The sequence below is a fragment of the Oryctolagus cuniculus genome, chromosome 5 (assembly GCF_964237555.1).
Source record: "Oryctolagus cuniculus chromosome 5, mOryCun1.1, whole genome shotgun sequence".
NCBI classification, from domain to species: Eukaryota; Metazoa; Chordata; class Mammalia; order Lagomorpha; family Leporidae; genus Oryctolagus; species Oryctolagus cuniculus.
In genome coordinates this window covers 77055090-77343447 of record NC_091436.1, presented here as the reverse complement: position 1 = coordinate 77343447, position 288358 = coordinate 77055090, and the positions used below count along the sequence as shown (strand labels likewise).

The 288358-nt window shown below is 36.0% G+C and overlaps 1 pseudogene; it reads left to right on the top strand.

Annotated features, from left to right (window-relative positions):
• The first annotated feature begins 67434 nt into the window (after positions 1-67434).
• On the top strand, positions 67435-218031 carry LOC138849864 (ubiquilin-1 pseudogene; annotated as a pseudogene).
• The last annotated feature ends 70327 nt before the right edge of the window (positions 218032-288358 follow it).

Below are 288358 nucleotides of genomic sequence, written 5' to 3'. Positions count from 1 at the left end.
TTTATGCTGGTAATACTATGCATTTATTTTTAATTATCATAGGTAATTTGCTTTCCTCAACTGCAGGAAACTAGTTTTTTAGTAATTAATATTGTTTAAAGTTTATCTGGAATGCCTTCTTTAGAAATTCTTCCTGAGGCCAGCATTGTGATGTATCAGGTAAAGCCACTGCCTTAGACACTGGCATCCCATATGGACGCTGGCTCAGCACCTGGCTACTTCACTTCAATCCGGCCTCGGAAACAGCATTGGACAGCCCAAGTACTTGGACCTCTGCACTACTGTCGGAAACCAAGAAGCTCCTGGCTTCTGGCTTCTGCGTGACCCAGCCCTGGTCATTTAAAGCCATTTGGTAAGTTGACCTGCAGATGAAAGATATTCCCTCTCTCTCTCTTTCTCTCTTCTTTTCAAATAAATAAATAAATAAATATTTTTTAAAAAGTTATTCCTAAATGACACAGGATTTAAAATTAATGACCTATCTAGGGAAAAATGCAAAAAGAAAAATATCTTGTTTTTTCTGATTTGTGGTAGCTAATATATAGAGCAAAAATATGTAATGTATGCTAGTGAAACAGATTTTCAGATCTGATTATTGTTTACAGTTCTTGTCTATACTCTTAAGAAACAGTGGTTCTTCTACTTATTACATGTTGAATTCTTTATTTAGTGGAGGATTAAGCTTGTGACTATAGAAAAAAAAATGAGAACGACACTACAAAATCTAAAGCAAAAACAAAAATTAGGGGCCGGTGCCGTAGCAAAGCTGGTTAATGCCCTGACCTGAAGCACCAGAATCCCACATGGGCTCTGGTCCCAGCTGCTCCACTTCCAATCCAGCTCTCTGCTACGGTCTCAGAAAGCAGTGGAGGATGGCCCAAGTCCTTGGCTCCTGCACCCACGTGGGAGACCTAGAGGAGGCTCCTAGTTTCAGAATGGTGCAGCTCCAGCAGTTGTGGCTGACTGGGGAGTGAACCAGTGGATGAAAGACTTCTCTCTCTCTGCCTCGCCTCTCTCTGTGTAACTCTGACTTTGAAATAATAAATGTCTTAAAAAAATAAAACAAGAAAGGAAGGAGGAGGGAAGGTGGAAGTGAGTGATGGAGTTTGTATATATGGAACACATGACATATGTTGCCTTTATATTAATGTTAAAAATGTAAATAAAGTACAAAATCCTGTCTTTCACAACATGGATACAGTTTGAAACCATTATACTTAAGGAAATAAGCCAGTCCCCAAAAGACAAATATGTTGTCCCTGACTTGTGGTAACTAATATACAGAGTACAATACAAAGTAATGTGTATGACCAATGATGTTTTGAGATTTAATTATTGTTTATAAACCTTGTCTATATACTCCTGTGGAATAGTGATTTTTCTACTTAGCACTTGTTGAGTTCTTTATTTAGTGGAGGGTTACATTTATGCTTATAATGTAAAAGTGTGTCATTTTAAAAAGTAAAAGTAAAGCAACAAGAAAATAAGGGGGAGGATGGGAGTGAGGGAGGATAGGGTGGGAAGTATCATTTTACCCTTAAAATTGTATAAATTTTATATAAATATAAATATATAAATATAAATTATATAAATTAAAAATTTAAAAATCTTTGGATGGTTGTTGGAATTAATTCAGAGGAAATATTCAGAGCAAATAAGGAAACAAATTATTAAAAATAAAATAATTTATTTACATCTGAGTCTGAGAACTAACAATATGTGATCTATTTCTCTTATTTTATTGGAGAACTCAACTGAGTGTAAAGGAAGTACTGTTTGAGAAAAAAATTTTGATAAGTCATGGAACAGAAACTATGCGTTATAACGTATAAAGCTTTAGTGCTGATTTTGTTATTCTTAATCCTTGATCATTTAAGATGAGTACTTAGGGGTAATCTAGTCCATGTTTAGCCCAAGTATGATTCTTAGGTTATCAGCACCATATAACCTAAAAATGAATAATGCCAGGGACTGTTGCAAAACCACTGAATCAAAATCTGCATCCTACTAATCTTAGGTGATTTGTATGACGACTTGCTTTTTCAACCAATTAAATTGAAACCATAATCCCAAATGTAGAGAGTAAAAGCTTTATGGTTGAAAAGTAGAAATGGGTCATGGAAGGTCTTGTCTGCTGAGTGTACAGATACAGATTTACTTTCCACTCTATTAAACATGAAGTCAGGCTATTTCAATAGCCTTGAAGGAAATAATGGTCTTCGAATTTTATGATTCTTGATTTACAAACTTTGTATATTTTTAAAGATAAGCATTTCTCTGTGAGAACAATATATTAAACAAATAACTATTTCTGAATCATATCATAGATGATCTAACACTATATTTTCTTACAATTTTTCAAATTCTGAGAATGTTTTTAGGAATTTTATTATGGCATATGTCTTCTTTTTAAGTTCCTACTCATCCTTGAAGTTTTTGAATAACTTTCTTCTAAATTCAATTATTAAATTTTTACTGAACATTCATTATGCAATACCAAAATTTACAAGGTATTGTTGGTAAGCACACAATGAGATCCAACGTTTGTGTCTAAAACCTTACCAGGTGTTATGGATAAAAATATTTGTTCATGAAAAAAAAATATTTGTTCATGGACAAAATGTTAAACATGTTTGGAATTTATTAAACCCCAATGACTGCTAACTCAAACTTTTGATGGGGATCTCAATGAGGTCAAAGAAACTGAAAACACAGTGTCTCAAAATTAAGACCCAATTCTGGGGCTGGTGTGTGGTGTAACGGGTAAAGCTACTAGCTGTAGTGCCAGCATTCCATAGTCTGCTCCATTTCTGATCTACCCCTCTGTTGTGGTCTGGGAAAGCAGTAGAAGTTGGCCTAACTCATTGAGCCCCTACACCTGCGTGAGAGACCTGGAAGAAAGAAGCTTTTGGGGAGTGAACCAGCGGTTGGATGACTTCTCTCCCTATCTCTGTCTGCTCTATGTAACTCAGCCTTTCAAATAAATAAAAAAAAAAATCTTAAAGAGAGAGAGAGAATCAGAGAGAGACAGAGACTCAATTTTAACATAGTATGGAAAGTGTATGGTCAATCTTGGAAAAGGTAATTACATAAGGAAATGCAAATTAGTGACAGGAGCACTGCCGGGACTGGGCAGCGGTATAAACATTACAGGTGTGAAGTTTAAGTTACCGAATTTCATGAAAGGTCTCTTCTCTATGAATAAACCTGATGGGGATTAACAATAGGTGAGACTGAAAGCAAAGCACATTCTAACTCACATAAAGCGTTTGATACCAGAACAATTAACTTGAAACTTATCAGGTACATAATCAGAAGACTTTCTTCAATTTTGCAGTCCTAGTCTAAACTCAAATACATAGCAATCCTAATACACTTTCTGCTGCTTCCCTTCTTTGTCCCTTACTAAACATATCCATATGGTGTCCCATTCATTTCACTGTATTTATGCATGCCTATAAATAAAAGACTTTCAACAAACGTTGAGTGTATTGCTAAGTGTACTTCTGTAGAAGTATGTTTCATTGTTCTTAATATCTGTTTGCCAAATTACCAGATTGTTAGTCACTTGAAGACAAGTCTTTGATTTCTTTATTTTTGTATTAATTTACAATGCCTTATTTGGTGATTTAATATCCATATATTTACATATGCATCATATGCATATAATTATATGGTATTTATACACCTTATAGGAATATATAATATGTTACACAAACAAAATATATGGATGTATGTATAAAATACACATAATAAATTATTTGTTACATTATAACATTTATATTACATATAAATATATAATGTATGTGCATATAATATGGATATATAATATATAATGGATACATAATACATTTTATATATGTACTCAGAAACTTCAGTAAACATATAGTTTAAAGACAAATGGAGATCAATCCTCTTTTGTGTAATTTCATTATTTCAGGAAAATGTTTTCTATTCAATATTTCTTTTACATAGAATATAACTCTTATCTCACTTGGGGAAAATAGAGATGAATTGATAAAATAGCTACTAGATTTCAAACTTCTCTATTTACATTTTATATATTTATTCAAAAGATAGAGCTACAGAGGTACAGAGGGGTATGTGTGTGTGTGTGTGTGTGAGAGAGAGAGAACTGGACTGATTTGAAGCCAGAAGTAAGGAGCTCCTTCTGGGTCTCCCAAGTGGGTGCAGGTGCCCAAGGACTTGGGTCATCTTCCACTGCCTTCCCAGGCTATAGCAGAGAGCTGGATCAGAAGTGGAGCAGCCAGTACTTGAACCAGAACCCATATGGAATGGTGGCCCTGCAGGTGGAAGCTTTACCCACCATGCCACAGCACCAGCCCCTCACTATTTACATTTTATATACTTTTTCAAAATCTTCCCCATGCTCTAATGGAATTAAAATAAAAATAAATTACCACTATCACTTGCTTGAGTAGTTTTGATATCATTTAATAGCAAATCTGCATAGATTTCTGTCATAGAATCTATTGATCTAATACAGACATTATTTTAACCTTCAGGTAGACTTGATGGAAAGTGTCATTAAGCATGCATGGGTAGTTAAAACATCACCAACCAGCAGGAATAAGAAACACCCTGACTTTTTAAACAGACCATCCTGCTAGCAAACACTTAATAAATTATACTCAGCATTTTAGAATACTGCATTTAATGTTTCTGCAGTACATTACACAGGCAATAGCCCTGCCAGATTATCTGAAATTTCCAGAAAGTGTTAATTGACAGGGATCTATGAGGTTGGGTCATTTTTGAATATTGCATGGACTAGTTACTGACCTGGCACTACATAAACTAAAGCAGAGAAAAATGTCAAATTATTTTAAGAAACATATTAATTCTGAGAGGGGTTTTACAATATCAAATACACCATTATCTGTTGTCTTATGTAGTCTATGAAGCTCTTCTATTTTTCATATGTTCATGTTGTCCAAATGAAAGCCTGTTAATAAACTGTGTTCAGAGATGATAAAATCTAGATTGACAAATTTAAGTTTAAACCTAAATCTTCATTTTAAAATCACAGGGGATTGCCATTTGTGACCCCTAAGTCAGACACATAATATCAAACTGATAATTATCTTCTACATATTAGCTCACTGAAAAATAACCCTAATTGTCAACTTACATTTTTCAAACTGAGGAGCCTGCAATTTGGAAGTTGCACCTACAGAAAAGAGTAATTTGCAATAGAACTTTTTAAAAATTATTTTTGGTACACAACATATTGAAAGTTTATTTTGAAACACATTTGCTTGGGACATGCCTAATAGCCAAGAAGTCTGTATTATTTCTACAGGAGACTTAAGGTGTTGATCAGAGATGCTTAAAAGGAAAAAAATACAGCATTGTCCATTTTGTGATACCATAACAAAATATCTCGGTCTGGGTAATTTATTGTACAGAGATTTATAGACACATGGTTCAGGAGGCTGAGAATTCCAGGAACAAGGGGACATATCTGGTGGAAGTCTCATTGTTGCTTCATAACATGGTTGAAGGCATCATTTGACAAGAAACAGTAAGAAAAGGTTGAACTCATAGATACATATATTGTGTGAGTATGAGTATATATACACACACATATACATGTATATATCCAATATACACACATATGTGTATATATATATATTATATATATTCATTTTCGAGATAATAAAATTGGGCTGCAATAATGGTAATCCATTTCTCCTGAGACCATAGCCCTTAACCTAAATACCAGCTAAGGGTGTCTTTCCCCATCATTTTTTTAACATTTATTTTTTTGCATCTACAAGGTATGATGGGATCAATTCTCATTTTCTGGTTCATACCCTAAACGCCTTCAACAACATCCAGTTCTTCCATGTGGATGGCAGGGACCAAAGTACTTGAGCCATCATGTGCCATCTCCCAGGATACATGAGCAGGAAACTTGATCAGAAATGGAAGAGCTGAGACTAGAAACAAAACTCTGGTATGGGGGCTGCTGCCATGGCTCACTTGGTTAATCTTCCGCCTGCGGCGCTGGCATCCCATATGGGCACCGGGTTCTAGTCCTGGTTGCTCCTCTTCTAGCCAGCTCTCTGCTGTGGCCCAGAAAGGCAGTGGAGGATGGCCCAAGTGCTTGGGCCCCTACACCTGCATGGGAGACCAGGAAGTAGCACCTGGCTCCTGGCTTTGGCTCAGCGCAACGCTGGCCATAGCGGCCATTTGGGAGTGAACCAACAGAAGCAAGACCTTTCTGTCTCTCTCTCTCATTGTCTATAACTCTACCTGTCAAATAAAAATAAAAAAAAAAAACTATGCTATGTATGTGGGTGTCATAAGTAACACACTAACCCACCATGCCATGTTATCTGCCCTAGGATCTCTGCATTGCATGATTTTGCAAGGGTGGTTAAGCTTCCAACATATGAGTTTGGGGGAACATACACAAACCACAGCATTCTCCGATTAAGAAGCAAGTCCTAGTGTTCTATATTTATTAGAATCTAACATGGAGAATTAGGAAGACTGGTCACTGAGTAGGAGGGAATGATAAGTCAAACGATAGTCAACTGATCATTAGGCATTAAATATGTCAACACTGATGCTGCATTGCACATGGTAAGACTTGCTTTGCAAAGCATGCTGAAGATGACATTGGAATGCTTTCAGAGAACCTTGGACAAATAATGGGCAAAAGTGCACTAGTATAATTATGTTTCTCAAGAAAGTTTGTCTAAATGAGAGAAAAAATATGGTTTCTAGCTGAAACTGAAGTTGGAATCAACAGAATACAGTCTAAGAAAAGAGGTATATTAGCATTATCACTTTGCTAGATGAGTCAGAGATGATTAGTGACACAAGAGGACGGAAATTGCTGAGCTAAGAACCTGGTGAGTCAGAATGTTAGGCTCACAGTTATTTACCTAAGAATCTCAATAGATTATTTGGAGAGAAGAAAACAAATAAAATAAAGTGCCATTTTTTGAAAAAATTGTATATATTTACAAAAATTTTTCAGATACTAAACAAAATATAATACATCCAAACCACCAACCTGAATTTTTTTAAATAAAGGAAGCTAGATTTTTACCCATTTAAATTATTGCGACTATTTTAAAATTTACCTTATCTGAATGAAGTTGAACATCTTTTCATTTGAGTATTATTTATGACCTTACCTAGTTATACAGGATATGCTCTTTTTACTTATTACTTATTGAATTCTTTATTTAGTAGAGCCATCAAGCCTTTGACTATAAGGTCAATTAAAAACATTCTATTTAGGACATCTGCCATTCTATGAGTCTGCTGAGTATCTCACTTCCCATGTTGGATCACTCTCCCCTTTATTTATTCTATCGGTTAGTGTTAGCAGGTACTAGACTTGCTTATGTGCTCCCTTTGACTCTTAGTCCTTTCATTATGATCAATTGCGAACTGAAATTGATCACTTGGACTAGTGAGATGGCATTGGTACATGCCACCTTGATGGGATTAAATTGGAGTCCCCTGGTATGTTTCTAACTCTACCATTTGGGGCAAGTCAGCTTGAGCATGTCCCAAATTATATATCTCTTCCCTCTCTTATTCCTACTCTTATGTTTAACAGGGATCACATTTCAGTTAAATTTCAACACTTAAGAATAACTGTGGATTAATTACAGAATTAAACCAGTCATATTAAGTAGAACAGACAAAAAAACTACTAAGAGGGATAATGTATTAAGTTGTTCATTAACAGTCAGGACTATGCTGATCAAGTCACCGTTTCCCATAGTGTCCATTCCACTTCAACAGGTTTCCTGTTGCACTCTGGCCTCAGAATCAGCCCTAATGGCATTCAGATCTGGCTGAAAAGCCCATGAGAGTATTTCAGGCATGGAAAGCCAAGACACTCTGGCAAAAGATCTCTGTGAGTGAGATCTCAGTGGAAAGAACAGGTCTTCAAAGAAGGAGGTACCTTTCTCTGAAGGGAGGAGAGAACCTCCACTTTGACTATGACCTTGTCTAAACAAGATAAGAGTCGGAGAACTCAGAGGGCTTCCATAGCCTTGGAAACTCATGACTGGAGCATAGGGAGATTACTGATGCCATAGACAGGAGTGTCAATTGGTAAAGTCAACAACAGGAGTCACTGTGCACTTACTCCTCATGTAGGATCTCTGTCCTTAATGTGCTGTGCATTGAGATTTAATGCTATAACGAGTACTCAAATAATATATTTCACTTTGTGTTTCTATGGGGGTGCAAACTGTTGAAATCTTTACTTAATGCATACTAAACTGATCCTCTGTAAAAAAAAAAAAAAAGAAAAAAGAAAAGAAAAGAAAAGAAAAGAAACTATCAACTCCCAACTTGACTCTCACTGGGATTAAACATGACAATAGGTCTGATCTGATTTCATCATCATTAAAAAAAAATCATCTATTATTTTTCACTTTATGTTTCTGTGTGGGAGCAAACTGTTGAAATCCTTACTTAATGTATACTAAGCTGATCTTCTGTATATTAAGATAATCCTAAATGAATCTTGATGTGAATTGAAGGGGAGAGGGAGTGGGAAAGGGGAGGGTTGTGGGTGGGAGGGACGGTATGGGGGGGAAGCCATAGTAATCCATTATTCGTACTTTGGAAACGTATATTCATTAAATAAAAGTTAAAAAAAAAAAGTAACAAAAAAAAAAAGAAAAAAAATTTTCAAATCTGATCCATTATAGTTGCAATTAAAATATTAAAAATGTTTTTAAGATTTATGCTATAACTAATACGCAAACAGTACTTTACACTTTGTGTTTCTGTGTGGGTACAAACGGTTGAAATCTTTAGTTAATATATACTAAACTGATCTTTTGTATATAAAGATAATTGAAAATGAATCTTGATGTGAATGGAATGGGAGAGGGAGTGGGAGATGGGAGGGTTGCGAGTGGGAGGGAAGTTATGGGGGGGGGCACTGTAATCCAAAAGCTGTACTTTGGAAATTTATGTTTATTAAATAAAAGTTAAAAAATGTTTTTTAAAAAAAAAAAACATTCTAACTCAGAAAAAATATTAAGAAAAAAGAAAATTAGTATGTACATTCTTACTGGGGTGAAATTATCCAAAAAGTAGTGAAAATTGGTCATTTGAAGGATAAAACAGGTATTATAATGATGTATGGGTCTTTATATGACCACAGTAAATAATATGTAAATAAAGTGTATATCTGTGGAATCAAAATTTAATGAGTGACAGCATTAAGAAAAAATTTAGAAAATATCATTGTGAAAAAAATGATGAAATAAATTTTAAAAAGACATATTAAGGGACAATATTAAAAAAGGAAAATATTTGACAACAGTAACAAGCTGTATTTTTTCAGTTGAAACTTGAGTCATACATACTATGTCACATATATATTGGTGAATGCACTGACTGTTGATGTACAATTTAATACTTTATCCTTTTTAGTATTTTTTGTTCTAGTTAATACTATTGGTTTACTCTGTAATTAACACACAATTATTCTTAGGTATTTAAATTTAACTGAAAAGTGATCCCTGTTAAATATAGGAGTGGGAATAAGAGAGGGAAGAGATGTACAATTTGGGACATGCTCAATCGGACTTGCCCCAAATGGTGGAGTTAGAAATGTGCCAGGGAATTCCAATACAATCTCATCAAGGTGGCATGTAGCAATGCCATCTCACTAGTCCAAATGATCAATTTCAGTTCACAATTGATCACAATGATAGGTTTAAGAGTCAAAGGGATCACATAAACAAGACTAGTGCCTACTAATACTAACTGATAGAATAAAAAAGGGAGAGAATGATCCAACACTGGAAGCGGGATACACAGCAGACTCATAGAATGACAGATGTCCTAAATAGCACTCTGGCCTCAGGATTAGCCCTTAAGGCATTCGGATCTGGCTGAAGAGCTCATGAGAGTATTTTAGGCATGGAAGCCAAGACACTCTGCGGAAAAAAAAAAAAAAAAAAAAAAAACTAAATGAAAGATCTGTGTGAGTGAGATCCCAGTAGAAAGAACAGGCCATCAAAGGAGGAGGTACCTTTCTCTGAAGGGAGGAGAGAACCTCCACTTTGACTATGACTTTGTTTAAATAAGATCGAAGTCAGTGAACTCATGAGGCTTCCATAGCCTTGGAAGAACTAGAGCCTAGGAGATTTCTGACGCCATAAACAAGTGTGTCAAATTGTTAAGTCAACAACAGGAGTCACTGCGTATTTACTCCTCATGTGGAACCTCTGTCCTTAATGTGTTGTCCAATGTGAATTAATGCTATGACTAATACTCAAACAGTATTTTACACTTTATGTTCTGTGTGGGTGCAAACTGATGAAATCTTTACTTAATACATACTAAATCGATCTTTTGTATATGAAGATAATTGAAAATGAAACGATGTGAATGGAATGGGAGAGGTAGTGGGAGATGGGAAGGGTGTGCGTGGGAGGGAAGTTATGGGGGGGGGGAGGCCATTATTATCCATAAACTGTACTTTGGAAATTATATTAACTAACTAAAAATTTTAAAAAAAAATATAGAATAACTGGAAAGAAATGAAAAATAGTATAGATAAGAGGATTGCCACAGAGTTATATTTCGCTAAAAGTAAAACTATTTTATGTAATTCATTTAGTGTTTAATTTCTAATACTACCAATGTATAGCAAGTATTTATTTGAGATATAGAGTAACATATTTCAACCTTTAATAGCCTGTCATTCAGGTTAAATTTGTTTCCAATCTCAATTTATATAGCAGCCCAGAAAATATGGTTTCTCTCAAATTCCAGACAGGGAAGAGGAATCCATGTTTTTGACATTCAGATTTGCAATAGTATTAAAAAATGCAAAATATCAAAAAGTGAGAAATATGCAAGAATGTACATTCTTTCCACAGTGAAATGAAGGCCTTGTCAGCAGTAGAACATGTTCTACTCGCAGTGATGAATAGCTGGAGTGAAGAGCAGCTACAGAGGCAGAGCCATTAGAGAGATGGATGACGGTATCAGTAAGAAGAGGCACACATATCTGCTAATGGTAAGGTCACAAAGCAAACATTAACAGTCAAGAGCATTAATACATTTTCCCACACCAATGCTTTCTTAGTAGTGACTTTTGACAGGTACAATCTGGCTCCCATATGGGAGCTAAACCTCAGGGACAGTTTTAGTTCAGTACACAAACAAATCCACAGATCTGCCTTCAAGATGATAGAAGCAACTGAGCCAAAATGCTTAGTTTTTCATTGTTTTGTGAACATTGGAACAAGTCCCTTCTCCAAGTAGATAAATTAGAAGACTGGTTTATGAAGCATTATGTCACATAGCACGTGTAAAGGAACGACATTTTGTGTTTTTCTTTTTGGCAACTATATTGGTTAGTCCCTATTATCATGAAAGTGCATGCATAAGATGATCTCATAATTTTTTTGAAGTGGCCAAATTATTATCAAATAATGACAGCTATTGTACATTTCTGGTGGAAAGGAAAAAATGGGTGGCCAAAGAGGATAAAGAAATTATGAGGACAAATTTGTTTCTCAGATGTTACATTGCTCATTTTATTGTTGTGTTTGGGAGCTCTGATTAGCCTTCAGACCAGGAATTAATTCAAAGGTGAGAAAAATGACACATAAGCACTCTTGGACATGGAAATGGGATTTTTGCAAAATAAACAGCAACAAGGTCTTGCAAAGAGAAGGGCTCAGGTTCTGCTTAGAGAGAGAGGGAGGTGGGTGACTGAATTTTATTTTGGCTAAGAGACAGTGCTGGATTTCTTGCTGACCTGCTCTAAAGTGAGGTAAAGAAGAAGAGCAAAAGTGTAGGACTGGTAAGTTGTCAATAGCCACATCAAAAATATAGTTTTTCTTATAATTATAGTTGTTTTGATATAAATAAATATAATGTTCATGTCATAAGTGCTGAGATAAAAGGGCTATTGTGGAATATTCTTCTACTGAGTGACTTTAGCTCATTAATTAGAATAATCAAATTTTATGTTTTTGGGGCTGGTGCTGTGGCGTAGTGGGTAAGGCTGCTGCCTTCAGTGCTGGCATCCGTTATGGGCACCAGTTTGAGACCTGGCTGCACCACTTCTGATCCAGCTCTCTGCTATGGCCTGGGAAAGTAGTAGAAGATGGTCTGAGTCCTTGGGCCCCTGCACCAGTGTGGGGAATCCAGAGGAAATTCCTGGCTCCTGTCTTTGGATCTGCACAGCTCCAGCAGTTGTGGCCATCTGAGGAGTGAATCAGCAAATTGAAGACCTCTCTCTCTCTCTCTTTCCCGCTCTCTGTCTGCCTCTCCTTCTCTCTCTGTGTAACTCTTACTTTCAAATAAATAAGTAAATCTTAAAAAAATTCTTTTTGCAGAATTTAAAAAGTTTTGATGGAGTTATTTCATGCACTCTTAAATTATCACTAAATTGGAGGGATACTTGCATACAAAATGATTTTGATTAATAATTAATCAATTTACTTATCAGTTGTGATATCACTGTGTAATTTTCAGTTGGATGTTAGCAATTATCTGTTTTAACAATAACTGATTTTACAGAATCTGTGCTGCCCTTAAAGAATAGTCAGTTGAATTTATTTGCATTTGTAGGTATGCGGATTAGGAAAGAGCAATAGGAAATTTTCACAGGTAGAGATATATTCCAGAAATATGGGCAAAATTTGTGAAATGTAACTGTGAAGATTAAAGACTTTCTTTTTTAATATGGGTGTGAAAAAGCAGAGAGAGACGAGGTATGATATTTACTACACGACATATATGTCAGGCACAACCTCAGGTGCTGCACACAATTTCCTCACCTTTTCTGCAGAAGAGTATGGTATTTTTCACAGTTTACCTTTGAGGATGCTGAAATGTAGAAAGATTAAAAGATGTTCTCAGCGGTATTCACCTATAAAGTTAAAGCAGGGATCCATGTTCATCCCTGTGTTCTTTGTCTTCATGCTTTTTTTTGCCAATCAGTACTGAAACACAATCTATGAAATGATATTCAACACTTTAAGAAGAATTGGGATGAATCTTCCTTTAAAAATTTGATAGAATTCAAAATGAAATTTTCTGGTTCTGGGCTTTTCTTATTTGGAAGGATCTATATTACTGATTCAATATCTGTCTGTTATTGGTCTATTAAAGATTTCTATGTCCTTGTGCCCCAGTTTCGATAAATTGCATGTGTTCAGAAATCTATCCATTTCTTCTAGATTTTTCAGTTTGTAGGCATACAACTACTTGTAGTTATTTATAACAAGTCATTTCTTTTTTTTAACTTTTATTTAATGAATATAAATTTCCAAAGTACAGAATATGGATTACAATGGCTTCCCCCCCATAACGTCCCTCCCACCCGCAACCCTCCCTTTTCCCACTTCCTCTCCCCTTCCATTCACATCAAGATTCATTTTCAATTCTCTTTATATACAGAAGATCAGTTTAGCATATATTAAGTAAAGATTTCAACAGTTTGCTCCCATACAGAAACATAAAGTGAAAAATACTGTTTGAGTACTAGTTATAGCATTAAATCTCAATGTACAGCACACTAAGGACAGAGATCCTACATGAGGAGTAAGTGCACAGTGACTCCTGTTGTTGACTTAACAAATTGACACTCTTGTTTATGGCATCAGTAATCACCCTACGCTCTTGTCATGAGCCTATGTAAGCCCCCTGAGTTCACCGACTCTGATCATATTTAGACAAGGCCATGGTCAAAGTGGAAGTTCTTTCCTCCCTTCAGAGAAAGGTACCTCCTTCTTTGATGACATGTTCTTTTCACTGGGATAACACTCGCGGAGATCTTTCATTTTGGTGTTTGGTTTTTGTTTGTTTGTTTGTTTGTTTGTTTTTGCCAGAGTGTCTTGGCTTTCCATGCCTGAAATACTCTCATGGGCTTTTCAGCCAGATCCACCTGCCTTAAGGGCTGATTCTGAGGCCAGAGTGCTGTTTAGGACATCTGCCATTCTATAGGTCTGCTGTGTATCTCACTTCCCATGTTGGATCGTTCTCTCCCTTTTTTATTCTATCAGCTAGTATTTGCAGACTCTATTCTTGTTTATGTGATCCCTTTGGTTCTTAGTCCTATCATTATGATCAATTGTGAACAGAAATTGATCACTGGGACTAGTGAGATGGCATTGCTACATGCCACCTTGATGGGATTGAATTGGAATCCCCTGGTATGTTTCTAACTCTACCGTTTGAGGTAAGTCAGCTTGAGCATGTCCCAAATTGCACATCTCTTCCCTCTCTTATTCTCACTCTTATATTTAACAGCGATCACTTTTCAGTTAAGTTTCAGCACTTAAGAATAATTGTGTATTGATTACAGTATTCAACCAAAAGTATTAAGTAGAACAAACAAAAAAAATACTAAGAGCGATAACATATTAAGTTGTTCATCAACAGTCAGGGTGCTGTGCTGTGGCTCACTAGGCTAATCCTCCGCCTGTGGCGCCGTCACACAGGGTTCTAGTCCCGGTTGGGTCACCAGATTCTGTCCCGGTTTCCCCTCTTCCCAGCCAGTTTTTTGCTGTGGCCCGGGAGTGCAGTGGAGGATGGCCCAAGTGCTTGGGCCCTGCACCCCATGGGAGACGAGGATAAGTACCTGGCTCCTGCCATCGGATCAGCGCTATGCACCAGCCATTGGAGGGTGAACCAAGGGCAAAGGAAGACCTTTCTCTCTGTCTCTCTCTCTCACTGTCCACTCTGCCTGTCAAAAAAACAAACAAACAAACAAACAAAAAGCAAAAATAAACACAAGTCATTTCATCTCTGTGATATCCAGTGTAATATACTGTTCTTATCTGATTTTATTAATTCAGTCTGCATTTATTTTTTTTTTTTTTTGACAGGCAGAGTGGACTGTGTAAGAGAGACAGAGAAAAAGGTCTTCCTTTTTCCATTGGTTCACAGGCCACAGCAGAGAGCTGGACTGGAAGAGGAGTGACCATCCAGCACCCAGACCAGGACTAGAACACTGGGTGCTGGTGCCACAGGCAGAGGATTAGCCAATTGAGCCACGGCGCCAGCCTTCTCCCCTCCCCTCCCCTCCCCTCCCCTCCCCTCCCCTCCCCTCCCCTCCCCTCTCCTCTCCTCCCCTCCCCTTGTTCTTGATTTTCTAGGTCCTTAGATACAATGTTAGATCTTTTATTTTATGCCTTCTTAATTTCTTGATGCAAACACTAACTGATTTAAATTTTCTGATTAACATTGCTTTTACAGTATTCTGTAAGTTTTTTTATGTTCTGTTGCAATCATCATCTGTTTATAAAAAATTTTCATTTCTTTTTTGATTTCTTCTATAGCCCACTATTCATTAAGAAGCATGTTTTTCAGTCTCCATCTGCTTGCATCTTTTTTAATTTCTTATGTTGTTAATTTCCAATTTCATTCCATTTTAGGCAGAAAAGTTACATGAGAGAATTTCAATATTTTTGAATTTGTTGAGGCCTATTTTATGGCCTGCTATATTGTCTATCCTAGAAAGTGTTGAATGCATTGATGAAAAGAATGTGTATTCTGCAGATGTGGGATGAAATATTCTTCAGATATCAATAGTCAATATTATAAATGTTTCTTAAAATCTATTTTGTCTGATATTAGGATGGTTGCTTAAGGAGATTCCTATTTGCATGGGCTATCTTTTGCCATCCTTTCACTTTCAGTCTCTATGTATCTTTGTTGATGAGGTGTGTTTCTTGTAGGCAGTATATAGATCTTGTTGTTTTAATCCATTTATCCAGTCTCTATCTTTTAATTGAGAATTTAGGCTATTTACATTCAAGTTTATCATGGGTAAGTAATGACTGTCTTGCCATTTTTCTGTGTATATTCCTAGTGTTTAATCTGGATTTCCTTTGTACTTTCATTAGGTTTTCTGACTTTACATACTCCAAGATGATGATTATCTCTCTTTAATTCTGTGTATAGCAAATTCTTAAGTATAATTTGTAAGGTTAGTTGGGTTGTATAAAATTACTTTAATTTCTGTTTATTTTGGAAAGTCTTTATTTAATCTTCATTTACAAATAAGAGCTTTACTAGGTACAGCATTCTGAGTTGACATGCTTTTTTTCTTAGTGGACTTGAACTAAGTCTCTCCACTCTCTCAGCCTGCAAGATTTCTATTGAGAAATCTGCTGTCAAACTAGTTGGAGTTCCTTTAAATGTAATCTCATTTCTCTCTTGTACATTTTAGGATCTTTTCCTAATGTTTTATTTTTGAAAGTTTGTTATAATATGTTGTGTTGAAGATCTATTCTGATCATGTTTATTAGGAGTTCTATGCACTTCCCATATTTGTATGTGTTGTATGTAATTCAACATTAGTTACATATATAATTACCAACTGCTATATTTTTACATTTCATTGGCTTGTCAGTATGAAGTTTCCCTTGCAATAATTCTTGACTTTGACCTTATTTTGCTTGGTATTTTTAGAACCACTACAGCTTTCTTATGTATATTGTTTACAAAATATCTTTTTCCTAGTAACATTATTATTCTACCTCTGTCCTTGTATTTAAATGTATTCCAGGTAGATTGTAGTTGGATCTTGATTTTTATCCAATTTGACAACCTTTGCCTAGCATTGAGTCAATTTATGTTTGATAGAATTATTATTTTTAAATTTAAAAGGTATTTAAGTTTATCTCACCTATTTTCTGCTCCAACTTTCTTTCTTTTTGCCCTAAAGTGTAGTAATTAATTTTAAGTTCTTCATGTTAATTTGTTTGTCGGGTTTCTAAGGAAAAAATAGGATAAAGGAAAATATAACAGAATCATGATTCCAGAAGTATAGGCAGGGCAAGATGATGAAGTATTATATAATTCATGCTAGAATCATGTTAGATAATTGAATACAGTGGAAGATATAAAACATGAGAAAAGTTAAAATTTAAAGTTAGCTGATATTTGTCATTATTTTGAAGTTGTTTAAGATAAGTTTATGATAACACTTATATTTTGTATGAACATGATATATTTATTTAATATGGCATGGGATAAAGCAAGAGTTTCTGATGGAAGGGAGAATAGTAGTATGAATGAAAATATTAATTGTTTGGTTATGTTGTTTTTGAGGTACCTAATTTTCAGGTGGAAATAGTAAACTGTTGAAATGAAGAATAAGTTACGTGAACTAAAGATATCACCTGTGAACTAAGGAAACCACATTTAAAGGTAGTTAAATGTATATCTAATTAGTTATGGAAGTTTGCAGTGTGCACAGAAAAATGAAGATTGGAAGGCAAAGCAATGGAAGTGTTTATGACAAGAGCTAAGAACAGAGGACTTTACAAAGCAGATGGACAGTACTAAGGTGAGAAACAGGAATAAACATTTTTAAATGAAGCAAGTAAAACAAAGTCAAGTGCTGTATAAAACATTAGAAAAGAAAGGAACTGAATTATTTCACATACACTTTTATCTTATTATTACTTATCTTACAAATGTATTGAAATGTCAAAATGCTACAATGTACTACATAAATATAAACAGGTATTGAAAAGATAAGTAGGTAGTAACAATGCTTCAGTGTGAGTAGAAGTCAGGGTTACATTATTTTCATTTTAACAGTTGAGAGGACACATATGGACTAATCTTTAAAATCTTTGAAAATGATGAAAACAATAACTTTAACAATGGTTACAAGACCACACAAGATAGCAGCTTTTAGAAGAAATTGTTTTTTATAAAAATACATCAGAGAGAGCTAAAATTGGTAGGTGTTCAATATTCTACTCTGCTTAGACTTCTGTCTCTACTCCAGAACTCCTCAAATAAATAAATTGCTTTGCATTTCCTCAGGCCTCATTACTTTTAGCTTAGGATGCCACCTAATCTTGTTCTCCTATAATTTCCACAACTCATATTCCCCAGCTTTGAGGCTTGCATGTCTTTGCATCTTCTTCATTCAATTCATTTCTGTCTGATAAACTAACTTTGTTTTTCCAATTCTGTGCAATGTTGTCACTATACCAGAGGTATTTCCTATATCATACTAATAGGTAATGCATAATAATAACTACTTTGACAACCTTTGGGAATATATTAAGCATCATTATTCATTATACACTTATTATACACACTGTGTTTTAGCTCCAATGAAATATAGAAACTTCTTTTGTGCATCCACATCTCTAGTGAGAAGTAAATCATCCATCTTAGACTATAATTTTCATTTGGTCTCAGGGCAGTATATCTTATTTTACCATCTACATGGACCTTTTGGAAGCCAGTGGTTAGAAAGATAGAGGCAACATTAAAGAATGTTGAGCTAAGAGTTTCAAGCATGAGAAAGGAAAGAGGCTGATGGAACATGGTGCAATGTAAAAAGATCAGTTTGACATTTAGTAAAAACTTGTTGACTGAAAGGCATTCAAAGAAGTTCTCCACACAAGCAAAAGATCAAGAATGTCCTTGCTAAGAGTGTAAAAAATAAAATAAAAATGAAGTGTGACCAATGGGATAAGAAGCTCAAGGAGTTAAAAAAAAAAAAAAGAAAGAATATAAAAGTCAGAGATGTAGAATAGAGATCAAACTAAGAGCTACTTAAGAGACTCTGGAAAGCAGCTCAGCAGGAAGGAACTTTTTAAGCTTGGAATATTCCTGGGAGGTTGGCATATCAGTCATTGGGAAAGTCATACAGCCAAGAAGTCAAGGATATTGGACGTTATCCACGATTTTTATTTGTAAAATTAAAATTTTCAACATTTCTCATTTAAGAATAAATTTTGCTGACCACTGAAGTAAAACAAAAGAAGCTAATTTATCCAATAAATTACCATATTTTCTCTATCATTAGTGTACCTTTCTGAAGACTGTTCAAGGCATTTTTCTGATGATTTTTCTCTGTGTAAAGTGCTAATGACTGTCCTGAATCATGACAGTATATTCTAATGAATTCTTTTTTTTCCCTAAATGAAAAAAAAAATCCACTTGGAGCTGCTTTTAGATTCTCTTATATGTAGTATATTCATTAAATATTGGACATGAATATTGGCCCATACATGGATTATTTTTAATAGAGTATATTGAGTTTGTAACCTCTAAACAATATTATTCAGGAGAAAGAGATGAAGAGTTCATTTTACCACGTGAGTAGAACCAATATAAATTCTGTGAAGACCCTAGTTTGTAACTCCTTATTCAGGAGAAAAAGATTGCATTAAAAAAGCCGAAATCTGAATATACTAAAATAATGGAGAATAAAAGTTAGAGGGTAGATATGATAACTATCAAAATTCACAAACAGTAACAGTTTATTGTTTGCTTTTATATTCTTTTGAAGGAAGGAATGGATTTCTAAGTCTTAAATGAAGTAATTGGATTCTGCCTGGAGATAATTCTAATAATCCTGCTCTATCATTTGTTTGATTGATGCTTTAGTATCCTTCCATAGGCCCTATTCCAACCATTACCCTTACTTATCATCCTGGGTCCAGCTGTGTCATCACTCTTCACAATTACATGCAATTCTTTTATAGCTACACACCTTCACATACCTCTATATCCCAGTAAAACACTCGGACTTTTCCCCATGTCTGCACATAACCACAAGGACAGCTCACAGCTCCTCTTTTTATTTGCCTGCCCACCTTGCCTGCTTTGAAATTTCTTTATTTGTCTCTGAGACAAATGGCATACTATGACATACTATGCCCCCAGTTTTGATAGTACGGGATACTCAAGAATAATAGCTATTATTGGTAGATAAAATATACTGTATTCTTCAGAAAACAACCAAGAATGTTACCTTAAATTTGCTACCTACCTCATTCAGTCAAAATATTAAATTCTCTAGTTTTTAGAGTGCTTGATTTGTAGCTCTCATATGGATTTTTTTAGAATCTCCCTGTATTTTTCTTTACAATAAAGTAAAATGAAGCTTCATATACTCTTATATGCAGATATGTTAAAAATTTTTCAACTTTCAGTATTTTACAGCAATTCATATAAAATAATTTTCATTGTGGTTGTTTTGAATTTCAATGACTGCTAAGGAATCTAACCTTATTTATTTGTGCTCACTACTTATTCCTATTTCATTTTCTGTGAAATGCTTTTTCATGATTTTTACTCATTATTTTTGTTTCTTAGCAAGTCTTTCTTTCCTTGCTCCTAAGTTTATAGTTATTCATTGTATACTTTGGGTGTTTGATCTTTTTCAGTTAAAATATATGGCAGAAATCTTGTCTTGCTTTGTAATATTTTCCACAGTGCTGATCAGGAGTTCCCAATTTTCATAGAACCCACAAATCTTTTTAAAAATAGTGTGGGGTTTTTTTTTTTTTTTTTTTTTTTTTACATTTTATGAAGTTTTGCATAGTCCAAATTAGGAAAAAAATATTTACTTTGAGTTAATATAAGCATTCCCATACTTTTCATGTCTCAGTCTTAAATCTACATCTGTTTGATTTTTATGTAATTTTTTGAAAAGAATTGATTAACATGTTTCTTTCTCTTAAAACACTCTATTGGAGTTGGCACTGTGGCTTACTGGGTAAAGAAACCACCTGTGATGCTGACATGCCATGCGGGCGCCGGTTTGAGTACCATTTGCTGTACTTCCAATCCAGTTAACTGTTAATGGTCTGGGAAAGCAGCAGAGGATGACCCTAGTTTAGGCCCCTGTACACTTGTGCGAGACCTGGAAGAAGCCCCTGGCTCCTGGCTTCAGAGTGGCCTAGCTCTCATCTTTGTGGCCATTTGGGTAGTGAACCAGAAGATGGAAGCTCTCTCTCTCTCTGACTGTCTCTCTCTCTGTAAATCTGCCTTTTAAACCAAACAAACCAATGTATATTTAAAAAACAACAACAACAACAACAACAAAAAACACTCTTTTGTGTTAGCACCATTTAGGGATTAATTCATTTTAATGAAACTAATTTACATTAGAACCTTTGTCATATATATAAGTTTCCACACATTTGTGAGACTGAGCCTGAGGTTTGCTCTGCTCCATTGATTTATTTGCCAGTCCCCTCACCTATATGTCATTCCTTTAGTAATCACAGAGTTATCAATGCTGGTGGTGTTGAAGGTATATCTCTTCTTCCTTGTTTAATTTATTCAGGAGTTTCATTGATATTTTCATCCCCTTGTTCATTACATATTCTTTCAGCTTCTCAGGATTTTTTTAAATCTGTTAAAAAGTTCTTCGCAGTGATTTCTTAGAATGTCACTGTATTTACTAAGGACATTGGTATGTTGTAGTAAGAGTTCCCATAAAGAGCTAAATGCATTTGTCAAAATTAGTTCAATATGTTTAAAGTTTTGTTGCTTTCATAGCACGGGTTTTTAACTTAAAAATGTTAAACATTTGTGACTCATGTTTTATCCTTGACTGGTGTGACAACCTTGATAAATTCTGTTATTAATTCTAATCTTTTTCTAAATGTGCTGTTGTGATTTCTTAGGAGATAATTTCATCATCTTTGAAAACAGAATCTTATTTTAATTATCTTATTCCTACTTGATGAATAGGATCTCCAGTAAAATACAGGAAATGAAAGCATCCTTGCTTCATTCCTTACTTTGAACTTACTGCTTTTAACTTAGAAATACATTGCATGTTTACCATGTTTTTAAGATTTATCTTTTAATTAAGATTAAGTAAGTCCTCTTCCAATATTGATCAGCTAAGAACTTTAAATACGAGGAATGAAGTTTTAACTTTTCAAACTTTTCTCTATGTATGTGTTGCTACCTTTAATTGTTTTATTTTGTCAAGTAATATGAAGTTATAGTAATTAATTTTCTAAAGTTTCTGTAACATGCATTTTTGGAATAAGCCAAATGGTAAAGAATACCACATGGACTGATGGAAGAGAATTGAAGCTGGCCGTGAACATGGTGCCCTTCCCCAGCCTGCACTTCATGCCTCTCACCAGCCAAGGAAGCCAGCAATACCGGGCCCTCACCCCCTCACCGTGCCGGAGCTCACCCAGCAGGTCTTCGATGCCAAGAATATGATGGCTGCCTGTGACCCCCTGAGCTCGCTCTCCCTGTCTCACATGCTCCATTCCTGCCTTTCCCATGATGAAAGGAGGGAGACTCAAGGAGAAAGGCCAGCCTTGGTCCCTGAGCCTCCAGAAACGCTCTCCTGCCTTCCCACCCCCCCCACCCCCGCCCACCCCAGTCCATCCATGCTGCGCATGGAAGGTTCGCTCTGCCCCCTGCAGGAGTGAGTCGCTCCCCAGAGCAGAGGCGACAGGACAGCCTCATGTCTGTGATATCTCAGCTCTTCCCTCTTCCTTGGCTATTCTTTCCCCTGTTTCTTTAGTTTTGACGCACACTTCAGATTTCTACTTTTTGTTGAACTTGCTTTTTTTTTCATATTGAAAAGATGTCATTGCCCCAAGAACCAAAAATAAACAGGAATTGAAAAAAAAAGAAAAGAAAATCTATAAATAAACCAATATGTCCACAATCGCCTGGTTTTCAACAAGCCAAGATCATTCAGTGGAGAAAGAATATTTTCATGTAATGATGTTGAGACAATTCTATATCCACATACAAAGCTGTGAGGTTGGAATACAGGTCACACCATACACAAAACAATTAACTGAAAATGCATCAATAATCTCAATAGAAGAACTAAAACCATAAAGTCTTAGAAGAAAATATGGTCATACAATGGATTTGGCAATGATTGCTTAGGCATAATATCAAAAACATGAGCAGAAGCAAAACATGTATTTATAGTAAACATGATGATAAAATAAATTTATTATCTATAATATTTGATATATTTGATAAAGGATGTGCAGAATATAACTAGAACTAACATATAACTCACCCACAAAGAAACAATAACAATAAAAAACTCACACAGCTGGAAATTGGACAAAACACTTATATAGTTATCTTTCAAAACATATATAAGAATGGTCACCAATCTCATGAAAATATGTTTATCATCATTAGTCATCGGGAAACTCAAATCAAAAGTACAATAAGATACTGCTTCCCACCCATCTGAATGATAATAATTAAGAAAGAGGAAAATATCATGTAAATGAGAATTTGGAGACACTAGATGCCTCATACATTGCTGAAAGGAATGCAATTTCCTGCTGTCTAGGTAGAAGACATTTCAGTGCTTCCTCATAAAGCTAAACATATGGATTAGGTGTTTGGCTTCATGATTAAGACACTGTTTTGTACACTTGCATTCCATAGGAGTGCCTGAGATTGAGCCTTGGCTCTAGCCCCAATTCCAGCTTCCTGTTAATGCACAGCCTTGGAGATAGCTGTTGGTGGTTCAAATAGTTGGATCTCTGCCACCCACATGGGAGACCTAGACTGAGTTCTTGGATCCTGGCTTTGACCTGCCCTTGCCCCAGTAGTTGCAGGCATTTGGGAAGTGAACCAACAAATAGGAGCTCTTTGGTTTCTCTGTCTCTCTCTCTCATACACATGCATGTGTGTCCCACACTCTTGCTGTTTCTCAAATAAATAACATAGATTATTTTTTAAAAAAATGAAGATATAATTATTGTATGGGCCAATAATTTGACATGTAGTAATATACCCAAAATAGTTGAATGCAAATACTGAAACAAATATGGTACACAAATGTTCATAGAACTATTCACAATAAACATAAAAATAGAAAAAAAAAACAAATGCCTCACGAAAGATTAATGAGAAACAAAATGTAGCATTACACACTCAGACAGACATGTTGAAATACTATTTAGCCTTAAAAGGAAATATTTATACAAGCTTCACTGGGAGTTAACATCAAAAACATGATGTTAAGTGAAAGAAGCCTTATACAACATGAATTGTATGATTACATTTAAGTGAAATATCCAGAACAGGTAATCCATAGTTACATAAAATGGATTTTGTGCAACATCTTATGTATATTGTAACAACTCCCACCCCCTCACTCCAGATTCTTTACACTAAAATAGTGTTAGAGATTGAGAACTATATACTATGCCATTCATTTTTTTTCTTAAACTACTATGAAAATGTTCTTTCCTGGTTCATATTGTTTTTTATATTGTAAAATATTATTTTATACTGAAAAATCAAGGGACAATGTTCTAGCATGCTCTTATTTGACATTTCTCTTATATTTGCAGATTTATCTAGTCTTGCTCATTAAGAGTTCCATAATTTCCTAAATTCCCACTCACATGCCTGAACAATGACTCTTTCCTTACACCTGTGTTCACTCTATACAAACCAATGATTCTCAACTCCATCAATGATCACATTCACTTTGAAGTTTTAGAAAAAATAATTGTGGCTACATATTAGGTCTGTTAGAACAGAATATAGCTATGCATCTTTTTTTTAACTTTTATTTAATGAATATAAATTTCCAAAGTACGGCTTATGGATTACAATGGCTTCCCCCCCATAACGTCCCTCCCACCTGCAACACTCCCCTTTCTCACTCCCTCTCCCCTTCCATTCACATGAGGATTCATTTTCGATTCTCTTTATATACAGAAGATCAGTTTAGCATACGTTAAGTAAAGATTTCAACAGTTTGCTCCCACACAGAAACATAAAGTGAAAAATAATAGATGATTTTTTAAATGATGATGAAATCAGATCAGACCTATTGTCATGTTTAATCCCAGTGAGAGTCAAGTTGGGAATTGATAATTTCTTCTTTTTTTTTTTTTTTACAGAAGATCAGTTTAGTATACATTAAGTAAAGATTTCAACAGTTTGCACTCCCATAGAAACATAAAGTGAAAAATACTGTTTGAGTACTAGTTATAGCATTAAGTCTCAATGTACAGCACATTAAGGACAGAGATCCTACATGAGGAGTAAGTGCACAGTGACTCCTGTTGTTGACTTTACAAATTGACACTCCTGTTTATGGCATCAGTAATCTCCCTATGCACCAGTCATAAGTTTCCAAGGCTATGGAAGCCCCTTGAGTTCTCCAACTCTTATCTTGTTTAGACAAGGTCATAGTCAAAGTGGAGGTTCTCTCCTCCCTTCAGAGAAAGGTACCTCCTTCTTTGAAGACCTGTTCTTTGCACTGGGATCTCACTCACAGAGATCTTTCATTTAGGTTTTGTGGTGGTGTGGTTTTGTGTTTTTTTTTTTTTTTTTTTTGCCAGAGTGTCTTGGCTTTCCATGCCTGAAATACTCTCATGGGCTTTTCAGCCAGATTGGAATGCCTGTGCATAGGGAGGAAGGTTGGAAATTAAAAGAGGTTTTTTTATTGTGTAATTTGTTTATATTTTTTATATTTTTTAACTTTTATTTAATAAATATACATTTCCAAAGTATAGTTTATGGATTACAATGGCTTTTTCCCCACCATAACTTCCCTCCAACCCGCAACCCTCCCATCTCCTGCTCCCTCATTGATTCCATTTGCATCAAGATTCATTTTCAATTATCTTTATATACAGAAAATCAATTTAGCATATATTAAGTAAAGCTTTCAACAGTTTGCACCCACACCAAAACACAAAGTGCAAAATAATGTTTGAGTACTAGTTATAATAAAATTCACATTGTACAACACATTAAGGACAGAGATCCTACATGAAGAGAAAGTGCACAGTGACTCCTGTTGTTGAATTAACAAATTGACACTCTTGTTTATGGCATCAGTAATCATCCTAGGCTCTTATCGTGAGTTACCAAGGCTATGGAAGCATTTTGAGTTCACCAACTCTGATCTGATTCAGACAAGGCCATAGTCAAAGTTGAAGTTCTCTCCTCCCTTTCGAAAAAGGTACCTCCTTCTTTGATGGCCCATTCTTTCCACTGGGATGTCACTCGCAGAGATCTTTCATTTAGGTCTTTTTTTCCCCAGAGTGTCTTGGCTTTCCATGCCTGAAATACTCTCATGTGCTCTTCAGCCAAATCCATATGCCTTAAGGAATGATTCTGAGGCCAGAGTGCTGTTTAGGACATCTGCCATACTATGAGTCTGCTGAGTATCTCACTTCCAATGTTGGATCACTCTCCCCTTTATGTATTCTATCTGTTAGTATTAGCAGGTATTAGACTTGTTTATGTGCTCCCTTTGACTCTTAGTCCTTTCATTATGATCAATTGTGAACTGAAATTAATCACTTGGAATAGTGAGATGGCATTGGTACATGCCACCTTGATGGGATTAAATTGGAGTCCTCTGGTATGTTTCTAACTCTACCATTTGGGGCAAGTCAGCTTGAGCATGTCCCAAATTATACATCTCTTCCCTCTCTTATTCCCACTCTTATGTTTAACAGGGATCACATTTCAGTTAATTTTCAACACTTAAGAATAACTGTGTGATAATTACAGAATTAAACCAGTCATATTAAGTAGAACAGACAAAAAAAAAAATACTAAGAGGGATAATGTATTAAGTTGTTCATTAACAGTCAGGGCTATGCTGATCAAGTCACCATTTCTCATAGTGTCCATTTCACTTCAACAGGTTTCCTTTTTGGTGTTCAGTCAGTTGTCACCGATCAGGGAGAACATATGGTATTTGTCCCTTTGGGACTGGCTTATTTCACTCAGCATGATGTGTTCCAGATTCCTCCATTTTGTTGCAAATGACTGGATTTCGTTGTTTCTTACTGCGGTATAGTATTCTAAAGAGTACATATCCCATAATTTCTTTATCCAGTCTACCGTTGATGGGCATTTAGGTTGGTTCCAGGTCTTGGCTATTGTGAATTGTGCTTCAATAAACACTAGGGTGCAGACCGCTTTTTTGTTTGCCAATTTCATTTCCTTTGGGTAAATTCCAAGGAGTGGGAGGGCTGGGTCGAACGGTAGGGTTATATTCAGGTTTCTGAGGAATCTCCAGACTGACTTCCATAGTGGCTTGACCAGTTTGCATTCCCACCAACAGTGGGTTAGTGTCCCTTTTTCCCCACATCCTCGCCAGCATCTGTTGTTGGTAGATTTCTGTATGTGAGCCATTCTAACCGGGGTGAGGTGAAACCCCATTGTGGTTTTGATTTGCATTTCCCTGATTGCTAGTGACCTTGAACATTTTTTCATGTGCCTGTTGGCCATTTGGATTTCCTCTTTTGAAAAATGTCTATTGAGGTCCTTGGTCCACCTCTTAAGTGGGTTGTTGGTTTTATTTTTGTGGAGTTTCTTGATCTCTTTGTAGATTCTGGATATTAACCCCTTATCTGTCGCATAGTTTGCAAATATTTTTTCCCATTTGTCGGTTGTCTCTTCACTCTCCTGACTGTTTCTTTTGCAGTACAGAAACTTCTCAATTTGATGCAATCCCAATAGTTGATGTTGGCTTTGACTACCTGAGCCTCCCGGGTCTTTTCCAGAAATTCTTGGCCTGTGCCAATATCTTGCAGGGTTTTTCCAATGTTCTCTAATAACTTGATGGTGTCAGGTCATAGATTTAGGTCTTTAATCCATGTTGAGTGTATTTTTGTGTAAGGTGTAAGGTAGGGGTCTCGCTTCATGCTTCTGCACATGGAAATCCAGTTTTCCCAGCACCATTTATTGAATAGACTGTTCTTGCTCCAGGAATTAGTTTTAGATCCTTGATCAAATATAAGTTGGCTGTAGATGTTTGGGTTGATTTCTGGTGTTTCAATACTGTTCCATTGGTCTGTCCATCTGTTTCTGTACCAGTACCATGCTGTTTTGATTACAACTGCCCTGTAGTATGTCCTGAAATCTGGTATTGTGATGCCTCCGGCTTTGTTTTTGTTGTACAAGATTGCTTTAGCTATTCGAGGTCTCTTGTGCCTCCATATAAATTTCAGCACCATTTTTTCCAGATCTGAGAAGAAGGTCTTCGTTATCTTGATTGGTATTCATTGAATCTATAAATTACTTTTGGGAGAATGGACATTTTGATGATATTGATTCTTCCAATCCATGAGCATGGAAGATTTTTCCATTTCTTGGTATCCTCTTCTATTTCTTTCTTTAAGGTTTTGTGATTTTCACTGTAGTTATCTTTAACATCCTTGGTTAAGTTTATTCCAAGGTATTTGATTGTTTTTGTAGCTATTGTGAATGGGATTGATCTTAGAAGTTCTTCCTCAGCCGTGGCTTTCCCTGTGTATACAAAGGCTGTTGATTTTTGTGCATTGATTTTATACCCTGCTACTTTGCCAAACTCTTCTATGAGTTCCAATAGTCTCTTAGTAGAGTTCTTTGGGTCCCCTAAATAAAGAATCATGTCATCTGCAAAGAAGGGTAGTTTGAGTTCTTCCTTCCCAATTTGTATCCCTTTAATTTCTTGCCTAATAGCTCTGGCTAGAACTTCCAGAACTATATTGAATAGCAGTGGTGAGAGTGGGCATCCCTGTCTGGTACCAGATCTCAGTGGAAATGCTTCCAGCTTTTCCCCATTCAATAGGCTTTTGGCTGTGGGTTTTTCATAGATTGCTTTGATTGTATTGAGGAATGTTCCTTCCAAACCTAGTTTGCTTAGAGTTTTCATCATGAATGGGTGTTGTATTTTATCAAATGCTTTCTCGGCATCTATTGAGATAATCATATGGTTTTTCTTCTGCAGTCTGTTAATGTGGTGTATCACAATGATTGTTTTTCACACATTAAACCATCCCTGCATACCAGGGATAAATCCCACTTGGTCTTGGTGGATGATCTTTCTGATGTGTTGTTGCATTCTACTGGCCAGAATTTTATTGAGGATTTTTGCATCTATGTTCAACAGGGATATTGGTCTAATTCTCTTTCAATGCTGCATCTTTTCCTGGCTTAGGAATTAAGGTGATGCCGGCTTCATAGAAAGAATTTGGGAGGACTCCCTCTTCTTCGATTGTTCTGAATAGTTTGAGAAGAATTGGAGTTAGTTCTTCTTTAAATGTCTGGTAGAATTCAGCAGTGAATCCATCTGGTCCTGGGCTTTTCTTTGTTGGGAGGGCCTTTATTACTGTTTCAATTTCTGTCTCAGTTATGGGTCTGTTTAGGTTTTTGATGTCTTCCTGGTTCAATTTAGGTAGGTTGCATGTGTCCAGGAATCTATCCATTTCTGATAGGTTTCCCTGTTTGCTGGCATACAAGTCCTTGTAGTAATTTCTGATGATTCTTTTTATTTCTGTGGTGTCTGTTGTTATGTTTCCTTTTTCATCTCTCATTTTATTTATTTGGGTCTTTTCTCTTCTTTTTTTAGTTAGTTGGGCCAATGGGGTGTCAATTTTGTTTATTTTTTCAAAAAACCAGCTCCTCGTTTGGCCGATTCTTTGTAATGTTTTTTGGATTCAATCCTGTTGATTTCTCCTCTGATTTTAATTATTTCTCTTCTCCTACTAGATTTGCGTCTGGTTTGCTGTAGGTTTTCTAGATCCTTGAGGTGAATTGAAAGCTCATCTATTTGGTGTCTTCCAATTTCTTGATGTAGGCACCTATTGATATAAACTTTCCCAACACTGCTTTTGCTGCATCCCATAAGTTTTGGTATGTTGTGCTGTTATCCTCATTTACTTCCAGAAAATTTTTGATTCCTCTTTTAATTTCTTCTATGACCCATTGTTCATTCAGGAGCATGTTTAATCTCAATGTGTTTGTGTATGCTCTAGGGATTCCTGAGTCCGGGGAGAGACAGTTTAATAAAAGTGGAGATGCTGCAGGTTCAAGGAAGAGTAGGAGAGGAAACAGCAGAAGAAACTCTTCCGGAACGCGTGATTCACAGTGGACCTGTGTGGAGAGCGTGGGAGCTCACAGTTCGGGAAACCAGCAACAGACTCAACACACCAGCACTGGAACGCAAGGTGAGCCGAACCTCAATAGCCCGAGACACCGGCAGGCAAGCGGAGAGAGGAGACTAGAGGGAGCGACCTCCGGGGTGGCGGGGAAGTTCACCAGGCTAACTGGAAGAGAGAGAGAGAGAAAAAAAAAAAAGTGACTGGTACGGATACAGGTTTCTCTCTCTCCGCTCACCTCTCAAGGGCGAGCAAGACAAAGAGCAGGCGCCATCTTGGACAAACGTCATAAGCAGAGCGACCTCAGGTCTGCACCGGCCCTGAGCCTAGCAGAAAAACCTGACTCTGGGCGGGGCGAATTAACAGGAGATTAGGACCTAGTAAATTTGTGGTGCTGCTGAACTGAGACTGTGAGGGGAGAGACGGTGGGGGAGAGAACTCGCGGAGTTCACGTGGGTACTCTCCAGAGACGCTGCAGTTCCTTAGCTTTGGCAACACAGTGGGAGACTGAAGGAGAATTTGAGCCCACACTGAGGGCAGAACATATTCCCTGTGTGGTCCTTGGGAAGGAGCTTCTGATCTCTGGCTCCTGTGGGTATGTCATTTGCCTGCTAACTACCTCCAACTTCGTTCAACTGTGTGGAATTACTTCCCTTTTGAGTCAAAAAAAGAAAGAGAGAGAGAGAGATCTACCACGCCTAACCTGGGAGTATCACCTTTGGCATACCAAATAGAGCTCTCAGGCCACACCCATCTCAAGCCTCTATGGCTCCATCAAAAACAGACAGTCCACTTAATCCAGAGTCATAGTATAACAAGAAAAAGCACCACAGTGAAGAAACCAAATATCTCCAATATGCTAAATAACAAACGCAAAAACCGAGGTAATAAAAACAAGGAAGTCACCATGACACCCCCAAATGAAAAAGACACCCCAATTCAATATTATGAAGATGATGAGATAGAAGAAATGCAAGAAGCAGATCTCAAAAATGTGATAAGAACATTAAGAAGTTCTCAAAAACAAATTCTTGAACTACAGAAATCCTTAATGGACAAGATAGAACATCTCTCTCGTGAAAATGAAATATTAAGGAGGAATCAAAATGAAACAACTAGTACAACAGGAAACTGTGATAGTGACGAGAAATCATAATGAAGTGAAGAATTCAATAGATCAAATGAAAAACACAATAGAGAGCCTTACAAACAGAATGGGTGAAGCAGAAGAGAGAATATCGGACTTAGAAGACAGAGAACAGGAAAGGATACAGTCAGACCAAAGAAAAGAAGAGGAAATTAGAAATCTAAAACATATTGTCAGGAATCTTCAGGATACTATTAAAAAACCCAGCATCTGGGTTCTAGGAGTTCCTGAAGGCATGGAGAGGGAGAAAGGATTAGAAGGCCTTTTTAGTGAGATACTAGCAGAAAATTTCCCAGGTTTGGAGAAGGACAGAGACATCCTAGTACAGGAAGCTCACAGAACCCCTAATAAACATGACCAAAAGAGATCCTCACCACGACACGTTGTAATTAAATTCTCCACAGTGAAACATAAAGAAAAGATCCTAAAATGTGCAAGAGAGAAACGTCAGATTACTCTCAGAGGATCTCCAATCAGACTCACAGCTGACTTCTCATCAGAAACCCTACAAGCTAGGAGGGAATGGTGAGATATAGCCCAGGTACTAAGAGAGAAAAACTGCCAGCCCAGAATATTATATGCTGCAAAGCTATCATTTGTGAATGAAGGTGAAATAAAGACTTTTCATAGCAAACAGAAATTGAAAGAATTTGTCGCTACTCGTCCAGCCCTGCAAAAGATGCTTAAAGATGTGTTACACACAAAAACACAGAAACACAGTCATCAATATGAAAGAAGGTAAAGGAAGGAAACCTCACAGAAAAAGATCACAGGGAATTCAAAGCATATATTAGAACTTATCTTTGGCAAATGGCAGGGCAAAGTTACCACTTATCATTAGTCACATTGAACGTGAATGGCCTGAACTGTCCAGTTAAAAGACACCGATTGGCTGATTGGGTTAAGGAACAAAACCCATCTATTTGCTGCTTACAAGAAACACATCTTTCCAACAAAGATCCATAGAGACTGAAAGTGAAAGGCTGGAAAAAGATATACCATGCCAACAGAAATATACAGATATATACAGAACTTTTAATCCTACAGCTAAAGATTTTACATTCTTCTCAGCAGTACATGGAACCTTCTCTAGGATTGACCACATACTAGGCCATAAAGCAAGTCTCAGCAAATTCAAAAGAATTAGAATCATACCATGTAGCTTCTCAGACCATAAAGGAATGAAGTTGGAAATTAGCAACTCGGGAATCCCTAGAGCTATGCATCTTTATATTTCAAAAATCTCTGGCTTCTATAAAGTAGAAAGATGAATTGTACATGTTTTCTTGATTTTTTTAAAGATTTTTTAAAAATTTATTTGAAAGACAGAGTTACAGAGAAAGAGAGAAAGAGATAGAGAGAAAGAGAAGTCTTCCTTCCACTGGTTCACTCCCCAAGTGGCCACAATGGCCAGAGCCATGCCAATCCGAATCTAGGAGTCAAAAGCTTCTTCCAGGTCTGCTATGCAGGTGCAAGGACCCAAGGACTTGAGACATCTTCTACTGCTTCCCAGGCTATAGCAGAGAGTTGGATCAGAAGAGGAAAAGCTGGGACTTGAACCAGTGGCCATGTGGGATACCGGCACTGCAGGCAGAGACTTTACTAGCTATGCCACAGTGCTGGCCCCTGTGTATGTTTTCCATATGATGATGTTTACATGAAAGTTATATTTTCCACAAATTCAATAAATGAAATGAAAAATTAATGAACCTCATTCAACTATTGTTCCTCCTATATTTATTTCAGTAGATAGTAATAATACTCTATTTTGAAACATAAAGCACATATTTGGTAGTTTTATATAGTTTTCATTCTCATTATCAATTATTCTTTATAACCATTGGACAGTAGAAATATTTACTGAACTTAGAGTGGGGTAATTATGTTATGGATCAAAATTTTCACCAATGTATAAATTATGTTTTTCCTTATTCCAAATGTGAACTGAACATTGAAGAGCATAGTCAAGGAGAGACCAACTCCTCCTATCCAAAATCCAATCAACCAAGTTGACCTAGAGTGTTTTAGAATTTGCCTAGGATAAGGCAAATTACTTATTTATTTCAAGCTGATTTTCATGATTATTATGCTACCTAATACAAATACTGTGGTACCAGATATTTGAGCAGGAGATAGTACATCAACAGGTGAGGACATTGATTATTTCAGCATAAATGCCTTATAACCACATGGAAAACTTTGTAGATTGTAAGTTGTATAGTAGAAAATTATTTTTTTTTGAGTCAGATTTAATAGAAAGTAAAAAAAAATATGTCAGTAGATTCTCACAGTAAGGGTAAGGATAATAAGAACAGATTAAAAGGGCATGGGATTCATGTTTTCTGTAATTTCAGGGCTCTCCTTCACTCACTAGATTCTGTCACAGTGGGGTGCTTCTCACCTGAATATCAGTGGTTAACGTCTGAGTGTAAATACTTGGAATCCCAAGGTGTCCTGGTGGGATGAATACTAGAATACACAGTTACTAGTATTCCAGCTTCTTAAAGGTGACAACTCTGGGAGATCAGAAATGCTTGGGGGAGAAATTGTAAAGAAAATATATTATCCTGAATGAAAAGGCAGAGCATGAATTCTACTTATCATTGTATGTCAAATGTTTTCCGTAGAGTTCACCAGGATAACATTTCTGGTACAAGCCAAGCTAACAATAAAAAAGAATCTTTTTTCCATTTTCCATTAGTCATTGATTATTTTGATTCGGGAACATAAAAGAGCAGAAGAGTGGTGAATCATCTAAAACAATAGGATATTCCAATGCCCTTACATAATTATAGCAAAATCCCATGCAGTAGCATCCCAGTATTTCCTAAATTCTAATGTAATCAACTGTACCCAGTGACCAATAAAGACATGGCAGGAAGAGTGAGAGGTGGTCTAGAAAGATCTCAGCACACGCAGGTGAAAAGAATGGTTAATAACAACCCTATCCACAAATAAGTTTACAAAGGAATACATGACCTTGTGAGACTCAGAAGAAAAATTTTTGTGGTATAAGTTTCATTTCTCTATACAAAACTATAAATATACATTTACCTTTATTAACAATGCATGTTCAACACTAGTTTCAATGTTACTATAAAAAATATTATTCTGCTTCTAGACAAAAACAAAATTTTTCTCTTTATTTTACAATTTAATGTGGAGGATGTTTCAAGTGCATTATATATGACTTCTGTCACAACTGAGTATCAATTTAGTTCATCATCACAGCCAGAGTATTAGAGTTTATGTACAGTAGACAAGTAGTAGATGAAACTGATCCTCTGAGAATGATAACTGGAAGACAGACAGAAATTGGATACACTAAAAGGTGAAAGTTAGGACAAATTTTATTGTGTTTTAAAGAGATTATAACTCAAAAAACTGGTGCTCTAAGTTATTGTATGCTTTTTTCACAAATTATTAATAGATAACTGTGTGATCAGCATTTATCATAAATAGATTTACATATATTCTAAACATAATGCAATTTTTAAACAAGTGCTTTACTCTGAAAAAAATAGTCAATACAAATTTTAATGAAACTGATTATGCATACTAATTCTAGTATAAACTGTAGAATAAACTCATTTTAAATTTTGTATTTCTTTTATTTGGTTTCCCTCAGATATTTTAAGGGCTGCAAGTGCTAACCCTGTTAGATCATTACTAACATTTCAATTAACGATTTTCAAAGCACAGTGACTGCTAAAAACTAATTAATATTAAATTAAAAAAAATTTTTTTGGACAGGCAGAGTCAACAGTGAGAGAGAGAGACAGAGAGAAAGGTCTTCCTTTGCCGTTGGTTCACCCTCCAATGGCCGCTGTGGCCAGTGTGCTGCGGCCGGCGCACCACTCTGATCCAAAGGCAGGAGCCAGGTGCTACTCCTGGTCTCCTATGGGGTTCAGGGCCCAAGCACTTGGGCCATCCTCCATAGCACTCCCTGGCCACAGCAGAGAGCTGGCCTGGAAGAGGGGCAACCGGGACAGAATCCTGCGCCCCAACCAGGACTAGAACCTGGTGTGCTGGCGCCGCAAGGCGGAGGATTAGCCTAGTGAGCCACAGCGCTGGCCAAATTTAATTTTTTTAAAAAGATATGATTCCTTCCTTTTCTTGTTTTTAATGAGCTTGATAATTTTGAAGAGAACTAATCAGGAATTTTATAAAATATTCCTTAATTTGGAATTATCTGATGCTTTTCTCATGAATATATCTATTATTTGGTTTACAGGTAAAGTCTCATTTTCATTATACACATACATAAGTAATCTTAAGATTATTTAGCAAGGACAGTTAATCATGAGGTTTTCCTTATACTCTATTTTCTCTTTTTCATTTTTGAGATATTTTTGATTTATATTACAAACATAAGCTTAACACTTCACTAAATAAGGAGCTCAACAAATCCAAAATACAAAGATCCTAGTTCAAGCCAGCGCCGCGGCTCACTAGGCTAATCCTCCGTCTAGCGGCGCCGGCACACCGGGTTCTAGTCCTGGTTGGGGCGCCGGATTCTGTCCCGGTTGCCCCTCTTCCAGGCCAGCTCTCTGCTGTGGCCAGGGAGTGCAGTGAAGGATGGCCCAGGTGCTTGGGCCCTGCACCCCATGGGAGATCAGGATAAGTACCTGGCTCCTGCCATCGGATCAGCGCCATGCGCCGGCAGCAGCGCGCCAGCCGCGGCGGCCATTGGAGGGTGAACCAACGGCAAAGGAAGACCTTTCTCTCTGTCTCTCTCTCTCACTGTCCACTCTGCCTGTCAAAAAAAAAAAAAAAAAAAAAAAAAAAAAGATCCTAGTTCAGCCAGAATATTTTTACTACTAGAATGAACAATATTAATTCAGTGTTATTTTGCTTTTGAAACTTAATATTATCCTGTGGCCCGTTGATGTCCAAAGTAGATCCAGTACAATAGCTGGAGGCAAAGGAGAGCTAATGAAACATAGCAAAACACAGTGTTAACTGTAAAGAGTAACCTAGTGAGGGTGAAGATAGCACTGTCCTCCATCTCCTCCTTTTTCTGTTCCCTTGTTTCTGGAGCCAACTAGAGATATGCGTGGTGTTGCAAGAAAGACTTCTCACCATTTTGAACAAGTTTGTATTTGACAAGCACTGTTGAAAAAGCAAAGCAAGCATTGATACTTATTACAATAGAATATACATACACTTAAAAATGCATTCCTATTTCACATCTGGAAGTACTGATTCTGTGAGTTATATGCATCTTCAAGTTATATCTGACTGTGGGTGATTACTCACTTTATTGGCATTTGCAATAGGTTTCATGTACATAGAAAGAAGTGGCCATATGGTCATGATCTATTTAATTTGATTAGTCTAGAAAATTTTATTGTTTTTATCAAATTATTTGGCCTTCTAGATACATTTATTTATCAGGTTGTATATTTTTTGTCACTTTTTGATAGATTCAGATTGAGTTAAAGAAATGCTTTTGTCCTATTTACTTCTAAGACATCTGCTTTGAAATGTAGAAAGAGAGGATTTCAAAGGAGAGTCACAGTAAGGCAAGCAATAAGCAAAGATGATGTGTGGACATTTTCACATTGACTTTAGAATATAGTAGCACAGATCAGCGCGGTGCACAGGCGGCAGCGCGCCGGCCGTGGCGGCCATTGGAGGGTGAACCAATGGCAAAAAGGAAGACCTTTCTCTCTGTCTCTCTCTCTCACTGTCCACTCTGCCTGTCAAAAAAAAAATTGAAAATAATAATACCATCCAAAGATAGAGCGCATATGCCACTTAGTGAGGATCCATGATCACCATAAGCACAGAGGTTATACACAAGGAGAACTTTGGAGCAAAACTCTTTTATGAGAACATTGCCTAATCTACACAACTCAGGATAAGAGATAAAACAAGAGATCACTTCTTTGCTAATATGTACTCTGCTGCCTTCACCTTTGTTCCTGTGATACCTTGTTTAAAATTTTGATAAGGAAATAGGAAATGGGTGGAGATAATAATAGGAAATTAAATCCATAATCTTATCTTCAGCATTCATATTGAATTCAATATATCCCATTTCATATTTAAACATGCCCTATATTTGCAATTCATACAGCTTGTTCCCAAGGGTGACTTTATATGATCTCAATAACAGAAATAGAATAATTCTCAAAACTGGTATTTCCTACTGGGTGAGAATTCTGTAACGCATGTGAAGAAAATCTCTAAGTTCTTGTTCTCTTCCAGGGTAAAGAGATATGCAACTGTATATTTATTTAATATTCTCTGATAATCAAGCCTGCAAAATCTTCCATTATCTGCCCAGTTTAATTTGTCCCTAGGGAGCAACAGTATATGTTAATCCCTTCTTGCAGTTCAATATGTCTGAAATCATTAATTTTATCTCCTTTCTAACTGTCCTTATATAATCCCTGAGATATCATGAGGAAGGATTCTATTCTAAATTTGGGCCTGGATTTTTTCATGATTTTGCTATAGGTTTATAAGTATATTCTCTACTTCATAAATCTCATTGTTATAAAGCAACAGACCTACATTTCAAGATTCTTGTGCATTGGTTATTTAAAAATTCTGTCATATGGATAGATGGAAGAATGAATGCAAAACAAACTGATCAATTGTAATCTTCCCTGCTGAAATTGATTTCTTTTCCTGAACAGAGAAATAGTCATATACAAGAAGGTACAGGAAAAAAAAGATTAATATTTCAAGGTATTGTCATATTACAATAAGTTTTAGAGATGAGTAAAGTAAACTTCATTATAAATTAGTCTTGCATGTCCTCATAGAAATAGAAAACGGAAATAATAACTTCAGTTGCTCTTAGTGGAATTTCATACAATATTTGGATGCCATCTTGTAATTTAGCTCTCTGAGAAATGTACTCCACTACGGAAATATGCAATTCATGCTGTTCTTTGAATAATTAATTTTATTAGATTGAGGATTGATGATCTTTGTGGGTGGTGACTAATAAGGACTCCATTCTGTGGGAACATGCAGAAGGGTGTATCCCATAGCCTACATAGTTAGAGAAGTTATGAAGAACAAGTATCACTTTCAGAAACAGAAAAAAAAAAGCAATTAAGTGGATTTTCATATGAAATGGAACTCATGCTAGAAATTGTAACTAATTTAATATGATAGTTTTGGGATAGGAATTGAAAAGGAAAAGAAATGGTGAAATTTGTGGAAAGTGAGGCTTTTATGTAGGTTGGAGTAATATTACATAGCATTCATTCTAAAGGGAAAAGATTTATAATTCCAGAAGACAGATAAGAACATGATTAAACCTGTTATTGGGAAAGAAAATTGAGGGTGGTAGCATGTTGAAATAAAACTTCTTGGCAGGAAAGGCAGTTAGCAAGTAATAGGAATATCGCTTGAAAGAGAAGATGGTCTATTTCTGAAATCATTCAAGGACAAAAAGTATTGTGAAGAAAAAAAGGCAGATCAAGACATATTTAAAAGGACAAACCAACAGGGTGCAATGACTGATGGTATGAGATATTGTGTGTGAAAACATCTGATACCTGTGCATACCACTACTCAGTAAGTGTCCAGTTTCGCCGTTCTTGCAATCTGAGTTGGATTGCCATTAACATGAATCTAATTCAACACCTGTCTTCCATGGAAGTCAGGTGAATATAGCTCCTAAAGCAACTGGAGCATGTTATGAAGTCCTCTCACTGTGTATATTTAAAAAAAGTGAAGGAAATCATGCTACATATGTATTTCCCTATATGAGATCATATTAAAACAATTTTCTAAATTTACACAAATAAATGTATTATATTAGACTATCTAAGCATTAATGATTTATTTGTAAATTTTGCACATCCAAAATAATTATGGTCTAAAACTACTATGAGATTAATATCTGCAACACAAAAGAATAGTACCTCTTTCTACTTTTTGTAGTTCTGGTTTTGCAAGTTTAAAGCAGAGTGGAATTTGTTGTAGTAAATTGTAATAATATCCAACAACATCAATGACAATCATTTGCTACATCCTACCACAACTTCTGTCTTTTGTGCATTTGTTTTTTATATTCTGAATTTGTAATAGTTTAATGAACTTAATTAGTAAATAGTTTCAAAAAGCCAAAAGCAATTTACAAAGTAAAGGAAATAGAATGTAATTAAGAAAACAGAATATCATATATGAGCCAGACATCCTATTACCCAAGTATAGTGACTATTATCACTGTTCTTTTTTAAATAGCCTGTGCCTCTAAGTAGGTACTCTTGCCATTCCCTTCTCAATTGAATTCTTGCTCTTCAATTTCAATATTATAACAATTGGCAAATCATATTCAAGGCATCTTAAAAATATACCTCCATGGGAGAACAGTTTTGTATAGCTATTAACACAGTTTTGGGAACCTGTATTCCATGCTGGTGTGCCTGATATGATTACAGGTTCCGTTTCCGATGGTTCCAACATCCTTCTGAAGTACTTGAGTCTCTGACACCATTGTGGGGGGTCGGACTGAAATGTGAAGTCCTGGCTTCAGTCTCTCAGCCCCAGTTGCATGAAGGCATTTGGGGGCTGAACCAGCAGATGGAGGAGCTGGTTCTCTGTCTGGATGCCCTTCTCTATTTCTGTCTCCCTGTTTTTCAAATAAAATGAAAATCAATAAAAATTTGAAAAGCAAAAATGTACCTCCAAATGAAAGAAATAAATGCGCAAAAAGATTTATACTGCTTTCTTTTTTTTTTTAGTTTTCTTTTTTTTAACTTTTATTTAATGAATATAAATTTCCAAAGTACAGCTTATGGATTACAGTGGCTCCCCCCCAATAAATTCCCTCCCACCCGCAACCCTCCCCTTTCCTGCTCCCTCTCCCTTTCCATTCACATCAAGATTCATTTTCAATTCTCTTTATATAAAGAAGATCAGTTTAGTATATATTAAATAAAGATTTCAACAGTTTGCACCCACATAGCAACACGAAGTGAAAAATACTGTTTGAGTACTAGTATACTGCTTTCTTGTGTGAAGACTGTAAACAAATTTTATTTGGACTACTACATTACTCTTAAATTATTTGTATACTACCACATCCAATGCACATGAAGTACAGGGCATCTAATTACCCCAATATTTTATAGAGAGTAGTTTCACTGACAAATTAACTTGGAGAGTTACATAGAGATGTTTAAGATGAGAACTCAAGTTCCCATAGAGATAAAATCAAAATGTAAACATAATTGTAAACTTAAAATACTGATACCCTATAATAAAATGCAATAAGTATTTCTGAATATGTCTAAGTATAAAAATCATAAACAAATGCTGTGTAATGATTAAGTAAAAGTTTTTATTTCAAAATGATTATTTTTATCCCTGACTCTTCGTCAGAATCACCTACAAATGCATAAAAGCTGTAATCAGCTCTCCATATCCACAAATTCAACTAATGGCAAGTTGAAAATGTTCTGAAAATAAATTGTATCTGTACTGGTTATATAGAGACTTTTGTCATTAATCACAAAACAATACAGTCTAACAACTGTTTGCATAGCACTTATGTAGCATGTCTTAAATACTATAGTAATTTAAGTTTTAGGGATGAAGAGTAAACTTAGATCTAATCCATTGCAGACTCCAATCCTTGCCCCGATTACTGTGATTATTTTCAGAGATTACATGTAAATATAAGCAATAGTCCTATCAGAATTTATTTTATCCTGTATTAGGAATTATTTTATTTATTTGAAAGACAGAGAAAGAGAGAAAAAGAGAGAGAGAAAGAGAGAAAGAGAGAGAGAGAGAGAGAGAGAGAGGATCTTCCATCTTTTGATTCATTCCCGAAATGCCCACCAACAGCCTGGTGGAGACAAGCCAAAGCCAGGAGACTAGAATACCATTTGTGTCTTCCATGTGGATGGCAGTGTCCCAGGCAATTGGTCCATCTTCCACTGCCTTCTAGAGGATACCAGCAGGGAGCTGGATATGAAGTGGAGCTGCTGGGATTCTAACTATTGCTCATATGGAATGCTGGCATTCCAGGTGGCGACTTAACCCATATAGGGACAATGTCAGCCTCATGTAATTCGTCATTTCTAAGATCACACATAACCATCTTCAGGTTTGAACACTATATTTTAAAATATTTATTTATTTATTTATTTATTTTGAAAATCAGAGTTACAGAAAGAGAAGAAGAGACAGAGAGGGAGAAATCTTCCATATGTTGGTTCACTTTCCAGATGGCCTCTACAGCCAGCACTGGGCCAGCCCAAAGCCAGGAATCAGAACTTCATCAAGGTTGGCAGGGACAGGGTCGGCACTATGGCACAGTAGGTTAATTCTCTGCCTGAGGTGCCAGCATTCCGTATGCCCGCCTGTTCTAATCCCGGCTACTTCTCTTTCAATCCAGCTCTCTGCTATGGGCTGGGAAAGCAGTAGAAGATGGCCCAAATGCTTGGGCCCCTGCACCCACATGGGAGACCAGAAAAAAGCACTTGGCTCCTGGCTTTCTGAGCTTCAGATCCATGCACCTGCTGTTGTGGCCATTTGGGGAGTGAACCAGTGGACAGAAGATCTTCCTCTCTGTTTTTTCCTCTCACTGTAACTCTACCTCTCAAATAAATAAAAAAAATCTAAAAAAAAATATTGGCAAGGGCCCTAGCACTTGTGCCATCTTCCTCTGTTTTTCCCAGGTGCATTGGCAGGGTGGTAGATAGGTAGTGAAGCAGCCAGGACTGGAACTGGTGTCCATATGGAATGTCAATATTGTAGTCAGTGGCTTTATCTAGTATACTACAACATCTGCCCCTAGAATAACTGTTTTTAAAAATTATCTTTTTTTTAAATTTCAGTTTTTTAAAAAATTCTACCCCTCTGCTGGGTAGACTAGAGTATAAGGATAGTACAGGAACTCTGAAGTTACTAATATCCAGCACCATTCCAAATCAGTTAGAATTGATAATAATTTCCAGTTCATTCTGATCCCAGGAAAAGTTGCTAGAAGTGGAAATCTTTCATTGATGTTTGCAGGTTCCTAGTGTGCAAAATCAATCAGTTAAATTACTGTAAGAAAAAATAACTCACAATGTAGATATTTAAAAACTTTTAATTGAATTCCTAAATTAAAAATACTTTGTTAGTGAAATTGACACTTTGAGAACCAATGATTTGAGCAACCCTTGTCTTGACTATAGAGGAACAGTTTTCTTCTCTTTTATTTCATTTTTTTAATGGAGAATGGGACTGGGAACGGGGGAGAGAGGAGAAGGTAGGGTGTGAGAATGGTTATAATGGGAAGAATCACTATATTCCTAAAGTTGTAATTAATTAAATTTGTACTCATTAAATAAATTGTTTCTTTGCAGAAAAACAAACATTTTGTTATCTTTGAACTAACATTAATGATCACTAATGTGGTGTGTAATGCATTGACTTAAAATATTAGAAGTGTATTTACACTATGTGTAATACTTGTTGTCCTGGAAATTTACTTGATATTCAATTATCCTGTCCTTTATAATCAAATTTTTCCCATAACATTGATTGCTTTTAAGACAAAACTTCCCATCTACTTAGGTTAACTTTCTTTTTTTTTTTTTTTTTTTTTTTTTTTTTTTGACAGGCAGAGTGGACAGTGAGAGAGAGAGACAGAGAGAAAGGTCTTCCTTTGCCGTTGGTTCACCCTCCAATGGCCGCCGCGGCCGGCGCGCTGCGGCCGGTGCACCGCGCTGATCCGATGGCAGGAGCCAGGAGCCAGGTGCTTTTCCTGGTCTCCCATGGGGTGCAGGGCCCAAGCACCTGGGCCATCCTCCACTGCACTCCCTGGCCACAGCAGAGGGCTGGCCTGGAAGAGGGGCAACCGGGACAGAATCCGGCGCCCCGACCGGGACTAGAACCCGGTGTGCCGGCTCCACAAGGCGGAGGATTAGCCTAGTGAGCCGCGGCGCCGGCCTAGGTTAACTTTCATTAATAAAAACCTATATGGATTTTAGAATGACAAATTTAAAAGGTAGTCAGTATCTCAAATTCATTTCAACTAACTTTAACTAGAATTCCATCTTTACTATGATGGAAAATGTGAATTTAAGCAACACTTTGAAGTTAAAGTATTCCCTGGCATATTATGTATTTTTTTGAGAAAAAGATGATGAAAATCCTATTTTTTAGTGGTATTATATTTCATTCAGCTGACTGGGGGGCAACTTTACACTTATCTCTAGGGACACCCACCATTCTGGTATTGATGTTTGGCCAAGATAAAAATGGGTGAGATAATTAATGATTTTTGAATGTGCTGCTTAAAGTTAGAAACTCCAATGATGTCACCCAGTGTCAGTGTCCTTACTGATGGCTTCTACCTGGTGTAATTGCCTATACAACCTATGTTGTTTATATGATCAGTGTGTTATAAGTGACCTTGGTAATGTTAATGCCTTCACTGTTCTGAAACCAAGGCCCTTTTGAAAATATATCGGTTTTTTCAGAACACAAGGAAGGTGTCCTAAGAAAAGACTCTAGGGGAAGACTTCTGGAAGTCTCTTGAACCCTGGATGTACACATGTTCTTTGACTAATATTGCATGGACTCCTATTTCCATAAGCAACAGAATGCATAAGTGTGTACAAAATAAGATACTAGTAAGGATATTCATACTGGAATTATTCATAAGAGCTGTACATTAGAAGAATATCATAGGACCAGCACTTTGCTGCAGAGGTTAAGTTAGGCCTTAAATGTTGACATCCCATATTGTAGTACCAGTTTGAATCTTGCCTGTTCCACTTCTGATCCAGCTCCATGCTAATGCACCTGGAAAGGAAATAGAAAAAGTCTACTTGTTTGTTTCCATGACATCCAAAAAGGATAACTTGATCGAGTTACTGACTCTTTGCTTTAGCCTGGAACAGCCTTGGCCATTGGAGACATTTTGGGGATAAGCCGGTGGATGAAAGATATTTACCTCTCGCTCGCTCGCTCTCTCTGCCTTTCAAAATGGAAAATATGACTTTCTTCTGAGGATTGTACCTATGGAATACATGAAATCTGTTCTCTTTATATTAATAATTTTTAAAAAGAAACCAAGTGGCTGTAACTGGTATTATTGACAGATAAGTTATTGCATATTTATATGATAGGATAGTGTCCAGTAATAAAAACAAAAGCAAAAGAAGAACTATAGCTATCCATACACTTGCCTAAAATAAAATGTGTGACAAAATTTGTCTAAAATTTTAGATGTCAAGTTTGTGGTTATTTTTAGGGATAAAAAGAGAAAGTACCATTTTATGCAGGAAAGAATGGAGACTCAAATTGGCGATAATTTCCTTTTTCTTGATCTAAGTAGTGTTTATAGAGGAGAGCATATGATAATTCACTGTTATACAGTTTTAATTTGTGCTGTTATAATTGATTGATTTACTTCAACAAAAAAGGTTAAAATACAATTTATCACAACCATAATGATGCTTTTCACAGTAGATGAATCCAAAGAATTATTGCCAATATTATTGGATATGAAAATAGCATTTGATTACACAAAAATAAATTACTTTAGCTATTTCCACCCAGAATAAATGGTATTTATACCTGGGATGCAGGGAGGGTTCAACATTTGCAAATCAAAAAACATGATAGATCACATTAACAAACTGAAGATTAAAAACCACAAAAACTATCTCAATAGATGCAAACAAAGCATTCGATAAAATGTAACATCTTCCATGATAAAATCCTTAATAAAATTAGGTATAGAAAGAACACACTGGAGCCAGCACTGAGACACAGTGAGTTAACCCATCACCATCAGCCCTGGCCAAATGCACATGAAAAGTCAGTGAAAGATGAACCAATTCCTTGGTCTCCTGATACCTATATGGAAGACCCAGGTGAAGCTCCTGGCTCCTGGTTTCAATCTGGCCCACCCATGGCCCTAATAGCCATTTGGGGTATGAACAAACAGATGAAAGATCTCTTTCTGTCTCTGTCTGCCCTTCTCTCTCTCTGGAAATCTACCCTTCAAAGAAATAAATAAATCTTCAAAAAAGAAGGAATATGACTCAACACAATCAAAGAAACATCTAATAAACCCATAGCCATCAACTTACTGAATGAGAAAAAGCTGGATTCATTTCTACTTCCATCTGGAACTAGACAAGGATGTCCCCTCTCAGCATTACCGTTCAGTATAGTTCTGAAAGTTTTGTCTGGAACCATTAGACAAGAAAAAGAAATCAAGGGGTAAAAATTGGAAAGGAGGATGTAAAATTACATCTGTGTGCATATGACAGATTATTGGAATTCATAAGTGAGTTTGCAAAAGTTGCAAGATATAAAATCAACACACAAAATCAACAGTATTTGTATACACAAGCAATGCCATCTCTGAGAAAAAACTTACAAGATCAGTCCCATTCACAAAAAACTACAAAATATTTAAATAGTGTGGGATAAATTTGACCAAGGATGTGAAATATCTGTATAATGAAAATTATAAAACATTAAATAAAGAAATAAAAGAAGACAAAAAAATGGAAAACATGTTTAAGATTAATGGATTGGAAGAATTAATATTGCTAAAATGTCATACTACACAAAGACATTTATAGATTCAATTCAGTCTCAATCAGAATATCAAGGACATTCTGAGATCTAGAACAAAGATCCTAAAATTCATATGGAAACGCAAAAATTTCTGAATAGCCAAAGCAATCTTAAAAAATAAAACCAAAGCTGGGGGCACCACAATACCAGATTTCAACACATTACAGGGAAGTTCTAACCAAAACAGACTGGTCCTGGCAGAAGAACAGACATGTTGAACAATTGAACAGATTAGAGATTCCAGAAACCAATCCATGTATCTACAATAAATTAATTTTGACAAGCAAGTCAAAACTATTCCCTGGGGAGAGAACAGTGTCTTCAAAAATTTGTGTTGGAAAGATTGCATCTCTTCACACACAAGTATGAAATGACACTACTACATTAAATCCTACACAAAAATCAGTGGATCAAGGATTTAAACCTGATAATTGAAATCATCAAATTATAAGAGAAAAAACATAAGGGAAATTGTGCAAGATATTGTCATTGGCATGGACTTCTTAAATTACTTCACAGAAGCACAAGCAGCAAAATCCAAAACAGACAAATGAGATTACATCAAGCTAAGAAGTTTCTGCCCTGCAAAGGAAACTCTCAACACAGTGAAGATGCAACCTATAGAAAGAGAGGAAATATTTGTAAACTATACATCTAGTAAAGAATTAATATCCAGATTATACGGGTAGCTTAAGAAACTCAACAGAAACAAAGCAAACAATCAGTTAAAATGGGCTAAAAATATGAACAAACATTTATCAAAAGATTAAATACAAATGGCAAAAAGACACATGAAAAAATGCTCAGCCTCCGGAAGCATCAGGGAAATGCTAACACTGTATTGAGGTCTCATTTCGCCCAAGTCAAAATGGCTATTATCCAAAAATCAAAACATAACAAAGTGTTAGCAAGGAAGTGGAGACAAACATAGGAATGTAAAACAATACAATCAGTATTTATGACAATATGGAAGTCTCTCAGAAATCTGAAAATAGACGTGTCATTTGACCTAGAAATGCTACTCCTGGGAATTTACTCAAATGAAATAAAATCAATAGTTGAGGCCGGCGCCGTAGCTCACTAGGCTAATTCTCCACCTTGAGGCGCCGGCACACTGGGTTCTAGTCCCGGTCGGGGCGCCGGATTCTGTCCCGGTTGCCCCTCTTCCAGGCCAGCTCTCTGCTGTGGCCAGGGAGTGCAGTGGAGGATGGCCCAAGTCCTTGGGCCCTGCACCCCATTGGAGACCAGGAAAAGCACCTGCTCCTGTCATCAGATCAGCACGGTGCGCCGGCCTCAGTGCGCCGGCCGCGGCGGCCATTGGAGGGTGAACCAATGGCAAAGGAAGACCTTTCTCTCTGTCTCTCTCTCTCACTGTCCACTCTGCCTGTCAAAAAAAAAAAAAAAAAAAAAGCAAAAAAAAATCAATAGCTGAGTCATCTGTACTCATGTTCATTGCAGCTCAATTCACAACAGCTATGATATGAAATCAACTCAGATGCCTATCAACTAATGACTACATAAAAAAATGTGGTATATATACACTATGGAATACTACTCAGTCATAAAAGGATGAAATCCTGTCGTTTGAACAGAATGGATGCAATTGAATACCATTGTGCTTGTAAAATAAGCCAGTAACCAAAGAGATAATTGTTGTCTCTGATTTGTGGTAACTAATATATATGATAGTTTGTGTAGGTTTGTGGTGGTCGGGATGTGCCCTTGGAGGATGGTTCAAACAAGAGGGTTACTATTTGAGTTGAAGTTTTGGCTATCTGTTCTCTCCTTCCTGGCTCACCATGTGATCATTCCGCTGCACCAGCCATGAAAAGCAGCCTTCAAAAACTATTTTGGAGCCACCCAATCCTGAAAAGTAACCTGCAAACTGTAAGGAGAAATAAACTTTTTCCTAACCAAGAAAAATAGTTTGTTTTGATGAAAAATTTTAAAATTCAACAAAAAATTTTTTAATAATATGCATGTTCCATGAGGCTTCTTAAGATCCTTTCAAAGAACTCTTTGCATGAACCTATTAATTAAATAAAATGTTTAATTCAATTACCCATGAATGTTTTAATGTACACTCATATTGATGGAAAAATTCTGTGTATTGAGATATGATATATATGTATACCTCCATATATATACATATTTTGGGTTTTTTATGGCATACGTCAACCAGTAGTCACAAATGGAAACAAACCGTTATTTTTAGGAGAGCTAAATAAACAGATAAAGTAGTGCTTCAATGATGAATTTAATGCCATGTTTCATGATTTGCATGGACAAATAACTCAGTGGGTAGTTCAGAATTATACTTATTACTGAAGATTTCAATTAAATATACAGGGTTATGCATAACTAATACCATATAAGTATTTTTAAAAAGAAATAATGGCCTTCATTTTTATTCATTTATACTTTAGATTACTATTTTCCTAAATAAATTTTAGAAATTTTCAAAAATGAATAAATTCAATAAGTTACTTTACTTAGAGATGCAATCATGGTAATTTTTATTTCTAAGTCATTCTCATAGGTTTAATAAATATATCTCCATGTAATATGATATGAGAGGGCTTCAAAAAGTTTATCGGAAGAAGGAATTAAAAGATAAGTTTATTTTGGTGCCAAAGATATTTAAATGAATGCATAGTATTATCATAATTTGAATTATCCGTGAACTTTTTGAAGAATTCTCTTACATATTTTGTCAGTTTTATTGTATATGAACACTTTTCATCTCTCTGCCCAAATCAATTTCTTCATTTCTTATAAATGTCATAATTTTTCCCTTAAATATTAAGAAACAAAGGCTGGAAATTCACAGATTGGAATTTTAGTTTTCATCAGCAGTGGAAGAAAATGTGCCCATAAATGTGTATCCTTTTAAATCCTTTTTATTCTTCACTTTAGATAACACTGTTTAGGAAAAAAATTCTTGATGATTACATCTAGTTTATTGAAATATGTTTAAATATCAACTGTTAGATATATTTTGCCTCTTCTGTTCCATTTGTTTCTGATAATTGTAAAGCTCTCAGTTGGCAAAAATATCCAATATTTATAGACCAGGTCAACAGAATAATAGTCAAACTTTCACATTTGTATTTGAGTTTTTAAGACTACATAAATGTATAATATTAATAAATAAATTTTATATGAGTGGTATTTAATGCAATGCATGGAGTTTATTAGTAAAGTGTAATTTTAAAACAATTAGGGGTTTTTATAACCCAGATATGGCTAAAGTACAATATTATCAATATTAGATGACATAAAGGTTGAAGACATGGGCCTTTCATTATAATGACATTTATAACAGAAAATTTAAAACAAACTGTGTCAGCAGCCAAGATGATTCAAAGCAAAACCATTTTGATGTACCATGAAAAAAACATATTTTAAAAATTTGGCTGCATAGTATCATTTCAGATTGCCCACCACCTGTCATTGCTTTTTCTAAGCTAAAAGCAACCATTACTTCTCATACAAAACTTCTGCTTTTGCAAATCAAGCATTATAGCCAAATGCTATGAGGCCCATTAATCCCATGGCACAGTGGTTCATATGTTGAGAGCCAAAGAAGTGCATGAAGAGGATGATATTGGATAGTGCTGTGTGTTAAAATTTGACTAAACTAGGAGAAACATGTGGATTGTAAACAGATGGTCTGTTATGAGCCAGTACAGCAGTCTCATTGCTGTCTAGCTTTGTTGCAAGCTAGTCCTAAATCAAGATAAAAAGAAGGAAAGTACGATAGAAAATATAAAGATATTTAATCACTGTGTTAACTTCAGAGAAGTATTGATCTCTTTCATGAACACCGAGATGAATGGAGATCAAAAAGTTAAATTTGTGTGTGTGTGTGTGTGTGTGTGTGTGAGAGAGAGAGAGAGAGAGAGAGAGAGAAAGAGAGAATCATCTTAGAGCAACACATTGGATGCTTTATTATCAACCAGTATTACCTCTTAACTGACATATGCAAGTAAATAACACTTTGTTTTTTGACTTCCTTTCTGACAGTAGAATTATGGACTAACCTTTTGTTTTCATATCAGATTTATGCTGCTAAATGACATAGCTACATTCAATTTTGACTTTCTCTAGATATAATTTTTATTTTTATGTAATTTGTAATCTTTTTCTTTATATGTACTCTTTAATGTAGCTCCTTTGAACTTTAAAAAATTGGCTTTTATTTATAAAACTCATGCTTAAATTTTTAACAAACAATTTAATATCAACACAAGAGGTCCATTCTTCTTTGATTATTTCTTTTCACAGTTAGGACTATTAGCAATTTAGAATGCATCTTGCTACATTAAATTTACTTTCCTGTGATGATATACAGACTTAGTTTGTACTACGTCTCTAAGTTTTATTGGTTGAGTGGCTAGGAAAAAATGTTAAACGTATTCATGTAATCATTTTTCAGCTAAAGGAACTTCATAAAGACTAACTTTTATTAGAGACTTTAGAAGTGCTTCTAGAGAAAAAATGGATATCACACAGGGCAGTATCCAGAGTTTCAGTCTGCAGATAAGGTTTCTAAGCTTATAGCCTCCAGAAAGAGTCATTCAGTAGATGAAGACATAAGCAAAATAAATTACTTAAGTCTAATTATGAAGTAGAAAAATATAATGCTCACTTTTTAAAAATAGACAGTTTCAAATTCCACTTAACTACGTGGATTAACTTCCTATCTAAACTTTTGTGATTTTTTTTTCCTCATGAATAAAAGAGATCTTTTCCAGAGAAAATTCTGAGTGAATCCACAAATCTCAATTGCATATCTATCCATCCACATGCATGCTAATAAACTTCTGTTCACATATATGGATTCTCCATGTTGTAGGAAATACCAGCATCTAAACAAAATGCTTCTTGAAAAAATTTTCAACAGGTGATACAGAGCCCTCATTGTCTCCTGTGCTATTTTGTTAGGTTCTGTGATCATGCTGTCATTTCTGGCTTTTTCAAAATAAACACAAAACACAACAGAAATCATAACCAACAGTACTATTGCTATTATCCATTTTCAGGCCACTAGTTACTTCATATTATTGCTACAGGTAAGATAAGTAAGGAGTTCAACTCCATCAGAAATAATACAGTAATGCCTGGGTATTAGGTTAGTACTCAGATAGTTGTTAATTTCCATGAATATTCATTACAGCATATTGCATATTGTCCAGCAGAAATAAGAATCCTGGGCTGAGGATTATTGCAGTGGTTATACTACTGCTTGTGACACCAGCATCACATATCGGAGCACCAGTTATAGTCCTGGCTGACCCATTTCCAATGTGGCTCCCTTGCAATGCACCTGGGAAAGCAATTGATGATGGCCCAAATTCTTGGGCCTCTGCCACCCACATAGGAGACCCAAATGGCTTCATTCTAGCACAGTCCCCACCTTTGCAGACATAGGAAATGAATCAGTGAATTAAAGATCTCCTGCTCTCTCTGTCTCTTCTTCTCTCCATCATTCTCCTTTAGCTGATAGAATAAAAAGGGAGAGAACGATCCAACATGGGAAGTGAGATACACAGCAGACCCATAGAATGACAGATGTCCTAAACAGCACTCTGGCCTCAGAATCAGCCCTTAAGGCATGCGGATCCGGCTGAAAAGCCCCTGAGAGTATTTCAGGCATGGAAAGCCAAGACAATCTGGGGAAAAAAAAAAAAAAAAACTAAATGAAAGATCTCCGTGAGTGAGATCCCAGTGGAAAGAATGGGTCTTCAAAGAAGGAGGTACCTTTCTCTGAAGGGAGGAGAGAACTTACACTTTGACCATGGCCTTGTCTAAATATGATCAGAGTCGGTGAACTCAGGGGGCTTCCATAGCCTTGGCAGCTCATGACAAGAGCCTAGGGTGAATACTGAGGCCATAAACAAGAGTGTCAAGTTGTAAAGTCAACAACAGGAGTCACTGTGCACTTAACTCCTCATGTAGCATCTTTGTCCTTAGTGTGCTATACATTGAGATTTAATGCTATAACTAGTACTCAAACAGTATTTTTCACTTTATGTTTCTGTGTGGGAGCAAACTTTTGAAATCTTTACCTAATGTATGCTAAACTGATCTTCTGTATATAAAGAGAATAGAAAATGAATCTTGATGTGAATGGAAGGGGAGAGGGAGTGGGAAAGGGGAGGCTTGCGGGTGGGAGGGACGATATGGGGGGGAAGCCATTGTTATCGATAAGCTGTACTTTAAAAAATTATATTCATTGAATAAAAGTTTAAAAAAATTATTTTTTTATTTAGTAAATATAAATTTCCAAAGTACAGTTCATGGATTACATTGGCTTTCTCTCCCATAATTTCCCTCCCACTCTCACCCCTCCCATCTCCTGCTCCCTCTCCCATTCCATTCACATCAAGATTCACTTTCAATTATCTTTATATACAGAAGATCAATTCAGTATATATTAAGTAAAGATTTCATCAGTTTGCAACCACACAGAAACACAAAGTGTAAAAATACTGTTTCAGTACTAGTTATAGCATTACTTCACATTGGACAACACATTAAGGACAGATCCCACATGAGAAGTAAGTACACAGTGACTCCTGTTGTTGACTTAACAATTTGACACTCTTGTTTATGGCATCAGTAATCTCCCTAGGCTCTAGTTATGAGTTGCCAAGGCTATGGAAGCCTTTTGGGTTCGTCGACTTCAATCTTATTGCGACAGGGTCATAGTCAAAGTGGAAGTTCTCTCCTCCCTTCAGAGAAAGGTACCTCCTTCTTTGATGGCCCTGTTCTTTCCACTGGGATTTCACTCACAGAGATCTTTCATTTAGGTCTTCCTTTTTTTTCCGAGAATATCTTGGCTTTCCATGCCTAAAATACTCTCATGGGCTCTTCATCCAGATCTGAATGCCTTAAGGGCTGATCCTGAGGCCAGAGTGCTATTTAGGACATCTGCAATTTTATGAGTCTGCTGTGTATCCCGCTGCCAGTGTTGGATCGTTCTCTCCCTTTTTTATTCTATCACTTAGTATTAGTAGACACTAGTCTTGTGTGTGTGATCCCTTTGACTCTTAGACCTATCATTGTGATGAATTGTGAACTGAAGTTGATCACTTGGACTAGTGAGATGGCATTGGTACATGCCACCTTGATGAGATCATATTGGAATCCCCTGGCACATTTCTAACTCCACCATTTGGGGTAAGTCTGATTGAGCATGTCCCAAATTGTACATCTCTTCCCTCTCTTATTCCCACTCTTATATTTAACAGGGATCACTTTTCAGTTAAAATTTAAACACCTAAGAATAATTGTGTGCTAATTACAGAGTTCACCAATAGTACTAGAACAAAAAAAATACTAAAATGGATAAAGTATTACATTGTACATCAACCGTCAGGACAAGAGCTGATCAAGTCACTGTTTCTCATAGTGACCATTTTACTTCAACAAGTTTCCCTTTTGGTGCTCAGTTATTTGTCCCTTTGGGACTGGCTTAATTCACTCAGCATAATGTGTTCCAGATTCCTCCATCTTGTTGCAAATGACTGGATTTCATTGTTTTTGACTTCTGTATAGTATTCTATAGAGTACATGTCCCATAATTTCTTTATCCAGTCTACTGTTGATGGGCATTTGGGTTGGTTCCAGGTCTTAGCTATTGTGAATTGAGCTGCAATAAAGATAAGGTGTGGACAGCTTTTTTGTTTGCCAATTCAGTTTCCTTTGGGTAAATTCCAAGGAGTGGGATGGCTGGGTTGAATGGTAGGGTTATATTCAGGTTTCTGAGGATATCCAGACTGACTTCCATAGTGGCTTAAGCAGTTTGCATTCCCACCAACAGTGGGTTAGTGTCCCTTTTTCCCCACATCCTCTGCAGCATCTATTGTTGGTAGATTTCTGAATGTGAGCCATTCTAACTGGGGTGAGGTGAAACCTCATTGTGGTTTTGATTTGCATTTCCCTGATTGCTAGTGATCTTGAACATTTTTTCATGTGTCTGTTGGCCCTTTGGATTTCCTCTTTTGAAAAATGTCTATTGAGGTCCTTGGCCCATCTCTTAAGTGGGTTGTTTGTTATGATGTTGTGGAGTTTCTTGATCTCTTTGTAGATTCTGGTGATTAACCCTTTATCTGTTGCATAGTTTGCAAATATTTTTTCCCATTCTGTCAGTTGCCTCTTCACTCTACTGACTGTATCTTTTGAAGTACAGAAACTTCTCAATTTGATGCAATCCCAAATGTTAATTTTGGCTTTGACTGCCTGTGCTTCCCGGGTCTTTTACAAGAAATCTTTGCAAGTACCTATATCTTGCAGGGTTTATCCAATGTTCTCTAATAATTTGATGGTGTTGGTTCGTAGATTTAAGTCTTTAATCCATGTTGAGTGAATTTTTGTGTAAGGTGAAAGGTAGGGTTCTTGCTTCATGATTCTGCACGTGGAAATCCAATTTTCCGAGCATCATTTATTGAATAGACTGTCCTTACTCCAGGGATTGGTTTTGGATCCTTGATCAAATATAAGTTGGCTGTAGATGTTTGGGTTGATTTCTGGTGTTTCAATTCTGTTCCATTGGTCTATCCATCTGTTTCTGTACCAGTACCATGCTGTTTTGATAACAACTGCCCTGTAATCTGTCCTGATATCTGGTATTGTGATGCCTGCATCTTTGTTTTTGTTGAACATTCCTCAATACAATCAAAGCAATCTATGAAAAACCCACAGCCAACATCCTATTGAATGGGGAAAAGTTGGAAGCATTTCCACTGAGATCTGGTACCAGACAGTGATGCCCACTCTCACCACTGCTATTCAATATAGTTCTGGAAGTTTTAGCCAGAGCTATTAGGCAAGAAAAAGAAATTAAAGGAATACAAATTGGGAAGGAAGAACTCAAACTATCCCTCTTTGCAGATGATATGAGTCTTTATTTAGGGGACCCAAAGAACTCTACTAAGAGACTATTGGAACTCATAGAAGAGTTTGGCAAAGTAGCAGGGTATAAAATCAATGCACAAAAATCAACAGCCTTTGTATACACAGGGAAAGCCACGGCTGAGGAAGAACTGCTAAGATCAATCCCATTCACAATAGCTACAAAAACAATCAAATACCTTGGAAGAATAAACTTAACCAAGGACGTTAAGGGTCTCTACGATGAGAATTAGAAAACCTTAACGAAAGAAATAGAAGAGGATACCAAAAAATGGAAAAATATTCCATGCTCATGGATTGGAAGAATCAATATCATCAAAATGTGCATTCTCCCAAAGCAATTTATACATTCAATGCAATACCAATCAAGATACCGAAGACCTTCTTCTCAGATCTGTAAAACATGATTCTGAAATTCATATGGAGACACAGGAGACCTCGAATAGCTTAAGCAATCTGGTACAACAACAAAAAAATTCTTTAAAAAAGTAATTAGACATCTACGATTATAAATTAATCTTGTGGAAGCAGATAGGTCTGTCTTTAACTTGAGATAAATTAGATATACTAAATAACTTTCTTATCACAGAATGTTAATAATCCTGGTTATATTTTTAAAATAAGTCAGCACAATACGGACCAGGTTTGTGGTATATCTGGTTAAACTACTGCTTGTGATGACGACATCCCATATAGTAGTGCAGATTCAAGTCCTAGCTACTCTATTTATGATCAGCTCCCACTTAATGTACCTGGGAAGGCAGCAGAGGACAGCCCAAAGATTTGAGCCAGTGTCACCCACATAGGAGAGTAGGAGGGAGTTCCTGGCTCCTGACTTCAGACACTTTCAGCTCTTACTGTTGTTCCCATTGGGAGAATGAGCCAGTGGAGGGGAAGATTTTCTCTCTCTCTCTCTCTCTCTCTCTCTCTCTTTTTCCCCCCACACCCCCCACAAGGAACTCTGGACTTAGCACATCTCCCATTTCTTAGAAACTCTCCACTGTAATTCTTTATATTGTGACTATTCAAAACTGTTTAGTTCTGACTCAGTTTCCCACCTCTCATCAGCCACTGAAACATTTTTGTACTTTCAAGAATACATATTCTGTCTTGGTCTAGATAACCCATATGTCCAAAATTTGCTCTGATAATTAATTAATTTGTAGTAAGAAAGAAAGAGAAAAAAACTGCTGAGGAAACTGCCTCACTATAGTCTTCTTTCTTAGCAGTAATAAGGTTGGATGGATGGATGGATGGATAGATAGATAGAAAGATAGATAGATAGATAGATATCTTTTTTACTTTCTCATCTCTCATTTTGCTAGCATGGAAACTGCGTAGCCACCTCCTTGCTTCTAATTGCCAGCCTTCCATACCAGCAATGCCCCCGCTGCCCAAAAACTCATGCCACTAGGTGATATCTGAGGACTGTCTATCATCACCATTACTAGATATTCTGCCATGGCCTATCATTATATATACTCTTTCGTTTAAGTTGTCTTTTATCTAGTGCTTTTTTCACTCTTTAAATACCCTTGACAATATTCCTACCGAAACTGAATCCAAACCTCTGTCTATTCTCCACCTAAAACCAATCATCAATCTGTGTGAGAGAAAAAAAAAGACATGATTCTAGGTCTCACTTGCATTTCATAACTGCCAAACACAAGGACACCATATAGCTACCTGTTAATTATACCATAATTCTATGTCCCAGGCATCATTCCCACACCTGGTACAATTATTGTACACTTTTTCCCAGACATGAAAACCTTCTCCACCATTTTCTCTCTTAGTTTGATTTCTCTTTACATGTCAATTTAACAATTCAAACTACATGTGTTTCCCAGAAACTTATCTACAATTAACTTTAAGATCATTAAACAATAATCAAATTTACTTAGATATGGAAACACAAATAAAAATGTGGATGATATAACATTGACATTAATAAACAAGTCATAAAGAACACACGTAGAAGACATTTAGGGTATATATACAAAATATATAGTTATTTCATTATTTAAAAAATGGGGGACTGGCATTGTGGTGTAGCAGGTAAAGCCACTGTCTGCAGAGTCAGCATACTATATGGGCACAAGTTCGTGTCCCAGTTGTTCCACTTCTGATCTAGCTCCCCACAAAAGTGCTGAAGAAAGCAGCAGAAAATGGCTTAAGTGCTTGGTCTGTGCACCCAAGTGAGAGGCCCGGATGAGGTTCCTGGGTCCCGGCTTCGGTCTGGTCCAGTCCTGGCCTTTGCAGCCATTTGGGGTAGTGAAACTATAGATAGAAGATCTCTCTCCCTCTCTCTCTGTAATTTTGCCTTTCAAATAAATAAATAAGATCTTTAAAAATAAGAAAATGTTTAACAAGTAATTCAAGAGATTACTTCTCCTGATTATGCTAAGAAAATGTGAACAAGTGTTTCTTAATGATTCTGCACTATTTTGTTTATTAACTTGAGTTGTAGTTAAACTACTTTACATGTTACTTTTATATTTCAAATAATATGCAATTATTTTATGGCTTAAAAGTATAGGAAACATGGCGCACTAGGTTAATCCTCCGCCTGTGGCACCAGCATCCCATACGGGTGCTGGTTCTGGTCCCGGTTGTTCCTCTTCCAGTCCAGCTCTCTGCTGTGGCCCGGGAGGGCAGTGGAGGATGGCCTAAGTTCTTGAGCCCCTGCATCTGCATGAGAGACCAGGAGGAAGCACCTGGTTCCTGGCTTTGGATCGGTGCAGCTCCAGCTGTTGCGGCCATTTGGAAAGTGAACCAACAGAAGGAAGACCTTTCTCTCTGTCGCTCTCACTGTCTGTAACTCTACATGAAATAAATAAATAAATAAATTGAGATTTAATGCTATAACAACACTCAAACAGTATTTTTCACTTTATGTTTCTGTGTGGGAGCAAACTGTTGAAATCTTTACTTAACGTATGTTAAACTGATCTTCTGTATATACAGAGAATTGAAAATGAATCTGATGTGAATGGAAGGGGAGAGGGAGTGGGAAAGGGGAGGGTTGCGGGTTGGAGGGGCTTTATGGGGGGGAAGCCATTGTAATCCATAAGCTGTGCTTTGGAAATTTATATTCATTAAATAAAAGTTAAAAAAATAAAATAAAATAAAATAAAATAAAAGTACAGGGATCAACACAGAGCTATGACCTAGCAATTTCTAGGGAAAATATGACCCATCAAAAATCAGAACCCACTGCACCCTTAATCTTATAAATATAAAACGATTTTGGAGAACAATGGAACTAAACAAAATCAAGAAATAGGAGGTCATAAAATAGAAACTTGAAGTATTACTTTAGATTGCTGTGGGCAGAAGAAACCACTCTATAAGTGATGCAGAGGCAAAGTATTATCCTCAGTGAAAAGTAAAATAAGATGTAATAATAGAAAAAAGTACAAATTTAATACATCAAAATAAAATATAGAAAGCACTATAAAACAAGTAAAACTCTAATGTACATGTTAAGATATTTTCACATAAAATACTGTTGAAGGAATAGTATTCATAATACATTTAAAAAACTACAGTATTAATAGCATTCACTATGGTTAAATGAGAGCTCATGAGGAAAAAAATTCACAATCACTTGAGATAACAGTTTCTTATTTTACCGTAAATTTTAAAATTTGAAAACCGTGGGCTTGAATTTCCTATTCTAACAATAAAACCTATAGAGATTTTTTTTAAGATTCACTTATTTGTTCGAAAGCAAAAGTTAGAGGGGGGGAGAAAGAGAGAGAGAGAGAGAGAGAGAGATAGAGAGAGAGAGATAGAAGTTTTCCATCCATTGGTTCACTCCTCAAATGGCCACAATAGCTGGAGCTGTGCCCGTCCAAAGCCAGAAGCCAGAGGATCTTCTGGGTCTCCTATATGAGTACAGTGACTCAAGGACTTGGTTCATCCTCTGCTGTTTCCCAGGCACCTTATCAGGGAATTGGATCAGAAGTAGAACAGCCAGGTCTAAAATTTGGTGTCCATATGGGATGCTGGCACCACAGGCAATGGCTTTACCTAATTTGCCACAGCAACAGTCCCTATAAGAATTCTTGAAAATCAGCTTCAGGTATCAAAATCAAGCTGGTCTTAAACACTTAACACACATGCTTTTCAAATCAAATACAAAAATAAAAATAATATTTAACATCACATATGTGTGTTATAAGAAAGTTAAATAATAATTGTAGCATAGTTGTACAATGGAATTGTTTAAATCCATGGCTATATCTTAGAAACAGAAGGCCACACTTAAAAGCACATATATATACATATATATATATATATATATTTGACAGGCAGAGTGGACAGTGAGAGAGAGAGAGACAGAGAGAAAGGTCTTCCTTTGCCATTGGTTCACCCTCCAATGGCCACCGCGGCCTGCGCGCTGCGGCCGGCGCACCGCGCTGATCCGATGGCAGGAGCCAGGTGCTTCTCCTGGTCTCCCATGGGGTGCAGGGCCCAAGGACCTGGGCCATCCTCCACTGCACTCCCTGGCCACAGCAGAGAGCTGGCCTGGAAGAGGGGCAACCGGGACAGAATCCGGCACCCCGACCAGGACTAGAACCCCATGTGCCGGCGCGCAAGGCGGAGGATTAGCCTAGTGAGCTGCGGCACCGGGAGGTGATCAGCCCTCACTCTGATTGTTGATGAGCAACTTGATATGTTATCCCTCTTAGTATTTTTTTGTTTGTTTATTCTACTTAATACCGTTGGATGAATACTGTAATCAATACACAATTCTTCTTAAGTGCTGAAACTTAACTGAAAAGTGATCGTTGTTAAATGTAAGAGTGGGAATAAGAGAGGGAAGAGATGTGCAATTCGGGACATGCTCAAGCTGACTTACCTCAAACGGTAGAGTTAGAAACATACCAGGGGATTTCAATTCAATCCCATCAAGGTGGCATGTACCAATGCCATCTCACTAGTCCCAGTGATCAATTTCTGTTCACAATTAATCATAATGATAGGACTAAGAACCAAAGGGTTCACATAAACAAAAATAGTGTCTGCAAATACTAGCTGATAGAATAAAAAAGGGAGAGAATGATCAAACATGGGAAGTGAGATACACAGCAGACCCATAGAATGACAGATGTCTTAAACAGCACTCTGGCCTCAGAATCAGCCCTTAAGGCAGGTGGATCTGGCTGAAAAGCCCATGAGAGTATTTCAGGCATGGAAAGCCAAGACAATCTGGGGAAAAAAAAAAAAAAAAAAAAAAAACCTAAATGAAAGATCTCTGTGAGTGAGATCCCAGTGGAAAGAATGGGCATCAAAGAAGGAGGTACCTTTCTCTGAAGGGAGGAGAGAACTTCCACTTTGACCATGGCCTTGTCTAAATATGATCAGAGTCGGTGAACTCAGGGGGCTTCCATAGCCTTGCAGCTCATGACAAGAGCCTAGGGTGAATACTGAGGCCATAAACAAGAGTGTCAAGTTGTAAAGTCAACAACAGGAGTCACTGTGCACTTACTCCTCATGTAGGATCTTTGTCCTTAGTGTGCTGTACATTGAGATTTAATGCTATAACTAGTACTCAAACAGTATTTTTCACTTTATGTTTCTGTGTGGGAGCAAACTGTTGAAATCTTTACTTAATGTATGCTAAACTTATCTTCTGTATATAAATAGAATTGAAAATGAATCTGATGTGAATGGAAGGGGAGAGGGAGTGGGAAATGGGAGGGTTGTGGGTGGGAGGGACATTATGGGGGGGAAACCATTGTAATCCATAAGCTGTACTTTGGAAATTTATATTCATTAAATAAAAGTTTGAAAGCAAAAAACAAAAAAACACATTTTTTAACAAAACATTTGTCAGTTTCCTATGCCTTCTGTAACAAATTATCACAATTTTCATATCCTAAAACTATAATTAACAAATTATCTTACATTTCTTGAGATTAGAAATCTGAAATGGGCCTTGAATTGGATAAAACTAAAATGTAATCACAGCTAAATTGCTTATGGGAAATCCAATTGCTTGTCTTTCTCATGATGCCACATTTCTTGACCAATCATTCTCTTCCATTTTCTGAGGCAACACCTGCATCACCCCAATCTCTGCCTCCACCAATACATCTCCCTGGATTTTCTACCTTTCTCTTTCACTTACAAAGATGTGGCTTTCTGGCTAATCCAGAATGATTTCCCATCCAAACAGTCTTAGTTTTGTTCTATCTGCAAAGTTATCTTGCCAATAAGGTAACAAATGTCCATGTTCTGTTGATTAGGTTTTGGATGTCTTCTAGTTACAACAAACTAAACTATGTATTATAATACTTTTATTATTTTTAAGATTTTATTTATTTATTTGAGAGGTAGAGTTACAGAGAGAGAGAGGGAGGGACAGAGAGAAAGGTCTTCCTTCCATTGGCTTACTGCCCAAATGGCTGCAAAGGCCAGAGATGGGCCTATCCAAAGCCAGGAGGCAGGAGTTTCTTTTAGGTCTCCCACACAGATGCAGGGGTCCAAGTACTTGGGCCATCTTCCACTGATTTCCCATGCCACAAGCAGAGAGCTGGATAGGAATTGGAGCAACTGGGTCTCTAACCTGCATCCATATGGGTTGCCAGAGCTGCAGGTGGAGACTTAGCCTACTACCCCACAGCACCGGCCCCAGTGTAATACTCTTACAAAGCTCAAAGCATACAGTATAAAATTTGGGTGGAAATAGGATTTAGGTTAATGTTATATTTTTGAAAACAAGGAAATGAGGAATCAATGTTTAAGATAGTTTTCTCTTGCAGGTGTATGGGTGAAGGCCAGGGAATAAGTCAGCATTCCTATGGCTAGAGGCAAGCTATTGGCAATTTAGAAATTCTTAAATCAGCAGAAGATTTGTGTTTTGAATGCTGCTTTTTAAGTTAATGTATGTGTTACATATGTTATTTTGCGTCTAACATATTTCACATTAAAGTCATTGAGATAAAATACTTTAATAAAAATGAAGATGTTAATCATGAAAATTTAGAAAAATATACAATATTTTTAAAGATAATATATTTGGTTCAAACAATGCATGTATTATAAGTTATATAGTAGAGTATTATAATTTCAAAGAAATCAATTCATATTTCATGTGAACAATTGAGTAATATGAGACTATCATTACGAACCTATCTACTGCTGAAAGTTACCTGAATTTAAAAAGGTACATATAATAGCTTAATATTTTGACTTATATTTTATTTATACAGCTCATTTCAAATAACTAATATAAAAATACATAGAATGGAGTAAAGCAGTTTACTAGCAGAAAGAGTTTTATTACTTGTACTAGATGTATATTAATCAGTTTAGGCTAGCATAATGAAATATCAGTGACTCAAACAACAGCAATTTGTTTTCCCAACAGTTCTGGGTGCTGGTAGTCCAAGTTCAGGATGCTTAGCCAGTTTCTGGTGAGCATTCTATTCTATGCCTGTAAATGGTTGCCTTCTTGCTGTATGCATCTTCACATAGCGGGAAAAGGTGGAGAACAAGCTCTCTGAAGCCTCTTCCAATATGAGTAATAAGCCCATCATGAAAGTTCTATCCTTGTAACTTTATCTAAACCTAATTATTTTCCAAGTTTCCACACACAACTATACTCACATTTGAAACATAAGTTTTACCTTTTGGATATTGGGAGGCACAATTCAGTCCAAAGTACAGTTTTACTTTTTAAACCACCCTGCAAAACTCAAATATTCTCTACAGTACTGCATGCACTAAAGCGACCCAATGGTTACCAGTTATAACTGAATAAAAACTGAAGTTGCTTTTGTTTACAACTTGTTTCATTTGTCCTAACAATATAATTCCTATTAGAGAAATAAGCCCAATTATAGTGCAGACAGATACCTCATTCTCTTCGAATATAATGTTGTTTGGAGGAAGATGAAGAATGAAAACAAATAAAATAGGAGAGATAATATGTAATAGTGAAGAACAATTACAAACACAACTGATAACACACTGATCGATATTATTCAATACAATCATATAATCACTGCTAGAGATAACAGAAGTCATTTACGTAAATTTAAAATCTGAAGATGCATTTTCCCAAATTGAATCCCATATCAATTTTATATTCTAAGAAATATGCACGAATTGACATCAGACTATAAATATTTCAAATTCTAATTCTTGAAATTAATAACGGAAAACATGTCTCAACATGAACTATCCTGCTGCAGCACTAAATTATTTAAGAAGCAATAGCAAGATCAAATTACTGTTTGACCCACATAGATAGACAGAGACAAATCCAGATTTACTCACAGTGGATCAATTTAACAATCTCATTCCATGACCCATGCCCTGTTTTATGCACATCTGCACCCAGACAGATTCATCTCCGTATGGTTCCCAAATTTGATTTGTTTTAATCATGCCAGAAGGAAAGAGGGTTAAAAGCCTCTACTTAAATACCTGGGAATTTTCATTTAAAATAACAGCAACTAGCAAACCTCCCTCCACGATAAATTCAAGTAGCTATCAGTGTCTGTATTACTATCGTGTGTCATTTCTTATCAATCTCTTAAATCCTTTTGGTTTAGAATATTTAAACACTCCACACAGAAACAAAACATGAAAAGACTGATCATCATAAAAAATAGGCATCCTAGAAAAATGTGCATATATATAAAATTATTAGGAATTTGAAGCACACTGATCAAATGCAGTAAGAATTCTACTAAGTGTTAAAACAGTTGGAAAAGTTCTCCCCCGCCCCCAAGTCCTACTTTTAAGTTCCTTTGATACAAGGTGGCACAAAGTCAAGAGAGAACTTAAAACAAGTTTCACATTAATATTTGAAAAAGGGCACCCACTGTGTTTGATGTGGCGCCCTTCATGCAAATCATGTAGTCCAAGAGAAATCCCAGGAGGAAAGATGCTGCTTTCTTCTTAGCATGCTCCCTTTTTTTCTGCTGGATAATAATGAACTTCTCATACTCCCTTTGCAACCCTCCCCCTCCCCAAAGCTATACAGAAATTAAGTTATTACTTGCTAGATCAAGACTCTTCTGGCAGTTATTGGGTTGTCTTTTTATTATTGATTTTTGATTAAGAGAAAAAGATGCAAATTATAATTTTCATTTTGGAGAAGAAGGACTTATTTTTCTAATAATGAGCACAATAAGCTATGAGCAAATGCAGCCATAGTAAGATATATTCAATAAAATTGTTTTTGAAAGCATGATTGGTATTTATGGAAAGCGTTCTTTTTGCACTGCTGGCATGCAGGAGCATTGATTTAGCTGGAGAAGGGGTAATTATTAACAGAGAGAACCAGTGCATAGGAAGCATGTCACACAGCTGTCGGTGAACTCTTCACAAAGCTCTGTCACAGTCAAGGGAAACAAAAAAGTACCCAAACTAAGAATCATAGTTGGGACGAATGCTATGTTGACAATACATTTGCTATGCACATGGTGGCTTTGATTTTTGGTTGACTATATACAGCTCAAGAATATTTCTAAAACAGGACATAAGCTATCCCTAATGCTTTGTTTCTTAAGGGATTATTTTATGACCCCTGTCCCACAACTATAACCCACATTCCAAATTGGTCCAGGAAAAGTCCTGAATAAATTTTCTTTGTTCTTTTCCAAATGATGGTCATTTTTGCAGTAAAGTTTTTTTTTAACTTTTATTTAGTAAATATAAATTTCCAAAGTAGAGTTTATGGATTGCAATGTAAAGTTAAGCCTCCTTTCAAGCTCATGCTATTAAATGTCACAAAACAAATATCGACTCACTTCATTTAACAGTTTATCACCATCTTTCCCACACTTAGTATTCATTTTATTCTTGTCGTCCCTCTCCCAACCACTGGGTACAGAAACCTCTCTTATTGTTCCCATTCAGCATTTTAAAAATTAATTCTTGAAGAGATTTTCTAACATGTTCCCAGATTATGAAAAGGTGATACCACCCCTCTTACCATGGGCAATTTGGATTTCCTAGGACAACCTAATTTCTATATTTCGAAGAATAAATCAAGGAAACAAAATTTTATCCTGAAATTTCCATAGGACAGCAAGTACATGAGTTTCTCAATATTTCCTGCTTACCTAAGCTCTAAGGTGTAACCTGAGTGCTGATGGCTACTTAAAGAGACTTTGGAAGTTTTTCAGAGTCTTCATACTCTTTCAAGTATGAAAAAAATAAATGCATACCCAAGTCCAGGTTAAGTTCACTTCAAGTTAAGCCATAGAAAACTGCATCAAGGAGCTGGTTCAATAACCCCTTTTCCTAGTCCATGATACCTGTCCTCTATATCTTATTTTTATTCTTGTGAACATAAACTATTGGATGAGAATAAGGAATCAATCACTTCTGATTTTGTATCATTTTTATCTCCTGTACATTTTGCTTCATGTTTAAAGACATATGATTTTGGCAATATTTGGGTTTTGTACTCTAGTTTATTTCAGTAACCATCAGATACAATGGGAAAGTTCTCACTGCAGGGTTATATTCCCTATTGCTTTTATAAATGATCATTTTGGTTGTGATTAACTTCATAAACTATTGGAAAATTATATGGCCAAAATAATTGATATTCCATACCAATATCTAAACATTCCCAAGGTTTCTTAATTCTTATAGAAATTATTTTCTTAATTGAATTTCATGGTAAAATTACAATGAAAATATTTGTTTCTTGTGCAATAGGCCCACATAATTTCTTGGGGTTCAGTAATTTAGATTATACTAAATAAATTTAGATTATGCACTTTCATGTCTTATTTTACTTTTTATATGATCTTTTAAAAAATATTTGCCTCTTAAGGCATTGCCTATGTAGAATATGAAGGCAATATCAACTTCTCAAAAATAGGACATCTGATGCTGAGGTAAAATTAAGAACTGCAGATATTAAAGGTCTACTTTCATATTCTGCTCACATTCTGCAAAAATATCTCTGTACAACTACAAAGGCACATCAACAGTATTGAATTAGAATTTTGGAAGAATCTTGGACAAAGGCTTTAGTTTCTTGAATAAAATTAACATGTCTACTGACAAAGAAAAATAAACCCAAGGAAGTAAATAGATATTAATAATGATGAAAAGGATGTGCCTGTCAAAACATGGACTCTAATGATTATTTTACACAATTACCATCACTTTGATATCCTTTAAATAATGATTTCTCATCATCTCTTCAAATAGGCCCATGAATTTCAATATGATGGATCAGACAATTAATGCATCCAAACTAAAACCTGTATGGGGTAGGTGCCAGTGGGCTATTTGAGGAAAGGCTAAACAAATTGCACCTATGCACTGATATGCTCAGCACGTGAAACTGTTCCTGATTTAAACAGATGACATTCTTATGCTGTGCTGCTTCTAATTACTATTTTAATGATCTTATTTATAACTAACACACAGTAGTCATTTAAAGATTGACCAGATAGATCTGTTTCAAAATCTGATTGATTTATAGTTTTCTCAGGGTGCATAAGATCGCTTTCTTATACATACAGTAAATTAAAAATGCATGCCATAAATATTTTAAAAATTATTGTGCATCTATCATTGACTTGGTTTGGATCTTGAGAACAATGTTTTATCTTAAAAAAATGCATTAATTGCATCTAATAAAGATGTCAGAATTTCACCAAACCAATTTTTTCTTTTTTTGTTTTATTTACCTATTTGAATATTAGAAATGTACTAATTTCTAAGAAATAAAGAATGTGCCATTTAGATTTTCAAAGAAAGGTTAGTAAATTCTGCTTAAGTTTGGGATTAGCAACTAAAAGATTCTATCCTTTATCTTCAAAAATTCTTCCTGTTAAGTATCTTAAGATTAATGTGTGTTACTTCAGCATATATTCTACAATTTATATATGTTGAATGTACTACATAGTAGGGAATATGCATATTAGTAATATGTATATATATTTTGAGTCAGAATTATTTCAGTTTTTAATTTGAAGCATAGTATAAAATTATCCTATTTTAAATCTGTTCCTGCACTTTGTGATTCAATAATGACATTTTTTATTTAATTAGTGCCTAAATGCAGACAATGAAAAAAGGCTTGCATGCATTATTTATTAATCTTCAAAATGCCCATGAAATCAAATATATTATCCTTGCTTTTTAAATTTAGATGCTTGGCAAAATTTTAAAGCTGATTCAAAGTTAAATAATGAGTCAATTATGGACTTTTGTAACTTGACTCAATAAAGTGTATAATTCAGTGTTTCTGAACTTCTTTTATATGAAATTTACTTGATTCTTATGCTAGGTAAACATAAAAGTTTATAATCAATATACAATTTATTAATACATCTATAATTCTGCAGCATAAATCTCTGACACATATTACTAATATAACAAAACTAATAAAATGTATTATTAATATGTATATATATGATTATTTACATTACAATAAAATATTGTAACAGACATTAAAAGAAGAATTATTGTGCATGTACTCTGTGTGGTTTTAATGAAAAAGTAACATCTGACTTTATGTAAAGTTTATTGCTTTTAAGTTATTGGCTGAAAATATTCCTATGTTAATCAATATGAAGATGCTAAAGTGACTTATTTGTGGATTTGCTCTTGAATTAAAGTTTATAGCCTCAGTTATGATTTTAAGAAGCCAATCTGTTCAGCTTCATGGTTCCTAATCATAATAACAATTGTATAAAAATCAAATAGTTTGAATGCCTTGAATGTATTCTTGTGTGTATTTAAGGTGACTACAGAAAATTGAGATTAATTTTGATGTAACAATATTTTGGGAACTCAGCCAAGTAACTCCTGATAAAATCTTGAGATGGAGTGGGGGAAAGGTGCTACTTAAGTAACTTCAGAAATGGGAGGAGTCTTTTAGACTAAAGCAAAAGGAACCATATATAAGCACTGAATCAGATATGTTAAAGTTGATTCTCAGAAATACAGGTTAACAGTTCTTAAACCACTATATACTCACGTATTTGCTGAAAACAATTAAGTGCATGAATGGCAAGTGGTTTGTACAAGCTCTCTTACTGTAAGAGTGGGAGATCGAGACATAAGCAGGGAAGGCAACTAGAATGATCCAAGTAGTAACTGATTAACGTTGGAGACATCAGTATGAACTCATGTTCATCTGATTAAGATACATATATGCTCTCTGTGAAGATCCCAAAGCAGAAGGAGGAATTGGCTGTGTCAGAGAACGGCTCCCTGCAGCAGTTCAAAGAAAGAACCAAACGTTTCAAATATCTTGCTGACCAACTTACATTGGTATTTGCTGGAAAAATGTTAAAAGATCAAGGCTTTGAGGCAATGTGGAATTCATGATGGATTTACTCTTCACCTTGCCATCAGAATTCAAAACACAACTCAAGATCAACTCAGCAAGCAGACACCACTGGAAGCAGTGCTACCACATAATTGGCTTCTAATACTAACTGCACCTCTAGTTCTGTTGTTAGCGACACTTTTGGTTAAGGTGGCATCTGAAGAATTGCAAGTTTGAGTAGTTTAGGTCTGAATATTACCAGCTTCTCTGAACTACAGCATCAGATACAAGGACAACTTTTGTGTAACCCAGAAATGACCATCTAGATCATGGAAAAATCCCTTCTTTCTGAGCATGCTTTCAGATCCTGACCTGAGGAGGCAATTAATTATGGCCAATCCACAAATGCAACAATTGGTACAGAGAAATCTAGAAATTACTCATTTGCTGAGTAATCCAGATGCAGAGACAAAACTGCCAGGAATCCAGCAACAATGCAGAAAATGATGAGAAACCAGGATCATGGCTGAATAACTTAGGAAGTACCCCATAGGTGTATAGCTTTATATCACATGTAGACAGATATTCAAGAACTGATGCTGAGTACTGTATACGAGCAGTTTGGTGGTAAATCCATTTGCTTCCTTAGTGAGAAAAACAGTCTCAGGTGAAGGCAGTAGCCTTCTTACAAAATTACCCAATTCAGAGGCTCCACAAGCTTCCCAGATTTCATCACCTTCAAGTGGCGCCACCAACACCATGGGCGACACTCTGAGTACTGCTGCAAGGGGCCCTGATGGGCAGAGTGCTATTGTGTCAAAACTGGCACAAGGAGTAGGAGGTATGTTTGTAACAACTCACTATTTTCTTTGTTATATGAATACAGAAATCATTGCTAATACTATTTGTTTGAGTCTAGTGAAGACTTTCTATGGAATTACCTTTTCATACTATAAGCTATTTTTCATTTTTGATTGCCTTGTCTCCATGAAATGATTTTTCAAAATTCTATATACAAATGGGGTACAATGTTATAGTTGGAACATGTGCATATCTGGAATGATTAAATCAAGCTCATTTACATATATGTCACCTCACATACTTAATCATTTTTTGTGTGTGATAAGAAAATTGAAATCTTCCCTTTTAGCGGTTTTCAAATATATAGCACATAGTTATCCAGAGCTTCTTCATGGAGAGTATTCTTCTGTTTAATTTGTGAGGTACAGGAACCAAGAGCTGTCGTGTGGTGGTTCAATCCCCACATGCCTACATTGGCTTGGGCTGGACTGGACGGAAGCCAGAATCTGGGGAATAAATCCAGGTCTCCCATGTGAGTGGCAGGGACCTAGCCACTGGAAAATTCTTATGCTGCCTCCCAGAGTTCTGAGTTGGCAGCAAGCTGGAACAGGGAACCAGAGCTGGAAACCGAACCCAGGCACTCCAGTATGGGATGAGAACATCTTAACTGACAACTCAATGCCTAGGTCAAAGGCCTGCTTCCATGAAAGAATTTTAAGCAGTCGAATGATGCAAAAATTTTAAAGTAATAATGGGATTATTGTGTTTACTATTTGAAGGACATATTGGTGAAAGCACAAATGAATAAATGGAACATGATTATGAGGTCATTCAAATAACCTAAGACATATAAAATGATAGCTGAGGATGTTGCCAAAAAACAAGAAGTAGAAAAGACGCCAATTATCCATTCATGGACAAAGAAGTAAAGCAGAAAAAGGATAATTGTCCTCACTGGATCCACTATATATTTATTTTTATATTACATAAAATTTATGTGAAAATGAAGCATTAAATGTAAAAAATACACATATTCAGTAAATAGACATGCAGGTATATACACATTAATATTATACTTATCTCTTCACATAGAGCAGTGTTTATCAAACTTTAGTGAGCATCAGAGGACTAGTAAACACACAAATTATCCCAGCACAAGACCCAGAGTTTCTGATTCAGTAAATCTGGAATGAGGCCTAAGTATTTGCATTTATCAGAACTTCCCCAGAGACGCTGCTACTGTTACTACTTGGAATGCCACACTTTGAGAACCACTGACCCAGAGAATAAAAGTTACAGTGGTTTCAACTCATTGCAAACTACAATGCAAACAAACCCTTAAGTTCACTGGATTTAGAAAATTATGAAATGCAAGGATCTCAACTAAATTTGAATCTTAGATAAACAACACAGAATTTCTTAATGTATTTATATTGCATTCAATATATGAATGTAATTATGCTAAAATGCATTTCTGTTTTTGTTTATTCAACATTTGAATTTAACTGTGAGTACTGACTTTTATCAAGCAGCCCTACAATCCTAATGGACCTATAATGGAATCTTCCGGAAAGTGTACTCAGAAGTGCATTTCACTAACAACTTCCAGACTGCTTTCCAGAATGGCTGAATGGGCTTATTCCCTTCAGATCAATATGCAAGAATTCTCTCTGAGTCACCTCACTGATTCCTGATATCGCCAAGCTAGTATTCCAACTGTTCTGAACTTTTGCCAATCTACTTCTACCTTTTACTATATCCTACATTTCCAACATTTAAATCTAAAACTTATAAGCAGACATCACCTCAATACTTTTTGGTAAAGCAAAGGCTCTTTAATTATTAATTTTTAGTGTGTTAAAAGTGTCATGTTTTAGGGGTCGGCACTGTGGCACAGTGGGTTAACACCCTGGCCTGAAGTGCCAGCATCTCATATGGGTGCTCCTCCACTTACGATCCAGCTCTCTGTTATGGCCTGGGAAATCACTAGAAGATGGTCCAAGTCTTTGGGCCCGTGCACCTACGTGGGAGTCCTGGAAGAAGCTCTTGGCTCCTGGCTTTGGATCGGCATAGCTCCGGCCATTGCAGCCATCTGTTTTATTAGCTGATTTGCCCTTACACCAAGAGATAACCTCTGTTTTAAAGTCACAATAGTTTTCAATTTATGGGTATTTTTCCTTGTGTGACTAAGTCTGAAATGTAGTGCTCTATGTATCTATTCTTCCTCATCTTTTATTAACTCAACATTTTGAGACAGATTTCCATTAATGTATGTAGCTATCCATCATTCATTTTTAAAGCTATATTATATTCCCTTATATGTATTATTGGTTGTTTAGTCAATTCAGAGGCACTTAGATATTACATATTGTTTATTGTGGTAAACAACATTATGAGAAAAGTTTCTGTAAAAGTCGCTGTGTGAGCATAGTAAATTTTTTTCTAGAAGAATTGATATTGCTTGTTAATAGGGCATGTCATTTTAGTGCATCCAAATTGCACTCAGGTTGACACAGGATTGAAACAGGGCTCACTAAACCAAGCCCCTTCAAACCTAACACTTATTCATCAATCAGAAGCAAGGAGTATCCAGATTCTATAGTAAAAGACTGTCTACTGTCCTGCTAGGGACCTCCCCAACCTACAGACATGCCCAGAATAGCCCAATGTAATGTATATGTTATCTTCCAAAGGTGAGGGTTCCAAAGGTGCCACCATTTTGAGTGTGTTGTGTGCTAAAAAATATAGAAAGAAAATAATAATAGTAGCTGCACAAGTGGGGCACCAGCCCAAGTGTCATATGCTGATGGTAAGGAGTGGGTGCAGACTGAAGTGTTGTGTGCCAAGGAGGAACCACTACACCCCCATTCGCACCCTGTAAATGTGTATCTTCTGCTGTCTTTGAGAAGCCAGTCAGCAGACCCTCTTCCTGCATGCTGTCTCCCCCTTTTCTAGCATAAGCCATTAAACTATGTAAGTTATACATTGGACTCCACTCAATATTTGCATGTAAACCAAAGAATGTAAGTTTGGTACACAATGAAAAGTAAATATTCATTCTATTATTGATTTCTATTACATTCTATTATTACAGTAGCACTTGGGCCCTTGTAACCCACATTTGAGACCTGGAAGGAATTCCAGGCTCGTGGCTTTGGCCTGGTCCAGCTCTGGCAGGTGCAGTCATTTGGGAATGAATAGTGGATGAAGGAACACTTTTCCTGTCTCTCCCTCTTTCTCTGTTACTGTGACTTTCAAATAAACAAAATACATTCTTTAACAATGAACAAGAAAATAAATGTTTAACAAATAAAAAGATACTGCCTAGTTTCTCAAATTTGTTGGCATGTATAACTGCATTTTATTTAAACAGAATTCATATCAGAAGTATAACATGATAAATAATTTAATTCTCATTTATTGTGTCCCTGGTATATGAAACAGTCTAGGTTGTGGAGATGTAAAATTCCAATAAAATAAAGCTAGTCCATCCTTTCAAAAAACTTCCATTCAATTTAAGTGTGACAGATTATGATAAAAGTAGACCAACAAATATTACAATATGTTGAGTGGTTTTGAAAGCAATAAATGCAATGTAATTGATTTAAGAGAATACAACATAGAAGGGCACCTGATGTTATTGTTATTTAATAAAGGATGTTTAAAAAGTTACTTTTTTAAAAGATTTATTTTTATTTATTTGAAAGTCAGAGTTACACACAGAGAGAAGGAGAGACAGAGATAAAGAGAGAGAGGTCTTTCATCCACTTGTTCACTCCCCAAGTGGACGCAACAACCAGAGCTGCGCTGATCTGAAGCCAGGAGCCAGGAGCAAGGAGCTTCTTCCGGGTCTCCCATGCGGATGCAGGGGCCCAAGGACTTGGGCCACCTTCTAGTGCTTATCTGGGCCATAACAGAGAGCTGGACCGGAAGTGGAGCATCCAGGACTCAAACTGGCGCCCATACGGGATGCTGGCACTGCAGGCGGCAGCTTTATCTGCTACACCACAGTGCCGGCCCCTAAAAAGTTCCTTTTAACAAGATCTCACTCTGCAGAAGGCTTCTAGAAGGGATAGAATGAGCCAATCAATTATCTGGACAGGTCCATTTGGCCAAGGAGCCCTAAGTGGCTAGGAGTGAGGATGAGAAAAGTTTGGTGAATTCAAGGAGAAGCAGAGGACTATGCAGCTGAAGTAGTCGTGGAGCAAAGACATCTTCAGGGACACAAGCTGGGATGAGGTTCTGAGAGCTGCTTAAGGTATCAGGTGGCCTTTACTCCAAAAAAAAAGTTCTGATTCAGATGCCAAAATATACTCTCGCTGTATTAGTTTCTTGGGATTGCTGTTTTCGCACAATTCAGGAGGTCAGAAGTCTGAATCAAAGTGTCAGCAGGTTGGTTCCTCTGGAGGCTCTGAAGGAGAGACCATCGCCTGGCTGCTAGAAATCCTTAATGTCCCTTGCCTCTTCCAATCTCTGGAAGCCCCAGGCATTCCTCACTTTGTAGCACACAGCTATGATCTCTGCTTCCATGTTCATAGGGCCTTCTGTATTTTAATGTCCTTTCTTATGAGAAGTTAACCATTGGATTTGCAATGAACTATAATCCAGTATAATTTCAGTATGAACTCTAACCTAGTATGATTTCATTGTAACCTAAATAATTACTATAGCAAAGACAGTATTCCTTGTTTGAAAGTAATTTCACATTTTGATATAAATTGGGGAAGGGGGTGGATATATTAAATCCATTATAATAGCCAAATATACATGCCAATTTCTTTTCCAGTGTCCACCTGGTCCACTCTGGTCCTCAGGTAACATCCGTCCATGTGCATTGTCATGGGTGCCTCAAACTATAACAGGTGCAATACTCTCTGCCTACCTGCCTTCAGGATATTCAGTCATGCTCTTTCCTGGAATGTCAAACACAAATTTGGTCCCCACAAACTGCAGCAGACACTGGTCAGACTTGTCATGTATTACTGTTTGATTGGGAGTCATTGGCACTTAGAATTTTGTGCATCTCAGCCAGTCTTCCGCCAGGCCAGCGAAAAATAACTTTCTGTGGTAGAGGAAGGGGGCAGAAGAAAATAGACCACATTCAGGTAAGTTTCTGCAAGAAATTCTCCCTGGGGCCTGCGCTGTGGCATGGAAGATGGAGACTTTGCCTACAATGCCAGTGTCCCATATGGATGCCAATTCGAGTCCTGGCTGCTCTACTTCTGATCCTGCTCTCTGCTATGGCTTGGGGAAACAGTAGGAGATGGCCCAAGTCCTTGGGCCTCTGCGCCCATGTGGGAGAGCCGAAGGAAGCTCCAGGTTCCTGGCTTTGGATCAGTGCAGCTCTGGCCATTGCAGCCATCTGGGAAGTGAACCAGCAGATGGAAGACCTCTCTCTCTCTCTCATTCTCTCTGTCCCTCTGTAACTCTGCTTCAAATAAATGAATAAATCTTAAAAAAAAGAAATTCTCCTTCCTGATCGTCCTCTATCAATCACCTCATCATATAATTTTAAGTGATGGAAAAGGAACAGTTTTCTCTCACCACTCAATAAAATCTGCACAAGTGATTTGGTATTTCTTCCTAGAATGCATGATTACTGGGGAACATTTGTTTCTAGTCCATGGACTTCAATCAACTCTAAGACAACTGGAATGCATTCATTTAATACATTGGTACAGATGAACTAAGGAAAACCATGATAACAAAATCTTGTACATTTTTATTGCACATGCACCAAACTCAGAGACTTTTAAGTTTATGAGAGAACTGTAATCCAAATCAAAGCATAAAAATGCTGTAATACATCACTTTCAAATTTCAGGTTTGCTAGATATCAAAGATTGTCTTTGTCATCAGATTAATTAACAAAGCCAGGAATGAGCATATGCAGCATAGTAAGAAATAAAACTGTCATAAGCTGGCAAACATTCTGTTTCCTGTAAATATATAAACCTGTGAATGTTGCCTCACCTGATTTGAGAATGGCAGTAATTGTATTGTAAGCCACTTTAAAGCACTGACCAAGTAATTGTATACTTTGCCAAAGATTTACTTAAATAAAAAATAGGCAATTAATTAATATGATTCTAAAGAATTTTATTTATTTTTTGACTTACAGAATGTATTCAAATTAGTAAAAGTTCTTAAATACATAAAAGTGATTATATAAAAACTGTGTTATTAATATTTTGTTACATGTAGATCCGCTTACATATGCATATAAAGTGTGATGCTTTATAAAACAAATCTTCACATATGTCTACTTACATTATGTGTGCTATTTGAAATCTAATTTCTTAGGTTATATGATTAGTTCCAATAGTTTCCTGTGACTGTAGATGCTTTTGATTTACAATAATTCAGAAACAAATATACTAATAAACAAAATATATTGGGAAGACAATAAATGAAATAAGTATATAAAGATGGTATATTTTTATGTTGGATATTGGGTTTATGTGGGCTTATTATGCCAATCTCCCTATTTTTGTGTATTTTTGAAAAGTTCTATAATGAGGTTAAAAAAACAGTGGTTTGAATACAGATAATTTAATTTATTTAGTGCAATCCTAACTCAGACAATAGCTTACTAGATTTGTGTGCTTCTAAGACTAACTCATACAACCTTCCTGCTCTGTTTATTTTATATTTCTCAAGGTGCTTTTATTATTAAAGTCAGCTTCTATCTCCCCCAGTAAGGCGAAAAAGTTGATCTCAGCTTTCCCTTAAGAGGGTCACTGTGACAAAAATGTAAAATTTCATCAAATAAATAAATAAAATGAAAGAAGGAAGACAAAACCACTTAGGCATAAATCTGGTCAAAATATTTCCAGGGTCTGTAGTCAAATATGCAAAACACAGGAGATGGTGTTATGGCACAGTTAAGCCTCCACCAGCATGCCAGCATTCCATATGAGCACTGGTTTGAGTCCTGGCTGCTCTGCTTCCAATCTAGTGCCCTGCTAATGGCCTGGAAAAGCAGCAGCAGATTACTCAAGTCCTATGCCCCTGCACCCATGTGGGATACCTGGATGAAGCTCCTGGTTTCTGCCTGGCTCAGCTCCAGCAGTTGCAACCATTTGGGGAGTGAACCAGTAGATGGAAGATCTTTATCTCTCTCTCTCTCTCTTTCTCTCTCTCTCTCTCTCTCTAACTCTGCCTTTCAAATAAATAAAATAAGTATTAAGTATTAAAAAATACAAAACATAGATGAGAGAGCTCAAAGGTAAAATACATGATCTTCACAGTCAAAATCCAAGCAATAATTTTTCTCCATGAACTATTTTAAAAAATTATTTGAAAAGGCAAAGAAGCTAGAATAATTGAGAATTTTTATAAAGAACAAAATCGAATAATTCACAGTACCTGGTACCAACAATTAATATAAAATTATAGTAATTGAGGTAGTATGCTTTTAAAGAATTATTTATTTATTTCAAACATCAGGTTTACAGAAAGAGACCATCCATCCACTGGTTCACTCCTCAGATGGCTGCAATGGCCAGGATTGGGCCATAGCAGAACCAGAAACCTGGAGCTTCATATTAGTCTCCCATATTGGTGGCAGGGCTCCAAACACTTGGGCCATCTTCTACTTTTCACAGGTCATTAGTTGAGAGCTGGATCAGAAATGGAGCAGCTGGTACACTAACAGGTGCCCATATGGGGTGCTGGCATTGTATGTGCTGGCTTTACCAGCTGAGCCACAACAGTGGCCTGGACAGTGTGGAAGACTGACACCTTAGATTAAGGGAATATAATGGAGCACAAAAGGATCCACAGAAATACACCTATTTAGTTTTTGATGAAGACAATTTAATAAAAAAAGGGTACACTACCCAACAATTAGTGCTAGAAAACTTGGACACTATATACCAAAAAAAAAAAACCGATGTTGCCGGCGCCGCGGCTCACTAGGCTAATCCTCCTCCTAGCGGCGCTGGCACACCGGGTTCTAGTCCCGGTCGGGGCGCCGGATTCTGTCCCGGTTGCCCCTCTTCCAGGCCAGCTCTCTGCTGTGGCCAGGGAGTGCAGTGGAGGATGGCCCAGGTGCTTGGGCCCTGCACCCCATGGGAGACCAGGAAAAGCACCTGGCTCCTGGCTCCTGCCATCGGATCAGCGCGGTGCGCCGGCCGCGGCGGCCATTGGAGGGTGAACCAACGGCAAAGGAAGACCTTTCTCTCTGTCTCTCTCTCTCACTGTCCACTCTGCCTGTCAAAAAAAAAAAAAAACAAAAAAAAACAAAACAAAAAAAAAAAAACAAAAAAACCGATGTCAACTCTCACATATTATGCATAAAATAATCAAAATGGATTATGAATGTAAATAAAATGTAAAATGACAAAAATAAAGACATAGAGAAAACATAGGAGAAGTCTTTATAAACTAGGGTTACACAGAGTTCTCTTAGAGGCAATACCAAAAGCACAATCTATAAATGAAAGGCTGGGTCTCATTAAAATTAAATACTTCTGCACTTTGAAAGTTCCTACAAAGAGAATGGAAAGATAAACTGCACAAATACTCCAGAAAGCACTTGCATGCAGGCCATGTAAAGAACAAAGTGCAACAATAGGGACAGGCACTATACTGGAGTGACTTGTTTCGGCTACACTGCTTCCAGTACAGAATCCAGCTCCCTGTGAATACACGCCCTGGAAGGCAGACAGTGATGGCTGAAATATTTGGGGTCCAGTCACCCACTGGGACTTCCAGGTTCCTGATTTCAGGCTGCCTCAGCCCTGACTGCTGCTGGTATTTGAGGAGTGAACCTGTAGGTGAACGATCTCGGTCCCTGTGTCTCCTACTGCCTTTCAAATAAAATCAAAGTAAGACAATGAAATTAAGAGGAAATTTAATGATAAGACAGTAATTCAATTTTTAGAATTAGCTGAATATTCAAATAGACTTAAGACATAAGAATGACATTAAAAACTGAAAAGATGCTCAAGCTCAATTTCAATAATCACTAGGAAAATATAAATTAATGCCACAATGTGATATCAGTGTTTACCCATAAAATAAATGGCTTATAGAAACAAAATGACAGTAGTAAGTACCAGTGAGAATGTGCCAAAATTAGGTATCAGATATCTACTTGTTAATTATGTAATCTGAAATAATCAAGTTTTCTGAGTAAAGGTTTCTTCATCTCTAATATGTGTCTTGTAGGCACATGTCTGGCTTAAGTTACTGCGCTGTTTAAGAAAGAAATACAAACTATTTTAAAAATATTTTGTATAACAAAAAAAGTCCTAATGTAATCAAATATTATTGTAGTACAATTACAGGAGACTCATTAGGAAAGATTCAAAGTGTAAATGGATAAAGCAGATTATCTTTCATTTATTATATATAGTTATATCTGCTACAACACAGCTGTTTAGACAGACCCATGGACACATCACTACCAATTAAGCATTACAATCAGATGAATGCTAGCAATTACTTTTTGATCAGTAAGTTATTATTCTAGAATATCAAGGAATACTACTAACAATATTAATTATGTAAATATTAAGAAAATGTACATATAATCTGTACTGCAATATTTCATGCAAACTGTTATATTAATTAATTATTTTAATGTTTGCCTTCAAAATGGTTTCAATTTAATAAAAATATTCAATATACAAATATTTTCCCTTTTCTTTGCTTCTGCATCTCACTATAGTGCAAACTGATAATGATTTGAGCTATACTGTTCTGCAATGAAAAGATTGAAAAAGTGAAATGACTCCCAATCTAAGGAAAAAATTAAAATGTCAACAGTCCCTTGGTGACAGTTTTAAATGAATCTTTAAAAGAAGCTTATTTTGGAAAGCCTTCTGGTCACCCCCAATTACTATGGTTGCCTTGGTTGTGACAGCTGGTATATAATCTTTGATTACACTGTCATTAAAATGTCTTTTATACCTTTTTTAATGCCATCAACACACCATTTGCTTTTCAAATCACACCCTAAAGTGGGTGGATCACGGGCATTGAGGTATCTATGAAGTTTCTAAGCCTTTTTCACACTTTTAGGAGCTGGTAAATGCAGACACAATATGGGAATCTGATGCTGCTCCAGCTCTGATATACTAAATTTATCCTAGATATTTTTTAACATTGAGTCACATTTTTGATCTTTTTTTTTTTTTTTTTTGCACATTAGAGTTCATCAGTGTACTTCCTTGACAATCATGATAATGAAGCAAAGACAGAGGTGCAGCCTCCAAGCACATCAACATAGCTTCACAAGGGGAAAAGAATGATAATTGTTTTATAACTTTAGACCATTTTTATCCCAGTCTGCCAGTTTGAAATTTGCACCACAAGGTAGAGCAGTATGCAGATTCATTTCTGTGGACAAGAAGCATAATGAGGAATCATAAGTCTTTTTTTAATTTTTTTTTCTTTTACTGACCCTGTGATTTTGAAAAATAAATTCAGGGAATTTCACTGAGCCCCAGGTTTTCAAATATTAAATAAAAACAATCACCACTCTTTTGAAGCTGCTCAATGATTTTAAAATGTGGTGTTTGATAGCCATTGTCTCAACATAGAACTATCATATAATATCTCTGGTGGTAGTAGTATCTCTACAGGTAAATCAGAAAAAATACACAAACTGCTAGGGAACAGTGATGTAAGTGCCACAAGAGAAGTGGCCAGATCAGTTGGAACCCATTCCTTGCTGTCTTTTCCTATGCCTTAATCACACAGCGAAGCAAGAAATAAAGTCTAAATATTTCATTAAAAATTAAAAAAGAAAAACAAAAGCTCTTAAAACACATTTTGGAAAGCAAAATCTGAATGAACGATGTTTGCTAGTGTTAATCATTTCTTTACTAGATATATTTGGAAATATTTTGTTAGATTATAATAAAATTTAAAAACTTAAGTGGCTAGCACATAGTTCTCAGTAAGAGATCCCTCTGATGTATTAAAGGATCCTTACATGTTAATAACAGTGGAAAAGTGGTAATTCCTTCAAAAGTCAAGAAGCATGAAAGAAATATATTTAACACAACACAGGGTAAAGTGTATCACAGTTTAATGTTTTAAATGATTTATGCTTTGTCTGATGCTGTGTAAACACTGGTTTTCTAACGCTGATTAAAATCTTTGGTTGGCCATGTCGTAGAATAATGCAAATCAAACAATTGTAAAAGTAATTTAAAACATCCAATTAGGAGATATATGGATTTAAGTCATGTGGGTCACAGGAGAAACACTATATGAATTTCTAAATCATGGGAAATCAACAAAAAATTCACTTTTAAGCCTTAAAACAATTATTCATTTCTATGAATTTTCTGTTTATTATATTATTTACTCCACTTTTCAAACCACTTCACTGAGATTTTTAGACTCCTTTTTGAGTGCGGGAAACTTTCCAGTATCAAGTGCTTATTGCTTTTAAAGTATATTCTTGTCAATATCTCCACTATTTCACACCGTATTTCCTCCACGTCTCTTTATAGAGCACTCATCCAGTTCCAGTGATTTATTGCTGGTGAATTTCAAAGTTGTGGTATGAATTCCCTCACAGGGACTTCGCTCTCAGTTAAATCCACACTGATTTTCCATGAAAAGTTCATTTTGAATTGGAATTTTCCCACTATTATATGGAATAAAGTCTCATATAAATCGCTGAAATTATGTACTAATTTTCTTTTTACACATTGGGTATTTAGAGGACCTGTGATTATAAATACAGTTTTGCTTAGGAATAAAGTGGTTCTGAGACAAGTTCTCTTTTTCAACCATATTCTGAATAATGAAACAGACACAAATCATTCATAATAAAAACACATGGATATTACTGTGTTTAAAAATTCTAGAAAAATCGAGCTCTGGAAGTCTTGGCATCTATAATTTGTGAGAGACTACAAAGAGATACCAGAAAGGAAGAGTGACAGACAGAGAGGAAAGCAGGGAGGAAGGGAGGGCAGGAGGGAGGGAGAGAGCGAGCGAGCGAGCGAGCATTTTCTATCTATGGACACTGTCACCAAATGCCTATAATACCTGACTTGGATCAGTCTGAAGCCAGGACCTAGGACGTCCATCCAGGTCTCCCATGTGGGTAGCAGGAATGCAAATATTTTGGGGCATCATTTGTTGCCTCCAGGCTCATTAGTCAGAAGCTGGATCTAAAGCAAACCAGAGACTACATCCCCAGCGGGTATCTTACTGCATCCCCATGCCCATTGTGACACCATAGTAATTTTCAGAAATGAAAAATGCAGGAGGGAGGCTAGGTGGGAAGTAGTACTATGTTCTTAAATCTGTATAAATGAAATGTCAGAAAATTTGTATTTTTTTTTAAGAGGCAGAGATAGAGAGAAAGAGAAAGACAGAAAGGTCTTCCTTCTGTTGGTTCATGCCCCAAATGGCCGCGATGGCCAGCACGCTAAGCTGATCCACAGCCAGGAGCCAGGTGCTTCTCCTGGGCTCCCATGCAGGCGCAGGGCCCAAGCACTTGGGCCATCTTCCACTGCACTCCCTATCCACAGCAGAGAGCTGGCCTGGAAGAGGGGCAACCGGGACAGAATCCGGTGCCCCGACCGGGACTAGAACCCGGGGTTCCAGTGCTGCAGGCAGAAGATTAGCCTAGTGATCTGCAGCGCCTGCCTTTCTTTTTTTTTTTTTTTTTTAATTTGTATTCCTGAATCAAAATTTTTAAAATTCCAAACCATAAACAAAATGAGAACTTACTTTCAAAGAGCTTTTTCTTTTTTTCTTTCTTTTTTTTTTTTTTTTAAGATTTATTTATTTGTTTTGAAAGTCAGAGTTACACAGCAGGCGGGGGGAGAAAGAGGTCTTCCATCTCATGGTTCACTCCCCAGTTGGCCATAATGCCAGTGCTGTGCCAATCTGAAGCCAGGAGCCAGGAGTTTCTTCCAGTTCTCCTAGCAGAGTGCAGGGGCCCAAAGATGTGGGTCATCTTCTGCTGCTTTCCCAGGCCATAGCAGAGAGCTGGATCAGAAGTGGAGCATCCGGGTCTTGAACTGGAGCCCATATGGATGCCACCGTTTCAGGACAGGGCATTAACCCACTGTGCCGCAGCTCCAGTCCTGGAGCTTGTTCTTGAGAGTGAATATATAATACTTAATTGAAGTCAGAGAAAAGTCTCTGTAAGATTAAACGGAACACAGTGAGCATCCCAGTATGTATTTGGAACTTCAGCACACCACTGACACTTTCTAGGAGAACAATTTCCTTAATGTTTTGGTATTTATGCTAAGAAATATGTGTTGTTGACAGGACCAATTCTTAGCTCATTTTCTTACTGCTTTGAACGGGACTCTATTATATGACTATGTAATTGACTGGGGCTGAGATTATTCTCACAAGCAATGTATTAGTATAGCATTACAAAGATTTTTAAAAAAAAAATCACAAATTTTATTTTGTGAGAGTGTGATTAACTTTGAACTGATCAAATCATTGTTTAGAAAATCCCAGGAGATTCCGAGGACCCATTTGCCATGTGTTTGTCTAAAGAGCTGATGAAAATGAACATTCACGTAAGCCAAGTCACAATGACTCTTTTCCTTGAATTGGTGAAGCCTTGACCATTGCAGCAATAAAAACATTTGCAGATTATCTGTATGGTGGCATGGATTGAATCAACACATGCTCGGAGTATTGTGAGAAATAAGGAGATAATTATATAAATCATATTAAACTGTATGAGGAAGAATGAGGGGACATATGTGAAGCTGAAGCTCTAGGAACAGCACAGTCTCCATCTCTTTCAAGTAATTATCCATCCAAGACCACAGGTGACGGATTGCCATAACTGAGTTATGAATGATCGTCTCCAATAGTTGAATGTGTGGGTGAATTTTTTCTTGGAATCAACAGATATAAAATATTATGATTCTGCCATTCATTATTTCTTTTATTTCATTGTATATATCTTAAAATTTTGATCACAATCATTAATCTAGAAGCTATATTTTTAAGTGCCTTTCTTATGTGTTACTAATACATATTCAAATACAACGCTTAGCATTTCTATTGATTAATACTGATAGGCTTAATATTTCAGTGGTGAATGTGAACAAACATGTTTAGCATAGCTGGCAGTTACATTTTTGCAAGCTCACTGGTTGCTTCCAAATGCCCTTTCCTGGGCCAGCACTGTGGCATAGTGGCAAAGCTACCACCTGAGACACCAGCATCCCATATGGGTGGCAGTTCATGTCCTGGCGACTCTGTTTCTGATCCAGTTCCCTAATAATTATCTGGAAAAAGCAGCAGAATATGACCCAGATGTTTGGGTTCCTGTCACCACGTGGGAGACTCTGAAGAATCTCCTGGCTCCTCACTTCAGCCATCTGCTTGATCACACCTCAAAGAAGTCTCAATAACCTGGTCTGGCCCAGGCAGAATTCAGGAACCAGAAGCTCCATCCTGGTCTCCCACATACATAACAGGGACCCAAGAGCTTTAGTCACCATCTGCTACCTTTCCAGGCACATTAGTTGCAATGCTGTGTCAAAAGCAGAGTAGCCTGTTCTTGAAGAAGCATGCTGATATGAGATGCTAGTCTCACAAGTGTTAGCTTAACCTATTGTGGAACAACATTGGCCACAGGATCTCCAAAATTTAAACTCCACCCTGTGGGGAGCAACTCGGACTAGACTAAGTTACTGGAATTAAGACTTGTTCTATGCATCTGCTCTCCCACAATATGGCGCTGGGAGAGAAGAAAACAGCTTCTACACAGCTGCCTCCAGTTCAGCCAATAAACTGTAGGACTTGCTCCTGATTGGAGGAGAGCAGCGTACTCGGCGTGTGGGCAGCTGAGTTGGGATTGGTGGAGGAGGACTATAAAGGAGGAGAGAGACGGCATGCACCAGGAACAACTAAGGGGAACATCTAAGGGGAACATCTGAGGGAACACCTGAGGGAACACCTGTGCAGCCCCCGAGAGAACCGGCCGGCGGTGTGCCGCTCCCCTGCGGAAGTGGGGAATGTGGCCAGGGGGAACTGCCCTTCCACGGAGGTGGAAGGGATAGTAGCCAACCCGGGAAGAACCAGCAGCAAACCCGGGGAGGGCCGAGCAGACGAAAGAACAACGCAGGGTCCTGTGTCGTTCCTCCACGAAGACGGGGAGCGACACCACCCCAGTTACAGGTGGAAATGTGAAAGAGCTGATGGATACATTGCAGGTTTTGATGCATCTCAGATAAAACTAAGTCAATAAAAATATCCCTCATTTCCCCCACACATAATCTCTGCCATCCATAACTGGAATAGTTTGGTTTTGAAAACACATTTTTCCCAGAACCATTTCAGCACTTCTCTCAACCATCACCTGTATTCCTGAAAGTATATCAAGTGACATGTAACCACAAAGATATCTATTTACAGTAACAATGACATATTTTGCTCAATAATTCCATTCATATTACCCAAAGCTGCTGAACCACTTTCTTGGTGTAAACCATCTAATGTATAGATAAGAAATCAAGGAATTGAGCTGAGCATATGATAAATAATGAGGTTTAGGACTAACAATGGAGTTACTATTTTAGCATTTAAGTATATTTTATAAAGCCTTTGATTGATTATTATATAATTATTTAAAAAGCTCCCAAGTCTTCAAATATCATAACAGCATTTCTTTGCTTTGGTCTCTGCATGTTTCACTTCCCTCTTATTTTTAACACATTCATATGTAGCATGTTTCAACGTTACTTATTGAAATTATATTTATTCTATTTCACCAAGTTAAAAATCACTCTCTAGTTTTGTTTCAACGTAATCTATACCTTTGTGCTTTTTCTGGAGATATTTATGCTACCTTCTCCACTCTAAGTACTAGAAAACTCTTCTCTCTGTTTCTGTGATAACTGATAGTGTCACAGTTACAGACACTCACATTTATGATTTTCTGCAAGCTCCGTTTCTCTATAATTCCTTTAAATGTCAGTGTGCCTCCATTTTATTTCTCTGCCCTTTTATCACTTCAGGGACACTCTTTTAGTTATTTGGTTCCTGTGTGAGCCTGCCCTGTTTGTCTGTGACATCTACTGCAATACTTCCTGTGAAGTCAGACCCTTAGAGTTGACTGTACAAGTCACCACCCAGGTACACATGGACACCCCAAACCTAAAAGGGCAAAATTAGAACTCATCAATTTTGCACTACTGCATTAGTCTCCCAGCCAACTAATTATCTTTTAAGTCATGCACATTTTGGTGATTTAATGTTATATCTTATATTAAGAACCATGTACAGAAAAAATACATTTCATGAAAGATACAATGGGGCAGCACTGTGGCAGGGTGTGTTAAGTTTCCAAATTTTCCAAGTGCAGGCATCCCATTTGGATGCTGGTGCATGTTGCAGCTGCCACTCTTCCCACCCAGCTCTCTACTTGTGGCCTGGGAAAGCAGTGGAGGATGACCCAAGTGCTTGGGCCCCTGCATCCATATGGGAGACCAGCAAGAAGCTCCTGACTCTTGGCTTCAGATCTGCCCAGCTCCAGCTATTGTCATCATTTGAGGAATGAACCAGCTGATGGAAGACTGTTTTCTCTGTCTCTCCCTCTCTCTGTTTGTAGCTCTGCCTCTCAAATAAGTAAATTAAAAAAAAAAGTGGGATATATCATCCATCAATATTTTCGTATTAATTTCTATGTTTTCTGCCCCTTTCTTCAGGCCAAAGGTGACCTCTTGTGACATACATTTCATAATAAAGTACAAATGTGTGTGTGTGTGTGTATTGACATATACATCAATTATTGAATAATTTTGGGATTAGTTGCTAAATTTTTAACTTTGTGTTCTAAGCTTAAAGAAGCCAAACCTTTACATTCTTGACATTACCTTCAGGAGATCTTCAGATAGAGAAAGTGACAGTCGAGAGAGCATCACTTGGGCATATAAATATAAAGTTTGTTTTCTCTTGAGAATGTTTTATGTCAACACTGGTCCATGTTGTACAAGAACCTATTCCTGATACTAGTCTGGAGATATTTAAAACTAGGATTGCATAGGAATAGTCCATACTTTTAAGGTTTAAATGGACCGAAGTTTAATGTGTTTAGGAATTGGAAGACAGCGTTTTCTGCTTTAAAGTTAACTTTTAGACATTGAAAATAGTCTCCAACAGTTTTGATGCCTCTGTGTTGCATAACATGAAAATTAGTGGAGTGATTGGTGACATATTTGAGCTGAAAGAGCATATCAATCAAGCAATCCCATGGACAATCTACATGAGAGCTCACGTGGCTAAAGGGATGTGACATAGCCTTGAGAGGTCTTTCATCAGGAAGGACTTGTCTGAAGCATCACGGGAACATGCGAATTACCTACATTCCATTTTAGTTCCACCTCAAAATCTACTCAATGTATTCATATTCTATGCTTTCATGAGCTAATTAGCTAATAAATAATTCAAGAGAAGATACTACAATATGATTTCCATCAATGAACATCCCTGTTATCTATGTACAATTTGAAACTAAATTAAAAGTATTTTTTTGTTTTTTCTTTACTGAGTTTAGCATTGATAACATGACACACAATTTGCTCCATACAAGTAATACATTATTTACTCTTACCAGCATCTTATGAATTTATTACCATTATAATTTATTAAGTGAGTGAAGTGGATTTCAAATAGGTGAACTATTGACTACAATCTCATAAAGAGATACTTAGAGAATAGAAATGAACTCAGATCTGACCTCCTTAGGGGTTGAAATGCTTTTGTTATGGAATGTTTCCACAAGGAGAATGTTCTCATCTGTGGATTTTTGTATGTAAGAAATTCCACATGTTCACAATCCATATATGAAATGACACTTCATTTTAATATCTATTGTCATGACATCTGAGTATCCTGAATTAGAAATGCATATTCAAATGCTCCCTGAAATTCAGATTGTATATTACTTTAACAAGTTTTTGTTATATGTATCCCAAAATATGTGATTCATTTATTTATAAATTATGTTACAATGTTTTAGTAATAAACTTGCCATATGCTGTTCAACATATACATATTAACTCATTTATTTTTAACATCATCCATGAGATAGCTACTATACTCATAACTACTTTAAAAATGAGTCACACAGAAATAATTTTGCCAAGGTACCTTTTTTAGTATAGAATTAAAGGAGAGTTTGGGCCATGAGGTCATGATCCAGAGATACAACCTCTACTACCTATTTTTTTATCGCTCACCTATGTTCTTCTATGATAATTTTGTATTAATGTCCAAAAATGTACACAAAATAGAAATTTAAACATGAAATATAAATATGAAACTATCTTCTATACATTTTTCTAAACAAATAATTTGGGAAAATACTTATTTTCTAAAAATTTGATCTGACATTGTCTTTAGTAACATTAGTGTTATCTTCTGATGTATTTTGAGAAAAGGGTTTTATTCCTTTAGGAAACAAGCAAGAGAGGAATAGGATATAGGTGTTTAATTCCCTAAAAAGGTTTTGTTGAATAGACCTCAAAGAACAACTTCAGAATAAAAAAGAAAAGAACATATGGAAATTCACTGCAAACTATTAAATGAAATATTTGTAGAAGCAGTAAGCAGAATTAAAAAACCATCTGTGTATTTATCAGACATCTCTATACAATAAACATGTTTTGCACGAGATCGGTTGGCTTTGCAAGAATGGTTTTATCTCCATTGCCTGACTGATTAGAAATAATATTCTCAACTCCTGAAGAAGTGTTTTACTGTAAGAGAGAGCTCTATTCAAAAAGCATAAATTGTAATAAAATTAGACATGCAATAAATGTATGAGACAACTTTGCAGTTACAGAAAAATAAGCATAATTTAATCAAACTTTAGGTAAGAATTCTATTATTTATTGTAGACTGTCATGATAAGAAATCATTTTGTTGGTAGAATTTAGCTAGTAGGTAAATGTCAACATAGAACTGCCAGTTTAATTCATCAATCTTAGTTTCAATATCCTTCATCCTGAAGATAGTTTCAGCTAAAGTAACTAGTAAACAGAAGAAATTATTCAATTCCAAGTAATGTGACTCAGTGTTTTAAAAATATCTAAAATTGTTCTCTCCCTTTTTGATTCTATCAGCTAGTATTAGCAGACACTAGACTTGTTTGTGTGATCCCTTTGACTCTTAGACCTATCAGTGTGATCAATTTGTGAACTGAAATTGATCACTTGAACTAGTGAGATGACATTGGTACATGCCACCTTGATGGGAATGATCCATCATGGGAAGCGGGATATACAGTAGACTCATAGAATGGCAGATGTCCTAAATAGCACTCTGGCCTCAGAATCAGCCCTTAAGGCATTTGGATCTGGCTGAAGAGCCCATGAGAGTATTTTAGGCATGGAAAGCCAAGACACCCTGGCAAAAAAAAAAAAAAAAAAAAAAAAAAAAACAAACCCTAAATGGAAGATCTCTGAGAGTGAAATCCCAGTGGAAAGAACGGGGCCATCAAAGAAGGAGGTACCTTTCTCTGAAGGGAGGAGAGAACTTCCACATTGACTATGACCTTGTCTGAATAAGATTGAAGTCGGCAAACTCAAAAGGCAACTCATGACAAGAGCCTAGGGTGATTACTGACACCATAAACAAGAGTGTCAAATTGTTAAGTCAACAACAGGAGTCACTGTGTATTTACTCCTCATGTGGGATCTGTCCTTAGTGTGTTGTCCAAGGTGAAGTAATGCTATAACTAGTACTGAAACAGTATTTTTACACTTTGTGTCTCTGTGTGGGTGCAAACTGATGAAATCTTTACTTAATATATACTGAAATGATCTTCTGTATATAAAGATAATTGAAAATGAAACTTGATGTGAATGGAATGGGAGAGGTAGCGGGAGATGGGAAGGGTGTGAGTGGGAGGGAAATTATGGGGGGGAGCCATTGTAATCCATTAACTGTACTTTGCAAATTTATATTTACTAAATAAAAAATAAATTAAAAATAAATAAATAAATAAATAAAAATATCTAAAATCTGCAGCCAGCGCCGCGTCTTACTAGGCTAATCCTCCGCCTACGGTGTTGAAACCCTGGGTTCTAGTCCCATTTGGGGCACCAGTTCTGTCCTGGTTGCTCCTCTTCCAGTCCAGCTCTCTGCTGTGGCCCAGGAAGGCAGTGGAGGATGCCCCAAGGGCTTGGGCCCTGCACCTGCATGGGAGACCAGGAGGAAGTACCTGGCTCCTGGCTTCGGATCAGCTTAGTGTGCCAGCCATGGTGGCCATTTTGGGGGGGGTGAACCTACGGAAGGAAGAACTTTCTCTCTGTCTCTCTCTCTCACTATCTAACTCTACATGTCAAAAAAAAAATCTAAAATCCCAGCTCTAATATGTGAGAACACATATTATTTGTCTATGCTTAGCAAAATAACTTTAATGTTGCAAGGTTTATTTATAACATAATCTCAAGTTCTTAAGGGAGGAGTGATTCTGAGGAAAGACTGTCCTGAATAATTTGTGTATTTTTCAGTTTTTATTTTTGAATGAACTTGGGATTTAAGTCAGTCCCTCAGAATACCACAGGTCTTAAAACAAAGGTTATATTTTTTTCTTAACAAGATTCAGAGGTTGTTATCTTCAATAAAAGAGATTAAAGTAAGGTAATAGTAATTATTAACAAGTGAATATTTTCAAAGATAGATAGAGTTAAAGATAGAGTTTCTAAGAGAAGTCAGACTATACCCTACATAACTCAACATATTACCATGCTATTTCTGTAGAAAAACTAAAAGACATAATCACATTTGAGGAAATGTTTTTAATACCAAGAGTCATTTGGATATTTATATCTTAATTCATAGGTCATTAAAATTATTGCCTTAAAAATTAGCCCACTATGCATTTACTAAATTCACATCCCTCCTGAAGGTCCCTCCCATGACCAGACCAAATGATTGTGCAGGCTTTATATGTTCTGTCGCCCAAAAATTCTCCATTCCTGTAATACCACATTTTGTCAGCAGAAAAATTAATGCTAAAAATATAGCAAGGTTTATTTTCATGTCAAGATTCCAAATCTTGCTCTTTTTCTGTATTTTGATTATGAGCTGTAATAACTCTGTTCAATGCAGAATGGTAAGATGTAGAAATGCATAAACACACAAAACATATACTTTACCCAGGCATAGAGAGCATGTAAACAAGGAAACATGGATTAGAAACTAATCTGATTTTCAGCCCTTATGACAGCTTGAAATAGTAGGATTTTTTCTAAAAATTTTTTTCACTGCATTCTTAGAGAATAATTATAATTTTCCAAAACTAAAAGCCACTCCAAATGGAGGAAATACATACTATATATATAACTTAAATTCTGTTTAGGATCTACTATATACAGAGTTTTAAGAAGAAAAGCCATTGTAACCCATAAGCCGTACTTTGGAAATTTATATTCATTAAATAAAAGTTAAAAAAAAAAAAGAAGAAAATGTTTTTGTAGTTTGGATCTTCCCCTAAAAATAGCCATTTTATATTTGGTTCCATCTTTCTCAAATAATTTTCAAAAAAACTGTTTGTATATTGAGGTATTAAAAATCTTAATCGCCTAACTTGAAGGAGTACAGTTCAATCCCCAATGTTATATCCAATGTTACTCTCTGTTCCTTAGATAATGCAAATATCTTCCTTTTTGCAAGCCATATTGTGTCTTAAAACTTACACCTGTATCTTTTAATTTCTCACAGAAATTTAATTCATTAATAATGAAAAAGTGTCACAAAAGACACAGTTGCAAGCATGGATTCCATTGCTTAATGAGTGCGAGACAGTATTTACAAGCACTAGGATCATTTGAGCATGCTATGAAGGAATATTAGAAAGCCATTACATATCCCTAGTTTTGTAAAGATTAGATAAATACTTATATTGGTTTATTTTTAGAACATAGCCATTCTTGCACAGCAAGTGTTATATACTTCGCTTATGTAGAGTAATTAGGTTTTGTGTCCTCATTATAAAAAAATTTGTTTACTTGCTTCCAAATGTTCTCTAGTTTTGGCCTTCAAATGCCTTATTTTTGTTTTAATTTAGTTATTTGCATTTTAAGTACACCAGTTTATCCATAAATGTTTATTTTAGTGTAATTCCATTTGTAGTCTGTTAAGGAGTTTATATTTCATTATTGATGAATTTTCTTTCATATATTGTCACTTTACATTATTCTTATTTTAACCTTTTATTTTTCTTTTCTCTGAATTTTTCAGTTTTAAAAATGCTTTTATCTTTTGTACTCTAATAAAATATTTCCTGAATAAAGTTCAAAAATTTATTCCTCTGTGTTTGTATAGAGGTTACATTATTTTAGCTTATAATAATTAGAGTCTGGATCCATTTCAAATGATGTGAGATAATAATAAATTTGGATATCACTTAATTGTTTCTACACAGTGCTTAAAAGACTCTTATCCTCTTTTAAATGATGATTTTTTAAGAGTAGCTTTACTTTACAGAAAAAATTGAGCAGAAAGTATAAGGAGTCCCTAGATACCCTCTGTCCACACATACACACAATCTTTCACACTTCAACATCCCAAACCAAACTGGTACATTTGTTACAATTCATGATCCCACATTGACATATCATTACAACACAGAGCCCATAGCTTAAGTTAGGGTGTACCCTTGACTTATACTTTCCATAGGTTTTGGCAAATGTAAAATAATACATAGGCACTACTACAGCATCACAAAGAACAGTTTCATTGCCCTTCAGATACCTCTGTGGTACAGCTCTTCCTATCTCCCTCCCCACCAACACTTAGCAACCACCTATTGTTTTACTGTCTCTATAGCTGTCCCTTTGCCAGAATGCCACGCAGTTACAATACTACAGTAAGCAACCTTTTCTGGTTGACTTATTTCACTAGCAAGTAATGGAACTCTTAACTTTCAGATAAGGTATTCTCATATATGTTGAATGACCTCTTGGTTACTTCCAAGCTAGAATTGCAAACAAAGTTATTTTAAAAATCCTGTGCAGGTTTTCATTTGAACTTAAGCCTCTAGCAATTTAGATAAAAACCAAAGAATATGGTTTAAAAATCATATAATTAAAGAATGTTTATTTTATTTATTTTAATTTTTTGACAGGCAGAGTGGACAGTGAGAGAGAGAGACAGAGAGAAAGGTCTTCCTTTTCCATTGGTTCACCCTCCAATGGCTGCTGCGGCCGGTGCGCTGTGGCCTGCGCACTGCACTGATCCGATGGCAGGAGCCAGGTACTTATCCTGGTTTCCCATGGGGAGCAGGGCCCAGCACTTGGGCCATCCTCCACTGCACTCCCTGGCCACAGCAGAGAGCTGGCCTGGAAGAGGGGCAACCGGGACAGAATCCAGTGCCCCGACCAGGACTAGAACCCAGTGTGCCGGCACCGCTCGGCAGAGGATTAGCCTACTGAGCTGCGGCGCCAGCCAAGAATGTTTATTTTTAATGAGAAAAAAACTGCAAATTGTTTTACAACTTGACTATATTATTTTGCATTTGCATTACCCATAACCACTATATTCCAAAAGCTGTACCTATGAAATTTAGACTTATTAAATAAAAACTTACCAAAACAGGGAGTTCCTTTAGCTCCACATGCTGGCAAAGACACATTCCAATTCTTAAGCAAACCATAGACTAATATATCTGAAAAATATAGATGCAGAAATCCTCAACAAACTACTAGCTAAACAAATCCAACAACACATTAGAAAAATTATTCACCAAGATCAAGTAGGATTTAGCCCTGTTATGCATAGAAGCTTCAACATTTGCAAATCAATAATTGTGATACATCACATTAACAAGCTAAAGATTTAAAATGATATGATTATCATCATAGACACAGAGAAGGAATCTACATCTTTCATGATGAAAACCTTAAGCAAACTTGGTATAGAAGGAACATTCCTCAATACAATGAAGGCAAACAATGACAAATACACAGCAGCATCTTATTGAATCAGCAAATGGAAGCACTTCTGCTAGGATCTAGAACCAGATAACGATGCCTACTCTCATCTTTGCTGTTTAATATACTCACAGAAGTTTGAACAAGAGCAATTAGGCAAGAAAAAGAAATCAAAGGAATACAAATTGAAAATGAAGAAATCAAAGTACCCTTATTTACTGATAATATAATTCTATATATAGGGGCACCAAAAAGACTCCACTAAGAGATTATTGGAACTCATAAAAGAGTTTCATAAAGTGGCAGGATATAAAATTAACATACAAAATTCAATAGCCTTTATAGATATATAATAGACAATGCCACAGCTGAGAAAGAACTTCTAAGATTAAGTCCATTAAGAAGAGCTATAAAAAATTAAATATCTTGAAATACACTTAAACAAGGAGATGAAAGACTTCTAGGATGAAAATTACAAAGCATTAAAGAAATAGGAGAAGACACAAATAAGTGGCAATCTCTTCCATGTTCATGGATTGGAAGAATTAGCATTGTCAAAATTTCCATACCATTAAAGAAATTTACAGATTTAGGTGATCACAATCAAAATATTAATGAAATTCTTCTCAAATCTAGAAAAAGAAAAATACTAAAATTCATATGGAAATACAAGTGACCCCAAATAACTTAAACAAACTTATACAACAAAAATAAAGCCAGAGGCATCACTATACTTGATTTTAATACACGATACCAAGTTTTAACACAGGAAAGCTATAATCAAAGTAGTCTGGCAAAGGCAAAAGAAAAATGCATGTGTAGGCCAATGGAGCAGAGTAGAAACTACAAAAATCAATCTACACATTTACAACTAACTTCTCTTTGACAAAGGAACTAAAATTAAACCCTGGAGCAAGACAGTCTTTAATAAATGCTGTTATAAAAAAAAGGATTTTCCTATGTGTAGAAGTACAAAATAATACCCCTATCTTTTACCTTATTCAAAAATCCACTCAAAATGTGTCAGGGGCCTAAATCCATGATATAATAACATCGTATTACTAGAGAACATTGGTTGACAAAGAATTCTTGGAAAAGATCACAGTCAATCAAATCCAAAATTGACAAATGGGATTACATCAAGTTGAGAAGCTTCTGTTCTGCAAAAAGAAGGCTCAACAAAGTGAAGAAGCAACCAACATAATAGAAAAAAAATATTTGCTAATAATGAAACTAACAAAATATTAATATCTGGAATCTATAAAGAGCTCAAGAAAATCAACATCAACAAATCAAATGATCCAATTAAGAAATGGACAAAGGTCTAATATAGGCATTTTTCTAAAGAGAAAATAAATAGCCAACAGATGCATGAAAAAAAATGCTGAGGACCACTAGCCATCAGGGAAATGTAAATCAAAAACACAAAGAGCTTTCATCCCACCACTGTTAGAATGGTTCTCATACAGAAATCAACAAACAATAAATGCTATCAAAGATGTATGGAAAAAGGAATTTGGCTTCATTATTCATGAGTATATTTTTCTATAGTTTTGTTATAATGCCTTTGTTTCCTTTTGGCATTAGTGTACTTATGACCTCCTAGACTGAATTAGAAAGCACAATCTCTGCTCTTAATTCATAAAACTACAGAAGAAACACCATATGATTATATCAATAGATGCAGAGAAAGTATTCGATAAAATACAGCACCCTTTCATGATGAAAACTCTAAGTCAATTGGATATAGAAGGAACATTCCTCACTGCAATCAAAGCAATTTATGAAAAACCCACAACCAGCATCCTATTAAATAGGGAAAAGTTGGAAGCATTTCCACTGAGATCTGGTACCCGACAGGGATGCCCACTCTTACCACTGCTATTCAATATAGTTCTGGAAGTTTTAGCCAGAGCTATTAGGCAAGAAAAAACTGGATTTCCACATGCAGAAGCATGAAGCAAGACCCCTACCTTACAAATTACAAAAAAATCCACTCAACATGGATTAAAGATCCAAATTTATGACCCAACACCATCAAATTATTAGAGAACATTGGAGAAACCCTACAAGATATTAGCACTGGCAAAGACTTCTTGGAAAAGAACCTGGAGGCACAGGTAGTCAAAGCCAAAATTAAAAATTTGGATTGCAACAAATTCAGAAGTTTCTGTACTGCAAAAGAAACAGTCAGGAAAGTGAAGAGGCAACCGAAAGAATGGGAAAAAATATTTTCAAACTATGCACAGATAAAGGGTTAATAACCAGAATCTACAAAGAGATCAAGAAACTCCACAAAAAGAAAACAAACAACCCACTTACGAGATGGGCCAAGGACCTTAACAGATATTTTTCAAAAGAGGAAATCCAAATGGCCAACAGGCACATGAAAAAATGTTCAAGATCTCTAGCCATCAGAAAAATGCAAATCAAAACCACAATGAGGTTTCACCTCACCCCAGTTAGAATGGCTCACATTCAGGAATCTACCAACAACAGATGCTGGCGAGGATGTGGGGAAAAAGGGACACTAAGCCACTGTTGGTGGGAATGCAAACTGGTTAAGCCACTATTTAAGTCAGTCTGGAGATTCCTCAGAAACCTGAATATAACCCTACCATTTGACCCAGCCATCCCACTCCTTGGAATTTACCGAAAGAATAATTAAATAGGCAAATAAAAGAGCTGTCTGAACCTCAATGTTTATTGCAGCTCAAATCACAATAATTAAGACTTGGAATCAACTTAAATGTCCTTCAACAGTAGACTGGATAAAGAAATTACGGGAAATGCACTCTATGGAATACTATACAGCAGTAAAAATAATGAAATCCGGTCATTTGCCACAAAATGGAGGAATCTGGAACACATCATGCTGAGTGAAATAAGCCAGTCCCAAAGGGACAAATATAATATGTTCTCCCTGATCAGTGACAACTAACCGAGCACCAAAAATGAAACCTGTTAAAGTGAAATGGACACTATGAGAAACGGTGAATTGATCAGCCCTTGCCCTGACTGTCGAGGAACAACTTAATACTTTATCCCTTTTCGTATTTTTTTTTTGGTTCTACTTAATACCATTGGTTGAACTCTTTAATTAACACACCCTTATTTCTTGGGTGTTTAAATATAACTGATAGTGATCCCTGTTAAATATAAGAGTGGGAGTAAGAGAGGGAGGAGATGTACTGTTTGTCACATGCTCAATCGGACTTGCCCCAAACGGTAGAGTTAGAAATGTGCCAGGGGATTCCAATTCATTCCCATCAAGGTGGAATGTACCCATGCCATCTCACTAGTCAAAGTGGTAAGCTTCAGTTCATAATTGATCATAATGATAGGATTAAGAGCCAAGGGAATCACATAAACAAGACTAGTGTCTGCTAACAATATCTGATAGAATTAAGAAGGAGAGAATGATCCAACTTGGGCAGTGGGATACACAGCTGACTCAAAGATTGGCAGGTGTCCTAAACAGCACTCTGGCCTCAGAATCAGCCCTTAAGGCATTCAGATCTGGCTGTAGAGCCCATGAGAGTATTTCAGGCATGGAAAGCCAAGACACTCTGGCAAAAAAAAAAAAAAAAAAAAAAAATCCTAAATGAAAGATCTCTGTGAGTGAGATCTCAGTGGAAAAAATGGGCCATCAAAGAAGGAGGTACCTTTCTCTGAAGGGAGGAGAGAACTTTCACTTTGACTATGACCCTGTCGGAATAAGATCGAAGTCGATGAACCCAAAAGGCTTCCATAGCCTTGGCAACTCATGACTAGAGCCTAGGGAGATTACTGACACCAAAAACAAGAGTGTCAAATTGTTAAGTCAACAACAGGAGTCACTGTGTACTTACTCCTCATGTAGGATCTCTGTCCTTAATGTGTTGTCCAATGTGAATTAATGCTATAACTAGTACTCAAACAGTACTTTACACTTTGTGTCTCTGTGTGGGTGCAAACTGATTAAATCTTTACTTAGTATATACTAAATTGATCTTTTCTATATAAAGATAATTGAAAATGAGTCTTGATTTGAATGGGATGAGAGAGGGAGCAGGAGAGGGTAGTGTTGAGGGTGGGGGGGAATTTATGGGGGGGTGGGAGCCACTGTAATCCAAAAGCTGTACTTTGGAAATTTAGATTTATTTAATAAAAGTTTAAAAAAGTAGTTTTAGGAAATGGTAATCATATTTTTCTTATATATTTGTAGAAATCTCTAGTGAAATTCTGTTTTGAAAAATTATTGATTATTGATTCAATATTTTTTCCTCGGAATGGAAATATTCAGATTTTCTATTTGTTGTGTTAGTTTTGGCCTATTTTTCAAGGAATTGATGCATATAATTTATGCTTTAATTTTAGGACAGTTTTGGTCTTCATAGCAATTTATGTTTTTAATCTTTATAGGTGCTGTGGTGATAGTATTTTTTCTTTTTTCATATAAATTAGTTGAATTCTGTATCTAATTTAGTTATTTCAGGTTTATTACTTATATTTATATAATAGATTTCTATACAAAACATAAAATTAGTCTGACTTTTTTGTTCAATTTGACAATCTATTTTAAATGCTGAGTTTGGTGACAAATTATTTCAATTCGTGTTGTTTTTGGAACATGTTATTGCATGTTCATTTACAAATGAGAACTTTGCTGGGTACAGTGTTATGGGTTGACAATTTTTGTTTTTTAGAACTTGAATTATCTCTCTCCATTCTCTCCTAAACTGTAAGACACTGTAGGCTTTCTGATGAGAAATCAGCTCTCAGTCTAATTGGAAATCATCTGCTGATAATTTGATATAACTTTATGTGTATTTTAAAATATTTTTTGTGTTTAACTGTTGAACATTTGATTATATTGCGTCAGGTGAATATCTTTTAGAGATGATGTTTATGGATGTGTAAAAATAGAAACAGAGAAAGATAATCATAATCATGAAATAATGTGAAGCAGAAGATCTACTAGTAAAGTACAAAGGAAATTCAAAATAAACAATAGGAAGATTTATGGGAAAATGGCAGGGCCAAACAGTTACTTATCAATAAAAACATTGGATGTAAGTTGCCTAATTCTCTAATTAAAATATACAGACTGGCTGATTGGATTTAAAACCTATCTATTTGTTGGCTACATGAAACACACTTTCCAACAAAGATACATAAAGACTGAAAGTAAGAGAATGGATAAGGATATTCTGTGCTAACAAAAAGCAAATGTGAGAAGGAGCAGCTATCCTAATATCAGAGAGAATAAACTTTAACACGAAAAATATTAAAAGAGAAAAAGAGGGGCATTGTGCAATGATTAAGGAAACAATTCAACTGGAAGATTTGACTATAGTAAATGTATGTGCACCCAATGCCAGAGTATCCTGCTAGCTAAAACAGTTGTTAAATAATCTAAAGGGAGACATAAGTCCCAATAAATTAATAGTGAGAGACTTCAATTTCTCACTTTCATCAATGGATATAACAACTAGAAAAACAACAACAACAACAACAACAAAACAGAGCTAATCTATACCATGGATCAAATGGACCTCAGTGATTATCTATAGAATGCTTCATCCCACAGTTGAAGAATACGCATTCTTGAGTGCATGGACCTTTGTCTATGATAGTCCTTATGGTAGGCCATAAATCAAATGTTAAAAATTAAAAAAAATTAAAATTATACCATGTATCTTTTCTGACCATAATGGAATGAAGCTGGAATTTACGTATTAAGAAACTGTGGAAATATGATGCAAACATGGGAAGACTGAACAACATGCTCAAGAAAGAACAGTGAGGCATAGACAACATCAGAAGTGAAAAAATTACTAAACAAATGAAGATGACAACATACCATATAAGCACTTATGGGATACAGCAAAATCAGCATTCCCAGTGAAGTTTATAGCAATTAGTGCCTATATAAAGAAATTGGAAAAGCATCAGATAAGTGGCCTAACAATACAACTCAAGGACATGAAAAAACAAGAACAAAAAAAAAACACAAAAATTAGGAGGAAAGAAGTAAAAAGCAAAATTGAAAAAAATACAAAAAAAATAGTGAAATGAACAGCTGGTTTTTGAAAAGATAAACAAAATTGACGTGCCATTCACAACTAAACAAAAAAAGGGAGAATACACTCAATAAAATCAGAAATGAAAATGAAAAATAACAACACATACCACAAAAATAAAAAAAGAATCATCAGGAATTACTACAAAGAGGTATATATCAACAAATTAGAAGAAATGGATAGATTCCTAGACACATAATCTACAAAAATTTAATCAGGAAGACAGAGAAAAAATAAACAAATAACCAAGACAGAAATTGTATCAGCAATAAAGACCCTTCTAATAAAGAAAAACGAAGATCCTGATGGCTTCACTGCAGAATTCTACCAAGTATTTAAATAACTAATTCCAATTCTTCTCAAGCTATTCAAAACAATTGAATGGGTGAGAATCCTCTCACCCTTCTCCTGTGAAACCTCCATCACTTAATTCCCAAGCCAGAAAAAAATACAACAGGGAAAGAGAACTATAGGCCACCATCCCTGATGTATTCTCAACAAAATACTAACTAATTTAATCCAACCACACTTGAGAACCATTTCTCACAGGACCAAGTAGGATTTATCCCTGGTATGAAAGGTTACTTCAAAATATGCAAATCAATAAATGTGATACATCACACTAACAAATTGCAGAATACAAACATATGAATATTTTAATACACGTAGAAAAAACATTTGATGAAATGTAGCATCTTTTATGATAGAAATCTTAAAGTAATTCTATGTAGAAGGAGCACACCTCAATACAATCAAGGCAATATACCTCAAAGCCACAGCAAGCATCTTACTGAATGGGAAAAAGTTGGAAGCATTTCCACTAAGACCTGGAATCAGACAAGGATGCCCACTCTCATCATTGCTCTTCAATGTAGTTTTGGATAATTATTGTTTAAAGTGATATACCTGGATTAATATCTAACATATATTTTACCATTTTCTATTAATTACAATTGTATTGTTTCTTCTTTTGTACTCCATTCTTTTCCTGTCATTTTAATTCATAATTTATTTATTTATTAGAAACACATTTTTCTTTTTTAAATTTATTTTTTCTTATTTTATTTAAGGTGTGCAAGTTTAATGTATATCATATATACAAAATTTGGAAGATAGTGATACTTCCCATCCACCCTACTCCACCTCAAACCCATGCTCCCTCCCTTTCTTCACCTTGCTATCTTATTCCCGCTTTTCATTTTTACAGTGATCTACTTTTAGTTTATTTTATACTCATAAAAATAGCCTTGCACTAAGTAAAGTGTTCAAAAAACAGTACGAAGAAGAAGAAGAAAAAAACCCACTGGTCCTTAACAGTAGAAATAAAGCCTGTAAACAGCCATTTAATCTAAAAATGTCAGTTTCACCCCTGTAAAGTACATTTTTGGTACTCTATGAGTTACCACAGGTCATGGAAAATATATGGTATTTGTCTTTTGGTGACTGGCTTATTTTGCAAAATATAATGGTTACCAGGTGCATCCACTTTGTTGCTAAAGGCAATATTTCATTTTTTTATAGATGAGTAGTATTCCATAATGCATATATACCATAATTTCTTTATCTAGTCATCAGTTGATGGACATCTGGATTGATTCCATATCTTGGTTATTGTGAATTGAGCTGCAATGAAAAGTGGAGGGGGAGAGAGAAAGAGAGAGAGAGTGAGAGAGGGAGAGTGAGAGAGAGAGAGAAAGAGATGCAATGTTTCACTCCCCAAATGAAATCAGGAGCTAGAAGCTTCATACAGGTCTCCTGTATGGATCCAGGGGCCCAAAGACTTGAGGCTCTTCTGCTGCTTTCCTAAGAACACTAGCAGAGAGCTGAATTGGAAGTGAAGCACCCAGTACTTGAACTGGCGCCCATAAGGGATTCTGGCGATATAGGTGACATCTTAACTCATTACACCACAATCCTGGCCCATATAACTGAGACTTTATTTGACTACCTTTTCTGTTCTGTTTTATCAGATGAACTATATTTTTACAGCATTTCTTAATTTTTACTCAACACTTTACTGTATATATTTACAAATAATTCTGGTCCACTTTCAAATAGTGCTCTGCAGCTTCACATGTAGTATGAGTACCTTAAAATAACAAAATATCCCTAATGCCTCCCTCCCTATTTCTATCATTTCTTTCATTCATCTCACATATATATATATATAAATATAAATATAAGTATATATAAGTATATGAAAGCAACACATGGAATGGAATAGAATAATTTTATTGTGGTGCAAAAATTTTGAAATGCATGAATATGGGGAATCATGAGAGTTCATGAGCAATGCATATTACGAAAAAAACTGTCCAAGCATTTGAAAAATATTTGCACAAAATATATTTTTAATTCTTTAATATTTTTTACATTTTGTCAAATTCTCTTCAATGTTCACTATATATATACATGTACAAATACGCTATTTTCTTGATCTCACAGGAGTTAATATCATGGAATGATGGATTCACAATAATGATCTTAAATAGCGAAAAGAGATTATATTTTCACTTACATGGTAGGATTTAGTAAAAACATGTTTATAGCTAAATACCAAATATGACATCCCCCACACAATTTTTACAATCTCTCCATATGTTAACTCCCACAAATAAGAGACAACATGATATTTACATTTTTGGGTTTGGCTTATTTCAGTTAGCATAATGATCTCCAGTTGCAATCTTTTTGTTCCAAATGTCAGTATTTCATTTTGTTTTATGGCTGAGTAATATTTCATCATGTATATTTATATTTTTTATCCTATCATCATTTTGTGGACACCTAAGTGTATTCTATATCTTTGTTATTGTGAACTGAGCTGCTATATAAACACTATAGTATAGGTATCTCTTTCATATGCTTATTTAATTACCTTTCCATATATTTTTGGAAATGGATAGCTGGGTCATACAGTAGATATATTATTAGTTTTTCATTAAATCCTCATAGTTGTCACCAACGGGTTGTACCAATTTGCTTACAACCAAGAGTGTATTGCAGTATCTTTTTCAGCTCCACTATGCCAGCTCTTGTTATTTTTTGATTTTTGGATAACAACCATATAACTGGAATATGCTGATAATCTCACTGTAGTTTTTATTGCATTTCCTGATATTTAGTTATCCTGATCACTTTGTCATGTGTCTTCTAGCCATTTGTACTTCATCCTTTAAAAAATGTCTGCTCATATCATTTTCCCATTACTTAACAGCTTATTTGTTTTTTAGTTGTTGAGTTTCTTGAGCTCTTCATGTATTAATCTTTTATAGGATGCATACTTTGTAAATATTTTCTCACATTCTGTAGGTTGTCTCTTAATTTTATTGTTTCCTTTACTGTGCAGAAGCATCTTTGTTTCATGTAATCATATTTGTTTATTTTGGTTTTTGTAGCATGTCTTTCTGAGGTTTTACATAAGAAATCTTTCCTTATGCCAATGTCTTGACATGGTGCCCCTATGTTTTCTTTTAGTCATTGGATGGTTTCAGTTCTTAGAATTAGAGCTATTCTTTTATAGCATGTAAGTTAGGGGTTTTGATTCATACTTCTGTCTGTGGAGATATATTTTACCAACATCATTTATTGAAAACACTGTCCATTCTCCATGGAGTTATTATTCCAGCTCATTTGTCAAAGATTAGTTGATGATAGATGTGTAGAGTTTTATTTTGTTCCATTGGTCTACATGACCATTTCTGTGCCAGTTCCCGTTTGCTTTGTTCGTGATAGCACTGCGATGTATCTTGAAATCTGGTGGCGTGATACCTCTGGCTTTGTTTCTACTGTTTAAGATTGCTTTGGAAATTTGGAATCCTTCATGTTTTCATGTAATTTTAGAATTGCATTTTCTAGTTTTGTGAAGAATGTCCTTGGAATTTTAATTGGTATTACATTGATCATGCAAATTGTTTAAATTAAATTAATATTTGATGATATTAATTCTTCCAACCCATGAACATGCAATATTTTCCATTTTTATAACTCATATTTCTTTCATTAATGTTGCAAATTTTATTATAGAGATGTTTCACTTCTTGGTTAAATCTATCCTAATGTATTTACATTTTTGTAGCTGTCGTGAATTGACTGATCTTACTAGATCTTACTCACCAGAACATTGTTGGTGTATAGAAATACTAATGATTTTTAGTGTTGATTTTATAGTCTGCAAATTTTCCAAATTCATTTCTGAGTAGACTTTTACTGGAATCATTTGGTTATCCTATTTAAAGGATCATGTCATCAACAATTTGACTTTCTTTTTCTGAGATCAAATCAGAGTCCTTTTTGGTCTCTTGTTCTTGCCTGACATATTTTTTTAAACTCGGAAACCTTTCATTTAAGGAATGCAAGCATCATGAGTTTCATAAATACAAATTTATGGACATAGTGATTCTTCTACTCTACCTGCCCTCCTGCTCACACTCCACTCTTCTTCCTCCTTTATCTTCTATTCCCATTCTTATTTTTTACTGAGATCCATTTTCAATGAATTTATAGATGTAAGATTAACCCTCTACTAAGTATTCAACAAATAGTATAAAAAAATTTCCTCACCAATCAAGACAATTGCTGTTCAAAGTCATCACAACTCAAAGTGTCAATTTCATTTCTACAGATTACCTTTTAGGTTCTCTATTAGTTACCACAGATAAGGGAGAATATATGGTACTTTTCCTTTTGGGACTGGTTTATTTTACTAAGTATAATGTTTTTCCAGTTGAATCCATTTTGTAGTAAATGATAGAATTCCATTTTTTTTTAAAAAAATGCTGTCTAATGTTCCATGTTTTGCATACCCCATGATTTTTTTTTTACTCAATCTTCAGTTGATTGACACTTGAGTTAATTCCGTACCTTAGCTATTGTAAACTGAGCTGCAATAAACATGGAGGTACAAATACCTTTTACATTTCCCTTGGGAAAATTCCCAGGAATGGTATGACTGGGTCATATGGTAAGATTATATCCAGGTTTCTGAGATATCTCCATACTATTTTCCAGAGTGGCTGTACAAGTTTACATTCCCACCAACAGTGGGTTAGGGTACCTTTTTCACCATGTCATTGACAGGCATTTGTTTGTTGATTTCTGTATGAAAGCCATTCAAATGGAGGACAGGTAAAACTTAGTTATAGTTTTGATTTGCAGTTTCCTGGAGGCTAGAGATTCTGACCATCTTTTCATGTGTCTGTTCACCACTTACTTGGATTTCATCATTTGAAAAATGCCTGTCGTTGCCCATTTCTTAACTAGGTTGTTTGTTTTGTTTTTGTTGGGTTTCTTGGTCTCTTTTTAGATTCTGGATATTAATCCTTTAGAATTGCACATTCTGTCTGTTGCCTCTTCACTTTGCTGAGTGCTTCTTTTGCAGTTCAGAAGCTTTTCAGCTTGATATAATCCAATTTGGTAAATTTGTCAATGATTGTGCATGCCTCTGGGGTCTTTTCCAAGAACTCTTTGACTATGCCAATGTCTTATAGGGTTTATCCAATGTACTCTAGTAATTTGATGGTATCAGGTCATCCATGTTGAGTGGATTTCAGTGTAAGATATAAGTTTGGGGTCTTGTTTCATACTTCTGCATAAAGAGATCAAATTTTTCCATCATTATTTGTTGAAGAGACTGTCCTTGATCCAAGGATTGATTTTGGATCCTTTGCCAAAAATAACTTGGTTCTAGATGCTTGGATTGATTTTTGGCATTTCTATTCTGATCCATTGTTCGATCCATAAGTTATTGTGCCAGTATCAGGTTGTTTTGATTATAACTGCCCTGTAGTATGTTTTGAAATATGGTATTGTAATGCCTCTGATTTTGTTTTGGTTATATAAGATTACTTTAGCTATTTGGAATCTTCTGATTGGGATTGTATTGAATCTGTAAATTGCTTTCGGTAATATAAACACTTTGATGATATTGACTCTACCAATCCATGAACATGCCAAGAATTTTTTTTTTCATTTTTGTATCTCTTTTATTTCTTTCTTTAATGATTTATAATTCTAACCATAGAGATCTTTGATGCCCTTGGTTAAATTTATTCCATGTATTTAATTTTCTCTAAAATTTGTGAATGGGATTGATCTTAGAAGTTCTTTCTCAGTATGGTATTGTCTTTGTATACTAAGGCTACTGATTTTTGTGTGTTGATTTTATATCCTGCCACTTTACCAAACTCTTGTATGAGTTCTAATAGTCTATTAGTGGAGTCTTTTTGGTCCTCTATATACAAGATCATGTCATCTGCAAATAGGATTAGTTTGACTTCCATATTCCTAATTTGGTATCTGTTGTTATATTTCTTTTTTCTCTTCTAATTTTATTTTACTAGGTCCAAGAATTCTTTGACTAAGCCAATGTCTCATAGGGCTTCTTCAATGTACACTAATAATTTGATGGTGCCTTTAAATGTCTTGATGCAGGCACCAATTGCTATAAACTTTCCTCTTAACACTGCTTTTGCTATATCACACAACTTTTGATGTTGTATTGTCATCTACATGTGTTTCCATATTTTTTGGTTTCACTTTTGACTTCTTCTATGACGCAGTCTTCATTCAGCAGTATGTTGTTCAGTCTCGATCTGTTTGCATATAGCCTAGAGATTATTTTTTAAAGATTTATTTATTTATCTGAAAGTCAGAGTTACACATAGAGAGAAAGAGAGGCAGAGAGAGAGAGAGAGAGAGAGAGAGAGAGAGACAAGTCTTCCATCCACTGGTTCACTCCCAAACTGGCCACAATGGCCTGAGATCTGCCGATCTGAAACCAGGAGCCAGGAGATTTTTCTAGGTCTCCCATGAGGGTTCAGATGCCCAGGGAATTTGACCATTCCCCACTGCTTTCCCAGGCCATAGCAGAGAGCTAGATCAGAAGTGGAGCAGCTGGGACTTGAGCAGGCATCCATATGGGATGCTGGCTCTACAGGCCACAGCTTTGCCTGCTACACCACAGCGCTGGTCCCATGAGAATCCTGAATTGTTAATTCCCAGCTTAATTTCATTGTGGTCAGATAAGATGCATAGTATGATTTCAGTTTTTGAATTTTCTGAGCCTTGCATTATGGTCTAGTATCTGGTCTATACTAGAGAAAGTTCCATGCACTGGTGAGTATATGTGAATTCTGCAACTGTAGGATGAAAAGTTCTGTAGATATCTGTTAGATTCATTTAGTCTATACTAACCCTGTTTCCTTACTGATTTTCTGTTTGGTTGATCTGTTCATTGCTGAAAGTGGGGTATGAAGTCCCCCATCACTCTTGTATTGGAGTGTCTGCCTCCAGTTAGCTCCATCAACATTTCTTTTAAATAGACAGGAACTCTGGCATTGAGTGCATATACATTTATTGTAGTTATGTATTCCTGTTGAATTGATCCCTTAATCATTACTTAGTGCCCTATTAGTCTCTTTTAACAGTTCTTGTGTTGAAATCTAATTTTTCTGATATTAGGGTGGCTACACCAGCTCTTTTTTGGTTTCTGTTCACATGAAATATTTTTCCATTATTTCATTTTCAGTTTGCCGGTATCTTTGGTGGTGAGGTGTGTTTTTTGTAGGCTGCAAATAGATGGATCTTATTTCTATTCCATCATGCCAGTCTTTATCTTTTAACTGGAGAGTTGAGGTCATTTACATTCAAAGTTACTATTGGTGGATATTGACTTGGGCATGCCATTTTCCATGAGTATTCCTATTGTTTTCTTTGGACATCCTTTGTAGTCTTATTGGGAGATTTCTGCCTTCAACTTCATTCATAATGGTGACCATGTTTCTGTGTTTCTGCATGTAGCATATTCTTAAACATCTTTTATAAGGCTGGACAAGTGGTGACAAATTCTTCCAATTTTTGTTTGTTATAAAAGTCTTTATTTCACCTTCTTTCATAGATGAGAGCTTTGCAGGTTTAGTATTCTGAATTGACAGTTTTTCTCTTAAATCTTTAAATATATCTCACCATTCTCTCCTATCCTATAGAGTTTCTGAGAATATGTCAGCTGTGAGTCTAATTAGAGATCCTCGGAAAGTAATATGACATTTCTCTTGTGCATATTTAAGAATCTTTTATTTATGATTCACAGTGGAAAGTTTAATTAAAATGTGTCATGGTGAATAATTTTTCTGGTCATGTCTAGTAGTTCTATGTGATTACTGTTCTTGGACATTTCTTTCCTCAAATTGGGGAAGTTTCCTGTAATTATCTCACTAAATAGCCTTCTAACCCATTCTCTCTTTCCACACATTCAGGAACTCCTAAGACCCATATGTTGGATCATTTCATATTATACCATAAATCTCCAACATGGTTTATTAAGTTTTCTTATTTTTTCTTCTTTTTTTGGGTCTAACTGTAAAATTTCGAGATTTATCTTCCAACTTGGATATTCTTTCTTCAGCCTCATTGAGTCTGTCTTTAAAGCTAACCACTTTTTATTTGACCTATTTAGTTATTCATTTCTAATATTTGATTTTGAATTCTCTATAAGATCTCAATTGCATAGGAAAAATTCACTCATGTCATGTATGAATTTCTTTAATTTGTAGATTTCCTTCTGATTACTTCTAAGTAATACTAAAATAATTCTTTTGAATTCTGTTTCCAATATTTCTTCAATCTCTTCATCTTCATATTCTAGTTTTAAAGTGTTGTGTTCCTTTGGGGCCATTAGTTTTTGTTTGTTTCTTGAATTTCTGTATTTATTTTTCGGTATTTGATGTGATAATTGTCAGTTTTTTTTTTCTTCTGATGGCTTTTAACCTTGGATTATGCCTCTTTGTCTTAGTGGAGGGTCTACTCTTTCAGGAATACCCAGAGGCATGTGCTGGATGTGGCCAAGGAGCTCTGTTCAGTGCTCCAAGGTAAGGGGAGTGTCAAGGCTACATCCAGTTTGGGCATGGATTTTGATTTGATTTGCTTGTATTTTGTTACGAATTTTTGCATGCATGTTCACAAAGGATATTGGTCTAAAACTGTGTTTTGTTGCTATTGTATTTTTGCTGGTTTTGGAAATAAAATAATGAAGGCCTCAAAGATAGAATATGGAAGAGTCCACTCTCAATCATTTGTTCTGAATAGCTCAAGAATTGATAATAGCTTTCTCTCAACAATTTGGTATGGGAGCTAGCACTGTGGTGTAGCAGGTAAGCCATTACCAGAAGTGTCAGCATCCCATATGTATGCTGGTTCAAGTCCTGGCTGCTCCACTTCCACTCCATTTCTCTAGTATGGCTTGAGAAAACAGTGGAAGATGGTCGAAGTCCTTGGGCCCCTGCACCTGCGAGGGAAACCCAGAAGAAGCTCCTGGCTCCTGACTTTGGATTGGCCCAGCTTTGGCCATTGTGACCATTTGGGGAGTGAATCAGTGGATGGAATACCTCTCTCTCTACTTCTGCATCTCTGTTTCTCTGCATTTCAAACTGATAAATAAATCTTTAAAAAAATTTGATATGATTCAGCTGTGAAGTCATTTTGTTTCTGTGCTTTTTTTGTGAGTGGGCAGTTTACTCATTCAGTCCTAGCCTTAGTTATTGATATATTCAGGTTTTGTATGTCTTTGTGCTTCAGTTTTTGGTAAATACATATGTCTATAAATCTATCCATTTCTTCTAGAATTTCCAATTTTCTGCAGTCTAGTTATTTGTGGTAATTCCTAATGATTCTTTATATATCTGTGGAATTAGTACAAACATTTCCTTTTTCAGCTATGGTTTTATTAGATTGAGTCTTTTCTACTTTTTCTTGTTTAGTTAGACCAATGAATTACCAATTTTGTTTATTTTTTTTCTAAAACTTCCTCCTTATTTCACTTACTTTTTAAAGATTTTCATTTCTATTTGCTTTCTTCCTTCTTTAGTTCATTTTATTTTCCTTCTACTAACTTTGGTTTGGTTTGTTCTTATTTTTCTAGGCCATTGAGATGGATTGTTCTATCATTCATTTTATTATATTCAAATTTTTGACATAAAATTTATGTCTATGAATTTTCCTCTTAACATGACTTTTGCTTCATCCCATAAGATTTTTTAAAATACTTATTTATTTTTATTTGAAAGTCACAGAGTTACAGAGAGGCAGAAGCAGTTGGCTGCAACAGACGGATATGTACTGAGCCAAAGCCAGGGGCTTCTTCCATGTCTCCCATGTGGGTGCAGGAACCCTAGGACATGGGCCATCTTCTACTGCTTTCCCAGGCCATAGCTGAGAGCAGGATTAGAAGTGGAGCAGCCAAGACTTGAACTGGCACCCATATCTGTTGCGCCACAGCACCAGAGCTTCTATCTCATAAGTTTTTATGTTGTATTTCATTTTTATTCATTTCAAGAAATTTTATTGTTTTTCTTTTGATTTATTCAATGATTTATTGTTCATTCATTAGCATGTTGTTCAATCCCCATGTGTTTGCATATTTTCTAGTGTTTTTTGGTGGTGTTACTTGCCAGATCATTCCATTGTGATCAGAAAAGATATATGATATGACTACAATTTTTTTAATTGGTTGAAACTTGTTTTATGCTCCAGCATATGATCTATCCTAGAGAAAGTTTCATTCAATGATGAAATTTTTTTTAACTTTTATTTAATGAATATAAATTTCCAAAGTACGACTTATGGATTACAATGGCTTCTCTCCCACATCGTCCCTCACACCCGCAACCCTCCCCTTTCCCACTCCCTCTCCCCTTCCATTCACATCAATTTCGATTATCTTAATATACAGAAGATCAGCTTAGTATACATAAAGATTTCAACAGTTTGCTTCCACACAGAAACATAAGTGAAGAATGATAGATGATTTTTTAAATGATGATGAAATCAGATCAGACCTATTGTCATGTTTAATCCCAGGGAGAGTCAAGTTAGGAATTGATAATTTCTTTTCTTTTTTTTTTTTAAAAAAAGATCAGTTTAGTATACATTAAGTAAAGATTTCAACAGTTTGCACCCCATAGAAACACAAAGTGAAATATACTGTTTGAGTACTCATTATAGCATTAAATCTCAATGCACAGCACATTAAGGACAGAGATCCTACATGAGGATTAAGAGCACAGTGACTCCTGTTGTTGACTTTACAAATCGACACTCCTGTCTATGGCATCAGTAATCTCCCTATGCTCCAGTCATGAGTTTCCAAGGCTATGGAAGCCCTCTGAGTTCTCTGACTCTTATCTTGTTTAGACAAGGTCCTAGTCAAAGTGGAGGTTCTCTCCTCCCTTCAGAGAAAGGTACCTCCTTCTTTGAAGACCTGTTCTTTCCACTGGGATCTCACTCACAGAGATATTTTTGCCAGAGTGTCTTGGCTTTCCATGCCTGAAATACTCTCATGGGCTTTTCAGCCAGCTCCGAATGCCTTTAGGGCTGATTCTGAGGCCAGAGTGCTATTTAGGACATCTGCCATTCTATGAGTCTGATGAGTATCTCGCTTCCCGTGTTGGATCACTCTCCCCTTTATTTATTCTATCGGTTAGTGTTAGCAGGTACTAGACTTGTTTATGTGCTCCCTTTGACTCTTAGTCCTTTCATTATGATCAATTGTGAACTGAAATTGATCACTTGGACTAGTGAGATGGCATTGGTACATGCCACCTTGATGGGATTGAATTGGAATCCCCTGGTATGTTTCTAACTCTACCATTTGGGGCAAGTCAGCTTGAGCATGTCCCAAATTATACATCACTTCCCTCTCTTATTCCCACTCTTATGTTTAACAGGGATCACATTTCAGTTAATTTTCAACACTTAAGAATAACTGTGTGATAATTACAGAATTAAACCAGTCATATTAAGTAGAACAGACAAAAAAAATACTAAGAGGGATAATGTATTAAGTTGTTCATTAACAGTCAGGGCTATGCTGATCGAGTCACCATTTCTCATAGTGTCCATTTCACTTCAGGAGTTTTCCTTTATGATGTTCAGTCAGTTGTCACCGATCAGGGAGAACATATGGTATTTGTCCCTGTGGGACTGGCTTACTTCACTCAGCATGATGTGTTCCAGATTCCTCCATTTTGTTGCAAATGACTGGATTTCATTGTTTCTTACTGCGGTATAGTATTCTAAAGAGTACATATCCCATAATTTCTTTATCTAGTCTACCGTTGATGGGCATTTAGGTTGGTTCCAGGTCTTGGCTATTGTGAATTGTGCTGCAATAAGCATTAATGTACAGACCGCTTTTTTGTTTGCCAATTTAAATTCCTTTGGGTAAATTCCAAGGAGTGGGATGGCTGGGTTGAATGGTAGGGTTATCTTCAGGTTTCTGAGGAATCTCCAGACTGACTTCCATAGTGGCTTGACCAGTTTGCATTCCCACCAACAGTGGGTTAGTGTCCCTTTTTCCCCACATCCTTGCCAGCATCTGTTGTTGGTAGATTTCTGAATGTGAGCCATTCTAACCGGGGTGAGGTGAAACCCCATTGTGGTTTTGATTTGCATTTCCCTGATTGCTAATGACCTTGAACATTTTTTCATGTGCCTGTTGGCCATTTGGATTTCCTCTTTTGAAAAATGTCTATTGAGGTCCTTGGCCCATCTCTTAATTGGGTTGTTGGTTTTGTTTTTGTGGAGTTTCTTGATCTCTTTGTAGATTCTGGTTATTAACCCTTTATCTGTTGCATAGTTTGCAAATATTTTTTCCCATTCTGTCAATTGTCTCTTCACTCTCCTGACTGTTTCTTTTGCAGTACAGAAACTTCTCAACTTGATGCAATCCCAATAGTTGATTTTGGCTTTGACTGTCTGTGCCTCCCGGGCCTTTTCCAGAAATTCTTTGTCTGTGCCAATATCTTGAAGGGTTTCTCCAATGTTCTCTAATAACTTGATGGTGTCAGGTCATAGATTTAGGTCTTTAATCCATGCTGAGTGGATTTTTGTGTAAGGTGAAAGGTCGGGGTCTTGCTTCATGCTTCTGCACATGGAAATTCAGTTTTCCCAGCACCATTTATTGAATAGACTGTCCTTGCTCCAGGAATTGGTTTTAGATCCTTGATCAAATATAAGTTGGCTGTAGACGTTTGGATTGATTTCTGGTGTTTCAATTCTGTTGCATTGGTCTATCCATCTGTTTCTGTACCAGTACCATGCTGTTTTGATTACAACTGCCCTGTAGTATGTCCTGAAATCTGGTATTGAGATGCCTCCGGTTTTGTTTTTGTTGTACAAGATTGCTTTAGCTATTCGAGGTCTCTTTTGCCTCCATATGAATTTCAGCATCATTTTTTCTAGATCTGAGAAGAATGTCTTTGGTATCCTCATTGGAATTGCATTGAATCTATAAATTGCTTTTGGGAGAATGGACATTTTGATGATGTTGATTCTTCCAATCCATGAGCATGGAAGATTTTTCCATTTTTTGGTATCCTCTTCTATTTCTTTCTTTAAGATTTTGTAATTCTCATCGTAGAGATCTTTAACGTCCTTGGTTAAGTTTATTCCAAGGTATTTGATTGTTTTTGTAGCTATTGTGAATGGGATTGATCTTAGCAGTTCTTTCTCAGCCGTGGCATTGCTTGTATATACAAAGGCTGTTGATTTTTGTGCATTGATTTTATATCCTGCCACTTTGCCAAACTCCTCTATGAGTTCCAATAGTCTCTTAGTAGAGTTCTTTGTATCCTCTAAGTAAAGAATCATATCATCTGCAAAGAAGGATAGTTTGACTTCTTCCTTCTCAATTTGTATTCCTTTGATTTCTTTTTCTTGTCTGATGGCTCTGGCTAAAACTTCCAGAACTATGTTAAATAGCATTGGTGAGAGTGGGCATCCCTGCCTGGTGCCAGATCTCAGTGGAAATGCTTCCAACTTTTCCCCATTCAATAGGATGCTGGCTGTGGGTTTTTTATAAATTGCTTTGATTATATTGAGGAATGTTCCTTCTATACCCAATTTGCTTAGAGTTTTCATCATGAAAGGGTGTTGAATTTTATCAAATGCTTTCTCTGCATCAATTGAGATAATCATATGGTTTTTCCTTTGCAGTCTGTTAATGTGGTGAATCACATTGATTGATTTGAGAATGTTGAACCATCCCTGCATACCAGGGATGAATCCCACTTGGTCTGGGTGGATGATTTTCCTGATGTGCTGTTGTATTCTATTGGCCAGAATTTTATTGAGGATTTTTGCGTCTATGTTCATCAGGGATATTGGTCTATAATTTTCTTTCAGTGCTGCATCTTTCTCTGGCTTAGGGATTAAGGTGATGCTGGCTTCTAGAAAGAATTTGGGAGGGCTCCCTCTTTTTCGATTGTTCTGAATAGTTTGAGAAGAAATGGGATTAGTTCTTCTTTAAATGTCTGGTAGAGTTCAGCAGTGGTCCTGGGCTTTTCTTTGTTGGGAGGGCCTTTACTACTGTTTCAATTTCTGTCTCAGTTATGGGTCTATTTAGGTTTTCTATGTCTTCATGGTTCAATTTTGGTAGATTGCATGTGTCCAGGAATCTATCCATTTCTGATAGGTTTTCCTGTTTGCTGGCATACAAGTCCTTGTAGTAATTTCTGATGATTCTTTTTATTTCTGTGGTGTCTGTTGTTACGTTTCCTTTTTCATCTCTGATATTGATTTGGGTCTTTTCTCTTCTTTTTTTAGTTAGTTGGGCCAATGGGCTGTCAATTTTGTTTATTTTTTCAAAAAACCAGCTTCTCGCTTGGCTGATTTTTTGTAGTGTTTTTTTTGGATTCAATCCTGTTAATTTCTTCTCTGGTTTTAATTATTTCTCTTCTCCTACTAGATTTGGGTTTGGTTTGCTGCAGTTTTTCTAGGTCCTTGAGATGCGCTGAAAGCTCATTTATTTGGTACCTTTCCAATTTCTTGATATAGGCACCTATTGCTATAAACTTGCCTCTCAATACTGCTTTTGCTGTATCCCATAAGTTTTGATATGTTGTGTTGTTATCTTCATTTACTTCCAGAAAGTTTTTGGTTTCTTTTTTGATTTCTTGAATGACCCAGTGTTCATTCAGGAGCGTGTTGTTCAATCTCCATGTGTTTGCATACTTTCTGGGGTTTCCTGAGTTGCTAATTTCCAGCTTCATTCCGCTGTGATCTGAGAAGCTGCATGGTATGATTCTAATTCTTTTAAATTTGCTGAGACTTGCTTTATGGCCTAGTATGTGATCAATCCTAGAGAAGGTTCCATGCACTGCTGAGAAGAATGTGAAGTCTTAGATGTAGGATTGAAAGTTCTGTAGATATCTGTTAGATCCATTTGGGCAATAGTGTCAATTAAATCTGCTGTTTCCTTGTTGATCTTCTGTCCGGATGATCTGTCTATTTATGAGAGTGGAGTATTGAAGTCCCCCAATACTACTGTATTGGAATCTAAATCTCCCTTTAAGTCCCTTAACATATCTTTTAAATAGACCGGTGCCCTGTAATTAGGTGCATATACATTTATAATAGTTACATCTTCCTGTTGAATTGAACCCTTAATCATTATATAGTGTCCCTCTTTGTCTCTCTTAACAGTTTTTGTATTAAAGTTTATTTTGTCTGATATTAATATGGCTACACCTGCTTTTTTTTTGGTTTCTGTTGCCATGGAATATCTTTTTCCAACCTTTCACTTTCAGTCTGCATGCATCTTTGTTAGAGAGATGTGTTTCTTGTAGGCATCAAATAGTTGGGTTGTGTTCTTTGAGCCAATCAGCCAATCGGTGTCTTTTAACTGAAGAATTCAGACCATTAATGTTTAATGTGACTATTGATACGTAGTGACTTTGCCCTGCCATTTTCCCGGAGATATTTTCTAGTATATACTTTGAACTTCCCATGCTCTTTTACTGGTAGGTGTTCTTCCTTTACCTTCTTTCATATTGATGGCCATGTTTCTGTGTTTCTGAGTGTAGCACATCTTTAAGTATCTTTTGCAGAGCCGGACAAGTGGCCACAAAGTCTTTCAATTTCTGTTTGCTATGAAAGGTCTTTATCTCACCTTCATTCACAAATGAGAGCTTTGCAGGATATAATATTCTGGGCTGGCAGTTTTTCTCTCTTAGCATCTGTGCTATGTCTTGCCATTCCCTCCTAGCCTGTAGTGTTTCTGATGAGAAGTCTGCTGTGAGTCTGATTGGAGATCCTCTGAGAGTAATCTGACGTTTCTCTCTTGCACATTTTAGGATCTTTTCTTTATGTTTCACTGTGGTAAGTTTAATTACCACGTGTCGTGGTGAGGATCTCTTTTGGTCATGTTTATTGGGGGTTCTATGAGCTTCCTGTACTAGGATGTCTCTGTCCTTCTCCAAACCTGGAAAGTTCTCTGCTAGTATCTCACTAAAAAGGCCTTCTAATCCTTTCTCTCTCCATGCCTTCAGGAACTCCTAGAACTCGAATGTTGGTTTTTATAATAGTATCCTGTAGATTCCCAACAATATTTTTTAGATTTCTAATTTCCTCTTCTTTTCTTTGGTTTGACTGTATGTTTTCCTGTGCTCTATCTTCTAAGTCCGATATTCTCTCTTCTGCTTCACCCATTCTGTTTTTAAGGCTTTCTAATGTGTTTGTCATTTGATCTATTGAGCTCTTCATTTCATTTTGATTTCTCTTCACTATCACACTTTCCTGTTCTACTAGTTTCTGCGTTTCATTTTGATTCTTCCTTAAAATTTCATTTTCACAAGAGAGATTTTCAATCCTGTCCAATAAGGATTTCTGTAATTCAAGGATTTGCTTTTGAAAACTTCTAAATGATCTTATCATAAATTTTTTGAAATCCGTATCTTGCATTTCTTCTATCTCATCATCTTCATAATCTTGGCTTGGGGTGTTTTGTTTATTTGGAGGCATCATAGTGTCATTGTTGATCTTGTTCTTTCGATTTCTGTGTTTGTTGCTTGGCATAGTTAATTCTTTCATCACTGTGCGTTTTTTTTTTTTTTAATTTTTTTTTTTTTTATTTTATACTATGTCCGTGTTAAGTGTACTGCCTGCTGTTGGAGGAGCCTTTGAGGCTTGAGATGGGTGTGGCCTGAGACCTCTGCTTGGTTCTTCCTGGTTATGGGTGTGCAAAGGTGACACCCTCAGGTTATGCGTGGTAAATCTCATTTATTTATTTATTTATTTATTTTATTCAGGGGGTAAGTAATACCGCACGGCACAGCTGTGCAGAATTGATGGTATTTAGCTTCCAGTCTCTGGCTTCTCCCCAAAGAATCTGTGTAGGCTCCATTTCTCCTCTGGACTCCCACTGGGTTGCCTAGGCTACTGAATTGTAGTGACTCAGTTCCTTAGCTCTCCCCTGTTGTTATGTAAATCCAGAGAGGGGGCCTGCTCTTTGTCTCTTGCAAACTCTTCAAGCCTTGCAGCCTTGCAACCTTTGCAAGGTTGGCAGAGAGAGAAACCCCCAACCTTTTTTTTCCTTCTTTCCGGTAGTGAGTCTGCTGCACTTTCTGGCTCCCCTCTAGATTCTGACCCCCGTTTCCCCGCCAATGTCTCGGGTTATTGAGCTCACCTCCCCTTCCAGCGCCGATGTGTGGACTCGGAGCCCTGGACCTCCCAACTCTCCCCGCTGGTGTCTGTGTGACATGCACTCCCCTTCCTGCACTGGCGCGCAGACCCTGTGGCTCCCGCGGCTCGGCTTCCGTGCGGTGGGCGACCTTGTTCTCCCAGTAGGTCCTCCGATTCACAGCCATTCGATCCAGAAGAGTTTCCTCTGCAATATTTTCCTGGTTCTTTTTCTGAGGCTACCGTAACTCCCCTTTTATTAAACTAAATTTTCCCGGACTATCGGTGCGTGCCCTCACTATTCCGCCATCTTGGCTCCGCCCCCCCTCACTAGCTCATGCAATGATGAAAAATTTGTGTATTCCAAAACTATGGATTGGTGATTGTAGCTAACTATTAGGCCCATTTGTTTCATAGTGCAGATAAGCTACAGAGCTTATCTATATTTCTTTATTGATTTCTTGTCTAGGTGATTTCCTCATTGATTAAGGTGTCATGTTGAAATGTCCATTATTATTTTATTGGGGCTTATATCTCGCCTTTGATACATTAACAATTGTTTTCTAAAATTAGATGCCCTAGAATTGCTGCAGATATATTCACTATGTGATATCCTCTTATTTAATTGATCTCATAATCATTACTTAATGACCTCCTTTGTCTTTTTTTAAAGTTCTTGTACTAAAATCCATGTTACCCAACAAGAATGTAGTAACTCCTACTCACATTTGATATCCATTTGCATGGGATATCTTTTTCCATACATTCATTTTCAGTCTGTATCTTTATTGGTGATGTGTGGTTTTCGTAGGCAGCATAAAGATAGTTCTAGTTTTTTTTTTTATTTTATTTTAACATATTCATCCACTCTCTATCTTTTAATTGAGGAATTTAGTCCATTTAACAGTGATGGTTATTATTCATAAGTAATGAGTTGGTCTTACCATTTTTCCACAAATATTCTTGTTTGTTTTGAATCTCCTTTGTCCTTTTACTAGAAAGATTTCTACCTTCACATTGTTTCAGTATACTGATTGTCTTTCCCTGCTTCTGTTTTTTTGTTTGTTTGTTTGTTTTGATAGGCAGAGTGGACAATGAGAGACAGAGATAGAGAGAAAGGTCTTCCTTTGCCGTTGGTTCACCCTCCAATGGCCGCCGCGGCCAGCATGCTGCAGCTGGTGCACTGCACTGATCCAAAGGCAGGAGCCAGGTGCTTCCTTCTGGTCTCCTATGCGGGTGCAGGGCCCAAGCACTTGGGCCATCCTCCACTGCACTCCCTGGCCACAGCAGAGAGCTGGCCTGGAAGAGGGGCAACCGGGACAGAATCTGGCGCCCTGACCGGGACTAGAACCCTGTGTGCTGGCACCGCAGAAGGAGGATTAGCCTATTGAGCTGAGGCGCCGGCCCTTTCCCTGCTTCTGTATGTAGCACATCCTTAAGTATCATTTGTAAGGCTGGTGTTGTGGCAACAAACTCTTTCAATTTTGATTGCCTTGGACAGTTTTTATTTCAAATTTATTTATGAATGAGAACCTCACTTAGTAAAGTATTCTGATTGAGAAGTTTGTTATTGGTATTGCTTGGAACTTGGAGAATATCTTTCCATTCTGTCCTGGCTTGTAGGCTTACTGTTGAGAAATCTATTGTCATTCTGATGGGACTTCTCATAAAAGTGACCTGCTACTTCTCTCTTGTAATTTTAAGATATTGTTTTTTCTGCTTCACCTTTGAATTTTTGACTCTAATGATTGCTGCTTAACATACCAATTTAGACTCTATGCACTTCCTGAATTTGGATGTCCATATCTTTTTTTTTTTTTTTAAATTGCTTAAATCTTCTGCTAATATTACATTAAATAGATTAGCTAGGTCATTCCTTTTTTAAATTCCCTTTGGAAATCCAGAGATTCACATATTTGACTGATGGCATCCCATAAATCCCAAACACTGTTTTCATTCTGTCTAGTTTTTATTACTTTTTGGTGTGACTAAGAATTTCAAAACCAATCTTCTTGATTGAATATTACTTCTCTTTTTCATCAAGTCTGTTTTAAGACTTCCCACTGTTGGGGCCAGCACTGTGGTGTAGTGGGTAAAGCTGCAGCCTTCTGTATAGGCACCCCATATGGACACCTGTTCAAGAACCAGTTGGTCAACTTCCGATCCAGTTCTCTGCTATGGCCTGGGAAAGCAGTGTAAAATGGCCCAAGTCTTTGGGCCCCTGCACCCACATGGGAAGACCCATAGGAGACTCCTGGCTCCTGGCTTTGGATTGGCACAGCTCCAGCCTTTGCAACCAACTGAGGAGTGAACCAGTGGATGAAAGACCTCTCTCTGTGCCTCTCTTTCTCTCTCTGTGTAATACTGACTTCAAATAAATAAATAAATCTTAAAAAAAAAAAGACTCCCCATTGTATTTTTATTGAACTTATTGAATGCTTCATTTTTAATATTTCTGCTTGATACATTTTCAATATCACAATCTCTTTGCTGCTTTTCTCATCCTTGTCCTGTACTTACGCCCTAAATTCATTTCACTGTTTCTCGATATTTTTGAGTAACCTTAGAACCATTCTTTTTGATGTAGACAGGCAGCTCGGAGAAATTGATTAGATTAATGAGCTGGAAGACAGGGCTTCACCTCATCCCTGTGTGATCCTATCTCCCTACATGACCTCACCTATGTGTCCACCTACAAATCGGGCTAAGTGACCACTCACTTTTTGGGTTGGATAAAAGGCCTGGAACATGGTGAGTCCAGCCCTTCTTTTGCCATTATTGCCTTGTTACTCCACGGTTTTTGGGTGTATGGCCTTCAGGCCACCCATGCTTTCCACCTTTGCTTTGTTGGTTGTGCTAAGCGGCTTGTGGTTACTCATCACAAAACACTCAATGCACGTGGCTCTTGGCCGGCTCTCTGTAATCTGTATAGGCCCCAACTTAATCTCTAGACTTTTCTTTCTCACTTAGATTAAAACACTCACTCCCCATGCATTTCTCTCACTAAATAAATAGCTTAAAAAAACTTACCATGCTGCTTGGTCTATTTGAGCTAGTATTCAGAATTCTTTGATTTCCTTCCAAGAACCCACACAGCTTATTGATTTTGGAAATATTGATATGCACAACAATTTCATTTTGAGTTGTTTTTTCAGCAATTTTTTCAATCTCCTATTCTTCATAGTCCAATACTAATGCATTCTTGTATACCTTTTGGGGAGTCCTACAGCCTTCCTTGCTTAGATTTCTTTTGTTTCTATGTCGATTTATGTGCATCCTGTGATCCTATGTCTTTAACTTCTGGAGAATATTTGTCATATTTTTTATCAATGGCTTTATTCCTGGACCTTCACTTCTGATGCTCAGTGGGGTACCTAAGTCTTAAGCATGAGCTCCAGGCATGTGTATTGGGTGGGATGTGGATCTTGGCCACTGTTTCTGAATGAGGCAAGGGAACATGGCCACTGTTTCTGGGCTGGGCAACGGTCCAGACTGACACCTAAGATATTGTTGGTGGAGTGCCCCTGGCTATAGTCAGTGACAAGTGACAGGGAGGGGTTGTTGGAGTGAACTGCTTTTTTTTTTTTTTTTTTTTTTTTTTTTTGACAGGCAGAGTGGACAGTGAGAAAGAGACACAGAGAGAAAGGTCTTCTTTTACCATTGGTTCACCCTCCAATGGCCGCTGCGGCTGGCGCACTGCGGCCGGCACGCTGAGGCCGGCACACCATGCTGATCTGAAGGCAGGAGCCAGGTGCTTCTCCTGGTCTCCCATGGGGTGCAGGGCCCAAGCACTTGGGCCATCCTCCACTGCACTCCCGGGCCACAGCAGAGAGCTGGCCTGGAAGAGAGGCAACCGGGACAGAATCCGGTGCCCCGACCGGGACTAGAACCCAGGGTGCCGGCGCCACAAGGTGGAGGATTAGCCTAGTGAGCCGTGGCGTCGGCCTTGAACTGCTGTTTTTAAATTTTCAGTTTTCTGTGTCATGATAAGCAAGTTGATGCACAACATAAGAGTTCATGGTATCAGTGCACTTCACCTACCTAAGTATGTATATAATCCAAGGTCCCAATTCATTCTCTATTGTGCATTGCAAAATCTTTGTGAGCCCAATTCCAGTGTGGGGTGAGCACTGAGCCTCCGAAGTCAGGCTGGGCAGGTACACTAAAACCCAACAACAACCTGTGATTTGTTTCAGGTGGTCAGCAGAAGGGAGACCATGGGAAAGATGATGGCTCTCATTTCTGATAGAACATGCCTTCTTTTTTTCGGCAGTACTATGGGCTACTCGATCTGCCCTGCCCCAGTTGCCTCCACAGTTGCACCATGTGGGCTTGGGCTTCAGGGTTACTGCTGTCATGCTGGGCCCAGCTGGACCCAGGATACTGTGTCTGCCATGATAATGTGCAGAAATATTTCGGGGGAACCTAGACAGAAGATAGGCAAGAGCTTCCTGAGAGCAGGTACCCTCTCATGAGCATCCCTCACTGCTGCAGTCCCTATGCTAAACAAATGGATTCCTCTTTTGTAGCCTGGAAGCCTTCAGTCTCCAAGTGAACAATTGTCACTGAGCTGTTGCTAAGTGCAACAGGATTCCTCTCCTAGGAGGATGACCAGGTGAGAGATCTCTGCAGATGCATACCAGTTACACTCTACTCTTCCCCCTAACCCCTGAAACAGGGAATCCCCTGGCCCCCACGCCTCAGACATTGCCTTGTTCCTCCTGCTGTCCTCTCTAAGCCATGACACCTATTATGGATGTTGCACTGTGTTCCCAATTTTAACTCCTGCCTCTGGTACACTTAGAGATACACTGACCTGTAGACATTGCTATCTTGGAGTACCTAAGTGGAGGGGGAGTCAGACACTAGATTTCTATACAGCCACCATGAGTCCTCCAAAATGAATTCATTTTTAGTATAATTTTTCATAATCTTTTAAACATAATTTATTTTATTTTGAGAGGCAGTGAGACAAAGAAACAAATGGATACAGAGAGAAAGACACAGAGGGAGATGGACAGAGAAAGAACTCTCATCATGGATCCACTCCACCAATTCCCACAATGGTCTAAGCTGAGCTGTTGTTATTTGTACATTTATTTTTTGCCACTACGTATTTCAAATATTTCATAATTTAACCACTATAGATTTTCCATCCTTTGTGGAAACAAACTATGTACTAATATCTTATTAATAAGTAAAAAGGAAGAACAAAATGGAAGTATATTGTTATAACAACACAAATAGGATTTGGCCATAGACTGTGTAAAAGTGTGTGATAAGCTTCAATACTTGATACAAAGCACGTTATAAGTGTGAAATCAACACCCTAGAATTAGTACTAGAAAAATTTTAAAGAGCTAGAGAGAGAGACTTAATAAGCTAATATTGGTAATACAATATAACACTGAATATTCTCATTCAAAAAGAAAATCGAGTCTGGCATCACAGTATAGCAGGGCAAGTTGTTGCCTGCAATTCCACTATCCCATTTCAGAGTGCTTGTCAGAAGTGAGTGAATAGAGGTGCTATGATCTGAATATTATTTGTCTCCTAGCATTCTGCAGATATTTAAAATTTAGTGCCATAAGCTAATGGAATTAAAAAAGTGGAGACTTAATCCAATACAGTGTTTAAGAGGTGGACTTAGTGGGAAGTCCTTAGGTCACTCTTGGAAGACAGTTTTCACAAGAGGGTTTGGCCTTGCCACGCTGTGATGCTTCCTGGCTCACCATGTGCTCCTTCATCCACCTGTGCTCTAGCAACATTGATAGTGACAAGCACAGACACTCACACTTCTTGTCTCTTGCCATATGCTGCCATGGGACTTTGCCAGCAAGAATTCCATCACCTGGTGCAAAACCAACTGGCTGACCAATCTTGGACTATGAACCTTCAGAACTGTGAACCAAAATAAATCTCTTCCTCTCATGAGTAGTTTGTCTCAGGCATTTTGTTATAGTCATGAAAAGTTGACTATTACATCAGGAAATGATGATATCACCAAAAATTTGGTCTGTGAAAATCTTTTCAATTGTGTCTCTCTGTATGCATGAGTTTTTATTGATTGTTACTGTGTTAGAATAAAGGGAAATTCCTAGTGATTTTGGGGCTATTTCATTATCATGGAAGGTCTACCTTTTGAGATTTACTCTGGAAATGTCCACACAGGAAAATCTGAGCAAATGCATGGCATGACTTTTTGTTTCTTTTCTGTCAAAGTCACAGCAGTCTGTTTCTTTTTCAATAGCTAAAAATTATCATTTAATTTTTTTCCATAACTATGTAGAAGTTTATGGTAGGAGTGTGATAGTGTTCCTTTATGATAGAAGTTAGAAGTTCCTTCTCTTTGTTCGTTTTTATGATGATGATGGTGATGGTGATGGTGATGATGATATTAACTATTTTATGACTATAATATTTCCCATTTGCAAGGTGGAATATTCATTTTTTGCCAAGGGAATATATTCCTGCATTAATAAAAAAAGCTAGAGTCAGGAACCTGATTTTGAACAATATTTTATAGTAGTTTTTATTAAAAATAGTATATTCCATTGTCAATAGATTAAAAGTTGTCTTCACATATTCACAAAAAAATTATACTTCCTTCAAAAGTATTTTGCTAAAATTGAGTTTCAAGACTGTCACCATAGTGGGTGATAATATTTCAGATATTTCCTTAGGAGTCAGAATGTGGTCACTTGCAAACAATCTGCAATGACCCATAAGAGGGTTTGGAACTTATCATTGATATTGCAAATTTACAGCTTTGCAGTTCTGTGTAGAAAAACGCTTTCATCTATCCACTGCTACTTTAATATAATGTACTTCTCTACCCCAGAAAGCACCAGAGGTAATGACCTGAATTATACTTCTTCAGCACTATATCATAAAGAATAAAAAAAATGCTCTAGGGCCTGTATACATAGGACGCACTTCACCCATTGCTAAAATGATAATTCCTTTGAATTGAAGTACCACAGACCTTTTAAAACATGTAGCCATCCTGCAACACAAGGCCCAAGAAGCTGATTTGAAAAGTAAATACAGACTCATTTCTTGATGAAGTTCACCCAAGCACAATTCAACTGAAAAAAAATGTTAATGGCAGAAACATAATAAACTATATATCTTTGATATATGAGATATACCCTGTTTGAAGGAGAGGTTTATAAAAAGTGGGACTTCAGACAATTTGGGAATCATGAAACTTTTAGCTCTATGCTAGCTACAAATAAAATGCTCCAAAGGGTCATGTAACCAATTTTAGGGCTGTTACTAACTCATGATGGCAATTTTTTTCCTGAAATTGTTTTTTTCTTAACATTTCATTTTCTTTTTTTTTTTTTTAACTTTTATTTAATGAATATAAATTTCCAAAGTACAGAATATGGATTACAATGGCTTCCCCCCCATAACGTCCCTCCCACCCACAACCCTCCCCTTTCCCTCTCCCTCCCCCCTTCCATTCACATCAAGATTCATTTTCGATTCTCTTTATATACAGAAGATCAGTTTGGCATATATTAAGTAGAGATTTCAACAGTTTGCTACCACACAGAAACATAAAGTGAAAAATACTGTTTGAGTACTAGTTATAGCATTAAATCTCAATGTACAGCACACTAAGGACAAAGATCCTACATGAGGAGTAAGTGCACAGTGACTCCTGTTGTTGACTTAACAAATTGACACTCTTGTTTATGGCATCAGTAATCACCCTAGGCTCTTGTCATGAGCTGCCAAGGCTATGGAAGCCCCCTGAGTTCGCCGACTCTGATCATATTTAGACAAGGCCATGGTCAAAGTGGAAGTTCTTTCCTCCCTTCAGAGAAAGGTACCTCCTTCTTTGAAGACCTGTTCTTTCCACTGGGATATTACTCGCGGAGATATTCCATTTAGATGTTTTTTTTGTTTGTTTGTTTGTTTTTGTCTTTTGTTTTTTGTTTTTTTTTTTTTGTTTTGCCAGAGTGTTTTGTCTTTCCATGCCTATAATACTCTCATGGGCTTTTCAGCCAGATCCGCATGCCATAAGGGCTGATTCTGAGGCCAGAGTGCTATTTAGGACATCTGTCATTCTATGGGTCTGCTGTGTATCTCGCTTCCCATGTTGGATCATTCTCTCCCTTTTTGATTCTATCAGCTAGTATTTGCAGACACAAGTCTTGTTTATGTGCTCCCTTTGGCTCTTAGTCCTATCATTATGATCAATAGTGAACAGAAATTGATTACCAGGACTAGTGAGATGGCATTGGTACATGCCACCTTGATGGGATTGAATTGGAATCCACTGGCATGTTTCTAACTCTACTGTTTGATGTGAGTCAGCTTGAGCATGTCCTTAATTGCCCATCTCTTCCCTCTCTTATTCCCACTCTTATATTTAACAGTGATCACTTTTCAGTTAAGTTTCAGAATCAGAAATTGTTTTGAAATTAATAGAATAATCCCTACCATTTTCAGAGGAAGATCAAAGTTTAACTATGGTCCCTAAGCAGCCACGGTTTTGAATTTTTCAAGTTAGATAAAGCTGTTTCATTTTCTATAATTAATCATTCCTAATCTCTTAATTTTAATAGCGCTAGACATACCGCATTCTGGAAACATTATACTTTGTTTTTTACTCATTAAATTACGTAAATTTTGGCATAAGTGAGTAGAAAATATGCAGAATAGTCTTACTTTTTTTTTTGCTTACATATTATTGGGGTCAATAATAGTAGATTACATTGGGAGAAAAGTGAGCGGAGGCACTACCAGAATACAAAGTGTTTCCCTCACTTGACAAACACCAAAATTTCATCTCTTTATTATTTGCCTTCTGGGTCTACAACTTTAGTGCAACAGGTTAAATCACTCCCTGACAATGGCATCCTATATGAATGCTTGTTCACGTCCTATCTGCTTCACTTCTGATCCAGCTCCCCAAACAGGTGCCTTGGAAAGCAGAAGATGTCCCAAGTACTTGGGCCCCTGCACCCATGTGTGAAATCCAGATAGAGTTCCAGGATCCTGGCTTTGTCCTGGATTAGCACTGACGTTTTCATCTCTATGAGTGGTGAACCAGTGTATAGAAGATTCTCTCTGTAACTCTTTCAAGTAAATAAATCTTTAAAAAAATTTTGCCAGTCTATCTGTGCCTAGATTTTCACAAATTTGAGTTGAGACATGGATTTTAACTTCAACTGGAAATACGAATAAAGCAACAAAATAGTTTTTAATACAGAAAGGGTGAAGAAAATTTAAGCTGAAAATGATTTCCACATTTTTTAAATTTCTTAAATTGGTTCAAAGCTACACTGAATGCCATCTTCTTTTTTTTATTTTTGGACAGGCAGAATGGATAGTGAGAGAGAAACAGAGAGAAAGGTCTTTCTTCGCCATTGGTTCACCCCACAATGGCCCCGTGGCTGGCGCACTGCGCTGATCCAAAGGCAGGAGCCAGGTGCTTATCCTGGTCTCCCATGGGGTGCAGGGCCCAAGGGCTTGGGCCATCCTCCACTGCACTCCTGGGCCACAGCAGAGAGCTGGCCTGGAAGAGGGGTAACCAAGACAGAATCCAGGGCCCCATCCGGGATTAGAATCCAGTGTGCCGGTGCCGCAGGCGGAGGATTAGCCTATTGAGCCAAGGTGCCAGCTGCCATCTTCTTTTATTATAACAGATATTCAAGCTTTTTATGTGATTTGACAGTTTGCATATAAAAAGAAACCACTGTTGACTTTCATTTTCTTTGACTTTTCACATTACAGTGGAGTACATTAATTCTGCATTTCATAAACTAAAGTAGACCCCATTGCTACCCACAATTGATCTTCTATCTTGCTGAAAGACTATTGCATGAGTTTTGTAGATTAACTGATTTCAACATTATGGAAAAGGCAATTTAGACTTACAGCCAATGTAACCAGAAGTGTATAGAAACACTAGACAAAGGAGCCTTTTATACCCTTACTATATGCCCTGATAACATTCAGATGTTTACATCCATTTGCAGTTCTATTGCTGGAAAACCTAAGCTGAATGGTCTGCAACATTCTTAGCTCAATAAGGCATTTGCTGTAATGTAATACATTGAATCAAGTGGTCCTTCTTTTCTGATTCTTTCCACTTCATTTCAATCTTAAAAATAATGGTACTCCTGGAAATAATACAATGCTCACTAAAATTGAGTACTGTATAGAGGATAGGAATAGTAAGCCAAAGACAAGCCTTTATTTGTACCTACCCTTGCCATATGAACCCTCATATTTTCCCTTTGTATGTTGAAAGGTGTTTGATACATGAAATTGGGATTATCATAAGAAAAATCATACACCAATTAGAAAATAAATTTCTCTGTATCAGACTCACTATTTTCCTTCTGCTTCTACATAAAATGATTAATCATCCTTCCTCCTTTTTCTCATTTTTTTTAAAAAATAAACCTGAAAATCATCATTTAAAGATAATTTATATGACATTCTTTTTCAACATGTTACTTTGGGAAAAGATGGAATCCTCCTTATTGGTTATAATCAGTGAAAAGTTGATTGGGTACAAAGATTTGTATGTCACCTGAATTGTAGCAATTTACTTTAAACTTGAATTGGAGAATAAACTATTTTACTACCCAAAAGTATTCTACTTTGATTGCTTTTAAAAAATATTCAGAACTTGTAGAGAACAATATTTATATCCATTTTTACCTTAGTTCCTAATGATCATATTGATTCTGTCAAGTACCTCTTTAATTATCATCTGTTTTTAAATGAATCTTTCAGTGATGTATATTTAAAAGTGTCCAAACCACATCTTTCATATGTCAGCTTGATTTTGGGAAGAGTATTTGAAGGGTGAATGGTGTTTCCAAAAAAAAGGCATATATATATATGTGTGTGTGTGTGTGTGTGTGTGTGTAAAACTGCTTGAATTTTGCATATCTTGTATTTTCCACATACTTTTGGTTACTCACTGAAGGAACCCAAAGTAATTTCAAAGAAATAATATCCATACCCATATGTGAGTAAATAAAGGTAGGCCCAAAATAGTCCAGAAACACTACCCTACCTATTATTCTGTGCCTGGGTTTGCAATGAGATTAATAAGGATCATCCTCCTTCCAAATATATATATATTGATCTCATTCTGATTTCCATGCTTACTTTTACTGCCAAAACAAGTTTATCGAAACCAATTTCTATTGTTATTCCTACAGTATCATTTTCTACTTCTACATAGTAGGGAATAAATTGTTTTTAGTTAAAGAGAAAAATAGTGAATCAATTCCCTATTCTGCCATCCAGAGTTCTAGGTAGCCTCTGTGGCATTCTGGGATCACTGGATTCTAATATATGGCAGGAATAGATATAAGGGAGGAATCTATGTTCTTGTCATCCCTCAAATCAGAGTTTCTCTCACCTGGAGACACACAAAGAGGATCTAGTGCTCTCCAGATCATGAAAAACTAAAGTTCCTATTAAAGCACCTAATTTGTGTGTTATATTAAGAATCCTCAGTAAAATAATCAATTTGACCTGATTTGAAGCTGAATTCCAGGTCTTCTATTCACTTAAAACCATCAAGGTGATTATCACCTGATATGATGAATGAAATAGAAGTCAAAGTCTCAAAATAGCTCAGTAGCTGTATACTGTGCTAGAATTTTTAAAGACATGTTTCAGAAAAAATGATCCCATATTCAATTAAGATTGGAAATACACATTTCCTACACTGACTCTCTACTGTTGTTGAGGGTTGGAAGTCATAAAACGCAAGGAAATCTTTATCTCTGAATGATTAATTATTTCATTTTAATAGTATTATAGAACACTACAAAAATGATAGTAAGTGTTGAATACAATTAGACCAAAAAGAAGATTATGAATAGAATTACCATGAGCATGGGTACACCCATAGAGAAGCAAATGGCAGCATGACAGCTTGAGATAATATTGAAGAAAGCACTAGATGAAATGTGTTGTTGAAAAAAGCTGAGTAGCTGTTTCTCAGGAACTCTGACACTGACTAACCCCTTTTTTTCCACCTATGATTCCATTCATTCTCTTGCCTGCTCCTTTTACTGTGTAAATTCTCAACATCTGTACTCAGAATTATCTCATCCACCTCATTATACATTCCTATGTACAGTGACCATGGCTTAGTCCCTTTGTGACTTCTGTGTGCTTGCAGGATATAGACTACATAGTAGTTGCACTATAAGTGCTAATTATGTAATTTTAAAAGATGGTACCTCTTATAATGTTTAGACTTATTTAAGTAATTCCAAGAACAGGAAGACAAAACATGTCTATCCCCCTAAGACCTTTATATCTGTGAAGAATTAGGGTTTTATGTGTCTTTACTTCTGCTTCTCATGATTACTGGCAATTTCTTGACTAATGATCACATCGTGTTCACACTGTTCTTCACTATATTTTTTGAACGTTGATGATTCAGTCTTGAGAAACATTTTCGTGGCATGTATGTACTATAAATTTGGCTACTTCCCCAATTTAAACAATGAAGCAGATGAAAGCATCTTGGATATAGTACTGGAAATATTGTACCATTGGAATGCAAATGCAGACACAGCCTAAGTCTGTTTGATTCTCACCAACATAATTATATTTAAACAATGGAAGGAAATCAATCCCTTTAGGGAAGATCTATTCCTGTTCAGAAATAAGTTGTGTCCTCCTGTGTAAAGCATGCTAATATGGCATCACTCTGAGAAGCCTGCACGGTTTCCAGGAAGGTTATTTGGCTAAAATACAAAGAGCCTTAAGTTTATTTTCCACCTTAAAAGTAAGTTTTCAGATTCACTGTTCCTTCACAGCAATAATCAACTTTTGTTAGGTTTACTTGGGGCTGGATTTCATTCTCTGGTAAGACTTCAAAGTAAAAGAAACTGTAGTCTAAAAGATAGTAGCCGTAAAAAGTCACTTATTTTCATCACTTAATGAACTGAACCAAATCAATTGTTCAATGTTATCAACAATAACATTAAAAACAAAAAAATCCAATTCTGCAATTTTAATGAGGAATCTTGTTTGACAATAAAGACAATATGAATCAGCTTTTCCGTCACTTTGGTTTTATCAGGGTATTAAAGCAAAGGTTTTTACAAGTCCAGGAATATCTGAGCCTGCCTGGCCATGAAGCCTATAATGTTCAAGAAAATAAGTAGGTCTTACAATAGAGAAATCATCTGATGACTAATACAGAGAGGTTGCATAAATTAAAAAATGCAGAGTAATCATACATATCAATATGCTCAGACTTATAAATATATTTATATGTAACTACATGGATATGTGTTTTCTACCTATCCAAATCTCACCAATTTCTCAGAGATCCAACAGAAATCATACTAAATTCAACCCAAGACAAATTAATAATCATGAATAATTTTGTATACATTTGTGCATAAAAACACCACATTAAAAATTAATATTTGAAAATTAGAATGAAGCTGAATTTTTTGTCATTTTTAAGAAATCACATATTTACTAAGTTATCATAACTTGAAATTATTTCCAGAATTTAAACAATAATTTAAAGTAATATGAAGTGTGATAATGTTCTTAAGCATACACTGAGCTTATTAAGGTCTTCTTTATTATGAATTATTATTATTCCTTTCTGTTTCAAAATTACCATGAACAAAAACATAGCCTATTTGTATGTTCTTATATAGAGAGAGGAAAAAATTACCTTTCTATATTGTGACATATCTTTTCATCAACAATGTTGACTTATTTGTCATTTGTTCCTGCTTGTAGAAATGAGATAAAAGGGTCTCTTATGTCCTTTAATTTTATAGATGTGAACATTTCAAATTTAAAATTTAAGTATAGTTTATTACAAATGCATTGCTAACGTATGGAGTAAATCTGATGTCCTGATAGTTGTTCTCATATGCATCACTGTATGATAGTCTACTTCTGTAGATGCACCTGTTTTAGATAAACATGTTAATTAAAGCCATCTTTTAGACTCATTTTAAAAAATACTGTTAATTGTGCTTGGAGAATAAAATTCTTGAATAAGACAGCTATTTAAAAATTGTATGCATATGACCATATGAATAAAGCCTCAACCATTAGTGAAGATCCAATTTAAAGAGTCAACAGACTTTCTTGGGAACATATTATGGATAAAGCAACTTACTAAATCTTCATGGGGTTTCAAAGCTGCAGGAGCTGCTTAACCCCATATACCCAGATCTGTGCACATCCAGGTGTAGAAACATGATACAGTAATCATCATTTGGAAGTTTACGGCCAAGGTATGAAAAGCAACGTGCACCAACAATTTGAGACTTATGAAAGAAAACACATATATACAGGAGAATAGTGAACATGGGGAGTGTTCTAATGAAGTCGATTTTTTTTCTTTTTCTGTTTTATGCTGAAACAACAACATTGCCAATGCAAACGAAAGAAAGGAAAGCTGGCAACATAAGCACCCATTTACATGAGAAATTGCCCAAGTGCCCCCACACATACTGCTTTTTGTGCACAATACAAAGTGGTTCCGTTTTCAGTGGAACATATGCTAAATGTTTAAGCTCAAAGATGATTTAGACAAAATGGAAAAGATTTTTTAAACATTTATTTTACACTTTGCAGGATTCATTTAGATTGGCAGATGTTCCAAAATTCAAAGCAAAGTAAGTTAACTAGCTAGTGGAAATGATAGTGTTTGAAAAGGCAAGTGGGAGAAAAAAAAAACTCATCACCTTGTGACATTCAATATCAGAAAACATACAAATAAATTAATGAATAATAAATAAATAAAATTCTGCAGAAATCTCCTAGTTAAAATACTGAAGGACTTCCAAATTCTTTCAGGTACCTGCAGCAAATGATGTATCGATTTTGCTGTTAAACTGTACAGCTGTAACCAACACATTAGACATGGAAGATAAAAGCAAAGACTAAAAGCACCTTATTTCATCTGTCACACCTGAGGCACTGCCTTCTTCAGACCTGCAGCATATTAGCTCAGAAAATCAATTAGGTAAAGAGCTAAACAAATGAAGGGAGAATGAAAAGGGCCTCATTCACAAAGTGCCAGGGAAGTCGACAAGCCCAGGAGATTTCAGTAAACTATATGATAGCAGCAAATAAACCATAGCAAGTTTGTCTGAACTTTTAAAAGTCAGCAATTAGGTGTCACAAATTCCACTAAGCCTATTTTTGAAGGTCCTCAGCTATTAAACAACACATGATGACATTAGATTACTCATGGCCTACAATCAGCCGTCAATAAAATTCACATTAAAGAATTATGTTATCGCTTAAATTTAGCACACATCCCTTAAGTCATAAATATTGTGTATCAAAAACAAACAGTAAAACCCAATATAGCTATTGTTCTAGTAGATTCTTAAAGTGATTGCTCACATGAGTCATCAGATAAAAGCCATTGCTACTTAAAATATGTAGTCCTGTCCAGTACATCTTCCAAATAATCATTGCAATTTAGCTGATTAATCTCTCCAGTCATTAGAATAGTCAATATTAATCACAACAGTTAAGTGGCTCCTTTCTAATTAGACAATGCACTGAGCATAAGCCAAAACTCTGGGACTTTGTTAGAGTTCCATGATATTAATCTTTCTTTAATAAGAATATTTTTCTACTGAGAAAACCAAACTGCTTGTTGAAGGAAGTCTCATCAGTATCAGCAGAACATATGAAAGTTGCATTTGAAGACTGAGGTTAATGTTTATGGCCAATGCTTACTCTGTTTTCTTCAACTTTATCAAATTATAAAACAGTTTCTTTGGAATATCTCTGTTTCCTATACCAGTAACACACCACCTCACCAATTGTCAAGTCACTGCCTCTTCATTTAATTTTCTCAAACTGATAATCTAAAATCTTCTTATTCTCCTAACTTCTTTACTCATATCCACTTTCTCTCATAAAACACTTTAAATTTCATATACAAAGCTGCACAAATTCCTACTCTAATCAAATCCTCATAAATCCTTGCTTTGACTTCATCCTTTGTCTTCTCCTATTAAGCATTGATATACAGATTTCTTTTTTTTTTTAAGATTTATTCATTTATTTGAAAGTCAGAGTTACACAGAGAGAAGGAGAGCCAGGAGAGAGAGAGAGAGAGAGAGAGAAAGGTCTTCCATCCACTGGATCTGCTGATTCACTCCCCAGATGGCTGCAATGGCCGGAGCTGTGCCAATCCAAAGCCAGGAGCCAGGAGCTTCTTCGGGGTATCCCATGTATGTGCAGCGGTCCAAGGACTTGGGCAATACATGCTATGCCACAGTGCCAGCCCCAATATCCAGATTTCAAGACCTCTCCCATAAGGACCTGATTTACTTACCTTTTTTTCTATTGGTGTGTTTCTTGATTCCTGGGGTCAATACCATCTACTAACTCTACACATCTTGCTTCCTCATCCGAAATTCAAATCAACAGAAACCCACTGACTGTCTACTTTATTTCAGACACAGTGCTCCCACTTTTGTGTGTATAACAGCACACATAATTTGGTCACTGGCATCTCCTAACCACTTTGTCACTCACTGGTTTAATTTCATGGATGAGAAGAAAAACATAGGGAAAATAAGGCACTTATCAAATTTAGTAACTCCACCTAGTCCTACTAATACCAACACGTCCTGCTCTTTATTAACTCCTTCTAGTAAACAACTCTAGCTTACCTCTTTGTACATGATAGTCTATCAGATCAACTCTTTACTAAAATTTAATTTAACAAGCATTTGAAAATATTTAATTATTACATAAAATTGTATACACTTATGTGATATGGTGTGAATTTTGATGCATGTGTATAAAGTAGTATGATAAAAGCAGAGTAATAATCATTTCCACCTCCTTAATATCTTGGAGTTTTATAAAGCCCCAAGAGGAAATAGAATCTTCTTTCCAAAATCTACATTGCCATCAACAAGAGTTCATACATGGAGGGAATGTCAAAGGATATTTACTAACTTTTGGAGAACACGTGTGTGTGTTTGTGTGTCTGTGTGTGTGTATGTGTGTGTGTAGTGGGGATGGAGAGAGAGAGAATGGAAATAAAAGAAAAAAGCAGGAAAGGCCTAAAGTATGTGGCATATTTTACCAGTCACCATAGGTTGGTGTTCAGGAAACCAGTACAAAAGGCTAGGATAGTAACAGAACATATGGGTAAACAAATAAGTCTCATTTCCTTGACAATTTCTTCTGCACACAATGTATTTTATACAAATTTTATACATGGAAATGCTGCTTTCAATTCAGAAAACCACTGTACTAGAGGTCAATCCTTTGTCAATAATTATGAAATGAATTTAAGTATATTGTATAAATTCAAGCTTTCTAAAATCAAAATAAACATTGGGAAATACCTGCTTTTAGTAATATTGATTAGGAAATTCTGAGGGCTATTTCAATAAAAATTTAATATAATTTTAATATTTAATAAAAATTGCTTCTTAAAATGTAGCAAATGAATATTTTATTTGGTAGGTGCCCAATAAATATTTGTATAATATTTGTATAATATTTGTATAAATCATAAAATATTTCACAGACATACCTACAAGCTTCTATGACTCTTAGCGTCTGTATTATACTACTATCAATTGTCTGATTCAAAAATATGTCATGTACTCAATGGTTTATTATATACAGTCAGAGGTTTTAAAAATTGTACAACTTGGAACCAGTCCAGCCACCCTACTTCCAACCTAGTTCCATTCTAATGCATCTAGGAAGGTAGTGGATGATAACCCAACTGCTTGGTCCCTGATACCTACATGGGAGACCTGGATGGAGTTCTGAGCTCTTCGATCATCCCAGTCCAGCCAAGGTTGCTGTGGTCATTTAGAGAATGAACCAGCAAATAAAGAATCTCTCTCTTTCTCTCTCGCTAGCTCTATCTCTCTCTGGGAATCCCCTTCTCAAGTAAATAAATCTTTAAAAATTGTAAAATAAACTGTGTATTACATATTATCATAATAGGATATGAGGGCATTTTCTTTGTAAATGGTAGTATGTGCATAGCTCTGAGCCTTAGCAACTCAAAACCTTCTAAGACTTCTGAATATTTTGTAGCAAACAAAGCATTCTATACTTCTTTTGCAATTTCTCATTCCAATGTTACTTAAGGTTGTATAGCTGAGAAAATTCAAAAAAATGTAATGTGGTGTCACTTCTGCATTTGCTCATAGAAGAAAGATCCGCATCAGTTTCAGATTTACCAGGTTTCCACTGATAAATACAGGTAAACATCTTGGTTTATCCTCTAAAGGTGAATAATTCTGTTGAAACTGACATGCTCAGATCCCTATGAGCAGCTTGTAATTTGACAAGGCAATTTAGAACAGCGCTAGGGGGCCCAGATGTTTAAAATCCAGGTTTTATAGGGAGGACTTGAATGCCGTGGCTAAGTCTTTCATGGGCAGAATACAACAGAATGACTTTGTGAGAGTGACTTCGGATATTAAGAAAGAGGACTGCTTGATGCTTGAGAGTCTCAATAAACTTAAGTTATTTTCCATGGGTTAACATCACAAATCACTGTCTCCAAAATGACTCTTTTGAAATGCAGCTCTATGCTGAGATGTAGCACATTGTTCCATTATCCTATGAGAGGAATTACTTAGCAAGGACTTCAGGGAAGGAACACTAATAAATACATTTTGATAAAGGAGGAAAATGAATGTAAAAACGTCTGAGCATGGATCTCTGCCCAGTTGAACAAGACTAGGTAGGTCAATGCAAAAAGCTAAAATAAATAAATAAGGAAGTTTTTGAGGATGCAGAGGTAAAGAAGTCATGACAAAGAGTTTTACTCCAGCCTGTAATTCGAAGAAACACTGTAAGGACATTCTTTATGAATCCTCAATTCTCCTTTACCTAAACTTCTCCCATTTTAATATTGGGATGGTATGGGAAGCTACATCACAAGTATAATAATTCATTGAGATCATGGATGTGAAGCATTTAGAATGTTTTAAATTTCATTTTTAAAGTGGAGATCCATTAATATTACAATATAATGTCTTAGCACTTTCCCTATCATTTATTCAAACATACACACACACACACACATACACACACACACACACATATATATATATATATATATATAATTCCTCATTGATGGCTTCATATTCAAAAATCCAACACTCTACAAAAGAGCAAGAATATTTATTTGGCACAGCTTGATTTTCTGCAGCATGATCAACGGGACTTAACTGTATTTTCCTTGACCTACTGAAGTGTCTTGAAGCATTTCTTTCTTGTGCTAGAAATGAATCCCAAGCCAATTACTAGCAACTGCCCTCAATTTTTGTTCCTAGCAAATGAACATACCTTTAAGTGATATGACAAGACATTTTCAAACTTCTCCTGAATGATAGATAAATTCTTAAGGCACTTCTCATTGCCAGAAATTGGGAGCTCTTGTTACAATTCCAATAAAATGAACATGCATAAGGGTCTCTAGGAAACTGATAATCTCACACACAATTTCATTTGTCAGCTCCCTGTGGTCCAAGGGCTTGTCTTTGAGGAGATTTCACATGCATAAGGATTTCTGGTTTGGGTTTTTCATTGTAATTTCATTTTATAATAATGGGATTCTGTGGATTTTTTACACTTACTTGTGATTTCTCAGAGTCAGCCTACAGAGGTAAATGTAGAGATACACATACTTAATTCCCTGTGTATCAAGATGAAAATACCCATTTTTATTCTTACTTCCTATTTGTAGTATTTTTGTATAGCTGGAGTTTTCTCCAATTTGAAGATAAATATAATAGTTTAATTCTTTTTATATCTTTCTGTTATTCTCTCTCTCTCCTATCCTGCCTCTTTCACTCCTTTCATTCTTTTCTTCTCTGCATTCCTTCTTTGTAGTATTCAGGAAACAATCAAAATTACATATACTTTCATTTTCCTTTTTTTTTTGAAACACTCCTAGCTGTTTATGTATTAAAGCTCCCTCAGTTTATATGGGTACACAGAAAATCACAGAGTAACATATCCCTTTCTGAAATGAAGTAACTATTTAATTAAGTCTGATAAAATTAGCTCATTAAGCATCTTAGTATAAGTTTTAATGATCATTTTAATATCATGCCGCATTTATTTGCTCTCCAGTGCTTTGAATACTATCATCCCAATTCAACTTTCACTACACTCATCATCAAATTGGATACTTACATATTTGAAACTAATCATTCTGTAATCTATCACATGGTCTCCTAACAACTTAATAAATTCTAACTTGTCATTAAAATTTCTATTATATATTTTTCTTTCCATTGCCTCACTCTCAAAGAAATGTGAAAACTTCTTATAATAAAATGGGCCTGCCATTTAGAGCTCTTCTAACTTTAAGTTGTATTATCGTGTATAATTATGTAAGTATTATAATGTGCAAGACACACCAATTCCAGTTATGTCATAAATATTAAAATATTATCTACAAAATATATAGCACAGTTCTTAGGATCTAATAAATCATTTTCAAGAAAATAGAAAATCAACAATATTATTGTTGATTACATTAAGTTCATTGTTAATATTGCTGTACATATGTAACCAATTAAATATGCATAGTATGTGAGATAGGCATTTACCACAGAGCTTCAGACACTGCTTGGAACACCAATACACCCAGTTGGAGTCCAAGATTTTAGCCTTGACTCCTCTTCTGATTCCAGCTTCTTGCAGTGCATATTCTGGTAGGTAACAGATAAGGATTTAAGTAATTGTATTGCTGCCACCTATTTGAGACACCTGAATTGATTCTGCATTTCTGGCATTATTCTGGTCTGGCATTGGGTATTCTAAAGTATTTCAGGCCTTTAGAAAGTGAACCAGTGGTTGCATTACATCTTTTTTTTTTTAAGATTTAGTTTATTTATTTGAAAGACCGAGTGACAGAGAGAGGTAGAGTCAGAGACAGAGAAAGAGGTCTTCCATCTGCTAGTTGTCTCCCCAAATGGTCGCAATGGCCGGAAATGAACTGATATGAAACCAGGAACCAGTATCTTCTTCTGGGTCTCCACATGGATGCCAGGGCCTAGCATTTGGACCATCTTCCACTGCTTTCTCAGGCCATAGCAGAGAGCTGGATCAGAAGTGGAGCAGTCGAGACTTGAACCAGTGCCCATATGGGATGCTGGTGCTGCAGGTTGGGGTGTACCATAGTGCTGGCCCTGCAAAATCTTTTTACCTTTCTCTCTCTCTCTCTCTCTCTCTCTCTCTCTCACACACACACACACACATACACACAAAAATAAATAAATAAATAAATAAATAAATATTTGTTCTAGAAAGCAACACACACATACGCATATATATATAATATATACATGTATACATTAAGGTCATATATGAGTATTTCTGCAGTCTCACCTATCTGTATTTACTCTGTCAACAATTCCCCTTTGTAGTGATTACATTAGTTTATAATATAAACAATTGAAATCAGGATGAGTCCATTGAATCCGTTCTATTCAAGAAAAAATTGCTCTGGGCTGGCACCGCGGCTCAATAGGCTAATCCTCCACCTAGCGGCGCCGGCACACGGGTTCTAGTCCCGGTCGGGGTGCCGGATTCTGTCCGGGTTGCCCCCCTTCCAGGCCAGCTCTCTGCTGTGGCCCAGGAGTGCAGTGGAGGATGGCCCAAGTGCTTGGGCCCTGCACCCCATGGGAGACCAGGAGAAGCACCTGGCTCCTGGCTTCAGATCAGCGTGGTGCACTGGCCGCAGTGCACTGGCCATGGCGGCCATTGGAGGGTGAACCAACGGCAAAAGGAAGACCTTTCTCTCTGTCTCTCTCTCTCACTGTCCACTCTTCCTGTCAAAAAAAAAAAAAAAATTGCTCTGGTTATTTTAGTTAATTTACTCGCTATGTAAAAGTTCTTATTTTTTTCAATATATTTTGGAGTCGAGAGAGAGAGACAGAGAGACAGACAGAGAGAGAAACAGTCCATTTTACTGGTTTATTCCCCAAATGGATGGGGCTTCCAAAGCCAGGATAACAGAACTCAATCAAAGTCTCCCATGTGAGTGACAGAAACCCAGTATGAACCATCGCTGCTGCCTCCCAGGGTCTGCATTAGTTGGAGACTGGAGTCAGGGACCAGAGTTTGGTATTGAAACCATATTCTCTAGGGTAAGATTCAGTTTTATCTTCTTTCATTGCTAGACTTACTGTCCACCTTATTGATATAAATATTAGAAAGAGTTTGTTATATGCACAAAATTCATGCTGAGATTTGTTGGAGGAATATATTGACTAAGTAGAACAATTTGAAAATTTAACATATTAGAAATATATTGTCTTCTATATCTCCATTAAAGAGATTTTCTGTTATTTCTTCCATGGATGTTTTGTAATTTTTAGGACAAAAATCTTGCATGCAAATTGTTTGATTTAAATTAAAGTTCTTCATATTTTTTACTGCTGTTATGTAAAACTTTTTATGAAATTTTAATTTCCAAGTATACATTGTTATTAATCTAAAATAGAAATCATTTTAATATTCTTTTCCAAATGTTTTACCTTTAATTATTTTCTTACTTGGATGCACTAGAATTTAATAAAATATTACATACATAACAGTGACAAATGCAAGCATATCTGTAAGTGGTTTATTTTTTGATAGATAGCCTTAACAAGGAGACTCATCCATTTCTAGTGAGTCCCTCTCACACTCACATGCACATACACACACATCCATACAACCTTTTGATATGATGACTCAGGTTGTTTTGATTTTCTAAATGCTGATCCAATCTTGCATTACCAGGATGTGGTGATGATGTATTACCATTGTCAGTGATGGATTTCATTTTCTGATATATTGTTGAGGATTTTTGTTATGTGTAATTCTGGTAAATATTAAACTTCACTTTTTCTTTCAGTTTAACAAAATCTTGTAGGATTTTTTGAGAAATAAAGAACCATCTTCAAATTTCTGGAAGAAATATTTGAGAATTGGTATAATTCCTACCTTATTTGTTTGACAGAATTCACCATGAAGGTCTCTGCCTAAAGCTCTGTGTGGTAGAAAGGTTGTAAGTATGAATTCAATTTATTCAAAGATAATATTATTTAGGCTATCCATTTCATGATTAAACTTTGGTGGTTTAATAGTTAGACACTTGTCTGTTTGATCTACATAGTGAAACTATTAATATAACATTCATAATATTCCTTTAATTACTTTTAACCTTTCTCTCTTTCTCTCTCACTCTCACACTGTCCACTCTGCTTGTCAAAAAAAAAAAAAAAAAGAAAGAAAAGTTTAAGTCTCCAATTATAACTGACTCATCTCTTTTTGAAACAACTATACTTAGAGACACTATATTTTCTGATCTGGATTGTTTTATGTCTCCTAGCTGTTCTCTCCTATTTGACTTTCTTACTATAGTCTGATTTCAATACATCAGTCAAAATGTTTTTATTTTTTTAATGCGCAGGTTAAGTCAAGTCATTTCTCTGCTGCGGATTTGCCATCATACACAAACTTAAACTCATATCCTTGTCATTCAAGATAGGGTCAACCCTTGGTGTGACGTTTAGGATTTCATGCACTTACCCATGGTTTCACACGATGTCACATTGTTAGATAACCTCGAGGTTTCCCCTACTTTTTTATTCAATATAATACATGGTCCCTCCTTAGATTTTATTTACTTTGTAGGAAAATGGAGTTTCTGCACTTATCACATTGGTTCTACATGGAATTTTCCCCTAGAAACTTTACTGAGTAAATAACATCTCAAACACAGAATTACAATTTTCTCAATTTTAATTTCTTTCTTCTACATATATTTTAAATATTTTCCACATTTGATGTAAGGTTAAAAAAATCAACAGTGGGGAAAAATAATTAGAATGCTTAGTATATTATGGAAAATAAGCCAAATACAGCTTAAAATGCTCAGAAATAGATCTTTTCTTTCAGACAAATTAGTCCAGTTCTTTACTATAATCTAACTATCAATTACCTCTTTAAGATACAACATGTTTTGAATCTTGGTTTAGAGGAATCATCCCAAGTGGTTAACCATCCTCAACTTAAGGATGCAATTGAGCATTTTATGACTGTCTGCCTCTTGTGCATTCTGAAAAGTAAACAAAAGTTAGACAAAATAAATGGTAGAATCAGAGGTTAAAGCAATGTGGTTTGATCTGTTTTCAAATGTTCTCAGATAATTTATGACTTGTTTTGTTTTATTTAAATAAATACCTGTATGGCTTATCCTGAGAAACATTTTGTGCCAAAATACAGTTTACGTTCAAGTAGCAAACAATATGGTAAAAGAGTAAGGATTAATGAAGTCTTACTGAGCAGCATATCTAATTATGAATTTGGTATTTAAAAGCTGTACTTGAATTTACATGCTGCATAATGCATGTTGGCTTCCTTTTAGGAATAAAATATATCATCCAGTAAATAGACGATTTTCAGATTTAAGTATCCACCAAAATAAAAAAGCAGTATGATATTACAACTAAGTATATATTATGACATTTCAATGCAATACTAGTCCTAGTTTATTATCATCCCTACCATAAAGTTGTCTCTACAACTATGAACACCTATCTATATATGAAAAATAATAATATGCATTTAGCTGTTCCACATACTAGCGTTTAAAAATAGTCTACATTATTCTATAATTAATATAAATACCAAAACAAAGTCTATTGAACAAGTCTCAAATGTGTAACATTATGATCAGAAAAAAATAAAACAACTTCTTTTTCTTCAATTGTATGCCTAAAATTCAAAGCAAATTCCAATCCAGAGGACTGTATGTAGGGAGACCCATGACTATCATTAATATTCCAAAATTTTGGCTAATATGGTTAATACATTTCCTTGAATAACTAAGAATTAATTCCCCGATCATTTGGGTCAACTGTCATTATCTTTAAATCTTTCTAAAATGCATTAGTTTTTTTTTTTTTTTTTGCTCACTTCAGTAAGCTCATAAATCTAAAGATAATTGAATCTGTGGTAACTCAGTATCTGCAATGCCTCAGGCTCGTCTTTCCAAGCATCAGTTCTCACTGTACATCTATGGAACTGAAATTATAGAGGGGGTACAAATTATTGGCCTTAGTTCCTACTGACTTAAAGATAAGATGTGGAATGTTTTGTGTTGAATAGATCTACAGACACAATTATTATATTTACATCCAAATTCCAAGTGTGTAAATGGAGTCACACCGAATTGGAATATTTGAAATTTCTGGTTAACCATGTTTAAAGCTTCCTTTACTATATTTCCTATTTTCTTCGAAGATTTGGCACAACATCTATCAAAAACAATGTTTCTTATATATTAATACATACAATCTTATACATAAAACCAAACAATCATTTGTCTTCCAAATGTATAGTCAAAACATGAAACTATTATCAGGTGTTTCCCAAAGATAAATTTACTAATAAGTTATACATTAGTCAATGATAACAATATCGACTTGATAAGTGTTTTTATGGAGCTTTTAGTTAACTGCTTCAAAAATTGATTCCAATACATTGTAAAAACGTATTCAAATAACAAGTACAACATCATTATCCAAGAAAAATCACAAAGAAGGAAACTATTTTGATACCAATTGCATGTTAACCAGGAATTCTGTTCAAAAACTCTTCTCTCTCCCACTTAATGCAGCTATAAATACTGGGCAGAATGAATAAAACAGCCTTCTGATAATTTTGAAACATAAATGGTAGCAGGTTGATTGAAGGAGAGACTGAATTCGAAGAATCTATCAAATGGGTGCACAACTCATCACTTTTCCTCCACCATTGCTTGCCAAGACTGAGAAGCAGGTTCCAGGCATGGACAAAAATAGAGCTAAAATAAGTCCTCTATATTTATCAAGGAGAATGAAAGCCAAATTCTATGAGTCAAATAAGTGATGGGAATATCTTACTTTGTATTTTTCTTCTACCCTTCATTTTGACACAAACTCCCAGGCAGTACTACAGCAATAGTGGCAAATGAGGGAGACAGAAGCAACTGCTGGCACATCTAAAACTCATGTATGTAACCAGCAGATACATGCTCTCCAGACAGTAAGGCAAATATCCAACCCCTGACTTCTCTGTCATTTCACATCTTGGGAAGTTACTACTAAAGGAACTGTGGGACAGAGTGTAGAAAGCAACACCCTAAAATTCTAACTGGATGTCAAGATATAGAGGGAATTAGAGAAATAGGATGAGTTAGGGAAAATATGAATAGAAAATTTGAGGCCCACATACTGAACTTTTAAGTTCACATACAAAGTGTACATCCATAAATCATACTCTGAAGGACTTATTTAGAGGCTTTAGTATGGGGTAGGTCACAGCCTAAGTGCTAGACTTGTGGCTAAGAACATGTGTGTACTTAAGATATATATGTAAATAACACTGTGAAAGTTTTGGGAATCAAACTGACATTGGAATCACAACCCAGAAAAGCGGATTGAAATTCGTGAAAATAGAAAACCTGTTTTAATAAGTTTATCTTAGTGAATTCCCTTTTTGAACAAAATGAGATGAAAATCATCATTCTCATTAATATGGATTCAGAACACAAAATAAAAATGTCTAGGATGCCATTAGAATTACAACAAGAATCTGGAAATTCTCAACATCCAAAGGAAGATAAAAAAATAAACACAAACTTGAACCCTGAACTGATAAAGGTATTGGGATTATACAAATAATCTTGAATGTATTTCTTATAATAATTCATGTGATAGAAAATCTCATCCAGTAAAAAAATGATAAAAATCAAATGGAAATTTCTTAATTTAAAAAGCAAAGTATTCAAAATGAGCTGAATACAAAATGATTATGATGGAAGGAAGTATCTGAAGTTAAATGTTGATCAATAAAAATGTCAAATAATAAAAAAGGAAAAAATAAACAAAGGCTTAAAGACTTTAGAGCTGCTTTAAAACATCCAAATTCAGATTTTCGTGCAGATACAAGATTTCAACTCACTTGAGTAAGCACCAAGGAATATGATAGTCGGATTACATAGTAAGAACATGTTTAGTTGTGTAATTAAATTTTTTTAAAGATTTATATATTTATCTGAAAGTCAGAAGTTACACACAGAGAGAAGGAGAGGCAGAGAGAGAGAGGTCCTCCATCTGCTGTTTCACGTCTCAATTGGCTCCAACAGCAGGAGCTGTGCAGATTCGAAGCAAGGAGCCAGGAGCTCTATCCAGGCACCCTTAACATGCAGGTGCAGGGGCCCAAGGACTTCCCCAGGCCAGAGCAGAGAGCTGGCTCAGAAGTGTAGCAGACAGGACTAGAACCGGCACCCACATAGGATGGCGGGACTGCAGGTGGCGTCCTATCCCACAATACCACAGCACTGGCCCCATGAATTGTTAAACTCTTGTAGCATTTGCTATTTTATTTTACATTCCTATTAGCATAAGTAGCTGAGAGCTCCTGTTACTATACAACTTCATGACCATTGTGCACAGCCCATATCTGGATTTTGGGTGTTGTGATCATTGTAAAACAATATCTCAGTATTTTAATTTACATGTCCCTGATGATATTAGGTGTGGAATATCCTCTTGTTTGGCTGTTCACCATCTGAAAACCTTTTTTTGGCGAAGTCCCTGTTCAGAATTTTTGCTCATTTTGTACTTTCTTGGTGAATAAATAAATTGCGGTATATCCACAAAGTGGTATAATACTTGACACAATGAAGAAATGAGCTTTCAAGTCACGAAAATACATGAAAAAATTAATGCCTATTACTGAGTGAAAACAAGCCAACACGAAAAGTATACATACATCAGCATTCCAACTACATGACATTTTGAAAAAGTGAGATGATGGAGCATGTAAAAAAGATCAGTGGTTACTAGGGATTATAGAGGTTTAAGGAATAGTCAGAGCAGATGTTTAGGGCAGTGAAACTACTCTGCAGGTTGATACATATCATATGTTTTCCATACCCCATAGAATGGATGAGAGTATTTGCCCCTGTGGTTAAGAGGCTGGTTAGGACCCCATGTCTTGGATTAGAGTGCCTGGGTTTGAGACCGACCTCCAGCTCCTGACTCTAGATTCCTGCTGATACAGAGCATAGCAGACAGCAGTGATGGCTCAAGTGATTGTGTTCAGACCACCCATGTGAGAGGCCTGGATTGACTTCATAGCTACCAGTATGGGCCTTGTGCCCAGGCCCAGCCATTGCAGGCTTTGGGGAAGTACGTCAGTGGCTAGGAATATGCTCGCTCTCTTTTGCTCACTCTCTCTCGCTCTCTCTCTCTTTTTCTATCTCTCTTTCTTTTTCTTTCCCCCTCAACAATAAATAAAGAAATAATTTGATTTTAAAAATCCACAGAATATAAAGATACAATGGCCAAGGTGAAATTTAATATAAGCAAGGTGCTTCAGTGAGGAATTAACCAATTAACTGCAACTAGGTATCATTATGTTGCTGGACATTGAGAGCGGAGGAGGCTGTGCATTTGTTTGGACTCAGTGTTGAGGGAATTCTACATCCTGCTCCACATTGGTCTGAACCTAAATCTACTTTAAAATTATAAAGTCTGTTTAATAGTGAAACATAATATATGGGTATTAAGAACTCTTGGAACAGCACAAAATAAAAATTTCTGTGTTAAATATTCGTAGAGACAACAGTAATTAAATAAATGTAAGAGATAGACTGCCTCAACTATTTTCATTATATAAAAGAAATTGCTTAATTTAACTTTAATATTTTTAATATTTCTATTTATCAGTTTATATTTATCCGTATGTATTTAAGAGAGAGAGAGAGAGTGTTTCTGTGCACTGGTTCACTCCCCAAATCCCTTGTACATCCAAGGACTGGACAAGGTGGAAACCAGGAGCCAGTACCTTCATCAGAGATTCCCAAGGGGGTGGCAGGGACTCGAGAACTTGAGCCATCATCTGCTGCTTTCCAGTATGGGCATTACAGGTAGTTGGATCAGAAGTTGAGTAGCAAGGACTCTGGTATGGACTGGGGGTATTCCAAGTGGGAATGCAACACACATCCTCAACTTTAATCAGTAACATAAAGGCATTAAATAACTAGAAAACAGACTATTCAGTTAATTGCAGATACATAAATACAAATATCAATCCCATATATATGTAAATTATATTAATAATAATTACACATATTTATGGGCCACGATTATCATTCAAATCATATAAACCATGTGTACTAATGAAATCAGGGTAATCACCATTTCTCGTTCCTTGACATTATTTGTCGCTGCCGTGATGCGCTCTTTCTCTTTTTCCTCACAAAATACAGAATAGGTTATTGTGATCCAGTCAGTCAACTTAGTCCTTAGTGCTTCTGTCTAATTGTTTTGATATTCATTATCCAAGCCCTCCCTTACTCTTCCACCTCTCCTAACCTATAGTAATTAGGAATTGAATTTTTTAGCTTCCATGTATGAAGAACATGCAGTGTTTGCCTTTCATTGTCCATTTTTTTCATTTTTAAACATTTTAAATAATATTTTGATATTGTATTAGCAAAAAGCTAGTGTATATGTATACATATATAATTTCAAAACATTTCTGCTTTTTGGTTAAAATATTAATACTTCCTTAACTATTGGGTGAGTTAATAACAGATTTTTATGTCTAGGACACATTCAATACATATTAATAACATGTTGTGATATATTTATGGAAATATAATGTTAATAAGATTAAAGCTAGAAAAACTAGTCAATTTTAGTTTTAGGAAAGTCTTATGATTACGGACTTTATATTCCCAGAAATTTCACCAAGGAAATGAAAAGCTCAATAAGCTCAATACCTGTGCTGAGTGAAAATGTGGAATAGCTAACTTAGATACTCAGTAAACAAAAAAGTAAAATTTACTGTACTAAAACAATTTCACTATAAGATATCTCTCATGAAACAAAGAGTAATTAAAGAAGGTATAATTATCACCTTGTTTCAAAATAATTTCATAAACAGAATCAATGTCTAAATGCGCTTGATCACAGGTACGTTTTTGTTTTTTTTTTTTTTTATCTTTTATTTAATGAATATAAATTTCCAAAGTACGACTCATGGGTTACAATGGCTTTCCCCCCCATACCGTCCCTCCCACCCACAACCCTCCCCTTTCCCACTCCCTCTCCCCTTCCATTCACATCAAGATTCATTTTCGATTATTTTAATATACAGAAGATCAGCTTAGTATACCTTAAGTAAGGATTTCAACAGTTTGTTCCCACACAGAAACATAAAGTGAAAAATAATAGATGATTTTTTTTTTTAAATCATGATGAAATCAGATCAGACCTATTGTCATGTTTAATCCCAGTGAGAGTCAAGTTGGGAATTGATAATTTCTTTTTTTTTTTTTTTTTTTTTACAGAAGATCAGTTTAGTGTACATTAAGTAAAGATTTCAATCGTTTGCACCCCCATAGAAGCACAAAGTGAAATATACTGTTTGAGTACTCGTTATAGCATTAAGCCTCAGTGTACAGCACATTAAGGACAGAGATCCTACATGAGGAGTAAGTGCACAGTGACTCCTGTTGTTGACTTTACAAATTGACACTCCTGTTTATGGCATCAATAATCTCCCTATGCACCAGTCATGAGTTTCCAAGGCTATGGAAGCCCCTTGAGTTCTCCGACTCTTATCTTGTTTAGACAAGGTCATAGTCAAAGTGGAGGTTCTCTCCTCCCTTCAGAGAAGGGCACCTCCCTCTTTGAAGACCTGTTCTTTCCACTGGGATCTCACTCACAGAGATCTTTTTGCCAGAGTGCCTTGGCTTTCCATGCCTGAAATACTCTCATGGGCTTTTCAGTCAGATCCGAGTGCCTTTAGGGCTGATTCTGAGGCCAGAGTGCTATTTAGGACATCCGCCATTCTATGAGTCTGCTGAGTGTCTCACTTCCCATGTTGGATCACTCTCCCCTTTATTTATTCTATCGGTTGGTGTTAGCAGATACTAGACTTGTTTATGTGCTCCCTTTGACTCTTAGTCCTTTCATTATGATCAATTGTGAACTGAAATTGATCACTTGGACTAGTGAGATGGCATTGGCACATGCCACCTTGATGGGATTGAATTGGAATCCCCTGGTATGTTTCCAACTCTACCAATTGGGGCAAGTCAGCCCGAGCATGCCCCAAATTATACATCTCTTCCCTCTCTTATTCCCACTTTTATGTTTAACAGGGATCACATTTCAGTTAATTTTCAACACTTAAGAATAACTGTGTGATAATTACAGAATTAAACCAGTCATATTAAGTAGAACAGACAAAAAAAAATACTATGAGGGATAATATATTAAGTTGTCCATTAGCAGTCAGGGCTATGCTGATCAAGTCACCATTTCCCATAGTGTCCATTTCACTTCAGGAGGTTTCCTTTTTGGTGTTCAGTCAGTTGTCACCGATCAGGGAGAACATATGGTATTTGTCCCTTTGGGACTGGCTTATTTCACTCAGCATGATGTGTTCCAGATTCCTCCATTTTGTTGCAAATGACTGGATTTCGTTGTTTCTTACTGCGGTATAGTACTCTAAAGAATACGTATCCCATAATTTCTTTATCCAGTCAACCATTGATGGGCATTTAGGTTGGTTCCAGGTCTTGGCTATTGTGCATTGTGCTGCAATAAACATTAGGGTGCAGACCGCTTTTTTCTTTATCAATTTAAACTCCTTTGGGTAAATTCCAAGGAGTGGGATGGCTGGGTCGAACGGTAGGGTTATATTCAGGTTTCTGAGGAATCTCCAGACTGATTTCCATAGTGGCTTGACCAGTTTGCATTCCCACCAACAGTGGGTTAGTGTCCCTTTTTCCCCACATCCTCGCCAGCATCTGTTGTTGGTAGATTTCTGTATGTGAGCCATTCTAACCGGGGTGAGGTGAAACCTCATTGTGGTTTTGATTTGCATTTCCCTGATTGCTAGTGACCTTGAACATTTTTTCATGTGCCTGTTGGCCATTTGGATTTCCTCTTTTGAAAAATGTCTATTGAAGTCCTTGGCCCATCTCTTAAGTGGGTTGTTGGTTTTGTTTTTGTGGAGTTTCTTGATCTCTTTGTAGATTCTGGTTATTAACCCTTTATCTGTTGCATAGTTTGCAAATATTTTTTCCCATTCTGTTGGTTGTCTCTTCACTCTCCTGACTGTTTCTTTTGCAGTACAGAAACTTCTCAATTTGATGCAATCCCAATAGTTGATTTTGGCTTTGACTGTCTGTGCCTCCTGGGTCTTTTCCAGAAATTCTTTGCCTGTGCCAATATCTTGAAGGGTTTCTCCTATGTTCTCTAATAACTTGATGGTGTCAGGTCGTAGATTTAGGTCTTTAATCCACGTTGAGTGGATTTTTGTGTAAGGTGTAAGGTAGGGGTCTTGCTTCATGCTTCTGCATGTGGAAATCCAGTTTTCCCAGCACCATTTATTGAATAGACTGTCCTTGCTCCAGGAATTGGTTTTAGATCCTTGATCAAATATAAGTTGGCTGTAGATGTTTGGATTGATTTCTGGTGTTTCAATTCTGTTGCATTGGTCTATCCATCTGTTTCTGTACCAGTACCATGCTGTTTTGATTACAACTGCCCTGTAGTATGTCCTGAAGTCTGGTATTGTGATGCCTCCGGCTTTGTTTTTGTTGTACAAGATTGCTTTAGCTATTCGAGGTCTCTTGTGCCTCCATATGAATTTCAGCATCATTTTTTCTAGATCTGCGAAGAATGTCTTTGGTATCTTGATTGGGATTGCATTGAATCTATAAATTGCTTTTGGGAGAATGGACATTTTGATGATGTTGATTCTTCCAATCCATGAGCATGGAAGATTTTTCCATTTTTTGGTATCCTCTTCTATTTCTTTCTTTAAGGTTTTGTAATTTTCATCGTAGAGATCTTTAACGTCCTTGGTTAAGTTTACTCCAAGGTATTTGATTGTTTTTGTAGCTATTGTGAATGGGATTGATCTTAGCAGTTCTTTCTCAGTCATGGCATTGCTTGTGTATACAAAGGCTGTTGATTTTTGTGCATTGATTTTATATCCTGCCACTTTGCCAAACTCCTCTATGAGTTCCAATAGTCTCTTAGTAGAGTTCTTTGGATCCTCTAAGTACAGAATCATATCGTCTGCAAAGAGGGATAGTTTGACTTCTTCCTTCTTGATTTGTATTCCTTTGATTTCTTTTTCTTGTCTGATGGCTCTGGCTAAAACTTCCAGAACTATGTTAAATAGCAGTGGTGAGAGTGGACATCCCTGCCTGGTGCCAGATTTCAGTGGAAATGATTCCAACTTTTCCCCATTCAATAGGATGCTGGCTGTGGGTTTTTTATAAATTGCTTTGATTATATTCAGGAATGTTCCTTCTATACCCAATTTGCTTAGAGTTTTCATCATGAAAGGGTGTTGAATTTTATCAAATGCTTTCTCTGCATCAATTGAGATAACCATATGGTTTTTCTTCTGCAGTCTGTTAATGTGGTGAATCACATTGATTGATTTGCGAATGTTGAACCTTCCCTGCATACCAGGGATGAATCCCACTTGGTCTGGGTGGATGATTTTCCTGATGTGTTGTTGTATTCTATTGGCCAGAATTTTATTGAGGATTTTTGCATCTATGTTCATCAGGGATATTGGTCTGTAATTTTCTTTCAGTGCTGCATCTTTCTCTGGCTTAGGGATTAAGGTGATGCTGGCTTCATAGAAAGAATTTGGGAGGATTCCCTCTTCTTCGATTGTTCTGAATAGTTTGAGAAGAAATGGGATTAGTTCTTCTTTAAATGTCTGGTAGAATTCAGCAGTGAATCCATCTGGTCCTGGGCTTTTCTTTGTTGGGAGGGCCTTTATTACTGTTTCAATTTCTGTTTCAGTTATGGGTCTATTTAGGTTTTCGATGTCTTCCTGGTTCAATTTAGGTAGGTTGCATGTGTCCAGGAATCTATCCATTTCTGATAGGTTTTCCTGTTTGCTGGCATACAGGTCCTTGTAGTAATTTCTGATGATTCTTTTTATTTCTGTGGTGTCTGTTGTTACGTTTCCTTTTTCATCTCTGATATTGATTTGGGTCTTTTCTCTTCTTTTTTTAGTTAGTTGGGCCAATGGGGTGTCAATTTTGTTTATTTTTTCAAAAAACCAGCTTCTCGCTTGGCTGATTTTTTGTAATGTTTTTTTGGATTCAATCCTGTTAATTTCTTCTCTGGTTTTAATTATTTCTCTTCTCCTACTAGATTTGGGTTTGGTTTGCTGCAGTTTTTCTAGGTCCTTGAGATGCGCTGAAAGCTCATTTATTTGGTACCTTTCCAATTTCTTGATATAGGCACCTATTGCTATAAATTTGCCTCTCAATACTGCTTTTGCTGTATCCCATAAGTTTTGATATGTTGTGTTGTTGTCTTCATTTACTTCCAGAAAGTTTTTGATTTCTCTTTTGATTTCTTGAATGACCCAGTGTTCATTCAGGAGCATGTTGTTCAGTCTCCATGTGTTTGCATACTTTCTGGGGTTTCCTGAGTTGCTAATTTCCAGCTTCATCCCGCTGTGGTCTGAGAAGCTGCATGGTATGATTCTAATTCTTTTAAATTTGCTGAGACTTGCTTTATGGCCTAGTATGTGATCAATCCTAGAGAAGGTTCCATGCGCTGCTGAGAAGAATGTGAAGTCTGTAGATGTAGGGTTGAAAGTTCTGTAGATATCTGTTAGATCCATTTGGGCAATAGTGTCAATTAAATCTGCTGTTTCCTTGTTGATCTTCTGTCCGGATGATCTGTCTATTTCTGAGAGTGGAGTATTGAAGTCCCCCAGTACTATTGTATTGGAATCTAAATCTCCCTTTAAGTCCCTTAACATATCTTTTAAATAGACCGGTGCCCTGTAATTAGGTGCATATACATTTATAATAGTTACATCTTCCTGTTGAATTGAACCCTTAATCATTATATAGTGTCCCTCTTTGTCTCTCTTAACAGTTTTTGTATTAAAGTTTATTTTGTCTGATATTAATATGGCTACACCTGCTTTTTTTTGGTTTCTGTTGGCATGGAATATCTTTTTCCAACCTTTCACTTTCAGTCTGCATGCCTCTTTGTTAGAGAGATGTGTTTCTTGTAGGCAACAAATAGTTGGGTTGTGTTCTGTGAGCCAGTCAGCCAAACGGTGTCTTTTAACTGAAGAATTCAGACCATTAATGTTCAATGTGACAATTGATATGTAGTGACTTTGCCCTGCCATTTTCCCGGAAATATTTTCTAGTATATGCTTTGAGCTTCCCATGCTCTTTTACTGGTAGGTGTTCTTCCTTTCCCTTCTTTCATATTGATGGCCGTGTTTCTGTGTTTCTGAGTGTAGCACATCTTTAAGTATCTTTTGCAGAGCCGGACGAGTGGCCACAAAGTCTTTCAATTTCTGTTTGCTATGAAAGGTCTTTATTTCACCTTCATTCACAAATGAGAGCTTGGCAGGATATAATATTCTGGGCTGGCAATTTTTCTCTCTTAGCACCTGTGCTATGTCTCGCCATTCCCTCCTGGCTTGTAGGGTTTCTGATGAGAAGTCAGCTGTGAGTCTGATTGGAGATCCTCTGAGAGTAATCTGACGTTTCTCTCTTGCACATTTTAGGATCTTTTCTTTATGTTTCACTGTGGTAAGTTTAATTACCACGTGTCGTGGTGAGGATCTCTTTTGGTCATGTTTATTGGGGGTTCTATGAGCTTCCTGTACTAGGATATCTCTGTCCTTCTCCAAACCTGGAAAGTTCTCTGCTAGTATCTCACTAAAAAGGCCTTCCAATCCTTTCTCTCTCTCCATGCCTTCAGGAACTCCTAGAACTCGAATGTTGGTTTTTTTAATAGTATCCTGTAGATTCCCAACAATATTTTTTAGGTTTCTAATTTCCTCTTCTTTTCTTTGGTTTGACTGTATGTTTTCCTGTGCTCTATCTTCTAAGTCCGATATTCTCTCTTCTGCTTCACCCATTCTGTTTTTAAGGCTTTCTAATGTGTTTGTCATTTGATCTATTGAGCTCTTCATTTCATTTTGATTTCTCTTGACTATTACACTTTCCTGTTCTACTAGTTTCTGAGTTTCATTTTGACTCTTCCTTAAAATTTCATTTTCACGAGAGAGATTTTCAATCTTGTCCGTTAAGGATTTCTGTAGTTCAAGGATTTGCTTTTGAAAACTTCTAAATGTTCTTATCATAAATTTTTTGAAATCCGTATCTTGCATTTCTTCTCTCTCATCATCTTCATACTCTTGGCTTGGGGTGTTTTGCTTATTTGGAGGCATCATAGTGTCATCGTTGATCTTGCTCCCTCTATTTCTGTGTTTGTTACTCGGCATAGTTAATTCTTCTTGAGTCACTGTGCGTTTTTTTTTTTTTTTTTTTTTTTTTTTTATACTGTGTCCGTGTTAAGTGGACTGCCTGTTGTTGGAGGAGCCTTGGAGGCTTGAGATGGGTGCGGCCTGAGAGCTCTGCCTGGTTCTTCCTGGTTAAGGGTGTGCAAAGGTGACACCCTCAGGTTATGCGTGGTAAATCTCTCTCTTTTTATTTATTTATTTATTTTATTTATTCAGGGGGTAAGTAACACCGCAGGGCAGGGCTGTGCAGCATTGATGGTATTTAGCTTCCAGTCTTTGGCTCCTCTGGACTCCCACTGGGTTGCCTAGGCTACTGAATTGTAGTGACTCAGTTCCTTAACTCTCCCCCATTGATATGTAAATCCAAAGAGGAGGCCTGCTCTTTGTCTCTTGGGAATTCTTCAAGTGTTGCAGCCTTGTAACCTTTGCAAGGTTAGGGGGAAGAGAAACCCCGAAGCTTTTTTTTTTCCTTCTTTCCGGTAGTGAGTTTGCTGCACTTTCCGGCCCCCCTCTAGATTCTGACCCCCGTTTCCCCACCAAGGTCTCGGGTTATTGAGCTCACCTCCCCTTCCAGCGCCGATGTGTGGACTCGGAGCCCTGAGCGTCCCAAGTCTCCCCGCTGTTGTCTGTGTGGCATGCACTCCCCTTGGAGCACTGTCGCGTAGACCCTGGGGCTTCTGCGGCTGGGTCCCGCAACTTGGCTTCCGCGCGGTGGGCGACCTTGTTCTCCCAGTAGGTCCTCCAATTCACGCCTGCTCCATCCAGAAGGGTTTCCCCTGCAATTTTTTGGTTCTATTTTCTGCGGCTACCGTAACTCCCCTTTTATTAAACTAAATTTTCCTGGACTATCGGTGCGCGCCCTCACTATTCCGCCATCTTCACAGGTACGTTTTGACCTTTGCGTAAGGTCAGTTTGAAAAGTTCATCCAAGAGAAAAAAAAAGTCTAAGGAGACATGTCAGGTATTTATCCACTCATTCACTCAGCACAGGTTCTTTTGGTGTCTCATGTTTCAGATGCTATTTAGGGAACTTCGGAAAAAGAGATGGATACAGAATTGAGAAATATCTGTTTTCTTGAAGTGTATATTCTATGACCAGGACAGATGAAGAGGAGTTAAAGGAAATGAAAAGTAACTGATTGCTTTATGTGTAGGGAAAAATTTACAGAGAAAATGGATGGAAAGACCAAATGCAATGAGATGAGGGGTTGCTTGGCATTCTAAGCAGTGGTGAGACTAGGAAGACATGAACTCACAGATGGAACAGAAGTGGGAATTAGGGCATAGCATAAAGAGTTTTAGGACAGGCTGGCTCACAGGAGTAAAGCATTGGTATAATTACATTTTTGATTGGAATTGTGCCTAAAACATAAAATAGGTTTCCCATGAAATATTTGATATCTCCATACTCAAAGATCATTTGAAAACAATACTATCCTTTCTTTCCCAGATGTTTGCATATTGAAAGATCTTCTGGATGGCAGGAGCTACCAGCTCTGGAATTCTTTATCTCACTATTTTCCTTCTGGAAAATATAGTGAAATATAAAATTAAAAAAAATATTCTTGGGGCATGTGCTGTGGCACAGGAGGTTAATCCTCTACCTGCAGCACCGGTATCCCATATGGGTGCCAGTTCTAGCCCTGGCTGCCCCCCTTCCAATCCAGCTCTCTGCTGTGGCCTGGGACAGCAGTGGAAGATGGCCTGACTCCTTGGACCCCTGCACCCATGTGGGAGACCTGAATGAAGCTCCTGGCTCCTGGCCTTGGATCAGCACCGCTCCAACCATTGAGTGAATCAGCAGATGGAAGACATTTATCTCTGTCTCCCTCTCACTGTCTGATACCTATCAAATAAATAAAATAAAATCTTTAAAAAAATAAAATAATCAATGAGACCCTTAACCCTTAAATGGAAGAAGAGAAGTTGATAACCTCCATGATTTGTTATAGCATATATTTTATTTATATGAAATTGTTTATATATTTATTTTATTTACAAATAAAATTCATTTTATCATATATTTTAAATAAATGCATTAATATTTATTTAATACAGGTATATAAATTTCAGATACATAATGTAAATATTGATAATATTAATATTAATAAAGATGTATACATACAAATATGGATAGATAATGTAAAAATAGCTACATGTATAAATGTGTAAATAGAAAATGTGAAATAAGTAACATATAACATGGTACAGTGTATGCTATACATGTGTAATTTCAATATAAGTAATTAAAGTTGGAAATTGAGCATTACTTGTGTTTGCTTTCCCTTTTAATCATCTTACTTCTGCAATGAGATCATCTCTTCCTCGCCTAGTTTCTGTTCTGATGATTTTCTGATTTCTTTATTTACTTGAATAGCGGTTATAAAGAGAAACGGGGAGAGATCTTATATCTTTTGGTTCACTCCCAAAATGGCTGCAATGGCCAGGAATGGGCCAGGCCAAAGCCAGGAGCCAGGAGTTTTATCTGGGTCTCCCATGTGGGTGCAGGGGCCCAAGTATTTGGGCCATCTTCTGAAGCATTTCCATAGGCATCAGTAGTTGGATTGGGAGTGGAGCCGTCAGGACATGAATCAGTACACATATGGGATGCCAGCATTGCAGGCTGTGGTTCGACATGCTATGCCACAACACTGGGCCCTTGTACTGCTTTTTAAGACTTTTACATGGGATCTTTGTTCCCACTTCATTTTCTTACTCCCTCTACTCTTCTTCTTGCCCATGTAACTTGCCTTTCATCTAATTAACTATTTTCTATAAAACTAACAAAAGGATTTATTTTTTTTTTCCACAGGCAGAGTGGACAGTGAGAGAGAGAGAGAGACAGAGAGAAAGGTCTTCCTTTGCTATTGGTTCACCCTCCAATGGCCGCCACAACTGGCACGCTGCAGCCGGCACATCGCGCTGATCCAAAGCCAGGAGCCAGGTGCTTCTCCTGGTCTCCCATGGGGTGCAGGGCCCAAGCACTTGGGTCATCCTCCACTGCACTCCCTGGCCACAGCAGAGAGCTTGCCTGGAAAAGGGGCAATCAGGACAGAATCCGGCGCCCCGACTGGGACTAGAACCCGGTGTGCCGGCGCCGCAGGCTGAGGATTAGCCTATTGAGCCGCAGCACCAGCCAGGACTTATTCTTTAATCTTCTACTTCTACCTTCTTGCTTGCAAATCTGAATCTCTAGTCTTGATGGGTTATCCCAACTGATTTTTCAATATAAATGTTAGAAACCCCCACAAATCTGTCCCTTATGCTTTTATTTTTTGTACCAGATTTCCCTGGCTTTCTTGTAATCTGATTTTGAGGTAATTTTGATGATATCAGATAATTTTGACCAATGGAGGGATCTGGTAGGAGATTATGGCCTTGGGTTGGGAAGTATTTATAATGTAGTTCACTTAACATAAATCATGTTAAAAGTGTCTAAATGACCTGTTATATATTTATAAAAATTTCATTCTGCTTAAACTAAATAAGTTTGAAGAGACTAAATAATCATACCAAGTGCAAGCAGTGAGTAAGTGAAAAAGCAGGAATTTAAAATCTTCTATCTCATATTGTCTTTTACAACATATATATTTTTGATATATGAGATACACCCTGTTTGAAGGAAAGGTTTATATCTGCCCAAAGAGAATTAATAAAAATAATGTAAATTACAGATGATACATAAATTCATTGTTGTCTATTTAATAAAATATGTTATATATGTTTTTTTTAAATATGTCTTGAGGGAGTTTCTACTTTCATTTAATATCATTAGCTTTTCTTGACCAAAAGTACCCAGACATTAAACTAGACAAAATTTCCAAAATTGAACTGTTGCATGAAATTTAAGATACTGATTAATATATATATATATATATATATATATGGAAGTTCAGGAAATCAAGAAAGACGATATTTACTTTTTAACAATGAATTTCATTAATATCTCTGAAAGAGATTTTTATAAATATGTCCATGCATACATGTATATCAACATGAAGAAGTATAGAACATTCAATTTAGAGTTAGGAAAGATGTTAATCTGCTCTACATGAAATAAAATCATATCCTTCCCTTTATCATTTAATGAAATTTCCTTGGCCATATACTTAATTTTTAACAAAGTCATATTTATAACCCAAGTGTAAGCACATATAGTTTATCATTGGGCAAGTCAGCTATCAGTAGGATAACAATGATACTTTTTACTTATGCAAGCCAAGTGTATGATTTTCCATCACAACTTACGCAGTAAATGACCAAAGTTTTCTCATCTCTAACATGAAGATGATAATAATAATACATGGCCTAATTACTTTACAGTGTCACTGGTGTTGTTAAGAAGGTCAAATTCTTAAGCGCCTTTAAAAGCATTTTGGAATAACTAAGTACAATTATTTTAATTAGTTTGGAAAGAACCATAGTAAAAATCTGAGCATTAAGTTCACAAAAGTTTATATTTAGTAGATTCCCCCTTCTAAATACAATAGAAAGTGCCAGAAGATAACTGAGTGTTAAGAAAAATATTATTTAAGGTTTTTGCTTACTTGTTTTTAAGCATCATTTATATTTGTATTAACAGAGTATTTGTGTAAGATCTTTGCATTTCGGAGACAAGTTAAAAATAAAAAAATAGATTAAAATTCTTGGAGAACTTAAAGATTTAATCCTTTACAAAGTAGAAAAATACATTGCCTTATGATAATATATATTTGAAAATTCTCAGTTGGTATTTTTCCAGAATATTTTTAGTTACTTTAGTGACCAATTTAATTTGAGTACATAATATGTCCTGTCAATGGTGTTAAATTCAGTCCTCAAAAGATCCAGAAAGGGCATTTTCTTTGTAAAGTAGTCGTTTCTGGAGTTTCATATAGATGTGGCCTTGGAATATTAACTCTGTTCTCAAGTGGAACCATTTTAGATATACCAATGGGATAACGTCATTTCATGATTCATTCAACTCTCAGTTACCCTTGGAAATAGAAAATAGAAAAGTCTGGATGAATGAAATTCTCAAATACCCCTGATCTTACTGCTATCATTAATGTTCACATCCTTAACTAACTTCTGGACAAAAGTTCCATGAGGTAAGCAAATGACAGATTTTAAACGCATCTCAGACATGTTTTCTTTTTTGCTAGCCATGAGATGGAGGTGATAATAAACAGAAATAAATGATGAAAAATTTAAGAAGCCAAATGAAAAACAGGATAAGGAATAGTAGGTGACCCTATTGTGTAAAATTTTGGGATGTTTCATTTTCCACATCAATTTTTACTTTTATTTCATGAAATATGATTTCACATTGTTTTTCATGAACACAATATGTCTTAACCTTTCAAAGAATATTTTAGAAAATGCTGAGGTCAACAGCATAGAAGGCAAATCCAAATGCCCAAGTCACGTCATTTAATGACAGAGATAAACTTTCAGACCTGTTGAAGATTGACCTATATGACTTCTGATTTCACTATGACAAAAATTCTATTATTTTAAGCTATATACTAGGTATTTTACTGAACATTGTGGGGAAGTCAGGGTATTTGAGATACAATTTCCAGCCCCAGGAAATTTGCAAACTAATTGAAATAGATGTATTGACAAGCAAGATAGTAAGAAAAGTCCTCTGAACAAATACACACGAACAAAAAAGATAATATTACTCATAAATGTCTACCACACAATAGACAGGAAAAGCTTGATAGATGTCAACATTTTATCTGCATTTAGAAGTATAATTTTCATAACAAAACATGCATGGTGAAGGGCAGTAAAAATAACAGCGGGCAAAATAGACAGTTATTAAGGGACAAGTCTATGTAAGTGATAAATAGCATCAAATGTCACTATCCAATTTTTCATCATAAAACACGGAGACTAAGCTTAACATGTGATTTTTATATATATTTCATGTTCTACTATGTAAATTTTCAATGTCCTACTGATACGTCTCTTAACTGTTTAAAAAATGAGGATTCATTAATACCAATTTATCCACTTACCAAAGTGATTCCCCACATACGCTACCTTCTTGCCTTATACTATCCATGAACTATCTGGTTTCTCTCCACAAGCAATTTTCTACCTTTTGACTACTTTTATTGTCTATATTAGCTTCTAGCACTATTGTATCAAAGTACCACAAAGTGGTAGGTTCATGACAGCAGAATTCATTCTATCAAAATTCTGAAGAATAGAAATTTGCAATCAAGTTATTGGAAAAATGTTCTTAAAAAGATTTATTTATTTGAAAAAGTTAGGGGGAGAGAGTATGGGTGGAGAGATAGGAGTGAGAGAGTATCTTCCAACTTTTGATTCACTCCCCAAACAGATGCAAAAACTAGGGCTGACCAGGCAGTAGCCAGGAGCCTGGAAATCCATCCAGATATGGTAACATTGCAGGCAGCAGCCTGACCTGTTGCACAATACTGGAAGTTAGCAAAGCATTCTTACACAAAGGCTCACTTTTTGTCTTTGCCATATCCCTGTGATTTCCAGAAATTCTCACACTTCTTGGCTTCTAGGTGCATCACTCAATTTTTTTTTTTTTTTTTTTTTTTTTTTTTTTTTTTTGACAGGCAGAGTGGACAGTGAGAGAGAGAGACAGAGAGAAAGGTATTCCTTTTCCGTTGGTTCACCCCCCAGTGGCCGCTGCAGCCGGCGCACCGCGCTGATTCAAAGCCAGGAGCCAGGTGCTTCTCCTGGCCTCCCATGAGGGTGCAGGGCCCAAGGACTTGGGAAAATCATCCACTGCACTACCAGGCCATAGCAGAGAGCTGGACTGCCCTGTTTGTGCCTGTGTCTAAATTTTGTTCTTCCTATTAAGAGAAAGATCATTGGATTAGGGCACATGTTATCTGAATTTGATAAATGTCAAAGAATTCAAATCCAAATAATGTCCTTTCACGATTTCTAGATGGTCAGGTATCTCTGTAAACTGCAATACTTGCTACTAGTTTTCCATATATACATATAATGATATGATATATATAGTATATTATATACACATAGGCATACATATCCATCTATGTATATGGGTAGTGTTTATAACTATCCAAAATGTTATGTGTTTTATTATGTTTATTGTCTGACATACTTGTTTTCCCAATAGAGTATTAGCAAATCAGATATTCTGTTTATTTATTGATGAATCACAAATAGCTTTAAGACTGACAAGTGCATATTTATATTGTGAGTAAATAAAATGGTTTTAATGAGAAAATGTAATATAACATCTCTGACTTTGCGTTCTTATTTTATTATTCATTATATGTTCTAGATTGTGTTCTTGCAGAGTGGTTCACACAACTAATAATTGTGTTTAATGCTTTATTGTACATAAATATGGATTCAATGCTTTCTTAGTACATTTTTCACTGACACAAAAATACTGAGGCTAGTTATTATATAGAGAAAGAGGATTTATTTAGCTCATAATTTAGAGGCTGAAAATCCAACATTGTGTGGTTAATTTGCATGGCCTCAGGTGTGGGCCTTGTGGTAGATAGCATCCCAGCAGATGTGTATGCCAAGGAGGAAGTGCACAGGGTCAGACAGGAAACCAGAGTGGACAGGATCAGTGTTGGTATTTATAATGACTTAATCTCTTTAGAATTAACTCATTCCATGAAAATTACAATACTTCTTTCTATGATTGATGCCACCATTCATCAATCACCTCCACCTCTGTTCCATCACTTAAAGGTTTCACTAGCTCCCAACATCCTCATGCTAAATACCAAGCCTGCAGTACTTGAACCTTGGGAGACAAAACTCAAACCAAACACACATTGTAGTATATGTGTATGTCTCTCTCTGCGTGTGTGTATGTATGTATGTATATATATATATATGCAAATCTGCATGAGTAGACATATGTATGCACACAATATACATGTACATTATATGTGCAATACAATGACATCAAAGACATTTTCCGTTTAGAAACATTTGTTTAAATTAGCTCAAGTTTGTAGTAGAAGAAAGTCATCAAGAGATAAGTATGGCACCCAATAGCACAAGCCCAGCAAGGAAAGTAGCTATGAGCTATTAAAGATCCAACCTGAATGTAGATTTCTATTATATATGGCCAAATTAAATATATACACACAATTACCTGTTTCTAATGAAAATATATGTAATTTAGATTAGTAAAAATTGAACTTTCATTCTGTCTATCTTCTTTTTACATATCTTTTGTTCATTTCTTGTTATATGTAACTGGAGGATTTATTAAGAGATATGTATAAAATATCCCTACAGCCAATAATCATATAACAAACTTGAAAGAAAGCATCCAGTTTCTAATAAAACCATAATATGGCTAAATATAGTCATATACTTCATGACTATTGAAGCCTCTTTATATTAAATATAAGAAAAATAAATCTATAAATCTTGTATATGACAAATTTATTGTAATATATACTCTAAGCAAATTTTCAAGTTTTTAATGTAATAGCAATGGTAATGCATAGATAGCCAATACTTTTGCAATATGAAATTGATTAAACAATTACAGAATAAGTGTTCTATTACTGACACAGATATTATAGTCCGAGTCTTTCAGTAAGAATACACTTTCAAACTTATTTCCTTTGAATGTGGAAAATATCATTTTTATAGATTCCAATTATTTGGAAGTTCAATGAAACTGGGCACTTGTGTCTTTCCTGGCTCTGCAAGCACATAGATAGTCCACCCTTCCGCCATCTACTCCCTAGATATATTTTTATAAATTGAAAAATAAGAAGGCAATTTATTTATTTATTTCAAAGGCATAGTGACATGGAGATAAAAAAATCTTTTCTGTTCTGGTTAACTCCCCAAATGTTTGCTATAGCCAGTGTTGAGCTAGACTGAAGTCTGAAGCCAGTAACTCCATGCAAGGCAAATTCTGGTTCTGCTCCCTCGTCCAACTTCTTGCTAATGCAGACTTTAAGAGTCAGTGTATTATGTGTCAAGTATTTGGATCACTTCTATTCACATGGTAGACTTGGTATGGATTCTCAGCATCTAGCTTGAGCCAATCTCAGGGCAATATAGATATTTCAGGGATGAATCAGTGGATGGGAGTCGTGACTGTGTCTGTCTCTTTCTTTGCCTCAAATAAATAAAATAAACCATTTCAAAAGAATTTCATGGGAATATGTGTTATGAAAAATATCAAGGATTGTAAACATTTTGTACCCAAATGAAAACTTTTATTTCCATTCTCCATAAAATTTTTGCACCTTCACTGAGTGACTTAAAGCATAAAGCTATGCCCAAGTATACACTTTGTGTTAAATTCACTTCAGCTTTAAGAACACACATACTGGAAGTAAAAGGTGGAAAAAGAAATTCCATGTAAATGTAAAATAGAACAGAGTGTGTTGATTTACAGTTATATCAGAAGAGACTTGAATTCAAACTGTAAAAGAAATAAAAAGTCATCACATGATGACAAAGGGGTCAATTCATCATGAGGTTATGAGTATTATAAATACTCACCAACCTCAGTGTATGTAAATATATAAATAAATATTAACAGTTCTGAAGGCAGAGGTACATAGCAAGAGAATAATAGTTGGAAAATACAATACTTCACTTTCAGCAATGGATTGTTTATTAAGACAGATATAGAGAAGTTTATAAGAATAAATGCACACATTTTAAAAATGTAATATCTCTAATAAGCCATCTAACATTACACTTCAAACAACTAGAAAAAAAAACTAAGCCAAAAGTGAATAAATGAAAATATGAAGGAAGTAATAAATATCAGAGTGGAAATAAATAAACAGTTGAAAACAATAGAAAAGATCAACAAAATGAAGAGTTGTGTTTGTGGAAAAATCTATTTAAATTTACAAATCTTTAAGTGGACTACAAAAAAAGATGTAGGTAATGTCAGAAATAAAACAGCCGACACTACAATTGACACCACAGTAATACAAAGGATCATAAGAGACTGCTATGAATAATTACATGACAAACTGAATAAATTAACATAAACTTATACATTCCCCAAAACTTACAACCACTAAGACTAAATTATGAGGAGTGAGAAAATAAGAACAGATTATAGTGAGCAAATCAGTTATAAAACAACTTACATCAAAGAAAGGCCAGGATCTGAAGACCTCACTGATGATTTCTATAAGGAAGAACTAATACTAGTCCTTAAACTCTTCCAAAAATTAAAAAAAAATGCTTCCAAACTCAATTTATGAGACCAACACAAGCCTGTTAACAAAATCAGACAATGTTGCTACATTAAAAGAAAATTATAGGTGTGTATCTCTAATGGACATAAAAGCAAAAATACACAAAAATAGTAGAAAACTAAATTCTGTAGCATATTAAAATTATCATTCACCATAGTAATTAAGATTTATCCATGAGATATATGTGTATTTAAACATATAAAATAATAAATAAATTACACAAAATAATAATTAAAAAATCTTATGATCTTCCAAATAAATACAAAGAACAGAATTAAACATTTTTCTATGATGAGAATTTTCAATACTTTGGATATACAAGGAATATACCTCAACACATTAAAGCCACATATCATAAACTTCAGTTAATATCATACTCAATATAAGTTGGAAGATTTTCATCTAACATCAGGAACAAGGCAAAGATGCCCACTCTCATCACTTATGTTCAAAAGTGTAGTAGAAATCATAGTTGAGCAATAAGATAAAAGGAAGAAATAAAGGGAAACTAACGTGGAAGGAAGAATTTGTGTTGTCTTTGCCCATAGATGACATGCTCTTATATGTAGGCTGTCCTTGGGATATTAATCAAAGTGCTGTCAAAATAATAATTAAAAACAGTAAAGTTTCATAATACAAAATCAACATTCAAAATTAATAGTATTTATATAAACTGACAAATTATGTAGAAAAGACATCAAGACAACATTCTCATTTACAATAACATGCAAAAGTGTATTTAGGAATAAATTTAATTAAGGATGAGAAAAATCTGTCCACTGACAACAAAAGCATTAATGAAAAATGGAAGAAGACACAAATAAATGGACCAATAGCTGTTGTTCACAAGTTGGAAAAATTGATATTGCTCTGTAGTACCCATACTACCCAAAGAGAGCTGCAGACCCAATGCAATTACTATCAATCTTCCAATAACATAAAATGTATTAATAATAACTGTGCGTAATTATGGGCTACAATGTGACGTTTCAATATGTGCATATAATGTGTACTGTCCAAATCAGGATAACTTTCTTTGACATTAGCTCATAATTGGAGATTTGTAATCTTCTCTTCTATTTATTCAAAAATAATATAATAGATTGTTGTGAACTATAGTCACCTTTCTATGATATGTACCACTATCCACACTCCTTCCATCATACCCAACCCTCCATGCCTCTTATAATTAATATCCTGTTTAGATTGAGTTTAATTTTTTTACAGACATAGGAAAAGATCTTTTTTGAGACATGACTAAAAATTCATATAGCTAAAGCAATGCTGAGCAACAACAAATAAAACGAGACTGAAAAAAAACAAAGCTGAAGGCATCGCATCACCTGATCTCTGAATAGAACAAAGCTGAAAGATATAATGCAATATCATACAAAAAACAGACATCTAGACCAGTAGATCAGAACAGAGCCTGGAAATAAGTCCACACATCGCCAATGACCAGTCTTCTACAAATGTGCCAAGCATACGCAATTGAGAAAGGCCAGGCTCTTCAGTCACTGATACTGAGAAATTTCATATGGCAATTTGCAAGAATGAATCTGACCCTTCTTTAGTACTATATACAAAGTCAATTAAAATGCATTAAACTTGAATAAATCCTGAAATTTTAAAATTAGTTGAAGAAAACCTTGAGAAAATGCTCTGTGGTATTGGTCTGGGAAATGATTTTTATTATGAACTCAAAGGCATACACATTATTGTATAATTAAATATCATTGAAATGCTATTCAATCTTATAAAAGATGGAAATTTTGTCATTTGTAACTATGTGGATGAACATGGAAGAGGCTATGCTAAGTGAAAGAAACCAAGACAGAAGGACAAATACAACATGTTTTCATTTATGTGTGGCATATAAAATAGTCTAACTCGTGAAACACTGAGAAAAATGGCAATCCCCAGGGGACTATAGGGGTAGAGTGAATGTGGATATTTTGGTCGTATGGTACAACATCTCAGACAGGCTGCATAGATTTTGGATATTTATTTTACAGCATACTGACAGAAGTAAATAACAAATTGTTTACTTAGAACTTGGAAAACATTTAGATAATAAATCTTCTTACTCTAAAAAGGTGATGGTGATGAATAGGTTAATTAGTGTGGTTTATTACTTCCACAATGTGCATGTATACATAACATCATGCTTTTATAAATATGTATAGTTTTGCCAATTATGATTAATAAAAGTGAAAAATGTCCCTAAGTATTACTTAAGAATGTGAATTTCATATAGTTAAATAAGTCCAATATCTTAAGAGAAATCAATTAATACAATACCAAAATGAATCTGAAATAAAAATAAAGCAGAAAATTTCTCCAGATGGGAAGCAATTCCCTTTCTTTTTTGTTTTTAGCATTTCTTTTTAAATTCAGAGACAGGTGTGGAAAACAGCAGTGCTAATTTCTTGTCAAATGATTTCTAAAACTGTTCTAAATTTTCTCAAGGAAAATTCAGTAACTGGAGCCAGGATGACTACAATGCTAGTAATTATTTCATATTTAAGCATGTCATCAAATGTAATTTCCAGTTTTCTTAGTATATTCATTATTCCCAGTGATGGGAGTAAATGTAGAGAACTAGGATGATAATTCCCATTACTAAAATGAAGAAACACACAGGTGGAAAGATTTCTTCGCAAGGGTATTATAGGAACTAAGTTACATTGTAAATAGAAAATGTTTAGCAAACTCAACATAGAAAGTATCAACATCATATCTGGGGTGCAGAAAAATAACAGAATATTGCTTCCTAGGACCCGAAATTTCTTCTAAGGAGAATATATAGAGGAAGATGTCACACAGAAAAGTAATTTTCCAGTGCTCATTAAAATGTGCTGAGTGCCTTAAACATTTTCTATAGTTTTGATAAACTTCTGCTTAAAATTCTAGTCATAAATATTGCTACTATAAAGAATTAAAGATGACAGTTGTTACACAATTATATTAAAGGCTTTGTCTTAAAATCTAGTAATATGATTAATGTACATGGGTGTTTTGGTGAATGAAAATGCATTCAAAATATTATACAGAGATAAATGTTGTGGTGCAACAGGTCAAGCATTCTGTATCAGAGTACTAGTTTGAGAGTCAGCACCTCCACATCTTTTTTAAAGATTTATTTATTTATTTACTTTGAAAGAAAAACTTACAGAGAATGGGGAGTGGGCAAAGGTCTTTCATTTTCTGGTTCAATTCCAAAATGGCCATAATGGTTGGGGCTGGGCCTAGCTGATGCCAGGATCCAGGAACTTCTTCCAGATCTCCCAAGTGGGTGCAAAAGCTCAAGCACTTGGGCCAATTTCTTCTGCTTTCCCAGGCACATTAGCAAGGAGTTGGATTGACAGTGTAGAATGGGATCCGAATCAGAACCCATATGGGATGCCAGCATCATAGGCAATGGCTCAACCCACTGTGGCACAATGCCAACCTCAGCACCTCCACTTCTGAACCAGCTTCCTACTAGTGAATTGGGGGAAGCAGTGATTACTCAATTACTTGAGCCCCTGCAACCCACATGGGAGACTCAGATGGGGTTCCTGGATTCTGACTTTGACTTGGCCATTCGTGAGTTTTGCAGGTATTTTTGGAGTGAACCAACAGATAGAAGTCTCTCTCCCTCTCTTTCACTCTCACTCTCTTTCAAGTAGTTCAAAATCTAGACATTTAAAATAAAAAGAACACAACACTGCACAATAAAACATATCTGAGTTTGATTTTCAGAAGCAATTAAGTTGTCTAGTAACATAATGGTAAGTAAAATATATATTGCCTATATATTCATCAAATTAATTCACACTAAGGTCATAATATTTCACTATGTTAAAGTGCTATACATTTCTTCATTTAATCCCCAAACACTCATGTGATTATTATAATTGCTGTTACTACATACTGAACACTCAATATGTATAGTCATAAGCAGTATAATGTAGTGCTGAGTATTGATATATACCATTTAATTAAAATTATTCCAAAACTTATTAATGTATTATGATTACTACTCAGCTGATTTTTAATAAAATGTGGAATGTAATTATTATAGTTTAAGAAGAGCTTTTCACTTTTGATAATGGTGTAGTAACTCATTTGTTTAGCCCTTTGGCACATTGCAACCATAAATTACAAATAAATCATAACTTTTAGCTATCCAAAGACACTAACATGTGCTCTAAAAACATAAGTACCCAGAAAATAATCAACATTTGGAAGAATTGGATGATGGTTAGGGGATTTCCTATTATTTTTTAAAAATTTTTGATAGAAGAAATAAATCTTCAGCTAATATCCACCTCAGGGAGCTGGAACTTTGACAGAATTGGCAATGTTAATGGCTTTAGGATAAGAGGGCAGCTATCAGTGGTGCCACAACAGCTCTAATGTGAGGAGTTAAATTTTAGAAGGGAAAATCTCACAGAGAGGTGCCCCCAAATCTTCCCAGTTCTCTGGATAATCTTTGACTTTTGAATTTGTGAGGCAGACATTGAGCAAGTCACCTTTCTGGAATATTGAGCAGAACATTCGTTTCAATGGCAACAATTGTATGCAGGATAAGGTTTATAGCTTCATGAGTTTAGTCATGAAAACTGCTAAAATAAATGAATAAAAAAGAACACATCTCTAGAGAAATGTAACAGGACCCCGAGTTTATACCCTCAACTACTCAAAACATAATTCAAAATTTTTATCAAAATAATTATCAAAATATATTCCAAAAATTTTAATGAATGATTATAACAGTTAACCTGAGTTGAATAAAATTTGCTGCACATACATACTGATATGATATATCCCATATGTATCCAAATTTTAACTTGTAAATTATAAACTATTGTTTTAAGATGAAGTGATCCATATATAGTGAAAGAAAATCAATGGCCAACAAATCTGAAACAACCCAAGATACTGGAACAGACAATCAAGTGCCTTTCTCAAGTACAAACTATGAAGAAATATCCAAAAAGCAAAACCTGAAACTCTGAAAAGTAAAACATAAAATCTGAAATTTTTTTCCTGGGTGTTCCAGATTCACATAATTAATTGTAATAAGGTAAGATACAAATTTTATCTAATTCTAGGATTTATTCTTTTCTTTCAACTCCATGATATTCTCTAATAAAGTATACATTGTTATGTGCAACTATTGAATGTAGAAACTAATTCTAAAAAAATTAAACAATATGCTATGTGTTAAGGATAGACTAGTTAATAAGATAGAAAAGCCCATTGAAGCTCATAGTTCAGTGAGAGTTAAAAAAAATGCTGAATAAATACCTTGCGTGATTACTTAATTACAAAAGTAGTCACTGCAGTTACAAAACATATCATAGGAACAAGAGATCATAAAACATGGTAACCTAATTTAGAAAGATCATGAAACATTGCACATGTCAGTTGATACTATATATAGTTCAACATCATTTCTCTAAAACATGACTTATCTTTAAATATTCAGGTATAATTTTGCATTGTCTAGTAAGTCAATATTAAATCTCTGAGTTTTTAAGTAAAGTTTTATTTATTGCTCTAGTATACTCAGTGGACCCAGATCAGATTAACTGGGTAGGAAATAAAGTAATTTAAAAATAAACAATCATAGAAAATTGTAAGAGAGATTGTAATAACTTGAAGTACCACAATTATCTTTTCTCACTTCTTTGTTTTATTTTATTTCATTTATTTTAATTTTATTTAAGGTATATATATGTCATGTATTTCATATATACAGACACCTTCCTTCTCTACCATACTCCCACACTTCTTCTTTTTTCCTCTCTTATTCCCACTCTTAATTTTTTACAATGATCTACTTTCAGTCTACGTTGTACTCAAAAAATTAAACCTGCACAAAGAATAGAGTTCAATAAATAGTAAGAAGGAAAAAAATGGCTATTCAAGTCCTTTGCCCATTTTCAACTGGATTGTTTGTTTTATTGTTGTTGAGTTTCTTGAGTTTTTTTACAGATTCTGGATATTAATCCTTTATCAGTTTCACAGTTTGCAAATATTTCCTATAATTCTGTTGGTTGCTTCTTCACATTGCTGAGTGTTTCCTTTGTAGTGCAGATGCTTCTCAGCTTGATGTAATCCCACTTGTCTATTTTGGTTTTGCAAAGTTAATAATGTGAATCAAAGTATTACTAAAGTAGAATTTTCAGAGATACAGACATCTACTGTATTGACGGTATATCTCTTCTTCAGTATACATCTCAACATAAAAAAGCAAGCATATACCAGTGCATCACATGCTGTAAACCAATGAATAATGAACATTGTATTGAAGGAAAGAATATGTGTTTCATAGCTCTTTAATATGATCATATTACATAACATTTACTTTGCCTTCAAGAAGTGGTAATGATTGATAATAATTAAATGCACTGATCTTTTTCATTTCTACCTATGCTGTATTTTGTGAGTTACTAAACTTTATTATAATTAGCTTCAAATATAGAAAAAGGATGTTTTGTACCTATTTTTCCCACAAAACTACAGCGAGGGGCCAGCATTTTTGTGTAGCAGTTCAAACCACTACCTAAGATGGATGTTGGCATCCCAATTAGGCACAGATTAGAATACTGTCTACACCACTTCCAACCTAGCTCCCTGCTAATGTGCCTGGGAAAGCAGCAGAAAGATGGTTCATGTTACTGAGCCCCTGCCAGCCATTTGGTAAACCTGGATAAAGTTCCTGGCTCCTGGAATGAACCAGCAAATGAAAGATTCTCTCTCTCTCTCTCTCTCTCTCTCTCTCCCTCCCTCCCCCCCCCCCCTCTTTCTGTTTCTCTCTTACCTCCCTCTGTCTGTGTATGTTTGTGCCCTTTTCCATGTGACTCTGCCTTTCAAATAAAATAAATGCATCTTTAAAACACAAACCAAAAATCTCTAGCACTACACTTAAATAAAAATCCACTGTCTTTGAATCAGAATTTGTTATATGGTTGCATAACAAGAATAAGGATTTTTAAGGAACCTCATTCCACAACTACTTCCATGTTAGCTAATTCATGTTTCATCTTTTCCACATTTTAGTTTGCTAACCTACCCCTCCCCTAAACTTGTCCAAGTTTCTACTGAGTGTTAGAAATGGCCAAGAATTTATATTTCAGGCAAATAAACGTCTCTATCAATAAATATTCTTTCATCAGTTATTAATGCTCTGTTTTATTTTTTTCTTCCAGGAAATTGAAACTTTCTTTCCAGCCTGCTCCCCACCAAACACTCCAAATCATATAAAACATAAAAAGCAAAAGAAAAAACTGAAACATTTCCCTTGTTATTGACATCTTTTCTGCTCACATCTCCTTTCTGCCTTTCTTCTGGGAGGTGTTACTTGCTTTCTTCTATGTGGCATAACTGTATTAAATTTATGCAATTTTGTTCAGCTAAGATCTTTTCCAAAGTTTTAGCTATTCATCACAAAAACATAAATTTATGAAAAATCCCCTTGAATTTCAGCTAACAGAACCACGTAATTCCTTATACCATAAGACATATAGTACTGAATAAAAAGCATTTCATAAAATGTGCATCAAACACTCATGTCTAATATGTTCCAGGTTACAGTTCTCTAAAGATTTGTAACTATGAAGGCAGTGAATCACACTATTGATAGTAAATGAAATCAATTCTGAGTCATCACCTGTGACTCTATGGCATCTATAATAACATATTATTATTATTATTACTATTATGCAATGCAATTAAAGGGAACATAATACTTTTAACATTGCTTCCTTCCTTTTGGCTCCTTAGGCTTTTCTTTAACAATTATCTAGAAATATGAAAGTAAGAAGGACAAGTGCACTTTGTTCACAGTTTTCTTACAGAACCATCAATTACTTCAAAGGCTCCATTCTTGGCTTATTCTACTGATGACAATAATGCAAGACCTCCGGGTGATGCCAAAACAGATCAAAAGTGCCAACTCTGGTTTCACATTTTCTATTTCTAAAACTAGTGTGGTGAAAGTCTTGGACACCAGAAAAAAAATCTGTCAACTCCCTCACCAGCAGCTGTCACCTATAGTTAATCTTTTTATTTCTATTTGTGTGTTCTCCCTCACACCACCCTATCTCCCACACACCATGTCACCATCTGCCACCACATTTTTATGCATCCAATTGACCTCTCCAAACATGGTCCTGCCATCATTTTCAGTAAGTCAGGCATCACTAAGTAAGTGATGGCAATGTCCTTTGAAAATGGAACAAAGTATTTTGTAAGTGAAGAAATTTAACATTTGCACACTTTTTCTACACAATTAAATGCTTTTAAGTGAAGGAAAAACAGCTATGATGCTCATCTAATGCTTTAGCAACCAAAAATATATCTAAATTTTAGTAAGGTATATGTAGAGAAATGGGGGAAACAGTACTTAATGTTTTTCTTCAGAGATGCCCATGCCTAATGGGAAAAAATGCAGTAATGAAAGATACAGCCAACTTATATGTAAATAATACAGTCAGTACAGTGAACACTGTTCACGTCTATGCACAACTGGTTTGCCTCTTCCATGAAATTACACTTTTTCTTTACATCTTGGTATTATATTATATAATAAGATCAGTTCTCATTAATTCATTGGAAGAGGACATGGATGATTCTAGTCTTAGCATTTGCCTTTTTTGAGGACGTAGGGTATCAGAGTTAATTTGGCTACTATTGCACAACTGGCCTGTCCTGGTAATATCATAAGTCAAAAGTAACTGAACATTAATTGGTCTTCATTTTCTCTCTTGCCTGCCCACCACCCCCCAACATGGTGAGGTTTTTAATAATGAATCATTTAGTTTTTTAAGCCATTCTAGATATCCAGTCTTGACAGATTATTCAATAAGTAATTGATTATTTTACAATGTCAGTTATGCCAAGGATCTGGCTGCCTTGATAGTTCGTTTAGCTCAAGGGACATATTGAAAGGAATTTTACGTAGATTTCCTCTGGTCCTTTCCTTTCCGCCAAAGGCCCACAACCACAACTGTAGAAGTTTCCCTGGAGGAAACACTACAGACAGCAGCCACATGCCACCAGTTTCTAGTATAATAAAACAGGTTGAAGAAACAGAAGGCAAACCAGAAGCCTCAAGATTCACGTCACCCACATTGGGATTAGAGAATAAAATGTAACTACAGATTGAAGAGAACACTAGCAAAAACAGAATTGTTTTCTGAAGAAAATATTGAATACTCATTCTTTTTTTCTTAAAAGTGAAATAAATAGAATTTGGATGTATTTCCAGGTTCACATCTGCATGTCTAAATTATAACTGAGAAGGAGCAACCAAAGAGACAAGGATTAGGGAATAGCTTTCTTTTGATTTTATGTGTCTATAATCACAATGGCCTGGACTTGTTACAACAAAGGATCTTCAGGCTGGAAGAGAGTCTTGTAAATAAAGACTGCAAAAGTTTTGCCTCCTCTAAACCATTGCGATGTGGAACCCATAGTATTGTGTACACTCTCAATGTTAAATATGCTGGTCTTGGATAGATTGGGGAGGGATGCTATTTGTGTTATCTCAGCCTATTGTTTCTCCACAGGCTGATTTCTTTCTTCCTTTTTATTAGATCAAATTGAATCGATGGAAACAAAGGAGGTATACTTGCAGGTAAAAGGTATGTCCTGTCTTTATTTTTAGAATTTCTATTCCATTTAATAGATCTGATGAGTAAAATCCATCAGTTTTTCAATAGCCACAATATTGTGTAACATTTGCAAATAAAACTGATATAATTACCATAGTAATTCTTCTAAACAGAATGACTAAAATTATAAAAACAAAAATCTTTTGAAACTTTGCAACAAAATGGATTCAGTGGAGAGCATTGTGCTTAGTGAAATAAGCCAATCCCCAAAATACAAATGTATGTTTTCTCTGATTTGTGATAACTAATGTAGAGAGCACAAAAAAGTAATGTATGTAAGTGAATTGACGTCTTGAGATTTGATTACTCTTTATAGCCCTAGTCTATACTCCCGCAAAACAGTAGTCTTCAACTTACTACTTGTTCAATTCTTTATTTAATGGAAGATTAGCTTGTGATTATAAATTAAAGTATGTCTGCCCAAAGTTAAAAGAATAAAGGAAGGAGGAGGGAGGGTGGATGGAGGAAAGGAGGGTGGTAGGTATTATTATGTTCATAAACCACATGCATAGACTACATAAAATCTGCCCCTTTATATAAAGAAATTTAAAAGGAAATGTACTAAATATGGGATACATGAGACTGCTGCTGGTGTAACACAGCATACTGTGTTGAAATAATCTATTTTTGGGAATATACTATAATAATTATATACCATTTAGTATAGTCAGTACACAAAACAGTGTCTTTTATTACCATAATCAACTAATATGTTCCGTACATAATTGCATGTGCTATTATTTAACACAACTGGTATCACAGTAGATTTGTTTACAACAGTATCACCACAAACAGGTGGGTAATGCACTAACTATGACATTAGGATGCCTGCAACCACACTAGGCAATAGGAATATTCCAGCGCCATGATGATCTTTTGAGACCACTGTTATATATATGATATATCATTGATGAAACATTGTTCTTTGTGCCACATGACTACTCTGACCATTTTTTATTAATGAGACAAGATAATGAAATATCTCAATGACAAAATAATTGATATTGAAGCAAAAGAGAAAACGCAGAAAAAATACACCAAGGCAAATGGTTTGTTGTTTGTTTGACTGTGGTTTTTTGTTGTTGTTGTTGTTGGTTCGTTGTTTTTTTACCTCAGAAATTCATTGTAGTCAGTTTTTCTTAATGCTGGCCTAGCCCATCCCTGGACTTTGAGGCCATCTGGGGAGTGAATGAGCAGATAGAAGTCTCACTCTCTCTCTCTCTCTCTCTAAGTAAATAAATAAACCTATATAAAAAGAAGGGGATTATATAAAAACAGGAGAAATTTAATATGTGTTTGTGAAACTTTTACAAACTAAGAAATGTTTCATCACAGCAAAAAATCAGCTGAGCAAGATTAGCAGGAGGTGAGGTTGACAGTGATTTAACATCAATGTGAAATCATCTGCTAGCTTTGAGTTGGGTTCCTGAGTATTGTTCCACTTAATCAAATACTATGGTGTTGGTTAGCATTAATGGATCTCAAGCACTCAAGTTGTAAATTGAGATTCCTTTCCTTCCAAATACAGAGGGTCAACAAGAGTTTTCACAAAGTATACTGGAAATGTAAAACACAATGGTATCTGACATGAGCAAACAAATAGTATTTTGATTAATTGTGACCATGAAATCTACCTTATAAACAGAGAAGTGTGTTTCATGATTCTGTACAAATTATGAAATAGTGTACAATGATCACTTTAAATTAGATCTCACACATCACTTAATCACTTAAGATTTTGCTTCACTCTGACAAAACTTAAAATGTAAAACAAGTGTTTTATAATATGATATACTGTGGCCATTGTACTAACAGAAAATAAAATTCAATTCTAGCAAACGATTAGATTTAGTTCAAAAATAGGAGGCTTTGATCAGCATGGTTACAGATAAATGATTTGACTTAATTTCTGACACGGCCAAGCTTGTTTCACTGTCATTTAGAGAAAATCTTTTTGAATCAGACAGGTCAAAGAAGCTTTTATTGCAATTTACCATAGCTCATTTAAATGTCAAGACTATGAGGAGAGGGCATGAAAGTACCAATATTATCACATTCACTCTTCACATCTTTGCTAAATTTGATTGGATTAAATAAGATAAAGGCACAACAAATCATACTGACAAATTTCTTACAAATTCTAGTGCAAAGAGAAATACAGACAACATAAAACTTCACAGAATTTGCTGCAAATAGCTGAGTCACATGCACACACACACAAATGTACCATTCATAAAACACATATAGGCATTAAGACAAGCTGAAATGACCAACTCTCCTTGTTATTGAGTGCCCTAGCTTTGCACTAAAATATCTGCATCACAGGAAAACCTTTATTCTATAAAAATTAAGATGATTACTTAACAAAAAATACACGCATACAAACATAAAAGACGTGTTGATTGATATATCCATGAATATGTAACCATAAACTTTAAGAGGTCCCTATATTGGGGTCTGCATCCTGACAGAGTGGGTTAAGCAGCCGCCTGTAACACTGTCATCCAACATTAGCAATGGTCATGTCCTGGCTGCTCCTCTTCCAATCCAGCTCACCCCTGAAAAAGCAGCAGATGTCCTTAAGCATGTGTCCCTGGACCCACATGGGAGACCCTGACGGAGTTCTAGGCTCTTGGTTTGTCCTAGCCCAGAGTCAGAGTCTCTATCTATGCCCCCCCCATCTATACCTTTTATATGATTATATTAGTCTTTAAAAGGGGAGGGCACTCTACCACTTTTATCAATGCAGAAAAAAACAACTCAAGTAGACAAAGGGAGACATAATACAATAATTCAAAGTTTACATGCTATTGACTTTCTGTCAGTGAAGGACATTGATTTCTTTTTTTTTCTTTTTTTATTTATTTGACATATAGAGTTAGACAGTGAGAGAGTGAGAGAAAGAGACAGAGAGAAAGGTCTTCCCTCCATTGGTTCACCCCCCAGATGGCCGCTACAGCCAGAGCTACGCCGATCCAAAGCCAGGAGCCAGGTGCTTCCTCCTGGTATCCCATGAGGGTACAGGGGCCCAAGCACTTGGGCCATCCTCGACTGCTTTTCCGGGCCACAACAGAGAGCTGGACTGGAAGAGAAGCAACCGGGACTAGAACCTGGCGCCCATATGGGATGCCGGCACTGCAGGTGGAGGATTAACCAAGTGAGCCACGGCGCCAGCCCCCAGGATATTGATTTCTGAGACAGAAAATATTCATTTGATCCCATAATTACCTAAGCTTATTGCCTTGATAAGAGTTTCCACAGAGAAAAAAGAAGAAACAGAAACAGAATTTCCTATAATAAATTAGGGTTCCTAGCTTGGGTTTTCTCGATCCTGACACAAAAACATGTGTCCCGTGTCAAACTCATCTCACTTCCACAATACGGATTTGGCTTTGGATGACATGGAAATGCAGTTTTAGCCGCTTGCTCTCCCCTTAGAAGCCAAGGCCTATGCCTCGGAAGGAAGAGTCTCTTAGCTCTTACTGCATGTGTGAGACTATGGCAGGCTGAATAGTTCACAAGCAAGGTAATATCTGAACGTTTACATTTCTTGATGTAAAACACAGAAAATAGAATTTTAAAAATTACAAAGCATCAAATTGTTGTGTTCAGTAAAATATTGCAACTACAGTTGATAATAGGCCAGACTTCTATATTGAAGTTCATCAAAATGAAGAAGTGTTGCTCATCAAAGCACATTCTTAGGAGGCAGACATTTGTACCAAGGGTTAAGATACCAACTGGAACATTTGCATCCATGACAGAATGCTTAGGCTTGAGTCCTGGTCCCACTCCTTGTTCCAGCTTTCTGCTCATGCACATTCTGGAAAACAGAATTTAACAGATTTATTTCAAATAATTGTGTCGTGGTACCCACATGAAAAATCTGCAATGAGTTCCTGGCTTTCTGGTTTGGCCTGACCTATCCTTAAATTTTGGGATTTGAGGTAGTGAATGGGAACTTACTTTCCATTTGTCTCTTCATTTCTCTGTCTCAGGCTCTGCTATTCTGACTCTCAAATAAATGAACCATTAATATAAAATTTTAAAACACTTTTAAGAGAAGGGAAAGACTAGGAGATGAATATTTGCACACTATACATATGACAAAATATTTGAGATCAGAATACATGAAAAATTTTAGAAACCCTAAAAGAAAAATAAACAATTCAATTTTAAAGTGTGTAGATATTTGAATAGAAATCTCACCAACAGAGACATACAGTGGTAAGTATTCACATGAAAAGGCAATGAACATTATTATGCATGATAGAAATACAAATTATTCCACAGTAAGATATAGCTACAAAGCTATCTACTTGTGAAGTTTTAAAAATGATTGATTCTACAAAGTGTTGGCAAGGATGTAAAGAAATGGGAACTCTCATATATTGGTCCTGAAAATGTAAAAATGTACAAGTTCAAAAAAGAAATATTTACCATACGATCTACCCATTCCACTCCTAGGTATTTACTAGAAAAGAAAAATGACAGATGACCACACACAGTCTTATGCAAGACATCCCTTACAGGTTTCTGGTAGAATAATACAAAAATAATCCAAACAGGTGAAGGGATAAATAAATTGCAATGCATCAATAAAATGGAAAAATAAAATACAATAAAATATTAAAACGACAATAAAAAGTAATTAACCATTCACAATGCTATTGCATGAATGAATCTTAATATAATTATGTTGAGTGAAAGATACCAGATTTAAAAAATTAAAAGCATTTATTACATGATTCCATTTTAAAAATATCTGGAATTAGTGACAGAATGCAGATCAGCAGATGATCTGGAGATATGTATAAAAAGGAGTCAGAGGTGAATCCTGCTCAAAAAAGGAAATTTTCAACCAAATGTATCTGACCTATCATCAACAAATAGAATAAATGAACCTAGTAAAAGTCATTGCATTTTGGTAATTTAAAAACATGAGGAAAAAAGCTACCCAGTTATAATAAATACATCGAGTCTACAATCTTCAAGATAAATTAGAGGCATAGATTCTACTGTTTTTCTTTAATTTTTTAATTATTTTACCCAAAAACCTTTTATTTAAGACATAAAAAGTTAATGGATTTCATAAATACAACTGTGCAAACATAGTGATTCTGTGGTTCCTGTGTTGTACCTCTTAGAAAAGATCTCTAAACTTATGGAATTATTTTAAATTGCTTTTCACATCAATAATGTAGATGAAGTTGAGAAATTTATTTTCCTGCATAAATGTACAAGTGACATTAATATACATTTTTATTTTTCAATGGCTTTATAACTTTTTATTAATATAAACTGAACATATTTCACATCTTCCATAGGTACAGTTCTAAGAAGATAACCATATTTTATTTTTTCGCCTAATTGTTCTCCTCCCTTTATTTAAAAACAAAATTTCAATTCCCTCTATAATCACAGGTTTAATGCACAACTAACCATAGTTTTCAATGTGTAAAAAGTAGAACAACCACAATTCCAAGCAGTATAAACAAGAATAAAGAACAACAATCAAATGAAAGCTGTCTGTTTAATTCTTATATATTATTCTCTTCTATATTAACTACCATATATCAGAAATAATACATTTGTCTTTTTGGGACTGGTTTATTTTACTAAGCATAATCATTTCCAGTGGCACCCATTTTGTTTCAAAGGACAGGATTTCATTCTTCTTTAAGGCTGGATAGTATTCCATAGTCTATATTTACCACATTTTTTTTAATCTATTCATCTGTTGTTAGGACATCTGGGTTGATCCCATATCTTAGCTATTTTGAATTGAGATGCGATAAACCTGGGAGTACAAATAACTCTTTCATCTGCTGATTTCATTTTTTGAAAGATTTATTTATTTATTTATTTGAAAGTCAGGATTATATACAAAGAGGAAGGAAAGGCAGAGAGAGAGAAAGTCTTCCATCTTCTGGTTCACTCTCCATTTAGTGGCAATGGTTGGAGCTGCGCCAGTCTGAAGCCAGGAGCCTGGAGCTTCCTCTAGGTCTCCCACATGGGTACAGGGGCCTAAGGGCTTGAGCCAACTCTACTGGTTTCCCAGGCCACAGCAGAGGGCTAGATGGGAAGAATAGCAGCCAAAACATGAACCAGAGCCCATATGGGATGCCAGCACTGCAGACAGCGACTTTACCCACTATGCCACAGTGCTGGCCCCTGATGATTTCAATTTGTTTGCATTTCTGGATCATATGGTAGATCTACTTTTAGATTTCTGAGAAATCCCCATATTGTCTTCCAAAATGGTTGTAACTAGTTAACCCCATGAATAGTGCATCAGGATATCTTTCCCCTTATCTCTAAACCAGAATTTATAATTTTACGACTTTATAATGATAATCATTCTAATTGTGGTGAGATGAAACTTCATTTTGATTTTTATTTGAATTTCCCTAATAACCCTTTATCCTGAGCATTTTATCATGTGTGTGTTGGTCATCTGAATTCTATCCTTTTTAAAAATGTCTTTTCCTGTCTTTTTCCTGTTTATAAAGTGGATGACCTGTTTTATTGTTGTTGAGTTTCTTGAGTTATTTATAGATCTTGATATTAATAATTGATCAGTTGCAGAGTTTTCAAATATTTTCTCCTATTCTGTCCAGTGCCTCTGCATTTGTTTAGTGTTTTGTTTATGGTACAGAAGCTTCTTAGCTTGAAGGAATTTCGTTCATATATTTTTGACTTTGACTGCCTGTGATTCTGGTTTCTTTTCCATGAATTTTTGCATATGTCAATGTCTTACAGTATTTCCCCAAAATTCTTCTCTAGAAATTTCATGGAATAAGGTCATAGATTTATATTCTTGATTTGTTTTGAATTGATTTTTATAAAGTGTAAAGTAGGGATCTTGTTTCATACTTCTGCATAAGGAGATCAAATTTTCCCAGCACCATTTGTTGAAGAGACTGTCCTTTCTCCAGGAATTATTTTAGCTCATTTATAGAAGATTAGTTTGTTGTAGATGCATGATTTGATTTCTCATATTTCTATTCTGTTCCATGGGTCTACATGTCTATTTTTGTGCCAGTATCAGGCTGTTTTGATTATAGCTGTAGTATACCTTGAAATCTGTTATTGTGATGCTTCATGATTCTGGCTTCATTTATGCTATATAAGATTGCTTGTCTGTTAGGGATCTCTTGTTTCCATGTGAATTTCAATATTTTTTTGCTGGATCTGTGAAAATTGTCATTGATATTTTTATTGGGATGGCATTGAATCTATATATTGCTTTGGTTCCTATGACATTTTGATTATATGAATTCTCCAAACCCATGAACATGTAAGATGTGTCCATTTTTTGTGTGTCTTCTATTGTATTATAATTTTAAGAAAGCTGTGGTATCCTTGGATAAAATTACTCCAAGGTACTTAAAAATCTTGTAGTTATTGTAAATGCTACTGATATTACAAGTTCTTTCTAAACATCGTGTTGTTTGTATATACAAAAGATATTGCTTTTTGAATGTTAATTTTATATCCTACAAATTTGACAAACTTTGTTATGTGTTCAAATAGTCTCTTAGTAGAGACTTTTGGTTCTCCTGTATATAGGATCATGTCATTTGAAAATTAGAATAATTTGACTTCCAGTTAATACTATTTGGTATCTGTTTCTTGACTAATGGGTTTGACTAAGCTTCCAGAACTAGATTGAGTATCAGTGGATTTTGTTAACTCATGTATTTATTTGCTCTTCTGTATTTTTGAGTAATCTTATGGTAATTCTTTTGAATTCCTTTTCAGGAATTTTATCAATTTCTTTGTCTTCACATTGTAATATTAATGTGTTGTGTTCCTTGTAGGGCATCATGGTGTCTTCCTTGCTCATATTTCTTGTATTATATTTCTTGTATTTCTATGTTTATTTATAGGCTATTGTGGAAAAACTTGTTGGTTTTCTTCTCTGACATTTTTATCTTTGAAATATGATTCTGAAGCTTAGTGGAACATCTATTCCTTCAGTGGATAACCAGAGTAGTATCCTGGGTGGGGCCAGAGAATTCTGATCTGGCTGTTTAAAATAAATATTAATAAATATAAGGAAAAACATAGGCTCTAATACAATTATAAGGGGGGACTTCAACACCCCACACTCATCAATGGACAGATCAACTAGTCAAAAAAAAAAAAATCAGTGATGAGACAATGGATATAATCTCACTATGGACTAAGTGGACCTTTTTGATATCTACAGAATATCTCATCCCATAGCTGCAGAATTCACATTCTTTTAGGTTGTAGAATTTTGTCATTTCCCTGAGATAAATGCTCAGGAGCACAGTTACTGGTGTTTAGTTTTGTAAGACAATGCCACACTATTTTCCAAACTGGCTTGCAATGTTGTTTACACCAAGTATGTATGAGTGATCCCATTTCTACATCCTTATCAGAATTTGCTGTCATTACTTGCATTATCAATATTATTATTTTATTTTTAACTTATCTATTTGTAAAGTTATGTAATGATATTTCACCTTAGTTTAAGGTTACATTTCTCTAATGGCTAATATTGTGGAATATCCTTTTGTGTGTGTGCTTATTTTCCATTTTTATATCCTTTGATGAAGTGTTTGCTTCTTCCTTTAGTATTTTATTTTATAGTCTTTAAAAAAGTATGACTATAATCACATGGGAACCTACACATTCAAGACTTTGAAAAACTGTACATCTATTCAAATATAGTTTAATTGTGCATGATGTTTGTTATACCTTGGTGGGAAATGATTTCAAAGACAGTTTATAATCTATACAATAAATTAGCCTGGATATTACATATTCACACCTTGTTATCACAATGTAGATAGGGTGATTTTCAAATGTTTGTTTTGTATATAAAATACATCTTTGTTCTCAATGGAATGAATAATTTACTATTTCCTCATAAATCTACTCTCATGGAGGAAGATTTACAATTGAGGATTTTGCAAACTGACAAATGACGGATTATTAAGAGAATATACCAATTTTTTTAATTTTAAAAATAAAATTTGAAAACAACAAGAGCAACAACAAAACTTGCCAGGGCTATTGTTACAGTGCAGTGGATCAGTGCATCATGTGCATTGTCAGCATCCCATATCAGAATGCTTGTTCAAGTCCTGGCTCCTCCTCCTCCAATCCAGCTTCTAGCAAATGTACCTTGGGAAGGCAGCAGAAGATGGCCCATGAACTTGGAACCCACTACCCATATCAAAGATCAGAATAGAGTTCCTTCACCTGGTTTCATACTGCCCCAAATCTGGCTGTGGCAGCCATTTGGAAAATAAACGTGCAAGTGAAATACTCTCTCTCTCTCTCATTCTCTCTCTCTCTCTCTCCTCTCTAGTCACTTCATCCTGTAAAAAAAAGTCATGCCATTAAAAAACCAAAAACATGACACCTTTTGAATTGTAAATATCTCTGCATTACACCATTTATAATATAATATGTTAAATATTGTCTTCTAAAATTATTACTTAGCTATTATTTTTGAAAGACAGAGAAATGTATTCCAACCACTGAGTTCAGTCCCCAAATACATGCAACAAAGGGGCTGTACCAAGTTAAAGGCAGGGGCCTGGACTTAAGTCCCAAGTTCTTATATGTTTGACAGGTACCCAAGTTTTTGACCTATTGCCTACTGCATCCCAGGGTGCACAACAGTAGAAGGCTGTAACTGAAATTGTAGCTGAATTCAATTATAACGCTTCAATGTGTGATGATAGTGTTCCCAATGGGCACCAGAACTGCTGCATGAAATGCCCAGTATATAGTTAAATATTTTAATTACATACATTTAAGACCCCATCAGACAGTATTATAATGTTTACTTCAGCATCAAATATAATTTTTAAGTTTCATTTGTTATACAAGTTTCATATATTTCATATATACAGATATAGGAACATAGTGGCACTTCCCCGGCCCCCTCCCTCCTGCCCATGACCCAGGCCTTCCCCCTCTACCTCTTGGGTTCCCACTCTTAATATTTACAAGGGTCTATTTTTGGGGTACTTAAGGATCACATAGTTAATCTTACTCTAAGTAAAAGATTTCAACAAATAATACGAAGAGAAAAAAAAAAAAACTGTTCCTCAACAGAAGAGACAAGAGCTATAAATGATCAAAATGTCTACTTCACTCCAAAACATTGCATTTCAGGTACTCTATCAGGGAAAACATATGATATCTGTCTTTTTGGGGTTGACTTATTTCACAAAATATAATGGTTTCTAGTTGCAAGCATCTTGTTCCAAAAGACAGGATTTCTTTTTTTTTTTTTTAATTATCTTCCTTCCTCTTTCATTATAGTCTTTTACTTTGTTTTTAGAGAATTGCTTCAGATGTACATTTGTTTAGAATTTTTAAAAGGATTCCATTCTTTATTTTATTTATCTGAGAGTATATTATATTCCTTCATTTAAACATCATTTTTTTTGAGAGAGAGAGGGAGGGACAGAGAACTCCCCCTCAATGGTTCACTCACCAGATGACTGCAAAGGTCACCAACAGTTGCACACTGTGGTCTGCTTTGACAGGAAGCTGAAGTCAAGTGCTAGAGTTAAATATTAAATTCTGGTATGGGAGGTGGGCTTCTGAACAGGTATCATAACTATTAAGCTAAATGTTTAACCTTCTTTCATTCTGAAGAAATATTTTCTGGATATAAGATTCTGTGTTGCTGACATTTTTTTCTTGCAGTAACTGAAAAGCTCTATTTTTCTTCCTCTGGATTCCTTGATTTCCACTGGGAAATTTGTCATTCCAATTTTTTCCCCCTGTGAAAAGGTATAATTACTGTCTCACTGTGCTCAAGATTTTTTCTTTTGTCATTAGTTTTGAGAAGGTTAAGCATAATATATTTCATGTAGCTTTCTTTCGCAATTCTCCCAGTCTCTTGTATTTGCAGTTAAAGTATGCAAAATGTTCATTATCTATTTCCTCGTGTGTTTTTTTGCTTGTTATTGTGTTTTTATTTTTTGGTTCTACCCTATTTCCTCTACTCCTGGGATTCTAATGGCATGAATACTAGTTTTTTTTTTTTTTTAATAATCTAACAGATTTGTGAAGCTCTTTTATGGTTTTTTATATCTTCTTTCAGATTGGGTAATGTCTAGTATTCTGTTTTCCCATGCACTGATTCCTATGTCTTCTCCATTTTGCTTTTGATCCCATCCACTGGGCTCTATGTTTGTTGTACTTTTCAGTGAAAAAAGCGTCTTCCTTGATTTTCTACTTATTTGCTTAAACACTCTATTTTCTTGAAAACTATTTTATTCCCTTTTTTCAAACATATTCTTTTTTTTAAGTTTTATTTTATTTATTTCAGATAGAGTTACACAGAGATGTAGAGACAGAGCGGTCTTACCATCCACTGGTTTACTTCCCAAGTGGCTGCAAGGGCCAAAGCTGAGCCAATCCAAAGCCAGAAGCTAGGAGCTTCATCTGCGTCTCTCACATGGGTGCAGGGGTCCAAGGACTTGGACCATCCTCCTGTGCTTTCCAAGGCACATTAGCAGGGAGCTGGATTAGAATGGACTTCCTGGGACTCTAACTGGCATCCATATGGGATGCTGGCACTACAGGCTGGGGCTTTAACTTGTTGTGCCACAGCACCTGCCCCTCAAGTATATACTTGATGACTAATTGAGGGACTTTTATTGTGGCTGTTTGAAAATTTTCATTTTATTATTCTAGTGCATCTATTGATTTTTGAAAATTCAGTATGAGAGTTTGTTATTGGAATAATGTTTGACTTTCTTTTGAAAGCTAGACATTTTGAATGTTATGTTATGAGAAATGTGGATCATATTTAACTCATAATTCATGGATCTTTTTTTGTTGACAGGCAGAGTTAGACAGTGAGAGAGAGAGAGGTCTTCCTTTTTCCATTGGTTCACCCTCCAAGTGGCCACCACGGCTGGCGCATTGCGAGCGCTGCACTGCGCCAATCTGAAGCCGGGAGCCAGGTGCTTCCTCCTGGTCTCCCATGCGGGTGCAAGGCCCAAGGACCTGGGCCATCCTCCACTGCCTTCCCAGGCCACAGCAGAGAGCTGGCCTGGAAGAGGAGCAACCAGGACAGAATTTGGTACCCCAACCGGGACTAGAACCCGGGGTGCCGGCACCACAGGCAGAGGATTATCCAAGTGAGCCATGGCGCCGGCCTTATGGCTCTTCTTGACACAATAATGGCAGAGATGAATGAGTACCACCTCATTACTCCCAGGTGGTGGTGGAAGTTCAGGACCCTCCTCTAAGAAGAAAAACTCTGGTTATTACTGGGTAGGAATAGCAGGTGTGATTTTTCATTAAACCTACACTAATGGCTTCCTGACTAGGAGGGGTTGGTGTGCCAAGTTATTGAATCCCATGTGACCTGAACTAATTTCGTGATAAGATGTAGCCTCATTACTGCTACACACAGTAACAACCCTACCTCTAGTACTAGTGCTCTGAGACTACCTCAGCAGAGATGCGAAGAAGCGCCTAATTACTGCTGGGAGTGATTAGGCCCAGGCCAAGGATTACTTCTCCAAGACTAAGCCTAGAAGATTCTAGAAGAAAACTATATATCCATTCTGAGAATATGTCAATCATTTTTCTTAAGAGAATAAAATAACTTTCTACATTTAATAATAAAATAGTTATTAATATGCAAATAATTATTTCATGTGTATGACTGAAAGCAATTAAGTAAAATATAATCACTTTGCTTATTTTCTTAGCCTAATAGATGCAATTATCAGGAATTTTAACTTTTTTTAAATATTTGTAATAATTTATTTGAAAGGCAAGGCAACAGAGATAAAGAGACAGGCACAGGCACAGAGAAATTCCCATCCCATAGTTCACTCCCCGAAGGGCTGTAAGAGCCAGGGCCACACTGAAGTCAGGAGACAGGAACTTTGTTACAGTCTCCCAGATAGTTAACAGGGGCCCAGCATCTGTGCCATCTTCTGCTGGCTTCCCTGGCACATGAGCAAGAAGTTGGATCAAAAGCAGAGCAAATGAGAGTTAAATAAGTATGCTAATATGGGATTCTGCTGTTGTCAGCCATGGTTCAATACACTAAGCCACTATTCTGGCCCCAGGAATTTTAACTTTAGTAATTTTTTTCAATATTTCTGATTTTTAAATAAAGTAATGAGTGTATGTTCAATTTATGTTAAGAAAAAAGTTAATATCAACTTTTTAAATATATATTTATTTATTTGAAAGTCAGAGTTACACAGAGTGAGGAGAGGCAGAGAGAGAAAGAGAGGTCTTCCATCCTCTGGTTCACTCCCCAATTGGCTGCAATGGCCAGAGCTGCGCCCATCCAAAGCCAGGAGCCAGGAGTCCCTTCCAGGTCTCCCACGTGGGTGCAGGGTCCCAAGGACTTGGGCCATCCTCTACTGCTTTCCCAGGCCACAGCAGATAGTGAGATTGGAAGTGGAGCAGCCGAGACTAGAACTGGCATCCATATGGGATGCCGGCCCTGCAGGCCGGGGCTTTAACCCGCCACAGCGCCAGCCCCAATACCAATTTTTAAAAGTACTTATATATGGTACTTCAAAAAGTCATGGAAATGGATGGAATTAAAAGTATATTTGTTTAAATGCAAAAAAAAATACTCCCCTCTGTTTTTATGCCTGCCTTTACTCAGGTAAAAATATAGAAGTACCCAAAGTTAGAAATCTCTGATTTGGTGCCAAGGCACTGTTAACAAATACTAAATAAAAGATTATCATTTCTTGTTATGTTTTCTGTTTTTATCTATTTTAATTTTGGATTTTCCTTCTTAGCATTTGCAAATCTGGGATTCTAATAGCATTTTCAAGTATGAATGAAATACTTTGAGTGAACAAGATGCAATAAATAATATCAGATTCTAGGCAGGATACTTGAATGTTATGCATATGTGGTAATATGAAACAATAAGAAATTCGATATGTTGCATGCTCTTTGATATTTTTCTATCAGATATTTCAATTTGCTATGGTTCCCAAAGAACAGTATGTAATAATTAGGCTTGTGTAGCACGTATTCTTTTATGACTATCCTGATTTTGTTGTAGGTTAAAGAGCAAATCTAGAAACTCTCTTCTAATAAAAAATAATATGAAATATGATATTAATGGCACAAAGTTGTATACTTCCCTTGAGAACTCCACTTTTAATAACCTCTATGATCATAGATAAAACTGAGGCAGTAATCATTACTGAAATGGATTTTCTGGCAGAATTAGACATCACCTCCAAGAATCAATAATCATTTGAAGCTAACAGGGTGATTAAATGACCTCCTTTTTATTTTACTTCATGTTGAGTTGCTTTTTAATCTTGATTTAGAGTCACACTGCTAGAAACAAAGATAAACCGAAGTCTTGGAACATTAGAACAGCATCTCAAGACCTATTCATTATCAAGGTTAAAGGCTGCCTTCCTTCAATCAAGGCATTTCTAATTAATCAATGTATTCTGAAGAAAAAAAGCAGAACATGCTTGGTGCAGACTGTATAAATGCAGCCACATAGGCTGCTGATTCTTTGCAAAGATCTGCACCATTAGGTTTGCTATGGCAGGTGCAATATATTTCTTTATTTAATAATTTACCATGCCACTGATGCTTGAGGGTATCTTTGTATTGACTGATAATGTTGTCATTAATTCTTTTCATCCATTTAGTGTATTCCTCCCATCCCTTTACTATCCAGAAAAGAAATGATTCAAGTAGACAGCAAGTTAATTCCACTAGCCAACTGTTTTTCCAAATGTAGAAAATGCAGTCAGTTACCCAATTCCCAGGTAGTGGGTTCCACAATCTGAATAGTTATTAACTAGGTAAAGAACTGTATTGATCAGAGGATTAGGGTATGTGCCCATGTTTATGTGTGTACATATGTATGTGCATATGACAATATGGAAATGAAATTAGCTAATGTGTTCACATGCCAAAAATGAGCAAAATGTTTAAAATATCAATTATAGAAGTCAATAAAATTCAAAATCAAAACTAGTTTATGTTTTCACCAAAGACAATTAGATCAGGTGCAAGAAAGAATGAACACATTCTCACACAAAAGAGAATGAAAGACAGACAAATGGGTAGACTTTTGGTCTAGTGGTTAGATGCTGATTGGAATGTCCTCATCCTGTATCAGAGAGATTGGATTCAAGTCCCAGCTCGGCTCACAATTCCAGCTTTTTGCTAACACACACACTGAGAGGCCCCAGGTGATTGCTCCAATAGTTGTGTCCCTGCAACCCACATGAAGATCTCAGTTGATTTCTGGGCTCCTGTCTCTGCCCGGACCCATTGTAACTATTGCAGACATTTGAGTGTGAACCAGAGGATGGTGCCCTCTGTCTCTAAGACATAAAAGTAATTGACCGATTAAATAAATTCTTAGGGCATAAGGTGGTATTCTAGACAGATACAAGAAAATATATTGAGGGTGGCATTATGGCATAGTGTGTTAAATCACTGCCTGTGATGCCAGCATCCTATATAGGCACTGGTTCAAGTCCCAGCTCTTCTACTTCTGTTCCAACTTCCTGCTAATGACCTAGGAAAGCAGCACAAAATTGGCTAAGGGTTTGGGCCCCTGCCACCCATATGGGAGACTCCGAAAAAGTTCCTGTCTCCTGACTTCCACTTGGCACAAGTGGATGGAAGATCTCTGTCTCTCTCTGTGTGTCTCTGTCTCTTTCTCTCCTCTCTGTGTAACTCTGACTTTTAAATAATTAAATACATTTTTAAATGAGATATGTAGAGCTTAATAATTGGTTCCTAAGCAAGTAAAAAATATGACATGTTTTTTATTGTTATTATACTTATAAAATCAAGAATATTAGCATATTTGAAATATTTCAATCTATTGAAGTTTTTACTTTTTTAAGATTTACTTACTGAGATTGTTGTTGTGGCACAGTGGGTGAAGCAACTACCTACCATGTCTGCATGCCATTTGGTGTGGTTCATGTCCCCAGTGCTCCACCTCTGATCCAGCTCTCTGCCTGGGAAAGCAGCAGAAGATGGCCCAGGTACTTGGGCCCCTGCACCCATCTGGGAGACTAGATGGAGTTCCAAGATCTTGACTTCAGCCTGCCCCACCCCAGCTGTTGTGGCCATCTGGGGGTAAACCAACAGATGGAAGATTCTCTCTCTCTCTCTCTCTCTCTCTCTCTCTCTCTCTTTCTCTCTTCTTCAGGTTCTCTCTCCCCCTCACTTTCTTCATCTTTCTCTTTTTCTTTCTCCCTGTCTCTCTGTGAAAGTCTACCTTTCAAATAAAAAAAAAAGATTTATTTACTTATTTCAGTGGCAGAGGGACAGATTGGAGAAGGGTGAATGTTGAGAGATCTTCCATCCACTAGATCATTTCCCACATGGCTACAACAGCTGGATTTGGATGAAGCAGAAGCCAGCGGCCAGCAACTGCATTCTGGTCTCTTATGTGAGTGGTAGGGCCCCAAGTACTTGAGTCATGTTCCATTGCCTTCTCAAACACGTTAGCAGGAAACTGGTTCATGGAGTGGAATAACTGTAAAGTATTCTCTCTTTGAGCGGCTTTAGAACCTGTCATCACCAACTGTAGAGTTTAGAAAAGGTGCACTATTGTACAATTGTATATAATAGTCTCATCACACAGGTACAATAGTTATAAATAACCCCATAACTGTTGGACTAGTGTAGTAAATTAATGAGCCATGATTTTTTTAGAGTATTTACTACTTTCATTCATTTGTAAGGTTACATATATTTAAATAATGCAAATATGGTTTTGTGAAGCTTTATTTAATAACTTTGTCAAACCAATGGTTAGGAATGTTGTACTACTATAATTTTAATGATCTGTGATTAAAGTTTACTGTTTATGGGTTAAATGGTCATTTTTCTATTCAATTACTGTTTACAGAAGTTGTCTATATTCCAACTAAATTAGGGTCTTTTTATTTTTTACTTGTTAAACTTCTTGTTTAGTGAAGTATTAAGCCTTTTTACTGTAATGTAATTTTAAAATATGTTATCTCAAAAAATGAAAAAAAAGGAAAGAAAGAGGAAAGAAGGGAGAGATGGTATGGCAGGGAGGGAGAAAGAAAGAGAATATCATTATATTCTTAGAGTTATAGCTATAAATCACATTGAATCGGTTAAAAATAAAATCAAAATAAATTATAAAATTATAATTTAAAAATATTAAAAAGCAAAAACAAACAACAAAAAATAATGCCTGCGTTTAATATTGGGCTCACAAAATTAGTCAAAATTCAGTAATAAGCCATCACAGGGTAGATTAAGTAGACCAAGTCTACCCCCTTATGTGTTCATGCAATGTATGTATATATATATATATGTATATATATATATATTGCATACTTTTCAGCAACACCAATATAATTTCTAAAGATCAGCCTAAAAGATCTGTATAGATCTCTCACTGCGTAAGGATGTATCTCCCTATGTAAGCACAATCAAATCACTCTTTTGAAATCATTTGAAAAAATTCTTTGTGTAGTTAAGTGACAAACTCATTACAAAATTCAGCTTAATTATTTTCACTTTGAATTTTAGAGATTTATCTTACATTCTGGTATAATTTTGTTTAAAATTATCTGAAACATTTTTATATATTTCAAAAAAGAACTCAAGATGCCATCAGAAAAGCTAAATTTATTTTTCCCTTTCCTTGTGTTTTCTCCCTCGACTATGGTATCACGTTTTCATTTAACAACATTTAAAGGAAAACATAAAATCTACCTTAATGCTAACAATGAATTTATAGGATGTATACAGTTTAGACAGTAATGTTAAGTGGCATCAAAAAATGATCAAATAAATTCAAAAAGTAGAAATTCCTATGGGACAAATAACTCAACTTTTTATTCAACCATGTGAGAAAAACGTAATGCGGATATTATAGTCATGGAGAGACTTAAGATATATGTCAGCTAAATGGCCTATGTGGATTTATTGGTATCTTCCTTCAAATAAAGCATAAAAAATCATGAAACACTTGAGGACATTTGACCACTAATGTGATAATTCCTGGTATGTAAAATTATTTTAATTCCTAAATTTATATATTAGCAGTGAAAATGATTTCCAGTGGTGATGATTTAAAAAGGTTTTGTCTTGTAGAGATACATGCTGAAGTTTTATGCATGTTTATGTGTATCACTGATTATTAAACCTGATTTATGTGTATACCTTGTTAACATTATCTTTGTCACTAATTCTATTTACCAAAAATGCTTCCATAAAATGTGAAGACATAATGTATTATTGATTTTCAAAACCCCAGAGATATAAATAAACACAAAATGAGGTCACTATCCCCAAGCGTCTTATTATACTGGTATATGTTTCAGGCTTATAAACTATTATTGCCCTTTTGAGATATAGAAAATTTTAAATGGGCTATGATTATGAAGAATGAGGAAAAAAATTAAGTCCATCTGCAGAACTGAGAATAACTTAAATGGCAAGAGAAATTTTAATTTATATAAAATAATTGGACAAAGATTTTTGAAGATGAAAATATTTCACACCAACACACAAAATTTAAAAAATGAAACCTTATTTCAGAACCTGGAATTTGAAAATTCACAACATTATGGAAAGTAGTAACAGCACAGAATGAATGTGTTATTTCTTCTGAGTTATACTTTTATTGCAAACTAAAAGCACTTTATAATCTGGTGCAATTTTTCCGTTTAACTTTTATTAGTATTAGTCAAGTAAGAATTTTAGTCTACAACTATTTTTACTTAAAACATTACTATTTTTAAAGTGTATAGATAAAGCAGCCATATTATAGGTCCAAAAGAAAATAACTACTGAAATAGCTTAATTTAAACTAAATTATTCAAGCCCCAGTTGATATGTAAGTGGTAGATTGCAATGATAGGCAAGAACCTAGATTTCATTTTTGGGTCACTGAGTGAGGAACATGTTCATCCTTGTCTTCCAAAGGATTCTGAATTGTGTTGCTGAGAGAGTTTGATAATTTTGATGTAATTTTTCTAAGAATGAACCCTAAAAATATGTTGAAACATCTAAAACTTTATTAGTATCTTACATAGTTCTTTTCAAACATAAAGTTCTAGATAATTTTTCTCTACATATGAGTTGAAAATGTCCCCAAAAAATCTAAATGATCTTTTCTCCATGAAGCCATAGAGGACAACTGACTCAACCTAGATGAAAAAACACATACACAGGATGAAAACAAGGGATGACCCAAGGACTTGGACCCACGTCATCCACATAACAGACCCGGAGGGAGTTCCAGACTCCTGGCTTGGCCTGGTTCAGCCCTAGCCATTGCCCCCATTTGAGAAGCAAAATAGGAGATGGAAGAGCTCTTCTCTCTATCTCAACAGCGCTGCCTTTCAAATAAACAATTGCGTCTTTTAAAAAACTTTAATTTTCTTCCTATCTAAATGATAAACTATGTAGACACAGATTTTTAGTTAGAACATTATTTTTCTTCAGAATTTTCAAGATATTTCTCAACTGTCTTCTACCTGCCCATATGTAATATTGCTAAAAATCCAATGCCATGGGCATTCTTAACCTTTTTAGATTAACACTTTGTATTCTTTCTGATGGTTAATGGGGAGTTAATATGTGCCAGGTATTGTTCTTAGTGCTTTTTTTCTGAGTAATTTGTATATATTAACTTATTTAAACTCCACAAAACTAACCAGGTACTATCATCCACAGTTGACAGTTTAAGAAACTGAAGCACAAGACATTTGTGTGTTTAAGAAATTTTCCTTGCTCAAGATGAAATTTCCAGTAGTCAAATATCAAATGAATAATAAAAACAATATATTAAAATATCATGTTGGGTTTCACATTATTGCACAGAAAGTTAAGCAATCACTTGTGACCAATATCAAAGTGTGTTTGAGTGCCATCCACTCTGCTTCTGATCCAGGTTCCTTCCTATATGCCTGGGAAGGCAGTGGTAGATTGCTCAAGTATTTGGGCCCTGGCCATCCTTGCAGTCTTTTGGGAAATGAACTAGTAACTAGAAGAACTCCCCTCCCCTCCCCCTCCCCTCTCCCTCCTCTCTTCGCCTCTCCTCCTCTCCCCTCCCCTCCCCTCCCCTCCTTTCTCTATCTCTCTCTCTCTCTCTCTCTCTTGAATCAATGAATCAATTTAAAATACAAAGTATAATGCTTCAGCCAATAGGATTTAATAACCCAGTTCATAACAATGTTATTTTTCTCTTTCTAGACAGGCTAAGAGTGAAAATATGTATTTGTTGAATTTTATGCCACTTTCATATACTACTTTTGTTTATAGATTCTTGGAAATTTTTTTCATTTTAGAGTAATATTAAAAGTTCCTGTTCCAAGCAACCAGTAAGAATATTCAGTCCAAAATTCCAAAATTTCCTATTCTAATATCATTTCTTGACCAATTTCCTTCATAGGGAAAGACATTTGGTTGTTTATGCAGTCCTATTACTCAGAAGACTGGCTGCTTGATCATCAATTTTTTTTAATTTTTATGATCATTTTCTCTTTATCATTTTCCTCCTTATAATGTTTCTTAGACCTTATCTTCAGATTTTTAGACTTAATTTCTTTTTTTTTTTTTTTTTTGACAGGCAGAGTGGACAGTGAGAGAGAGAGACAGAGAGAAAGGTCTTCCTTTGCCGTTGGATCACCCTCCAATGGCCGCCGCTGCAGCCGGCACACCGCGCTGATCCGATGGCAGGAGCCAGGAGCCAGGTGCTTTTCCTGGTCTCCCATGGGGTGCAGGGCCCAAGCACCTGGGCCATCCTCCACTGCACTCCCTGGCCATAGCAGAGAGCTGGCCTGGAAGAGGGGCAACCGGGACAGAATCCGGCGCCCCAACCGGGACTAGAACCCGGTGTGCCGGCGCCGCAAGGTGGAGGATTAGCCTATTGAGCCACGGCGCCGGCTTAGACTTAATTTCTAATGTCTATAGATCCAGAAATATCTGTATATTTACATCTCCCTAACCTCTATTTGTATCTATGAAGTGCAGGTAGCAATCTTAGGCTATAGCATACCATACTAGGATTTCTCTCTTCTTTATGCCAACCCTTTTGTGTTTTGTACTATGCCTAATGTCATTTTAATTGAATTTCAAGGAAGAGTGAATGCAACAAAACACATTCAATCTACAAACTTGAAAAAGTAACCACTCCCATATTTAATATATACGAATTCACTTGCTATTATATACTAATATATACACTAATATAATGCACTAATATAATAATATACACTTGCTAATACTAATTCACTACTATATCTGTAGTTTTTTTCTTCCTGCCTTAATGTCTTTTTAGCACCTTTTAACCAATTAATTCACTTATTAAACTTTCTTTCATTATGAAACCAAATATAAAATATTTTGTGACATTCTGAAAAGAATTTTGCATACTCCTCCTCCTACATTTTTATCAGATTTTTTCCAGTCTTATGTGTTACTTTACTAACTTTTCCTTTTCATTGTGACATTTATTAGCTATACAAATGTTAAAAGTGAATATGTATAATTTAAAGAAATATAGTCAAATATGTACAAATACTACCCACAAGAATAAATTTAAAAATTTGGAAGCCCCTTAACAGCCCACTTTGCTGCTCCTTAAATAGCCTTTTCTCTCAGTAAGAAGCTACCAATTCCTAATTTATTGACTTCTCACTCATTTACAAAATATAAGATGTTTGATTGTATCTGCTTTCTTATATAAATGAAATCACAATAGATTAATCCTTTGAGACTTGATCAATCTACTCAATAAAATAACTTGCTGATTTAATCCTGCTATTTCATTTAGTTAAATTTTATTGATTATTTATGTTGGAAACATTCCATTGCATGTACATTTTTCATTTATCAGGTCATTCTTTTATTGATAAATATTTATACTTCAAACTTTTTATTTATGCAAAATACAGCTTGGAACATTTTATTTTTGTGTCTTGTTGAATAAATTCAAGAATTTGATACAGCATAAACAAAATAGTTGAATAGAAAGACTATGTGGCCAGCGCCGCGGCTCACTTGGCTAATCCTCCGCCTGCGGCGCCAGCACACCAGGTTCTAGTACTGGTCAGGGCGCCGGATTCTGTCCCGGTTGCCCCTCTTCCAGTCCAGCTCTCTGCTGTGGCCCGGGAGGGCAGTGGAGGATGGCCCAGGTCCTTGGGCCCTGCACCTGCATGGGAGACCAGAAAGAAGCACCTGGCTCCTGGCTTTGGATGGGTGCAGCACGCTGGCCATGGTTGCCATTTGGGGGGTGAACCAATGGAAGGAAGACCTTTTTCTCTGTCTCTGTCTCTCTCTCTCTCTCTCTCTTAATGTCTAAATCTGCCTGTCAAAAAGAAAGAAAGAGAGAGAGAGAGAGAGAGAGAGAGAGAGAGAAAGAAAGAAAGAAAGAAAGAAAGAAAGAAAGAAAGAAAGAAAGAAAGAAAGAAAGAAAAGAAAAGAAAACCATGAAAGGAGCCTGTGCTGCGGTGTAGTGGGCAAAGCCACCAACTGCAGTGCCGGCATCCCATTTGGGCACCAGTAGTCCCAGCTGCTCCACTTTCAATCCAGCTATGTCTGGGAAAGCAGTAAAAGACGGACCAAGTCCCTGGGCCCCTGCACTGTGTGGGAGAACTGGAGGAAGGTCCTGGCTCCTGTCTGCGGATCAGTGCCGCTCTAGCCATTGTGGCCATCTGGCAGGTGAAGCAGCAGAGGGAAGACTCTCTCTCTCTTTCTCCTTCTCTCTCTCTCTGTCTCTCTCTCTCTCTCTGTCTCTCTCTACCTCTGTCTCTGCCTCTCTGTAGCTCTGACTTTCAAATGAAATAAATTCTTAAAAAAAAGAGTATGTGAATTTTCTTACATTCAAAAATATGTGGATTTTCAACCTGGTAGATAATTACAATATTTCCCTGAGGTGGTTGTAACAACTTGCCTTCACATCAGCTGTGTGAGGCATCACATTGAACAACCTTCCGTAGAAATTTGATTTCAACAAAATTATGTTGATAGCATTGACCATTGAGAGGCAATCTGTTGTTAAACTCATTAGTTTGGGGAGGAAAGGAGGAGTATCTAAACATTACTCGCAATCCCTGGGCTTGTTGTTAGGTTTAGCAGAACCAGCCTAGGAAAAGCCAGTCCTTCATATGTTCACTTGCCAGGCTTTCTGATTTTACATCTATTTTTAAATGGTGCAGACATTTAACAAACTTTCTTAGTTATTATTTAAGTATGCAATCGTCTACTCTAGAGACCTTCAGGGTATTCAGTGTGCTATATTACTTGAAACATCAAGTTTCCTACTTTGTGTTTTTTAATTTTTTTAAAAATTTATCATATAAATATTTTATTTATTAAATAGGCAAAGAGACAAAATAAGTAATTCTGATAGAAGAAACTACAGGAATGAAATAATTCTAAACTTATTTTACGTTTTATATTGTTTTTTGCAAAACAAAAACCAGAGATTTAACAAATTTTAAATATTCACACTCTTAATCTCTGTGCCCCTTCTTTCCTTTATATATATGTATATATATGAAAATAACAATAACATAAAATTTAAGAATTTCTAGAAATGTGCCTGTTGCTTGTTTTTAGCAATAATTGATTCTATGCAAATTGAAATATAGAATGCCATAAATTTTTAAAAGCAGTTACTGAAAAATCTCTCAATCTCACTCTTCTCATTCTGTCAGTCTCACACTCTGTTATAATAATGCATGCACATGCACACATACACATACGCATATCCAATAGAAATGCTTTGGAATTTATGGAAAACGACATTGAATTTCATAAATAAAACTTAAAAATAATTTAAAACAAGGAAAATATTTGCTAGTGCTAGAATATATTTTAAAAATTGAGCAAAAATGTTTCAGAGTCTGAAGGGACATATCCCTCAGAATCACAAAATAAGGGACTGCATTTGAAGCATAAAAGCTGAGGTATAGGTAAGCATTGGACTAGGAGGAAAATGTTAAAATAGTTAGAAGATCTTCACAACAAAAATCTTTAATGCTAAAGCTTAAAATTCATTCTTAATTCTAAGCTTTCTCTTTGAAATGCTTAACCTTATACAGCCAGGCCAATCCATCATTCAAAAGACTATTGAGTCCCTACTATGTGCTCAGCATGAGAACAGCATAATCAGACAACTGTGACACTTTGATTGGTTGATCTGATTTTCTGTCACTTGTCTTTTCGGATCCCCCAGAGAGAGACAACCTGGAAGCAGCAGATTCTTTCACTTCAGGGAAATCTTAACGAGAACTAACAGTTCAGACTGACAACCTACAATCAGACCTGATTTTATTGTTTTTATTTTAGAAATTTTATATCATTTCTTTTAGGAAGAGCACTAGTATATTTTTATGTTTCTTTATTAGTCTTTTCTCTTCAACCATTTCATTTTCACATATTTTACATGAAAAAATTAATGAAAGCTTTGATTTTCTCAGATGAATTATTATAGTATGCTTGAACCTCAATTAATAGCACAAACTTGTTCCTTTCAAATTGAAATGTAACCTTAAAATATTCATTTTTCAAATACTAGTAAGTAAAGTCTAAAATAATTTGCAAAATTTGAATTACAATATTCATTTAATGTTTGTTTTTTGATTTTTTAAAACTTAATTTTAAAATTTTAAACCATTTTTGTAATGTTTTGTCCTAATTTATCTTCTGGTATATTAAATCTTCCATTTTTGTGTTACTGCAATGCTAGACTATTGTCTTTATTTGATATTATTAATGCTTATTTAACATGATATTCCCCTGAATTTATAGTTTTGAGAATGAAGCTAGGATTCAGATCAAGGATTGACACTAGAAAACCCAACGTAGAAGTCTGCTCTCTTGTAGTTTAGTTCAAACATATCTCCAGATATAAGGCCTGAACTTTTAAGACTTATGTTCAAGAATGTGTGGACAGATTATTAGATTGGACTATATTAGAAAGTAGGAATGGGAAACTACATTATTTGAAACACTACAGAGATACAGTCCTCAATTATCCTTTGATAGTGGGAACAGATATAAGTTGTATGGTAATTGAATCCTATGCAATTTGAGGACCTCTATTTTTTTTTTAAAGAAAAATGTATTACCAGTGAAATTTATTTTTGTTTTAACTACAAAAGAGTTTGGAAAGGCATTATGCTAATTCGAGATCACAAGGTTTAAGTTTTATTTCATTCACTCATTTGCCTTCATCCTGGAGAAATCTGAAGAAAATTTTAGATAAATACAATTTCCATGTAGTTAGCATTGCCTAATACATCTAATTGATAAGGAAGCTATCTCAATATTAAAAAATACATGATTTGCTGAAACTTCTTAACAGTGCTCTAGCAATTCTTGTGAGCACAGACATTGTATTAAATTCACAGGTGAAGATATTGCCAAATTTTATTGTGAGGGACCTGGGAAAACTGAGGGAAAAGAAATGAAACAAGAAATGGAAAACAAGATTACAATGGGAAGACGAGAAAATACGATATGGCGCATAAAGTGACAAGACAATTTACACAAATTATATTTTTGTATAACTTTGCCAATAATTTCAGCCTGTATTTAACTAACCATCAAGCATAGCATTTAAGTAAGGTGGGCAAGAATTCCAAAGAACAAAACTAGTTGCCAAGATACTATCATTTCCACATAAAGTAAAAATAACATGTGAAATGGTTTAGATTAAATGAGAAATCATTCAACTTGTTATCAGATGAATGTCTTAAGAAAAAGATGAAGAATATTTTTCTTTGGGGCTTTTCCTTGGCCTGTATTTGACCTACTGCCTTCTTATTTTTAAATTCAAATGTCACACTTTTTTCACTCTTAGAAATGACAGATTCATCTTTTAATGACTTAATCCGTGGGTTAGTAATTCTTCATAGGAGCATAAGTCCATGACGATAGAATAAATCAAAAAAAGCGACTTGTAATAAAATGATTGGTATTAGAAAATTTATTCAGGAAAGAGTGAGTATATCTACAGGAAAAATAATTCTGCACCATGTCATGCAGTGAAGTGAAGTAACAGCATTATAAATGTGATTAAGCTCCTTCAGATAACAGTTACTTGATTGTAAACTGACTTGAATATTAAATTATCATTAGAAAGGCACTTTAGATTAAAATATATAAGGACAGGTTTGGGATAGAATGGTTGTGAATTTTTAAGTATCAAGCTTAAGTACAAAATTATTATGTATTGTATGAACATTTTCAATAATCATAACAAAATAACAGATGATTTGGGCAACAGACAGACAATTTATTTCACAGCCATGGACCATGGGCATCCACATAGGAAATCAGAGGACACCGATTGGGTGAAAAACCTAAATTACTTGTTTCAATTATGGATATATGTACCTTTTATATATGTCCAAAATTGATAAAAAATATTGTAGTGAAGCAATTAAAATTGATTCATAAAACCAAATTTTTGGACACAGGTTACTAGATATTTAGCAATTTCTACTAAGAAAGAGGTATTAATTTTATTTACACACCATAAAGTCCTTTGCATACAGAATATATTATATGACCAGTTTGTTTATGTAGCATAACTATCATGAAAGTATACATTAGATATGAATCATATTTTACATAAAATATAATTATACAAGTATTAAAGTAGTGGTTTATAACGAGCCTGATTATTTCCTAAAATAGTGTATATATATATATACACACATATATTTATATACACACATAAAAAGTAATATGGATGCTATGGGAGTTTTTTGCCTGTATTAACTTGTTCTGTTGTTGTCTCAGTAAATAGAAGATTTATTCAGCTTATAATTTTTGAAAATCACATTAAATCAACAAATTGAAATGGAATACAATTGTCTTATTAAATATTTTAAATTATTATACTAAATAAAACACAAGTATCATATCAGAATTTTTCAAAAAATGTTCTTTTAGATGTCCAATTGGTTCCAATAATCAAATATTTCTTTAAAGAATATCATCACCTCTCAAAAAATTTTGAAAACAATTTTTTCTTATGAATTTGTATGTGACTCATCTTTTGAGCAATACTTGATTAGCAGATACTTAGGCTGGAAGAAGAAGCATTGAATAGTGGCCTAACATCGGACTGGATCAAAATTCCAATCTCAATTCCATTACAAGTGATTTCAGATATTTTTCCAGTACTAAAATTTTGTAATTTTACAAAATGAGAATATAATAGTAATGAAGCAAAATGACAAATAAGACACTCAGAAAAATATAGAAGTAATAGAATATCATAGGAGAAAATGCTCTCAAATATAGATAATATTTCATATCTGCTATAGGAAATCAGAAATACTTGTGAAATAGCTGTTGTAACCTCTAACTTTTTTTTTTTTTTGACAGGCAGAGTGGACAGTGAGAGAGAGAGACAGAGAGAAAGGTCTTCCTTTGCCATTGGTTCACCCTCCAATGGCTGCCGCGGCCAGCGCGCTGCAGCCGGCGCACCGCGCTGATCCGATGGCAGGAGCCAGGAGCCAGGTGCTTTTCCTGGTCTCCCATGGGGTGCAGGGCCCAAGGAGTTGGGCCATCCTCCACTGCACTCCCTGGCCACAGCAGAGAGCTGGACTGGAAGAGGGGCAACCGGGACAGAATCCGGCGCCCCGACCGGGACTAGAACCCGGTGTGCCAGCGCCGCTAGACGGAGGATTAGCCTAGTGAGCCGCGGCGCTGGCCCACCTCTAACTTTACTCTCTGACCAAAAACTCCGTCAAAGAATCAACAGTAATATTTTAATATTTCCAATGATGCATAAAACAGAAGATCAGTAAAAATGTGTATAAAAATAATTTGGGTAAGGATTTATTTTTAAATGCCATTTCCCCTGAATATGTGTTAGAATGCCATCATTCAGCTAGGCCCCTTCCTTCTCCCTCCCATACTCACCCACACATTCAAGCACACGCTCACACACGCACACACACAGCCATTGCTAAAATTACCTGCATTCCTCCTAGTGACAGCTTATTCTCAATTGAATTTATTTCCATTATGACATGTGCCAATCAGCTCTCATATTCAAACGAAAAAGTGACAGCTTATTCCCCTTGTGAAAATTCAGGTATAGATATGATTTGATTCTTAATATAAGCTATGATGATAATCTACAATAATGGAAATCCATGCAGTTCATAAAGATTATGTAAGTAACAACAGCAAGCAACTTCACAAAGTAAACCATATAAATAGATACATACACACATACATAGAGTTTATTTTTAATTTAAATATATATATATATATACACACAAAAGTTACTTCAAAAAGTTCATGGAAATTGAAATAAAATATAAGTCCATTTTAATGCAAAATATTTTCAAATCCTTGCACAGATTTTTCATTATACATTTTCCATGAACTTTTAGAAAACTTCTCAATGGCATGAATTTCACGATTTTAGTATCTGCTATTGAAAAGCTTATTACAAAATCCTTTCTGTGGTTAAAATACTGGAAGAGAGATCTAAATTGATAGTTTCTAAAATATATTTTTATCCTAATCTGTGTAAAATAAAAATTAAGATAATTCACTGAAAAAAGTTACTGAAAAAATGTTTCTGACAAGAATGGTTATATATAGCAACAAATGGAAAACCTCAGAGCTACTGAACTATAGGGAGGGCAGAAATACAGGAAATGAAGTCATTCATGTTTCTGTCTTTATGGAACATGATTTCATATTGAAGACCTAATCAAGATGTTATAAATTGTGCTAATCTGGAGCAGAATTATATGGTCTCCATTGCCATAGTGGAGGTGCAAAGGGTCAAGAAAGTTAAAAGGAAGTATATACCAATATTTTTAATTAATTGATTTATGTCAGAAGTAGAGCCACAGACTGAGAGAACCAGAGGAGAGAGAAGGGTCTTCTATCCGCTGGTTCACTCCCCAGATGATTACAACAGCCAGAGCTGGGCCAATCCAAAGCCAGGAACCAGGAGCTTTTTCCAAGTCTCCCACATGGGAGCAGGGACCCTGACACTTCAGCCACCTTCTACTGCTTTCCCAGGCCTTTCGCAAGGAGCTGGATCTGCAGTGGGGCAGCTGGGACTTGAACCAGCACCCATATGTGATGCTGCCTCCACAGGTGGAGGCTGAATCCATTGCACCATGGTGCAGGCCCCAGAACAATTTTCATTTGAAAAGAATTCTGATGCATTTAAAGTGGAGACACACAGACCCATGCTTAGGGAAAGTAAAAAAGAAATTATTGTTCAGGTAGTTTTTAAATCTAATAGGAGACTGAAAATCTGTAGAGATATGAGTGATACACACTGTTACTAATATTGAATTTTGAACAACTGAGAAATTTTCGCAAATGATAAAATCATTTTAGGATAAAGAAATATCTATATGCATAAACAGAAAACATATCAGATGGGATAACAGAGGGGAGAAAACTTAGAATGAATCCAAACATACACCACTGTTTTGTCACCCTTTTAATAGACTTTTTTACTATTTAGCATGTAGGAAAATTGGAAACCTAGTGCTAAGGTGTCTTTGGGTGGAGGGCATTGACACTATTACTTTACACATCACTTTCAATGAGTTTTAGAGTAAAATATATAGTGTTTCTTTTCTAAGTGATTTGACCGTTCTTATCAACTTTTTCTATTGTCTCAGGAAAAACAATATGAGGCTGCCATAGCTGGAATCTGGTTTAGAGCTATCAGCTCCAGAGCTTCATTTTGTTGACTGTCCTGGCACTTAGCTAAAATGTAGCATGCTCCTGTTGAACATAAAATGTTTCACAAGATGTCAACATCGTTTAAGGCCACTCACTATTCTAGCTACTTCTTGAACATTGTTGAGTTCCAATCTTTCTTCTCCTCCTCCTCCTTCTTCTTCTTCTTCTTCTTCTTCTTCTTCTTCTTCTTCTTCTTCTTCTTCTTCTTCTTCTTCTTCTTCTTCTTCTTTGACAGGCAGAGTTAGAGAGAGAGACAGAGAGAAAGGTCTTCCTTTTTTCCGTTGATTGACCCCCCAATGTCTCCCACGGCCAGCGTGCTACGCCGATCCAAAGCCAGGAGCCAGGTGCTTCCTCCTGGTCTCCCATGTGGGTGCAGGGCCCAAGCACTTGGGCCATCCTCCACTGCCTTCCCAGGCCACAACAGAGAGCTGGACTGAAAGAGGAGCAACCGGGACAGAATCCGGCTTCTTTCTGAATAAAAATTATGTAGATTCCTATTATGTGCTTACTACTACTTCGTGAACAAATCCAAACAATGTTTGGAAGAGTTACACAGAGAGGAAGAGAAACACAGATAGAGTCATTTGCTGATTCACTCTCCAGTTGATTGCAAGACCAGGACTGGACCAAACCAAAACTACAAGCCACGAATTCCATCGTGTCTCCAACATGTAGGGATCCAGACACTTGAAACATCTTCTACTACTATGTCTGGCCATTAGCAGGGAGCTGGATCAGAATTAGAGCATCTTGGACATAAACTCATGTAGACAAGGAATTCTGTCTTCACAGGCAGTGGCTTTACATACTACATCACAACACCAGCCCAATACAAGTATTATTATTTTTTTAAACAGAGAAACATGTATGACAGGTTTGAGACTTCTCTGCTTATTTAAAAATTTTAATGCTATAAATTTCCCTAAAAGCACTGCTTTGTCTGATCCTAACATTTTAATCTATTCTTTTTATTTTATTTCAAATAATTTTCCCTTAGGAGCCGGCGCCGTGGCTCACTAGGCTAATCCTCCGCCTTGCGGCGCCGGCACACCAGGTTCTAGTCCTGGTCGGGGCGCCGGATTCTGTCCCGGTTGCCCCTCTTCCAGGCCAGCTCTCTGCTGTGGCCAGGGAGTGCAGTGGAGGATGGCCCAAGTGCTTGGGCCCTGCACCCCATGGGAGACCAGGATAAACACCTGGCTCCTGCCATCGGATCAGCGTGGTGCACCGGCCGCAGCAGCCAGCCATGGCAGCCAGTGGGGGGTGAACCAACGGCAAAGGAAGACCTTTCTCTCTGTCTCTCTCTCTCACTATCCACTCTGCCTGTCAATAAAAATAAATAAATAAATAAAATAAAATAAAAATTTCTCTTACAACTTCATATTTCCCTCATGAATTCCTGACCTGTACTTGAAAAATTTCAACTATCTAGATTATCTGATTTGAATGTTTCATGTTAACAGCTGTTATGTATTTAACCCTTATATTCCTTTTCCCAGCTTTTTCTGTTTTTTTGGGGAAAATGTGTATTTTTTCAGGTAGCATTAAAACATATGCGCTTTGTTGGGCATTCAACATAGTGGTTAGGATGCCAGGCTAAGGCATTCATATCCCGCATCAAAGTACCTGAATTCAAGTCCTAGCTCCACCTGGTGATTCCAGCTTCCCATCAATACAGACCCTTGGGAGGAGCAGGAGATGACTCATATGACTGTCCCTGTGCCAACCTCCTGGGAGTCCTGGCTTGAGATCCTTGCTTCCAGGTGTGGCCTGGTTCAGCCGTTCTTCTAGTAGGTTATATATTAACTTTAATGATGATGCTTATTTTAGTTATGGTGGAAAACTTGTTAAGCATTTTCTTCAGTGTCTTTTTTTTCTTTGCTTTGCTTAAGAATGCTTTTCCAGGGCTGGTGCTGTGGCATAGAATGCTGAGCTGCCACCTGCAGTGTTGGTATCCAGATGGGTGCTGGTTCCTGTCCATGCAGCTCCACTTCTGATCCAGCTCCCACCCCTTATCCCCCACTCCTGTGCACCTGTGAAGGCAGTGGAAGATGGCTCAAGTGCTTGGGCCACTGCACCTACCTCAGAGACCCTGTTGAGGCTCCTGGCTCCTGGCTACTCTCTGGCCAAACTTGAATGTTGAGGTAATTTTAGGGGGTGAAACAGGGGATGGAAAAAAATCTCTCTCCTCTCTTCCTCTGCCTTTCCCTCTCTGTAACTCTGCTTTTCAAATAAATAAATAAGTCTTTAAAAAGTGGTGTGCCGTCTTAAAGTTTTAAATATATTCTCCTTTATTTGTTTCAGAGACTAAAAAGCTCACCAGATATTTAAAAATTTTGTAACTGTTTTCATCCTTCAGAATATTTTCCATAATGCATATGAATTGTTTGTGGATTCTTTCCAATTGATCTACTAATTTGTTATTGATTGCTGACTGTCATCTTTCTATTTTATTTCTAGTTATGATGTATTTGGATTTTTGATATGATAATATATTTCTGGTTTTGCTTTTTCAACTGTATCTTGGTTATTCTTGCACATTGAATTTGTTGGGTGAAGTTGAGATTTAACTTCACAAATTTTACAATTATAATACTGGGATTTTTATAAAATTAAATTACATCAGTTGATGTGTTTGGAAAGTCTGACATCATTATACTCTTAACTCTTCCTATCTGCATCAATTTAGATCTCCATTTATTCTTATTTCCTTCCATATCTTTATGTTATTTTTCAGAATTTTTTTCTGAAATGTTTGATGATATGTTCTTTTGGCTATTTCTAAATACTTTATAGCATAAATTAGCAATTATTACTGACTTTTTTATTAGTATACTTTTAAATGTGAATGACTAAACTAGACTAAGCAGTGAAGTTTGATAATTTAAATCATAAATCATAAATATACAGTTATACTGAACCTAAACTTTGCCACTTACTGGTGTGTGACCACAGATAAATTAATTATAAATGTGTGCATCTTAAATTTTGTCATCTTAGAGTGTATATAATGAAAGCATTTTTTAAAGATTTATTTATTTATTTGAAAATCATGGTTACACGAAGAGAGAATGAGAGGTAGAGAGAGAGAGAGAGGTCTTTCATCCGCTTGTTTACTCCTCAGCTGGCCTCAGAGACGTACCAATCCAAAGCCAGGAGCCAGAAGCTACTTCCGGGTCACCCACGTGTGTGCAGGGGCCCAAGGACTAGGGCCATCTTCCACTGCTTTCCCTGCCCACAACACAAAGCTGGATCCGAAGTGGAGAGCTGGGACTCGAACGGGTGTCCATATGGGAAGCTGGCACTGCAGGCCGTGGCTTTACCTGCTATGCCACAGTGCTAGCCCCCATGAAGCATTTATTTTTAAAAGTGGCATAGCGAGTAAAGCCGCCACCTGCCATGCCGGCAGCCCATGTGGTCACTGGTTCTAGTACTGGCTTCCAATCCAGCTCTCTGCTATGGCCTGGGAAAGCAGTAGAAGATGGATCCCTGCACCTGCGTCGGAGACCCAGAAGAAGCTTCTGGCTCCTGGCTTCAGATGGGCTCAAATCCTGCTACTATGGCCATTTGGACAGTGAACCAGCGGATGGGAGACCTCTCTCTCTCTCTCTCTCTCTGTTCCTTTCAAATAAATAAAATAAATAAAGCTTTAAAAAAGTTGTCATAAAACTAAATAAGAAAATACATGTAAAGAACTCTAATAGAAAGTTGATATTGAGTTGAGCTCTGGGATCCTGTTTCTTAATAAACTATTCTTAATAGCCATTACCTGTGACCCTTGATAATTACATTTGTTAAATTCTTCTCCATTTCAGAAGGTTTGGACTTTCTTAGTTTATCATATATTTCAAATCAAACTGTATATTCCTTTTAAAAGCATGATGGGCTTAATTTTCTGAAATTTGTTTTGTGGGATTATCCAGGTTTTTTGTTTGTTTGTTTGTTTTTTCATTTTTTTTTTTTTTTGACAGAGTGGACAGTGAGAGAGAGAGAGAGAAAGAGAGAGAGAGAGAGAAAGGTCTTCCTTTTGCCGTTGGTTCACCCTTCAATGGCCGCCGCAGCCGGCACACTGCGGCCAGCGCACCATGCTGATCTGAAGCCAGGAGCCAGGTGCTTCTCCTGGTCTCCCATGCGGGTGCAGGGCCCAAGGACTTGGGTCATCCTCCACTGCACTCCCAGGCCACAGCAGAGAGCTGGACTGGAAGAGGGGCAACCGGGACAGAATCCAGCGCCCCGACCGGGACTAGAACCCAGTGTGCCGGCGCCACAGGTGGAGGATTAGCCTATTGAGCTGCAGCGCCAGCCCAGTTAATTTTGTTATGTCTTTCTACTTTTGTCTAAAGGCAGATTATTTGTCATTGTACATAACATGTTTTTAAATGTTAAACTCTATCTGTATTTCTGAATAAATTCAGTGTGTCAAGTTTATGTTTTTATTTAATGTACTTTTTTTAACTTTTATTTAATAAATGTAAATTTCCAAAGTACAGCTTATGGATAACAATGGCTTTTTCCTCCCATAACCTCCTATCTACCCGCAATCATCCCATCTCCTGCTCCCTCTCCCACCCCATTCACATCAAGATTCATTTTCAATTACCTTTATATATAGAAAATCAATTTAGTATATACTAAGTACAGATTTCAACAGTTTGCACCCACACAGAAACACAAAATATAAAGTACTGTTGGAGTACTAGTTATACCGTTAATTCAAAATGTACTATTTTTATATTCCTCTGCCTCATTGTTTACATACACAATTGATTTAATGCTTGCTATTCTTTGTCTTTGTTATGAGAGCTTAGCTTTATAGAATGAATTCAATGCAAAAGATCAGTCAATTTAAAGTAGTCTTGATTTTCATTGAACATAATTTAAAATCACTCCATAATAACAGCATTTAGAGCTACATCATTTTAATAGTTGTATAGTGTTTTCATGTGAATGTAAAATTATTGACTCAGTCTGCTATTTGATGATTTATTTAAAAAGGTGTTTACTGCATAACTACCACATATTTAACAGTATTCGTCTTTCCTACTGTGCAACAGTCTGCCCAACAAATACCTGACCTTATTGAGTTGATATATTTTGGACTGAGCAAATAATAGCAAAATAAATGAATAAATATTGAACTGCAGCTATTTCTAGTATGAAACTTAATTTTAAAGAGCAAGGTGATGCAATACAATGTGACAAAATGTGGTGTATTATAAAGAATGATAACAGAGAAGTGAAATTTACAGGGAAAATTGAGTAAAAATTAAGTGATGGTCAACAATGCATACTCCAAAATTCCCCTGATATCCATTCCCTAATACATTTTGGTTGATTTCATGGCATACCATTAGCATTTTCTTTAATAAATATTTAATTAAGATTTATTTACATTTCACAAAGTATCTTAACTTTTCTTTTGCTATACAGGTGAGCTTCTTATAATTTTTCTTTAGAATTACTTGCTCATATTAGTAGGTAAATTCTGTAAAAATTCTGTCAGAAATCTGAGATGAAATGGCTAGTTCTTTCTACTGTGTTTAAAATATATTTATTTTGTCAGTATTTTCTAAGACAGTACTGAGTATGGAATCACATATAACATTGACGCCCAAAGTAATTTTAAAATATTTTTATATTTTATATTTTTATATTGATTGTTGCCATTGTTAATAGTAGCTGTTGTAGTAGAATTAATGGTACTAGTAGTAGTAGTTTATTTTGCTAGATCAAAGTCTTGGATTAATCTGTTCCTTATTGTTTAGTACATTATTTTTATTCCTCTTCCTTTATTTAACATATATAGTGATTTTGGATGTTATTATTATACTTTTTATTACAATTAATTTATCTTACTCAATGGATGAATCCTCACTGAGTTCTTTGAATTTGACTGTTTTTTAATCTGTTTTAAAAAAACCTCATATGAATTTTTGAATATTATTTTTTGAATATTATTTCTTGTTTTCATATCTCATTTTAAAATTTCTTATTTCACAATATTATTTTCAGCAATGTCTATTATTTTCGTTAATAGTTCACATTTGCATTGACAAAATCTCGATATCCATGATATCTTTTGGAATTTCTTTATTTATAAATTCTATGCCTAAATGCCTCTTTGTATGAATTTTAATGTATCAACTATATATTTCTGCTCTCTTTGCTGTTATCTGTGTAACTTTTATTGTAAGTTATTTCTGTTAATTAGCAAATCATTGTTGTCTTGTAGATTTCCCTCAATACCTGGTGATAGAGTCACAGAACTAGAAGTAGAGATACATACCTTATACATAACTAAGCACATGCAAAGTGTGTGTATTTATGTGTGTTTTGTGTCACACACTTCAGTAAGTATGCTTGGATAACTTTCATATAAATATTGGATTGGACAGGACTTGCTTCATAAGCTAGCACTGTTGTTTCTATGAACAGACTTAGACAACTGAAGGCATCATTTTTTCCAGGCAGAGTGTTTCTCTAACAGGTAGTATTAACACAAATGCCACAGTTTCTCCTCTTCCACTGGAATTAACTTGTTGTCCCTAACGTGAAGAGAAGACATCATGCTTGCTGCTGCTGGCTAAGCAAATTTGCAGATGAAGGCTCTGGCTCAAGCTCCTAGGGCCATAGCAACTCTTGACACACTCTTTCCTTTATGAGCACTTTCACCATGGATGGGCCACTCTTAGGATTCCCCCGCTTCCCAAGCAGCCCTTTCTGCACACGTGGTGTCGTCCATGATTCCTCATCTCTCTAACATGCCTGCTGCCAGTTTGCCAAAGTCCCTTCATAGTTTCTGTTAAATGATAGACTACTTTTATTTTCCAAATTTTGTAACATATTTCTTTAGTTGATTTAGTCACTTCAATCATGTTTCATATTTTTCCTAGAAAAAGAAACTACAACATATATTTGGATCTCAGTTTTCTTCTGAAATAATCTCATATGGTTTTTAAAAAAAGATTCATTTTTTTGTCTGAAAGTCAGCATGACACAGAGTGGGAAGAGAGAGAGATCTCATTTAAGCTAGTTCACTTCCTAGATTACTTCAATGACCAAGGCTGGGCCAGGCTAAAGCTGGGAGGCAGGAGCTTCATCTGGGTGTTCCACAGAGGTGACAATGACCAAGCACTGGGGCCATCTTCTGCTCCATTGAAAGTGGAGCAGCTGGGACACAAATCAATGTCCATACTAGATGCGGGAGTCACAGAGAATGTCTACCAGTTATCTCACAATGCAGTCCCCTCAAATGGACTTTATGATACCTCAGGGTTCATTGGATACATTGTTTTATGGAAATATTTAAATTTATTAATGTTAAATCATAAAATTCTAGAATTTTTCCTTAAATTTCTTTAAAGTAAAAAGCTAAATATAATATATCTTCCGTTATGGACCTAATATGATGGGGCTTTAGAATGCATCAGATTATTAGTTACATCAATTAGTTAATTTCATGTGACATTGATACTAAATTCTTTGTTGTTATTTTGCAGCTCATCATTTTGTTTTTGATTATATTCAATTCAACAAATACTCATGGAGTGTCTATTACATGCTGTCTTAGTCTGGTTTTATGAGTTCTTGCATTTTCTAGAGAGGTTTCTGTATTAGTAAATTTCATCTAACTATACAAGGATTATAAACACACAATTGGACTTCTATACCATTAGTGCTACACCAGAATGTGTTAATATCATTGGAAGATACCATTATACACCAGAGGTAGACAAACATTTTTTGTATCAACTATTAATATTTTAGGTCTTATGTGCTGCAAGATCTTCCTTGCAACAAGTTAACTCTGTTGTTTTACTGTGAACAATGCAAGGGCTAATATATAAATGAGTAAATTATTTAATTAAATAGCGTTTGTGAAAATAAATAGTGAGTGGGTAGAACTTTGCCTATAGTTCAGTTCGCTGAATGCTAATACATAATAAAAGCTTAAGAGTTTTCAAGCTACTGTTTTTAAAATTTAACTTATAAAAACAAAAGCATTTTTTGTCTCTTTTCAATTTAGAATATTGTTACAAATTTTTCAAGAGAATCTAAAAGTGACAGGATATCTTTGATCATCATCAGTTTAACAAAAAGATTTTCATACTAAAAAAGCACTGTTTGTTGACAAATACAACACCAGGGTAGAAACTAATTCAGGATATTTTAAGAGCATATGTGTTACTTGTTTCCTCTTATTGCTTCAAAATTTCCTTAGATGGATAAAGAAGCTTCAATCTCAAAATCCTGAACAAGTTGAAAAGTGATTCATAACTAAATACTGAGCTATAAATATGAAAATAAAATCTGTGGTATGTAAAGTAACTGGTTATGTAAAATATCTCAATATAACCTGTTTAAATTAGAGGAACGAAAATGAATACTTATTATTCATATGCAAACTACACTTAGAATTCTTCCTAAATGCTTGAGAGAAGGCTCATGATAAAACAATTAAATTATATTAATGCATGAGACACCAGATAAGATTGAAAAATCAATAAATATTATTTTTTAGAAAGCACAGGGAGTACATTAACAAAAACATTAGTGGAGCCAACTACAGAAGTTCTTAAAATTTAGGTAGATTTAATTTTATAGCTTTTAGGATAATTATGCTCAAGAGATACAGCATAATTATCCTAAAAGCTATAAAATTACTTCTACCTAATAATAATCCCAGAATGATACACATGCTGTTTTTAATAGAGTCAATACTTGCACTTTCTTTGCTTTACACATTATTTCTGCATGCTGAGCATTGTCAATTGATTTCTGTGCAGGTAAGCTCACTGGTCTTTCATCACTGGACTTGTGCTCATATAGCCATTATTATCTCTGTTCTCTGGTCATCAGTCTTGCAAAGGAAGGTGCAAGCTTCATTTCCCCCTCCAGAAGCATTTTTCATCCTCCTGTGCCATGCTTGTGCAGGGGACTCTGATCTCCATGCGCTACACCATCGCATTCTTGTGGGGAGCTTTCAGTTAGGTTTAGCTAATGGAAAGGACCTGCAGGAGGATGGAGACTTCGATTTAAGACAGGTCAGAAGTATTTGCACACCCCTTTGGTCTTTCAGCAGTGTTTTTATTTTAGTACTTGTCAGTCTTCAGGACGATATCTCACTGGGCAGGTCTTGTCTGCATGCATCCACCTGTGTCTGCGTTCCACTGCTTTCTCTCTGCATTTCCAGTGTTAGCAGTCACAAAACTTGCTGATCTTGCTAACCTCCAGTTCCCTCACCTTTCTGCTGGCCCCACGCCTTTAAGTCTTTTCTTTAAAACAACTTCATATAAGATAGCAGTGAATTTTCTTACTTTCTTGAATATGTTTTTAAAATAATGCATTAATATCCAAATGGATTTTATTAATAATTTGAATTGTTTCTGCTATTTTTAAGCCTTCTAGCTCTTATGCTGAATCTCCGGGAAAACTGCATAAGTTTTTTGATATAATGGTTTTTTAAACTCACTGCTAGGAGCTAGTAATAAAGATGTAAACATAAATACTGTAAGTCCTTTAGAAAATGAGAAGTCTAAAGGTCTACATGGTTTAGATAATGACATGATGATGATGATAATTTCCATATACAATCTCTTCAAAATATTTTTGACTGGTTACTCACTAGTGTTTTAACATTCAGCCTACTGCACTCCACAAAATTTATGATTTGGTCTGTTATTCAACACTGGAATCTTCTGCAGTTGTATGTGAAGAAAAATGTCAGCTTCTGATGAAATTGGGTCCCGAAGGGGGGAAAATAAGTAAGAAAAATATTAGTTTGTAAAAAAATCGCTTAAGAACTAATCTATGAAACAATTTACACAAGAAAAATATTTTAAGATATTTCCTAATAGATTGTAGGCTTCCCCACAATTCCTCAACTGGAGATCCACTTTTTGTATGTAATCAGCAACTATGACATTATCACCAAGCAATAAATACTATCTCCAGAATTCACAGCATTCAACATGTTAACATTGATCAACATATCAATAAAATTATAAAACTAGGAAAATCTCTCTTTCCTTAGTATGCAATGTTTTTGAGTTCACTTTTATAAGCATCGTTTAATTTTTTTAAAGACTTTTTTATTTGAAAGACAGAGTTATAGAGAGAGGTAGAGACAGAGAGAGAGGTCTTTCATCCCTTGGTTCACTCCCCAGATGGCCACAACGGCCAGAACTGTGCCGATTCAAAGACAGGAGCCAGGAGCTTCTTCCAGGTCTCCCACATGGTGCAGAGGCCCAAGGACTTGGGCCATCTTCTACTGGAAACCCAGGCCATAGCAAAGAGCTGGTCAGAAGAGGAGCAACTGGGACTAGAACTGGCACTCATATGGAATGCCGGTGCTTTGGGCCAGGGCTTTAACCTGCTGCACCACTGTGCGGACCCCCAACATCATTTAAATTTAAATTCTAGTCAGTTTTGGCTGGTAGCTCAGGAGGTAATAAAAGCTCTCTTTAGCTTTTTAAAAATTATTTTTTTATTCTATTTGAAAGAGAAAGCAGTGGACAGAGAGACACACAGTGCTCCATTCCTTGGTTCATTATCCAAATCTTGCAATGGCTGAGTCTAGGACAAAGCAAGACTCAGGAATTCAATTCAAGCCTTCAGGGTGGGAGAGATCCAACCAGATGGACCATAACCTGCTGTCTACCATGGAGTACATTAGCAGGAACCTAGAATCGGAAAGTGGAGCCAGATCTTAACCCAGGCAGTTTCCTGTGGGATGTGGGCACCCCAATGGGTGACTTAACCACTAGGCCAAATGCCTACCCCAGGATTTTTCATTAAGAAACACCATTGCTTTTATTATAAATCACAGCTGTCATAGTAAAATTTCATGAAACTATTTCTTCTAGGATTGAAAATTGCAATAGGCAACTCTGTGAGTTAGGTGAATTTAGAAAATCATTTCTTCATTGAATAACTTGCTTTTGACAACTTGGAGACAAACTAACATTAATATATATTTTCATAATTCTTTTGTCACTTTCTATTTTTATTAAGGTCTACTTCAAGTGCAGCATGCATTCCTACTCCACTGGTAAACATATTTTAGAAGTAGCTTTAATATCTTTGCAGTATTTTCCTTATCTACGTGTGTTCCTGCCATTCACCATGAGGACAGCCTGCCCTGTGTAACACTTTCTCTGAGAATAAAAACCGCAAAACAAAACACGGCACTTTTCTGAAGCACATCTGCTTCCTTATGCACAGCCACACTCCATATTAACTCTTGGATTTGTGTACTAGAAAAAAATAAGCGCTAGCTGTTGTTCGCCATTGTAATACTGAGATTATTACACAGAATAGGCACAGCCATATCTGAATAATATAAACCTATTAGCAGAGAAAAAAATCAAGAAATTTTATGAATATAGAATGGCAAATATTTGAATTAATTTATACCAAAAAAACGTTAATTTCTAACATCTCCCCTACCACTTCATTGAGAGGAAAAAAGGAAGGGGGAGAGGATGGGGAAGAGGAGGGCAGGGGAGAAGAGAGGACAGCAGAGACAAATCAGGTCGCTGCTGTCTTGGATGAAATGTCCCTTGTGGTGGTAAAGAAATCTCTGTTGCTTACATTACAGTTCGTTGAAAGGGTTTCAAACACTGCTGCTGTGTCCAAGATTGGTTTAGTGGAGTAGCACTTTCAAAATGTGTTTCATTTGGCTTGGTGTTTTTCTGCAACACTCTCTGTCATTCTTGAGTAAAGATTTGGATCTGTGTTGGAATTTCAGCAGTAGCTACTATGCTACACGAAGATCATCCTTAATTAGGCCTTCCCAGTTTGCTTCCTTTCCAAAAATAATAAGGAACAGAGAAGCAAGACAGTATCTGCAAAGGGAACTGGTGATAGTATTTGGTTTTGGGGTATCAGAACCAATTGGAGTGAGGAAGGTACCCAGGAAGGGTGTGAGGTGGCAGCAGGTTGTGAAAAGTGCTGGGGCCTAGCCAGATAAAAATTATCACGAATAAAAGCTATCTATACATCTGAATAGATTTTTTGTTGTTGTTGTTTACAGGCAGAGTGGACAGTGAGAGAGAGAGACAGAGAGAAAGGTCTTCCTTTTGCCGTTGGTTCACCCCGCAATGGCCACTGCAGCCAGCGCACCGCGCTGATCCGAAGCCAGGAGCCAGGTGCTTCTCCTAGTCTCCCATGCAGGTGCAGGGCCCAAGGACTTGGGCCATCCTCCACTGCACTCCCTGGCCACAGCAAAGAGCTGGACTGGAAGAGGAACAACCGGGACACAATCTGGCGCCCCAACCAGGACTAGATCCCGGTGTGCTGGGACCGCAGGTGGAGGATTAGCCTATTGAGCCCTGGCACCAGCTGAATAGATCTTTTAAACCCTCTGTAGAGGAACAGGATAATGTGATTAGACCAATATGAAACTTTATTTTTTGGTATGCCATAAGCAAGTTGTTGTAATTGTTGTTTTTTCTTAAATAAAATCTGCCATAGTTTATGGGTTTTGGGTATTTGGCAAGAGCAATCTTATTTTTAAAGAGATCACCAACTGAAATGTGATATGCAATTGATTCATGTAATCACAGTATGACTACAAAAATTTCCAAAACTTGGCATGCATAAAGACTCCATAATGATAAAACAAAATAATTTGCTCTATTTTTATATTAAAAATAATATAAAAATAAGCTTGATAAGAGAGGTAGGATAATTATACCAAGCAGTTAATAAGCAGTACAGAAAAATTGAGATTTAAAATAAAAACAAAAGGAGGTACTTATTTTATAATCAAATTCTAGAAAATAGTTTATAAGCTTTCATTTTAATTCTGCAGTAACGAATCCAATACTTCCTTGAAGATGATTATACTCTGAGACAGTCATCAGCATATGCAGCTCAAAATATCACTTCATTATATCACAACCTGTTGACCCTGGAAACAGTAATGCTTGTTGGGAAAGAGCAGTCGGGTCAGAAGCAGTGCTTCATCTCCCCTTCCCCCAGGGTTTCATTGCCAGCAAGCAGTGCCGATCAGGGGGAATATGCTCATCCACAGGTCCCTCTCTCGCACTGTCTCGAGCAAATACAGTTGTGATCTCTGTCGTAGGAAAGATCAGACAGTCCCCACGTAGACCTTGGAGCACTAGAATTCCAGGACTCTATTTGCCCTTGCTTTTTCCTGATGGCTGCCGGAAAAGGGCAACAAACTATGTCTGAAGAGTGATTAACCCCCATTAGAGACAAAATCAAAGATTTAGATTATTTTGTTGGCAAGCTTGCTACTTCCTTCAATCTCACCTACTAATAATACAAGATAAGCTGAAAGCAAAGGTGTCTTTCACACTGTAACTAAATACTTGTTATTATTGCCTTTAGAATTATTTACAGACTGTTTTTAAATTCACTTTTGCTTCTTCAGTTTCTAATTTGACCTGACAGCCCAGTTAGGTTTTGATTATTTTCCACATTTGAAATTTTTTATTTATTTAAAAAGATAGCTGTTTTCTTACCTGTGATTGTATCTTCCCTCTATCAATTTGAAATAGAGTAATTTTACTCAAATGACTGACATTTATTTCCCCCTTACAAGTATCAGTAACATTTTTGTAACCAAATTCTTACCCTTTTATTTCTCTTTCTGCCTATAACTGGCATAACTCCTTTTGAAACTGAGGAATAATAATTACCACTAAATTTATTGAGTGTTCTTTATATTCAAGACATTGTGCTAACATTCTACATCCAGGACCTCATTAAATCTTCACAACACTCCATGTGGTAGGAATCATTAATAATGTCATTATTCAGTCCGAAAACTGGGAGTCTTCGAAGTTGCTGTCTTGCCCAAGAGCCCGTATAATTGGCAGGACCAGAACAGGGACACAGGCTGTCGGATTTTAGAGCGTGAGCTTGGCACCATGTCACAAGAATTTGTTAATAATTTTCTTCTGCTTTCTCACTTTTATCAGAAACTTGAATTTACTTGCCCTGTGATTACAATCTTATTGTAAACTGCTCGGGCATATCCAAGCACTTTTTTTTTTTTCAGGATTACTACTGAAAAAAGCAAGGTTCCAAAAAATAACTACCTGTAACAATTAAGGTTCTCCAGAAAACAAGACAAATAGATACACATGTAAAAGTTATTTGTAGCTGTATCTATATGTGCAGATATCCGAATTTGTTTTAAATAATTGGATTCCATGGACATCGGGGCTTCCAAGTTCAGAACCTGTAGAGAAAACTGACAGGCTGGAAACTCAGACAGGTGTTTCTGCTGTTAGACTTGAGCCAGAAGTTCTTCTCTAGGAAACTCTGTTTTTGCTGCTAAGATCTTCAATTGATTAAATGAGTCCCAGTCATATCATTGGAGGTAATTTGCTTAAATAACCTAACTATAAACAGATCCCAATTACCTTTACATAAAAACCAATATTATTTCTAAAGCAAAAAAACTGGGTACTATAGCCAATCCAAATTCACATATAAAATTAATCATCACACTACTTATAGTAAGAACTCATCATTTGTTTTTTAAAAAATAATAACTCGAATTATTGTGGTAACTTACTAATCTACATGTGGGAAAAAGATAACTATAACACATTGTTGTTTTAGAAATTTGTAAATTTCCCAATTTAACTTTAAAATACCAGATCAGCTGCACATTCCTGATCAGAATTACAAAATGTTATTTTTATGAGTTTTAAAAAATTAAGTAAAACTGTTGGGTCATACTGATTCTGAAGATTTTTTCATCTCAAGAAATTTAATCATGACATTCTCTTTAGCCTTCAAACATGTTCTCTCTCTCTATCTCTTTGTCTCTCTCTCTCTCCCTCTCTCTCTCTCTCTCCAAAAACATACACATACACGTCACTTGCTTCCGCCATTACACTACCCCATGAGACAAAAGGTTTATAAAAACATTCTGAAATTAAATTATACTTAAACTCGAGCTACCAAATACTGTAATTTTATCTGACCAATATTTCCTTTATGCCATCATCATAGATAATGTAATTTTGCATGTTTCCATATCTGTTTATTTGGTTACTTTGATGAAGCAACTCATCAATTTATACATTTCTTAAAAGATAATTGAACACTTTATGTGTGAGGAATATCATGGTGGGGAAAAGAGAAATCGTTTTTTAGCACAGAGAATTTATTTACTTTGGGAGAAAGAGATTGAATAACCGTTTTCATAATATTCTCTTTTTTTACATCAAAGCAAATTCATCGTGAAATTTTGTTGACAAACTCTTCTGAAAGTTTTTTCAGAACCTAAAAACTGCTGTCACCTGGTCCCAGCTAACATCATCACTGGCTATTACTGATTGTGGTAACAGCCCCCTAAATGTTCTTGCTTTTACTGTCTTACATGCTGTCTGGCTTTTTCTTGCTCCAAAAGAAACCTGAAACATTATTGTAAGCTATCACATGAAGAGATCAATATGACAGGGAACTGAACATAATTACCATCTTTTTCTTAAATGTTTCTTAAAATTAGAAGTATAGTAGGGAGTGGATGTGACATTGTAATGCAGTGGATTGTCACTTCTTTGAACACAAGCATCCCATATTTGAGTGCTAGTTCAAGTCTCCTCCACTCAGAGTTTCTGACCCAGCTTCCTGTTAATGAACCTGAGAGTCAGTACATGGTGCTACAAGTACTTGCATCCCTGAAACCCATGTTGTAGATTGAAATGGAGAGCGTTACTACTGGCTTCAGCCCAACCCAACTTTGGCTTTTGTGAACACTTGGGGCTTTGGCATAGGCATGGAAAGCTAAGACAGGCCAATGGGTTTTATTTCCCACTGTGAAAAGGAGCAGACCAAAAAGTTGTAGATGCCCGAAAAAACTGCACCCAGGAGCATCCCCATCAAATGCCAGTGGCCGCTAGAGCTGTGATGAGGTGGTGAGTGTTCCATGAAAAGTGGAAAACAGTCTTTATCAGACCTTTGCCCCAACTGAATGGGTATAAATGCACTTTCACCTGTGTGGACACTGGTACAAGACTGATTTGTGCCAGTGATTGGTCCTGCACATCTTGGAAGAATTGTGCTCCATGTGTGGAAGATGATAGGCAGGTAGTTGAGTATGGATCTACAGAACCTGAAGCTCTATGTGTAGAGGAAGCGGAAGCTCTGTGTGTGCGCTTGCTTGCCACCACTTTAATAAGTAGGTTTGAAGCTGTAGTCTGCTCCACAGTTGTCTTTGGCTTGTCCAAACCCAATCCTTATCTTCACGAAGCTGAGATTCAGCATTACATACCTTATTTGGAAAAGAAGATTCTTGCAGATGTAACTAAGTTATGAATCTGTACACGAGGTGATCAGCCTGGATTATGCAGATTTTACCTAAACCCAATGGCGAGTTTATTTATAAAAGTGAGGTAGAGGGAGATTAGATGAACAGAACAGGAAAGGACAATGTAAACACAGAAGCAGAGATGGGTTCAACATTATTGTAAACTCAATAAGTTTGGGGGCAATAAGCCAAAGAAAGAAGCAAATAACAGGATCTCCCTAAGAGACACCATGTGGAATCTTAGACCACATTTTAGACTTCTGGCCACCAAAACTGAAACAGTAAATTTCGCTTAAGTAATTCAATTTGTGGCCATTGAAACTAATGCAAGCATTCCATTAGTCAGGATTCTCCTAAGAAGCAGAACCAATAGGATAGAAAGACTAATGAAAAAACATTTATTAGGGTATCTGGCTCATACCATTATGAAGACAGAAATATCAAACTATCCCATCTGCAGGCTGGATAACCAGGCCAGCTAACACAATAGCCCTCGGTCTCAGGCCAGAGACACAAGAACCTGGGAGAACTGCTGACATAAAGTCTGCAAAGCAGATTACTTAGCATGCTGAGGTCCAAGGACTTGAGAAGATGGGTGTCCAGCTCCAGAAGCACAAAGCAAGTTTCCCTTTTCTCTGTCCTTATTCTATCAGGACATTGAGCTGATTGGATGGTGCCCCATCCACAATGGGCGAGAAAAAAAATCATTACTTATTCCCATGGTTCAAAAACAAATACTGCCTGGAAATATCATTCACAGATACTGATTTCAAAGTTCAAAATCAGGTGCCAGCACTTACAAGAATGTCCTGTGACAGCTGTTTTTCTAGTATGTTCATCCTATGTTTTACTGTGCCCTCAGATGATGAGAGAGGCTAGCTAGCTCTCTGGGGGTTCTTTTATAAGAGCAGGAATCCCATTCGTAAGAGCTTGTCCTCATGGCCCACTCACCTTGCAAAAGTTCCACCTACTCACATCATCACATTACTAATTAGGTATTCACATTCCCTTTTGAGGGGACAAAAATACTCAGAGCTAAACCTTTTCAGAGGCCATGGGATGATTGGTACCTGATAATCGCACCAGGATTTGAGACAAAACTAAAGGTAGAACTGCATAAGCATCTGAAGAAGAAGGCCTTTATATTTCTGTGACTCAGAGAAATTGGTAATTGCATATCTTTCATCCCTTTAGAAACCTGGGGTAGAAAATGTAAGTATTTTCTTGAGACACATGATGAGATTGAAACCAAGCTTGGGGGCCTACCATTGCGGCAAAATGGGTTAAGCTGCTGGCTGCAATGATGACTTACCTGTATGAGTGCTGGTTCAAGCACTTCTGATCCAGCTACCTGCTAATATACCTGGGAAAATAGCAGAAGATGGCCCAAGTACTGGGGTCTCTGCCAGCTGTGTGAGACCTGATGAAGCTCCTGGCTCGTGGCTTCATTATGGCACAGCACATTTGGAGAGTGAATCAGTGAAACAGTGAAATGAAGATCTCTCTCCCTCTCTTCTTTTTCTCTTTCTCTTTTCTTCCCTCTTTCTGATAACTCTGCTTTCAAAAAAATAAATATTGTTATAAAAAATAAAACAAGCCAAACTTTGTAAAGACAAATTCTGAATCTAAAACACAGCTCCCTTCCATGTTAGTTGTCAGAAAGCAAGCTCTGCTGCCAATATTCTCTGGGTAGGACCCTGGAAGAAATTCTCATCAAACTGGTATTTTAGCACAAATAGTTTCTTAATTTCTTTGGATCCATTTCACTTGGAATCAGGCTGGGCAGAGAAAAGGGGTGTGATATAGATCAGGGTTTCTCTCCTTATATTCTTGTCTGTGGACCTCAAATATTAACAGCTCAGCAAAATGGCAATAGGGACGTTTGCAGAATGACAGTTGAGCTTCAGGTAAGAAAAGGTACAGATTAGAAAAGGCCCAGGAGAAATTTTATCAGGATGAAAGTGATAGAGTTCTTGAAATTTGTGAATGTATTGATTGTTAGATGCAACTGACTTTGATGTTTAATATAAATGTCTATATAGAAAAGTAAGCAGAAATAACATTATCAATTCTAAAGTAGGAAAAATATTGTATGTTAGTAAAAATAACAAATTTCATAGTTTTGTTGAAGGCTCCATATATTTATTGATCTGAGTATTGCACTAATAAAAAAGCCAATTATGATACAAACATATAGAACTCTGTGAATGCAGGTGATCTGTGTGGTGATTGGAATCTTACCATGGGAAATGAATAGATAATGTCACCTGAGGAACAATCTGTCCATGGAAGCACTTGCATCTGGAGAAATGAAGAAAAATAAAAGAACAATTAATCAGTTTGAAGTGGTTCTTTTGGAATTTCCCAGTAGGTAAGAAGGAGATAAGGAACTTGTACAATTATTTTTAATGCTTTAAGTCTTTCTACCATTGAGTGTGTATATAAGTTTATTTAGAGTGGAGAGCATAATTTGAAATTGTGTGGAAAATTTTATCATACTGAAGTCTCCTAGAGCCAATATATTTGAAAACACAAAATTCATTTGGATATTAAAGCAAAGTAGATATCGCTTTAAATATTTTGTCTTTGTATGCAAAGACAATGTAATGCAGCTATCATTTTTTACTACTTTGAGCTAAAATTTAAAAAAATATTGGTTATGTTTAGAAGGTAATGATGACAATATGTTGTAAAGAAATCATCTCATCTATCTAGTAATTTATGTCATAACTTTTTGTCATAAACAATCAGAAAAATATAAAGCTTAATTCTTTGTAGGGAATTTAGGAATAAACAATAGGCCATTACCTAGAGTGCCCAGTTAGGAAAAAGAAGGGATTGGAAATAATTTGATTATATTATTAGTCTAGTAGTAAATATATTTTTTCTAAGAAAGTTTGCTACAGGAAACTGAACAGTCTATTTAATAGAATACAGTGAGAAAAAGCCAGAAGGAAAACATATTATCAATTGTAAGCATATTCTTCAGCTCAGGACTACTAATCCTTTCTAATAAAAGCATTTAGGATTATAAAAGCTATCAAATGATTGAATGAGTATATTCCATGAAAAATACAATCTACAATAGGCAAAATTATATACTTAAAATTTTTATTCTGTCATTTCTAAGATCATTTACTTTTCAAGCAGCAGGGTAGAAGGTAGGGTAACAAAAGGGAAAAGAGTTCTCACAAGTTACTTTTTAAAGAGAATTCCCAAAGTTCCCCCTTACATTATGACCACTACTAACTACGAAGGAGGCCGGTGAATGTGGAAAACATTCTGTGACATTCTCATGCAGCTGAAGTTCCCACTACCATAGAAGAGAAAGTAGGCACATATGGAGACATAAAATCTAATCCATATTTTGAAAAATCAACAAGATATAATTCAACTTATTTTGTTAATTCTCTTACATTTTGATTTTATTACATCAGTATATTTTTAAATTCATATGTAGATTAAGATAAAGGTTTACATAAATGTGAATATAAAGCACTGTTCAATTTGGCCAACAATAAAGCCAAGTGTTCATTTTGCAATGAGAAAAGATGCTTTAAAGAACATTCATTTTCAAGAAAGGAAAAGACAAAGTTAACACTTATCATTTATAAGGATTCCAAGGTTAAATAACAATTTGGAGCTCTATGTTATTTTATTCCCTTTACTAATTCAGTAAGTATATTTTTTCTTCCCTGGCAATTTTCAAGTATAATATCTGGGATACTTAAAAATTACCAAAAATATACCAAATACCAGAAATTTTTTCTTTGTGTTAATTAAAATATCTTGGTACAAATAAATTAGAACTTGATATGTAGTTTATAGAATACTACACAGCATTAAAAAAAAAAACAAAACAATGAAATCCAGTCATTTGCAACAAAATGGAGGAATCTGAAACACATCATGCTGCCGCGAGCATCTCAGGGAGTCTGGCCAGCAGACTCAACCCAGGGCTCGCGAAGACGGTTTATCGGGTGAGAAAAGAACGAACGACGTTTATCCGTCTTCAGTAGACTTTTTATTAGAGAAAGTAAACGTGACAGAGGGAGGAGGAAAGGAGAGGAGAGAAAAAGAGCTTCCTCCTTACACCTGCGGCTTATATACAAAATGCGACCAATCAGGAGCAAGCTAGAGTCCATGCATCGGGCACACCAATCCGGTCTCTGTTCACGTGAAAGGCACGCGTCATTCGGCCAATCAGGTGAGGTGTTACGCAGCAGGCAGGCAGGCAGAGTCACTGAGGGGGTCCTGCTGCCATCTTGTTGTTTACCGCGACCTCAGTCCCTCCACCTCCAGAGAGCCCCGCCCGTAGGAAAGCCCCCCAGTCAAAACCGAAAGTAAAAACCTCCGCCTAGCGATGCCACCGCGGACTATTCCCCGACATCATGCTGAGTGAAATAAGCCAGTCCCAAAGGGACAAACATCATATGTTCTCCCTGATAGGTGGCAACTAACCAAGCACCAAAAAGGAAACCTGTTGAAATGAAATGAACACTATGAGAAACAGTGACTTGATCAGCCCTTTCCTGACTGTTGATAGACAACTTAATACTTTATACCTTTTAGTATTTTTGTCCTATTTAATATATTGATTGAACTCTATAATTAACACACAATTATTCTTAGGTGTTTAAATTTAACTGAAAAGTGATCCCTGTTAAGTGTAAGAGTGGGACTCAGAGAGGGAGGAGATATAGAATTTGGGACATGCTCAATCGGAATTGCCCCAAACGGTAGAGTTAGAAACGTGCCAGGGATTCCAATTCAGTCCCATCAAAGTGGCATGTACAAATGCCATCTCACTAGTCAAAGTGATCAATTTCAGTTCACAATTGATCATAATGATAGGACTAAGAGTCAAAGAGATCACATAAACAAGAATAGTGTCTGCTAACACTATCTGATAGAATTAAGGAAAGAATGATACAACATGGGAAGTGGAATACACAGCAGGCTCATAAAATGGTAGCTGCCCTAAACAGCACTCTGGCCTCAGAATCAGCCCTTAAGGCATTCTGATCTGGCTGAAGAGCCCATGAGAGTATTTCAGGCATGGAAAGCCAAGACACTCTGAAAAAAAAAAAAAAAAAAAAAAAAAAAAAAGATCTCTGTGAGTGAGATCCCAGTGGAAAGAATGGGGCATCAAAGAAGGAGGTACCTTTCTCCGAAGGGAAGAGAGAACTTCCACTTTGACTGTGACCTTGTCTAAGATCAGAGTTGGCGAGCTCAAAAGGCTTCCATAGCCTTGGCAACTCATGACAAGAGCCTAGGATGATTACTGATGCTATAAACAAGAGTGTCACTTTGTTGAGTCAACAACAGGAGTCACTGTGCACTTACTCCTCATGTAGGATCTCTGTCCTTAATGTGTTGTACAATGTGAATTAATGCTATAACTAGTACTCAAACAGTATTTTGCACTTGGTGTTTCGGTGTGTGTGCAAACTGTTGAAATCTTTACTTAATTTATACTAAATTGATCTTCTGCGTATAAAGATATTAAAAATGAATCTTGATGCGAATGGAATGGGAGAGGGAGCGGGAGATGGGAGGGTTGTGGGTGGGAGGGACATTATAAGGAGGGAAAGCTAATCCATAAACTGTAATCCATAAACTGTACTTTGGAAATTTATATTTATTAAATAAAAGTTAAATAGAAAAAAAACAAATAAATTAGAACTTGAAAGCCTGTTATAATTCTATATTTAGTCAATCCAACCTGCTTGTACAAATGATCATATAGCCGGTGAACTGTAAAGGTCATTTCTTGGCCCAGAAATATAACAAGTAAATGTCCTTGATACTTCTAGTGAAGACCTTGAGCATCCATAGAATTAATTCGCTAATCCATCCAAATGTGAGAAATGTCATATCATTTAGATGAATCTGTCAACTAAGCAAAGAGTAGATCAAAGTGATCTCAAAATTTTAAATGAATGTTTTCATGATTTAAGATAAAAGCATAAATATATTTGCTCTGAAATGTTTGAATCTCAAAACACATTGAAAAGACTGTATATTGGCCATGTTGTGTGTCTCAAAGTGTTTTGTGACTACCGATAATTTCCTCTTTATTTTGTTAAATATGAAATATTAAATCTTCTACAGCAGTTGTACACCTCTGCAAGTTTGTTTCTATTTTTGTCTGGCACTTTTTGTTCACAGAAACTGGCTTTGAGTAGCTGACTATAGACAGCTCTTCATATAAATGTTAGAAAACGTTGGTAAGAGACAACATTATTCTGAGAGGTCTTCAAAATGCATGGATAATGCATATTTTGAACATTATTATACATGTATGTCATTTTTGTGCCAAAATATACTCATTCTTTAATTTCATTTTTCCATGAACTTTTTGAAGCTCCCTCATGTTACTTAAAGTAGAATGTAAAGGAACTGCATAATAGTAGGGAAAAGTGTTGTGGCACAGTGGGCTAAGCTGCCTTCTGCCACAGCAACATTGCATATGAGCCTCAGTTCGAGCTTTGGCTGCTCCACTTCTGATCCAGTTTTTTACTAATGAGCCACAGCAAGCTGCAGGGGATGGCAAAGTTTCTTGGGACCCTATCACCCACTTGGGAGCCTCAGATAAATTTTCCTTTTTCTGGTTTTGTTCTGACCTAGCCCTCGTTGGTGCAGCCACTTGGGGAGTGTGCCAGCAGATGGAAGATACCTATCCCTCTCTCTCTTTCTCTATCTTCTCTTCCTCTATGTAATTCTCTGCCTTTCAAATAAATAAATGAATCTTTAAAATGTGTTAGTCTGAACTATCATTTTAATTTGTTTTTTTTTTAAAGATGTATTTATTTATTTATTTGAAAGGTAGAATTAGAGAGAGAGAGAGAGAGAGAGAGAGACAAAGAGACCTTCCATTCACTCCCCAAATGGCCAAAACAGCTAGAGCTAGACCAAGGTGAAGCCAGGAGTCAGGAGCCTCATCTGAATCTACCACATGGTGCAGGGGCCAAAGCACTCAGGCCATCTTCTGCTTTCCCAGGTGCATTAGTATGGGGCTGCATCATAAGCAGAGCAGTTGAGATTCAAACCAGCATTCATATGAATTTCTGACATCGCAGATGTAAGCTTAACACACTGCTCCACAATGCCAGCCCCTAAACTAACTTTTAAAATCTATTTTAGGTAGTCAGATACTTATCACTAAACAAAAATACCTATAAATATCTCCTGCCAGATATATAGTGCTCTGCTTTTAATAATATAAAAATGATAATAAAAAAGTAATTCAGACAATTTCCCTCCCTGAAAGAAATCACTAAAAAAGAGTATTATATATCAATTTCAAAGTATCAGAAACAAACTGAAGGAATTTGCTATAGTAAATTCATTGTAGTTCCATTAAGCATTCTCAGAGAGACAAATGTTCATGACATTATATACTAATTATTTTTAAAACATTTTTGAGTGCTTTTAACTGTTCAGAAGACCTACAAGTAATTTACTCATATTTAAAATTATATGTGATTTGCTTTCTTTCTAATTAGCATGTGTTTCCTGTGAAAATTGTTCCACTTATCATTTCCTTATCACATTCTACGTTTTAATAAAATGGCAGAATTTCTACAGCTTTGTTTTAACCAGAATGTTAGAATTACTTTCAATCCAATGAATTCAACTCAATGTTATTTGGAAAACCTAAACACCAAATGATCTCAACACAGCTGTCATCATGAGCCAGTTTAAAATATTTATATTTTTTTTCTGTAGCATTTCCACTCAGCTTGCATACCAATCATTTTCTTTTTTTTAATGAACAATGTATTGATACTTTCCATGGGAAGCTAATATTTGCTCATGTTTTAAAATATAAACCAGATGATATAAAGTCAAACTAGTAGTATAAATATATTTATTAAACAATTAATGTAAATCAAGTTCCCAGGTCAAATTGCTCATCTTTGTTATCATAACCTCTTCAGAAAAATTATTGTGATCCTGGTTATGACATCAGAATTCTATGCTTTGTATTATTATATATTTTATCCAAAGATTGCTGCCACTCACCAACAGCAATAATCTAGATCTATCCTTTTGTGTTTCATGAAATGATGACAATACAGTAATTGTTTTTGAATTATGATAGTATATACTTCTAGGGGACTCAGATATTGTGACAGCTACCCTGAGTTTTATATTTAAACCTTTGTTGATATATTTATATGTTGTACCAAAAAAAACTCTTTAGAAAAATCGATCAGTGGGATTAAATCTCACCATAGCACTTTTTATAACATACTTTAGAGTTAGTAAGAAATGGGAAAGGTTTACTTATTACATGCAAAAAGGTTTTAATCGCCTTCTAGTCATTTCATTGGTGAGAGGGATCCCCAACCTAGGATTATGGAAATGGTCAACTCATGACACTTGATATTAAAAAACAGTACAGCACATACAGACACTCAGAACCCAAGGGAGGAGCATGCTACATAACATATGCGGCCATAAATGGCTACATTGGAGCTGCATTCCAGAATAAAGTGAACAATTACGGTCTTGGCGGGGTTGGGCCGCTGTGTGTTATCAAAGGGTGGAAAGTCCCTGGCATACACTGGAGGTGCATGTGGCCATGTTTGAACACTTCTCTAGACTGACAAAGAATGAAAATTTGCTTCTCATGGATGAGCAGGAATCACACCTAGCCGATTTGATGTTATTGGCTAGATGACCTAGTTTAACTGGCGAGAAGAACTTTCAGATTTGGTCACCTGTGGCCCTGCTGGCTTCTCCCATTAGTCTGGGAAGCACATAATATTGAGCCTTAATTTTAGGCATTGTTTCAATGGGAAATAAATGTTGCCATGGAATGGTTAGGTGAAAAAAACAGCCTGCATTGTCGGCAGCCCCCGGATAAGCCCCGAGTCCAAAATGTGCTAGCTGCACGACCTTGCAAAAGCATTTTCTGATTCTCTGCATTTTTTTTCTCAAGGATATAACTGGAAAGTGATATTTGACCTATTTTCACAGGTTTTTGTTAATTAAACTTATTTGTGAGATATTGTTGTAAATTCATATGCACTTGTAAGGAATAATATCGAGAAATCTCATGTACACATTACTTAGTGTCTCTCCAGGGGGACTATTTTACAACAAAATATAAATTTAGTATGCTATTACAATTAGGACATTGGCATTACTACTACCTAGGTAATAGTATTTGCATGATCACAGGGGATACTTCCATTGCTCTTTTACAGTAACACCCCCATTCCTTATTCCTAAGAACTATAAATCTGTTTTAATTTCTGTATTTTTTCCTGGAAAAACAGCTTATGAGTTAAACCACGTAGTCTTTTCCTTTTAGATTATTATTTTATCTAACTCAATATAATTCCATAGTGACTCAATAAAGCTGTTCTTTGTATTATTAATATGTCTTTATATTGCAAAGTAGAATCACACAGAGTGCATGTGTGACAGCTTGTTTACTTTTATTTATTTATTTATTGGACAGGCAGAGTGGACAGTGAGAGAGAGAGACAGAGAGAAAGGTCTTTTTTCCATTGGTTCGCCCCCTAATGGCTACTGCGGCCAGTTGCTGATCCGAAGCCAGGAGCCAGGTGCCCCTCCCGGTCTCCCACGGGGGTGCAGGGCCCAAGGGCCTGGGCCATCCTCCACTACACTTCCGGGCCACAGCAGAGAGCTGGACTGGAAGAGGAGCAACCGGGACAGGATCTGGCGCCCTGACCAGGACTAGAACCCAGGGTCCTCCCCGAAGGCGGAGGATTAGCCTATTGAGCCGCGGTGCCAGCCCAAGCCTGTTTAAACAGTTATTGCTTTGATGGGCATGTACCATGCTTAAAGTTCCTGACTGGTGAAGAAAGGTGTAGTCAGCATTTCTGTACAGTTTTAAGTGGCCATATATTCTGATTTTTTGGAGGAAAAAAATGGCAAAACTACAATCTCTGGGGTGCCGGTGTGGCATTCTGAATTCTGTCTGAATCCAGCAGTCCTGTTAACACTGCACAAAAGGCAGCAGAAGATGGCCCAAGTACCCGGACCCCTGCAACCCCTGTGGGAGACCAGCATGGAATTTCTGGCTCCTAGGTTTGACCTGCCTCAGTCCTGGATGTTCAGCAGTCATTTGGAGAGTGAACCAGTGGGTGAAAGAACTCTCTCTCTCACTCGATTGCCCACTCACTCACTCGCATTTCTCTGACTTTCAAAAAAAAAAAAAAGTAAGCAGATAAATCTTCAAAAATAAATAAATAATTACAATTGTTGAGTTAAATGACAGTGTACAAGAAACTGTTTTCCAGGATTGCTATTCCATTTAGTATTCCTATTGTGACATATGGGTGTCTCCATATCATCATTAGCTTTTAGTGATGTCACTATGTTTTATTTTAGCATTTCTGATGTATGATACTCAATGTGATTTTAGCTGGTCTTTATTTACTTGATGGCTAATTGTGTTACTTATGAGCATTAATGATCTTTTTATGTGCTTATTTTCCATTCATAAATCTTGTTTGGAGAAATGTCTTCTAATACGTTAATCTATTTTCAACTTGGATCTGTTTTTGTTTGATTGTTACTGTTTAAATTGTTTTGTTATATATCCTCAATGTGAGTTTTTGTTACACATGCATTTTTTAAATATTATCTCATAATCTGTGAGCTCATCATCTTAATAGAATAGAGTAAATCTTGATTTTAATAAGTTCCAATTGATTCCTTTATCCTTTTAATGATCATCATTTTGGTATTAAATCTAATAATTCATCATATATAACTAGATCCCAAATATTTTGTCCTATGTGCTTTCTAAAAGTTTTGTATTTTAGATTTATAGTTAGTTCTATAAATACATTCATATAAGGTATGTGAGCTATTGGGATGTATATAAACTTTACTATGGACATCCAATTACCCCAATATAATTTGTTTAAAAGTCTATTTTTTCTCCATTGATTTGCTTTTAAATCTTTGTAAAATAAATCAGTTATATACAATTTGTGCATCTGCTTATCATTGATCAATCTATTTTTTTTGCCAATATCACACTTTTCAATCATTCTGGTAGCTGCAAAATAGCCTTAACAACAACTAAAATGATGCCTTGTACTTTATTTTTGTGATGATTGTTTTATTCTATGACTTTTGTGTTTCTATATGAATATTAGAATGAACTTATCTGAAAGATACTGCAGATATTGGGTAATAATTGCATTAAATCTATATAATAATTAAATAAGAACTCATATTTTTCCAATCCATGAGCAAAATATATATCTCATTTACTTGATCCTTGATTTGTTTCTCAGTTTTTTGGAGTTTTCAGCATAAAAATCATGTACAAATTTTCTTTAGTTTTTTTTAACCTAAGTATTTAATTTTCCTTGGAGTGATTATAAAAAATATTGTACCATAATTGATTTCCAAATGTTCACTTTTAGTATATAGAAATGGTTGATTTTTGCATACTTATTGAACTAATAGCTGAAATCTTGATAAACTCATATATTGATTATAGTGGAGTTCTGGTTTTATATCTGTTAAAGATTCCTTTATATTTTCTACGTAAAGCATCATGTCATCTGCAAGTATGACCAGTTTTATTTCTTGCTTTCCAATATGTATGTCTTTTGGTTCTTTATTTAATCCAGTGGTTAGTACTTTCATATTTATATTGAGCAAGAAAGACAAAAACTGACATCCTTGCTTTATATTTGATGTTTTAGACAAAGAACTACATCTTCTGCCACTAAAGATATTGTTAACTGGAGGTGTTTTGTGGGTATACTTTCTAACTTCAAGAAGTCCCTTTCTGTTCCTGGTTTGTCAAAAGTTTTTATCATGACTGTATGCTAAATTTCATGAAATGCTTTTCTGATATAAGCTAATATAATCACGTTTTATCTTCTTTAGGCTGTTGATACATTGACTATATTGATGGATTTTTTTTAAAAAATGAATCAACTTGAAATTCCACATAGAATGCTATATTTGTAGAATTCTTGGTCGTGATGAAGAATCCTTTTTGTAATTGTTTTATTTGATGAGCTAAAATTTTCTTAAGAATTTTTGGGTTTAAGTTCAGGAAGATACTGATCTGTAGTTGTCTTTCCTCTCTCTTCTGCCATACCTCCTTTCTTCCTTCCACACTTTCTTTCTTCTTTTTTTTCATTCCTGGGCTATCTTCATGTCATTTTAGCATAAATTTTTAAAATTTAATCCCTTTTTAATTCATTTATTTGTTTCCTTGAGATTTCCTCTTTGACTCTAAAGTTCTTTAGAAACTCAATTTTTAATTTTCAAATGTTTAAGTATTTCCTTTTTGTTTTTCTGTTACTAATTTCTAACTGGATTCCATTATATATGGAAAACATACCCCATATAATTTGTTTCTTTAAGTATTTTAGATATCTTTTAGGACTCAAAACACATTATATTGGTGAATGCATACGAGAACTTGAGATTAATGTACAGTTTGTTTTTGCTAATTGAAGAGTGTATATCTGACCATTAGACCTCGATGCTTGATGGTGTTCATCAGTTCTATATCTTTGCTAATTTTCTCTTAATTCTACCAATTACTAAAACTGGAGTATTGAAAATTCCAACTGTTATTTTCATTGTGCTTCTTTTTTCCATTTATGAATATCTGTTTTTATGTGTTTTGAAGATCTGTTCGGATTCTTTGTGTGTGTGTGTGTGTGTGTGTGTGTGATCTGCATTGTTCTTTCTTGATTGAATTCATATAGTCCAACATGACTAGAGGCATTTCTACATGGGAGTTCTTTCTAGTGTTCCTCCTGGATATATGGTAAATGACAAAGAAAATCCAGATAACGCCCTGAGTTTTGTTCGTCAGGTTCTGAGGCTTCTAGTCACTCTTTCTCCTTCTTTTCACAGAGATAAAGGTATTCCATCCACTGGTTCACTCCTGAAATGGCCACAGCAGCCCAAGCTAGGCCGATCTACAGCCAGAAGCCAGGAGCTTCTTCCAGGTCCCCCACTAAGCTGCAGTGACCCAAGTACTTGGTCATTTTTCACTGGTTTTCCCAGGCCATTAACAGGGAGCTGGATCCGAAGTGGAGCAGTAGCGACATGGATCAGTGCTCATATGGGATGTCTGCACCACACGCGGAGACTTAAATTACTATGCCACACTGCTGGCCAGGACATTTTTATTTTCATTTTAATTATATTAAAAACATAAAGTTTTGCATTATGTTGAGAATACAATACTTCCAACCTGTTCCCTATTGCATTGTTCTTGGCATTATGGTTTTTGTTGGATTTCTGTGAATCCATATTCCAGCCTGTAGATTAATGGGAAAGAAGATTTAAAAAAAAATGTCTAGGATGAGGAGTTTGTTAAAGCTGATCAGATGGGAGAACTTACTCATATGACCACATCTTAACACAAGGAAGGCTGGTAAATGTAATGTTTAGCCGGGCTGTCAAATACAAAGGGGAAAATAAGACAACTGGTTTGAGAGACAGCCTGAAACATGACACAACTTGTCAAGAGCTTACGCTAGCCTTCTCTTCAAAAACCTGCAACTTGGAGTCTAAACTTAATAAACAATGGGGGAAATGGGAAGGCTTTAGTTACAATTCTGTTATTAGCCAGAACAAATGCTGGACCGCAACCAGTTTTGCCATACTCAAGTCTTATCTCGAAGGTCTAGGTTCAGGGAATCATTTAAAAAATACACTTCTGTGTTAAGTAAACAGAGACACAATTTAACAGTTATTCTCTAGGAACTGTTTTTAAAACTCAAGTATTTGGGGAAAGTATAAATGTTCTGAATTAAGACTGTAGAGACTTTATTAAATTTTAGTAAGCTTCTATTGTACTTTAAATGAAAATTTGGGTAATTATAATTTACAACCTTGTGACAAATTGTCAATCAGACAATCAGTAAAATCATAATAAAGGAGACCCTAAATCTCAAGAGAGTCTCTAGGCCCCTACAAACATGTGCAGTAGCATTTGGCTATCCTAACTGCCACCAACCAAATGCTTACTGTGCTACAATTGGAAACCAGTTTGGGAACTCACATACAAATATGAAAGCCAAATTTTTTTGCAGAAACAAATGTTTTCAACTGAAACAAATGCTTGGGTTGTTCACATGTGCCCACATCAAATATTTTCTTTCAAAAATATTACTTCCACATTATCTATACACTACATGATTTATTAAGAAAGTCTTCATATTAAACAAAATGCGATACTATCCCATTCTTTCATTCTGGTTCTCTTTGAAAAGAAATAAAGGTATGAAATACCTACTGATCATGCAATTCTACTTTCTTCTGCAATCAATATTTGAGGAACAGTCTTTAAACACACTCTTGCCCTCTGCTGGAGTGCTCAGCATAAGCTCTACTTGACTAGTTAACTCATTATTCGTTCTGTTTGCCTCTCAATCACAATTTCTTCATGAAAATCTTCCCTGCGAACATTAAATCCCACAAACCCTCCATATTTATTCTTATGATTTTTTTTGGTAAATTGAATGTCTGTCATTGTTCCATAAGAAAAATAAGGTTGGCAATGATGTGTGACAGGTAAGAGGAAAACAGACATTATTGGATAAATAAATAACAATACCGGACTCCAAAGGCTGGTTTAGGAATTAAATGAGTTTCTACATGCAAAATGCTTAGTGCCTGGCACATGGAAAAATTAATTTTTCTTTCCCTTAAAATGCAAGCAGCGAAGTCAGGACTTTTCCTACGAATGCATTCATAAAACTTAGAAGACTGTCTAAAAGAGATTACATTTTCAATTTATAAATAGCAAATGAATATATGAAAAAGGAAACCCCAAAATACAAACATTACTGAGAAAATATCTCAACTTCATTAGTGAACCATAAAGAGTAAGTACACAAATTACATGGGTACATATTAACACATATATGCATATAAATGTGTGTGTGCATGTGTGTGTGTGTATATTCTTCTACTTGATATGACTCCAGAGACAATGTGAAGAATATTGAGGTTGGGCTGAAAATTTTCAAATTACATTCTTAACAACTTTAGTCAGCTGATGAGCTTCTGTTTTGAATCTATTATGTTCATGCAGTTTAATTAAATTGACTTATTTTGTGATGGATCCAGAGCACAGATATTGAAGTCACAAGTGATATCAGAATTACATGAATAGAATTGATTATGAATGAGCCTGAAAAAAACAACTAAATAGTTAAGTCTGAAAAAGCAGTGAAAATACATCAATCATTAGTTGATATTATCCATTAACACACTCAAAAAATGTTTGAAAACATTTTTTGGTATGAGGCAGAATATGATCATGATAAACACAATGAAAAATAATAGTGGGTATCATCATTTAAAAGGACATTAAGGCAAGAGAAAAAATAGTAAAGAACAAAATGAGGAGACAGACAGATGGACAGACAGGTAGACTGAGGAATGGCCAGGAAGACAAATAGAAGCAGAGCCAGAATCCTATCATTGGAAACACTGGGAGGTAGTACTGGGGGCGGTGGTGGACTTTCTTCAATTCATTATGAATGCTAACACCCAGTTATGAAATTAGTTTTTTGAGATACTGTGGGGATTTGTCCTGGCCTATTATCAGTTAAAAGCTTTTATGGCGTTGTATTAAAGTTTAGTGCTTTTTTTTTCTTTTTTCTTTTTTTATTTATTTGACAGATAGAGTTAGACAGTGAAAGAGAGACAGAGAGAAAGGTCTTCCTTCCATTGGTTCACCCCCCAAATGGCCACTACGGCCGGTGCTGCGCCGATCCAAAGCCAGGAGGCAGGTTCTTCTTCCCAGTCTCCCATGCAGGTGCAGGGCCCAACTACTCTGGCCATCTTCCACTGCCTTCCCGGGACACAGCAGAGAGCTGGACTGGAAGAGAAGCAACCGGGACTAGAACCCGGCGCCCATATGGGATGGGGGCACCGCAGCAGAGGATCAACCTAGTGAGCCATGGCGCCGGCCAGTGCTGGTTTTCTTTGCTACAATAGTGGCTATTGAGGTCCTTCTGAGGCAGCTCATTTCAGAACCGAGTCAAGGAAGACTGCGCACGCTTCCCTGATCACTGCAGAAGGAACCAGGGGCACATGTTGATATATGTGTAGGGCTTAAGCCATTGAGTCAGTTTCAACAACGTTCATGAGAAATTTGTTTGACTTTTAAAAACGTGATTCATGACTCAAGTCAAAATTTTGAGCCAGCTTCAGAAGATGGACTGTCAATGTCTTGTTTTAGATGTAAAAAGATACATTTTTTAAAATTGGTTTTCATTTAAACAGTTCTAAGTATTTTTATTTCTTTTCTATGTTGTTTCCACATTGAAAAATGCCCATGTGTTTTATGCTAACATTCATCTTATTTCAAATACGACTTCTTTGTCCTTTTAAAGAACTGTTGAAAAAACAAATATGTAATATGTGTTATAGAATTTTTAAACATACAATTTTTACAAATATGCAAAAACTTATTTTTGCCTATGTACAGTAACAGAGAGTTCTGAAAGAAAAGTAAAATAAATGTAATAAAATAGAGGACAAAATTATTGCTATCGATTCATATTCAAGGACCAAAGCTGGGCCACATCATTGTCTCTGCGAGGCTCTGAAGTCAGAGAGAGAAGAAGGAAAAGATTCAGAGCTAATTTATACAGTTTTCAGAAGAGGTCCTTCGGTTCACAACATTAATTCATAGCACACTTATCCCACGGTTAATTCTTTTTCTTTTCTTTTCCTTTTTGAAGTTAGTACTCAGAGAATTGTTTTGCATGGTTTTGATTAGGGTATGTAGTATCTTGCAGTGAAGAGTATCTTCAGGAAAGTCCCAACCGTGGATACCATGTATATTTCAGGTCAATTCCCCCCATGATGTATCATAAGAGCCAAGATCACAATACAAATACATAAGTCAGCAAAAAAGGCATTCAATGTGCCCATGTTGAAGCCCAAGTATACATGATCTAGTATGAGTACAGTTATGATAGCTTGACTAAAATACTTTTGGTGGAAACTAAACAATGTATGACTATTTATATGACTTTTCTCCTGGAACATAAAGGACATTTATTAAATATTAAAATAATTCATACACACGAATTTGTACAGTTAAAACCTACAGTTTAGCAATGCTATGAACACCCATTGCAGCTCTCCTACTTTAACAAAACATTTCAATTTCTTTGAAATTTTTCACACGAATTTCTCCCTAGCAATCTGTTTCCTTTAGGGAGGTAACTTCTGTCCTGGATTTCACGTTAACTGCTTCTTTGATTTTACTTAACATCATACTAAACTTACCCTTAAAAATACATTACTTAGGGTTGATATTGTGGTGCAGCAGTTGAGGCTGCTACCTACAATGCCAACATCCCGTATGAGCTTTTGTTCCAGATCTGGCTGCTCTACTTCAGCTCCATCTCCCAGCTCAGGTACCTGGGAAAACTGCAAAATAAGCCCCTGACACCCCAATGGGAGACCTGGATGGAGTTCCAGGCTACTGGATTTGGCCTGACCCAGACCTAGCAGTACGTGTCTGTTTACCAACACATGGAAGAAAGGTATTTTAAAAGATCACATGAGAGGCCAGTGCTATGGCAAAGTGGGGTAAGCTGCTGCCTACAACACCGGCACCCCATGTGGATGTCAGTTCAATTCCAGGCTACTCCACTTCAGATCCAGCTTCCTGCTAATGCACCTGGGAAAGCAGTGGAGGATGGCTTTCCTGGTGTGGGATATCCAGAAGAAGATCCTTGCTCCTGGCTTCAGTCTGGCCCAGTTCATTCCCACCTGGGGAGTGAACCAGGTAGATGGCAGATGTCTCTCCCTTTCTCTGTGTAATGCTTTCAAATAAAAAAAAATCACATAATGAGCATATTGGAAAACCAAGTTGTTTCAATAATTCTTAGTAAGACCCCCTGAAGCCAAATGTTTCTAAAACTATCATGATTTATTTTCCAATTTAATCATTTGTTTGAAATACTTGGCAAAAGACTATTTTATATTTTATTTTCTTCTTTCATTTGCATTTTTCAAAAATGTAAATTTTAAATCAAATCCAAAGACTTAGAAAACAATGTTATACTTTCATTCGTTATGCTATAGTTTTCAGCGTATTTATATCTATTAGTAAATTGAGCATCACAAAATTCTGTGAATTGAGATGTTATTATATTATTTTTCAGATGAAAAATTGGGTGAATTTCCTTTAAAAGAGATCAATAAGGACTCTAGAAACCTATATCATATTCATCCTATTGTAAACATGCGAAGTGTGATTAAATTATATCATAGTTTTTTTTTTTTAAGGGATCAAGAATTTTTTTAAAAAATCAACAACAGCAGAAAGATTTCTGATTATACCCTTCCTATCTCATATTTCTCAACACTGAATAATTTTGGAAATATCAGATAATAAATTTTGTTAAATAGCCTGGACTTATTAAGCTTAATTTTTAATTCACTAAATACATTAATGAATAGATATGTTTATGTATATATGATATATCAATTGATATTCCACAAAAGATAAATTAGAAACAGGTATTTTTTTCAATATAGTAATATTTGGTTGGGCTAATTCCTCATAAAAGTATAAATAAAACAAATTGAACAATACAAAACAGCCAATAAGCTCAAAAAAATCCAGTCTTGGTTTATTTAGATGTTCTTACCTAATACTTGCACGAATGGTTATATTAATAGAGAAACACAACTAAATGATTCACAGGAAAATTAGTCATATTACCTCATGTTTTAAAATTTATTTATATTTATATTCGTACATAGATAACTTTCGTGGGTCACTTTTTACATTTTATGTGAGTCTCCATCCAGTGCACATATTTCCTTTGTAATAGCATTTTGTGTTTACAGTTGAAAATCAATAACCTTGATTGCTGGGGGGGGGGGGGGGCAAGTCTACAAACTGTCAGACAGGGAAGGAGAGGAGAATTAAGATATTGCATTTAGGCGTGTGTATTAACTCACCATCTAACATGAAAAAAGTAATGAGTGTAACCCTCACAATGGTGGAGTATAGGGAGCTTTTAAATAGGGAGTTTAATCTCCTTTAGAGCAAAGCCACACTCTCCGTTGCCCTAGGTTTTTGGCAAGATTCCCAGAAACTGCAGTCATTCATGAGCCACACACTCTGTTCTTAAGAAAATTGCACTGGGATCTTCACACAGTGCAACCAATGCTCTCGTTTTGATGCTTCATCTGTAAAAAATCCCCTCACACATGTATATACACGTGCATGGTACTTAACTCCGCCACCACCGAAGAATGGAGCACTACTGGGATTTGAACCTGTAGTTGCTGGAAGTCCAAGTACTTCAAACCTTATGTGTCGCCTATAAAACCATTCCCTCTGGCTGATCATTCTGGAGTTAAAATGTAGTTTATGTTAAGCAAGCCTGGAAAATTCCCAAATCAAATATGCTTGTTTAGAAAGACTCGTTCTCTCTTTGGAAAGACTGAAGCCACAGATTTAGTCCTCCTTGGTCCTCGTTGACTTTGGTAACCTCCTCCTTGTTTTCTTTCACATTGAGCTCTGTGTAATTTGCATACGATTTTTCTATGGGATATGCTAAATGTGACTATAAAACATAATATAGTACATAATACAGTACATAATATGTGTTCACAAACTCTGCAGCTATGAAAAATTACCTATTTTATTCTGAAGGCAAAAGACAATCTCTTCCACTACTTATTGCTTATTTAACGGAGTAGGGCGTGAGATTGTATCTTGACTGTGTAAACTAAAATGGCTAGTGAGACAAATCTACATATCTTCTCCTGTAGCCAAGTTGTTCCATTGGAATATGTTTTTGATTTTTACATTAATTGAGACTGATAATTTCAAAACTACAGTGACCCTTTATTTTAGTTAATTTACTATGTTTTATAAAATCAGATTTCATATGAATTTCCCAAGACTGAAAATATGTTGGTAGGGAACATAGTATATTAGATTTTAGAAACACACACACACACACGAACCTGTCATATATATTTATACACTTGTCATTAAACCATTAAACAGAAGAGATGAAATAGAATAGAACATCCGCTACTACCAACAACAGCAGTAAATCAGAAGACGGTGTGTTTACTACCTTTACATCATATAGTTTTGTTCACAACTGAACTAGAAATGAAAAATTTAGTTTATGCTTTGGCAAAAATGTGAACGGAAAATAAACTGTTTTAGTTACTAAAGTTGTGTAATCCTCAAGAAGCGTTAATTGGCAATCATGAGAAGCACTTCTGGAGCTCCAGGTTTGAGACTCTAAGACACTGCTGTCTTGGCATGCACACTGGTTATTCTGATAATCCCACACACATGTTTCCAGATATTTTTGTTCAAAAGACATTTTCTTTGATATCCTCTTTTTATATTTTCTTGGAGCAGTTACTCCCCCAGGGCTGAATGAGCTTTTGCAAAAGTGATTTTATTAATTCTAACATTTCTGTGATTTAAAAAATAAGAAAAAAGTGAAACAGAGAAAGTAAGTGGTGGTGTCTTCATTTGCTAGAGAAACTGACGTAATCAGAAGATTAAGTGCCTTGCAAATGATTTCACAACAGGTAACGGGTGGAACCAAGCACTTGTCTATGGCTTAAGGACTTTATATGTTCCCAGGCTACAAGGCATTTAAGCCAAGCAAACAAAATATAGGCAAAACATAAGCAAAATAATATCACATTTTAATACCTTGTTTTACTTATTTTTTGCACTTGCATATATGTGGCTTATTTGCATTTTCCATATTTAAATTAAAAATGACTTGCTTCAGGATAAGCACACTGTTTGCAAATGGAGCCATTTAAGCAATAGAAGCTAGAGTCAAGTCCTGGATGGCCTGACTCAATTATCCCCAGTCAATTCAGTTTGGTATTTCAATAAATTCTGTGATTGACTAAGTGACAATGAATTAGAATATATGAATAAAATTGTTTCTATTATGGTATCTCAGTTTTTATAAAAATACAAAAAGTTTCTATAAAATTTTATTGCACATTCTATGCTTAGTTGTGTTAAAATACATGAGTTCAAAAATATTTTCCTATTGGTATTTTCAAATAATAAATAATAACAAAATTGAATTAATTTGAAAATATTAAACCCTGAATATATGCCTAAACATGCTATCATAAACAACAGAAAATTTTAGTAACACATAAGATCCTACATGTGATAATAAAATAAATAGCAATCTGGAGTATAGGTCATCATATCCACTTGTAAAGATTTCAGCAAACTTTCAACAAAGTTTTTCTGGTTAGGAAACTAAACAAATGCAATTCTTACTAAATTTTTAAATAATTAAGTAAGTTAAACTCTTAATTTAAAAATGCTAAAATTAAAAAAAAACTAAAGCAGTGTAACTTTGTAAGAAAATAAACTATATGCATTTTAGCTTTCTTAGAAGGCTAGGAAGGAGTCATCACCACTTAATAGCGATCTTTCACTTTGTACTTCTCTTATTATAAATTGAGTATCTCATGTAGCCAACATGTCACTAGAGTTATTTAAAAATACAATTAAATCATATTTGTTTTAAAGGTGATATCTTTTGTCTCATAATCTTACATTTGTTTTCCTGAAATACATTTATCAATCTTTCGAAACTCTTGAATCATATAAAATGAGATGCCATTAAAAGGCTGTATTTGCGAATCCTAGCTGATTTAATAAATGTTTTATATCCCATGTACAATTGAAAATGTTTAATTTAAAAAGATGTTAAAAATTATAAAGTTAATTTCACTGTTATAAAATATTGCCATGTGGTTCAACTCTCTTAAGTGTAATACTGGAGACATTTAAATCTAATTAGAATTTTCTTTTAAAATTGCATTTTTTATATAACAGACTCCTTTGTCTTGTTAATCATTTGGTAGACATATTGTTGCAAGTTAATAGGATAATAGACATATTTAAGTTATTCTAAGTATTATTTAAATCTCCACAATTGCCAGATAAACAGTCTTCTACAATTTTTGCCATTTTTCCATACATTAAAGTTTATAATTGTTTAATCTTAGAAAAAACTATTAACACTAAAATAAAATTGAATAAAATATAATTATTTTGCATATTTCATATAACTTAGCAAAATGATTACTACAATATGTTTGAAAGAGGAAAATTATGGTTGAAAAATAAAATGGAAAAAATTTTGATTCTGAAATTTATAACTTATTTTTAAAACAGAAAACACATCATTAGAAACTAAATTTGTAGCAAAATCTACATGAAACAATTTGAAATAAACTAATGCATGTTCAATAAAAATGCCGTAATCTGAAATAGTGATTGAAAAGCACTGAGTATTATGGAGAAAATAAACTTGAAAGTATAGCTCCCATTGTCGTATCTATTCAGACATCTTATGAAGTTTTGACTTAGAAAAATTCACATTTAAAAAATAGAGATGAATGTTGGCATAAGGGAAAAAAATCATAGAGATGTCAACTTATTAGACAGTATGACCGTGCATTTGAAAGATTTTGTTATGTATTTGACATATGTAAGACAGATATCTAAATTATTTTATGTCAACTTGGATTGCACAAAGAAAATAATCAGTTTCATGTTCCTCTTACATGTGTGGCAGATCTCATAGACGACAACTGGAGCTAGAATCGGAGATTTCCAGCTATTCTTGAAACAAAGCAAAGTGAAAAAGCTGAAAGCTTTTGCGGAAAATGTGACATTCGCCTCAAGTTAATGATCTCATTCCCTGTGTAGTTATAAATGATAACAACAATAACAGAAAGAGCATGAGTATTACAATGAAATGTCTTTTTCTTGAGAAAAAACATTGCAATTTAAAATGAACTTTTACTTCAGCAATTGTTTTCCCACCACTACCCTATAAAGAATGTAAGCTCTGGAGATGTTCACGAATCTGAACGGCCCAGATTTTTGGTCACCTCTTTTATTTCCTAAGATAGTTTTTACCTTCGTTTCTGTGTAATTTAGAAGCAGGTTAACAGCAGAAAAAAAAAAAAAAAAAAGTTAACAGCATGAAGAGTGCTAATTAGAACCAATTATAATTTCATTGACCAGCCACAGCTCACTGCCATGGCTCACCTGGTGAAAAGAAAAAAAAATACAGATCATTTTGCTTTACACATGTGTTTGATTGGGGACATTTAGCATTCAACCCTTGTACATGAAATAATCAATTAACTGGCTATAAAGATGACAATAACCTATTCATTTCCTTGGTTAATTCATCCTTACTATGATATTTTTTACAGTAAAGTCATATTAAAGGGATCACTTAATTCATCAATGTAATGGTTATTTACCTGGTATGTAAAATTGGTTTTCCTGTCAATAAAAGTATAGGAAAACGGTTATATTTATATAGATTATTCATGGTGAAATCATAGAGATGATTACTTTGGCAATAAAGAAGAAAGTGCCTCCAAATCAATTCACTTTTTGAGGGAAGCAATGCAATCTTAATGTAACCTACACCAGTTAACAAAAGGTATTTCATGAGCTTTGGTTAGAAATGTAATACAGTAACCTAGAATTACCTTCCATCTAAGTTTAGCTACTACTTTCCTGGAGTGCTGCACCTAGCTTTAAAAGTTTTCTACTCCCATCTAGTGGTCATATCTTTAAATAGCCTCTTGAAAATTAGCGGCGTGAATGGTCCGTATTAAGGCGAATGAAACTGCTATTTTATTGTCAGAATTAAATAATTAATGCGGTTAACAACATCTGCATAGATTAAGTAATTCAGGCTCATGGGTTTTGTTGATAGCAGTAATTTTAAAAGCAGCATAAAATGGTTTTAGTCTGATTTATGGAGCGTAGCTCATGCTGCCTTAGCCGCATGGAGCTCATTGACTGAAAAACTGCTAGGATCACTCAAGAGAATTGCCATAGTTCTATAGTCAACAATCTCTTATGAATATTTTATTAAAATGTCTATGTATAAAGGGAAGGAAAGTTCAAGCAATGAGGTCCTTTGTGTACAGCTGAACTCCAGAATATAAAAATAGATGATTGATCTCTTGGAATACTTGTAAAGAAATTAAGACTGTCAGTTTTCAAAATAAGATAGGCTTTAAATTGTTGTAATGTAGTTTTCACTATTTTGTATGACAACACAGTCTAGAAAAGAATTTGTTGGATTATTGATACCTGCTTATATAAAAAAGTAACAACTGAAAAGAAAAAATAACATTTTATATTTCAGAGATATAAGAGAATATGGTTTGGTACAAGTATGATGTAGTATGTGCACACATATTAAAGGAATTGAGACCTGGTAGGGCTTTGGCTATGAGCAATTCTGAAGACTTTACAAGAACTCAAAATTCTTCACTGCAGACAAACAGGGTTTCACACATTGCTCCATTTCAAATGCCTGGGTTAAATCTTCATAGAATGCAAGCCATTGCCTGGGTTAAATCTTCATAGAATGTAAGCCATTTCCTTGTGATAGTCATTCACTCTGTCACAGGGATGAGATGGTTATGAGCTAATTACCCAGAAAATATGACCTGTTTATTTAACTCATTGAAATATAATGGACATCAATATACAAATGCCATAATAGATTTTTCAACAAAAATCTAGGGATTGTATCCCTACTTGTAGAGACAAGAGAAAGATGCATCACAAATTCACACAAAGGAAGGGTTGAATCATAGCCTATTTGCCTGAATTCTGGGGATAATAATAAAGCGCCGTGCTCAGGAAAGCTTCCTGGGAGTGGAAGAATTTGATCTGAGGCTTCAAAAACAAATGTGATTTTTGTGAGAAGTAAGAGCACAATGGCTTCAACAGCAACAAAATGCAAAGTGCAGAGAAAATGAGATATATTTGAAGGAGAACTAGCAAGCTGCTCTTTCAAGAATGGAAAGGGTTCATGCCAAGAAATCGTGGGAGTTACAAAGGTAATTTGGATGAGACAGGCAGGATCCTGAGTGTCTTCTCACACAAGAAAGATGAATAGGCTGAAAATGGACAAATTAATGTTCTTTGGAAGCATAAAACTTAAGAATGACAAAAATGCAATGTACAGGATGACTAGAAAGAAAGCTGTAGAAAAAAATTAGCTTCATGTTTACTATTACTAAAACCACTACAGTTGTGCCAGTGGTTACTTGATCAAGATAAACTGTGAACTTACATTATGGAGTTTATCTATTGACTTGTCCCTATAAACATCACATAGTTTTAATATCAGTACTAAGTTTCAGGCACAGATATGAGTATTTACATAAGATTTATTTTTAAATGTTATTTTAAAAGACATTTATTGTGCTGGAAATACAATATGTATTAGTGGAACAAACAATGACCTTTTTATTTCTCAAAAGATATTATAAAGCAAATGTTCTAAGAAATCTAGAAATTTTACTACTGAATACAAAGTCTAATGCATATGTAAGTTGTAAAATTGTTTTTTTTTCTTTATCCTAGAGTAAGTTGTTAACCTGTTAAAGAGAACAAGCACCAAAAACAAATAAAGAAAGAATAATTATAAGGAACTGGAATAATAGAAAGAGCTATGAAAATCAATCATATTGAAAGTAGTTAAATCATTTTATATATAATTTTTGTAACTAATATCAACTATTGACCCCCAGTAAAACAGCTAATGTTACTAATAATCAACATTTTAATGGAAAAGTATGGATATTTTATAACTCTTCATACTTCAGAATATCCCTGTATCACTGTGTATATATATATTTTCTGTACAAATATATATATGTACTCATATATATATATATCACATATGATAATACACAAATAAAAATAGCCATATTCTTCAGAAATTATAACTGAGTATTTCAATTCTGAATGAATAAAAAATAATTGTATAGAATTTATTCTGTGTAGATACTCAATGTATTGATATAGTGCAAAATACATTGTATGATTATTTAAGCAAAAATATTTAGACAAGCAAAATATTCATATTTAAAGAAATTGCTCCAGATAAAGTTAGAATGTGTGTAATGGCAAATATTTCTAATAATATTTATCAGTTAGTTGTGACATTTCACATTCCAAAATGGTCCAAATTTTGACAGAAATTAGAAATGAGAAAAATAACAATTGAAAGAAATCTCTTTCATAAACATATTTCGTATAATAAAATATTAAATAAGTTTCACAAGGATAACATTTAAATTTTTTCGGCTGAGTGATGTTCCTAATCTCCTACAAGGTTTGTTTTCTTTTGCTGATCATTTGAAAGATATAGGATGATTCAATGACTTTGATGTGATTTTATCAAGCTACATCAAGCCTGAAATGAACTCCATCAAACAAAAAGATTTTTTTTTACTATTTTGTTTTCTTATGATAAAAAGAAAGCATATGACTTTGGATTAAGAAAACAAAGCAAAACTAAAGCAAAACAGGGAAGCTTGCCTGCAATAGACAGGTGAGACAGCGGAGTGAGGGCCTGCATAATGAGTCATTCTGAGTGGTATTTTATTTAGCATTTCTGTTTTAACCCTCATGCCTCCTCAGCACCTCTTCACCTCACTTTTTTTAGCATTATAGCAAAGAACAAAGGCGAGCAAGAGGAAGAGCAATATAGTCATTAAGTAGTAATTGGTAGAAAAGGCTTTGGAGTTAAAATTAATAAAACCAGCATGATGTACATTAAGACTGTATAAATATTTAAGGAACTACAGCCTGCTAGGAGATGTAAACCGATTAGCAAAACTGCTTAATCTGGAGATGCAAATGTTTCAGGTAGATAAAATAAACAAAGACCGTTTGTTGGAAATGCAATCAGTTTTCCTTCTGAGGCTATTCTATTTCTTTAAAAATTTAATCATCAAAATAAGGCACCTTTGAGATTTTGAGTAAAAGGCTTATGTCACATCTAATGCAATGCAGGAATGACAAAACCATTTCAGATGTTTTCTTTTTGTAAAAGATCACATATTATAGATAAGATTCTGGAGTTTCACGATGAAAGTAAATGGAAATTATGATACAAGATAATGAATACCTATCCTTTAGTATTTTCTTTCATATTTATGGAATATTGACACATTAAAATCTTGTCTATAAGAAGGAAAGTATTTAAAGTGAAATAGTTTTTCCTCAGTTGTAAAATTTCAAATAATATAGGGTTAATGTAATTTAAAACAATTTAAGACATTAATGAAAACAATTCTTGTAGCTACTGTTTAATCTATTTTCTTTCCAATAAATGATTATAGAAATATGATGTAAATTTCAGTACCACTCAGAATATTAATATTAAATATCTGCATGAAAATTTTACAAATAAAACTAATAATTAAATTTTTATAAATATATTCATGCACACATTTATTTAGATAAAACATTGAGCAATCTATTGATATTTTATAATATTTCTTCTGAACCCTTTCTTGTGACACAGCCTTGAACTTGACAAAGTAAGCAATTAACACTACATTATAGATTATGTTCACATGATATCAAAATATTCATATGAATAGTGGTATTTCCCCATTTATCTAACTAAATGTTCAATATGAAAATGTCCTGTTGGCTCAGCAATTTCCTCATTATCTCAAAAATTAACATCAGGTATACTGTGAACTATGATATGTTTGTCTTACATCAGAATCCCTAAAAAGTCCTATATCTTTCATATTTTTGTCCTAAATTCCAATGAAAACATTAATTCTTTTCAGGAGAATGGCTGTATGAAGGCCACGACACACAATTCCCTAATTGCAATTTTAAATTTCTATTTGTTACATAAATACTTTATAAATGTTTTGAACATGGAATAGAATTATAGAATAGTCAATAATAGTGAATAAATCAAAGTTTTCCTCTTTTTGACAGAGCGCTGGGGAGAAATGCTCATAAATGGGGGTTGTGGTCAGAAGATTTTCTCTCTGATTGATACTGGGTACTAAGTGGGTCAGCAAGCAAGCTAAGACAAAGATCCATCAGGAACACCTTGTCCCAAATATGTCAAATATTTAAGTTTTATTTTCTTGTTCATGTTTTCCACATTTTCTCCCTGGCCTACTTTTCATGCTTTAAAAATAAAAATATATCATTCTAGAGCATTAATTTTTAGCTCTTGGCAATACCTAATTTTAGACTATTTTTTCAACAATATCTGTTTTCTGAATATCACATTGAGAATTCTTGTAGTTAATACGATAGAAGACTTGGAAGTTCTTTCTTTAAATAAATCATTTTTTGATTTTAACTAATATTTTGCATAGAGAATTATTATTTTATAAGTTGAAAATTATGTACCAAGTATATTATGTATATCCTGATAAACAAAAATATAAATGGAAGAAGACATTACTTCTGTCTACAACCAGGCTAAGAAATGCATCTATTTAAGTGTAATCATTTATGTTTTCCTTTCAACTTTTTGCTTGTAAATAGTGGAATATCTACTTGCTGTCCATAACTGACTTATCACTACACCCAGAGCAGATAATATTCACCAGATCATACAACAAAAGTCTATAGTAAGTGTGTAATAAATGTTGAAAAGAGACTCACTCTTAGTTCACACTCAGTTGAGGAAATTAAATATGTCTATCAATATCTGGTAAATAACAGGGAAATATAGTTCATTGTTTGTTTGACACAAAATACACATTCAGAAAGCCATGATCATCTCTAAAATCCTGAGTAAAATGTGCCCCATCAGGTTACATGAAAGGAATAAAGGAAGGACCTTTCTCTAGTCATAGAAACATAGAAAACTCTTGTGTAAGTTGCATTTCATGCTGATCTAAACTTCAGTTACATTCAGGCAATAAGAAGCCTATGCTTCTAAGAAAGAAGTTGGATATCCTTCTATTACTTGCCCACAAACACACTTACTTCTTGTCTTGGTTTATGCCAACTCATTATCAATTTCCATATCCAGACGCTGTAAAATTCTAAAACATTATCAGTGGCATAATGATAAGAGTTTAAAACAACTCAGTAACTAGGGACCCTACAATACTTGGGCAAGTCTATCACCGATGTAAAGACAGATGATTATCTAGCTAATTCATTCAAAAACTTCAGTTTTGTGAAGTGCATAATTTCTTTTCATTTCTTAGTACTTGGAAGATTCATCGTTCTTCTGTTGGTAGAGAAAAGTATTAAAATATAATTCAGTTACCATAGGAAAACAATTGGAAGTTATACACGTTGTCTGCCATCATTACATCTTTCATTGTGGTGAAATTATCCCTACTGTAAGTATAAAAATTACAGCTGAAATTTATTGACAATCCCCCAAACAAGAAACTATTTCTTCTAAGCCAACATGTTCTAAGATTACACTATAAAAATAATATTTTATAAACTAAATATTTTATTTGCTTTGTTTTAATGTCATATTAAGAAGCACAAAGCAAATGCACTACCATTTTGTGATTTGCTCAAATTAACAAATAATAAATAATTTAAAAATATTTCTCCAGTGTATGCAATTGACGTAGCCATTAAGAATCCAAATGGGATGTCTACATCCCATATCAGAGTGCCAGGATTTGATTGCCAGTTCCACTTCCATTTTCAATTTTCTGCTAATACTCATCCTGGGAGGCAGCAGGTGGTGCCTCAAGTTTTTGGGTCCCTGCCTTGCATATGAGATACCCAGGTTGACTTTGGCCTGAGCCCACCACCTGTTGAAGGTATCTGGGAAATGAGCCAGCAGATGGGAGATCTGTCACTGTCTCTGTCTCTCTCTGACTCTTTCTTTCTGCCTTTCAAATAAATAAAAATCTCATTAAATTAATTAATAAATAAATACTTGTGCCAAAAATATAGCATTTATTGGTGTCCCTCTTGTTAAAGATTTTATGCTTTACTATTCTGGAATCATAAATCATAAATTTTCACTAATGTATTTTTAAGTTACATAGGGATGTTTAATTTTTTATTTCTTTTGAAAGAGAATGAGAGAATGGTACAGAGATATACAAAGAGAGCGCCCATCTGTTGATTCACTTCCCAAATCCTGCAGCAAAGCTGAAAATTCAATCTAGGTCTTTCTTGTAATGGGAGGAACCCAACCATTGAAATTATCACCTCTGCTTCCCAGAGTGACCATTAGCAGGAAGCTGTAAGCCAGAGCCAGACTCAGGAATTTAACCTAGGCACTCTGATGTGAGATGTGGGTGTTCTAATTGGTGGCTTAGCTACTATGCAAAACTCTTACCCCCACTATATTTTAATATCAGAGATTATAATTATCGCTTCTAGGCCTTTTGGCTAAGATCAACTGTGTGAGATTATAATTGTGTACCACTTAAATTTTTGTAACTGAGATCACATAAACCCTCAGAGATTCTAATGAAGATAAATATATATACAAAATAGTTTCTGACAGCCATCACAAAGCATAGATCACTGAAGGAAAGTTGCTAAGAGAGACTAAGAATTTTCTAGATCTGAACTGTGAACAATGAAGCTAAGGTGACAGCAAAGAGCCATATTGCAGATTTTCCCTTAATTATAAAATATATTTGAGCCAGAAAACTAAAGTATAGCCACCAAATAAAAATAGGATGTGGGACCTGAAAGGGAAAAGAATATCAATATACTGATATTTTATTAATTTTATTAATCTTTTATGAAATAAAGACCACAAATTTTCTCAGAGTACTGCAAATCAGTATAAAGTGAATTGAGCATAGGATCGAAATATTAAAATAATAATATTGAGAAATATTATAATTACACACAGAGGAGAGTGAATCAGGTAAGGAAGAAAAAGATAATTAAAAAGAAAGCTTACTGATAATATGTGGAGTTAGTAAACTAAGAAATACAGTTTAAATGTATAAATTATTGTTGATTCTTGAAAAATGCAAATAAAACTAAATTTGATTAAAGCTTCAAGCTGAAAGAAAGAGGAAATAAAATACTGAGCGTTAGACATTTTGACACATTTGAGGAATTTTTTATCAGAGAGTAGATCAACATAGATGACTCAAGTGGTAAGGGACCATAGAATTCAGGTCAAGATAGAAATATCAGAAAATTCAAGGGACAAGAGTGTCATTTTGTCAGACATTTTTCTCTTTCATTTTACATGATAAAAGTGAAATCTGAATCCTTTTTTAAGAATAAAGTTGTTGTTGTTTTTAATGTTACCTTGTCCAGTTGCAAATGGAAAGGTGTGTGTGTGTGTGTGTGTGTGTGTTTGTCTGTTTTTGCATTGCTGTCTGAATGTGCAAGGTCTCCCAATCACAGGTGGCCTCTACTGGAAATGATGAGGTGGCAGAAGTTGCTTTGCAGCACCCTTGAGGGCATTGGTTAGGGGAAAAATAACAAGCCTCTGAGAGTCTATATCCTTGAGCAGTATTTGAATCCAATATGATAGAGAAGCATGTGAGGCACAGAGAGAAATAGGTAGCACTATGCAAAAAGATGGGGTAAGACACACACATTCACTGACACACTTTATCAAGAGAAATAATCATATTTGACCTAGAAGTTATTAAATAGAGCTGTTCTATTAAAAACTGTAAGAGCTTCCGTTTGGCCAACATCTTCCTATGCTATACTGGTGCTTGTGAAAGGGTGAAATTGGCAGTATGATTTCGGAGCTGTGCCTCCAATGCCCAGTTAGGGAAGAATAGTGGTCAGAAAGCATTTCCATTATCTTTCTCACTGACATTCCCCCAGAGACATTAGAACGTATGAGCAGGCAGATGTTGGATGAAGCCTGATGCTGCCTCTTCATGAGTGCAGGCAGGATTCAGATGTTGGTGCTTCAGCTTCCTCATCTGGAAAATGGATGATTCTGCCATCATTTCCTTACATACATTACACTGTCAAGTCTGGTGCGTGGAGTTGAATCAGCAGTGCATAAATAGTAATAGAGAGATACGATAGACAACACAAAAGAAGCCATGGATGTTAATGTTAGCAGTGAATAACTGCACGCAGCACAGTTTCAATGTCATATTTCTGAACACCTTCTGAACGTTTTCTGTAAAATCAAAGACTGAGGCATATCACACTTGCATGATCTGAACAAATGCTTAGAGAGACATCATGATATGCTCAGCCCTTAGAGGACTAGCTTACTAAGCACACAGTTAGTGCTGAGAGCAGGGCCTGGCTTAAGTAAAATTACAGAGCCCCCATAAATATTACTTCTCATCATTCTTTGTGTTTCTCCCCCGAAAAACCATCCATTTTAGAGACACAGACTCCTAGGCCCTATTAGATGAAAAGAAGAACACTAGTAGGAAACGAGAGAAACCAAATAAATGTGATTTGGAAAGCAGTATTAGTGAAAACACTTATTGAGTTCCTATGTCTGGGCATTTGCTGAGTACTTTGCTTGATTTATGGGATGTAATCTTCTCAGCTAGATAGAAGTAGGTACAGTAATTCTCTCAATATTGCAGGAAAAGAAACTGAAGTTCAGATTAAGTAATTTGTCTGAAGTCATAGAACCGGTGGTTTAACAAAGCTGAAATCCAAAGAGGGCTACAATTATTTTTGCTTTATTTATTTTTTATTTGTTTGAAGGGGTGAGTAACAGAGAGATGGATTAATGTGTTGGAGGAGAGACAGAAAGAAACAGAGATTCTCCATCTATTCTATGTATCTTGCAAATGCCTACAGCAGCCATGGCTGGAGCACTGTGAACACTGGAATTCAGGACTCAATTCAAGTCTTCCATCTAGATGGCAGGGACTCAAGTACTTGAGCCATCATTGCTCTCCCTTTCCTGCTGTCCAGGGTACACGTGAGCAGGAAGCTGGATTCCAGAGATGAGCCAGGACTTGAAACCAGGAACTGGGACACGGAATGCAGGTGTCCCAAGCAGTGCCTTAACCACTGTGCCTAAATCCACTCCTCAATCTCCCCTTGTACTCTCAGCCCCTTTCAAACCATCAGTTTGTCTGTCTTCACTGATTTGCCTGATCCTATTTGAAAAATGAGAAAAACATCACTTCTAAAGGTCCGAAGTGAGTAAATGGCAGAACTTGCATTCGCTCAACAGCTGTGAGTCTGCAACTCGTCCTCTGGCTGCAGCATTCTTCCACCTCGTTAGGGGTAATTTTGGATAATAACTAATAAATGATCTTGTGGAACATCTTTGGCTCTTTATTTGATTTTTTAACTAATATAATCCTAAGGAAATTAGTTCCTAACTTTTGGAGGAATAGTAAGGTACTTAACTCTTGGTACAGCTCGGCTATGATTACTAAAAGTGTAAGAAATGGATAAAAACAGAAAGTAAGCATCATAATGTGACAGGATCATTTCTGAGATATCAAGTTGTATTTTCCTCTGTGTTTTCTGTTTACCCATGTTCAAAGCAAGGGTATTCTAAGCAGAATATCCTTTGAAATTCCACGCCTCAGGATGTTTTGCTGAAGGAATACTAAAGAGAGTTAGAAACCTTTAATAAACTGGAGACTCAGAAGATGTAGAAGATATAGTGGCACATGTGCGGGTAGCAAAAAAAAAGTATTTTGCGGGGTAAGACTTAGGATAAGATTATTTTTCCCTAAAATGAGCAAAAATACAGATGTTATGATGTTCCATAGTAGCTAACATTCATGTATCACTTTGCTTTAAATATTTATTTGAAAGTCAGAGTTACAGAGACAGAGAGGCAGAGAGAGACAGAGATAGAGACAGAGATCTTCCATCTACTGGGTCACTCCCAAGATGGCTGCAACAGCCAATTCTGGGCCAGGCTGAAGCCTGGCGTCAAAGGTTGATGGGGTACTCCCTGAAGGGTGGCAGGGGCCTAAACAATTGGGCCATCTATATTTCTGCTTTTCCCAGACCATTAGCAAGGAGTTGGATAATAAGTGGAGCAGCCAGGACGTGAATCGGCACTTATAAAAGATGCTGGTGTGTAGTAGGCGCCGCGGCTCACTAGGCTAATCCTCTGCCTTGCAGTGCTGGCACACCAGATTCTAGTCCCAGTCAGGGCGCCGGATTCTGGTCCAGTTGCCCCTCTTCCAGGCCAGCTCTCTGCTGTGGCCAGGGAGTGCAGTGGAGGATGGCCCAAGTGCTTGGGCCCTGCACCCCATGGGAGACCAGGAGAAACACCTGGCTCCTGCCATCGGGTCAGCGCGGTGGGCCGGCCGCGGCGGCCATTGGAGGGTGAACCAACAGCAAAGGAAGACCTTTCTCTCTGTCTCTCTCTCACTGTCCACTCTGCCTGTCAAAAAAAAAAAAAAAAAAAAAAAAAAAAGAAGATGCTGGTGTGGCAGGCAGTGGCTTTATCTGCTATACCACAATTCTGGCCCCTATGTTTCATTTTGTAACAGCAACCTATAGAGCTTGCAAAATTTGATGATTCATCAAGAAAGACAAGAACGTTTGTCACTGAGTTTTCCAATGCAACTAAGAATAAGTTAACAAAATTAATTAGCATAATAATAATAATAATTAGAAAAATTAGCCAAGCTGCCAAATTTTGAATGATCATATGAAGTATAAAATTGACATGTTGATGGCAACTTCAGATTAACAAAGATAACTAATATATACCGATCTGGGTTGTATGCGGATTTACACATTTTCTAATCCTCATACCTCCATGGTATTAGCATTAACCTTATTCCAAAACTAAAGTAACTAAGGCAGACAAGATTTGAACCCAGACAGTGAGTATTCTAGCCTGTCCTATTCTTTCCTTGGTGAGTCTCCCTAAATTTCAAGGACCTTTCTTTAGTCTAGCAGACGACTAATATTGGCAAAGATTTAATCTTCACAAAAGTCCCTCAAAAGTAAGGTCACATTCTGATTTGAGTCCATTAGAAGGAATAGCATAGTATTTATTATGCAGTTGAGTATATCGGCATAAATATATGTTCAATACATAAGCAATAGATAATTTGATATTCTTAAGGGCCAATTAATCATTTCAATGGAGATCCTCCTTCTTATTCAAAATTAATCACAAAACATGAACATATCATCTAGTCTCAGACCCCTCTTCAAGTGCCCACTAAAAATGTTTACAATGTTGTCACGATTCTCAAGGAAGTCCATTTCTGTCTTGTAAGAGTGAGATCCTGCCAACACCAAATAGGATGATGTTGGTACTGAATGTGGTATGTAGCTGTTACCTCTTGTAGATGGCTGTAACTCACTTGAAGACTGGAGACACAGCAGTCATTATCTCTGCCCCTTCTTGTGATGCCCCATGCTTGTGATGGAAGTGAAACATGAGGTATATAATAACTACCTCTAAATTATCAATAGTGCCTCTTATATTAAGAACTGTTTAACTGCCCTAACCAAGATATTCCCTTTTGTGAGTGTTATCACTCTCAGTACTCTTTTTTAATTTAAGAGGAACACATAAACACACATACACACACACACACACAGAGAGAGAGAGAGAGAGAGAGAGAGAGAGAGAGAGATCCAGCCTTCTTGTTCACATGCCAAATGGCTCCAACAGCCAGACTGGGCTGGGGTTGAGGCAGGGAGCCATTTCTCTCGCATGGGTGGAAACTACCCAATTACTTGAACTTCTCTGGTTCGACATTTGCAGGAAGCTGAAATCAGGAGCCAGGCCAGGAACCAAAACCAGGCAATACAATATAAGATTTAGATATCTTAACCCATTAGGTTAAGGGCCTGCTTCCACCAACAGTTCTATCTAACACCTGAGTCTGATGCCATGTTAATTTTGAGTGTCCATATCCATTCTTGCCATCTAGTAATGATTGTTTAGATGAGGATATTGCCCCTCAAGTGGATCCTACTCATTGTTTCTCGTAAGAATTAGGATTTAGGTTAGATTGAGTCTCAGGATACCAAAAGAGACATAAATATCTTCAGTATAATCAACAAATAGTTAAGAATCTCAAAAGACTTTTTCTCCTTAGAATGATCAATATATGTTTAAAGATGACACTAAACTGCGATTCTTATTTTTTTTCCTGACAGGCAGAGTTAGACAGTCAGAAAGAGAGACAGAGAGAAAGGTCTTCCTTCTGTTAGTTCACCATCCAAATGGCCACTATGGCCAGCGCGCTGTGCCATTCTGAAGCCAGGAGCCAGGAGGAAGCACCTGGCTCCTGGCTTCGGATCAGCGCAGAGCACCGGCCACAAGGCGTCGGCCGCAGCAGCCATTGGGGGGTGAACCAACAGAAAAGGAAGACCTTCCTCCTGGTCTCCCTTGTGGGTGCAGGGCCCAAACACTTGGGCCATCCTCCACTGCACTCCAGGGCCACAGCAGCGAGCTAGACTGGAAGAGGAGCAACTGGGACAGAATCTGGTGCCCCAACCGGGACTAGAACCCAGAGTACCGGTGCCGCAGGTGGAGGATTAGCCTAGTGAGCTGTGGCTCCGGCCAATTCTTTTTTTTTTTTTTTTTTTCCGGCCAATTCTTATTTTTTTAAAATCAAGTATTTTATTTAAATAGTATTTTTAAAAGAATTGTTTATTCATTTGAAAGGCAAACTTACAGAGTGAGAGAGTGAGAAACAGGAAGAGAAACCTTGCATATGTTGGCTCACTCCCCAAATATTCACAACAACCAGGCTTAGGACAGGCCAAAGCCAGGGACCAGGAATTCAATCAGGGGAGAAACACTTGAGCCATCTTCTGCATTTTCAGGCACGTTAGCAGGAAGCTGGATCAGAAGTTGAGCAGCTGGGACTTGAACTGGCACTGAAATGGGATGTCAGGATCATAGGCAGCTGCTTAACCTGTGGCACCACAATGCTGGCTTCTAAATAGCATTAAGTCTGCCCAAAATGCCCAAATTTGATTCAGATTTGGAAGTGGATCTAACACTAGCCATGAATCTGTTAATATTGTGAACTTGGAAAAATAACTGAATGCCAAAGCCTTGATTTATCTATTTGTTTTTGCTGGTATACCTCTTGTTTGTTTTTTTTTGTTGTTGTTGTTAACAAATATAAGAAATATAGTTGTGAATCTGCTGTAAAATGATAAATGAATAGCCAAATGTCAGGCAACATTTTTATATTTTCAAGTATTACTATACACTCAGTAATCCACCATACACATTTCTTTGTTGTGCTTTGAACTTTTTATTTTTCTGTGTTTATATATTGCTAATTCTGCTTTTGGGAAAGATAAAAATTAAACACTAAACATATCTGGACTTATTTTTGAGGATCTATTTGAATTAAATAATACACTTTTGTGCATTACAGGAGGAAGTTGAGCATATATCTGTCCATATATGGGATTTCAGATTCAGAAAAACTCCTATCACTTTAGTCCTGTAAGTTAATATGAGAAGTCTCCCTTCCAACTCTCAAATAATCCTAAAGGATTGTGATTGAACTTAAAGAGAAGGCAGTTCAACCACTAGAAATGATAAAGAGAGAATTCAACACAGGGCATTACATCGGGAATTAAGCAGGTAACAGGAGTAATTAGAACTTGTTACTACCTATACATCTGGAAGGTGGCTAGAAATCTGAGAATATCATTGTTGAGAAACCTTTCTAAAGTATGCTTTCCCTTTTGCCCAGGGAATGTTCTAAAGGTGTTGTTTTTTCAACTGTTCAAATGCTAATTTTATGAGAGAAAAGAAAGGAAACATCCAGGGGATGTTAGCAACTCCTCCTGTACCTTCTGTGACTATTATGTCTGAAATTTTGCTTGTTATCCACACACACACACACACACACACACACACACATGTTAGGGGAGGCTAGCAGCTCTTCCTGTTTGCTGGAATATCTATACAGAAGATAATCAGTCATTGTGGAAAAAGAACAATGCAAGAATAAAAAATAACATTTTTTTCTCTTTAAAGGAAAAATTGTGGTGCTAGTTTCAATGAGTAGAGTAGACACCACTGAAGAAAGAATTACACAATGATAGGTAATATTTAAGGAAATATGACAAAATGCAGCACAAATAAGTAAGACCCTGTAAAACATACAAGTATAGGAGCCATTAGACATTAAGGAAAGATTAAAAGCTTTCAAGAAATGACTAGTATGTATTGTAGAAACAACATATACAGAAGGTGAGAGGATATTTTCAGACAGAATGCCTGAAAGACTTAAGCTGAAAAGCTGAATGTTAAGAATCCAAAGAGAATTTAAACACAGAGAAAGAGATTTCTAAAAATGAATTTCCAGAATGAGTGACACAGAGAAAAGCAAGATACACACACACACACGCACACACTTATACATCCCATAACTGCTTACATTGTAGTGGAAATGCAAAATATAATTGACAAGAAAAAATCTTTAAATATTGAAGCAGAAAAAAGATGACAAATAATATGTTCAAAGGAAGAATTTTCAAGTTTATTGAAGCAAAACATTTAAAGCTGTTACACAAAATGAAAATAACCTCAAATTTTTAGGGAAATAGTTGTGAATCTAGACTGAGGAGATATTTTCAGACGTAAAAAGTTAAAAAGTTTACATTTCACGGATTTTCACTGGGAAAAAGACCCAAGGTTCCTGTCTTGTGGTGTACTAGGTTAGGCCACCGTGTGCAGCACCAGGATACCATGGGGGGGCGTTCATTCCAGTCTTGGCTGTTCCACTTCAATCCTGCTCTCTCTTTAAGCATCTGGGAGGGAAGCAGAGGATGGCTCAGTGGTTGGACCTCTGCATGCATGTGGCGACCAAAATGGAGTTCCAGCGTCCTGGCTTCAGCCTGGCACAGTCTTGGTCATTGCAGCCATTTTAGGTGTGAACCAGAAGATGGAAGATCGCTCTCTGTACCTCCCTCTCTCTCTCTTTAACTCTTTCAAATAAAATAAAATAAATCTTTAAAAAAAATAACTGAGGGGTTAGTGCTGTGGCTTAGCAGGTAGAGCCACCACCTACAGTGCTGGCATCCCATATGGGTGCCGGTTCAAGTCCAACTGCTCTACTTCCCATCCAGCTCTCTGCTGTGGCCTGGGAAAGCAGTGGAAGATGCCCGAAGTCCTTGAGCCCCTGCATCCCTATGGGAAACCTGGAAGAAGCCCCTGGCTTATGGTTCCAGAGAAACACAGCTCCAGCCCTGCGGCTATATGGGGAGCGAACTAGCAGATGGAAGACCTTCCTCTCTCTCTCTCTCTGCCTCTGCTTCTCTGTAACTCTGCCTTTCAAATAAATAAATCTTTTTAAAAAATGAAAAAGAAGAAAGATGCTGACGAAAGAGACAGTGGTGAGCAAATAAATAGATAAAACATTTTAGTAAACTTCAATTAGTATTTACTTCCAGGAAAAACAACAACACACACTATTTTTACAGGATATTTAAATTGGCAATAATACCTTGCAATTGAGAAGGTGAAATTAAGATGGCCCTCGCTGTGATTTTTTTGTTGTGTGTATATAGAAAAACAAAACTTGTAATGCTCAATCAATAATTTTGTTTCTGCTTTTTATTAAAATTTTAATTTGTAACCATTAAAATAATAGACGGACTGTCTTTCCACTCTTAGAAATCAAAAAAATATGAGGCTACAAAAATCGTTACAATGAAATAGAGGATGAGAAGGAAAATGAAAGGTAAAATAGTAAACAGAAAAATGTAGATAATAAAAATAATATATTTTATCTATGCTTGAATAATATGAAAGATCACAACAATAATATACTTGAAAATAAATCAAGGATAAGCATGTGTAATAAATCAAGGATACAAGCATGTGTATACCAAGACCAATTTTAAAGCCTCAGATATCAAAATTGATCTCAGAAACACTAAGATGAATAAAAAAAACCATAGAATAAAATGTATGTAATGACACAGTATCACAATGCACTTCAAAGGAGACCTTGTTCTTTCTAGAGCGTATATGCTACCCACATACATATAGTACAATGACATATTATTTATGGATACAAATAGCTATAGTAAAAATATTACATAAAACGATACCTATCATTCTTGAGTATCCAGGTATTTGAACAGTACTGAGACAAGTACAAAGGCAGTGTCACCTCTTCACCTTTAACTGTGAGGTTATTGCAAGCATTTGCAGAATAATGACAAGATTATTTTGGTGCACAAGCAGTTGAAAATCTATGCATAGTTTTATTAATAATGCATATTTTCATGAACTTTAAAAAAAGATTTATTGCATTTATTTTAAGGGCTGACTGACAGTGAAATAAGAGTTAGAGAAGAGATCTCCCATCCACTGTTTCATTATTCAAATGCTTAAAATTGAAGGGGCTAGGCTACAATGAAGCAAGTGTCTGGAACTCCATCCAGGTCTCCCATCTGTCATTGCAGGGACCCAAGTTCTTGTTGCTTTCCCAGGTGTATTAGCAGTGAGCTGGCTGGAAGTAGAGCAGCAAGGACTAGAACCAGTGCTCAAATATAGGGTACCCATATCATAAGCAGCAGGTTAACTGTCTGTGCCACATGCTGGTCCATCTATGAACTTCTTAAGATACTTCATATATTTATTTAAAATATTTTTAAAATTTCAAGGTAAAAAATTGAAACATTTATTAGATTCTGACAGTGTTTACATGGGTCTTTGTAATGTTAAGATTTGGGCTTTTCTTCATGTTTACATATGTATTCATTATATAATTTTAACAATAACAATTTAAAATAATATCTGTTAATAGGGTATTGGAACAATAAGCATTCCAATAATATACTAGCATAATAGAGTGATTCAAACCTTGTCCTGACACCATCAGTACTATTGCTGTTAATTTTATTTGTATTTGTATTTAAAAGAAAGAGACTTCCTTCCAGAGTGGCTAGGAAGGAGTCTCCAAGAGACACAAAGCCAAAAGAGGCTGGTGGTATTGGGGCTTTTAAGCACAATTTTGGGGGAAAAAGTGTCAATCAGTACAAGGCAGGGACAAACCCATCAAAAGATTTTATTTGTAATCTTATTTACCCTGTCTTGCTTGCTCATGATAAATCAAAGGAGTCATGAGAAGAGTTGGATACTTAACTTGTTTCTTTTATATAAACATACATACATACATGTACATAAAATGTATATAATTTACATATATTTGTATACATAAAATTATACATATATAATATGTACATATTATATATAAATATATATATAATATATGGAGGTAGAGAGAAAGAACTTGTGTGATCTGATTCACCCCCCAAATGCTGACCACCTAAACTCCTTCTAGATATCCCACATAGGTATAAGCCCGATTACCTGAGCCACTACCACTGCCTCCCAGGGCCTGTATTAATAGGAAGGTAGGGTCAAGAGCCAGAGCCTGGAACTGAATCCAGGTATTTAGCCACTAGGTTAAACACCTCCCCTGTTACGACACTTTATTTTTCAACTTAGTAGTACCATTTGCAACTTTGAGAGAAGTAGTTCCAAAGGAGTATCACATGATTTACAGGTGTCTAAAATGTTTGCTTTGGCTTATGCCTACCGGTATTTGCCATTTTCAAAATTTCAGGTGTTGCTTATGCAATGTGCATGAGACTACTGGTACCTATCAAAACAGCATTTTCTTTCTGTTATCTCAGATCACTTGGAACCATCTTCACAAAGTGAAGGCTCTAATTTCCTACCAGCTCATGTTCTCCAAAATCGGAGGAAGATAGCTCTAAAAGAAACACATGTCTCTCCATAAATGGAAAATTCATCTCTGAGCATTTCAGAGAAAAGTATCATCAGCTATGAAGATCTAAGGCTCACTAAAATTATGAGTGAGAGTGAAGGATAAAGTTAAAAAACTGTACAATTACAAGTCATAAAGGCCCAAATGAAATTAAATGTTAATGAGTCTGGCCTTAATTGAGTTTTACTCCCATTGCTAAACTCTTTAGTAAAATATATTATCACATCATTTCTTTTATGATGCATTAAAATCTGTACTATATTAAAGCATTAGTTATTATGATACTTTAAAAATATGATTTGCTTCATTTTGCAGTATTGTATATCTGTCAAGCGCATTATCACAACATTGCAGTTGTTTGTCAGGAATCCTCAACCTGGGAAATAAGAGTTAATTTAGCTATCATATCCACAGAAATTACCTCTTATAATGTAAGATTTATTTCATCTTAATATAGAATCCTTTGTGAATTTCCCAGTGGGCCTGTAATTCCACATTGGAGTATTCCATTCACTTTATGCCAGAGATATTGACTGTACAGTGACCCTTCTCTGCACAGAATCCCCTTATCATTCGTGTGTCCTAATGACCATAATGATGTCTTGGACATAACAATATGACGGCAAGTGATCCTCTACAGTTGGAGTTTATTGAAGCAACCCTTCTTTGGGCACAATTCTGTCCTAAACCTTGACAATATTTTAAAAACAAGATCAAAGAATCCAAAGAGCAAAGAACAAAATGATGTGTTCCTCTGGTCAAATAGCCTAAGAACTTAGGTCGGTTTATCAATGTGATACACAGGATACTGATATTCTTAGGTACTGAAGACTACTGCAATGTAAGCATGTCTATTTTAAACTGAAATTTCAACATCGCCTGTTCATGACATAGAATGATGCTTTGCAGCACAGATCTGAGAGAATACTTCTGTTTTCAGAATCTTTGGGCTACTCTAGAATAAATTTAGAATACTGTCAAGATCCCTTAACAACTGGAACTGAGCCCTGCACATAGGTAATCAGAATAAAACAGAAGCCTGCATTGTGGCACGGTGGGAAAAGCTGCCTCCTGCAGTGCCAACGTCCAGTGGAAGATGGTCCAAGTCCTTGGGCCTCTGCACCCCCATGGGAGAACCAGAGGATGCTCCTGGTTCCTGGCTTCAGATCGGCCAGGCTCCGGCTACTGCAGCCAAGACTCCTCAATCTCTCTCTCTCTCTCTCTCTCTCTCTCTCTCTCTCTCTCTCTCTGCTTCTGCCTCTCTGCCTTTCAAATAATAAATAAATCTTTTTTAAAAAATACAATGTATTTGTAAAAACTCTGGAGGAGCCACATAGCACATCACTTTGACACAGTCACATTTTAAAGATAATGGAGAAAAGAAAAAAGTTCTCCTGAAATACTGACACTCCCTCTTATGACAGAAAATACATTCATTTGGCCGAGGGCATAGAACTGGCAATTTCTCAGAAGCTGGCACAAACCTTGACCAGGTGCAATATCTAGGACCAAAGTAGACAATCTTTAAAGTCATCATGGAATATTCAGTCACTGGGGATGAAACTGTACTTTTTCAAGAAATATTTTATCTTATTTTGTGGAGGAACTCAAATTGATGTTGGCATACTTTATGAATATTATTTTAAACTGTGATTTAGAGATTAGGGTGTCTTTTAAAAAATAAAAAGATGCCATTATAGTTTCCATTCATAGTACCCCTTAACAGAAACGTTAGGCCATACGTTACATTTTTAAAAAATCGTAAAACTAAGGGAAGTGATTACACTTCAGTTGACTCTGACAATATGAGTGCAATTTTAATTTAAGAATATTACTGCTGTTAGACAATTTTAGTGCAAAAGCAATGTGATGGCTCAAAATGATGAACTAAATTCAGTTTTCAGAACTTTGAGTAACATATGGCAAATATTTAACCAAAAAGTTCTTCAATATCAGAACAGTTTTTCTGACATAACTATTTAGCATATTTAAAAATCACTCAGACTGCTCTGCATGGCGTTTTCCCTACGAAAATGCCAAAATAGCAATAAAAAGTCTAGATTCAATTTATTTCAAATCATTATTTCTTATAAATTTCAATTGTCTTTTATTAATTTGATATAGGAAAGATCTTCAATAATTTCAAGAAAATTGCAAATTATGAAAACGTTGTACATGGAATTCAGTATTTTTGCAACATAATAGGCTTGTCTTTAAAAGAAGATTCATTGATTCATTTGAAAGGGAGAGACAGAGAAAAAGGTGAGAAATAGAAAGATCTTCCACCCACTGGTTGACTCCTCAAAGGGCCACAACAGCCAAGTCTGGACCAGGCCTAAGTCAGGAGTCAGGAACTCTAAAAGCCCAAATAACGGGGCTATTTCCTTCTGTCTTCCTAGGCAGGAAGCAGAACCTGGGTAGAGTAGCCAGGACTGCATCAAGCATTCCAATATAAGATGCTAATGTTGCAAACGGTGGTTCAATCTATTATATCACATGGCCAGGCCCCTACATTTATTTTGTAATTCTAGTTTTCTTTGGCCTTTTTGAAGTACCATTGTACACAGATTTTTCTAAGTGTTATTTTTTAAATGTTTGGAGTTAATGTTCATTTAAAAATGAAAATAAGGGGCCAGAACTGTAGTATAGCTGGTGAAGCTGCCACCTGCAGTGCCTGGCTACCCCACTTCTGATTCAGCTCTCTGCTATGGCCTGGGAAAGCAGCGGAATAGGGTCCAAGTCCTTGGGCCCTTGTGCCCGTGCGTTCGTGGGAGACCTGGAGGAAGTTCCTGGCTCCTGGTTTTACATGGGCCCAGCTCCATCCGTTGCAGCCATTTGGGGAGTGAACTAGTGGATGGAGGACCTGTCTCTCTCTCCCTCTCCCTCTCCCTCTCTCTCTCTCTCTCTGCCTCCTGCTCTCTGTAACTCTACCTTTCAAATAAATAAATAAAATCTTAGTATAAAAATATTTTGCTAGATCTTCTATTTTAAAAAAGATGAAAATAAGTTTACAATACTAAAGGTTGAACAATGGAATTAACAATTGACCACTTTTCCCAGTGAAGTCTATTTCCTGTTGGTAAATAGCCGTAGATTGGAAGAACGTTATGAGACCTCTGTTCACAGGACTGATAGTGCATGACTGCAAGAGTGGAAATTTCCCCAGCCATAGTTATAGCGTGGCTCAGGTATGAAGGAGTGATTATGTGGAAGCACACTTCAGCTGAGGATTCATGTCAAATTCTGCCTGAGTTGATACTAGAAGTGAAGCTTTCTCCTGATTGACTGACAATGAAAAAGAAACAGAAAAAGTGGTTAGTTCTTATCTTCCTTGCTATCACTGACTTTCATAATATATTCCTAAGAAAGTTATAACAAAGCCAGAAACAATTCCAAGAAAACTAGGCAAGATGTATAATGTCTTCTAATACTTGTCTGTTCACCTGCTCTTTTTCTGCCTTGCTCTAAACCTTATAGGCTCAGGGAGGAAACTCACTGGAGAGTTTCAGAGCCCTAGGACGTGGGTAATCCTCAGGCAGATCTTTTTCACATTTTAAATCCTTTGAAGAATGAACAATGACCAAACACGGAGAAGAGATTTAAAAGATGTGCTTTCAACAGGCCTTCTACGCTGCCCTCTGATCCAGGCAGCACAGCAAACTCATGATGGACTGGAATATAAAAGGGTCCTTGCTGTGCTCCCAGTCCCATTTGCCAGTTAGATTCTGGTATTTTCCATCCTCAGCTCAAAAAGAATTTGCTAGTTCTTTTATCTCCTAAGGGGATTGTATTATCTGTGTATATGTCAGGCCACAATATGTCTATCTTTGTACTTAATATATGGCAGAAGCATATCCAAGGTAAAGACCAATCCATGTCATTCATCCCATAAATGCTTACCTTCCCCTCATATCTTGGACCATAGTAAGTAGCCATTCTGTACTATTAGAGGAAAATGAATGCATCAAGGGCCACATACTTTATGAAAGACGCTGCGTTTATGAAACACTTGTATTAATGTAGGTTTCACATAAATCATGAATTCATTTGCTGAGGCCCATTATAAAATCTTTAAATTCATTATTTGCTTACCACTAAATCATCGATATCACTACTTCTGGCTCATAACAGACAAAATCTTATGTTTGGAAATTGGGCTAGGCAATCGATATATATCTGTTAAAAACTGTAGTCATAAATATCCAATCTATAAAAAGCCAAAACTTACAAAATAGACCATTCTTAATGAGCATCAAAATGAATATTGTGTTTGAATGACTATTATGAAATTTACCAAATATGTATAAGCTTAACCATCATACATTCACTGTCTCCCAGGTAGCATGATTCTGGAGTATAGGCATGATTTCTCTGGGTTCTAACTTCAGGATCTTCTTGGATTGCAATGTGGATTTCTAATCACCTCTCTCAATCCCTAAAGACCTTGAAGTACTTGGACACATGGCCCTCTCCCAAGTTCTTCTCACAAGCTATCTGAATATGACCTCATTATTCTTTATAGCTAAAAGTCTCTCTCCCTTCTTGAAGGCTTGGTCCCTGCTTTAAGTATTCTTACTTGGTTGAAATCTTTACTTAATATGTACTAAACTGATATTCTGTATATAAAGAGAATTGAAAATGAATCTTGATGTGAATGGAAGGGGAGAGGGAGTGGGAAAGAGGAGGGTTGCGGGTGGGAGGGAAGTTATGGGGGGGGGGGAGACATGGTAATCCATAAGCTGTACTTTGGAAATTCATTAAATAAAAGTGCAATTCGGGACATGCTCAAGCTGACGTACCTCAAACAGTAGAGTTAGAAACATACCAGGGGATTCCAATTCAATCCCATCAAGGTGGCATGTACCAATGCCATCTCACTAGTCCCAGTGATCAATTTCTGTTCACTATTGATCATAATGATAGGACTAATAACCAAAGGGATCACATAAACAAGAATAGTGTCTGCAAATACTAGCTGATAGAATAATAAAGGGAGAGAACGATCCAACATGGGAAGTGAGATACTCAGCAGACCCATAGAATGGCAGATGTCCTAAATAGCACTCTGGCCTCATAATCAGCCCTTAAGGCATGTGGATCCGGCTGAAAAGCCCATGAGAGTATTTCAGGCACGGAAAGCCAAGACACTCTGGAAAAAAAAAAAAAAAAAAAAAAAAAAAACCCTAAATGAAAGATCTCCGCGAGTGAGATCCCAGTGGAAAGAACGGGTCATCAATGAAGAAGGTACCTTTCTATGAAGGGAGGAAAGAACTTCCACTTTGACCATGGCCTTGTCTAAAAATTATCAGAGTCAGTGAACTCAGGGGGCTTCCATAGCCTTGGCAGCTCATGACAAGAGCCTAGGGTGATTACTGAGGCCATAAACAAGAGTGTCAAGTTGTTAAGTCAACAACAGGAGTCACTGTGCACTTACTCCTCATGTAGGATCTTTGTCCTTAGTGTGCTGTACATTGAGATTTAATGCTATAACTAGTACTCAAACAGTATTTTTCACTTTATGTTTCTGTGTGAGAACAAACTGTTGAAATCTTTACTTAATGTGTGCTAAACTGATCTTCTGTATATAAAGAGAAACGAAAATGAATCTTGATGTGAATGGAAGGGGAGAGGGAGTGGGAAAGGGGAGGGTTGCAGGTGGGAGGGACGTTATGGGGGGGAAGCCATTGTAATCCATATTCTGTACTTTGGAAATTTATATTCATTAAATAAAAGTTTAAAACAAAAAACAAACAAAAAAGAACACTTACTTGGGCCGACGCTGTGGCATAGTGGGTAAAGCTGCCACCTGCAGTGCCCACATTCCATATGGGTGCCAGTTCTAGTCCTGGCTGCTCCTCTTCTGATACAACTCTCTGCTATGGCCTGGGAAAGCAGTGGAGGAAGACCCAAATCTCACCCGCGTGGGAGCCAGGAAGAAGCTCCTGGCTCCTGGCTTCAGATAACTGCAGCTCCTGCCATTGCAGCCAACTGGGGAGTGAACCAGCAGATGGAAGACCTCTCTCTCTCTCTCTCTCTCTCTGCCTGTCCTTCTCTCTGTGTGTAACTCTCGGACTTTCAAGTAAATAAATAAATCTTAAAAAAAAAAATTCTTACTTAATGAAATCAGGCCCACTCACAAAAATCACCGTTTGATTGATTAACATTAACTTGTTTCTACCTCAATCAGATGTGCAATATTCCTTTACTTTTGCCTTTAATGTAGTCCAGTCACAGAAGTCATACATCATCATAGATAGAGTGACTGATTGATGATAGGATATATAGATCCTGCCCAAAACTAAGGAGAGGGAATTCTATTAATTATAATCTAGGGGATGAGGATCTCAGAGTCTTCTCAGAATCCTGCCTACCACAAAATTTGAGTTGGAAATTAAGGACTAAGAATAAAATCTATGCTCCTCAATCATAAATCTAGGCTTACTTTCAGGAAAAAAGTAGATTTATATTGCCCTGCCAATCCAATTTTGAAGTTAGAAAAGTCATGGGTTTTAATGTTAGTAATGAAACAAGAGTAGAAACTCATCTTTCACTTCTGTGAGGACATTTTCAAAAGCACTACAAAATCCCAGCATTCCTTTCTCTCTGACTCAGTGATTGTGAAAACTTGGGTTGAGATGAAATCTCTATCAGCTATAGTCCTGAAAGATTATAAGTAACGTCCTTCCCACTAGCAGCAGAATGCAATATAAATGAAAAAAAATTGTTAAGTCATGAAATTCTTGGGATTATTTGCTATTGCAGGGTAGTTATGCCCACCCTGAGTCATAGATATGCAATGAGAGTTCACATGCTGAAGTACGTTTCGGTTACTTAGGACTCCAACAAGCCAAAATGTTCTCTCAAAGGCTAACAAAGAAGCTTAACAATGAGTCTATTCTGAAAAAGGAAAATAACACATTGTACAGAAGAAAGGAGAAAGTTACTGGAAGGTACTTACTGGAAGGGACTTACTTACATTTACTGAAATGTAAAGAAAAGTGTGTGGGTTGCTTTGAGGATGTCCTTGATCTAAGATTCTGGTGGGAGTGTGAGCAGTCAGTGAGCACCACTGCCCTCTGAGAACTCACATGTATGAGAGCCTGGCTCTGAGAACTCAACAGCAACCTTGGGAGGAGAGAGCACTTGGAGACAGTTCTAAAAAAGGGCAGCATTATAAAGTGAAAGGCAAAGTGTGCTGTTCCATATTATTAGATACTTTAATCTTTAACTCATTGTCTTCAAAACTTGATTTATAGAATTAGTCAAATTAGATTCCCATTCATTTTGGTAAGCCATGTGATTTAAAATCATGATGTATCTGTTCATTATTCATGTAACACTCTACAATGAGAAAGACACTTTGTTCCTAGCTTCAATAATCCAGATGTTATACAATGAAGGAGAACAGAAAACAAAAATAAAAACAGAAAATTAAGCATGCTAGCTGCCTTTATTTAATGACAGAGTGAATAATCATTGTTTATTTCCCACAGATAACCTTTATATACAGTAGATCTGCTCACCCCCCTCACAGTCACTGATTGTGCTTATAGCAAAATACATTAAATTACATATACATGATAGTGAATGGGAATTGAGAAGGGCCAGACTCAGGGCCTAGAATTGTCATTACTAAAAAATATGTGGTGTTATGTAAAGTGAATGATTGTCATGTGCCTGTTTACTTCTCTGTATGACAGCAAAGACGTGATTATTTGACCTGACATTTCCCTTCATTTCTGAGATTCTGAAGTTTTATGGGGGAATCTTCAAAAAGTTCACAGAAATGCATATTATGACAAAAAGAAACTTTACATGGATTTCAAAATTTTTGCACCAAAATAAACTTATCTTTTAATTCCATTTTTCAAGGAACTTTTTGAAGTATGCTTTTATGCAAAAAGCAACTCTACATTAAAAGGTTTATGTTAGTAAATAGAATATGTGCCTGGAAAAAATGTAAAAGGATTGAAATTGGTTTTACAAAGTTAAAGGTAAATTAGTTTATCTTTCAAGACTCTTCATTTTCATACTTACTTGACATCTCATATACAGGCCTTGTAGGATCTCCAGTTTTTTACTTCCTTATATGTCTTATTCAAGGTCTTCTATGTTCTTAAAATTGAAAGGTCAACCATATTGTGTATAATAACTTCTTGACTAACAGCTACATAAAGCTTATAATTCACCCCTCTATTTACAAAGAAAACCACAAACTTACTCATCATTATACATAATGAGAAAACAGAATTCTTAGAATTCTGTGGATCACCCATAGGAGCAACAATATCACCACCAGAATTTATTTAGATTTTTGAACTATTTATTCTTTAAAATTGATTTATAAAATCTGTTAAACCATCTTGTTCTCTACCCACTTTTATAAATAAAATATTTCAGAAAACATGTGTCTGTCATTCCTATAAGTATGAGAAAGACGTTGTAATAGTGATTCAATTGGGCCTAATTGCTTTTTAAAAAAAATTATTTATTTATTTGACACGTATAGTCACAGACAGTGAGAGAGAGAGACGAGAGAAAAGTCTTCCTTCCATTGGTTCACTCCCCAAATGGCCTCAATGGCTGGAGCTGTGCCGATCCAAAGCCAGGAGCCAGGAGCATCCCCCTGGTCTTCCATGCAGGTGCAGGGGCCCAAGCACTTGGGCCATCTTCCACTGCTTTCCTAGGCCATAGCAGAGAGCTGGACTGGAAGAGGAGCAACTGGGACTAGAACCAGCGCCCATATGGGATGCCGGCACTGCAGGCGGAGGATTAACCTAGTGCACCAGAGCGCCAGCCCTGCCTAATTGCTTTTTACTTATTAAACTTCCTATTTGGTGAAGCATTAAGCCATTTTACACTGATATAAATTTAAAATGAATTATCTCAAAAACAAAAGAAAGAAGGAAGTAAGGAAGGAAAGAAGGAAGGAAGGAAGGAAGGAAGGAAGGAAGGAAGGAAGGAAGGAAGGAAGGAAGGAAGGAAGGAAGAAAAGGAGGGATGTAGGAAAGTAATATAATTATATTCTTCTAATTGTATCCACAAACAACATTGAATTTGTTAAATACTAATTTAAAAAAAGTGAAAAAATCATTCTGCCTTTATACCAGAATATTAAAACTGGAAAACAAACAGATCATTTGGTTTTTGTTTTTCATTTTTGTTCAATGATTACAATGTGGGTATAAAGGCATGTGGCTCTACTTTCAGTCAGTTAAATAGAGGAAATTACCCCAAGTCCATATTCTGGATTACAAGAATGAACTAAGCTATTGTTGATTTCCCAAAGCTCTCGCTTCCTGCCTGGACTTACTTAAAACCAATACCTGCAACATGTTGCAATATACTACGTCTATGTCCTTAATAACTGAATTTCAAAATGCAGAACTACAGAAGAGGCCATATATGAACATCCTTTCGCACTTTTTCTTCTTTCTACTGACCATCTTGCTTTGGATAATTATTCCTTCATAAGGAGAATCCTTTTGTAAATTAATTAGCTGTCAAAGTAACTTGCTTGTCTATCATCTCTAAATCTCACAGAATAGCTTCCTTGGATGAGACAGCAAAGAAAAGTGAATCTTGCCTACTGAAACGCTTTTTCACCCCATGGGTATTAATTTTAACGGATATGATGTAACTTTTAAAAATTGAAGATTTTAATTTGTATAATATTGCATCTGGAATCATGTAATTTTTAGTTGCATGGGTACCAAAGTAAATGCTTTTACAATTGAGCTCCATATATATTTTTCAATTAGCCAAGTGCATTGTTTCCTTATGACATCTTGAGTCATCACATTTATTGCTACAGAACAACATTAAGGCGTCAGTGTTGTGGAGTTGTGTTTAAAGTCATCGCCTGTGACACTGGCATTCCATGTGGTCTCTGGCTTGTGTCCTGGCTGCACCGCTTCTGATCCAGTTCCCTGCTAATGGCCTAGGAAAAGCAGCAGATTACCCAAGTGTTTAGTTCCCTGTCACCCATGTGGGAGACCCTAATAAAGCACCTCGTATCTGGCTTGGGCCTGGCTCAGCCCTGGCCATTGAGGTCATCTAGGGAATGAAACAATGGATGAAGTCTGTCTCCCTCTCTTCATACTGTGAATTTAAAATACATAAATAAATAAATCTCAGAAACAACAAAATACTCAGTGTTGAAATATTATATACTTGAATATAACATTTACATATATATTAGTATGAGATGCATCTTTTTGATGAAATTTATTTCTATGTGTTTTACTTTGATTCTATAAATTGATGGGAAAAGTGAATCACTTTATTTTTGTTTTTATAATATTTTTTATTTATTAGAAAGAGAGAGTAGGAGAGACAGAGGCAGAGATAAAGAGAGAGAGAGTGATCTTCCATCTGCTGTTTCACAGCCCAGATGGCCACATCTGCCAGGGCTAGTACAGGCTGGAATTAAGAGCCAGGCGTTTCATCTGGGTCTCCCACATTGGTGGCATGGGCTCAAGCCCTTAGGCCATCTTCTGCTGCTCTTCTCAGGCTTCTAGCAGGGAGCTGGATCAGAAGTGGAGCAGATGGAACATGAACTAGCATTATTTGCTATGCCACAATGCCAGAACCACTTTTTAAATTTCCCCTTTTGAAACAAAACGAGTATGATGTAAAATCATTGTTTTATAACCATTTGAGAAGGTTTTATTTTGCTTTTAAATGGAGCCAATTTGAGAATGCATAGGAAAACTTGAAATAAATATATAAATAAATTTAGATTAAAATATTCATTTAATTCAAAAGTCTTAGTTATCAGAGCTATGTTCCAACACAACATACTTCTACAGTTTTTATAATAAAATTAATTTCTAAATAGATACTAAAGCTTTTGCAAATGATGTGTCTCTTCTACTATTAGCTTTATCAGTGATTGTCATGAGACTGGTAGGTTGGTTCCTGAATGTAGGATGATAAACCAATACAATTTCACCATCAACATTTTTGAGAAATGAACATCCCTTACTTCATTATTAGGTAAAAATCAAACCATAATTTTTGGACTCATGATGCTTAAAAGTGTTTACTGTATTTTAAAAAGCATTGCCAAATAATAAGATTATTAACTATATGAAAGATCTCTGTGAGTGAGATCCCAGAGGAAAGAATGGGCCATCAAAGAAGGAGGTATCTTTCTCTGAAGGAAGGAGAAAACTTCCACTTTGATTATGGCCTTGCCTAAACAAGATCAGAACTGGTGAACTCAAGAGGCTTCCATAGCCTTGGTAGCTCATGACAAGAGCCTTGGGTGATTACTGACATAATAAATAAGAGTGTCAATTGTTAAATCAACAACAGGAGTGACTATGCACTTACTCCCCATGTAGGATCTCTGTCCTTAATGTGTTGTACTATGTGAATTAATGGTATAACTAGTACTCAAACAGTACTTTACACTTTGTGTTTCTGTGTGTTGAAATCTTTACTTAGCATATACTAAATTGCTCTTCTGTATCTAAACATAATTGAAAATGAATCTTGATATGAATGGGATGGGAGAGGGAGTGGGAGATGGGAGGGTTGAGGGTAAGAGGGAGGTTATGGGGGGAAAAAGCTGCTATAATCCAAAAGTTGTACTTTGGAAATTAATATTTATTAAATAAAAGTTAAAAAACAAAAACAAAAAAGATTATTAACTATAGGTTCATACTACACAGAAATTGGCAAATGGCATTTCCTGTATTTTTACCACTAGTCAAGTCAGATGCTATCTCTTAGGCACATTCTACTTACTCTTGATTTACAATATCCCATGCTTCTTGTTGAGCCTATAACTTAGTCTTGCAGATTTGTGAAACTCTGGTTACAGGAACCAAGGCACAACTCACTGGTATGTTAACTATATCAGGGAAACAGCACCAAATACTCCCATCCTCACTCAATGGCAGGTGAATAAATTATCCCAGAACACTGTTTTATCATAAAGAACTGTGCATGGTGGCGTTAAAAGGTGTTTTTGTTATAGAGTAACTAGAAAGGGTTAAGAAAAGAGGTTTGGCTTATGAACTAACTGTGTGTTAATGTGAGCAATTCATTCATTTCACAAGTGTCTCATACAGATATATTGCTAAACAATTCCAGAGAAGAAACTAGACATTTTTCTTAGCTTATTTTGATGTTACTATGAATAATACTTGCTGAAAATTGTAGACTATTTATAAGTAAGATTTGAAATTGTGAAAACAAGCATAAAGTTTGTTTCTACAGAAAATTGGCTATATCAAAATATATGTCAGTCATTCTATATTATCCAATCAGGTCTCTTCCCAAACCATTGATGAGTTAAAACAGTGAACTTTCCTTAATGAAGTTGGATAATTTTAACAACCTTTTAGGATAACTGTTCAATATATTTATATTGTTTCCTCTTTCTTCCTTAAAAATAAAGTTTCAGGGAATTGGAACAACAGTCTAAAATAACCTTGAGGTTAGAATGTCTTCAGATACTTTCTGTCTCTTTTGGTATGGAATGCTTTTGATTTTTTTTTAACAAATTTGATGGTAGGCTTTATCCTTAGCATGAACTTGTTTGTTTCTTGGTGGTTTGTTTGGTTTGCTTCACCAAAGGAGCCCTTACTGGCTGATCTGACTTTCCCTCAGTTCTTGCTGTTGCCACAGTAACTGCCCCATTGTCTTCTTTACCATCCATTTATATGACTCTCTTTAACTTCTGGTAGAGGGTATCTTGCTTCTACCAGCCTCACCCAAAAATTAAGGGGCAGGGAGAGAGAAATAATAATATCAAAAACTCTCAGTACAATCAAGAGTTTCCTTTGCTTTTGTGTTCTAAAAAGGACAAGTAAACAATTTATCTTGTCTTATATACCACTTATATGTTTCTCCTATCTTAGGTATTTAGAAGTAGAATTTTGAGGCAAGTGTGATGTAAGAGAAACTAAATAAACTAGTTTAGTACTTAAAAATCTTGCTCTATGTTATTCAGTAACAAACAAAGATTCTACCCATATATGTGCATTCAACATTATAGCAAGAGTATCTTTATACATCCGGTAAAAATATCCCCTACTTAGCTTTTTAGGATGAAACAGAATCCTTTAATCTGCTTGAAAGAAGGACCTCAAACACTTGCTCTACGTAATGCCCATTTAGTTTAATAAACATATATGAAACAAAATGATAATATAATCTTTTGGAGTGGTTGTATTGCCAAGTTTTATGAAAAAAATGTCTGCAATAATAGTTCATATAAACCAGCTGAGTTAGAGTTCTTGAAAAATATTTTTCACATATAACAGAATCTAATTGTCTACATGCCTGGACTCAATTAGTTAATATAAATTCAATATGCATTCAAAACAAATTAATTTTCTTATAACAACCCTCTTTTATACAAAACCATTTGACTTAGTTAATGTGTCTAGTGTTACCATACATGACCCAAGCAGTTTGACTACATCATTTGTAGAGTTACAGACAATTCTTTCTAACAATAGAATTCTTTGTGTGGATATTTTGTACAACATTTCACCTATCAGCTAATAAAACTATCTAAGAAGCTTTATGGTACAAAATACACATAAGCAAGAAAGATAAAAGGAAAGGTTAACACTTTTTCAGTATCTGTCAACACTGTATCCTGTTACATCTGATCAACTTTAAAGTAAACGCAAACACATGATATCATTTACAGTAATAAAAGCAAATGCCACACAGCAGCGACTTTGCTTTTATCCATTGTGCAGATCACTCATCACAGACCATCACGGGGGAAGGGCAATATTACTTTATGGTGCATCTTTGTCAGAGAAGCACACTTCTTCAGCTTTTCAAGGCTGAACATTCACCCTGCAACTCACAAAGGAATCCACCTGTACGCACTTCCTGTTTCAATCCTAGAGAAGGAAGCAGAGTAGAGAAGCCACACTGCTTCTTTGCCCTTAAAAGCATAAAACCAAAAGCTAAGACAAAAGAGAAGCAAATAAACTGTGAAGAACTGAGTGTGCCATTGCTTTCTGAAGGCCTTAATGAATTTTGATAGGGAATTTGGGACACTTCTGCTTGTAACATTGATTATCAGCATGATACCTGAAGTGGCAGAATCAGCAGCACAAAAGAAATTATTAAAAATGCAAATTTTCAAGCTCCCAACCAGAGGGACTGGATTGGGAACTCTATGTGTGAGGTCCGGATATCTGTGTTTTAATAGCCTCTCTGGAAGATCCCGAGGCACCTTAACGTTAACAATGTTTGCAAATTATCAGCTTAGAAAAACTCAGTGGGATACTTACTACATGTGATTTTATCCCATTTAACATGGCTTCAATTAAAAATGATATATTTTATAGGTATTTAAATGATTTAATTTATTTAGATAAGCACAAAAATATTGCACATTTATTTTCAAATATAAAATTCATGTAGTAACTTCAAAATATGGAATTTATTTTCCTGGTATTTTGAAGTGAACACTTTTACTTGATACATATTAAGCAAAATACAGGAAAACCTATGCTTTGCCCCCCCACCCCGTGCAATCATATGCCATAAATCATACTTGACATGGTAGTCAATAATCTGAATGATGTCCATTCCAGTTTTGATCTTAAATTTCATGTTTATGTTTTCCTATTTTCACTTATCCTCTTCAGTTATAATGCAAAATAGATGTTTCATGTGTAAATAGATGTTATTTCAATCTTTAAAAATTAATTTTAAAAATCATAATATTAAATTTGAAGATTATGGAAAGTTATTCCTATGTGCATTTTGCTATAAAACATCTTCTTCAGTTTCTCTTTTCAACAAAAGAGGCCCACATCCTGGAACTTGCATTTCAGGCCTTGTTCACTAAGGGAATAACAGAGTAGAAGCCAAATGTTTCTTTGGAAGAGATAAGGGATCTAAAGATCAGAAACAAGTCATGAGCTAATTATTTAATTAATGAAGACTCTGTGCAGCTTACCCAGGCCCTAGAGAGCTAAACATTTTCTTTGGAAAAGTTGAACTCCACTGTTCCCACGAGTCTTTGTGGGCTTTGACAATCCTATCTGGGCCCTTAGGTTGAGAGTTGCTACCTGCACCCCTGAAGTTGGGGGTGGAAATGCCTCCCCTTTGTTTCATACCAAAGAACAAATTACTTTTAGTATTTACTTCCTACTGTGCCACTCCTTTTTTCAACTTCTAGATACTCAGTGATATTACAACTTGTTCAGGACCAACCATGAGCATGCAGAAATAACTGTGTAATTAGATTACCAAGGGAAGCTCAATGACTAGAAAAAAGAAAAAGCAAGCTCAAGTCCAAGTTGAAGTATCTGATTCCATTAAAGCATAGGTGTTTAGGATGTAGGTAAAAGCTTTACCAAAAACAACAGTAATACAAAATTTCCAAGTAGGTTGCTGAAATACTAACTTTAAAACATGACTTTTAAGATATTTTTGGAACAAATAGCTTAATGAGAAGATCTGCACTGCTGACAACTGAAGTAGTGGCTTAGAAGATCAAAAATATAAATCACCAAACTGAGCAAAAATTGAGAAGCTGAGCATCTTGAAGTATAGACTGAGAAGATCTTATATAAATACTTTTAAAAATTTAGACTACAATAAAAAATTTAACTTGAAGGAAACTTCTAGAGAGATCCATCAAAAATACAAGACCCTCTGAATGTGACTTTAAGACTCCTGGGAGAGAAAGGAATTCTTATGCCCTTGCTGACTTATGAAAGAAAGCCAATGAAAAGCGAACCAGATCACCACAGGATTTTAAATCTGAAACACCAAAAGCTAAAAACAATGTAATTAATTTATAGATTTCTGATCACACAGACTTGGACCAAGAATATTACATTGTTAAAGAAAAGGGAAGTTATGTTCACATATGTAAGAATTCAAACTGCATTTAAATAATGTGCTCAGAGAAATACGCTCTAGGGGCCTGTGTATTATGATCAATAGTTGGAGACCCGGCTGCTCAGCTTCTGATCCAGGTCCTTGTTGCTCTATCTCAGAAAGTAACAGATGGTGGCCCACATATTGGAGGTACAACCACCCACATGGGAGACCCGGATGGAGTTCCTGGCTCCTGGCATTGGCCTGTTCCAGATCCAGCTCTTGTGGCCAATTGGGGAGTGAATCAATATGTGGAAAAAATCTCTCTCTCTGTCTCTCCTTCTCTCTCTGTCACTCTTATGCTGTAGCCTTAACATGAAGGAAAAAGAAAACAATGTATATAATCAATGGTGAATGATATATCTTACAGTGTCTAGTGAAATCTAAATTGAAGATGATAGTAGGATGGACAGTTTGAACACATGCCTTAAAAATTTTTGAAGTTGGGGCAGTGCTGTGGCACAGTAGATTAATCCTCCCCCTGCAGTGCTGGCATCCCATATGGGCGCCAGTTCTAGTCCCGGTTGCTCCTCTTCCAAGCCAGCTCTCTGCTGTGGCCTGGGAAAGCAGTAGAGGATAGCCCAAGTCCTTGGGCCCTTGCACCCACGTGGGAGACCCAGAAGAAGCTCCTGGCTCCTGGCTTTGGATGGGCACAGCTCTGGCCATGCGGCCATCTGGGGAGTGAATCAACAGAAGGAAGACCTTTCTTCTGTCTCTCTCTCTCTCACTGTCTGTGGCTCTACTCAGATAAATAAATAAAATCTTTAAAAAAAATTTTTTGAAGTGGGAGTGAAAGTTCCATCTAGTTGATTATGTTAGACAGCAAGTAGCAGGTATTCTGAATATTTTGAAAAAACAATGTTTTTCTTTTTACTTTACAAGAACTTTTTGAAGTAAAGGTCTCATATTTATTTATTTTTATTTATTTATTTTTTTTTTTTTTTTTGGACAGGCAGAATGGACAGTGAGAGAGAGACAGAGAGAAAGGTCATCCTTTTGCCATTGGTTCACCCTCCAATTGCCGCTGCGGCCGGTGCACTGTGGCTGGCACACCGCGCTGATCCAATGGCAGGAGCCAGGTGCTTCTCCTGGTCTCCCATGGGGTGCAGGGCCCAAGTACTCGGGCCATCCTGCACTGCACTCCCTGGCCACAGCAGAGAGCTGGCCTGGAAGAGGGGCAACCGGGACAGAATCCGGCGCCCTGACCGGGACTAGAACCCGGTGTGCCGGCGCCACTAGGCAGAGGATTAGTCTAGTGAGCCGCGGCGCCAGCCGTCATATTTATTTTCTATAGTACATGGAATCGCTGTTGCTGTTTTCTATGTTGCTGGTCCCTTTTGCCCTTGTGTTTTGTCATTTTAATAATTATCACTTCATAAGCCCAAAATGGCTATCATAGAACTAGGCATCACATTTTCTCAAAGGGAAAAGCAGGGAATTTTCCTAATGTTATCTTTTAATAGTAAAAAAAAAATAAAATAAAATAAAACAAAACAAAAACAAAAACAAAAACCTTTTTAACAAGCACCATAAGAGCCTTCCTGTAATTATTCACTGGCTGAAACTGGGTGGTACACCCACAGCAAAGGAAAATATGGCTGTCACTGGTTTAGGCTAACAAGATTTATTCATTTGGGTGTGGGCACTTGGGCCTCAAGGAAACATGGATTTCTGAAAGCCAGGAATGAACTACCACACAGCTGTTGAGTATACGAACAAAAGTGTTTACAGCACATATAATTGTGTGTGATACAGAATTACTGTTTTTAAATAACACAGAAATGCAAAACATTGGGAAGTAAATGGAGGGTTAAAAAGTCAAAGTGATAGCAGTGTCAATGTTTCACGTCTGTCTGAGTGTGAGTAAGTGGAGAGGAAAAGATGGCTTCTGAAGCCATTTGTCAATGTAAGGGAAAAAAAAGGGGAAATGAGCGAGGGGCCGTAGGGTTGGAATGATGAACTTATGCTAAAGTTATAGTCCATATGCCCTGGTGCAAACTGGAATTACAGTAAGAAAATGTGCTTTAAATTTGATAAGTTGAAACCCACTTAATCATGGGGGTATTGTACTCTGTTCAGAGAAACACACTGAAAGAGAAATGAAAGCATCCTTAGCAATTCTCAGCCGTAACTTCATTTTAAGATTCCCTGGGTAGCTTTTTAAAAAAAATGCTGATGCTTTGCCACCATACCAGACCAAGGGAACCTGAAACCTCAGGGTGAATTTGGGCATAGATATGTTTTTAAAGCTCCTGTGGTGATTCTAATGTGCAGCCAGGGCTGGTCAAAACTATTTTAGCAGAAATTAAAAGTATAATAAAATATCCATTATAAATCCTGTAAAATTTATAAATTCTTTCGTCATATTTTGAATACCAACCATACAGTAGACACTGTTCTTGGTGCTGGTGATACAACATCTGATGAAATAAGGTCCTTGTTCTCCTCACCTTGACCTCAATTCTGAGAGGGGCACCATGCAGGCTGCTTAACAATGAATGGTGATAGATCCTAGTGACAAGAGAGAAGGTGAAGCCAGGTGGTCCCGGAGAAATCCCCTCTGAGAGAGGAGCCTTGAGCAAGGCAAGAATAAATGGAGGGTACAAGCCATGAGTGCACTGGAGAAGGAGAAAAGAAGGCAGTGGAGAAGAGGAGAAATGCTCTGGCCACAGACACTCCTCAGCAGTCTGAGAGAACATAACAGTGAACAGAAAACTGTGCTCATTAAGGCTGTGATTCTTTAATGGCAAATACGATTTGGTAAAGATTTATTTGATTTTTTTAAAAGGCAGAGTAACAGAGAAAGGGAGAAAAGCAGTGGAGGAGAAGGAGAGAAAAAGAGAGAAGAAGAGAAAGAGATGTACTATACACTGGTTCACTTCCCAGATGGTCACAATGGCCAGGCTAGGACAAGCTAACACCTGAACTCTATCAGTTCTCCAGTGTGGGTAGCAGAGCCCCAAGCACTTGGGCCATTTTCTGTTGCTCTCCCAGGTGCAATAGAAGGAAGCAGAATCAGAAACCGAGCAGCAGGGACTCAAATTGTTAGGTAGGAAGTCAGATATGAGCTTGGTGTGTGACATAAAGGCCTAAAGAGTAGGTCCAGCGTATGCAGCTCAAAGTCATCCCAATAACCTTATCTACATCCTGCCCTGCCCCCTCCTACCCGATAACCTGCCAGGTGGGGCCCCCCACTCTTCTGCCTGATAACTTTCTAGGTGCAGCCAAATATCAGCATTTCAAAACGATCTTGATTTTCCAGAGGGTCCTGCCCATCCTTCCTCTAACCAGGGCGACACCAGCCAGGCTTCCTCCTGTCTGATAACTTCAGGGGGAAAACTCAGATAAGAATTTTTCGTATTTACATCCAAAAAGTCCTTTGTTCCACAAGGAGGAGCAGAGGCAGGAAGGCAAGGCCCATCCCCTTAAAACCCCTGGCCTCAACTGGACTGCGTGCTCAGTCCTCTGCCTCCATGATGAGCCGCCTGCCTGGCCTGGCCTGACCTGGCCAGGTGTACTCCACTCAACCATGTAACCTTGCTCTTCCCCCCAGTCTGAGCTACTGGGCACTCTCTCGCAGGTCCTGTCTGGAGAGGTGCCCTTCCGCTCTTACGGATGTCCCTTCCCTAATAAACCTTGCTATTTTACTTTCCAGTACTCTGTCTCATGCCTGAATTGTTTCTTGCGTGAAGACAAGAACACTGCCATTCACCGGTAACAAAATTAGTACTCCAGAATGGGATGCCACTGTCGTATGTAGGACTTAACCCTCTGTGCTACCAGGCAGGCTCCAACAATCATGTGTTTAGAGAAAGCGTCAGGGATTTTACTGTTTCAGAGTCTTCATTCTCAGAAACTCTAAGGTCGATACCTCAATGAGAAGGAAATAAACCCCCTCCCTCCAAAAAAGGAAATACTTTGATAAACTCAAAATATACCTTTTAGTTTAAAACAGTATTAATTTAGAGTACAAAATTAAAAATAAGATAGAAAAAAATCTTATAATTAAAACTCATGGAAGATGTGAAGAGAAAGATCAGATTCAATATGTTCTGATGTCCTTGAAGTGTTTAGGAGCAGATAATGAGCCTTGTGAATCTTAGGCTTCAAATCGAGTGCACACATGAAACTATGTTATATTTGCACTACAATAGTTAAAATAGAATTAATAACCTGTAAATGCTGAAAAACACAATGTGGACAATGTAATTAGTCATTAGGTCATAGGATTGAAGTAGGCAGGCATACAGGTTAAAATTGTTAGATTTGTGAACTGGAAGACCACGCCTTTGCCACATTCCCCTACTTGGCCACACCTGGGTGCCCACCAGCCAATCAGATTAATTAGCCACTCCCCTTTGGAAGTGGGTTAAAAGCTGGGCACGGTGTGGTCTGGCCTGCTCTTCTTCCCTGGCCTCCTGTCAGGAGGGGGCTTGCTGTAGCCCTGAGCCTCCAGGGCACACGGCCTTTTTGCCATGTGCTCTAGGCTTCCTGGCCCAGATACAGACCTAGATGTTCTTCCACGTGGCTGGTTCCTGGTGCTTGGTATGAATCCCTATTTACCTCTCTCTCTTAAAAAAAAGCTCTCACTCTCCTATGCATCTTTCTCACTAAATAAAAGCTTAAAATGTACCATGTTGCTTCGTTTATCTGTGCCGGTATTTAGAAATCTTCTCTAAATATTAGGCAAGAACCCTTTTGGGCTTATTAATATCGGGGATTTAGTAATAAGCCTGTGGTGAAATCATAAGGCACTCCAAATTATGGTAGCACATGTGGCACCCTGGATAGCATTCCTAGGGAACCTTAAGGGGCCATATTTCAGTGTAAATTTTCAGGGGCCTTTTCTGATTTCAGGATGAGAGGAAAATCTTCAAAAATTAGACCTAGAAACTATTAAACAAACATGGGGAAATATCTAGACTCATTTGGATTCATGGTTTTTGTTCTATTATACTCTGTTTTGTGCCACTGAGAAATAGTTTGTAGTTAATATAAGAGTATATAAAAATATTAGGAGTTACTATAGTGTCACCGTAATCAAAATATTATATACTATTATGTTAAAAATAAATTAAAAAGTCAAACTGGTAAACAAAACAGAATTTGAGGTCCATAAATAGATATGTGGAAACAATATGCAGTAATGTGATAATTCAAGGCAATGGAAGAAGAAAGGCTTACTTTAAGTAATGCTGTCATAGTGGTATCTGCATTGTGGGGTGATAGGAAAATGAAGGAACTCCATAGTAAAACTACATGTTGAAACATACTCACAGGGGCTGGCGCTGTGGGGTAGCAGATAAAGCAGCCTCCTGCAGCGCTGTCATCCCATATGGGCACCAGTTCAAGTCCCAGATGCTCTACTTCAGATGCAGCTCCGTGCTAATGTGCCTAAGAAAGCAGTGGAAGATGACCCAAGTTTGGGCCCCAGCACCCACGTGGGAGACCTAGAAGCTCCTGGCTCCTGGCTTCCGATTGGCACAGCTCTGGACATTGTGCATTTGTGGAGTGAACCAGTGGAAGGAGGACCTCTCTCTCTCTCTCTCTCTCTCTCTCTCTCTCTCTCTTTCTGCTTCTGGCTCTGCCTCTCTGTAACTTTCCCTTTTAAATAAATAAATAAATCTTTAAAAAAAAAAGTCATAGTCATCAAGAACTGGAACATAGTATGTAGAATATATTGGGAATATGGAAAATGTTGTTCTTGAATCACTTATTTCAATAAAATCTTTGCATTAAAATTTTATTATGAAGCAAAAATAAAAAAGCCTAAAGAAATATGCTGAAGAAAAATGCATTCAATGAGATATGAACCAAGAACAAAACTCATTACCTACACCATGCTAAGAGCTTTCCAAATAGAAACCAAAGCACAATAATGTTTTATTATACACCTCATACAAATGTTAATTCATTTGTTAGACCTTTGGGGGAAAAAAGGTTTTGTTTTCATAAGACTGTGGGGTTTCTTGACCTTGGAGACATTTCTTAAGAAATTAATACAATTATCCGTCACTCTTACCATTGTAATCTTGGCCAAATGCTGCAGCATTTTGTATTATGAACTTCTTAGAGCCTGGGCATTTCACAATAAGAAGAGTAAAATGAAAAACCTTCGGTAAGTATTCTTCAAACCTAGTGAAAGAGATTTTGTGGGCTACACATTTGCAATTGCCTTCCTTTACAACCTCTAGAGAGCTCTTTAGCATCACTTGAATTAGGACTTTGGGCAAAGAGCCTGTTCAAAGTGAGACTGCTATGATAGTTACTGTTGACCACAGTACATTGCTTTTGTGTCCCTAATGCCAGGCATTCCAGCAGCGTGAGCAGTCAGGGAGTACCACCGAAAACACAGATAATAAAAACCAAGAGAGTTCCCTGAAGCAGATAAAAGAAATACGCGTGCATTTCCTCCTTTTTAGAATATCATATTGAAAAGAAGTGAAGCTCATTGGAACTCACAGTATCTGTGCATTTCAAAGATTTATCAGTAAACACCACATAGCTCTTGAACAAGGCAATTTCCTGGTTGCTTTGTTGTTACATTTGCCATTTACGATAATTTGGGGACACATTTCAAAGCGTGACTGTTTATTTCAATCAATTCCGTAAGTGTATCTTGATTACAGAGGTGGAGAACTGTGGAAAATATCATTAATTTAAGGACAGGCCTGCGAGTTTACAGTTAGTATAGTTAACATAATTTCAACATCTCGTTATGGCTAAGGGCTTATGTTAACTTACATATCCATTTCCCCAGGTTTCCTCTCCAATGGAAACCTGTATGGCTTATGGTAGAGTGATAGGCGATTTACAGACTAAGGAGAATTTTTTCTGTGTGTATAACCTGTCTTCCCATATGAACAGGAGGCTACTTCTGATGGCTGTATCCGTTTTCCATTAGAATAGTTAAGTCTTTTTTAGACATTTTACAACTATCATGAGCTCCCTTTTATAGAACACTTTTGTTAGGGGCCATAATATATGACTTACTCTCCCCAGTCTCTCTCTTACTTAGTATTTGGTTCACAGTTAATTCCAAAGTCATGTGACAGATGTGTCATACAACTTCTGACTCGTTATCCAGCACCTTTTTTCACCCTGTGACAACCCAGCACAAGGCACATCCTGGACGGTGCCACAAGATGAAGCATCTCAGGTTTAAAAACATAAACTTTAATGGCCACTGTTTTACCAAAACTTTTCATGCTTACTTTCCCCTTGCAAGCCCATCATCTTTAACCACATAAACACTTGTATTTGTCCTTCACTGTATCACTTTCCTTTTTATCTCTTGCCATTCCTAGAACTCTCAAGAACTTAACCTATACAGTGAAATAGTTCACTGTAGCTGTGTAGTAATTGTAGGTAATTGTACTCTCCAAGGGCAAGATTGCCTGGGTTTGAAATCTGACTCCAAGATTTATTAACTGTGCGACCCTGGAATGACATTTAATCTCTGACTCTTAATTTCCTCATCTGTAAAGTATGGATTGTACGAGTACATAATTGAGAAAAGAATAAATGAATGCTCAAGATTTGTTTCATCTTTTATTGAGGAAAAGGTGGCAGATCAGATCTGAGAATAAAAATAATCAATATGGTGAAAATATCGCTTTTCCATAAAGATTAAGTTCACATTACAAACACAAACTTCATATAATTCTATTGCTTTCTCCCATGTATTATTAAAACTCTATTTAGTTGTCTCAAAATGTTTTTTGTCAGCCAGTCTCTTGTTTTAAAAGACATAAAGTAGTCACATTTTTTGAATCTAGGTGTGTGCATTTAAAAGTTTATCCTCATTCTTGTCTGTCTTCGTTTTTAGTCACTCTAACCCACACCAAAGGAAAAGGAATGCAACTGGTCTGAGATCATGACACCACCATCATCTTTCCTGACAGGGCTAACATCTCTCATGCATACTCATGCAGGCAAACTGGCACAAGTTCAAGACCTCCAGAGAAGCTGATCGTTTTCTCTACTTTCTCCCATCCCAATTTAGCCTCTGGCAAAGAATAGTTCAGGCATTAATTCAGGAAAGGAGGGTAGGTAGGAAAACAAAGGTGATTCACAAACCTTAATGTTTGAACATCAGAGTTCCTTTGTGTGCATCTGCTTTTCTCCTGACCAAGATATTCTCTGTAAGGCTTATCTTCCCCTGAAGTTTTACCTGGGTACATGAAAGCATTATTTTACCATTCCTCCCACTCCGGCTGTAAAGACAGCTCTTTTCAAAGAAGAGAAGGAGTCAGAATTATTGTTTCAAAAACAGTATAATCCTTTATAATTTTTTGCACACTAAAGTGATAATGAAATGAAATAATATGTCCCTTTTTTTCCACACAAGTTGAAGTGAACCCATCTTAAGTTCTCAAATGAACTACATAAAAAATCTTAAAGTTTATTATATAGTTTATTATAGGACTTTTATATCTCAAATCACACATTTTAGATGGGAATCTGTTGATTCTAATGAATCCCATGTTGAGTTTTATTGAAAAGGTATTAGTTTACGCATAAAGAAACAGATAGTCTGACCTCTTGACACTACTTAATCCTAGTTTAGAGACATGCATAAATAACATAATATTTCTTTGCTATATCTCATACCTTTTTAAAATAAAAGCTTCTTGTATTACCTTCCCATTTCATAAAGCAATAACATTGTTTGGAATGTAGAAATTTTGTCTTCCAAAAGATTCGTTATTGCTTTGTGGTTCTTGTTTTAAAAAACAATGAAAGCAGTTCAAGGCATAAGCTAAAGAGCTAAGGGGTTATATTAATTATTTTAAAATCTTATCAGAAATCATTACTAATCCCTTAATGAAACAAAGACTGATTGATTTATAGCACATACAGGTGGGGTAAAAAATACTAATGTTATGTATTAATGCAAATACACATCAAGAATTTATACTGAATTTTGTATAATGCCATCAATTGTGCTAAAAAAAAATCAGTACAGCCATGAATTCTCTGTTGCATTTCCTTCTATATCAGAAACAATTAAAAAAACAATTTAACCGCAAAACTTCTAAAAGTTCACATTTGCATAATAAATTATGAGTAATTTTATTGTAAGAATTATCATGTTCAATATATTTGTATCTTGTCTGAGTGTTGAATGACTACGAAGGCATGCAAAACACATCGCACTGACCCTCCTTCCAGAGTCACAATGGGAAACATTTCAAATTAAGAAAAACTATGAAATATGTTACCGTAGAAGATTCAGAGCTGTCCCTCATACACTTAGCTATGCATAAAGACTTAAAAAACATATTCTAAAGATCATAATTAATGAACATTTCAGGATATCTTAGCTGATGTATATTAGATTTTTATTCAATAAATTACTTTTAAATTTTAAAATCAAATTCATTGTGCTGTATTTATTCATACCTAATCCATTCTTGACATCTTGGGTGGACATAATCTTCCTAGATAGGATTTTAAAACTATTCATTCATATATATTTCATTTCAGGGATTTCTCAAACTTGACCACATCTCTTTTACTTAGAGAATCCTTAAGTAATTATTTTCTTCAAGTATGTACAGTTTTACTGGGTAATAAAAATTCTTTAAATTGGCATCTCAATTGATAATTATAATATGCTAGTAAAACAACGTCTGTTTTTACTTGACAAAACTCATAATCTGCCGCACTTTACCATAGCAGATAATGCTCCATTTGTACACCTGTTGTTTTCTCATTTCTCTTGGTAAACTGACATTATATCTCAATTTAAAAGTATATCATTCAAATACTAAAGAAGTTGAAAAATGTATTTGTGGATAAGATGCATATGATACATGAGGTAAATGAATAAGGGATGGATTGAACAAATAAACTTATTTTTTCAAAGCTTGAAAGAATAGGGAATACTGCCTGTCTCTGTGTTGTTCTCTGGGATCATTGCAAAAAAAGGCCTATTTGATTTCATGGTCAGTACTGTCCTCCAGGTAGTTATCAGTGCCTCTCAAGGGGTTGTCATGCTGAAAATGTCATCAATTTCTTGACAATCTTCTCTGTCTTCATGTATGTGAAAATTACTGAATGCTTTATGTTTTATAAAACTGAGGAACGAATGTTAATGGGCCTCATCTCATTCGTCACACTGACCCTCCTCTCAGAGTCACAAATAGGAAGCCATCTGAAGAACATCCACTCCTTTCAGGTTTTGGCATACTTATTAGATGTTTCTATAGTCTCCAGATTAATCTATAAATGGGAAAGAAAAAAGAAAGAAAGAAAAAAGAACCTTACAGCCTGCATTATGATCTTCAAAGCTTTCTTCACCACTCTTGCTAGCAGAAAGCATGGGTAGCAATTTTATTCTTTCCTATCCTTCTTCTTTTAGTATCGCCCCAAATTAAGTTTATTTGGAAGAAAAACAAATCTTTCCTCATTTGGAAAAAAAAAATGTGTTTTTTTCCAAGCTTGGCCCATGCCAGGGTATTTGGGAATTTTAGGAATTTAGGAAATCTTCCCTATTCACAAAACTTGATTTTTAAGTTAATGCCTTTCTAGGGGCTGGCACTGTGGCACAGTAGATTAGTCCTCCGCCTGCAGCACTGGCATCCCATGTGGGTTCGTCCCTGCTGCTCCTCTTCTAATCCAGCTCTTTCTTATGGCCTGGGTGTTAGTATTTCTGTTAGGCCATCACAAAGCACACCAAACACTGGAGTAAGGGAAAAGGTTTTTTGGGGAAAACCCAGTAGACCGGAGGGAAGGGGCAAAGAAGGAAAAAGAGAGAGGAGAGTGTAACAGAGAGGAGAAGGAGAGACAGGAGAGGAGCTAGTGAGGAGATAAGAGAGAGACGAGAGAAGAGAGAGCGAGCAGTAGAGAGAGAGAGCAGGAGAGAAGAGAGAAGCCAAGAGAACCAAGTGTTCATGAACAGGTCCTTTTAAAACTGTGCCAGAGGACAAGCAGGGAAGCAGGAGCAGCGAATCCATTTAGAATGGGGGTGGAGCTTGACACTGGTGGTTGGGCCATGTGGCCACCTGGCTTTCAGCAATGGCAGTGGGAGCCAGGGCATAGGATGTAAATCAGAGTGTAGATTGCGCCACAGATAAAACTGCACCATTTTCCTAACACTGGAAAAGCAGTGGAAGATGGCGCAAGTCCTTGGGCCCCTGTAACCATGTGGGAGACCTGGAAGAAGTTCCTGGATCCTGGCGTTGGATCAGCACATCTCTGGCCATTTGAGGAGTGAACCAGCAGATGGAAGATCTCTCTCTCTCTCTCTCTCTCTCTCTCTCTCTCTCCCCCTGTGTGTGTGTGTTTCTCCCTCTCAGTGTCTGCAACTCTACCTCTCAAATAAATAAATAAAATCTTCAAAAAAAGAAGTTAATGCTTTTCTCTGAGTCCAATTATCTTCCCTTTCTATCTCTGAGTCCTGAGCAAAAATTGGGAGTTTGATATGAAATATAATTAGGGTGGGAATCAAAGCAAAATATTTTAAAATTTATAATGTCATTTTTGTTATCTCCAATTTGTGCAAAAAGTAATATAATTTAAAGCGCTAATCAGTTACATGTTTAATCATTTCTTATAGACACTGATTTTTTTTTTGGAAAATCATAAAATCTTTCAGTTAAAAAAAAACTTGATTTCTCTTATAGAACTAATACTATGTGACTAAGTAAACAGAATTGAAGTACACACACACTCCTATCATAAATAAGTATAATCACAAAGAATTACAGGAATCATTGAAATGTGTTTTCTATTATTTCAGATCCATTCTAATAATTTAATAGGTAGGTCAGAGATGAAAAACCGGTTTCACCTCACTTCTACAATTGATCTGCTAATTGTTAGAACAGAAACTTTGAAACTACTTAAAGAAAACACTTTAGGATATTGGAATAGGCAAGAATTTTCTACATCAGACAGCACAATCAAAGGAAATAAACACAAAACTATACATGGAATTTAATCAAGCCAAAGAGCTTTTGTACAGCAAGTGAAACAATCAACAAAGTGAAAAAAAACAACCTAAATAGTGGAAGAAAATATTTGTAAGTGATACATCTGATAAGGAATTATTATCCAGGAACTCAAACAGTTCAATAGCAAAATCATCCTCATCATCAAAATAACAATAATAATACAATGGAAATATAGGCAGTGGATCTAACAAGATATTTCTTAAGGAAGACATAGAAATAAACAAAAGGTACAGGATAAAATGCTAAAATCACTAATCATTGGAAAAGATAAATCAAAATTACAATGAGATATCACTTCACTGCAATAAGATTGCTTACTATTAAAATGACAAAAGATAACTAGTGTTGGCAATGTTATGGAAAAAGAGAACCCCTGCACACTGCTTTTGAGAATGCAAATTAACAGAGACATGGTGGAAAACAGTGTGAAGTTTCCTCAAAAAACTAAAAATAGAAAGACCATAAGATACAGCTGTGCCACTCTTGGAGATATATGTATCCAAAGGAAATGAAATCTAACAGTTAAGGAGATATCTGTATTTCCTGTTTATTGTGGCACAATTCACAATAGCAAAACAATCGAAAGGACCTAACTGTGCATTCACCAATGAATAGATAAAGAAAATATAGTACATATACACAAGGGAATATTATTTAGCCATAAAAAGATGAAATCTTGTCATTTACATCAACATGGATGAAACTGGAGGTCATTATGTTAAGTGAAATCAGCAAAGCACAGAAATACAAATAACACATGATTTCACTCATGTGGAGTCTGAAAAATAGGTGATCTCATAGGAGTTAAAACATATAGGAGTCGGCCAGCGCCGTGGCTCACTAGGCTAATCCTCTGCCTTGCGACGCCAGCACACCGGGTTCTAGTCCTGGTCGGGACGCTGGATTCTGTCCCGGTTGCCCCTCTTCCAGGCCAGCTCTCTGCTGTGGCCCGGGAAGGCAGTGGAGGATGGCCCAAGTGCTTGGGCCC